Source organism: Leptosomus discolor, chromosome 1, assembly GCF_034619465.1.
Source record: "Leptosomus discolor isolate bLepDis1 chromosome 1, bLepDis1.hap2, whole genome shotgun sequence".
Lineage (NCBI taxonomy): Eukaryota > Metazoa > Chordata > Aves > Leptosomiformes > Leptosomidae > Leptosomus > Leptosomus discolor.
In genome coordinates, this window is record NC_141391.1 from 20,779,742 (window position 1) to 21,068,099 (window position 288,358).

Below are 288,358 nucleotides of genomic sequence, written 5' to 3' on the forward strand. Positions count from 1 at the left end.
TCAGCTCTGACAGACCAGGCTTCTCGGGGCTTCATCCAGTTGGGGCTCAAAGATGTCCAAGGACAGAGACTCCACACTTTCTCTGGGCTATCCGTGCCTCTGCCTGACTGTCCTCATGCAGAAAAAGTTTCTCCTTATATCACAGCTGAAACTCTTATGTTTCAACTCATGTCCATTGTGTCTTTTCATCGCACCATGCACCACTGTGAAGAGCCTGTCTCCATCACCCTGATGACCTCCCTGTAGGCACTGGGGACTGCTATTAGGTACCCTGAAGCCATGGCTGCTCCAGGCTGAACAAGCTCAGCTCCCCTAGCCTCTCCTGAAGGAGCTCAGGGTGGAAGCAAGGAGAGAGTCTGGGAAGGTAATGGTTGGTACATACTGTGGGGCCACTGTGCTGTCGGGGTCTCTCCATGTTGTGCCCTGAAGCAGAAGAAAGGGAGCTCTGCTGAAAGGTTAATGACATGGTCAGACATTACATTTTTAACCAACAAACAACTTCTTGAATTAAAACTTCAAAAAGTAGAAGGCCTACACTAAAGCAACCTCTAGCAAGGAGCTGGAGGGAGATTTACAGTCACTTCATGCTTCTGTAAAACTGTTTTAATAAACCTGGAAGTTTATCAAGCATTTAGGAAAGTTAGAAAAAACAGTTCAGTGCAACAAAGCTGTACTACTACAGCTAAAAATATATTTTAAAATGAATACTACATTTTTAAATTAAGAAATTGGACAAAGTCCTACAGAACCCTGTTTCAGGTTTGGCATTAAGCCTGCAAAAATACTTATTATGGTCAGCCTCTGCTACTGAAACATTTATTACAGCTGGATGTAGGCAGGCTAGGTCAATGTGAAAGATGCTTCTAATCTCCTTTGCCCTTGATGAGTATGATTTTCACCGTGTTCCAATTCAGCAGAGTCTGTCTCACTGCAGAATAAGCTCCCCATCCCCACCCCATCAGGTTTTATTACTTAACTCACAGATTTGTATGAAAGCTATTTTTGTTCCTAGCAGGGTGCAAGGAATGTTAAAAAGTCCTATTTATTTTTTTTTGCCCCCCCCCTTTTTTTTTTAGATAATTACTATGCTGGTGTTGCTTGTCTGAATTTTATGTGGGATATGTTTAAATTTACAAGTCGATAAAAGAGAGTTTTCTGTTTGATCATTAAATGGTATGAAAATTGGTGAAGTAAGACCACAAAAAAAAAAAAAAAGGTAACATAAACATCTGATACTGCTGGGAAAAAAATGTCTTTAAAAGCAAAGGAATATCTTATAATGATTTCCTCTACAGGACTGGAGACTGAAATAGATCCTATAACCTCTTGTCATCTTTCAGACAAGGTTCTAATTAATGTGTGCCATGTTGATCTATTATACACTGTACCGGAGTTTGTGATGTAGTTCATGTTAAGAAGCTTTCCTTAATTGAAGAGAAGTACCTTAGGCTTAAAGAGTTAGTTGCTGCTTCATGAATGAAACCTTGTATAGTCATTTACTGCATACTTCACAACCCATTGTGTTGCCCGAAAGAAATGTCAACTCATAATAGTTTGAGTGGATATAAAGTGGATACACATATATGTTTTGAGAAACAGACACAAATGAATCAAAGCTATATTCTCTAACTTTGCCTAGAGCTTTCTATTTTTTTACAACACAACATGAAACTTCTGCTTATTCAAGTCTTTTTTCTTTTGTGCTGTTTTCTATGTGACTTGTTTTGAGGACAGGAAAAGTAACTAACTGTATATGTGCCTCTTGTTACACTAACAGCTTTCCGTAGAATCACAGAATCATAGAATACCAGGTCAGAAGGGACCTCAAGGATCATCTGATCCAAACTTTCTTGGCAAAAGCTCTGTCTAGACAAGGTGTCCCAGCACTCTGTCCAGACGAATCTTAAAAGTGTCCAATGTTGGGGAATCCAGCACTTCCCTGGGGAGATTATTCCAATGGCTGACTGTTCTCATCGTGAAAATGTTTCTTCCTGGGTCCAATTAGAATCTCCCCAGCAGTAACTTGTACCCAGTACTCCTTGGTTTTTCCATGTAAAAAAGGGGGTCTCCATCTTCTTTGTACCCACTCTTTAAATACTGGAACATGGTGACAAGGTCTCCCCTAAGCCTTCTTTTCTCAAGGCTGAACAAACCCCGTTCTCTCAGCCTTTCTTCATATGGCAAACTTCACTGTCTTTGATCATCTTCGTGACCCTTCTCTGGACCCTCTCCAGCTTGTTCACATCTTTTATTCTGCTCCTTTTTTATCTTGTTATACTGCAAGATGTTTGGATCAGGAAATCATGATTAATTCAAACAGTGCATCTCACCAAGACAGTGGTCCTTGTGGGAGCATCTGGGCATTATTGCAAGTCCAATACAAAGAACGTTCATCCAGTGTTATTAATTAAAAGAAAAAGAAAGAACTACTGCAGTTCAAAACTAGCTTTAATACATTTTCCAGTATTAAAGTCTTAAGATTTATTTGAAAAAAGTATCAAAAAAGGTAATGTTCTATTTAATGGGAAAAAATGCACTGATAATTTTACTTAATATAGCTTATGGAATTGTCCCTCTTCCAGGCCCAGTCCTTGCTCTTGGCTTTGGGGTCTCGGGACAAGCATGATCCGTGTGGCTGGAGTGTGCCTGGTGCAGATGGGAGCTTTGGAGACTTTAGACACCCAACTCTAAACTCCTCACTGGATGTGTGTGAAGGAAGATTCATTTTTCAAGGCATTGTAAATTTGCCACATGTTAGCATCTGTTTCTATAGCAACAGCTAAAAGCACAACTCCAACATAAACCTAGTGTACACAAAACAAAATGTTTACCTTTACTTTAGAAGAAGTTTGCTAATCCTTACAAGAATATAGAGAAGGTGGAATATAAAAACCATCATTACTATAAAGCTCTGACATGTAGAACACAAATTATTCCTTAAAAGTTGAGTCACACTTTGTTCCAAATGATCTGTGTGAAAGCACAGTAATTATTAACACAGCACCTGTGTTCAGGTGTAAAGTAGCTTCTCTGAGATATGTCTTGAGTGCCAAAAAGAGTTGTGTATAAACCCAGGGGTTTATTTTAATTTTTTCCAACTTTCAGGTTCATGCAGCACATTATTTTGATTAGTCAGCTCATTTGGTTGAGGGTAGTTTTTTAGGCTGATCCTTCCATCTTTTCTTTTCCAATTAAAGCAGGCCCATTTAAACTGGTTTTATAACCATTTTGAAGTTTCATGAATGGGTGCACATATGCACATGCCACACATGTCCACACACAGTCTTCTGGACTTCAGGAGCTCTCTGACAGCAAATAGCACATTTCTTCCCATATTTTAACCTTTAATTATCAAGGTTTCCTCAGGAACTTCCATGAATTATTATTGAAATTTCATATACCTACTGATACACAATGATTTTTACATGCCTTTGTAGTTAATTTTATATTTCACTCTTAAATCCTGCATGTCAGTTATTTCTGATCAGAATGTAAAATGTCTGACCAATTTTAGCTGGTCAAGCAATCAATATGAAACAACACAGGCAAATTCACATCATCCTTTCTTCCATTTGTGAGCCTGAGATGGAAAAAGTTACTTAACAGTCCTATGTTTTTCTAACAGGAAAGGAGAAGCGAACTAAAAAAGACCTCTAAGCAACAGTGCAGGAGGGCATGATGTTGACTTATGCTTCTAAGCAATGTAATTTAATACACGAGGAAGACGCCCTTAGTCTGGTTGTGACCATCAATATTTCTGACACAAATACAGACTTCACACAACAAAACAGTTTGCTCCCATTTTTAGATTAAAAAGTATTATCAAATAAAAGAGTGGGCTTAGCAATTACACAGCATCTAGAATCTTACATCAGAAATAGAAATAACCCAGATTCAGAAATAACTTGCAGGCACATCAGTCAATCAAATGAGGGTGCTACTGAAAAAAGATCTAAATATCTTAGTCACAACAAAGATGACTATTTTCAGAGAAGGCTTTGCAGATGCACATTCTGTTTGCAGCTGCAGCCCAGCCCTAAAAAGAGAGGTTGATCGGGTTTGGAGGGTATCCAGCATGAGGATATGAATGGGCTCTGTAGCCTAAACCGTCGGGCTGAGCACGAGCAACTCAAGTGAGATACAAGATTTTAGTCCACTGCAGCCATCAGGGGAGTTTCGAGGTGCCTTGGCTGTACATCTGAGCCATAAATCAATTTTCATTTGGGTCAGCAGAGCAAAAATATGTGTTGTTTGTTTTCTTACTGCCGCTGTTCAGAGCACCTCTAAAGAAATGACATGGGGTAATGCTTAAGGGTTAAATGGTGTAAAAAGCAATTTTTTTGTGGTGGATTGACGCTGGCTGGATGCCAGGTGCCCACCAAAGCTGCTCTATCACTCCCCCTCCTCAGCTGGACAGGGGAGAGAAAATATAATGACAGGCCCATGGATTGAGATAAGGACAGGGACAGATCACTCAGCGTTTACCGTCACGGGCAAAACAGATTTGTCTTGGGGAAAACTGCAGTTTATTACCACTCAAATCAGAGAAGAGTAATGAGAAATAACACTAAATCTTAAAAATATCTTCCCCCCACCTCTTCCTTCTTCCCGGGCTTAACTTTACTGCTGATTTTCTCTATATTGTCACACCCTCAGCAGTGCAGGGGGACAGGCAATGGGGGTTGCGGTCAGTTCGTCACAGGTTGTTTCTGCCACTCCTTCCTCCTCAGGGGGAGGGCTCCTCACACACTTCCCCTGCTCCTACGTGTGGTCCCTTTCATAGGAGATAGTCCTCCATGACTACTCCAGCATGGGTACTTGCCAAAGGCTACTGTTCCTCATGAACTGCTCCAGTGTGGGTCCCTTCCACGGGGTGCAGTCCCTCAGGAACAGACTGCTCCAGTGTGGGCTCCTCTCTTCATGGGGCCACAGGTCCTGCCAGGAACCTGCTCCAGCACATCCCATGGGGTCACAGCCTTGTTTAGGCATCCATCTGCTCTGGTGATGCTTGAAGGTCTCTTAGGTGCATTTGGTAGCTCGTGAATGCAAGTACTACAGTGTGAAAAACAAGGAGGCTGAGAATCAGTAGGCCAGTTCCTTGTGTTATATAAAATGGCATACATACACTGACCTGTTATGTTTCAGACCAGCTGAAGAGCTGAATGTTAGTGTCAGAGATTTAAAAAAAAAAAAAAAAAAGTAAAGAAATACAGAATATATGATTCAAAGGTTTAAATTTTGGTGGTGTTGGACATACAGATAACCTCATGGAAGCTCTGCTCAGATGGATTGACCTCGTCAGCTGACTCCAGTGTCACCCTAGCAGATCTTTCTCAGGTGAAAACAATGATAATCCAGTAGTGCAATTTTTAATGGGGAGGAAATGTGGAGTATTGCAGGGCTCTTTCATGCAGTGCAGAGAGGATAACAACCACAAACAGGATGTTGAAATCAGTCGAATTAAACCAGAAGTGAGACACACAATTTTTTAAGGGGGAAGAAGATTAAATATAGGGTCACATTATCAAAGGGAACAGTGATATCTCATGGTGTTTTCAAACTGAGCTGGAACCCTTGGTAGCTGTTGTACTTCCTGCAAGTGCATCTGAAATACCATAGCGTACGATTTAATAACTCCTTCTGGTCTTTGTCTCAATGGTGTGTGAGTCTATGAACAGGGCAGTGGGGATCGACTTCCAGGAATGCATGACAGAAGGAACGTGGCTGTAGGCTATGGGCAGCTCCTGCTATAAAGACAAGGTCACTCTTAGTGAAGGGAATCTGGGGATCAGAGAAGTTTGGGACATGCTGCAGGACTGATTTCTGCTACAATTTTTAGAGTGAGTAACAGCTGAGCGCAGGGTCTTTTCCCCGTACTGTTTGGAAGACGGTGTGCCGTATTGCTTTGAGCCGTTTGCATCTCACTTTCTTTATGAAGGCTAGCAGTTATATCCTCTGTGGGTTTGCTGTGTGAGGAAAAGTCTTTGCCACAATTTAAGCACATCTTTTACCCTCAGTAAAAAAAAAAAAAAAAAAAAAAGCATACTCTGATTTCTTAATTCCTCAGAGATTCAGTGGACTTTCAAGGAATTTAGTACATCTTCCTTCACCTGATGAAACACCTGTTAATGTGAAGGAGATATCTTTTCCCTGAAGACTGAAACCTGGTTAGCCCAACAGGAATGGAGCATTTCCATGGCAGAGTTCTAACATGTGCTACATGGATCTGGGTGGCCCGTTATTACAGGGATGCTCTGATTCCTCTGTGTCTCAGGCAGAATTTCAATCAGGATGATCTGTGGCTCTCACATATGCATAAATACGGGCCATCCAATGCATTTTGATGAATGATTTGTTAACTACTAATCTGTGCATCCCTCTTCTGCTGCTGGCTTCTTGGAGAAATTACTGCTGATCTTTCCATTATGTATACATCCTGCAGGTGTTCCTGGGATCACAGAGCAGCCACAGGCAAACCTCTTACCCACAGACAAGTATAGTTTTATAATTTGGAAGAATGATAGGTGCACTTCTGCTGCATCCCATGGTGTTTGAGGAAGAATTTAATCTCCCTGAGGCTAAGGAATGACCCACGGTTCCCTGCTGGAGGTACTTGCTGCTGTTGGGTCACGGATTAAGTACGGTGTAGCAGAGTTGAGATTGCTGGTATGTAGGAAATGCCAGAGAAGATGTGGATGCAGTAACAAAAAACGAGTCATATGAAAGGGGACTCAAATCTAGGCATGGATCAGGGAGAAGATTTGCATTAGAGCATTAAGGTGAAGTTCATAAACTCCTAGCTGGATTCATTACACTGGCTTTCATCACAGTTATTCATTCAAACAAGCATACAATCATAAACAAAGCCTGGAAGTTCAGGCACAGAACATGGAGATACGTACTTCTGAAAACATTAACCTTTCCCTAGAAAATAATCTACTTAACAGATCTTCTAAAAACAAGGAAGACAGGAAGAGAGGGTCACTGAAGAAGCAACAAGTGTGGTTATTCTCAAGGAAAAAAATGTGTTAAATATGATTCTGGACAAGCCAAGTGACCTTTGCCTGCTGCCAATTTTCTTTAGCAGAAACTTAAACTATGTTTTAAACAGCAAATTAGATTTCTCCCCCAAGGACTACAGAGCTCTTGTCTTCCTATCCCAAGTGCTGTTACTTGGCACAGCAATTTAAAATAATTTAAAAACAATAATAAATAGTCTAGTTTTCAAAAATAAATGTTCTTGTGGAGTTATTTGGAATGTATTTACAAAAAGATTGTTGAATTAAATCAGTGATAATGCTTTAATCCAGCCTTTTTTTTTAACATTCATTCAACAAAATGCTGTAAACATTGATAATATGATTGGGGAAAATTAAGCATATTTCTTTGTCTTCATAAACTCAACAAAATGGATGGAATGAGAGCTAAATCCATAACACACCACTGCTGGAGATGTCTATACTCAATGCAGATGTTCTCAAAAAATCATACACAGTCCTGCAGGTGTCTGTTTCTTCTGATGGGCATGATAACTGCCAGGCAGCTTTGGAAGTCTACTTCAGTGCAGAAGACATAGTGGGATTTGCAGATTATATATTCCTGTGCCTTCCTCTCCTGGAGGTGATGTTGTCCTGATTCACTTGAGTGTCATAAGATCTTAGAAATATGACTTTCTATGTGTCTGCCTCTTTGTCCTGTTTAATTCCCTAACCCTAATGGTTTCTATGTGAAGAGTCTGTCGCTTACCTCTGTTCACTTCAGAAGTGTGATATTTCATTTGACGCAGTCCAAAGAGAGTTTGACAGACAGAGCCTGAGATTGAGGGAGTGAAGGGCTGGTGGCATTTCACAAAGCCATTCTTGGTGGCTGCAGAGAGGCACAGAGAGGATATGGATGCGTCTTAACACATCTGGCTAATGGCAGCAGCGTCTTACGTCTCAAGGACTGGCTGGGAAATTGTTCCTCCTGGTAGGAAATAGTCTAGGCCAGCTGATCTTCAAAATATGTATGAAGGTCCTATTCCACCCCTTGTGTTCCAATATCTACCTGCCTGTTTCTTAACACACCACAGAACATGGATATATGTTTAAAAGGTACTATTCCTGGGTTCTGCATCCATCAAAGACTTGTGCTCACAAAAAGAAAGTAACACTCACTGGTCCCTAATTTTACAAAATGCAGCTTCCTGCAAATGCCAGAGTTCATGTTTTTTCCCTGTTCAACACAGATTTACACTGCTCCCCCAGAAATTATCCACACAGATGACAAAAAATACCCAGAGTTCTCCTATCAGTGGTGATGGGAGCATGAAGTTATACCCGTTTTTAGCATGGTAGTGTGTGTGTGAGATGAGCCATAGCTCTCAGTAGCACAGAGAGGAGGGGAGGCTGATGCCTGGGATTGGTACCACAGGGCCATTGTGGTATTGCTTTCTCCTGTAAATGCTGAGGCAGAGAGAAGAATGGAGAGACCACAAGGGCAACCTCTAAAATTACTTTGAGTAGGTTTCTTTACAGTCACACATGAAACTAACTTTGGGAAAAGGAAAAGCAAAACCCCCACGCTTCCACATCACTTTTGGGCAAAGAAGGAATGAATTTAAATGTTAATATTATAACCATTAAAGAAGAGAATGGATTCCTAAAGTAAATGATGCCACTTTCAGCTGTTCTTCTTTTAACTCTCACCTACAACTCATCTACAAGTAGGAACATTTAGGTCCCACTTGGAAATCCTGTACAGATGTTTACCAAACATAGTTGACATTTTCACACTGGACAGTGTTTTGTCCAGTATACGTAAAATAAATTGATCCCTGCTTCTGCAAGCATCTGTATCTCACAGGAAAAACCTTGCTTGCTTTGCCCATCATGTAGCCAGGGCACTGGAAAGAGTCGGACTTTGCATTTATTTGTCCCCTTTTAGCTGAAGACTTTAAATCACTCTGAACACATTAATTATGTTTGAGGTCATTCTTCTGATACAGGTTTTTCTCAGTTTGGTTTTCCTGGATATGGGTAATATAATGAACTCCTTCATGAGTACAGGCCATGTCTGATCTTGCCTACAGTAGAGATTTCCAGTGCCAGATAGTCACCCAGTGAAACCATCTGAGGTAAATGAGTAGCACCAATTTAAGTCGTGATACAACAATACATCTTACTCTATGTTTTTTAATAAATAGCGTTAGCAAGTTGCTCAATCCTGTAGCCTGGTAAGGGTGAGGCCCTCATAGGTCTGTGCCCCTGGTCCAACCTGTCATGAGGCTGAGAATGTATTCTCAGTGGGCACATGCACACAGAGCACACCTATACAACACATGCATATGTATATAGAAGGTCGGCCACTCAGATCACAGACTGACACGCAGAGCACTCACATGAACACAAACAGACCACTGGCCCCATCCTGCTCCTCTCTCTGACTAAGCAGGATGGAGGTCCATTAGAGGGAATATTTGTATATATATATGTATGCACAGTGTGGGCTCAGACACTCAGTCTGCCCAATAGCTGCCCCTGGATTCCAGTCTTCTCGATAGCTGGCACTTGGACATATGAGTCCCTGGGGGCACAGTCCCACTCCATTTGCTGGTACAGACCTCCTTGCACACATGACCCGCCCCCCCCCCCCCCCCCCCCCCAATAAACCACCAGACCCCGTAGCCTCTTCAGCACACATCTGGGACTTCCTGCCCCCTCCAGTAGCCACCTCCTCCAAGTTCCTCACTCCCAAACACACAGCCCTCTGGCTCCCAGGCCACCACACATACTTAAAAGCTCATACCACTTGATCTTCACTAGCACCCATGGGTGTGCACATGAGCACACCTGTGGTTGCACCAGGTGCTGCACCATGGACACAAGGGTCTCTGAACCCTGGTCTTAGCCCTGTGGCTGCACTCAGACCCCTATACACACACATGAACACAGAAGAGAGTTCCTCACTCAGGAAAGAGGTAGAAAGGAATTGAATAAAAGGATAAGACAGGCCGTGCTGATCAGATACAGAGCATGGCCAGACAAGCGTACTGACCAGGAAACTACTTACACACAATCAGGTTTTTTTTATACACTTACGCGTCTATTTGCTCAAGCTTGGTCATCACCAAAACTACCTTTATCCCCCTCTTCCCCTGTCTTTGTTTTCTCCCCTAACCATCCCATAATAAATCTTCTAGTCCCAAAATGCTTTTGCCTGCATCCCATAATAAATCTCAAGGCTCCACAGGCAATGACGCCCCTCAGTCCAAAAGGTGCTCCAGAGATCCACTCTGGAGTGTCCCCTGGCCAGTGGGGCTGACAGTCCTCCAACACAGCCCTGGGAGAGGTTGGATTCGTGATCATGTCCCTGAAAGAGCTATTGCAGTTACCCCACATGTCATCCTTCCCTGTGCTTATTTTTGTGTGTGCAGACGGGATTTTTATCATGCAAATGAACGAACTCCACTAGTACAAATCACCTCTTTCCACCAATGCTAGTGGAGTTGCATTAAAACAGCTGCATTAAGAGACTTAAATGTGTTTGGCCAGATGCTCTACTGGTGTGAACTGCCGTAACTCTACTAGCATCAAAGAAGCAATGACAATTGTCCCTGGCTGGTGTAGCCATATTGGTGAGCCTGGGAACATATCCCAGCAAGTCTTTCATCCAGTTCCACTTCCCTGAGACATCAGGCATTTGCAGATGCAAGTTTTGGTTTGTTCTCTCTGATGCTGGATAGACAGGGGAGAGCAAATTCCTTTTTGAGGTCACATGAGAAGGAAACTAATAAGTTCATGTACTTTTGTTTCTATGCTTTGTTGCTCTCCCTGTTTTGGTTCATCTTACAACAGGAAAGTGGTATGGAAAGAGATCCTATACAGAAACAAACACAGAAATTCAGGGGGAGAAAGCGACAACGAATGCTTACGCAGCATTGAATATTTCAGATGTTGCATTTAAAATTTCACTTGTTTTTCAGGTTTCTCTCTATGCATTTTAACAAAGCTCCCTTAAGCTTATGAAATCAGATCAATTTTAAAGGAGAGGGGTTTCTTTTCTCAAGATTTCAAATCTTATTTTCCTAGAAAAACTCATACATTTTGCAGATTTCTGTTCGTAAAGACCCTTTCCTGGTCTCAGAAACTCAAACGTCTATTAAGTTAGTTTTATAAAAGTAAATATTTAACAGATGCAGGACTGGACCTTGGAGCTGCAGAGGAACATATTTTAAAATCTTACCCTTTCAAAATGATGTTTTCATCTGCTCAGGTGGTGAACACATGTGCTGTCTTTCTAATTTCATTACATATATATCAAACAACAGTTGTGAATAAAGATGATATGATAGTGACAGCTAACATATTCCCTTTCGTGCTGTGGAATAGCTCTCTGAGTTTGTCAAAACCTGGAGAATCTACTTGCAAAAATTAGAAAGTTTTTTCAGCAGTGGCCTTTGAGTGGTCACTGTAGCAGGAAAATGGCTGCAGTGATTTGGGAACATCTGTATGTGAAGTTTCCTACTGTACTCTTTTGAAGTCAATGGCTAAAGTCTCTATGGCTGTATTAAGATCAGAACCTGGTTGTTTCTATGCAAATAAATATAGGTCAGATGATCCCAGGATTGTGTACTGCATACACAATCCTCCCTCTTTCCACTCTCACCCTCAAAACCATGCTTATGGGCCTACAGATGTTAAATTAAGTATAAGCATATTGTTCAATCAACTATGAAAATACACTTTACACAGTTACTATAGCAAAATAGTGCCCAGAAAGGCCCAAAGAAACAGGAGACTCACCCGGGAACTTAATCTTAGAAGCTGAAATAAACCACGCATAGCTACTGACTGCGGCTGAATGTGCTATGATGTACTCCCAAACAAGCTACAGCCTGGACCCTTGAAATGGACTTGTATTTAAAGAATAACAAAATTATTAGCCGTAATTTCAGAAATCACACGCACAGATGGTGTGCAATTTTCCATCAGCACTGCTATGTGTTAATTTTTCAATTAAAACCCAAATGTTTTTTTTCATCTATCTATAAACTTGCAAAAAGATACTTAAAGAATTTTTCCCTATACCTTTCTTTACCGTTTCAGCACAACCTGATTGAAGCATAACTGGAGCCAGATGGCAAATGCCAAATCTTTTTTTTTTTATGGCAAACCTGTCAAAGTAGATCGTCATGCATTTTTTTTCTTCAGCTTCATCTTAGCTTTTCAGTTTTGAAGAACTTCACAGTTTCAAAAAGAAAGAAATAGAGCTTTTGTCAAAAAAGTTTGAAGTTTTGCTCACCAAATTTGATTTTTATTTCTGAAGGGTGTCTAGTGTATGAAAACCAATGTTTTCCATGACATAGCATAGGAGGTCTGGGCCATCAGCCTGCTGCAGGGCCCAAGGCAAGGGGAGAGGCTTCAGGCCAATGGTCATAGAATGGCTGTGGCTGAAATGGACCTCTGGAGGTTATCTAGTCCTAGATGAACAGGTGTCCTACAGGTCATCTTGTCCACCCTGTTGTGATGTTGGCACTGCCTGGGGACAGTGAGGGGCATTCAGGTCAAGGGAAGATGAGAGTTAGACAGCTGATGTCTCCACAGTGCTTTGAGCTTTTCACTGCAAAGCACCTGCAGCATCTCTTCCACCTTGAGTGAAAGATGTGCAGAAAATGGCCCTTCCTTTTCCCGTTCCTTGGCTTCTGATTGGGATGGGCAACTTGTACAAGAATGGGGGTCACATGGTTGTAATTTCTTTCCAGGTGTCAGTGTCAGTTCTGGAGAAGACCTGGGAGGAGAAGGAGGGGAGAATGAGACCTTCCATTTCTCCTTTGGGTATTTAATCTGGGTAAAATTTACTTGCTGATCAGTCCTTCTCACTTCCCCACATCTCAGGAACTTCTCCTGACTGTTGTCTTCTGAAAATTGGAGGAATTTTCAACCCATTCTCCCCCTAGTCAGAGGGAACTAACTCTGAAAGCATAAATAATCCTGAGGAAGATATGTATCAGGTAGTTTGTAACTACTCTTCAACTTACTAAATGGTGAGCCCCTATTTCACTGCCCCAGGTAAACTAGTGAGGAATGTCATCAGGAAATGATGCCTTGATCTCCTTGCTTATAGGTTAATTAATGAACTTGAGTTCAGGTTACTTTAGGCACTCTGACTTCAAGTTCTGCTGGATAATGGAATGTATTTTGAGATAATTGCATGCTGTGGCACTTTGCAGAGTGGCAATTTCCTCTGAGTGGTGGTTTCTGTTGATCAGGAGCAAGGAGCCGTACTTTATTGGCCAACAGAGAAAAGGGCCAAGATATATTTCAATGGTGAGCAACCCCAAATAGGTTCTTAAATAGCTTGGATGAGAAAGATTGTGTATCAGCTGCAGGAACTGTCAAAATTTTATCCTAGGTTCTGACCCCTTGGACTTAAATAGAAATAAATGAGAAACGAGTAAGATAAACAAGGGGAAAAAATGTAAGAAATAGCAAATGTTTGGGGATATAATCAACGAAAAACCAAACAAACCCCCATGTGACATCCCCAAATCTGCCTTCCAAGCATGTGATTTACATCTTCTGCAAGAGGATTTAAAAGAAATGTCTAATAACGTATTTGATTCTCTTAACCTTCTTCCCTTTTGTTACCTCTGTCCATGACATTAAGAACACAGCTGGAGCCCCCCAAGCTAACTGAAGTCATACGATGCTCTGAGGGCAGCCAAACATCCCAGAAGCAGCAAGAGGCTGCCAGGCTGAGCAGCCCAATAGGACAGCAAAGTGATTTTTAAAAAGAGAGGGAAACAGAACGGTGAGGTGGATAAAGGGGATGGGAGATGGTGGTGGTGGGATACAGACTGTTTGATCAAATTTGTCATGTCAATAAAAATATTATTTTTAATGAAATATTACATGTTTTTATTTTTCTTTTCTTCCATTCCAGTGGAGGAGTCGTACTCAACTATTTGTGGTATGTGAAGTATTGGAAAAACAAACCTGGACAGAAGAGAGGCACAGATGTTTTCCATGTTCAATTTAAAAAAAAAAAAAAGTTCTTGGTCAACACCCTTTGCTGCAGGAGGCAGCTCTGTGGGCTGCACACTGAACTTCCTTCTGTGTGGTTTGGGGTCTGTGTGGGTCAGTAGGTGCTGCTGAACCAGGGCAAGAGAGGTCAGGTCTGCTCAGGAACTGCTACTGGAGGTATCATGCCATGCTACAAGGCTGGCAGAAGAAGGGTCCTGACTTATTCCTTATAGGAATGTCCACAGGGGACAAGCATGGCTGTGCTGGGACTTGCATTGGTGCCACAATCAGTGCAAATTGTTCTTTCCTGGTGTGAACAAGGACTAGTTTAGAGGTTGGCAACAACTGTTGAAATTCCATGAAAAACAAGTGCAAAATTGTAAGATCTGTGCATGAACACTAGAGCAAAACCCAGCCTAAGAGGTAAGAGGTCAGGGAGACTGTTCCTTTGTTTGAGCCCGTGTAGATGTAATGCCAGTTAAAATTGGCAGCATAGAGCCAAACAATAAAGCGAGCTGTGGAGAGGGGCCCCTGCTTCCTTAAATTGCTAAGATGGTGTGATGAATAACGATGGATTTCCGTAGTTGTTAAGATCTCCATGGAATTGTATAACTTTGCAACAAAGGACAATTTTTCATTTAGAGGTGAAGATTTTTTCCTCCAGAACAGTCACATAGTGATCATGGGAAAATGAAAATTATCTTGAACCTTGAGCCTCAGAAAGCAAATTATACTTTGCATAGGAAAAATGCAAATACGATAAACTTGTTTCTTCTTTTGCTCATTCATGTCTGGATCTATATTTCAATGCAGAAAGACAGGGCCAGGAGGGCTGTGACTTCCCACTTGGGCTCTTCTATTTGAGCTGCATAGTCACTCTGACCAGAACAGCTTTCCCTCCCTCCAGAATGGCACCAGGATGTTGAGTTGAAAAAGTCCCTGATTGCCAGTCTTTGTGCCTGCAATTTAAAAGCACACCATGATTGACAGTGTTTGTAATAATGAAAACCAGGTTCAGACATGAGAAAGTTTAATAGGGTTTGCACTATATTTAAAACAGAAGAAAGTGTACAGATTAGTGGAGAAAGAGTATAAATAAAAATGTACCAGGTCACCAAGCTGCTGTCTGGGAGGAGCTCTTTTAGCAGGTAAGCACATCCCATTGTAATGCTACATCTGGAAAGAGAAACATAAATGAGGTGGGTACCCTGGTGATGGAGGATATGGAGAAAGCGGAGTCGCTGAATGACACCTTTGCCTCAGTCTTTACTACTAAAGCTGTCCCTCAGGAATCCCTGCCTCTGGCAGTAGGAGAAGAAGTCAGAAGAAAGGAAGACTACCCCTTAGTTGAGGAGGATTGGGGTAGGGATCTTTTAGGTAAACTAGCCACCCACAAATCCATGGGCTCTGATGGGATGCACCCACAAGTGTTGAGGGAGCTGGCGGATGCCAATGCAAAGCCGCTCTCCATCACTTTGAAAGGCTGTGGAGGACAGGAGAGGTGCTTGAGGACTGGAGGATAGCCAATGTAACTCCAGTCTTCAAGAAGGGCAAAAAGGAGGACCCGGGGAACTACCGGCCAGGCAGTCTCACCTCTGTTCCTGGGAAGGTGATGGAACAGCTCATTCTGGCTGTTATCTCCAAGCACATGGAGGTAAAGAAGATTATCAGGAGTAGTCAGCATGGATTCACTAAGGGGAAATTGTGCTTGACCAATCTGATAGCTTTCTATGATAAAATGACTGGCTGGGTGGATGAGGGGAGGGCAGTGGATGTGGTCTACCTTGACCTTAGTAAGGCCTTTGACACTGTCTCCCATCACATCCTCATAGGTAAGCTTAGGAAGTGTGGGTTAGATGAGAGGACAGTGAGGTGGATTGAGAACTGGCTAAAGGACAGAGCTCAGAGGGTTGTGATCTGTGGTGCTGAGTCCAGCTGGAGGCCTGTGACTAGCAGTGTTCCCCAGGGGTCAGTACTAGGGCCTGTCTTATTCAATATATTCATCAATGACCTAGATGAAGGGACAGAGTGTATCCTCAGCAAATTTGCTGACGATATGAAACTGGGAGGAGTGGCAGATACAGCAGAAGGCTGTGCTGCCATTCAGTGAGATCTGAACAGGCTGGAGAGCTGGGCAGAAAGGAACCAGATGAGGTTTATCAGGGACAAGTGTGGAGTCCTGCACCTGGGGAGGAATAACCCCATGCACCAGTACAGGCTGGGGGTTCACCCGCTTGAGAGCAGCTCTGCAGAGAAGGACCTGGGAGTTCCGGTGGATAACAGGGTGACCATGAGGCAGCAATGTGCCCTTGTGGCCAAGAAGGCCAACGGCATCCTGGGATGCATTAAGAAAAGTGTGGCCAGCAGGTTGAGGGAGGTCCTCCTCCCACTTTACTCTGCCCTGGTGAGGCCATACCTGGAGTACTGTGTCCAGTTCTGGCCCCCCCAATTCAAGAGAGACAGGGAACTACTGGTGAGGGTCCAGTGTTGGGCTACTAAGATGGTTAGGGGGCTGGAGCATCTCTCATATGAAGAAAGGCTGAGAGACCTGGGGCTCTTTAGCCTGGAGTAGAGAAGACTGGGAGGGGATTTTATCAACACTTCTAAATATCTAAAGGGTGGGTGTCAAGAGGATGGGGCCAGGCTCTTTTCAGTGGTGCCCAGTGACAGGACAAGGGGCAATGGGCACAAACTGGAGCACAGGAAGTTCCGCTTGAACATGAAGAGGAACTTCTTCACTCTGAGGGTGGCAGAGCACTGGAACAGGCTGCCCAGGGAGGTTGTGGAGTCTCCTTCTCTGGACATATTCAAAATCCATCTGAATGCACTCCTACGTGACCTGCTCTAGGCTAACCTGCTTTGGCGGGAGAGTTGGACCAGATCACCTCCAGAGGTCCCTTCCAACTCCTACTATTCTGTGATTCTGTGATTCTTGCCCTTCTTGAAGACTAGAGTGACATTGGCTTTCCTCCAGCACTCAGGCACTGTCCTCCATGACCTGTCAAAGATGATGGATAGTGGCTTAGCAATAACATCTGACAGCTCCCTCAGCACTCTCAGGTGCATCCTATCAAGGTCCATGGATTTGTGAGTGTCCAGTCCAGCTAAGAGATCCCTAACTCAATGCTCCTTGACCAAGGGGCAGTCTTCCTTCCTCCACACTTCTTCTCCTACTTCCAAGGTCTGGGATTCCTGAGGACCAGCCTTAGTAGTAAAGACTGAGGTGAAGAAGACATTCAGTAACTGCCTTCTCCATATTGTCTATCACCAGGGCACCTGCCTCGTTCAGCAGGGGGCCCATATTTTCCCTGGTCTTCATTTTGCTACTGATGTATTTGAAGAATCCTTTCTTATTGTCTTTGGTGTCCCTACCCAGACTTAATTCCAAACGGGCCTTAACCTTCCTCATTGCATCCCTGAATACTCTGATAATATTTCTTTATTTTCCCCAAGTGGCCAGTCCCTTTTTCCATGTGTTGTAAACTTCCTTCTTCCCTTTGAGTGTCTCCAGAAGCTCCTTGCTCACCCAAGCAGGTCTTCTGCCTCCTTTGCTCGATTTCTTCCTAATAGGGATGCATCGGTTTTGGGCTTGGAGGAAGTGGTGCTTGAATAGCAACCAGCTCTCTTGGGCCGCCCTGTCTTCTAGAACCCTAGCCTGTGGGATGCCTCCAAGTAGGTCTTTGAAGCTGCTAAAGTTAGCTTTCTTGAAGTCCAGGGTTGAAATCCTACTGACTGCCCTGCTTCTTCCATGCAGAATCCTGAACTCCACCATCTCGTGGTCACTACAGCCAAGGCTGCTCCCAACCTCCACGTCCCTGACCAGTCCTTCTTTGTTTGTTAGTATGAGGTTCAGCAGTGCACCTCTCCATGTTGGTTCCTCCACCATTTGAGTCAAAAAGTTATCACCAATGTTTTGCAGGAACCTCTTGGACTCTGGTTGCTTGGCTGTGTTACGTTTCCAACAAATATCAGGGTGATTGAAGTCCCCCATGAGGTGGGTAACTTCAGGGCCCTCAGGGCCTGTGATTGTGAAGCTGTTTCCAGCTGTCTGTAGAAGGCTTCATCTACCTCCTCATTGTGGTAAGGTGGCCTATAGTAAACACCTACAACGTCTCCCATCTTAGCCTGCCCCCTAATTCTTACCCATAAGCTGTCAACTCGCTCGTCATACCCCCTAGGCAGAGCTCAATACGCTGAAGGTGCTCTTTCACATAAAGAGCAGCTCCCTCACCATGCCTAGTTAACCTGTCTTTCCTAAAGATTACATAGGTGTCCCTGACAGCATTCCAGTCACTCGAGCTGTCCAGCCATGTCTCAGTAATCACAATGAGATGGTGGCCCTGCAACAGCACACAGATCACCTCCCTAGACCTGCTAGCCACACTTCTCTTGATGCAGCCCAGGATGCAACTGGCTTTCTGGGCTGCGAGTGCACATTGCTGGCTCATAGTCAGCTTTTCATCCACCAGCACCCCCAAGTCCTTCTCCACAGGGCTGTTCTCAAGCCACCCATCACCCAGCCTGTATCTGTGCTTGGGATTGCCCCGACCCAGGTGTATGACCTTACACTTGGCCATGTGGAACTTCATGAGGTTTGCATGGGCCCACTTGTCAAGCCTGTCTTCTGAATCTATAAGGTTTTCTGAATTAATTTATGTGTAGGAAGGCACCGCATGTCTTAATGTTTTAATTTTAATTTCTTCACCAGAAACCTGAATTCCCAAATGAGAGTTATTTTTGTACATTAGTGTGATTACTCTTATGCAGTAAACATACAGTGGTGTCTAGCTGAAATAAGGGAGTTGAATTAGGAGATTTGCAGGTGAAATATCTCAAAATTGCCTCTTTTTAAATATCTTCTAAACTTGCACTTTGTTGGAATTTGGCATCAGTCTGAGAGAATATAGCAGCTGTCTGTGACAATCTGATACAACAATTGAGTTATAGACATGTATACTAGATTACTGGGAATAAGAAACATGATTTGCTTTAATCTCAAGATGAAGTACATGAGGGATACCTCCGCTGCAGTCTATAGATTTACATTAGTGCAAATATATTATAAATGAGAGCAGGAAAAAGATACATTTAGAAAGTCTTGTGCTAGAGTCTTTCAGAGAAACATGAAAAGAGTTCTCTAAGAAAAATTCAGCCAATCAGTTTATTTCGTTCAATGGCAAAATCCACTACCATGACACATGCATGACTTCAATTAATTTTGTGGTGACAAGATTATCATAAAATTATGATGTTGTGTTACGTTAGAGATACTGGTTGAATGAAATCATAGATTGATTTTGTAGTGTCTTTCCACTGCTAGATCATTTACCTTGCTACCCTGCATGATGGAAAACTTAGAACTCACGTAGAAAGGAGGGATCTACAGAGGCCATGGATGTCTACAGAGGATTTTGAAATATCAAATTTTGATTTAATTTTCATTTTGTGAAAAATAGTGATCATTCTCCACATTGTTAATGTTCTGGGATTCTTTTAATAAAAGGTTTTGACTGTGACGTAAAGCAACTAAAAACAATGAAGTAAAATATTAAATTTATAGCACGGTTTCAACATCATTATAAATTCTATCAGAAATTCTTAGAGAAATAAAAGGTATTAAACTGAATTTCAGGGAAATAAATCACAAAGATGTTTGGTTCTTGCAGTGCTGGATGTTCTGATGGAACATTCTGATAGTTCTGTCAAAATTTCTCTGGAAAAGATTTAACAGAAATCTTTTCTGCATTGTAAAGGGACTGTGTCCGTAAAGTATCTCTCACACATTTCATTTCAGGACTTTATCCCCACGCACATCTTCTTTTATATCATTGTAATTGTACATTAACCTGTGGCTTTGTGGATATCTCTGCCTATAAATCCTCTCCCCATGTCTGCCACAAACTTTGTGAGACCCCAGAAACCCTCTTTTGGTTAAGTCTATACTAATGACTGCTAAAATAGGGTGAAGATTTTGTGATCTGCCATAAGACAGTCAGCACTTCATTTTCAAATACATTAAACTTTCATGGTCTATTCATTTGAAATGTTCACACCATGAAGAATATTTTTTGTGAAAGGCTGAGGACTACTTGTGTGTCCTTGGTTTCCAGCTTAGAAGCCACTGCTCCTTGCTCCTTATCAGTACCATCAGTTTTAACAGGAGAAAAGAAAAGAGGTCATTTGGGGAAATATTACAGCTATTTGTCTAGTATGTGCATAGACAATGGAATATTCTTAATGAGCCAGATAAACAAGAAATTCAGAGCCCTACAGCAGTCAGGAAAGGGCTTGAACTTTCTTTAAATACCAGCAGTTCTCTAAGTCTGGTCAATTGATCCTGGATAAAAAGAATGTTGTTGGTATCTCAGTAAGCCGGTTAATGTGAATTAGACTAAAGCATTTCAGAGGTAATGGGGACAACTCAGTTAGCCAAAAAATGCATTAAGAAAATATGTTTTAAAAAATGTAACTTTGTAGAGCTGTCAGCACGAGGGGGGTGGGCGTCACGCCAAATGGAACTGCAACATCTTCCTGACAAATTTCAGGTTCCATTAGCAACTGAGGATGCCTGTGAATTCAGTGTTATATCCATTAGCAAGCAATTCATGCACGTCTTTATTAACTGGATGGATCTCTATCAATCTCACAGACTACCTTTGCTTTTCTTAGAATGATGCCGGGAAAAATGCACAACCAAACACAACTGAATTCGGTCTTCTTTTGCATCTACAGTGAAAGACATGCTTGAATGCAATTGTTCTCTTAAGAAAAAAAAGTAACCCGTGGATTAATTTGGAGCCATGCTGTGCTTTGTCTCCAGGTTATACTGAAATAGCAGCCAGGGTCATAGACGCTTTCCTCTCCTCTTCCTGCCTGCTGTATTTCACACCAGAGCTATGCATAAATGCAATCTTTACATTCAGGGAAGGAAACACAGGGACTATGCCCTCCTTACTTCCCTAAGGTTATACAAGGTGAGATTTCAAGAAGCTTCTAAGAGCCTGAAATTCAGGATTGCTGACTGTCAGATACCAGAGTCTAAAACATCAGTTCAGACCTTAATTCCCCTCATCCCCTGGAAGTTCATGTGAGTTTGCCAAATGAGAAGTCCTCTTCCTAAGATTTGATGCCTAAGCACTCTCAATATTAATGAACCTAGAGGAAGAACAATTACAAGGGAATATGATACTGTAATGTAAGGGACAGGCAATCCTAGGGTCTGTGTTCAGAATTATTCTTTTTCATCCAATTACTACTTATTAAACAGAAGAGGAGGTGGAAAGTACCATATTCTGTAATTTGTGTCACTCTTTTTGGAAGACTAGCTTTGAACATCCAGGCCAAGGAGGAATTGTTATCTCAATCTCTCTCTTCGTGCATGGTTGCTCTAGCCATTAGCCATGATACAAAGACCACACAGCAATGCTACAATAATATAGAAGTGGCTGATATGTCTTGCACTGAATTCATTGCTTTGGGCTGATGGTAGGGATGCTCTGAGCAAGCCTACTGTGTAAAGCTGTTCAGAGGAGCTCAGCACCTGGGACAGTGTGTGTGTTCCAGGTGACCTTGAGGAGATGGGTGTGTAGATGTTCAGCTCGGAAGGCACAAATGCAAGTAGCATGGAAATTATTTTGTGAAAATTGGTCTCATGCTACATCCATACTACACAGGCCATTCTTTTAGTTCTCCTTTGTGGCCAATATGATGTCCCCATGGGCCTGAAATACAGTTACTTAGTTCAACATGCCTGCAACAATATGGAGGTTGTGTTACAGCTTAGTTCTTCTTTTACACCAGAAAGCTGAGGGCAAGTGGTTCATGTTCTGAGACATGACAGGAGGGTACGAGAAGGTGCTAGCATAGTGCTGAAGGACTGTAAAAGGCAGAGGGCTAAACCTAGGGCAGTGTCACCCACACTGCTTCTGGGAGCAGCTGCTGGACTGAACTGTTCCCAGAACTGGGCACAGGTTTTGTTTTGGAGGGAAATAGCTGGTTCACTCTGCAAGACAGTGCAGGAGCATACTATTTCTTAGGTAGTGCATAGGCATCAGGGAAAGTGCAATAAGAACAGAGCTATTTAACAGGCTAGAAATATGTTCAGGTGCTAATGTGCTTACACAGGGGCCTATTACTTTCTTGTACCGCTGGAGTGCAGGGGCCTGGAGTGGGTGATGGGAGGCAGAACCAGGGCTCCCTCTCCTTCCACACCAATCCTCTGTTGTGTCCTGTCACGGGTAAAAATGGGCACTTTTTCCTGAAGATCTATAGGAGGAATTCCCTGGGGAGACCTTAGGAATAAGCTTAGCTTGTACCTGAAGGTCACCTCCCCAGAGCAGTTCTGCACTCCAGCTGACATGTGCTATACTCAATATAGACACTTTTTTTCCCATGCTATGTATTTCAACCCAGCTTTCCCAGGAGTCCAGAGATGTGTAGTTACTCCCATTCCCTGGCCCTTAATTTTCTCCCTTCCACATTTTGCTTGCATTAAGACTGAAGCTTGCAATGGTTAATTTATTTGCATTTGCCTCAGCACAACAGCATGGGGACATGTTGAGAAGGCTGCCTTTCCTAATTACGATAATAGGGGTTTTGAAGGTGTAACACTCCACCTTTCTTTCAGCGATAGAAATATGTTGTGCAGGGCACAGTCAACTCTAAGAATGCCAAGTGATCTGTCACTCTCCTCAGCTGTTGGTGTTTTAGCAGAACAGCAAAATACGTTTCTGTAGAGGTTGCTCCAAAGAGAAATGTCTTTTCCAAACACAGAGTTTTATTTCTACATAGTAATATTTTATGTAACAACACAAAGTTCCCCTGCTGCATTATATGGAGTCATCTTCAGAAGCAAATCCAAAAAATAAAATCTGCACCCAATTTTTTGATCCATAACTAAATCAAGAATCTGAGAATGAAACATGATTAAGTATCATATTTAAAAAAGACAGGCAGTGTAGTACAAATTACAGTGTACCACATCAAAAGAAACACAAGAACAAAATATTCGTAGGACATCTTGAATAAGTTATTTGGAACAGGAGCATAACCAGGCTGCATTTTGAGAAATCTCAGTGTATCCTACTAGATGTTTTTCAGGTGGACAACAAGACTATACAGAGTAAAACATTACACTTGATAAGCACCAGTCACGGAATTACACAGTTTCACTGCAGTCTTTATGGGTCCAAAGCTGGCATCCCTTGAAGCACTGCTAGGCCACTTACTACTTGCACAGGTTGCTCCAATGCAAAATGTATAGAAGAGCTGAGAGCTAACAGGGCTCATCAATAAAATGTGACAAGCCATCAGGATGTCTTGAAATGGAGTAGTAATTCATTTAGCATTCATGTACTTGCACAATTTCTTTTGAAGGCTCCTATTTTGTTTGCAGCAGCAGTTGCTGAGGCATGCCTGGCAGTACAGCAGCTCCTCATCCTCTGCAGGAGTCAGGCTCCAAATCAGGAGCCTTGGAGCCTGGTGGTCACCCAGGCTGTCCCTTCCTGGTGGAGAGGTCCCGCACAGCTGGAGGGCCATAAGGGCTCTGTCACAGCCACTGGCTCTCTGTGACTGCACTCTGTTATATGAGGAGTTTTATTCTTAAATCCAAACCACACACATCATCGAAAGTTTAATTTCAATGGCAAGTGTAAATAAAGGAGAGAATAGGCTGGAAATCAGATATACCATGGGCCATATAAAGTTGTCAGCAAAGCTAATGGTGGGGGATGACCATTTTTAGGCTGACAGTTTGCACACCTGTGTTGAGTGCCTATATTCAGCTATCTTCCTCCAGGCTCGGATCAGTCTCTTTCAGAGTGCCTCAAATGCCTGAGATACACCAGGCATCTGCCTGTGGACCACAGCAAAATGTTGCTAGGTTTCCAAGGATCAGAAGGCATTAACTTGCTTATTTGAGGCATTTTCTTCTTCTAAATTAATTAAACATCTTCTGAATCATATAAAAAAAATCATCTGCATGTGATAAGACACAATAAGATTTTTCTTAGCTATATCTCATGCTTCTAAAACACAGAATCACTAATATACAGGTACATAATGTTGCTACAGTTTTAGAGTAAACAAAAGAAACCTTTGTTTCGGATCACAACTACATTCTTTTATAATAAAGAATATGGTAAAATATATTTCCTGTAAAAGTAACACATAGCAAAAGCAAGAAAATTAAGTAATAGATTTTTTAATTATAAAATATAGCTAATACTTTAAAAATAAACAGGATAAAGATTATAGTAGACATTTTTAATTTTTCCTCCTTGAAAGCATTACAGCTTATCTGGATACTTGTAGGACAGAGGTTTCTCTCTAGCGGCACAGGTAGAAAGTGAGACATATTCTTATTCTTTATCAGCCCTTTATCCAAAAGAGTCATATTGCTCATATTCCAGGGTGAGGAAAAATATCAGTCAAGTTTTACATATTTAGTTTAAATTGCCAGTTCCTTGGGATTTAGATATTTTTTTTTTTTTAAATAATGGCTATTAAGTATGTTCATATCTGTAGCTCTGCATACACAGTGGTCATGTGAGTTTGAGGTGCTTTTGTTGACACAGTACCATGCTGGCGATTCGTGTCAGCCCTCACTATAGAACCTTGCTACTCAGTTACCCTTTCTTCTTCCCACAGCCACATGCTTTCCTAGTCCTTGTTTAATAATCATGTGCTGCATTGTTTGAGGCCTTTAATGTATACAGGTAAGTTTGTATGTACCATTCTGAATCAAGTTTTCCTTAATACAGAAAATCTGCAGAAAAAAGAAGAATAAAGACTTTTGTTTAAATGAACTCTTTATTTGAATGACTTCAAATACTTTGACATCTACCTATATTTTTATTTGGAAAATGAATCAAGAATAATTAAATGGGAATGGTAACATCTGTCACCAATCAATGAACTCACAGTAAAATTAAAATGGTATTTTTTTTCTCCTAAAGTCCACTTTTTTCATCTGATGCCATTCATTGAGATCAGATGCATTTCACTCTAGCTGTGTCAGATCTTGGAATTACATAAGTAATAAAGTCCTGAAGGCCAATGGCATGGGAACAATGGAATGCGTAACAATATAATCAGCAGCAAAATCTATATTTAATGTGTGGCATTTGAATGCTATAAAATATGATGATTTTTAAACCTCTTTGTTCTTTCTCGCCAGGTTCTACGGCTGCTAAGAGTTTTTAATCTTGTGCCATTTTATCTTAGCTGATGCCTTTTTATTTTTTCTGTTTCTAACTTTGGAAATTATTATATAAGGCACATGAAGGAGACAAGTGAGGGAGTATAAATGAATAAAACAGTCTATAGTGTGCTTAGCAAGTGTCAAGGAGAGCCAACAACTTTTTAAACCTGACAGTCTCTTAATCTTTTGCAGTGAACCCAGAACGAGGTTTTCTTGTTTCGAAAGCTACCATGGCATTCGATAGCAATCATTTTATTGCTGGGATTAGTTGAGCTCTATCACTTTTTTAATGAAAGTGTTGGTTTGCAAGAAGGGAAAAATTTCAGGTCAGTCCAACAAATTTCAGCTTTACTCGTTCCAGTAAATGACAGATACAGCTTTTTATACTGTTCCCTTTTATAGTAATAATATTAAACCCAACACTATGCTAAACCAGTGTCAAGAGGATGGTGCTAAGGATACGACAGAAAAGCCAGGAAGCTTATAAATAGAGGATCTCTCTATCAAAAGGCCTTAAGACAACGACAGGGGGCCAAACGTGGCAAAAACCCTCAGAAACGAATCCAAAACCCTAGGGAAGCCAGATGGGGTTTGCGGGCAGAGGAATTCATTTACTTGAGCTTACTGTATGATTATGATCTTAATTTGCTCTGATGAATTTAAGTAGAAAGAATCAACACACATTGAGACTCTGGAAGAAAATGTCTTAGGATCGGATTCATCGCACATAACTTGGCCACTTACTGCTAGGCAACAGCCCTGAACATCTTTTGTTGGGTCCATCAGCAGAGAGGGACTTGCGGCTCTGGATTCATCCTCTCTTTTCCCAGGAGCCATTGATTACTTAGGTTAAACTAACTGCCTATATTTTAAGTGGCTAAATTGGGCGAGATGAGTCCTATCCCAAACATCTTTGATTGACTGGCATTTTCTCTAGCATACCATCAGTATCTGGCAGCTACAGATGACAGCTTTGATGAAAGAAGTGCTTGTGGCCCCAGTTACATACCTGGGACTTCCAGTGCTGACTGCAGGAGAGCTGGGAGCCAGTCCACTCTTTTTTCCTGTGGCATTTTCATATTTTGCAAAGCCTTTAGATTTCTGCCAGGGATGGAATATTATGCCCTAACCTTTAAATAGAATTTCTGTTTTTTCAGTGGGTAGATGTTGGTAACCTAAATGTTTGCAGCTGTGAGGTACTTTGGATAATACAGAGTGCCTCAGGGCACCCTAGGCAGAAACAGTCTCTGAATTTGCAGAATATACACAAAACAGAGAATGTGAGAAAATGGAGATTTGAAGAAACAGTCAGTGGTCATGTGAGAAAGCCATGCTCTCACAAGAGGGGAAAACCCAAAGTTTACTTCTACCTAAAAATAATAATAAAAAAAGCTCTGGGGAAGATGAAAGGAAATGATTGCTTCTGATTCTCCTGAAAATAAGTGTTTAGAGGACACCCCCTGTTTCTGAAGGACAAATTTGCTTGGGCCAGACTGTGGGCGCTTTAGAGCATCTCCAGCTCCCTGCAACAGCAAATGTGATTTCAGGTGTTTTGCACTTCTCTGTGTTTGACTGCTTTATATGTGCTACATAACAAAATGGTTTGTGGTAACAATAAGGCCCTGCTGGCAGCCCTCTGACAGGTCCTATCCATGTTAGCCATCCTCTGGAGTGGGATCAAATCGTCCTTTTGGCTCTCCTCCTAGTCCTTTTCTCCTCTGCGTTTATGAAGTTTTAAAATCTCTGGAGATCTTTTTAAGGGCATGAAGAAGCAAAGGGCTAGCAGCAGCTTGCAGTGCCTCTGCCCATCCCTTTCCAAAGAACTGGCCACATCTCTGTGAAAAGAGATGGAAACTGACAGCGGCTTTAAACAAGCAGTACAAATGAGGGCAGTGACTCAAGGACCGGCCTGACCCCAGAAGAGGACTTTGCTGGTGGCGCTCATAGCCCCTGGGATCATTTCCTCAGTCTGACAAGCTGCTACTAAACTGTGTGTTGGCACACTTGTCAGAGAAAGGAGAAAAAGACAAGCAGGCAGCAGAAAATGGCACATCAGGCACTAAGGAGGACCCACAGCTTTGGGCAGGGGACAGTAGGGGTGTAGGATTTTTTCCTGGTAAGGGGCTCTCAGAATAGCCCACAATCAACATGTGGAAGGAGTTCTGTCTGTGCCATGCAGGTAAGTGTGAAGAGGTGCTATGCAGGTGACTGCACACTGTGCAGCAGTTCATTCCTCCACTGGTTTGCTTAGGTAAGAGCACACACTCAACCATCCCTACAAAATGCACCTAGCTGTTCTACTGCCTGGGCTTTTCCTTTGCTCTTTCAGACTTTTCTGTCATTTTGTAGCCTGATGGCTTTCCTGTTTGTCCACTGCTTTCATTCCACCTGTCTTTGCAGACCCAGAATCAGATTGGCAGTGGTGTTGCATATAAAAAAGTTACAAGGATTTTCAAGCCCATCAAATGTGATTAACCTTAGTTGAGTAGTTATTTTATCAAAGAAAAGGCCAATATGTAAGACTGTACCAGCTTTATCAGAGGAACAATTTTAACAGACACCCATAAAACTGACATTTTATCAGATGCCCAATAGATTTAACATACTTCTTGGTTGAGAGGAAAACTGGCATCACAGCATCTCAGCTATCATCCTTGAAGTGGGTCTTTTTCAGACTAGAAAACATACATTACTTACCCAATTTTGTGGCTGCATTTCAACATTCACTAGCTCATTTTTTTTGCCTTCCTCTGTCTGCGATGCATCACCTAGCTTACACATGAAAGGAAAGGACATTGCTTCAGGGTATATGTGCAGGAGTAATGCAATACATTTTGGAGAACAAAAGGAAGTTCAGACTCTAGATTTCTCTCTGGAATCAAAACAAATCCTGGGGTTCTCAGATGCATGCATTCATTTATAAAGAAACATAAGAAAAACATAGGGAAGTAATGAAGGTGTCTACATCCAATCTATCTGCAGGACACGCAATATGCAAAAAAATTGACCAGTTGCACATCTTATGTAATCATTTTCCAGCATAAATATTTATAGAATAAGATGTTGTGTACCAAGCAACTTGACAGGCCTGAACTGATTTCAGTGTCACTCAAATGGATGCCTCTTTCTTCTCTCCTTATTGAGTGGGTCTAAGGCTGAAATGATGCAGCTGAAGGACTTGATATAATTCTGTTTGTATTAGAAATCTGGATTTACAGGAGTTTGTAATTTCCCAGAGCTTGTAGTCCAGCTGCTAAATCCTATACCTATTTCATCCTCAGCACTGTGGTGCCTGTGTTGAAATTACAGAAATGCTTTAAAAAAAATCCTTTGAGCAAACATACTTGTCTGCTGTTCTTTTCCTCACTTTACACTCCTCTTCTTGTTGGGTTATTTACTTGCTACCTGTCATCCGGATGCCAGGAAATGTGACCTCTTCTGGGCTACAAAGAGCACAGTGGAGAGAGGGTGAGTTGTGAGGAACACACTATGAGTGTTCAGGATGGGAGCCAGCTCATAAAACTGCAGTCAGAGGGTGTCCAGTCTAAGGATCATTCTTTGTGACCAATGCATGTGACCATGACCCTTTAGATACAGAAGAATCATGAACCAGTCCACATCATTCAGCCAGTTTTTCAATGGCTACAAACAAGTGAATGTATCCCAACCCCAGGGATTGCAGTGAGTGTCAGAAATAGATTTTTTTTTCTGGTCTGATTGTGCTAAACAGACAGAACACATTGCAGTGTCCTACTTGCTCTCCCAGGTGTCATGGCTCGGCATGGATGGTACTGTTACTTATTTAGCTCTCATATCTCATATCACACACTCTCACCTGGCTCCAAGGGTTCATTTTTTTCCTGTGCTACCAACTTCCACTTGCCATGACCTGTGTTTTTGCCACATACGATACTTGATAATTTCCTAAATACTTCTATTCACATGAGGCCATGCTGAGTGTCTGTGGCTCTTCCCAGAATGGCAGAATTGGATGGGATCCCAAAGGAGTCCTGATTCCAACCATCAGCCTGATCAGGCTCACATGCAAATTTTTTTTCCCACTAATCTCTTCGATCAGTTTCCTTGCTAAAGAGCATTTTCGAGAAGATTTTTACTGAAGACTGTTTTCATACAATTCACAGGAACAGGAAGGTATGTCTCAGGGGGGTGGCATGGCAGAAGATGAGAGTGTGGGGAAGCTGCTGGGGCTGATAGCAGAGCAGTGTGATTTATCCGCTCAGAGCTTGTCCAGTTTCTTTGCAGATACAGCAATAGAGGGGGGAGAGTTCATGTTTTCCTGTTTGCTGCACCAGCCATCACCCTTTTGAGGAACTGGGAAATTTTTCCCACCCCAAAAGTAATTGTGTCTGGTAGGAAAACCTTGCTGACTGTGGGTGGCTTGAAGAAGTGGTGGGAAGCAGGTGAAGCAAACCAGGAGCCTGATGCATGAAGCAGGAGGCTCCTAAGGGGAGCAGGGAAGTTGCTTCCAACAACAGAGCCAAACCAAGTGTGAAAGGTGCTGGAAAGATGGTGGTTTTATTTGAGAGACAGAGGAGACGGCAGTCATTGTTCAAACCCAGGAAGCCACTAAGAATTGCAGGACTAGAGAGTAGGAGTGTAGGAAAGGGTGCGAAAGAGAGGGAGTAGATTTGTATTCAAACCATTTCACGCAGTCGGTTTCACACAGTAGTAGTCTGAGCTGACTCAATTTAAAGAGATGCCTTGTTCTAGTTTATGAGTTCATATTCTAATAAAATCTTGCTTAGAAATTGGAAACTTTTCAGTATCTCTTGGTGCACTCACTTTCCAGAAGCAGTGGGGCAATTCTGCCTCCAAGTCCTGGCCAACTTGGGGCCCTGCTACAGATAAAAGCAGAGGTTTGAGGACGACAGCATGGCAGAACTATTAGCAGCACCTGGAAGATGAAAAGAAATCTGATCTGAAGGCTGGAGCTATGCAGAGCTTTGCAGACTGAGGGCTACTCGGTATGCTGGGTCTCAAATGTTTCTTTTCCACTCAGCTATTGTGTGCAGACAGATTTTGAGAATATTCTGTGTTTTTCAGAGGTTTCTCCGTGTATTACAAGCAACACATAGCTATTTCTGCATACCCAGAAAGCTCGGATCCATCTGATGTGCACACACAGATAAATTCTACCACGTGATTGTGAGACATCCATTAGAGCTGTGCAGTTTCCAGAAAAAGCTGGGTGGACTTATGGTACATGCATGTATCAATGACACAGCACTCGCATACTCTTTGCAGTGCTTCCAAAAAGTGTTAGATCTACAGCACATACTCTGCAATATAGATTTGCACATGTACAGCCAGTTAGACTTATCCAGAGGTGTTGAACTTACTGAGTATCTGCAGACCACAAGGGAAGAATTTGCTGCTTCCCAAAAGCATTGGATTTGCTGTGCATGCATGAAGTGGTGCATGTGTCCGTATTTTTGGGAGGGAACACCTGGGTAGAACTATGGGAGCAATAAATGAGTGTTCAAGGCAGAAAAACTTGAACGGAGGAACAATGTGCTAGGTGAATCAGAAGACAAAAGGTTGTGACAAATGGCAATTTGGTGGGTGTGGGACAGTTTGCTACAGCAACGGCAATGCTCAGTGGTGGGGTGGGTGCTCCAGCAGCAGTCTGAGCTAGGGAGTGCTGCAGAGCTCCCATCCAGTCTGGAGCATGGGAGCTCGCTGTCCACTGCTGCCCCCACCGCCCAGGGCCTCAGGGAAGTACTCAGTGTTTTTAGTGACATGAGGGAGGAAAGGACAGGCTTCAGTGACATGCTACAGGAAAGTTCTATCAGAAATTCAGGTGAACACAGAAGTCAGAGGAAAAAGCAAAAGCTGTAGGAGAAATAGCACTTTCTTAGCTCAAGACACTGATGGATTACACTGTGGGACATCTTAGCACACCAGCATTTTGTTGGTTTGGGGGGTTAGGGGGGTTTTATGGCTTTCTTTTTTATTATTTTATTTTTGATCTAAATGCATGAAAAAATTGAATGTCAAACCTTGCCTTTAGAAAACAGAAACAGAATTGTTATCCCCTTTGGCACATGTGCAAGGAGCAGCTTCCTGGGGGTGTTACTGAAGGACACACTGGGAGCCATGGAAAATACACACATTTGCATTTGAGACTGCGGAGTGCCCACTGGAGACTCTCCAACCAGTTTGCAGACTCCTGGAGGTTCAGAGAGTGCATTTCAGTCTGCACCACAAGTCAAACTTGCTCTTGCTGGCATAAGCAGGTGAACAGTTCCACTGTGTGTATGTGCAAAGCAGATTAAAAGATCAGATTAATAATTTTTATGAAAAGTAGTCACTACGTATGGCAAAGTCATTTTCACGTCTAGTGTCTCAACCATTTGCTTTTTAGTACCCCGAAGGGGATTAGAGCAATTGGACTAATTGCTCAACAAATTGCCTTTGCAAACCAAAAGCATTTTTAAATGGTACGAAACCAGAAAATTTTCATTTTCTTGCTTTTCTATAACTAAAGGTGTCCAAGCTAATATTTTTTTAAACTTTGGCATCGTAAGTGGGTCTCAGGCTAAGCTTTTATTTACCAAGTCATAGCTGGAAGCCAATTCTGATGTCCAAGTTATAAAAAATATCTGAAAACAGCAACTTCTAATGGAAAAGCTGAAGCTGATCAGGCTTTGGTGAGGTAAATGTGCCAATAAATAACACAAAATATCTGCTTTTTCTATACTCTGAGCCTCACCGCAATCTTTTTGTGAGGAATTTATATTACTAGAGTAGAATTCCCCAGAGGAATGTGTATTCTTTATCGTATTGACGAATTAAAACCCCTGTTTCATTCAGATGGAGAATTTTTATTCTTGTTTACAGATTTTAATATTCTGAACAACCCTTTATATACCACACAAGTATTTAAAGTATTGAACACTTTGCTGTCTTATTTCCAGTAAAAGTCACTAGCAAGTATGTTAAAATTTAACTAACCTTCTTTTTCGTATGTCTTCCAGAAGAGCTTCCCTGCATAGCAGAGCATACACTTTCCTTAATCTTGGCATTTTGCTCCTCAGCTGCCGTCATTCCATCTAAAGCATTTACTTTGAAACGCCTGCCAAATATTTTTGCCCTGGTACCACAATAACAGCACAGCAATGTGGGAGTGATTCAACTCAGTGCGTTTACAATGAGAACAGCCTACAGACAAACAGGCTGAGGAAAGTGGTCTGTGTGCTAGGTTCTCCTGGTGAGATCCAAATCCTAAGCAGACCTGCTAAACCTTATTAAAGGTCATGCTTTCATTCTTGTAAGTTATTGTTTCTTGTGATAAACAAGACAGCCTGGATGTGAGCTGTTTGTGTTTTGTAGTCCTCTTTACTATTAGAAGATAAATTCAAAGTAAGTGTATTCTAGAAAGAGTTGCATTAGGCAATGTTTTCAGCAGCGCTAATCTGCATAGCTCTACTGAGATCAGGGGAGGTCTCCTGATTCACACCAGCTGTCTCCCTGGCCCCTTTCTGTGGGTTGTTAACTCTTGCAGAGGTGCTGAGGTTGTTTGGGCTGCACAACACCTGTCCACGTGTTTTCCCCCAGGGGAATGCAAAGTGCACCACAGGCTCTACTGTTAAACTGTAATGCTGAGGTATAGGGAGCATTTTGCAACAGCCAGGATCTCCAGGCTGCAGCTCATTCAGATCCTGGCCACCTTGTAAATCTTTCTTGCCCCACTTCAGTGGAGATAAGAGGGGTTGTATGCTACAGGTTCAGTTTAGAGAGACCACCCAAGTCATAGCTCATTTCACTTCTGCTGACCTCCTCTGATATGTCCATCAAAGCAGCAATTAAAATACAGAGCAGGAACTTTGTGTAGCTCAAATGTGTTCCATCAATCTCCTTTTCATCTGGCTCTTCAAATACTTCAGACCTGAGTAAGCAGCTGAAAATTTTGCAAACAAGAGTGAGTAAATGTAAAGACAGATTCCACACACACACACACACATACACACACACACACACACCCCCCGCCCCCTCCCCGTTCTGGAGCAGGACAATCTGTTTACCTTTCCGAAGGAGCTGTCAGCAGAGTGGTCATCATGAAATATGAATTCACAAATGGTGCACTCCTAGGAAAACAAGTACATGTAGAAACTTGTTCCTTCTATTTTCAAGAGGTTTTTTTTCTTCTGCTATTTGAGTTTGGCAGCAGACTTTCTTTTTTAATTCCAGTGCAGCCTTTTAATAGACATTTAGTCGCCTGCTATAACTAGATGGGCGTGAACATGCAAACATTTTACTCACCTGTTTGGCTGCAGTTGTACAAGCACATAGGTCAGGAAAGTCAAGCAAGTGAATGAGTGTGGGACCATGATGCACTCAGTTTATATGTGCTGCTACATGTATAAACAGTAAGAATCCTACTATACCCTTTATTTAAACAGTCTCATGTGTTCTCCTACACACGCTATGCTATTGGTGTCTTTTCACTGCCAGCCTAGTGCTACTGGCTACAATGGATAATTTTCCAGACAGAAGATTAAGCCTTTACCTGGAAAAAGAAAGAAGGATTTTTTAGGGCATCTAAAGAGTAAAAGGGCACTGCTGGGAGTATTGCACTGCAGTTAGAATATATGGACATACTCCACCAAGCAGGAGCTGGTTGCTTCACTTTGGGCACTCCAGAGAGCCCGACCCAGAGACAGGACCACGAGCATCAGCAGGGAGGAGGCTGTGCAGCCAGTGTGGAGCTTGGGCTCAAGAGTATGTGCTGTCCATACCCTCCTTCCTTGGGCCCCACCATTGTCTTTCTCTGCCTGCAAGGCAACATAGGCACGTACCCATCTCTCTCCAGACACAGCTTGTGAGTATGTGATATACAGTGCAATTCCTTATGTGGGCTTTCTGAAGCTTGATTCTATATATATCTACCCTCTCCTGTAGCTCCAGGCCTCACAGACTCGTACAGAACACACACCCATACAACACATACACCCATACAGAGAAAAGAAACAGAAACCTCTTGCTTCTACAGTGTTTTGGGCTTTGCACACCCACATAGGGTCTTTATTTAGCTTGGTCTGTAATCTTTGGATATGAGATACTCCTGCTAAATTGTCTTGATGCCTAGAAGCTGTGCACTGGAGGAAATCCAAGTGTTCCCTGGAGCTGAGCAGAGCCATGCTCACATGTATCAGGAGCTTGTGCTGGGCTCTGTCGGTGCGCTGTACCGTTCTCTGCCTAGCATCATGGTCTCCTACACCCTTTGCAAAGGTAGAGATCTCTGAAGAGCATGAATAAAGTTATCTGCCTTTTGAGTGGTCATTGTGTGGAGAAAAGGAATGAAAAGTCTTTGGACATTTCCCTGTTTCATGAGCACCCACAGAGGTGGCATCTATAGAACAGCCCTTAGCATCCTTGCAGCCCAGCCTCGCTGTAGTCAGGTGCACTGCACCTAGTTTCACGTGGATCAGGCCCTTAAAGGTGATGCAGAACTGCATGCCTCTGTACCTGCCTATAAGTGAGCAAATATGTACGTTAATCATATGATTACAGTAGCACAAAGCCACCTCTGCTGATGTGCTCTGACTAGTGTTGTGGACACCAGTCACACTCATAGCAGAAGGAGCTACTCTTTACTACATCGCATGTGTGGGAGCAGACCTGACATAGTCACCGTTTCAGCTCTCCACCGCTTGGCTGAGATGGGAGGTGGTGAAAAGGGAAGACTACAGGGTGTTGTGTGAGTATTTCAGGGTGTTCAGATCACTGAGCTGCATTCCTTAAAGCATCAAAAACTTAGTCACCTACTAATCAGTTCTCTGGCCATATAATCTGGGGTCCCTCCCACAGGCGATGAATATAGATATACGTATTCAGGGTGTAATTAATCTTAAAGATAGATGTCTAGGGAATACATAAGGTGAATCTTCCTTTGGAAGTGCCCATCATTTTCCATTAACTTCAGGAAAAAACTGTACAAATTGAGACAAAATATCTGCAATTTTGACAGACTAAGTTAGGTGGGGCAAATTTGCACCTAGGTCCCTCTCATGACACCAATAAGGCACCTTTCAGATGAGAAATAAGACTATAAAACAAAGGGTTGTCGCCAGTAAATTCCAACCCACATCTGCCCAGTGTCAGGGATACTTTCATTTTTCTGTTTAGGAATTTCTGTAACTTCTCTCATGTTAGTGTTTGGTACCTTCTGGGAGGCTTGGAAAGCTTTGGTAAGCTAGTAAAGTCAAACAGTTACCTGTTTTAGCTCTCTTCATTCTCTCCAAGTGAAAAAGAAATGAGAAAAAATGTTTCAAAGGTACTCAGGTGGAAATCGGGGATAGATCAGAGCAAACAGGAGAATGAATGATCTGTGCAAATGGTTGCTGAGAGAAGCTGGGTTCCTGTGATCCCCCATTGTTTTTGCAGGTGAGATCTTTGCCTTCTAAAGGTGAGGAAGTCTAAAGACTGGATGGGTTTGAAAGACACACATCTGCCTTTGAATTCTATTGTTATTATCATGGAATTGTTTTACATAATTGACACCTTTTAGAAAAAAAAAAAGCAGTTTGGAAGATATTTTGTTTATACTGTAGCTAAACTCTGCCTGAGTTGTCTAGTCCCACTGAACCATACAGTATATTCATCAATGCATAGTTCTCTTGCATTTCAGTATTTGTTATGAAAACCAAAATTCTTACTCTGAGCTATTTATGCTGGCAGTTCTTCAAAGGGAGCAACTGCTTTACTTCATGCCAACCTCTGTAGCAGTGGGGAAGAATACCTCTCCTAAGATCATTTATATCTTTTTAACCTTTCGATGCAGATTTGTCTGAACACATTTTTTTCCTTTAGTACATACCTGCATTGACAGGAACTTGTTTGATAAGACACTGACATAAGAAGTTAAGTGTTCTTATTTAGTGAAAATAAATTGACCTGAGAATCAAAATATCTTTTAGTTTCTTTCTTCACTTGTTGGCAAAACAAATACAAGAATTTCCAGGCTACAGAAACATAACATCCTACTCCTTGCATGGAAGGTCAAACATTATATAGTGTTGCTGCCAGAGCTGAGAAGGACGGGCTGATCCTCCAAACCATGGCAGAGAATGGCAAAAAAGGACACTTTATTCCAGTCAGAGTAGCGCCAAATCTGCTAGTTGTATGTCAGTAGCTCTTCCAGTTATTTCCCAGAAACTTTACCATACACACATGCAGGTCTCCCACTCTGGGCTATGCCTTGACTTGTAGTATAATCAAGACACTCACAAGACCAGCTAAATTAATGCCATCAGCTCCCATTTATCTGCTCTTTTAATTCTTTCCAGAAAAGGTTCAAGAGTTACTGTTTGTTTTGCAGAAGGAAAGCATCAGACATGCTTATGTGGGAGCCAAGACGCTGGAGCCGCAGCTGTGCCATGATGTGGAGATGGGTGTGCTCAGCCACAGCAGCCTGGGGTACTTCTCCAGCCTGCAGGCGAGGCTGCGCTGCCATGCCGAGCACACCCGTGTTGCACTTGTCCTCTGCCAGGGAAAATTAAAGTGCGGCAGGATGTGGCCGGCAGTTATTTGAGCACATAAACCATGCCCATTCTAAACGAAGAGAAAAGCCTACATTGCCCCAGGATCTGCCTGTTTCCATGGGTTTGGAAGTATATAAGGCCAGGCTAAAACTGCCTGTGGCCAAAGCACCTTACAACGCTCCATGCTCTAATACCTTGGGATTACCAACTCACTGAGATGCATGGGTAAGTGCCAACCTCACCGCCCCTACCTGCTTGCAAACTCTGGCAGATGTTGCCCTTTTCCAGATGTTGAGAAAGGGGAGATGATGATATAATCACTGTATTACCTGGTGGGCACATGTGTATTTTCCAGTAACTGGAAATGGAAGATGGTACACCATAAAATGCAGTTGCCTTAAAAACCATTGTAAGTGAAAAATAAGATTGAGAGGTAGCACTCAGAAAAGCTCCAGATTGCAACAGTTACATAATGACTCTCTTGCAACACACCTAATCTTGTTCAGGTAAGATCAAGCCACCCTTACCCGTCCAGGATTTCTTCCTGGAACAGGTATATGTTTATCCACAGGTTTTATATCTTAGGACAAAGATTAGGTCTCATTTCCCTGACGTTAACTGAAATACAGTGCAAACCTCTTTTTTTTTTTTTTATTTTTCCAGTTTTCAGTGTAGAAAGGCTGTGTTTATGTCAGCAACCTGTGTAGGGCAACGGGACCAGCTCCATAGAGCTAAACAGTCGGTGTTGAGGTCACTACATACATCTTTTAAGGTGATTTACTCTGGACTAGTGCTAATCTGGTCCCACAGAACAAACACCCAAGAGCAGCTGGACTGCATCAGGAAGGCCAAAATGCAGTAAATGGGGGTGAATGGGAGATTTGCTTCTACTGCACACTTCCGATCTGAATTAGAACTTGAATGCCCTGTAGTGTTAGTGTAGGTGTACCCCGAGTCTCCTACGTTCCCTTCCTGGACAGTCTTTGCCTCTAACACTGTTCTTCAAAAGAAGAAATAATTCATCTAACAACAACTGCAATAAACTTCATTTGGTAATTTTGTGTCCCCATGTGGATATTCATGAGAGTCTTGAAAACTATTTGTGGGTCATTGCATGAGTCATTTAACAAGGGTCTCAGAAGTACCTACTGTGTGTTATGAGACACTGCTCCTTCTGCAGAAATAGAAAAGTACCATCAGGAAAAAAAACAGAAGAAATGTCCCAAGTGTGAAAGCAGATTATACAAATCTTCTGTCATTGATAGTTTGTTGAACGTGAATAGATGCAATTACTGCAAACCTTGTACAACAGCAAGTGATGAAGACTTAGAATTTATGCATATCTATGCTATGTACATAATAAATGATAACTAAACACCCCAGTGGTTACATACATGACAATGCATTTTATCATATGTTTTTAGTTATTTTTAAATTTCTGTATTTTCTGTTACTTGTAATGTTCTCTTTAATGTCCCTAACTTATTTTCCTACACCAACATCATCGTTCTTTTGCTTGGGAGAGATTGTTATTTTTTTGGCTTACCATTGGGGGCATTCAAATTATTTATTTATTTTTATATAAACAGTATAAGTGCTGCCAGCATAACTTCTTGGAAAATTGCTAGGCTTAGCCTCATTCTGTCATCTGTATGGTAGCCAAGCAGGGCACGTTGTTAGTACTCTGCAAACAATGGGTATTATTGTTATATTAACTTGGGTTCATTTCTTGGGGGAGAAAAGAAAGACTGGTGGATTTAGTAGGAGATAAACTGAATAACAGGCATATGCCCAACTTGGATTTTACTGAGAGCAACAGAGTAACTCCAGTTAACAACACTGGGCATAGAGTTAAGCTTTTAGGATTACATCTGTTTCACCAGCTGTAGTCATCCATATGTTAGGTTTCTAACCTCACCCCCAGTCTCTCCACATCAGTGGGGAGAAGCTGTAACCTCCTAAGAGGGAGCCGGTCCATCCCAAGGTGCCTGGGAAAAGTGTGATGAATTGGCCTTCCTTTGTTGATCATGACATTCTGCTTTCCAAATTGTTAATGTTACAACTTTTTTTACGGGAGTAGCTTGAGCTATGAATATCCCACAGTGGTATTTTGAACATGGTGAATTTCTGATAGCATTTTTAAAGCCCAGAGCTGAGCAACATTAGCCTTGATCACGCTGAGGAGCATCAGGGAGCAATACCTGAGCACTGGACGGATGACGGGAGCAGGAGCTGGCTTTGGCGCGCAATGTGCCTGACTTAATTAGCTTTGAAATAGCTAGTCCTTACCACCATTTCCCTTAACATCAACATTGCTGTGAGGTTTGAGGACTATTGTTTCCAGGCAGCTTTTTCTGTATGGCTGAAGGCTTCATGCAGAGGTCCCTCACTTCATTTTCCATCCATAATGACTGCAAAGTCAGCTTCATATGTTGCACCTGAATTGTGGAGTCTTTCACTGCCATGTTCCTTTTAATTTGCAGGATTTACTCACCATGCCTTAAGTCCTGTGTTGAATGCACGCGTCTTTGGAAGGGTAGAGTTTGCCCTGGCCTACGCTGACGATACATTTTTTTGTTGTGTTTCTCTGCTAACTAGGAGAAATTCTGATGTATCAGAGATTATTGTTATGTGCCTGCTGTGTCCTATTGCTGTTAAAAGTAAAGTTGGTGTGTCATCGCAGAATTAAATATATTCAATGCTTTTGAGGAAGTCTGAGACTATTTGCCACCTGTGCCTTTCTGGAAAGATCAAAACTGAGAGTTACTACATTGAAAATCAACATTTGTTCTGTTTGAACTAATAAGAGCTGGGTTTTTGGGCTTGAGCAGAGGTAGATCTTGATGCCTTCATCCCTGCATAAACTGCAGACTCTTGTACTGTTTCCCTTAGCAGGTCTGCCTGTAGGACAGACTCCAAGACACCTACAGTAATGTGGCAGATCTAAGCCAGATTCTCATTGACTGGAATGCAAGGAGCACAGTGGATAAGTAGGATTTTGAGCTGAATCCCAAGAAATTATTCTTATTTACTGTAAAATGTCTTTACATGACTTTGACAGAGGTTGCACTCAGCCTACATGCAGAGCCATTGGGTCTCACACACCCAGTGCGAGGTTTGGGCACTGCTTCCTGCCCTCCCTGCTGTGGCCATGTCCCACACATGTAAAACACAGCCAGAAGTCACAAATCCCACTTGCTGCCTCGCTTGACAGTACATCCCCAGCCATGTGCCCCCCTCCCATGCACATAAGCATTTTTGGCCATCATCCAGTACAATTCTGCTTCATGCATCAAAGGAGGTAACTCTCAGGTTGTCTCCCTATCTGCTCAAGGGTCCCTTTGCATTTCCAAGTTGCACCAGCTCAGATACAGTGTGGTTTATTTTAAGCTTTCAGGAAGTCAGACTAAGACTAGTTTAAAATAATTTTAACTTTAAAGTGAATTCAGAGCACTTGAAGTTTGGAGCAGGTTTTGAAATATCATGACTGAAAATCAGTGCAGTTCTGACAATAGACAAAGTGTTGAGTGAGGAAGCTGCAGTTTGCAGAAGAGTATGAAAATATGGCAGAAAAAACTTTCTACCAGAGACAAGGGGACAGCTGATACCTAGAGCAGGAAAAAATCTCTGGGGTTAACAAGTAAAGAAACATGAAAGTATTCCAAAACATTTCACTAAAGAAAGCCCAAGTGTTAGTGACAGATGTTAAAGATGTTGCTTAATGCTTGATTGGCAGGTAGTCAGATACTTGTGAGCTGAGTGTGGTTTAAGAGCTTACCTGAAAGCAAATAGAAGCTTGAAATGAGGCAACACCTCTTCCTGGTTCTGGGAGGAACATGGGAACTGCTGTGAGCTGCGAACACACATCTACTTAGCCCAATATCCTGCTTTCAGCAGTGGCCAGTGGCAGATGCTTTGGAAAAGAAAAGAAACACGGCATGTATGGAGCATTCCTTCACCTCCTGTAATCCCCCAGATCCTGACACTCAACAGTTCAGGGACTCCCTAATGCCAGACATTGCATCTGGACCGTTGTTTTTAATAGCCACCAATGGACCTATCTTCCATAAATTTGACTAATCCTTTTTTGAAGCCATTTATACTTTTGGCCTCTGCAGTATCGTATGGCAATGAACCCTTGGGTTGATTTATGCTATGTGTTAGAAAGAATTCCCTTGTGTCTGTTTTGAACCTGGTTCTTGGTAATTTCACTGGGTGTCCCAGTTCATGTCCCGGTTAAAAATAGTGAATGACTGTCCCTTGCTCAGACTCTTAAGGCTGGCTCATTTTAGAGATCTGTAGTTTCATTTAACCAAGCAGAAAATGCTTACTCTTGGAAAACTGCTCAGTATCTCTATTGCCCTTTCTGTTATACACTTATTCAAATAGGGTCACCCTACAGGATTTAAAATCTGAGTACACCACATTATACTACTTCCCATATCTTCTGCCGATTTATAACCTCTATATAGTGGAATGTGTTCACACATGCTCAAAAAGAAAACAAATCCTTGTGAAAACCAGTACAGTTGTCTCATCCGTTTTTTGTTCCTCTTACAAGAGCTGACATGGTGGGTCCCCAGGGCAGTGGATGGTGACAAAGGGAGGAGTGAAAAGTTGTTTTTTTCAGGACATCTCCACCGATTGTCCCCGGCATCTGTGCAGGGCTGCAGGGTCCACCTCCAGTCAGGCTTCCCCTTTCCCCACCACAGCTTCAGGGCCACCACCACAGTGGTCATTGTGGTGGGGAAGCTGGAGAAGAGCACAGATGCCTCTTGAAAGCTGATTGGACTGCACTAATCTGCCTGTGACAAGCCACCACAGAAGAAGGGTGCGATGGGTTTTCCAATAGGATGAGTTCTTCCTCACAGAGAGACCTTTCACTCCCCTTCAAGGGAAGGGTGAGTGAGAAGCCCTGGCTTCAGAGTCCAGCTGCAGTTACATGAGAAGCAATACTGTTTCCTGTGGCCTCCTTTTTAAAGTATTGTTGCAGCTGTTTTTTTCCCTGTGAGGAGTCCCTTGCTCCTGTCCTCCCCACAGCACTTTGCACCCTGCAGTGGGAGGCTCTGCTGAAGAGCGGCTGGGCTGACCTGAGCATCTCAGCCAGGTGAAGGGAAAACCAGACAATTTCCAAGCAGCTCTTGATTTACGAGCACTTACCCAGCTAAGGTGATTAGCCCAAATTGTTGACCTGAAGCTGCCAGTGGGAGGCAGCTCTGTTGCTGTTGCAATTGGGCTTACCTCATACCCTCAGATCAGTATCTGATTTATCACCACAGCTCTGCCCTAAAGTACTGAGCCTAAATGTTCTCCTGCTTCCCTGGTGGAGAAATCACAGGGAGACAGGTTTAGAGCCAAATTTTCAGAGGCAGCTTCCAAATGTTTTCATCTTTTTCAGCCCTTGAGCTTTGGGTGTATTACAATTGAAATAGGTGAAAGCTCCAAAATCAGGAAGGCTGCTTCATTAAACACAGAAAATCCAGGTGCCTGCTGATGGACCAGATCCCTCTCCCATTAATATTCCGCTCTATAGCCACTGGACAGCATCCATGAGCTATCTAAAAGTGTTCACAGAAAATATCTGCACTATAATCTGAAAAATAGAAAAGCGTGGTAATGATCTATAGTAGATGCTCCAGTGGCCATGGTCACTGGGAATAACTAGTCTAGCTTTGATGTGTTAAACCCCAATTAGGCCACTGAGGTTTAAACATGCACGTATGCATTTTGCTGAATTGGTGCCACACAGCATAAAAATCACATTTCTGACTGAATTTTGAATGTACAGATACTTTGGCACCAGAAATGGAGCATGCAAAGAGTTAGAGGCACCAATCTGCAGGGCACATTGAGGCCCTTGTGAAATATGGCCCCGGATTTTGGCAGCTGAATTTGACTTCATAGCCAGAGGGTGAAGAAAAATACATTCAGATTTCTATAGTAAACACATCTAGCAGACCTTAACGTTTGCAGTAAGTCTATTACCACTTGTATTCAAAATTTGCATTTTTAATCTGTTATGTCATTTACTGCTATTTAAAACTTTTTCTGCTCCATTAAAAAAGATGTGTTAATATGTGCAGGAGAACTTGTTCTCGAAATGACAATATTTGGGCTTAATCTTTACATTTCTTTGAACAAGTTTGTACATACTTCCTCAGCTCTAAAAAGAAACTATCCTTCACAGTTAGCAATGGTGATTTTGAAACAAAAAAGAAATGGTGTGTTGCACCTGAAAATTGAGCCTGGATAATTGTGAAGTGTCTTTTTGACAGTCACTGCACCGTAGGTGGAAGGTCACTGGTAAACTGTGGAGCAATTATAGTCCTCAGAAGAACTGCTTTTCTTCTGTTTTACACTGCAGTAACTTAATGAAGTAAAGTTGGACCAGTGCCATAACGTTTAAGGAACTGTGTTTTGAAGTCTCCTTCACACCAAAGTAATTTGCTGTGGCATGTCGCACATGTCTCAAACACATTCAGAGATAAATCATTAATATGGCCAGCTATCATTTCGCTGTAGTTGTGCACTGCAGATGTCATGCCAACATTCACTGGATTTCCCACCTGTTATGGGAGACGGATGTCAGAGAAAGTGGATGGCCGATAGAGGAATCATTTCAGAGGTTTGTGTTCAGCTGTATCCCTGTGGCTAAACATGATGTGTTCATGGTTTTCTTCCCTGAATAAACATTGGAGTGATTTCTAATACATTGTGGTCAGTCATTGCTGGGTGGTGTGAAGTGGTGCCACACTCACAGTTTGTGGTGGGGGTTTCTCACTGTAACTGGAAAGAAACTGGGAGATCCTTCACTCACACACTTGAATCTGAATGTCCTGTTTGCTTCAAAGCTGTTTACATGGCACATTTCCTACGCAAAGAACAGCAAATGCTGACCAAGCGGATTAACCTGCCAACTCCTCAAACTATCAGTGGTACATCACTGTGCTCTTTTAGTATTGCTTTCCATTTGTATTTGTGTAGCCAAACTTTAGCAGTGAGGTTGGCCGCAGGAAGATGTTCTGCACAGAAGTGCTGCTGTCATCACTGTTTTAACCCCCTCACATCTTTCATTCACCAGTTTCTGTTGTGAAGCCCTCCTTGCTGGAGAAAGTGTGTGACACTGAAGACCTGCTCACCTGCTGTTCATGGTTGGGCTGGGACCCAAAATGAGAAGCTATTTGCAAAGTGAGAAACATTTGGAAAGTTAGTGGCACCATGAATTAGTCTAGGTTTAGGCAAATTTCCTCCAAAATTGCAAACACCGTGTTAGATTGAGAATTGGCTGCTGATAGAAATCTTCTGGAGAGGAGACTCTGGCTTTCTTCCTCTTGCTGATTTCTTCTCTTGAGATGAAGCATTTGAGATTTTTTTATATCTTCCAGGTTCAGAGCTATGAACACTTAAAAACAAGCATGGGTTTGTTGGTTCTTGATGTTTCTCTGTTGACAAACAAGGAGGAAAAAAGCCTTAGGAAAGGCTCTGTCCCTACAACTAATCCCATAAAAGTTCATGTTTGTGCATTAAATCACCACCTGACCTCCAGGGCTGCCTGCTGACCATCAGCTACAGAGTCAGCATCTTAAGTGAGGAAAGCACGAATGCACAAATTACAAATACAACAACCATGATCTTGGAAACCACTGATTTTCCTCGTCTGCTGGCAAATAAATGCCTAGAGACAGAAATAAGTCTTTAAATATAATTTCATAAGCCTAGGCTTTTCAAACACTCATTTTTGCAGAATGGTAGCCACCTTTCTGGGAATTCAGAATGGCATTTCTGGGAACCTTTATTTTACCTTTCTACCCATGGAAGTCTTGGTGTTGTAAGCTGATTCCCACTCTGCAGCACACCATAACTTAAAGGGTGTCTCAAAACAAACAGCGGTAGATCAATTTACATGCTTGGATGCTGCTGAAATTGCAAGGCCTTTGTTCTCAAGTTTGTTTTTATTTCTAAAAACCATACCTTTTCAGGATAGCATTTTAAGGATCTGCTTTAAGTCACATTTTACTTGTCTCATACCCTAACCCACATTTTTTCCTTTAAAAATTGAACCATTATTAAATTACAAACAATCGTCATTTTCCAGCTCCTGTAAATGCACCTTTTCAGCCCATTCCATTTGCTGTTAAGAAAATAGAGGAGGAGGGGGAATTCTGCTTAAATTGCCAAGCAGGTTGCAGGTGCATTTGTTTGTATTAAAAGGAACATCTAACAGAATCCTCCTTTGTGACACATTATAGCAACTTTTCAATTTTCTCTGATTAGCTGGTGGTACTTCCTCCTCAATAAGGTACTATTGTGCTGCCTCTAACCTGATCTGGGAAACACTCTGGAGCTGTCAACTCATCAACCCCAGAAAACGGATAGTTAATCTTTTCATGTGACTTGTTTAATTTCCTCTAGCTCATGTAAAATCCAAATATTTAGCTACTACAAACAGTGAGTTCTTCACCTGCGGTTCACTGATAAAGCAACAAAGATTATTACTTCTAAATTTTTTCTCTCTTTTTTTTCTTTTTTCTGCTGTGCGAAAATTAATGTCTCTGGGTGAATAGAGTTTTATTATTGATGTCATAATAGGGCACTTTGTTAAGATGGCATATAATTAAATTTTCTGAGGTTTTTAGTTGTGTTTGCATGGGGTTTAAAAATTCATCTTCACCTTCCATTTTCTCTGGTACTCTCAGATTTTTGGTTCCCATCCATTGGATATGATGCACAGAGAGTATTAGACTATTCAGTCTTCCACTAACCTAATTGTGGGGATGGAGGATGCTTCGTGCAGGATCAGACTCCCAAAATTTCAAACTTTGGGGTCTTTTTTCAAGGTCTGTCAGAATCCCACTGTCAAAAAGGCTCCATCATCACAGGTTGTTTGCTTATTCTCTTGTCCTGCTTTAAATTGTCTTTTGTGCTTTGATATCACCTTCCTGACAATCTTATACTAGTTGAGAGAAGATAGCTTGTGATGAATAAGAGGCAAATGAGGCATTTCCACCTCAGTAGAAATAATCACCTACAACAAAACAAGTGGCACTGGCAGCCAGGTCTTATAAACTCCATGGTGAGGCCCAGCATCACAGAAAAGGGTAAAGTAAAAGGATTTTTGCTAGGGTGATGTAACACATAATTAAACCATTTTGCATTTATAAGAGTTTTAGAATAAAATGGGCAAGGCCTCTGTCTCTGAAAGATTTGTGTGGCTGTTGGTTCTTTTTTGTTTACTTTGGGATTTTGGTAGGCCTTTTTCAGAGGTGGTCTTTCTAGCCAGAGCCTTTGAGGTGCTCAGTGCCCTTTGCACCTTGGTGGAGATCCTCTGAAACCTGCAGGCTCTGGAAGACATGTACAGAGATCCTGAGAAGCAAAAAGCTGATAAAATTCGTGGCAATGTCTAAAGATAACTCCTGAAGAAAAGCCCAAGAGATGCCCTCCTTATGAATTAGGTGTTTAAAACAATGAAAACTAGATTCCTAAGAAAGATCCTATTGTGCAGAGAAACACTTTCACTCTGCTGGTTTACCGGTTGGAGCAGGGACAGATTCCACCTCAGAACTGGTGGAAAGCAGTCAGAGGCAGAGAAGAAGTTTGCCTCTGAAAAGTGTTGCCTGTCCTTTGCTTTAAAAACCTAAAAAAAAAAAGAAAAAGTGATTCTTGGAAGATGTGGCATGAAATCAAGCTGCACAGTTTTATGTGGTGCCACTGACAAGGGAGGTTTTCCCTACGGACTAGAAAGCACAAGTAGGCAGTTTTTGGAAAGCTGTACCAGGGAAAAAATTCCTGAAATTTTTAAGTGGAGGTACCTGCACTGCATTCATTTCACATTGCAGTACACATCTCTGATCTCTAGACTACTCTTCTGAAAAGTGGGTTATTGTTTAGGAATTTAGTGTGCAAAAGAGAACAACAGTGAAGGGAAAAGAAGCAGAAGAGGGAGGGAGTTTAGGAAGAACACACGAAAGAAATAATGCAGGATACAATTTAAAGGGGTAGCTATGGAGTAATAAAACAGATTTACCTCAGGTAAAGCAACCAATTTTTTCCCCTCTTGGAGTGACGATCACACTAGAACATAACCTACACATTATCACACAGAACTACATGCTCCCTAGGTTTGGGCTGCAAATTAACCTCTGAACAGTCTGGTAAGAGTGGGCTTGGTTCCTTCTGAGCTCAGTCTGACAGCCCTCGCGTGCTATACTATATTAATATAATCATGATAGCCTGGAGATATAACTGTGATGGCACCAAACTTGAGTGCTGTGCCCTCAATGAGCTCTTAATCCTTCTGTTTCATGGTGTTCTCACTGCTCACAGCATTGCAGTTTACAGTGCAAAAAAACCCCAGCACATTAATTTTACAATGCTGAATACCAAAGGAAGCATGATAGATAACATTTACATTTTGTACTAAATAAATTTCCAGTAACAAATGTTATTACAACAAATACCAAAGGAACTTAAAATTGCTAAGTTATTTTGGAATTGTTTTTCCATTGGCTTTTGGAGCACCCCATAATCCTTCCCTATATATCAGTTCAGAAACACTGAAACCTCCTTTATCACAACCAGCTGACCCAACCTCAGCTGTTCTTTCAAAATAAAAACACATGTTTTCTTAGTTACTCCATGTGGAGATCCATTTAGTCCCTCTCCTCTGATAGCTTTTGTTGCCAAAACTTACAGTTTTATGAAACAGCAGTAGCTGCTCCATAGTTGGATTTGAATCTGGCTCCCAGGCAGGATCCCCAGTTTCATCTCTATGCCTCAAACTATCACCCCAAATAAGCCCTGTCTTCTGAAGTTTTGTCTGCTTTGCCTTACGCTATGGCAGAGTTTTTCCCTCTGGACACCTGATCAATTGGAGCTGAATGCACGGTGTGTCAAAACATTCCACCCTTCACTTCTGGAATGCTTTCCTGACTTTTTTGGCTTGTCATACCTTCAGAATGACTTGGCCCACAAGTGCTGAATATGTTTTGTTTTGTTAGCCTCACTAAGAGGCTGTGTTTGGGCAGGTTGTATTTAATGTAAACATTCATAAAAATAAACTGACCTTTTGCTGACTCCAGTCTTTGGTGCAGCAATGACTTAGCTGAATAAGAGGTAGAAGAACATGGGTTTGCAGGTAGGAGAAAGAAATATGACAGGCTACTGTCCTGGGAAGTGCAGAAGGCTGCAAGAGGATGAGCTGGGAAGTGCTGAAGGAAGGGGGCAGAAAGGCTGCCTGGCTACAGGCAGGGAGGAAGGTGAGAAAAAGGTTCAGCACAAAATGCTGCTGTTTCAGTGCAGCTACATGAGTGTGTAAGAGTGGAGCATATACAGCACGTAGTGACAGGGAACACCACCAATTCTAGCCCTCATAACCTGCTCAACACAGGAGGTCATGAGACGAGCTGGTAAGGCAATGTGGACTAAAGCAGTGAGCTGAAGATCCACCAGTCACTCCTTTCCATCACTCCGTTACCACCAAGATGATGAAGACCTTGCCAGCGAGTACGGCGGAAGTCAGCTAATAACAAGCAGGCTACAACTGCCTGAGACTGAAGTAGCGCAGAAATGAAGCTGAAGGGGAAAGAAAAGCACACAGCAGGCCAGGTAAAGCACATTTCCCTTCCCTTCTATAAAAGTGGAATAATTTTGGTTTCCTTTCAGGTGTTAAGCTCTTTCAATGCAGCACTAATACTGTTTAAATCTCTGCTTTGCTGGAAAACCTCATCCCAACTTGCTGAGCGCTGAGATTTCAAATATTAGTACTTTCTTCAATAGGCTGCAACAACAGTCAGGAAGATATTGATGCTTAGGGAAGTCCAGGCACACCTTCTCTTGGAAACCCTGTCTGGCACCAGAGTGTCAGCTCAGCCTTCCTGCTTCTCACAGAGTTTCAAGTCAAAGCTCAAGGGGGTCTCATGACTTTGTTGTCAGTGAATGCTATGGCCTCAGACATGTTTGACAGAACCTGCAGAGGATGAATTGCAGCAGCCAGAGTGACGCAGCAGCCTGGTGCCTGTGGCACAGTGACACACTCAACTACAAGGCTAAAGCAGAGCAGGGCAGGAGATCGTAGTGAAAGACTTTGGTTCAACACTCAAACTTCAGCCCATGAGGCCTTTCCTGGCTTCCTAGGTCACAGCTCTGGCTCTCCCTGCTGCAGCAGCCATGCAGGCCCTCTTGCGTAGCAGCTAGGTATGTTGTGGTTTTAGGAGAAAGGGAGAGGGAAGGAGACAAAGAGGAGAGATCATGAGAGACCACTGGGAACTGGTGCAATCTGAAAAGGGTTTTTTGCAGGTATAATATTTTGACACAGATTTCACAAAGCAGAGTTTGGGTATTTGTGTAGGCATATGACTGTACAACAGCTCACTGGCTTTGTGGGGATGTTGGAGTCATAGCAAGAGATTGTGTCAACGACCTTGTTTGACCTCTTTGCACGTCTTCACAGCCCCTGCCTCAGTGATGCAAAAGCATAATGTCCTTTAAAGCAAGCTATTTGCAGATATAAGCAAATCTGATTCAGTGTTTGTTGTTTGCTTTTTCTGCCTTTACCTTAAAGCCATCTGCATGGTTCTTGGAAGTCCCAAAGGATCTCTTCTGCTGCAGAAATGGCGATGTGATTATAAAAAGATCTGCAAGATGGAGAAAAGAGAAAATGGATTGTCCTTATATGGCACCTTGGGACCGAAGGATGCTGACAGCTGTGCACCTTGAACTGTTCTCCTGGCAGTGGTGCAATGATATGATAAATTTAGTTTAAGGATGACTGGGAATTCTGAAGCTAAGCATTCTTTATCTGAAAATGCTAATTCATCAAGACTAAAACAAAGCACGGGAAATGTTTGTGATGTTTTATAGAGGAACAAATTTTATGTTGTTTTTTTTTTTTTTAAATTATTTAAATGTTTCTTTTTGACATTTTAAAGCAGAAAATAACATTCTTGTGTGTTTGAAACAAACTTATTTCAAAATGTTACCTATAGTGACAGCTATGCATACTGCTTGTTAAATGGTCTCAAAAAAAATTAAAATATTGTAAAATTACTGAAGAAAATTCCAAACCTCAAAACAGTTTTAAAAGTTTCTTTGAGTAGTCTTTGCAAAGTTCCAGTTCATGAGGTTTTTTGAGATCATGATTATTCTTCCCACAGTGAAAGAAACTATGAATGAAAAACTGAAAGACATCCATATGTGAAGAAACCATTTCCCACTATCTTTGAGAATGTCTGGGAAACATAAGGAAACCACTGACAATTAGTGGCCATGTAAAATAGTCTGCTCTTCCGCTTTGTAATCATAAAATGCATTCATCTGGCAGCACTGGTTTTGAAGGAACTAGTTTAAAGGATCCACACGTGGCAGATATTACATTTGCTACAGTAACTGTAAATTAATTCTGGGAATTTGCAGCACGTTCCCAGACAATGCATGTGAGTGTGCAATCCTTTCTCACAGAGACCCCTGTTAAAGAAACGGAACACAACTGCAAAAATAACCAAAGAAACAAACCAGCAACACTCCTCGCTGCAACACACAACACCAAAGCTGCCTTCCACTGGTCTCTGGTTCCCATGCAGTAGTCTTCAGTTCCCAGGATCAAAAACAATTACAGCAGTAGTTCACTAATTAGTTGCAAATAAATACATTATTCTCCAATTTAGGTTTCAAGGGAACTAAAACATTGGTCAGACTAAACATTTTCAATAAAAACTTAAGGTTTACAGTTTCTCTTTGCTTAAGTTGGCTATGAGCTGTGGTATAACAGTTATCTCAGTATCTTTTACTCTGTCTTTTAAGGCTTTCATGCCAAACACTCATAATCAACTAAAATGCTGCAGCAATATGGACAGTTTCTGGACACCTGTGTTTCCCCATCCTCTCTTTCTCATTTGCCAGAGAAATAATTGCTCACTCTTTGCAAAGAGTCTGAAAATTAGCACTTTTCATACTGTCCTCCATGCTCATGTGAAATGAATCATAAATCTTTCATTTCTTTGTAAGTTCCACTTCAACAGTGTCATTTTTTGTCTGTAAATGTACATCTTTTTTGGCTACCTGATTTAGCTTTTACTGCATTTAGCAGGTGATACCCTAGAAGGATTCCTACTGAGTGCTTGACAAGGTGTTGGTTTTTTTCACCTTTCTCATAGGTACTTTGACCCTGCTGAGCTCTGGCCCAGTGGGGCTCAGTTTCACATTGATTCAGAATCTGCTGTTTGTGTTCGTCTATGGCGGGAAAAATGAATGTGCCTTGAACCTAAGGGTTTCAGTATGAATTGTTTTGTAAGATGATGACAAAAGCATGCATTAATCTTCCTGGATTAAAATTAACTTCAAATGTATAGTTCTTAGGGTTTTTTCTATTCTTTTGCAATGTTCATATGTAATTTCTATTCTATGTAATGTTCATAATAGTGCAAAACTGACAAGTGTTCCCTTCCTTTTTTCTGATATTGTGCTTCAGGTTCCTGTTGAGTGAAAGGTTGTCCCTTGTGGCCTTCTGAAGGTCATGTCACCCAGGCTTAATTTTGTATTTCAAATGCTAACTATGAAATAGTGACTGAATCCCACCATCCTGTGACTGCATTATGGGGGAATTGTGACACACAGGCTTTCTGACACTCTCACTGTGTGTCTCCTCTACCCCAACCCATGAGGCTATATGCCATAGGTTTGTTTATGGAATATGGGCAGATAAAAGGGACGGGAACAGAGCAGAAATCATCAGAAAGGAAGCTAATCTTAAGAGAAGGTAGTGGAATGTAAGAAGAAAATCACAGTGGGTATGTAAGACCGAAATTAAGAAGGGCCATGGGCAGACCCAAGTCCAATGTAAATCATCTGTTTCCGTGATAGTCCAAAACCAGTGCTTTTGTTTTTCTGCTTGAAACTTGAAAAAGAGAAACACTTGAGAGATGTGGCTTAGGGTCACTTGTATATGGGAAATCAATAGTGTGGTGGGGCCTGACTGTCAAAATTGAAAATAATTAATGAATTGGGTGTCATCCATTTTATGTGTGTTTCAGATGCATATTCCCAAAGGACCTTGACTGTAAGAAAGCATGCTCTGAATTTTTCCAAATCATCTCTTTTCATGGCCTACTATGGAAGAACATTGCACATTAGACATAAATTCTAGTTGAAGATAGAAACAATGCAGTATGAGCTATAGGTGCTTCCAGAAACACAGATTTCAGATGGTGCCTGAATGAACCACAGAAAGAGAGGTGCAAAGATTGCCAGAAAATTCGCTGCTGCTTCTTTTTGCATTGATTAAATACGGAAGGAAAAGTGCTGATTCCTGGAAATAAAAAGGGGTGCTGCAGAGTTTACTCTTTCTGATGGATCAGATGGTGGAACAAGAGAGGAAGATGACGTAAATACAGAACCCATGTGCGAGCGTGTGTGTGCCTGAGTGTGCTGGAGGGAAGGCATGTGGAGGTGGAGGTGGGCTGAGGGACTGACTTGGTTCTGCTAGGCTGGCAAAGACTTTCCTTGTCTGACACTGTCTGACTATAACTAATAAAGCCTCTTGCTTTGATCTTGTGGCAGTGGAAATCCGGCTAACGCTGCTGTTTTGAAAGCTTGTGGGTTCCTTTCATTATTTCGTTACTTAGTCTGAGTAAAAGAAACAATGTGGTTTGTTTTAAATTGATGGCTGTCCATTCATTACTGCATGACTCCAAATATTTTCCTCTGCTGGCTCTCTGTAAGATCAGCCCCTGACTATTGTTCAGGTTTGGTGGGTTTCATTCAGCTTCTGAGTCTCAGAGGTAAAAGGACTGTCGTCCTGTAACCACACCATAAATAACTTTTGTGGTCGTGGCCAGTCTGAAGTGAATCACTGGTCCTGGGAAGGAGGTCTTGGTAAGAAATGTGCCCTTAAACCAGCCCCTGAATCATCTTGATATTGAGCTCAGCAGCAAAGCCCCAGTCCCCAGGAACACAGGCACCGAGAGAGGGGATTGATCTCCCTGGGACACTCTGTAACAAACACAGCACTTGAGAGACAGTGGGAATAAATCTGTTATGACTTCACTCCCACCTCATCTATACTATCCCATACTACTATTGCCATTAACCTTTTAACATCCTCCAACTCATTCATCAGCTATTTCAGCTAATCCTCTCTCCTCTGTCCTAGATCAGTTTTTAAACTTTGGAGCATGGGTGATTTTCGCTCATTGTTTTTTTCCTTGCTCTTCATTTGGGCTTGACATTGATGTTGTAAAAATATTTTTAAAAATAATACAAATGGAATGCAATTGATTTGGTGTCTTCTATGAATGATAAATCATTAAAAATAAATGCTAATTTGGGGAATAACTTTAGCTGACAGCATTATGTTTTCTCAAGTATTAATATATTTTGTTTGTTATAAGATATCACATCAGCTGAACTAATGAATTTGGTGTGCAGAAAGTTGTGCTGCAAAAAAAAGGGTTTCTGACTCATAGGAAATTTAATTCAAAAAAAACCATTGTTTGGTCCAAACCAGAACAAAACACACTTTTTCTTCTCTCTCTGTTGCATTCTCTCACAGCTCTCCTAAGACAGAGCTCTCTGGACCACAACTCCAGCAAAATATCTGGGGTCTCCCTGTATTTCTTGTTCCTTCTGTAGAGGCAGGAAATGAGACCTGGTGACCTGAATGCAGGTTCCCAAGTCCACAGAAAAGAGTTCTGAATTTCTGGATTCCCAAAGCCTCCCAGATGGATCCGGGCGTGGGATCCCTGCCCCCATCATCATGTTATTGCTTATGAGCTTGAAGACATTTGCCAAATGGAGTGGGGTACCTTCGTCTTCCCAACCTGCATGTCCTTCAGTGTAAGCAGTGTGGGATGATGAGAGGGGCCAGGAACTGCACAATCCTGTGGTCCTGGCTGCAGGAACATGGAGATGTGAGGATGTTAAAGGAGCTAAACTGAGCTGTGGACAACTTCAGAGGCCACCAGGTACCCACACATCTCTGGTCAAGCCAGGCTGCTCGGAAGTGTGTCCATGAGAAGTGCATCCATGAGAAGTGCTCTCACTGACAGCTGACAGTGCCGCTAGGAAAAAAAAAAAAAAAAGTCACCAACGTTTCTGGGGCTCCCAAATTACTTTTGCTTGGGATCATTGAAACCAGCAAGTAGTTCTGCAGTCAGAATACTGCATAAGGTAAATAATGCAGATTTGAATAATGGGGAGAAAAAAAAACCACCTTCTTCCTCCTTCCCAGAATATCTTCCAGCCTCTGTCCTGAGTAAGGAAATTGTATTTTAAAAATTGAATCCTCTGATAGAAAGAAAAATAATCCTGTGCATTAAGAAAAGGAGAGCAACCCAATGTCTGTGTCATCAGGACCAGTCTCTGAAACACAAAATAGTAATGGTGTACAGCTCTGCTGCTCAATGGAAACAAAGAAAGTGAGGTTGGTACAGTAGGGGAATAACGTTTTCTTACACACCCTTGCTGGTCCAGTTTGGATAAGCAGACACTATTTCAGGTATATGAGTCCTGAAAGTGCAAAAGATGCTGAAATGAAACTTCTGACTTTTCAAAGCTTTCCTTCTTTGCTTTTGTGGTTTCATGATCGTCCCCTTCATGTTAATTCCCTGCCTAGTGTTTGCACTTCAGGCTTTCCTGTTTTCTGGGAACACCAAAGGCCACAGCTCAGCAAAAGTGGTGGGTTTGGAGTGATTCAGGTATGCACCTGCAGCTTTCAGAAATGGATTAAGGAGATTTGCTTTCTCTCATCATTCAGATGCTTATGGAGATACTTATATTTCGCATTTTTCTTTTTCCGCACATACAGCAAGCTCATTCTGTACTTGTGGGCAGGAGCCTGGAAGCTGAGGAGAAGCCCTGGATGGCGCACCGGGACACCCCACAGAGCACACAGCTGAGGCATCTCTGAAGGCTGGAGGGCTTTCGTTGTTAGCTTGTCTCCCTTGGTGGAAAGAAAATGAAGCATCTGAAGTTTGTGACTGAAAATAAAAGTGTCATAAAGTGTTACCGTTGAGAAGGCAGGACCAGCCAGGTTTTTCAAAACTTCCCATATCTTCCCTGCTTTTTGACAGCTTCTCAGATAACTCACATGGTGAGGCAGACATGTTGCTGCAGCAAGCACCAGGTGGAAAAAATCAAAGTAACAGCCTGTTGCAAGGCTCTTGTTAGCATGGCAAGTTTCATATCGACACCTGGTGTGCAGACACCCCAGCCTCCACACGCACGCACCCAGGCCAGCTTTTAAAGAGCTATTCGGCTATTCGCCATCGTCTCTGCTCTCCAGAAATCACTCCTGTCTGTAATCATTTCATTTCATTCAACAGTGAAAACACAGGGAGCACAAGAGTTTTTTTAAATGCCAGGGTCATTGGCTAATTTTTCTGTCTAAAATACTTAGTCGGAAACAGTGCATTAAAGGTTTGCTCATGAAGCTCTCACTTAGGCTGATAAGCAGTTGTTCTCATGAGAAGCCGGTGCCAACAATAGTGTACATAGGAGCGACTGCTCACCGAGGTGTGCTTGTGCTCACATTTTGGCAAAATAAGCACTTGTGCATGCTCCTGAGGTCCTGTGGATTAAAGGGTGATGCCTTGAAAGCTGGACCCAAGGCTGGAGTCCTGCCTGGTTCAAGGAGCAACTGGTGATGCAACTCCGTTCAGCACATTAACACAGTTTTTTCCCTCTGAATAGCCATGTTTGTCAAAATAGCAAATTTGGGCTCCACCATAGCAAAAATAAGGCTTTGATGCATTGTGTCATTTTTGCCAGACATTCAACAGTAATCGAAATAAACTGCTTGGTTCAGAGGTTCACAGAATATGAGTCAAAACTCATATTTTAAAAGGAAAATAATTCTTAGAATTTCATTGCTACGATAATTCCTGAGCTGCCAAGGTAGGGTGTCTCATTTTTAGGTATTTTAAAAACTGATTTGGTTAAAAAAGCTTCAGCCATTGTCCTAAACAGCTGACAGGTTCCCACCAGCCCTCCTCGTGCCAGCTGGCTCATGTATTCACAGAGTCTCTTGGCAAATGGTCAAATACAACACACATTTTAAGCAGCTGGATTAACCTAGAGATTCCTACCAGAACCTTTTCATCTGTTTTTCAGAGACAGACCACTGCCATTTAATTATACTTTAATTGAATGAAAAAACAAGTCAATACCTAATTAATTTGGGTTACAGAAGAACGGCAATGCAGAGCCCTGGATTTTGAAACATAGCTTTCAAAGGACAGCCTTGCTAATTTTAGCTACATTTGGAATTTGTTTGTGATATTTTTTTTTGCCCTTCCCTTCCCTTCCCTTCCCTTCCCTTCCCTTCCCTTCCCTTCCCTTCCCTTCCCTTCCCTTCCCTTCCCTTCCCTTCCCTTCCCTTCCCTTCCCTTCCCTTCCCTTCCCTTCCCTTCCCTTCCCTTCCCTTCCCTTCCCTTCCCTTCCCTTCCCTTCCCTTCCCTTCCCTTCCCTTCCCTTCCCTTCCCTTCCCTTCCCTTCCCTTCGTTCCCCATAGGAAACTGAAGACAAACACCTCAGTTCTATGCTTTGATAAGTTCTGTTATAAAAGAAAAGTTGCTGCTTTATCTTCTGTAGAGATGCCTGTTAAAGAATGCTGGTGTTCGTGCAGTTTTACATTATTTAGTGCTGTCCACTTTTATTTTTTGTCTGAGTATAATCAAAACAGCAGTAGTTTTACTTAAAATTTCACAGTCTACATCATGATGGTGTTTGCGGTGTTTTAAATAAGGACCACATGGTCCTCCCCAAACTTATTTAACAGTGGTATACAGATGTTGGAACCAATTATGGAGGACAGCTCTACTCCTGAATCTTAATAGTTAAGTATATAACACTTACTTATTAGAGACAGCACCATCCATCCAAAACTTTGCTGCCACCAAAAAGGAGCACAGTGAGGCAAAAGTTTTTTGTGAGACCTGAGTGTCACACTTCCCATCCATATCACTTCCTTCCCTCCTACAAGAGCCAAACACCATGTCACATCCTATACAACTCTCAAGACATTGAAGTGTAAAGAATTCCTGAAGAGAAAAGACTTTATTTCTTTGCCATGGTGAGTTTATACAGACCAGATGAATGATGTAATAATTCTTATATTGCATCAGGACAGATCGTCCTGTTTTGTTGTGATTTGCATCCAAACTCACAGCTGAAGGTACTCTTGATTATCATTGGCAGCTGGGTCATATCCGTTGACATGATTCAAATGCCATGAGGTTAATAACGAATTCTTTAATCTTTTAACATTTTTGCTGTCTGAACTATGTGAAACAGACAAAACTAAATAGGCAAACAACATCTCCTAAAATAGACGAGAAGGTGAACTCATTCAAATTAAGCATGTTTTTCCCCAATCACTTTACTTTGTATCTATATCATCCAAAATATGAGTATCTATTTTTTTTTTTTAATGTAATGGTGAATGGTGCCCTGCTTTGCTTACATATCCTTCACATTTTTCAAGGAACATCCTTAGACATGGCCAATTTTTGTAGCTGAAAATACCTGTCACCACATACATTTTAGGTAAGGTCTTTCATTTATCCAGTACTAAGACTGAAAACAACACTTAAGAAAATGAGTCAATAAAGAGAAACATGATCAGAGCAACAGGATTCAAAGCCTAATTCATTTTTGGACAAAAAACACTAACAGAGAAAGTTTTGCATATGTACACAAACACAGTTCATCCCTTGTGATGTTGTGTCTTAGCTCCCACTCTCATGAGAGAAAAAGGGAAGATTCATATGTGGGTAGACATTGAGGTAGGAGCCAAGGTGCTGGATGAAATTCTCTGAAAGCTCTTTGAAATTCAGATTGAACCCTATGGTGTTTCGGTTGACACTTGATGCAGCTTCAGCCGCATAATACAAGGCTGTACCTTTATTTTCCTTGCAAGGATCCTAATGGATTTCTGATCGTCAGAAGTGATGTGAAACAGAAAGCAGATTGAAATTACCATTTCTTGGTGATCATAACGTGCATTTCAGATGTAGGAACAAGGCAAGGAGTTTTGCAGGTTGAGCCACAAAGCATGGAAGTGGGGATGTGTGCATTTGAGTCTGAGCAGATGATGGAAAAGAAAGAGGGAGATGAGGACGGCTTGGCAGAGGAAAGTCGTTTTGGTGAATATCATGCAGGTGGTGTGAGAGCTGGTGGTGAGATTGACTGCTCTCCCAAACCTGATAGAAGAGCCCTCACTCCATCTCTTGTTGTATAGCCCTTTGTGGTTCACAGTCAAAGCACAGGTTAGTTCATAAGAAAGAATTTGCCTTGTTTTACTTGTAATGATCCAGCTTCCTGTGAAAATGATGTGAAGAAAATATCAACCACATAAGCAGATTTTAAAGTTTCAAAGTGGTATCAAACCAAGAGCATTTGTCTTTAACAGTCAGCCTTACTTTTCTCTTTCATACGTACACAGTTCTAGCATTGGTAGAAGAGTTTAGAGCATGCTAATGTTTGTAGTGTCAGATTTTCAGCGGAAGGTGCAATGTGTTTATTTGTTTAAATGAGAGGGTGGGTTCAATGCTGATGATGGGACATGAGGCACTTGGAAAAACTCAGAACAGGAGTACTTTGACGTCGCTCAGTCTAAGTAAAGCAGACAGGCTTTCTGAAAGGGTTTTGCCTGCACACCTCAGCTGTAACATGAGGGTGACCAGACCACCCTCTAGTGGGATGAGACTGCATTTCAGCTTGTAATGTGTTATGTTTTAGCTATGAAACAGTGTTTCTCTTTCCTTTTGCCTTGGAGATCTTTTCAGATGAATGGTAAGATCAGATGTGTATCTGTGCAAGCAGTGTGGGAGGGCTCCTATCCTAAAGGCTCTTCAAACTTCCCCTGCTCAAAGGGTTTCTGAGTCAGAGCAGTGGGACTTGGTGTCCTGATACTGAAAAATGGAGCTGCCTCTCCCATGTCTTTGGTTCTGAAATATTAAAATAAATATAAGTTTCTTCTTGTTCTTTCCATCACAACATAAAGTCTAATTTAGGCATGCAAAATAACAGCAAGGAATTGCTAGACTATGGGATGGGGGGGAGAATGGGCTCCACAGAGGAAAATCTTTGAGTCTGGGAGCTGAGCAGCTGAAGAACTAAGTGAAGGTTTTCCAAATCAGAGGTGGTCACATGAAAAAAAAAAACCTGCTTGTGAAAAAATATTTCAACAGCCGAGTGTAGGGGGAAAAATACCATGAATGATTTATTTCAGAATTATTATTCGGTACTGTCAAAGCTTCCTCATTTATCAAAAAAAAAAAAAAAAGTAAAATTACAGTTGACAGACCTTGGAAAACTCCTCTGCCCGCACATGAGATGCAGCCATCGGTCCCAGCATCAGATGCACCTAGAGCATGAGCTCATACAGAAGGGAGAAGGCACACAGCACAACGAAGCCAAACAGGAGAGCCTTACAGCAGGGCTCCTGATGTCCCGTCCTCCCTGGAGGCACACATGAAAGCTGCCACATGGCATTTGTAGACCATGTTTCAGCCACGTCTGTCTGGCAAGGCCAAACTTTGACATACAGTGTCCAGGAGCAGGGAGAAGCAGTGGTGCAGTGCAGTGGCACCTCTGCTCCATGAGGAACGTGAGAGTCTGTCATGGTGGGGTGCTGACTGCAGTTTCCAGTTCAGTTAGCCAGGACTTTCTGCTTTCTTTCCACTAAATCTTCTCCTAGGCCATAAGCTCTCAGGAAAAAAGACTGTGTCTTTGTCTGCATATGGAAAATATCAGGTTTGTTTTCAACACTGTTGCAGCCTGAATAAATTGAAGTATTATGTATAATAGTAAACATATGTTGTCCCTGCCTCACACCCATGGTGTTCCCTAGTTGAGGAACAGCCTCCTGAAAACTGGCATTCCTGACCACTTCCCTGTCTTCACTCCAGTCTTTCAAGCCGTGCTTCAACTGAGGTATCTGAAAAACATCATCTAGTTAACATGGCTAAGCGATGAGTGGCCTCAGGTGGTACTTATGAAACAAAATAAAAGAATCATGTGTTCTTTGCGTCTCTCTCACCTGTGGTCTATTGTTTGGTTTTTGACTTATCACTTCTACTACTGTGGCCCCAAGAGGTTGGACAGTAAAATCCTCACAACTAGAGGTGGTCTGTGCTAGCTGCTCTCCATGTGTTCGTACATACACACACACACACTCTGGGTATAGAGGTATGCATGGCATAAACAGTCAAAGAGTTTAATTTTAATAGGTCTTATGATGTGGTCTTTTCTAAGTCTCATTTCATGCAGTCCATTAAAAAAAAAACACAAACACATTAGTTTTGTTTTAAATCTTGACTTAGAGAAAAGGATTTTTCATGATACAAAATAAGCTGTTCTGTGAAGTATACTGCCTTGTATTTCTTCTAGAAATGAAAATATTTGTAGAGAAATCAGACAATGTGGTGAAAAAGATCTGAAAAATTACAAATACCTTCATTGATAATCTTGTCTGGATTATAATGACTCAGTATTGAATCACTGAGATACAGCTGCTTTTTTCTTCTATGGATGGGAAGACTGAGGGTTTGAGCAGCCTGCAGTGAAGAAACACTGATAACAAATAACAGTTTTGAGGTCTTAAAGAATGTGATACAAAGTTGCTTTTCAACCCTTTTTCCACTTGCGGTCACTGAAAAAATTTCCAGTCAACATAAATAAGCTTGTAAAGCAAAAGATGCCTTTTCCTTGTTACCTTTCACTGACCCCTCAGAAGTAGCCCATGGACCCTGAGAAGTCTGCAGACCATAAACCAAAGATGGCTGTGCCATTGGATAATGTCATTGCTTTAGTTGACTGAGCTCAAGTGATTAAAGCTTCAGAGAAGTTTGGTTAGTCCTCCAACCATTCAAAGAATAAGAAAGGAGACTTTTAAAACATAATTTCTTCAGAAAGTCTTATAGAGGTTGATTGTATGGTGCTCTCTTGTGAATGGTGCAGACTGCAGAAGCTACATTACAGCTTCCCACTGCAGCCATTGGATAGCCCTCCCAGTTTTGGTGGAGAGCAGCCCCAAGGCTGCTCGATCTCCTGCCAGTCACAAATGGCCACAGAAAGCCAGAAACACAGCAGAGGACGGGTGTACCAGACCTAACACCTTCCTTTCCCACACTTACTATGGCAAAGGGTAAGGGTACTGTTTCCTGTCTCCAAAAATAGTCACTGTGCTCTGTAATTTTGAGCTTAAGCACTCTTCCACTGGGAAAAGACACTGCCCGTTTGAGTTACCAATACCACTTCCAGTCATATCCAAGTATCCTTCAGAGGTCTGATATTTACTGATTTTTTCTTAACTTACCTCAAAAAAGTCTCATCAGCTCCCTGTCAGAGGTGGTACGTCTGAAGTAACTCCATGTGGTTAGTTGCTTAGTCATCCTTGCTCATTGAAATTGGGCGTAAATCATACTGTGAATGAAATTGGTCTCTTCTAAATTGCCTGGACAGTTATAGTTGCAAGATGGGTAAAAATTGCTCCATGGCTGTACGTAGCAGCACTTGTGCGACAGAAGCAGGAATAATCCATAAACCTAATAAAAACTGTGCCGTGGGTACCCAATGCAGGTATGTTCAGAGGTGGACAGGAGCTTTGTTTGCTCACCTACAATACAGATCACTCCCACGCTAAGAGGATCGATTTTGGCTGTTTCTCAGATGTCAAATCAGTGCTGAAGAATTTGCTTTCAAATTATAATAGGTCTCAGTAATCAGAGAGGGAAGATCAATATATTCCTGCCCAGAGAATCACAAATCACTCTCACCTGGAGCCCCAGGAGGACATTCCAGGAAGGACCAAATTCCTCTGAGACACATCTGACTTTCTGCCAGGGCTGTCAGTGCTACAAGCAGCGTGCAGATGGCAGGCAGAGAGTGTGCAGGTAGCATGCAGATAGCTTGTTTGGTCTGGGGTTTACAAGCTGAATGAATTTTGTGGTAAATAAACACTTTGTTCTTTCCTAGGCTCGGTGTACATCATGGGCTTCTTTGAGGTTCATTTTCTTCTGCTGCTGGTGTACACTCCTGAGGCACTTAGGGATTTCTTGCAAAACTTCTTCTCATCCTACACACCTGAGCCATTTTTTCCCTGCTTTTCTGTCGTCTCCTTTCTCCCATTCCAGGTTCTCCACGTTTTTTCCATACTATTCTCCCCATTTCCCTATTTTCTATAACCCCTCATACCACTGAGCTTCCTGCAAGGAGCCAGGAACCTTTTTACCTCCTTCTCCTGTGCAATGGAGTTCTTTTCATCCCTATTTTATACAGGCTAGATGTTCTACCGTTTCACTTGTTCTCCCTCATTTTTTTTCTCCTCTCTGTTTGGCAAGGCACTGGTCTGTGGAAATCGAAGTGTGAGATTTGGCAGCACTAAGATGGCAGAAGAAAAACAGGGAGGGGGTATGCAGATAACTGCTAAGTGGTTAACTTTATGGCTGGGAGTGTTCCCCATTTTCCCCCTTTGTTTTTTGTTTTAAATTTTTCCTGGGCTGGAAGGGTTTGGCTCATTGGCACCTTCAAATATTATCTGAAATTTTTAATTGATTGACCGGTAAATTAAAAGTCATTGTACTATGAGCAAAGACAGGCTCAACCAACAATAACAGGCTAACAACTGCATGAATGGGTAGGTCTTTATCACATCCCTCTTAAGGTCATCTCTTTTTTCCAGCTGAAAAGTCATATCCTTTTCAGTTGTTTCTGTCCAGAAGCTCTCCCATATCTCTCTTTTAAACTGAATCCCTCAATTTATTTAAGCCAAAACCAAAACAAAACACCCCAGCCCTCCCAAGACAGTCTGTTTTTCAGCTTGATTTCCAAAAGAAACAAGGCTTAGTAGGGAATTATTTTGCTGTCCTGTCTGTCTGTTGCTCATCTGAGACCCTGCCTGCGTAAGACTGTTTGAACTCATAGACTGTTTTCAGCCACACTTGACCAGCACAGAGAAGCCTCTAATGTGCTAGATTCCTATGAGTTTCATGAAAGTTGTCACCTGGCTCAAGAAGAGAGACTCAGTGGTGTCTGTGTAGGAAAGCAGGGCAGAATTTTGCAGTTTCTGGCGTGGAGCGCAGTGAGCATCCTCAGTCACCATCCACAGACCCGTATAATTTTGGTTGGACAACCTGCACTTGTATCTCTAAGCCTGTCACGGTGCAAACTGCCTCTTGTTTAGAGGGGGTGAGAGGATCGGGGTGGGGGAGGTGTGTGTCTCTGAAACTCATGTGCTGAGAAGAGTGAGGGGGTTAAAAGACAGAGCTGGGGGCAAAGGAGAGAGCTCCTCAGAAACCAGCTGATATTTCTCTTCCTTGGAGTCAGACTCAGATGCTCACTCTGGGACTATATATATGCATTGCAAGGTGAAGCTCTAGGTGAGATGCTGAATGGAATATGTTTAGAAAACAGCAGAGGAAGCAGCATAACTGCATCAGTATGTCTTTCCAGCAGGTTAAATGAGACTTTGGCTGTTCAGAGTTTGGTGTGCCTACTTGTGACACAGTATTGATCCTCAAGGGCTCTGCAATGGCAATCTTTTCTTATCTGACAAATATTGAAACAATTCTAACTTGTTGCTTACAGATGAAAATGTTTTGCAATTTCTGCTCCTCATGAGAAACATTTGATACCAGTGAGTGCCATGGGCACTTCTCTGGAAACTCCTTGAATGGGAACTATGTAATTCATCTTGAAAAGACCTTGCAGAATCAGGCCCATGCTAGAAGAACAGACTAGTGACAGCTGAGAAGAATGATCTGGCTTGCTGTCACCCTAAGCCCCAGACACAACACACACACTGTATTTACTGAAATCCCAGTCTCTTTTACAGAGCCTCTAGGTTAAATACTGCTTTGAAATATCTCTCCTTAACCTAGAGTCATAAAATTTATGAAATGAAACAGTTGTTGTACTGCATTGAAATAGCTGAACTGTTCCTGCTAAATTGTCTTGCAATTGCACGTCGCAGATTGAAGGGGGTGGGGATGGGGGGAGGGAAATCGATGTTTCCTAATAGGGCCAAGTTACTCAATGAGACATATAACCAGCTTGGTACTGTTATAGTCAAATTTTTTTTTCCAAAGTCATTCTCACATTTCTCTGAGGCTTTGAAATTGTTTAAGATGGTATTGAGAAAAATCTGGAAAGCCCTGATAGACTTGTGTTGCAATGTGTGCCTGGCCTGCACTGAACTTATTCTGCAGCCTACGAGACCATGATGTGAAATTTGCTCTAGTCTTTTTCTGCCGTGTTTTGGCTAAGGACAATGAATAATGTGCATAAAACTATATAAAACTACAGGCAAATTTGGAAGAACCACAGCATTATAGGTAAGAAAAACTACTGACAGCCAAATTCCCTTTCTTTGATACAACACTGAGTAGTACTTTAGTCCTAAAGTAACTTTCACTCTAGTGACTCCTGTGGCCATATCTACACCGGGCTAAATGATTTCCACACCCACCAGCCTGTACTTTGATTATATTCTGGCAACATGTTAGCCTTGTCAGCTCCATCTGTCTGTATACCTTTTTCTTCTTGGGAAGGCTAGAGAGGCGGGAAGGCTGGAGAGGCAGGAAGGCAGTGTCGGTGTACTCCAGTAGGTTTTGTGTTTAGCAAACAATGGGGTGCATCAGGAAGGAATCTGTAGAGCAAACCAGTTGGGCTGAAGACCCAATATTTGTACTCCTTGTGTTTCATGAAGGTGTTTTGTACTAGCTCTGATCTGATCCCCCTGACTGAATGCCCACTAGCACCTGGGCGGTGCTAGCCAAGGCCTTAAAGAGTTTGCTCCTTCAACAAAAATTGCAGTAGGAACTATACTGTTCTGCATTTCACAAGGAAGTAGCAACCAAGGTCAAGAAATTGCAGCTGCATCTTCTCAACATACATCTGAAACCTGTTCAGAGGACACAGAAAATGAAGACCCTCTAAGCCAGCTTGGACTTAGAAAATCTTCCTTTTTCGTCTCCATCTATTTCTTCTCTTTGGAGTGAAGCACGACAACCTGTTGTGGGAACCATCATAGCTCAAGGGCTCAGCTCAGAAAGCCAGCCTGGAGGGGAGAGCAAAGGAGTGGAGCAGCCCAAATCACAGCTCTGACAAGTATCTCAAGTCACTGGTTAACCAAAATAATTTTTTTCCATTTCTTTCACAAAACAAGAGAGAACATTCACACTTGAGAATGTCTCCCAACTTTTAAAATTTTTGGAACCTGCATTTTCAGGACTTCTTATCCCCAAATAGTTTTCTGGTGCTCCCTGCTTAAACAAAATTTGATAACACGAAAATTTACCTCCCTGAAAAAAAATCTGGTTTTTGTTATTTCTTGTTTTGCTTTTGTGTCGTGATCGCTTCTCCAAATGGACACTACTAGCCAAGAACCCTGTCAAATAGTGTAATTTACATTTTCCCCTCAAAATTTATTCTCTTCTATGTTGCCCATTGATCTAGCTGATTTTCATTATTGAGTTTGTTACAGCTCTCCCTGGTCTTAATCAATCTGATTAACAGAAACTTATCTGCAGATTTATTGAGTTATTATATTCCTGATTCAAAAATATATGATGACAGAGATCTTTCAGGTACCTTCTGTTTAAAGTTGGAATATCCACCACTTATCTTGTTTTGTTCTGTTTCCTAGACAGTTTTTGGCCCATAATAACACTGGTTCTTCTTCACCTCAATCACTCTTCAGACACAGAACTGACTGAAATTTTTCCTGGTGGAAAGGGCTCACTTGCTGATTTGGAAGAGAGTCATCATACTGTCCATCAAACCAGTGTGCTGCTCAGAAGGCTACTCAGCTCCCCATGTTTGAGGCTCCTTGCTGTTGCGCTGGTTCAGTTTCCTGCATGGGATTCATTTAAAAACTAATCAATTCTCTTGTACTTTTAAGAATGCTTTCCAAAAATGGCCATTCTATAGCAAATTAGCTCCTTTCATTGTCTTTAAACCCAGAATAAAAGAGAGTCTAGAAATGCCTAAGTTTCTGAGATGTGAGGAGCGTTCACTTTCATTCAGAAGTCTTTTGCTAGTGACCTTGTTTATGATTTTTCCAGAAGTTCCCCTTATCTGCTTTTTTACATTCGGATCACTTTAAAAGCTTGGTGAATTTCCTTTGCAGAAATCACACACGTACAGTCTGCAGATTATTTAGTGTTCTACATTAATGATCATTTCAATCAGTTTTTTGTTTTTGGTGAAACTTTGCTGGGTTATTTTAATTCCACGTAACCAGTTAAAATATTAGAAGCCCATGACAATTCCATGATAGAAAAAGATATTAGCTAATAATATAACCCATAACAAATTACTTCTTAGTTGTTAGCTTCATAGAAGATATTAAAATAACCACCATTTGTCATTGCTATTGTTTATTTCAGACTCTTTCAACCAATGCTATATAAAACAAATGCCAGATGCTAAATAAAGGACTAGCCAATCCCATTCCTGTTCTCAACTGCCCTTTGCAGGGGTCTTCCCCTCCTCTTTCACTATACAGAGGATTTGCTGCCTCTCACTGAAAGTCAGGGGAAGGAATACTTCCCTTAGTAATATTAGGCATGCATTATTCCTTGGCTGATAGGACAATGCTAATAAAATGTGCCCTGCCACTTGTTTTTAAAACAAGGAAAGAAGAAATGTAAAATAGAGGTAAAGAGCCACATCTTGTCGGCTAAATACCCAATATCTTTTCGATAAAATATAGGAATAATTTAGGAATATAGAAATCACCCTATTTATTCTAATTCCCTGATCATTTTGCCACAAAATTGCTAAGCAAGAGGACCACAGTCAGTCAGGCTTCCATTTTCTTAACTTTTCCAGAAGCTGGATGACAGTCTGATGCATTGTTTGCAACGAAGGTCCATCTAGCCCACAGTCTCCAGCTGAGGCCATCAGCAGCTACCCAGGGAAGAGTAAGAGCAAAGTAAATGTACACGGTACATACCCAAACTGCTCTCCAACCTCTGACTATCTCCAGGTTAAGAAATTCCTGAGCTTGATGTAGTTTTTCTATTTACTGGTCCTCAACAGACTTCTGTTCTGAGTGCTTGTCCAGTCACCCCATGACTCCATGTCAACTTATTGCATCTGCAACCTCCATTAGCAAGGAGCGTCACAGATCTACTTCCTAAGACTCCTTTGGATTCATGGCAGACCAGGAAAAAGGTTGGTAGCTAATGAGACTGGCAGACTGGAATGTGTTGGTGGCAGACTGGATTGAGATAGATCTAATCCTTAGACTGGGAAAGATTCAAAATAAAATGCTCATTCTGCCCTCTTTTGCACTGCTGCAAGCTCATAGGCAGTATGGCTGGGAGCAAAGAGTGGTGTCCCAGCCCTTGAGGTACCTTTTCTTCTTTTTTTTTTTTTTTCCTAGGGCAACATGTCACTACTGCTAGATGTCAAGCAGAGAGGTATCACCTCCCAGTGCTAGTTGATGCTGCTGGTGATAGCCATAAGCATTCAGGAAGATGATATACGTGTACATAGATAACACAGTGTCTGGACTGTGACAATCCATCAGTCTCTGCAACTAGGTGATAAAGTAGGCAAAAATTCTTTAATGCTTCTTGCAACCTACCCACCACCTGCCTCACACTGATCACCACTGCAGTGTCCTTTGTGTTATTGTTATTACAGTGTCTGAGCATCTGAATTGCACCATGCTCTGGATCATGGAAGCAAGGAACAACGGTAGAAGTATGCTTGCATCACTCAGTCTGTCTCCCTGCAAAGGGAGAAATGTTCCCTGCAGCAAATGTGAGCATACTTACAGTTTTAAATGTCTCAAGTAATTGTGCTTTCACGTTTCCCTCATAAGACTATTCAACACTTCAAAGTAGCTCAAGCTTTTCCTGGCATTCTGTCTAAATATTCCCTTCTTAATCTCATCTCATTACCTCCTAAGTAATTGTATTCTGTCCTCAGGGTCTATTCACTTTGCACATTTACAGACTGCTACCCTGTTCCCCTGAGTGTAAGCCTCACTCTGAGGCAAATGACATATTTTTACATTTGAAATCTTTCCTTCAAACTATTCACAATTATTCTTGCAGTCTTCCATGCTAAGGTAGTCTCTACAGATAGATCAGAAGGTTATTTTTTTACTTCAGAGGCTTGCAACCTACCCTGCCTTCTTCCCCTCTTGTTTGAGCTCTAAGTCAACCCACACATGTTCACGCGAATAGTCCTTTGAATTCAAGTACTCTTTAAATGCCTTGAGTTTGTGAGAGTGGGATCAATACACAAAGTAGAAAAAAAAGGAAATGGAAAGGAAAATACAGTGGGGGGAAAAAAATCTCCAAAACTCAAAAGGCCTATAGTCCGCTTTTAAGGGAGATTTTTCAACCCTTTCATAATCTGTGGCTGGTTTCCATTTTTCAGATGTAGTAAGTTAAAAGTATTCTTTTTCCCTTTTTACAATTTCACTTTGTGGAACAAAAACTAATAATTCTTCTTCATTTATTGCCTATTTTTGCATCCAGCTCTGAAAACAATTCTTCTTCTCCCTTTTCCCTCACCTAAGATTTTCTGTGACATGCTTACGTGATTGTAAGTGATTTATCTTTCTGGTCTTATTTTCATCTTCCCTGAATGGCTTACAGTTCACTGTGAATTATTTGATAGTAAGGCAAAATGTAATCTAAGCTTGCCATTTCCCTGGCTTTCTAGCAAATAGTTTGCTGGACATGAAATATGAACATACTAGAGAGAAAGGGATGTTGTAGGGTTATGGTGTTCATCCAGTTCCCTATAGGCTTGAGAGAGCGGGTTGGTTCATCAGGAATGCACTTAGAGATATTTCTTGTTTCTGCTTGAATCCAGAAAGCACTGTATAGTGCTTTTTATTCAGCTGCATGGCTGGTGGCTGGGCTGCATGGCTGACAATCCCAGCGCAAGGCCTGCTTTCCAGGCACTGCTTAGAACCCTTTTTTCCAGAGGTGGTGCAGACTAAGCCCAAACGCTTGGACCTCACCACGGACTAACCAATGAGTTAGCATGTTATCACCCTGCTGGGCTATGTTGCTATTTGCCTAGAGATGACCGTTTCAAAACTAGCTTGGTTATAACTATGTATTGCAGGAGTGGTTGAGATAGATCAAAATGTTTGGAAGACTGGAGGTATTTTAGTATAGGGGATAGGATATGTGGCACATTTTGCTATTCATACCAATTTTATACTTATAAAGTGCTTGAATATTTGGAATTTTTATGTGGATATGATTTAGCAACCCTATTTTCCTAGCTTTGTCAGGCAGACAGTACGAGAGCAAAAGAAAAAGATAAACATCCCTAAAGAGCACAACTTCTCTTCTTACGGTAAATATTCGTTGCATTCAAGGTGAATGCCACATGCCACTCTCTCATTTTGGTTTTGTATGTGGATGTTCACCCATTCAAGTGATGCTAAAGGGAAACTTCAGTTGGATAGTCTATGTAAGCCCGTGCAGTCCAGCTAAAATACGTATGGTTACGCAAGCTTTCGTGGGGAAAACACCAGACCGACTAAATCTGAATGCACAAGAGAAATGAACTTTAGTTTTCTCTGGATCACAGGTGCTGTGGACTCATAGCTGCTTTACATTGCCATAACAGTCGCAAGGTGAAGCTCCTGCAAACTTACAGCCTGTGCTTACTTGCACAGGGATATCACAAGTAAATCTGACTCCAATGTTGTTCACATTGTCTGTGGTGGGGATGTGCTGGCTGTCAGTGGTAGGGTGAGATACTTTCAGTTTCAGAAGGAATCTTCTGCCATGACTACCTTCATAGTGCTCATTTTCAGCTCAGTCTGCAGATCAGCTTGGCAGTTGCAGGCTGCAATATCAGTAGCAGGGACTGCCCGCAGCCGCAGGAGCGAAGTGTTGGGCTGTGATCAGCACAAGCCCATTGCGTGACGGCCCCGCTCAGCCCTGAACTCGTCTGGGAAGAGGCAGTGTGGTGAGGGGAGCTCCCAGGAGGACCTGGGGCTTCTTCTGGAGGTAATGGAAGCAGAAATGCTTCTGGCACGGGGGGAAGCTGCTCTCTCAGACCCAGTGGGGCTGCACTATTTTACATCAGTTGAGGATTTAATCTTGTGCTTGAAGTACAACCTTAAACTGACTGAGAACAGCACTGTTAAATGCCTTCCTGTTTAAATGATGAACCAGTGGCTGAAAAAATATAAAAAATTTATGATATGAAGGAAGCAAATACAGTTGCTAAAATGAAGCACAGTTGAAATAAGGATACAGAAGGAATCTGAGTCCTCCCCTTTTTTCATTGCCTGGGCCCAGTCTTACTTGCCCTGACATTATGATGGGGTAACTCCACTGCTTCCCACTGTTTTATAACAGTGCAACTACAATAAAAAATAAACCTTTATCTTCAACTGTTTATTCCCTTTTAAACAGAAATGCTGATTAAAGAGATTTGTAAATTCCTCCTCACAACTTCTTGCCTAACCTAGACCATTACATGGCTGTTTGGCCACCAGCAACTGTCTCAGTCCCTTGCAAACCCCAAGCCACATCCATGGTTTCACATCAGGCCCCTCCAGCAGGTAAGCAGAGGCAGGTACTCTGCCCAAGGGAAAAGCTCCAGTAAGAAAGGTCTTCAGACTCACATGCACAGACTCTGGATGTGGGTCCCCCTTTGCAGCACCCCATGCTATCACTTGGCTGCCTGCATGGTTTTCAAGAGGGGAGGTGTGTGGGCATCCCTGCACACACAGCTTTTGTTGGCTTGTGGTAGCCTTTTCCCTGCTATGCAGGCAGCTGCCTCAGTACTTCTGTCCACAGATCTTTTATGTAGATTATTTTAAAGTAATTTGGGAATGTTGGGTTTCTCAAAGGCACATGCCAAGGAGTATTCATACCATTTACTGCACCATCTGATGACAGGGCTGATACTGGGAGGCCACAGGACAGGGAGTGCACATTTTAAAGGCTCTGCCTAACTCTTCTGACTCCATTGAAAGCAGAAAGCATTGGACCAGCCATGCACTCTGCAAACATGTCAGACCATGGTCTCCAGCCTACTTTGGTGAAGCCCTGGTTCACAGGGAGTCCAAAGCTAGTTCCAGCTTACATCATGTGCAATGCATCCTTTCAAAGGCTTTATTTTTAATCCATTTTTAAATGCATTCTTTCTATTTTTTTATGTTAGCCGCATATATGGCAAACTGACTAAATTGTTTTCAAGCCCACAAAACTTGGATAGGCACTATCTTTCTGCTCTCTTTGTTATTTAACGGGACTGTTACTGATGAAAGACTATGCCAATGACTAAAACAGACAGCTGAAGTGTAAGGAATTTTTGCAAGTTTTCCAAGATTTCTGATAAGAATTCCCTACCAAAGAATTATTTTTTGAAGCTCCTCTGAGGAATAACCAGTTTACATGGAAGTGTCATGGCTGAAACATGTCTCTTTTTTTTATATGAATCTATATTTCTGCATGTCGGTGGTTGTATTTCTGGATATCATTGGCACAGCATGACTTGGGGAAAGGCTACCACAAGCCAACAAAAGCTGTGTGTGCAGGGATGCCCACACACGTCCCCTCTTGAAAACCATGCAGGTAGCCAAGTGACAGCATGGGGTGCTGAAAAGGAGGACCCACATCCAGGGTCTGTGCATGTGAGTCTGCAGACCTTTCTTACTGGTGAGTGCATTGGCAGATTGTATGGAGCGACCCTGTAATCCCAACAGTGGGTGGGGTGTGCATGTAAAAATGTGTGTGTAAATGTGTGTGTGTAACCAAAACCTCCCTGGATTAGCTGTATGAGGGTGGTTAGAGAATTGCAGGTGTTTGCTGATGTTCTGCATGTATTTAGTATTGCAGTTTATCTTTCATATTGCTGATATTGATCCTGAAGGTATCATTCACTCTTTGCCAGCTAAATATGTGTCATTTATAAATCAATAAATCACTTTCATTTGAATTTGGTATAAACCACATGAGCTGAGCAGTTTTTCCTGCAGCAGGTGCATAATCTGTGTGATTTCGGGCAGAAACTATCTTGGGGTCTATGCAGACAGTGCAGATACAGGCTAACACAGTTAGTTTATTGTCATCCAGATCCTGTGTCCCTGCTAGCAGAAATCAGGCCTCCCCCTCACACAACTGCAAGATGTTCATTGCACAAGCAAATAAGTGACAAATGGGAAAATATAGCCAGGAACCACATTAACAAGAAACAGTGTCATGTGGATTTTTGGGGTCTTGCAGAGTTAGAGATGAATTGTTTGTGATGTATCATTTAGTCTTCATTTTCCCCATCCATTTCCACCACATACTAATCTGATTACATGCTCTATTTGTAGCACACTTTTCCAAGCAGACCAGAATCTGCTAATATAGTTTCCTTTTGATTCTCAGATGTCTAGTTTTTAATCCAATAATAAGTAGGATGTCTATAGGTAGCACGTCACATGCATGTCACATGCTCTGCCCTTTTGAACATAACTTCTGAAGTGTAAGAAAAAGCAATTTCCCTGTCCCATTGGGTCTACAATCTAATTAGACAACAGTCAATTGAAAGCTAAGGATGGGCGGGTCTATCACCTTAAAGAATTTAGACAGATTTTGAACTTGTATCTGCATTTGTTGTTGCTGTTTTTCTATTTCACCTTCCCATTAGAAAAGGCATTAGCAAAAGAGATTTTCCTAAGGAAGGCATCTGTGTCTCTTGACAGAGATGGGTACAAGGGTCACACAAGGCAGAGAGGAAGGTTGGGCAGAAAAGTGATATGAGGTTGATAAGTCAAGGGAAGCACAGGCCAGTATTTCTGAATTCTGTGCTGGACAAGTTGATAGAAATAATACTGAAGAAGACATATATCTCAATTAAAAAGTATTGGAATAGAGTGAATGCAACATTTGTAAAGGGGAGTCATGATTTACAAACTGCTTTCAAATTTGCCGAAGGAGTTATTAAACATGAGGAGATGGGTTACTTGTTGACACACTGAACTGAGATTTCCCAAAAGCTTGTGATATGATTCCCTACTAACAAATGTTAAAGACGTCAAGTGTCTTGGGAGAGGAGGAAAGCATCCTTTTTGAGCAATAACTGGCTAAGGTGTAGGAAATAACTGGCTAAGATGTAAGGCATTTGACACTGTTTCCCATAGCATTCTTCTAGAGAAATTGACTGCTCTTAGCTTGGATGGGCATATGCTTTGCTGAGTGAAAAACTGGTTGGGTGGCCGAGTCCAGAGAGTTGTGGTCAATGAAGTTAAATCCAGTTGGCGGCCAGTCACGAGTGGTGTCCCCCAGCGCTCAGTACTGGGGCCACTCCTGTTTAACCTCTTTATCAATGATTTGGACAAGGGGATGCAGTGAACCCTTAGTAAGTTTGCAGATGACACCAAGCTGGGTGGAACTGTCGATCTGCCTGTGCGTAGGGAAGTTCTAAAGAGGGATCTAGATAGGCTGGATTGCTGGGCCAAGGCCAAGTCCATGATTTTCAACAGGGCCAAGTGCCAGGTCCTGCATTTTGGCCACAACAACCCCCAGCAGTGCTACAGGCTTGGGGAGGAGTGGCTGGAAAGCTGCCAGGCAGAGAGGGACTTGGGAGTGTTGATTCACAGCCAGCTGAACATGAGCCGGCAGTGTGCTCAGGTGGCCAAGAAGGCCAACAGCATCCTGGCCTGTATCAGGAATAGTGTTGTCAGCAGGAGCAGGGAGGTGATCATTCCCTTGCACTTGGCTTTGGTGAGGCCACACCTTGAGTACTCTGTCCAGTTTTGGGCCCCTCACTGCAAGAAGGACATTGAGGTTCTGGAGTATGTCCAGAGAAGGGCAACGAAGCTGGTGAAGGGTCTGGAGAACAGGTCTGATGAGGAGCGGCTGAGGGAAATGGGGCTGTTTAGCCTGGAGAAGAGAAGGCTGAGGGGAGACCTTATCACTCTCTACAACTACCTGAAAGGAGGTTGTAGCGAGGTGGGGGGGTTAGTCTCTTCTCCCTAGTAACAAGGGATAGAACAAGGGGGAAATGGCCTTAAGCTGCACCAGGGGAGGTTCAGGCTGGATATTAGGAAGAATTTCTTTACTGAAAGGGTTGTCAGTCACTGGAACAGCCTGTCCAGGGAGGTGGTGGAGTCACCATCCCCGGAGGTTTTTAAGAGATGGGTAGATGTTGTACTTAGGGACATGGTTTAGTGGTGTTGGTAGAGCTAGGACAAAGGTTGGACTTGATGATCTTGAAGGTCTCTTCCAACCAAAACTGTTCCATGGTTCTATGATTCTAAATTAAGGGCAGGAATAAGAATTGTTTTCTGTGGTGGAATGGTTACAGACCCAGAAAGTATCTTCATTATACTCATAAATAAAGTATAAAAGTATATGAATAATGAGATAGCAAAGTCCTCTGATAAAGTTATTCAAGATATTCAAATCTAAATCTCATTTCAAATGTTGCATGAGAATTTCATAATGCTAACAGACTTGACATTAAAATGGAAGATGGAACTAAAGGTCAGTACATGCAAACTAAGGCACGTAGGCCAGAACATCTTTAGTGATAAATACACAGAGTAGAAATTATTGCCTCTAAGGAGAAAATGCTTCAAGTCCTTCTGATTCTCAGTATCTCAGTGATCTGTGACAGCTGGGAAAAAAGGTAAAGCAGAGTGTTAGGAATGATTAAGAAAGGAACCGATAAACAGAAAAAATTATGCCATCATAATCTGATGATGCCCTGTCACCCTGATCACTACCCGAAAGGGTATAAGAGAGCTGGAAAAGATAAAGGAAAATGTCGTAAGCATGATAATATCTATGGAGTTACTTCCAGGCAATGAAAAACTCAGTAAAAGAGATTCTCCACTTGGAAAGGAAGAGTAAAAGGGGTACAAGGGAGAAACATAAAATCATAAGTGATATGGAGGATACGGAAAAAAAAGGAAAATATTCACGTTTTCTCACATGACCTTTAGGGACACCCAGTGAAATTTGAAGGTAAGGGTTTTTTTAAAAAAAAAGAAGTATTTTTACACAGCTCAGAATCCAATGCAGAATTTGTTGCTGCCAGGTGGTGACAAACAAAAATGTACACACAAATTCAAAAGGAATTCTGCAAATTAATCAGATTAATCTATTGATGGTTAGTAACTATAACGGTATGAATGCAATCTTAATGCAGGAACGCCCCCAACCATCGACATCCAGAAGCCGGGAAAGATCGCTGTGTACTCACCCTGTCTCTTTTACTCTTTCGTTTTTTGAACACTGGGAAAGACTAGAGAGATAGAAAGATGTGCATAGCTTTAAGAAAAGATTACATTGAATCATGTTCCTCCATTTATTTTAATTCCCTGGCAGAAAAGTGGGAGCCGAAAGGATGGAAAATTCCTTTCAAGATGCAGGTGTTTGAAGGGATTCTTTGGGCCAAGTTTGACCTCAGGGATTCCTTCGGTCTTATCATGGTCCAGATGTCAGGGGGATGAGGGTGCCTCCCCCTCACTTCTGCTGCTGCAGATCACCCCTAAGTCAGCATTATCTCTGAAATTTCAGAGCCATTGATGACTTAAAAGCACAAAACCATTGACAACTAAGTGTGACTCAGTGATTTACCTTCTGCCTGTCATGCTTAGAGAAGAGCCAGATATGCTCAGATATCTGTTGCAGCAAGTCTGCCACTGACACAAGTGAAATCTGTAAACAACTGCTTTCCTCCATAAAAATCTCAGTTTTGTTTCTTCTGCCAATCCCCACTAAAAGCAGCTAATCCCCACCCAGCAATCACCACGTGCATCGGCTTCACTTGCCCATGGCTTTATTGCACATCCCGCATAAAATTGATAGCAGTTTCCTTTTTGTAGACAAAACATTTACAATTATCTCATTTGTCCTAGCAACAAAAATAACGATGCATATTCAACCTGTCATACAAAATGGTCTGAAAACGCTTTACAGATACTAAAAAAAAATCCATAAGGGCTGTATGAAAAGTCAAAAGAAAACAAATAGGCCTTCCTTGGTTTTTCAGCTGAAATTTCAAAGCATACCACATTTCTTTCCAAACCACATTTTATTCTTTTCAAAGTATTTGGAAGACCCAAAATAACATGTTTCTTCTGGATGTGATACTGCTTTTATAGGGATTTACTTGATACCATTTTTTCTTTTGCCTGATCTTTTAAGGTTTTAGAAATTCACCCTGCTCACCGTACACCAAATTCTAATGAAAACCTAATATGGTAAAAAAAAATTTAAGAGCCTGGAATACCCACTCACATTTTTAGAATGTTTATAAGGCCAATTTTTTTCTGATATTGTACTTCTAAAAAGTTTTGGTGCACAGATGGCAGCAATATACAGACTGCCTTTGTGAAATCAACTGCATATATTCCTTTATCAATACACTAGCTAATTTCAAGTGCAGAAATACGGAATGTGAATATGGAAAAATGTGCGTATTTCCTACATAACTTTTGACTGCTGTAATTTTATTTTTTATTTTCCCATTGAGGACCTCACAGGACTACTAAGGCAGCCTGTGTTTCAAACAATTAAAACCTTACTCTCTTATATTTGCTTATGGTTCAGCTGTTCCTTTATGCACATCCTATAGCAAGGGCTGCTGGGGAGCTGCCCTGTCTCAGAGATCTGCTGTTAGTGGCATGGAGCAGAGCTAAATATGTGCCTGTCTCTATTCTGCATCACCACTCCCTACCCCTGATATAGAAGAGGCATCACATTGAAAGAGGTCCTGCCAAACACCATGGGCAGGGGAACGGTGAGAAGTGGGCAGGAGGCTCCCCAGCCTCTGCTTACCTACACAGGCTGAGACTCAGAGCCCTTTTCCTGAGCTGGAGAGTGTTTTCTTGCTCGTTCAAACCTTTTTCTTCTCTCTTGTCATTTGCAGTTGCATTTCACATTCTACTTCAACTTCATTGCATTCATCTCCTGTTCTAACAAATACTCTTGTTGCTCACAACTATTTCTCTGTAATTTGGAAAAAAGTTAAATTTCATTTCACTGTTTTGAAAAAAAAAACAACCACAAACAAAACCCCAGATAATTTAAAAATACTGAAACAAAACGTCTTAACCTAATCCTTTCTTCTTTTTTTTTTTTTTTTTTTTTTTTTTCATTCAGAACTGCCTGTTGAATTTGCAGAAAATTTGCAAATGCTTTTGGTCTTTCCCAAAAGCCAGTAATTGCTGTATTTACTGTGGAAAAAACCCTGCTAATCTCACCCTTCACACTGATTATACATGACATGACAGGTGGCTTTTTAAAACGGAAATACACTTCACTTTCCTAAAGTACTGGTAGAAATGGAATAGTTTAAAAATCTAATCTCTTCTCACTTTGGCCTGGTAAATCTCCCAGTGTCTTCAGAGGCTCTGAACTAAAGCAGTGCATATTTCTTTCTTTTTGTTGTGAGTCGTCTTTCCATTGAAACGTGTAACAAAGGTCAAATTAATTCTGATACGATACAGATTATGTGTCTTGTACATACCACATATTTTCAGCATGTTTAATGGAAGCATTCCTTAGACAAGTGAATTTTCTTGATTTTTGATCTACTTCCTACTCAAAAAAAATCTTGAACAATGGTTGAGAGACATGACTTGCATCTTTCAATTAACAGTAAACATGTACAGCTGTAAAAATTTAATTCTATGCCCTACACTTCATACAGTAACAATCAGGTAAGCAATCCATTGATTCAGAACCAACTCAGAAAACAGGAGATCAAAACTTTATATTGTAACTATTGTGAATGGACAATTGGGGAGGGGGAAGGGTAGTTCAGACAAAACTAGTTTCACATAAAATATACCTATGGGGGCAGATGGAATTTAGTTTGTTGTTTGAAAAACTGAGTTGCAAACCTGTAAATATTTTCAGTTTTGACAGGAAGCCAAAAGCTTTTTATGCAAAAACATCCATGCAATGTGGGAGCTGCAGATCAAACACCTCATCTCTTTAACATCTTGTACAGTCTGGTTTCACCAGCTAGACTCTATCCTTCCATGACAATTTTGTTTGCTTGTTCCCTTTCAGCAAAGGATTATGAATGTTTTCCAGTAGTAATTTTAGGTAATCAGATAACAGACACAGAATCAATATTTTGCCTGTGAAATTGTATTACACTTACAATCACAGAATTACTCTCGTTTCATTAGTTACGTGTGAGGATTCTGTTAAACATAATCAAAAATCCATTCAAGAGAAATAGACTTTTTCAACTGTCATTTTTGGATCACAGTTTTAGCAATGTTATACCATTACTTCTAGCTATTAGTTTGGCTTTTCACTGTGTTTTATCATTCTGGTAATGTGTGATACCTTGTTCACTTTCTTGTCCCCACCAGAAAGAAGTTACAAGAAAGCCCCAAAGTCTGGAAAACATGGAAAACAAAATTCAGTATTTATGTGGGAATTTGACCATTTAGAGATTAATTGATCATGACCAGGAATTTCATGAGAAAGAAACTTTGGAGAGCAGACAAATCAAAAGGTTATAAATAAGATGTGCATTTTTAGCAGTGAAAGTAACCGAACACTGGAAGAGCTTACCCTCAAAACGGGTTCTTTCTTTTTAGGATGTCTTTATTTATAACAGAAGTGTGAGCCTGACGCAGGTGAGGGTTTGTGGTGTGTTATGGGAGGGTATGACTAGGTAAGGACTGAGTAGGGAGGGCTGTGAAGAAGGGGAAGAATGTCATGGAGCTTGGGATAGTCCTGCATACACTCGATTTCCTCAAAAGATCTAATAGAAATGTGCATCCATTATCAGCGATGCTCTCTCCCAAATAATACAGAAAATTTTTGTGGGTGGAAAAATATGAGAAGGAAGAAGAAGAGCCCAACCCAGAGTGTCATGAGCACTGGAAAGTTTGGGAACGGTCCAGATTTTCAAAGAGATACTTAACAGCATTCTTCAAATATCTCTTTGAAACCCAGTTACACATCACACAGAAATGGTATACTCATTTTGCTGGGATCATTTCTAACTGGAATTTGGCCAGACCTTTTTAAGCAGAAAGGCGGGCAGGGGAACAATCCTGTCATTAAATGTCCTTGTCATTTTATCTTCATTCCTCTGATTCGTTGCAGATGTTGCTTTGGAAAGTGTTTTAGTGCCTTTCTCGCTTCAATTACCATCAGTTCACACTCAGTTCATAATGGCAGAATAATTGAGCAGGGGACTAGTTCACCATCCTTGTGGATCTTTCTGACATCTGCTTGTGGTTCCTCTATTTCTTTATCTTGCAGCAGATTTTCCCTTAGAAAATTAAATTTGAAACTGTTTGAAGGTTTGGAAAAAGGACAAAGATTGATTACTTCGGTAACTTTATTTCAACATTAGATTAAGGTTTTATGGATTATAGTGACAAGCCCTAAGCAAAAAAGATTGTAGTAACTCTGAAATTTATGACTCAATATGAAGTCAGCACAGAGTATAATTCACATTTTTTTTCTTTCTAGTAAAATCAAGTTCATAAAATATAATAACAACAATTAATTTTTTAGGTAAATGCCATTAGACAAACTCTAGGTGCATGAATTTATAGTGTTTACACTGAATAGTAAAGTCAACAATTTATTGTTTTGTATTGCCATATTCATCATTTATTGAGGATTTTATTATTAATACATTAATCTAGCAGTAAATAGATTTTGCTTTTATAAGTCTTATAATTTTAATTCAAGAATACCCTTTACGATACTTTGCAGACATTAGTTGGTATCCAGCTAGTCTAATTCTGCTGTGTAATGTAATTCACTGACCATGATAAAACACTAGATTAGCTGTACCAATAAAATAAGTTGCTCATAATAATTGAAAATTAAGTAGGAGAAAAGGTGTTACCAAGACATTTTCAGCAGCATTGTATTGCTTTTCTATGATAATATTTCTAAACAGCAACTGAAAGGTTTATTTCTATGGAGAACTGGAAATTACATCTGCACAGTGTGGTGATCTGGCATTCTTTCTGGAAACAAATCAACAGAGAAATCATTATACAAGACTTTCAGAGCTACAGTTTCAAAAACTGAGCTCATTTCTGAATCTGTCAGACATTTCTTTGACAGCCTAAGGAAATACCAAGGGTTTTGTGTGTTTAGTTTTAAATGAGATACAGTGTTGGATTTGTTTTGTCCATATGTTTGCAAACACAAATATTATTCCTCCTAAAAGTAAGCGAGAAAAATCACCATAACATTCCAGATCAACCATCAATGAATACAAACATTCAAACACAATTTGAGGTTTTGGAAGACAGTTCAGATAAGCTTTCCCTAAACTTCAGTACACAAATTTATAAATGGGTACCCAGATACCTTTTTCACAGTGTCACACACCCTCTTCAGAGCAGAATATGATGGTATGGCCTATTAGGTGCTTGATTCTCACAATGGCAAGGAATGAGCTCACCATTTTTCCTGCTCTTCTTTCCACTGCCCTTTGGCAAAAAATAAGGGCGTTCGGAAAAAGAGGGATTTTCTTTTGCTTACTCGGGTTGTGTAATTCTCATAGCACTGAACAGGCTGTTCTGACAACATTTGCATTGGCAGTGGATGGAAAGAGAGCTCTTCTGCCCAAGCAATAGTCTGAATATGATCTATTCATGGTGTTCTCTTTGCATTCAGTTTCACAGGCATGACAACAAACTTTGCCTGAAACCCTCCCATCCCTTGACTGGGGAGAACATGGGCTCTCTCTCTTCTGTTCCTCTTGAACCTCTTCCTGGTCCACAAACTCAGTGGTGGTATCAGGGTAAAAAGATGCTGCTCACACACCTTCAAGGGTCTTCCCAACCTTGCATATTCTCATCAGCGTCCTCACCCAGCCCCAAGGAAAAAGGAGCCTTCAGGGCTTCTGTCAGCAGGCTGTGCCACCAGGGCTCTGGAACTCCCATAGTTGTGGAGGGCAGAGGGACCTTTTGCTTGCCTCGTTAAGGTGACATCAGCCAAGTTTACCAGGTGTTAAGTATTGTGGCACTGAAAGGCCTGTGCATCCTGGCAGCACTGACAAACAACTACAGTCACTCCTTGTCTTTGGCTTCATTACATTTGTGAATGTGGGAGCTGTCATCCAGCCAAATCTTGAGAAAGCGCCTTAAGGATTCAAGCTCTCCTGCTTTCTCTGTAACACTTCCATTTCCTCCCACTGCACCCCTTCTTGCAAGACACTTCCCCCAGTCTTTCAAATCCAGTGCCAGTAGTCTTTTCCATACTCCCTCCATCGGATCAGCCCCTATAGGACTTCACACTGTTGTCACATAGGTCAGGGGTTTGGTGGAAAATCAGACTTTTCCCCTGAGTTTTTCTTGATTTGCTTTTACTGCTGAGGAATTTGGGGAACCTCAGTCATCCCCTCTAGGTACAAGAAACAGAAATTTTCTACCCTGTCAGGAGACAGGACTTCAGCTGACTTCACATAACCCTATTGCTTAATATTTCCAATGGTTTTCAGATAGCTGGTATCTTGGAGTCTAAAGCTGCTCTCATACCTGTGGAGATTTTTTTGCATGAAGCAAACAGAGTTCAAACTGAGTTCCCTGTCTGCAGTGTTCACTACATCATCATCAGGCTCCTCGTTGTCTGGATTGCAAGTTGGATGAGGCTGGCTTTCTTTTTTTTTTTTTTTTTTTTCATATCCCAGCTTCATACTTATGCCCAAAAATTCTCCAGGGGCAGAAATTGTCTATAAGACTTTAATGAGACTAGTCTTGGATAGGGCAGACTTTTCCTAACCTAATGTTTAAAGACATAGTTCAGAATTAGCCACAGAAGCGCTGAAAAAATGTGTCTCTATAAATTAAAAATAATGGCAGTCCTGTTTCCTTTGCATTGCAGTTAGAACATCAAGAGGGATTCATTAGAAGAAAAGGCCTTTTTTACCATGCTCAAACTATTTCTGTGGCAATTCTATTACTCTCAGAAATTATTTTTATAGGGATTCTAACTCTATATTTACCTGAGCTTAACCAATACATTGTAGTCCTAATCTTGAGAATTTGCTCATGCTTTTAACAATTGCTTGTATACTAGCGTATTATTTTGTACATCTTTTACACAAATAAAGTGTCTACAGCATGACCCAAGCTGGTTCTTTCCCTTCAGCTATATAAAATATATACTATATATAAAATTATTCTGAATATAAATAAATAATTTTTAAACAAAATTGTATCATCAGAGAGAATTTTTAATGCCTTTGTTTGAGTTTTGAACTGTGGAAAAAAAAAAAATATATAGTAAACCAGTGCTACACCCTTTACCAAAAAGTAGAAGTGCGAAGCGCTGTGTGTTGAATGTGTAAAGCAGAGCTGTGAAGGAACCAACACCAAAGAAATATTCATATTCTCCATGCAGTCATACTGCTTGTGGCACTGAAAGCGCCATGGAAAATATAGTGATTCAGTTACTGGGCCCAGTTTTCCCACTGCTTTGAAAAAACAAACTTTTCTCATGTGAATCTTCTCAGGCAAGCTCATTGTATAACTCATCTACATAAAATTGCTCCTATGCAGAAATACTCGAGTGATAAGGCCCACAGTTTTTGAGTGATTTGTAGAAAAATTCCTAGCTGAAATATGGTTTTTAAACATTTTGGTGCTCTTTGAGGGCACTCAAGTTCTTCTAAGAGCTTTTTGGTCTATATATGGAATTGCCCAGAAGAAGAAAATGAAAGTGGTACATACATTATGCACAGATTTTTCAGAAAGAAGTTCTATTGACTTATATAGAATTTACTGATGGAGCCTCCTAACACAGTGAGAGAAAATTGGTTCCCTGTAGTTTTTCGTATTTATTAGTCAGCTTCACCTTAGGAGTCCAAGTTATTTTTTAATACTCTTCTAACATTGCTTCTTTTCAAGGGTGGAGGAAAGACAGGATGGAGATCACATTTAATATTTATATTATTATTATTATTGCACATGTGATTGTGTCAAGCTGTAAATTCCTCGCTAAATTTTTTAAGTCCCTCTGATGTCTGACAAGGAGTTGGAAATACATAAATGTTAAATTTTATGCTTTTTTCCGCGTTACCGTAGTCTGCAGCTCTGTTATAAACTGTCATCTGTAACATAATCAAAGGAAAATTGGTAGGAAACCTTATTGTAGTCCAAGGAACATTCCTTTTTACATGAATTTACCGACTTTAATAGGATTTAGACTGTCTGGCTCAATCTGGAGCTTTTAGAAAAGCTAGGAAAGACTGAGTCAGAAAATAACTGGATTGTTTATGGGATGTCCCCAAAACTTACCTTGATTTACAGCGGTGTATAATGTAATAAAAAATGCTTCCCCATTGAGTCAGACCCTTTCAATCGTTAAAAATGTGTCTATATCATCCCTAACTCAATGTTTATACCTTTCTCATTGCTGACTGACGCTGTCAGTTTGTAGCTTAAAAAATTAGCAGCAAATTAAGGCTTGTATAGGTCTTCTTGGCTTCCTTCTCTCTCTTTGCTTTCCTGTTACTGCTTGGCTTTCAGACACAGCTTGCTGTTTGTATTTGTACTTACAATAGCGTGAGGGGTTGTTTGCCCTGGACCGGGCAGGACGTGCAGTAGGAAGGCACTGTTCAAATACAGAATAAAGCTGTTGTCTTTGCCCCAGGGAATTTACAGTGTTTTAGCTGGAAAGGATTTTCTTACCCAGCAGCAGTGCCCTGCTCTGGCAAGACCGGCCTCTGTCTCCCCCGGCTGGACAGTGTGGGACAGCAGAATCTGCTCTTCCCAGGAGTGATGGGACTTGAACTTCTGCCAAGTGCCCAAACCACCAACCAGACCATGAACCTCGTAACTGAAGAAGGTGCTTGCTCCTGATTTTGCCAGGAACCAGTACATAGCCACCCACACAAGAAGCAGGGAAAGAAAACCAGATACTGGTGGGAGGGTATGAACTCAAGACACAGCCAGGGTGTCCGTGACCTACTGCCTTGAATGTGCATGTGTTTACCCAAAATTGTTATGGATAAAAACAAAGAAACTGAAGAGTGGAGGGAAAAGCTGTGTTCTGCCTTTTCCATCTGAGTGCCATGAGTAGTATTCTTGCTTACAAGTTGGTTCAGTTTCAAAATGCAAAATTGGAAAGACACGCTAGGGAGACCTGCTTAGGGACATTGGGGATGTGGGTCCAGGCCTGGGAAAATGCTTTGACTACTGGGCTATCATGTCAGCAAGGGCTTCTGGGGTTGCCATCCACATATTCCACATCTGATAGGACTAGTGAGGTTGGTGAGATGTGAGAGAACACAGAATTACACAATGGGAGAGGTTGGAAGCGAGCTCATAAGATCAGCTAGTCCAACCCCCCTGTTCAAGCAGGGTCAGCTAAAGCCAGTTACCCAAGACTATGCCCAGATGGCTTTGGAATATCTCCAAGGATGGAGACTCCACAATCTCTTTGGTCGACCTATCCCATTGTTTGATCAACCTCACAGGAAAAAAAGTGTTTCCTGATGTTCAGACAGAACCTCCCGTGTTTCAGTTCATGCCCATTGCCTCTTGTCTGGTCACTGGTCACTACTTAGAAGGGCCTGACTCCCTTATCTCCATTGCCTCCCTTCGGGTATTTACACATATTGATAAAATCCCCATGAGGCTTCTCTTCTCTAGACTGATAAGTCCCAGCTCTCACATCCTCTCCCCATACGAGAAATATTCCAGTCCCTTAATCATCTTTGTGGTCCTTCACTGGATCTTCTCCAGCAAATCCCATTCCCATGACGTTTCTAGGCTTTCAGCAAAAGAGTTAGAAACTTCATGGACTACTCACCTTCAGAATGGGCCTGGTTTTCTTATACAATCATTGAAGAGAAGTCCTGAAGTCTGCCTGTCTAAAACCTCTGTGGGCTTTCAAAGGTATTGGAGGTGTCTCTCCTATTTCAGGGAACTTCTTAGCTTATTTTGGGTTGATGGAATCATTCCCCCCTTCTTTCCATCCACCCAGTGTCAGGTACCTACATTTCCGTGAGCCATTGCTGAAGTGCCTAACTAGACAATTAGACCTGGTGAGATATGTTTTGTCCAAAGTGTAAAACAACAGGTAACAGATACCAGCCCACAGAGGAGAACTGGGAGGCAAAGAGATAATATTGGTCTGCCAGTTTGGTCTGCCAATATCTGAGTTCTTTCATGTCTGGATCACTCCCTAAAATTTAGACAAGTTCAGCAGTAGCTAGAGAACATTATTATCAGGTGCTGTGTGGGTTGGTTTGCTTTGATCAAAGTCCTGACCCTTAAAATTCTTCTTCATAAACTGATCTCTCCACTTAAAATTGCTAAAGTAGCACGTGGGACTAGGGCCTTTGCCATATCACTCTGGTTTCTAATGAATAAATGTCTTTATCAAAAATCCACAATTAACACAAAGATAGTGAACCTGAATGTTTAAGACAGCAGCACTTTTTAAACTTGAATTACAGTAAGAATATAATTAATATCACTCAGTGGGACTGAAACTTAATACCATTTTTTTTTGTTATCAGTATAATTTTACCCAATTCCTCCAAAATTCATATGTATACTTCTATTACTTTTTCCTATTTTACCCTCAATATTTTCTTTTCCTGAACTTTAAATTATTATAATTCCATTTTTCTTTTAAATAAACATACTTTGTTTTTCTATTATCACTAGACTTGCAGTCTCATTCCCATTAATTTATTTCATTGCTCCTTTACTGTTTTAATAGAGTTAATTCAATTAGAATAAATATCTAGAATTTACTATAGTTTTCTGTGTGGTATAATGTACCTAAATGAATTTCCTTCCCATTATTCCTTAGGCTAGCATTGTAACTAAGAACAAAATTACATTCCCATTTAAGTCTACTTTTCAGTCCATCCCTTAACATCCAACTAAGCCCCTTGAAATATGATTTGCCACAGAGAAACTGATGGAGTAAGTCTGGACTTCTACTCTCAGTTTCTCCAGCTTTCTACCTTGCTGTCTGGAAAGCTGTTGGAAGCTGCCAGCTGGGGTTTCCTCTCTGGAAGATTGCTTCTTGAGCAATAGCATAGGCATGAAAGCAGGCAGCACCACAGGCATGGTGGCTCTCAGCAAAACTGAGCATTTGCTTCCACAATCCATGCACGCCACGCGAGCCGAACAGCCTTGGGAGCCTCCATGATCAAATGGGCCACCAGGAAAACAGGGAAGGAATATTCATTTACTGCTTATAGTGTCAGTCTCTGGGTGTTGGAACCAGCCATTGGGGCAGGATTCATCCCACCTATCTAGCTGTTTGTACAGTGGAGGAGCTACACCTCAGATGTTCAGAGGAGAAATAGAGACTCAGTGCCAGGGCAGAGGCATCTAGAGGTAACTGAGATGCTCAAGGACAACCTCCCTGGCCTCTGACAGCTGGGCAAAGACTGCATGTCTCTTGTAGGCCCTCTGTCATATCTACCAGTCTCCTACAGGTGTCCTTGATGTCTCTGGACATTTAATGTGGAACTAGGTACATAAATCCCTTCAGACTCCTTTATAGAATTATTTTAAGATAGAATCTAGAATAGCTTGGGGGAATTGTCTCTGAGAAATGTTGATTTCTTCCAATTTTTTTCTCACAGGAGTCTCAACATGTAGCTCAGATGTGTGAATGTTGACAGTGTCCGTATCAATGCAAGCTCCTAAGCCCATTTTCAGCATCCAAGGACATGCTTCCTTGTCCCCACCACAGACCTTGTAGTCACCCTCAGAGCTGGCACATACATACCCAGGACATGTGGGAGACTCACCCCTTCCAGAGTGGCAGACAAAGGCCAGACAAGACCCTTGGCAATAGATGCTGATGATAAGGCAACTGAATCCTGCTCCCAGTTGCTGGTGGGGCTCCAGGCTGCTCTGACTGGAGGTCCCTTCCAGCTCCTACCATTCTGTGATGTCCACTGCCTGTGATGGGAGCTCAGGTATTTAGGTCATGTGTAGATATCAAAATTGTTTTAAACTAGAGCTGAATCCCATCTCTAAAATTAGCTGAGTTGCCACTTTGATGCCTTCTCAGAATTCACGGTTAGCTGCTAGCAATCATCTGGTTTCTCATGCCTTACTTTCTTGGGGTTTTCTCTTTTCATTGACATGGCCGAAATCATGGCCACAACAACATCATTACGAAGCCAGTGGTGATGCTTGCTGCCCCTCACTCTGGTGTGCAGCAGAGCAAGTGAGAGGGGTTACTGAGCTGTAACCCATATCAAATCTCAGGAAGTACCATATGTTGTACATATGTAATAAAGATATGACGAAAAATTGGCAATGCTGGCTGGAGTAACAATAATGTACACTACACTTCACAACTTGTTATTCATGTCTGTCATTTTCAGAGCTACAGGCTTTAAAAGAATTATTGGTGCCGAGGTCCCAAGAGGTATGTTAAGGTACTGGTTCTGTAACCATTGGGTCTGCAATATTTGTCTTTTGTAAACTTTTTGCAAGTGTCAGGCAGAACAGTGACCCGCTTCAGTTCCACGTTCCTTTTCCATCAGCTCTACCATATCAATAAGAAAATGTAGTGTAGCACTGCCAAAAACATCTGCAGGAAAAAAAGAATTGCAACTCACACTTCATGAAACATTATAGTGGAAAAGAAAATGTGTTCCAAACCACCTTGAGGTTCTGGAGTTAATTCATCATTAAGCATGATGAGAGACACGGGTGCTGCAGACTTCTGCATTGTTTCCATTATGGAACGCCCTAGATTTTGCAGTGTCCCAGCATGGAAAGCCATATGATCACACATCAGTGTGTATATTTAGGTTTTGCATTTACTGACTATTCATCACCTACATAAGAACAAGCAAACTAAAAAAAAAAATAATGCAGAACACTAATTTTACAACGAACTATTCTGTGAACGGCTCAGTACAGGCAAGTTTTACCACTCATAAGGATCAAATGGCAGGATCAAAGCCTGAACAAGAAAAGATAATTATTCTGGCAGCACTGTAGCTATTACCTTTTGTGCTAGTAGTTGTACATGAGAGGAACAATGTTTGAATCATAAAAATGAAGATAAGGATACATAAACCATTTTTTCATAAAAGCTGAGATGACACAGTCACATCCCAGACCACTGGGAAACAAGAGTGACAGAAAAGAGCGGAGCACTTCAGTTTTGGACAAGCATACTAGACTGTATTACTTTTCTCACAGTGCAACAGAACAGTCCTTAAATGTAATGGCAACCCCCCATTGCTTTACAATAGCAAGAACTTTTGAAAAATGCACATTGTTTGACAACAAAAGACAGAGAAAAAAATCAGAGATAGGGTGCAGATATGGGAACACATGTGCAGACAACAGTGCAGCCACATGCGCAGCAACAAATCTGTGGCTGCGCAGTCTGGCTGGGTTGGCTGCTCCTGGGGACACTGGCCCTGGGCAGAGTAGATGTTAGCAGATGCACACAAATGACTCAGAAGGCCATGATCTGATCCCTATTGCAGGGTGAGGTGAGAGCTTGTGTACCACCTGAGTTTCTCCAGCCTGGGCTGTGCTGGCTGAATAACATTTTACTGACCTTCGTTCTTAACAGATTGCAAAACCTCCTCTTTTCCAGATAAGACTGTTCCCTTTCATTATTTCTCCATGGCATTTTATACTCTAGTTCACTTTTTGTTCTGGTGCAATCTTCCATGCTTGTAAGCAGAAGACTACCTGCCAACAAGCCACATCTCTTTTTTCTCTAATCTCTAATTCATAATATTCCCCCTTCCCTTCTCCAGCATGTCGTTCAGGCACACTCTAAATAATGGAGCATTACTGGCACCCAGAAAACAGCAATTCAAATCTTTTCAGATATTTATCACTTAGTGTTATAACTGCAGAGAGTGTTTTTGAACAGCTTGTCTCATTAAAAACATTTAATACAGTGAATTATCTCCTCTAAAGAGACTGGGGTACCATGGCAGTTATTTGACAACTGAGGAGATGTGCAACATTCAAAGCATATGTTAAGGCTTGATGTTCAATTAGGATGCCAAGTGGGAGCTCAAAATTTAACATGAGTTCAGTGCATATTTGGGGGATTGACTGGGAAAATATGGTTTGGAAATGTCCACAGATAGGAGGAATATAAGGAATTTCCAAAAAACCAAGCAGCAGATGATGTCCAGAGAGGTCTGGGGTTTTCTGCTATAATGAAAGATGGACAGTTGTCTTGACCACATCATAGCCGTTGGCTATGAAAATTCAGGGGGTTTGTAATTGAATTACTGGCACTCAAGCACATGGGAATTTAAGACAAGCCTTCCAAACCATAGATTCTCTCCCTGCCTGCAAACAGTCATTCCTGTGAGAAACAGCATGCCTGTAATTCCACTGGGTTCTATAAAACCTCTATTCTCTCAGACATAATAGAAATGAACCTTTTTCATTATTACTGGAGTCCTCCTCAAATGTGACTATAATAAATTCATACAAAAACACAGCACAGTAATACAAAATGACTACCAAAAGGTAACTACATGCTTTCAAATAGAAATCTGAACAAACAGGATTCATCCTTTGGAGTTCAGTAGGAATGAAATTTCTCTTTGAAATCACTCTTTGTTATTTCTGCAGTAAGTTTTCTTTAAAATTATTTATTAAAACAAGCCCTTTTTTCTTCCAGGTTTGTTTTCTGAGAAAAATATATTTAAATTGTTGAAATCAACTTCTTAAATCATCCAGAATCTCTTTCCTACCTGGTTACGCCCATTAAAATTAATGAAACTCCTTGTAGAGTTGAAGCACTACATTTTCTGAGTAAGGCTGGTAGACCTCAGAAAATAAATTATTTCTGGACTACTAGCATACATGTTAAGATGTAGCTCAAAAAGGTCTTTCTGCCAAGTTATAAATTCTCAGACATTGTTGTTTACGGTTGAAAATCTGACATACTCTTTGGAGTCATGTCTCAAATGCAATGCTATAATTTCTATAGGTTTAAGGAATAAACTTTATAGATGAAACGTAGTAGTTATTCATGTCTTTTTGGTAGATGTAAACATAGTTGTCACTCATGACAATGACCAAGGGGACATTCACAACTTCAGCTGTAGAACAATAGAAACCCGAAAATGACTGTGCTTATTGTCTGTGAAACAATAAAAAACTGTGGTAGGTACATTTTACAGTCATGTCATAAAACAAATCTGAGTAAGAACACATGCTTTTTTGATCATTAGGGTTTTTCCAATTGGATGAGCCAAACTGCACAATACTGTAGAATTTACTTTGATTTCTATAATGAATTACTAAAGCAATCCCACAAGGCTATCCAATGTAATAAAAGATTAACTATTTCCTAGTAACGAGCGTCATGTTTATGGAGATATGCCAGTAAATTCTCTAATTCAGACTAGCAGAAATGCACCTTTTACTATATAGTAGATATTTACTCTAATTCAAGCTGATCCCTTTGTGACACAAAGTCCTGCCTGGTTGCAACTTCTATTAGGTCTCCATACATCATTGTGTCTCGGGAGACCTAAAAAAATCATATTTGGACACCAAAAGCTGAACTGAACCAGGCCGCTGGCCCCATTTAGACATTTTGCCACAGAAGTAAAATCAGTATATTTTGAAGATATACAGAAATCTTGTTTATTGCAACTAGGAATAAAAATATCCTTCCTCGCATTTCTATTCACTGTGCCTTTACAAATAAAATATGTTCTCATGTGATCATGGAATTCTGCAAAATCGTTCGCACAATATTTTTTGCCTACACTTTGGGAGGAAAGTTTTGCTATAAGAAGAGTGATTTTTCCCACTTCATAGATTTATCCATTCTACAAAGAGGCAGCTAAGCTTTTCCAAATCACTATGCACATCTGTGACTATCCTGAGCATTATTTTGAGTTTTCTGTCTCTAAAGTGGCTGTCTGATGAGAACAATGTTCCATCCAGGCTACCTGTGGCTTTGCAAATCAGGAGAGAAAAAAGAAGACATACAAGTATGGCAGTCCTCAGGAAAGGAGCACGGTTTCTTCTTGATTCTTTGCTTGTTGTGTTTAAGTCATGGCTTGAATACATTTAATGAGTTACCACAGAGGAGAGAATTAGTATTAAGGGTGCAAATGAATGCTGTTTTCTTGATAAAACTATAAAATAAGACATGTTAGCTTAGAGTTCAGTGACAGAGGTTTAAGCTAAGACGTTACTCTCTGTTTGCCCTGAAATGTCTCAGTATAAGAAAGATATGGACCTCTTGGAGTGAGTCCAGAGGAGGGCCACAAAGATGATCAGGGGCTGGAACACCTCCCCTATGAGGACAGGCTGAGAGAGTTGGGGTTGTTCAGCCTGGAGAAGAGGAGGCTCTGGGGAGATCTCATTGTGGGTTTTCAGTACTTAAAGGGGGCCTACAGGAAATGTGAGGGCAATCTTTCTTGCAGGGCCTGTTGTAATAGGACAAGGGGTAATGGTTTTAAACGAAAAGAGGTCAAATTTGACTAGGTATAAGGAAGATATTTTTTACAGTGAACATGGTTAAACACTGGAAAAGGCTGCCCAGAGAGGTGGTGGAAGCCCCATCCCTGACAGCATTCAAGGCCAGGGTGGACGGGGCTCTGAGCAACCTGATCTAGCGGAAGGTGGCCCTGCCCACGGCAGGGGTGTTGGGCTAGATGGTCTTTAAAGGTCCCTTGGAACCCAAACCATTCTATGATTCTATGATTCTATGATTCTGTGAATTCTGTGTGTCAGCTACAGCAAAGCTGCCAACATACACATGGTAACTTACATGTATGTTTGCTCCAAATAGACTCCTCCTGAATCAGATTGAGCAACCATGTACATTTGATTATCTAAGATGTGCTACTGCTAAAATGCAGTATGAAAATATCTTTGCAACACTTTATAGTCCAGCAAAGGCTGGCAGTGTTACATGTGAGTTCCATTCCCACCAGTGACATTATTTTTTAAGAACTTGATGCATTATGGCTTAATTTTTCACTTGAAGTATCAACATTGATTTGGTAAATACGTGAGGAGAGTAGCTGATTTATCATTCAGCCTAGTTACTCTATTTCTACACACTTCCAGGTTCTATTTTTGGATGGTCCTTTCAACCTCAGAAAAACTTACATCTTTCTCCTAAAATTTGAGTTCCAGATGTGGAACATGGCCTTTAGTTTGTGTTTGGATTGCGTATTTCTAAAGTTATGAAATGAGTATGTTAGTTTTAATTAAGAGTTTGCTGGATATTTTCTTAAATTCCAGGATCTGAATAAAATGGAAATTGTCATTAGTCTAAATTCACCAAACAGGTGCTAGTCTGATGGATATAAATATTCTAAGGGAGCTGGGATTGATGCTGGGAAATTTTTTTGTGTTCTGCTTAATATAAAATAGAAGGAGAAGATTTGAGGTGAACATCTTTGTAACTCAAGAGAAGTATGAATTCACAGGAAACCAGGACTGAAGAAAAAAAAAAATTAGCATTCCATTCTGAAAATTGCAGGGTAATCAAGGTCCTATATTGCTCTGACATTTTTTCTACCTTTAAAGAAAAACTGTCAAGGATCAAATGCTGTGAAAAGCCCCAATAAACAAGGAATTATTTTGTTATTTTGTCTGCAGGATCGTAGTTCAAAACAACCACATTAGGAAATAGTAGTTAAAGCCTTGGCTATTTGTGAGGTGGTTGATATGTAATTTTAATTCCTTTTTTGAGAGAGAAATTGTCTAAGATTAAGTAGATATAGGTCCAGCCTTCTACGCTGTGTCAGAATTTCTGTGACCTTGGAGAAATTGTAATTCAGTTGTTGAATATTTGTGCTGCTGTACCTACAGTCCCTATTGACCCCATATGACTACATTGAGACCAAAGGCATATGGTCCCCACTGGCAAAGCAAAGCAGCTTTGGACGGGAGGTTGAGTTAGGGCAGGTGTTTTTTCCCTTAGATTTCAAGAGAAATATCCGCAAGTGATACATGCAAAAGCAAATCATAGGAAGGAGAGAAGAGCCACAGTAGGGAAATGTTGGTCAAGGCAGCTCTTTGTGCCAAAGTTGCATGGGGAGGAAAAGGTGTCTCCTTCAAACAAGACAGTTGTAAAAATTTCTTGAAAAGGTACTATCATAATTTGGGCCAAAATTCAGATGAAATAAAAATTGATCTCAAGGTAGCTGTACTCATTGCAAATAGGACTTATTACTGATATAAAGTCTGTAACTTAATGAAGTAAAAGTAATGGAATATATTTGGAAATTATTTAACAGTCCTTCTCATGGGCTCAATTTTAATAAAACGTAAGCCGACAGTAGTAAGTGAAGCCAGTGCAGAGGCGTGCTGAAGAACAACTTCACGCAGTCACTCATATTGGAGATAATGTACAAACAAAAAAGAGCACAAAACAAATGAAATCTATTGTGATGACTTTACTGGGAAAGCAATTAGATTGAGTGAATATTTTTAGAAACCTAACACTGATTGCTACTGTATATGTTGTTGCAGCTCACAAATTATTGTCACATGTTAATAATTCATTTTTTCCACAATAGTATTACTTATTGTCTGGTAAGCATATAATTGATTCATTAAATTGTGTAGTTCCCTCAGTTTGACCTCTATTGACATCTCTGAATTCGTGGCAAGCTATTTTAAAAGAGCAGAAACATATCACAGCCAGCAGCCTTACACTAGTATAAATATATTCTACTGTGCTAATGCTCAGAGTTCACTTTCTGGCAGCTTACCAAGAATTTTGCAAAGGAATGCACTGAGCTGGAGACCCCTATCTAATAAATTTTATCTGACACACTCAAACATCGACTTTTATTACCATGTCTGATTTTCCCATGCTCATACAATTTAAAGCTACAGCTTCTACCTTTCTCTTCTTTGAAGAAAGAGTAATATTTTCAAACAGAATGTCATAAGGACATATTACTGTGAGCACTTTCATCTGCTGAAGCTTAATACAAAAGAATGTATACTATATATTCAAAAAAGGACATTCTCTCACTGATACCACTAGCCTTCCCCAAATGCCTCCTAAACAATGCAGAAATGGAAAGCGTATTTCTGTGACAGTTGTACTGTTCATGGGCTGTGATGTTTATTGCACTGCAGAATAGTTGAGTTCTAGTCCTGATGTTCTCCAATCTACACATGAAGTGCAATGAATTCTGCAATATTTTGGAGGACTTTGACCCTTTGGTGTGCTTTCTCCAGTGTCCTACCCTGAGGATACGTATCTAAAGTACAACTGTTATGTAAGATACATATACCATTGCTATCATGAATTATCAACAGTAGGGAACGTAGGCCTTTGACCTCACTGCCCATGCCGTCCCTCAGCTGACTCAGGAATGTGTCCATATGGCTCTGCAGCAGTGAGGTGACTGAGGGCTGACCTCATTAATGTTTATAAATACGTAAAGGGCGAGTGTCAGGAGGATGGAGCCAGGCTCTTCTCGGTGATGTCCAATGACAGAACAAGAGGCAATGGATGCAAGCTGGAGCACAGGAGGTTCCACATTAACATAAGGAAAAACTTTTTCACTCTGAGGGTGACAAAGCACTAGAACAGGCTGCCCAGAGAGGTTGTAGAGTCTGCTTCTCTGGAAACATTCAAAACTTGCCTGGACGCGTTCCTGTGTGATCTACTCTAGGTGGTCCTTCTCTGGTAGGGGGGTTGGACGAGGTGATCTTTCGAGGTCCCTTCCAACCCTTAACATTCTGTGATTCTGTGATTCTGTGATTCCAGGAAGGGCACTGCTCATCATTTGCAGCTCTTAGGACCATCCTGTTAATGCAGATCTTAGAGGCTTAACAGTACAAGGGAGTCACAATGTTTGGAAACTGGATCGATATGAATTATTTGCTGGTGACTTAGGTGGAAATCAAGACAAAATTTTTAATGCAGTGATTAGATTGTTGCCTATTCCTGTGCTTATCATTAACTTTCAGCTTTGGCTCATGTTCAAAATGTTACTTGGTCTAAAGCTATAATAAAAAGAAATTTAAAAATGCACGTGGGAAAGGAGTCACCTCAGTAAAAAGATTTCCACAGTCAGGAACTTTTTTCCTCCTGGGTCAAACGGAAAGTCTTCTGAAATCAAGGACACCCTGCATTGACTCCAATGAACCTTACATTATCTCTCCATGATGCGAATTTAGAACAAAGCAGAAAAGTCTGCCCTGAACCTTTAACAGGTAATTTCATTTAATGTAACATTTTAAGGTTTTTTCTCACCAAATAAAATAAAGCTGACCCTTTATCTTTGGACAAAAGGTGAATGATGCAAGAACTCAGAGAATTTGGGTGTTGGTCTTTGTAAATTTTCCATAGTGACAACTGCAAAAAAACTAAAGTAGTGAGTGAAAAGAGTTTTGGGTTTTTTTTAAATTTTTTTTTCACCAAGAGCTTTCCCCCAAAATAGACCATTTTCAACCAAAATCCAGTGACAAACAAAAAAAAATTCCCCCAAAGCCACCTATTTTATCCCATTGAAAGTAATCTTAAAATAGATTTTAAAGAGAAAAAGAACACTTTAGCTAAGTTCACATACAAACATCTACAGTTGCTTGACTTCAAATACCACTTACACATGCTCCCTTTGATGCAAAACAGATATAAGTGGGTATTTTTGGAAAATCTGTTTATTTGTCACTGGCTCAAAATATCAGCACAGTACCATACCTGGGAAGAATTTATGCAGATTACAATATCCTTGCAAGTCAAGCCTGAAATACAATGTGAACAAACCCATAAATTGGTGTCCAAAAACCTTTAATTTTTTTCATGTATTAAATTTCACTGTTGTGTGAGGGTGGTAACTTCTCTATAAAGCAGCTAATCTGAATTGACTATGGAGTCACCCAATTTGCCCAGTTACACAGAGGAAAACCTCCTAAAAACCCTAACAGAGAGAATTATGTGCTGTTTAAGCCATGATCCTGGAAGGACAAACGGAGGTCTATAAACTGTGACTATTTCCACCAAAGTCAGTGGGACCACTCATGTGTGTGCTGAAGCAGAGCACAGGCATGACAGAATTTGTCCTCCAGCACCAATCTGCAGATTCATCAATAGCTTTGAAGCAGTCTGTGCAAAACCAGAAGGTTTGCAGCAGCAAAGGAGCACTTCTGTGGCCAGTGTCCTGCCTTACATAGCAGTCTGCATGCAGTGTCTGGGAAAGGTGATGCCTCTAACAGTGGCCCCTGCTCTACCTATGTTGCCTCCTCTGAAGCAGCTGGCTACCATCTTGGGTAGTCTTATCTGCTGTGAGTTGTCAAGCCAAAATATTTGTTTAAAAAAGGATCAAATATTCATAGCTCATTTATGCATTCTTTTAAAAGGAGAAATAAGGCTTGTCATGGTAGATAAATGCCAAAGCATGTGTGAGGAAAGGAAAGGAAGGGAAAGGAAGGGGAGGACAGACCATTTTTTAATGTGCAATATTTATATTTTTCTGCTCCTACTGTCTCCCTTCCTTTGCTCGGTGTCCTGATGCTGAGAGTCCGGGGAGGTTCAGCACAATTACTGTAGCCGTGTGATCCAGAGCAACACTGTTAACCCAGTCTTGCCTGTGGATGTTGTTGGTTTGTATTTGTTAATTTTTTGAAGTGATTCAAGCAAGTTATTTCCTTCCAGAAAACCCCTAAACTAACACTGAATAAGCTTGTCAGTCAACACTTTCATATAAAAGTGAATGTGGAGCACAAAATGAGGATTTCGTTAAGTAGGGCTTTGTTGACAGACTGGTTATTTTCTGTACGAGAAGAGCTGCAAGACAGATTTCCATTGGTTCTGAGTGAATAGAGAGACATTATAATTTTCCTCCCTCATTTCTGCAATAGCAAATATCTGACTTTTCTGAATGCAAAAAGCAAACATTGCACTTGCTTTCTGCTCACTGCAACATCTTCGATTATCTTTGATCTCCACAGCCTTTAGTCTAGAGAGAGAGAAAAAAAACAGTTCAGGATCATTAAGAAACCTTTTCAGTCTCTTATTCCATATCCCTTCCCAAGAAAGAGAGCAATTAAGCCAGAATCACTTTGCTCTGCTACTGTAATGAACACAAAAACAAAATCCTTAGAAACATGTAATAAACTGGGCATGCAAAAAATCAATTTTGACCTAGCTGTAACATATGTTAATTTTTGAAAGCAAAATACTGTATTTTCTCCCTAGCAGGCCCTTTTAATCATATTTTAGACAAACATGTTCATGGGAAAAGTGTTCCTGAACTTCTCTTGCATGTCTCTCCTTTCTTTTCAGAGGAGATGAAATCCAGTATGAAATCATAAAGGCCTGAAACAATGCATCTGGTGAAACAGGAATCCATGGCATGATCAACGTACATTTTGTCTCTCAAAATATAGGCATTATTAGAGCTGAGATAGCAGAAGCTGCCAAGACTGCAAATGCTCCCTCAGAGATCTTAAACAAAAAAAACACACAAGAAATCTAATTTTACAAAAATTTAACAAAAAATCAGAACGGCAGTTTAATATTCCAGATGTTAGAAACATTGAACCAAATAACAGATGCAAGACAACAGGCTTTTCTGACTCTAGTATGTCATTTTGCAATACAAACTTCCGTTACTTAAAACTTCCATTGATATCTGTTTATGCTGGGTATCTGCAACAGGCTGAAAATTAGGGTTTGAATTCTGCTAAGCCCTTTCTGAACATAAGGCTAAAGAAAGGGATACATTTTCAGCACAGATTATGGGGTATCTTCTTCCTGTTACTGGTTGTGGGGTTTTTTTTATTCAGTTGTTGGGTTTTTTTTATTCAGTTGTTAGGGTTCTTTTTCCAAACCTGTGCTTAGAAGAAATTACTTCACTTTTGGCAAGGTGATGTCAGAGCTGTAGCTTAACCCACCATCATTTTCCTGGGCCATAAGCTGCTGGAAGCTTTACATCTGCCCAGCAGAGACATAGATCTTTGCATAAGACTCTCTGCAGACTTTGTGGAGTCTGAGTGCACTTAAATTTCCTGTGGCTGAAATGAATACCCAGGAAATGTATGACCAGTTCCTGAGAAGAAAGTCCATAGCCTTCACTCATGGTTAGGGCTACTTGGAGATGGTTTCTTTTCATGGGGCTGCTACATCTGACTACGCTAGAAAAGAGGGAACTGGCAAGGGACAACTGCAGGGCATCTTCACCATCTGTTAGAAGAAATCAATGGGCAAGGCAAGGTTAGGTACTGGTTCAGTTGAGAGATGCACCCATCTAAGGAGCGTGGCCTAGGCAAAGGAGCCAAGACATCTATGATCTCACTCAGATCCACAGGGCAGACGAAAGATCAAGAGGCAAAAACCAGGATGCAAGAGCAAGGATCAAGCAGGGGTCTCCAGGGAAAAAAACCACCAAAACTGTTGTAAAACAGTCTGGAAGTTTTTCTCCCATATGTAAAAAGATGAAAAGCAATGCAGTCAAGAAGGCTTTGAGGCTAGTCCCCAGCTGAACAGTTTTGTTCAGGCTCCTTTTTGTTTAGGTGAAGGTCCACTGCTGATCTTGAAGTCCAGGCAGAGCTGGCGATCATATGGCAAGGACCCCAGAGTGAGGAGCCCACCTCAACTATCTGCTCACCAAGCTACCTGAAGGCAGCAGAAAAGAGCAGCAAGGCTGTTGTGTTTCATGCACTATGCAAACCAGTATCTTCACAAGGAAAAAACAAATCTGTTCACTTAATTAAAGACTATCAAAATGTATAGACACAAAGAGACCAAATTAGTACAGAACAACATTGTTAGCACTTCCCAGCTCTGGAGTGTTTTTCTTTAATACCTTTAAAATGTCCTTATCAGTTGGGTAATAGTTTTTTGTAGTATAAAACTGCTTTGTGTCTGCAAACTGATCCATAGAGACAAGACCTACTTGAAGACCTTGCAGTCTCTCTGCAGGGCCAAAGAAAGCTAGGAAGACAACAGAAACCCATAAAGATTAGCTGGTTTTCACAGTGGTGCATAGCTGAGTGGCATCTCTGGGAATGGCATCTCCAGGTCCCAAGTCTCAGTTCATGACCTAATCCTGGAGCTTGACCACTATTCACCACTTACAAAATATGATACCTTCAACATCTCTGTACTTCAGGTGGGAGTTGCCGGTGTCTCAGTGCACGCAAACATATACTCACTCACACCACTGACTAGATTATTTTTAAAAAATCTTTTTTTTTTTAAGGTTTCCTCCAAAATCTTAAAACTTTAGTAGATTCAGTTGAAATCGGCAGGACTATTTGTAAGTTCAAAGCTCAAGATATGCCTGTTTTCCCTTAATGCACCTGGACTATTCACACGCTTAAAATAGCAGAGGAGCAGGCGGTGGGGAATTGAGAATACAGCTCACAGAAACGAAGTCCAAGAGCCTTTGTTTGGGACTGAATTTTACAACAAGAGAAGGTAGTTCCAAAGGCTAAGAGGTAATTATTTGTGCTTTCTCAGACTGGAAAAATTATGGAGGCCGAAAGTATAGGATGGCTGAAAGGAGACATAAAAGCAAAAGCAGAAATCACTGAGTGCTTTCAAAATTAATAGAAGCAGAGCTGAAGACCTGAAACAGCTGGAACATTTTATTCTGGAAATTTTGTTTTAAAGGAACAAGCACTGCTTGATTTTCAGTTGTTACTGCAAATAAACAGACTGAAAATATACAAGCAACTCTTCTGTTGCTGGTGTTACTGCAGGACCCCCAGCATGGCTCTGGGAGGAGGAAGAGGTCGCTTGGCTCTGCCACTGCCACCTTGCATTCAGCTGGCAAGATGCTCCATCCTGCTGTTCGTCCTTTTTGTCTATTTGCCCTTTGTGCAGCAGATAGCACACAGGACTCCCTGCAACCACTGTATTGCAAGTAGAATAATAAGAATAATAAGGAATAATGGTGAAGTTACTACTCTGTAGCTCACACACGTATCTAACAGAAGAGCTGTGAAGATGGAAGAATGCTGGGATTTCTACTCAAATCCTGAGCAGGCAAGCTGATTGCATTCGTATCAGACTCTATAGGTTTTTTTGCTATTAAAACATCCAAGATCCATGGCATAGCATTGCTCCTTCTCTGCCTGAAAAGGGTGGGCTATGGATTGCAAAAGTCCTACTTGTGTATTTAGCCTTTTCAATGCCAAATACACAGAATCTTCTTTTGTGATCTCCTGGTGATTATGCTAGTGACTTCTTTAAAAACAAAACTTAAAACTTTTTATAGCAAATGGCTTTTGTCAGCAATAGTTGATGCATTTACAATTTTGCATCTTGTGTTTTATTTTTGCAATATTTTTGAATTTCATTTTAACTTAGACATGGCAAATTGTTTACCAGGTGTGAAGGAACCTTGAGGAATAACATTGATATTGTTGTTGTTATTTTTAAACATGTCCATAAGTTAAAAAAAAAGAAAAGCAGGCTTCTGTTTTACTTCCGTGGAGAATTTGGAAAGACAATGGCATAATTCATTCCAGTTAGATCAATTACCCCTTTCCTATTTTCTCTCCAAATTTTCTGGCATCATTCGGTTAAGCTGGATTCAAGGCTGTGAAGCCCACTATTATGCAGAGCATGTGTCCTTCTTGAGGATTTCTTGAGTCCCTAAGTTAAAAAACAAGATGGCATAAGAAGGGAAGGAAGCTAGTAGTGGGAGACAAGTATAACAGTAAAGGCACTTACCCATGTTTGGTAACATACATGAGACAGGACAGAAATTTAATCCATAAAAGAACAATGTTTCAGTTAACATGAGATTTAAGGAGATTTTTTCAATATTTTTTTTGCCCTACACCTCCTTTGGCAGCTCTGCAGTGAGCTGTGTCCTGCTGTGGCATGGTTATCCACAGGATCCACACTCTTTGTCAGAGACCTTTGATGCACAATGAGGCATTTCATACTTTTGACATCCTGAGAAGCCAGCAAGAAACTTGTCTCTTATCAAACTCGTAGCTTAGTGAAGGCTCATCTGCTGGTGCAAAACTATCTTAAATCTTTTCTTTTCCTCTCTGTATAACTGAGGTAGTAATTATCAGTGTTCTTGGAAGGTTTGCTTTTGATGCTTCTTTTCTTTTAACATAGTAGGAGATATGAAAAATAGGGATTTTAATAATGTCAGTGAAAATATTTTACATTCAATGTTAAACAGCTCCCAGTATCAAGACCACACTGGGGCAAGGAAGTGCTTTAAGGTACAAAGAGAAATTGGAGCTTTGATGTCACATTGGGTGCATACTGTGGGACCCCCAAATGAAAAATTATACATAAGCCAGTATAATGTATATGGATACCCACCATCAGCCTTATTAGTTAGTTAAGTGAGGCCAAAGCCATGGCAGGCCAGATAGACCAGAGAGGTGGGTCACACGAAGTGAAATTGGCAGTTACAGTCGACACAGGAGAAGTGACAACATTTCTTTAATTAAGCCACCAACAAGAGCTCTGCACGGGTGCAACAGAGAGGCTAGTTCTTTGCTTTTAGACATGTAGTTTTTCCACCATTGCCTGGATGGTGTTTAAAACAGCAGCTATCTTCTCCCCAAGTGTCTTACTCATTAAATTATATGCATATCCCAATCAGAGCTTCCTAGACCTCAGGAGACAGAAGAACACAATACCCGCTGGTGTCCTCTAGGGACCCCATAATGCTGATTCATTTGGCTGAGGGTAGGAGATAGACAGACTCGTCAACATTACACCATGAAATAGAAAATGCATAGGACAGGTGGCTGCAGAATCCTGGCCATTGGTTGACCCTCAGTCAGGCCCTGCTTGAGTGGGCTTTCTGTGCAGTGTTGGTGAACCACATTCTCCTTGCAGGGATGGCTGTTGAATGGAGGATGCCCTGGCTTTGTTCCAGCCTCCTGGGAAGAGACTTAGGAGACTTGTCTCGCTCCCTCCCCTCACCCTGTGCTTCAGGTCTGGCATTTCCACCAGGTGTGATGTACCTTGGTCTATGTGTGTGTCCCTTAGTCTAGCACCATTTAAGAGAGTTGATTCCTTACCTGTCTGCTGGGAGAATTGCCTTAATTTACACTGGCATGCTGCAGCCTCCCCTGTGAGGAAGCCAGGTTTCATGCCAGTGGAAGAATAAGTGAATTGGGATTCAGTTTTCAGTCAATTCTTTTTTTTTTTTTTTTTTTTTTTTTCCAATAAAGCAAATTATTTTATCAGCTTCTGCAGTGACATTCCTGCTCCTTCAGGCCAAGTGTCAGCTTGGAACAAGAAGCACAGAGTCAGCATATACCCTCTGTCTTCCAAAAGTTCAATGAATGCTTTTATGGAACTTATTATTATTAATAATGCTATGAAAACTATATTTTTGTTTTCATTCAAAATGTTAAAACAAAAATAGTGACTGATTTCTTATTTCATTAAAGTCTCTTCTGCTTCCGTAAGAATAACCACAGTAGATATCATGCTGTGTATAATGTCCAGTGGCAACATTATACCATGATAAGTTTGTATAAAGGAATAATTACAAGTTTGTAGATTACTTTCACAGCTTGGTAGTTTTACCTGGCTAAAGGGATAATAACTGCTCTATGAGCCACACCATATCAAGGACAAATTTATGATAAATCTTTTCCAGTAAAAATACTTCCGAGTTTGGTAGGCATTGAAAAGTTAAAAGAAAGAAAAGGAAAGATCCAAAAATGGCCTCATATTCTAGTATGTTTCCTGGGTGGTGTCTGCAGGGCGCATCTTTGAGCAAAGTGCCAACGTGGAATTCCCAATGACAGCCTCCTGCACAGCACAGGTACAGACATCAAAGAGCCAACTGGGCTGCAGTTGCACTGCCTTAGTGCACATCCAAGAGGTTTTTGAGTGAGGACACTCCACTCAGGAAAAAAACAAACCAACAACTGTCTTATGTTTTTCAAGCAGCTATTAGTACAAAAGCATTTTGCTTTCTGAGCTTACCCTCAAAAATATTCTGACTGAATTTGTTTTTACAGAAAGCTTCTCAGGAATTGTAGTTGATTACACTTTCAGACTAACCTATTAGAAGGACTGTCTGGAATCAGCACTCTGACTTTCAATACAAAGGAACAATGTATTGTCTTGTAAGGAAAAAATGTTAGAGTGGGATGTGGTTTGCTTACCCTCTCAGTTCTTTCATAGCCTACTAGCTTGTTATTATATGTTGACAGAGTGAAAGCTGAGGAATTTATCTTCAAACACAAGCCTTATTTTCTTAGAACCTATTTCCAAAAGCCCAGTAAACCTATTTGGCAAATTGCTGTAATTATTTTTTCATTCCCTTGTCCATAGCGGGAAGTAAGAGTGTGCAGCATAATTACAAAGAGATTTGTCCATCATGTAACTTGAGCAAATGTCCCATCTGTATTTTCCCCTCAGAAGTAGACATTTCAGTTTTAAGCCAGTTAAACAGAGGGAAAATTGTGCCTATTGCAGAGTGCATAGATTACAGAGTTACTGAGACACTGGGAAGTTTCACAGGTGCGATGTTCCCCATAGATTATTTGTTTCTCAGTAAACTGAAAGTCAATACTTTTTAATTTTTCCTTAGTACCAACACATTTCTTCAGTAAAAGTGAAGGGGCACTAAATGTGCCTCAAACACCACTAAGGCACTGTATAAAAGTGACTGATAGCCTTCAAATTAAGGCATGCTTGAGAGGTTTGTGACCAAAAATAAGTTGAGCGCCTTATGTGAACAATGATGAAAGTGCATACCATTTTTTATGGTGACTTTAAGGATGATCACCCCGTTTCCTCGAAATTCCTTCAGTTTGCCAGTGTCAGGACATCGCTCTCAATGAGGAAGTGGAGGCCTTGGTGAAACGGTTAAATAAACATATAGTTATTGTCCAGCTTTGGAAGAGGATATTAGATTACATACCAGGAGAGCGGGCCATGCCTGTCTTCAGCGTTAAAGTATATCTGAGTCTCCATTTTCCTGTAGCGCTGTGTCCAGTTTTGATTACCTACAGCCCCCAAGTTTGGTTTATTTATCTAAGTGTTATTCCAACATAAACTCCCTGAGATCAGCTCTGCCCTCAGTCCCATGAAGGCAGCTCAGTGAGAAATGTGATTCAAGAGACCAAGGGCAGAATTGAATCCATTACCATTTTGTGAGGTATCTATGTGTTTATTTTTACATTCAGATTTTTTTAAGTCCTTTCAAATAGGATCAGCAGTTTTTATAATAGGAATGTTGGTTATAACGCAGGTGATTGAAACTTTAATAAGCTTACACACAAGCAGTGGCAGCTCTAATTATTTTTAGCTGGTGAAGCTCTTAACAGAAGATTCTATATTAGATACATGTGTGCATATGCATATGAGACCATGGAGGTTCACCAAAACAGTGTCATACAAAGCAAGAACAGTATGAGTTATGCATTATCAAGATAATACTAATAAGAATATTAGATATTTTTATGTTGGAAAATAGGAAAAAAATGGCCATGATCTTGTAAAGGACCTTATAACTTTCTCCCTTATGCCACTTCCTCAGGGTCAGTCCAGGTTACCCCATATCTGACTCTGTGAGCTTGGTAGAACCAGTGAAATACCTACCATCCTCATACGCCCACCATCCTTATGGTGCTGGGCTTGGTGCCCAGACGTGTGCCCTGCCAGGAGACCCTGATACTAGAGGAATCAAACTCTGCGTGACGAGAGCAGGAGAGAGGGAATTGTGGGGAACAAAGAGCAATTCTGGGGTCAGTGTGAATTTGGTGTGTTAGCCTGTCTAAGTTTAGCCTGTACCTGGAGCTAAACCATAACAGTTGCTCTATCTCCTGCTGACCCCTCACCAGTCAGGAAGGGGAATTGGGAAAACAAGAGCAGACCTGTGGTCGAAGCAAAAACAAATTTAACAAAACAACACCAGTACCAACAAAGGTGTACAAAGTTATAGTCAGCCAAATAAATACGCAGTCATCACAATCAATAGGAAAGCAGTCCTCAGGAGCAGGGAGAAGCCAGAGGAGAAGCCAGAGGAGGAACCTCAGCAGGAATCCTATAGAAGGCCCCCTTCATCAACAAACCTCCACCCTTTGTAATGGCCATGATATTATGGGATGGGCTACACCAGTAGCTAATTCAGGTCAGCTGCCCTGGCTGACTCAAAACTAGCCTAGCTTGGCTGGGCTAGGATTCTATCCCAGCCAAACCGGGACATGACCAAAAGGAGGGCTGGGGAAGGACAGGCAAGAGGATGAGTTTGCAAGCTTGGAAGAAAAATAAAGGACAAGTGGAAATGGGGTGAGAAGAAAATGTGACCCAGGAGAAAGAAGAGATGATGGGCAAAAACCACAGGTGATTAAAGAGACTGTGGGAACAGAGAGGGAAGGCAAGGGGATGGGAAAGCATGAGAAGAGTAAAAGGGAGATAGGAAGAAGAAGATGGTGGCTAGAAGGAGGGAGTTAAATGACCAGAAGGAGAGAGTTAAATGACCAACAGAAATAATGTATATGACCACGGTGGAAGGGTCTCAGATAAGCACAGCAGCAATGCCAATGTGAGATTAAAAGCAAAAAGTAATGAAAAATATTCTTCAGTATTTAATTCCATGATTTGCTTTAGCTATCAAATGACAGAAACCAGCTGCATTTCATAAAGTAACAACTGGGCTGCAGTTGTAACCTAATCTTTGCATTTGACACTTAGGAAAAAAAAATATTTTCCCCACACATGTGATCCAGTTATATGACTAGTACCACACTGATGAAATCAGTGAAGTTGTAAACTAAGTTGTTAATAGCTTCTTTTGTCTTCATGTTTTTCCCTTGTATCTTTTGATCAAAGAGAGAAAGGGCAGGTTTTAAAAGGCCAGGCATTGTCTTTCTGTGTTGATTTAGCCTGGTTTGTTTCTCCCTCCCCTGCAACAAGTGTATGTATCGCTGAATAAAAAGAAAACCCTCACAAGAAAGATCAGCTAAGGAATGACAAGAAGCAGTAGGTAAAGATGAATGTTAATCAAAAGTTAAATGGTTAAACTATTTTTTCAAGACCTTAAAACTTATGAACTTGTGTGTAGGAATGTGAAATCTGAAAATATTTTAGCAAAGCAGTCAGCAGAGTTCTTTAGATATGCTCATCCACTCCTTTTGTCACTTGCCCAGTGTACTAAAGCCAATATTATCTCACTGAAATGGCAGTATTTCTTATGTATAATCCTAAAGATAAAGCCCTCACTGAGGAAGACATGAAAATAAATGGGCCGTTCTCTTTTTCTCAGAACGGCTAAAGCAGGACATTCAATGACATCATATGCATCTATCGTGGTGCTTTTCAACCCCACTCATTTTGCAAACATTTTCTGAAGGAGTACAGAGAGATGCAGTGTGTTTTGGAGGAGCAAGCTGCTCCTCATAGCCATTTCACAGGGTACAGGGCAGAAGTGGAAGGAGCAGATGTGTCCAGTGACAAGACATCTACTTTGCTACCTTGTAAATCTCAGGTGTTCATTCTTAGAAAACACTTCATGTGCTAAATTGCATGCCTACAAAATGGAATGTATTTAAGTTATTATGGTCTTATCTGAAAAAATCCAGACAATAAATTGAATGAATCTCAATTTATCTTTCTTCCGGTCAAAAGACTAAACCAGGTCTAAACTTGCAGCTTCAAGGATACTAAATATTTCCTACCTGATACTAAGGCCACTTAAGCCAGAAGGTTGCAGTAGGTCCTTTGCTAGTTTTTGCACTCTCTCTGCATTTTTTCCATTACAAGTAGTAACCTAAGAAAATTTATATTGGTGTGAATTAAAAGGGATCAGTTAAACCATACCCCACATTTGAAAAGAATTAAAATGGTCATAATCTCATAGAGTTCACTTGCACTATTTAAGCTGCAAGGCAGATACCATTTCCATGGTTCACACCCTAGATTCAGTTGTCCAGAGCAGTTAAAATACTGCAGTGTACTGTATCTCTCACCCAGAGTGCAAGCCCAGATTCCTTCCTAAATCCCTATGGCAAGGAGCCCCAGCCCTGAAAGCAGTGAAAGCTTCAATCAGTGTGCCACTTCATAGGCACAAGAAATAAATACATTGGAAAGCAGGAGTCATTAATTCTGATGCTCATGGAACTGCATGTTTACCTGTGAAAACTTTTTTAATCTGATATGCTTAAATTACTTCAGCTTCTACTTTGTCCCAAATGAAATCAGGTTTTATGAAAAATTCTGCAGGTGATTAATTGGTTTCAAAGCCTTCTGAATACACTCAGCGTTTCCACTGATATTAGTCTTCTTCTCACAGGAGAGAAATGAGGTTACTGGGAAGCATATTACACCAGCCTACTTCTTCTGGATTAAATGCGCTTGAAATAAATGTCATTCCTTTTCCCAGTCTACAATTTATCATTTTGGAGTGAGAGAACTTACTACCTTCATTTTATCACTGTGTGGTGTAAAATTCTTTCATGCTGTTATACAAAAAAATATTTGACATATTAAAACTGGAAATACACTGCTGAGAGACCAAACTCTGTTATACACACACTGCAATTACGTGCAACTTTATTAGGCATTTCACCAGCAGTATCTAAAGGACTCAGAGCCTCATTAAATAAAGGATTTTGTTGCCTAAAGAGACATCTATCTCCTTTTGTGGGATTTGGCAAACTAGGTTCAAATCTGCAATCCAGCCTGTCATGCTCAGCTAGTACCCATCCTTGTATTCACTAGACTCCAAAGGCACCAAAGGAATTGACCTTGCAATTCTTTAATTGCTTAGAGCTATTGTTCTGGGCATTACAGGAACTGACCTATTTCTGACACGGCTGAATGTCTTTGCATCTAGCTTACACCTATCAATATTATTTCATTCCACAAACTGCAATTGAAACTCCTCTCGTGCAACCTTAGACACTTACCGTGCAGGAGAAGGGCTGAGAAGTCAGACTAGGCTACCTCTGCAGCAAATGTGGAGAAGCAGGTACTTTCAGAGAGCCGTCCCTCTGATCTATTTCTGCATTAGGATGCGAGGTGTTGCACTTAACCCACTCGTGGTACAGGATGTCTCAGACGATTGTTTCAGATTTAGATATCTGCACTTTAATAACCAGATGAATCACCAAATAGGTGTTTCCCCAATTTTACATGGCACGGTGGGACGTTGTAGACACCCCCATTGAAGCTAAGAGCAAGCTGGACATCGAAGTGGTGCAGGGCTTGTGTACTTGACCACACAGATGCAATCATGCTAATGTCCATCCTGGTAGTACCTCAGGGATTTGTGTGTTCTGCAGTGTATTATGTATGTATATGTAGCCTATTAATATAGTGTATTATGTACTACCCAAGTCCACTACCAGGCCTGGCACAGCAGAAAAGCTCAAAATGTATCTAGCACACTGAAAGGATGAATCTTTTGTAGCGCTGAATAGGAAGACTGTCTCAACAATTCATATCCCAGCACCACATCAGTATGCTCAGTTACAACACAAGAAACATTTCTGGTCTCACAGAAGAAGGTCTTACAGGGAAACTCATTATGAAAGTAATCTGTTATGGATATGGCATTAAAACATACTTACAATCTTAGGGTCCTAGCCAGTACACATTAACCTATTTTAGTATGGCTGTAACTAAATTTAATGCCCCAATAGCTAGTGAATGCTGAGTACCAGGAAAAAAAAATACCGTGGCATGACTGTATATTTTAGGTGAAGTTTTGTTTAAGGCAACATGGCACCATACATCTTTACTAGATCATCACAGGTGACTTGAGGAGGACTTAGGGCTAGATCCAAGAACAGGGTAGGTGGACAGTCTTCCCAGAAAATCAGTGGAGATTGTCTTGTTCATCACAGATTATCTGGCCCAGTGAAACCACACTCCATTTTATGCTGTGATGCCGCTTTATGAGCCTGCTCTGCATCTTTGGAAAGAGGTGCCGTAGCTTGGCTGTGAAGTGAGTGAAAAAGTAGATGTTAAGTTTAACGTGTATGGGAACTCTCAGTGACTTGTCTTTCCCTGACCAGGTGTGAAGGTCTGCATGTCTACTTCTCTAGCCTCTTTCTCCTGGACATATTGCAATTAATAGCACACAAGAAACAATTTAGCTGCAAGTTTCAGCAGGTTTTAAATATTACGAAGTGTTTTTTGTTAATTTCCCATAATTTTTTCACACAGTAAACGGATTTTCTTTTTTATTGTAACACATTATTGCACACTGCATGATCATAATTGCCTAATATTTCCCTGCTCTATAGAATTCTCTTGACTGTTAATATTAAAATGCTTATTAAGATCCTCTCTGTCAGCTTATGGTCTGCACATATACTTAAAGTGTTGGCAAAGTTGGCGTAGGATAAATGTCACTTTTAAAATACGTTGCAGACAGAGTAAAGTGAAGGTTAAAAAAATAGAGATTAGAGTGTTGAGTAAATGTCATGACTGCCAGAATCAATTGAAAATGAGCATTCTTTCTGGCCTTAGCTGGAATGAAAAGACACTTCTCCCACAAGCCCAGTCCCAGAGGAGTACAATCAGGATGGTACTAATGAGCAGAAAACTCACAAGGTAGGGGTGAAGTTTCCTTCAGAAACACTATATGCATTGGTGCCCTGAGCCCCCTAAGGACCTAAAATCTGTTATTGTTCCTCCTGGGAGGTCCGTTTACACTTAACACACATCTGGCTTAATTAGGTTGACAGCTGCTGCAGGTACTATTGGACAAGGTCCAGGCATCAGAGTGCATTAGCATTTGTTTAATGGTTTAACCTTTCATAATCTGATCTCCACTGCGTAAATGAACCAGAGAGATATCTTTTATTACTTGTTAATGTGTGTTGTGTGTGCATGCACATACACACACTCACACAACTGTGCAAGCAATCCACATCAAATGTGTCCCACTGTGCGTTGAAAATCAAAATCTTTTCCAACTGTAAACTTTTGGTTAAATAAACCCAGCTCCAAATTAAGCAAAATTAACAAGATTAACACTGAAGACAGCAGCAATTATACTGTATTGAAAGACAGAAGAAATTTCAATTACTTTCACGTACAGAAAGCAGCCACCACATACTCACAACCAGATTTTGTATACCTTATGGTATTCATGTTTTAATTAAAAAGAAACAAACCAGGACAGAGAAAAAAGAAATATAGTTTTTGCTGCCTACATAAATGAAGTCAACGTAGAAGGTGGTCCGGCACAGACTCATGTTTGGCAATAAAGCTCACATTTTTCGTATTTTTTAAATAGATCTGATGAACAAAATAGGCTAGATTCTATCCCTGTTTAAAGCAGAGTAATTCATTCAAAGTCACTGGAAAGAATGTGTTTTACACTTCTGTACCTAAGGGAAGAATATGGCTCAAATGATTAGGCATGTGCTTTGTTTTCTCAAGAGAACCCTTTCCCCGTATCCATTGAAAGCATTTTTTTAACTTTTAAATATTCTTTTATGTCTAATTGGCTTCTTTCCACAGTAACTCCTTGTAAAAATAGCCTTTGGCAAGGCAGCCGACTTCAGCACAAGCCCAAACCTTATTGTATCATTGAAAGCAAAACCAAATCTAAAGGCATCTTTCCAACTCCAATCAGCTTTCTTTATACACCGATGTGCTCGTTTAGCTGACAAATTATTGTTCACCTTTCTAGTGACTTCCAGACTGCAATACTCCACGTTTAGAGACTTTAAACATCAAAACAAAGAAAATCTTCACATAGTGAAGGATCCCATTTAAATATGATAAACCAAGCCCTTCAGAATACTCTCTTTCAGCATAAGATCTTGCCACAGCCTTAGTGTGTGTCAGATCTTCTCTGTGGCTTGGTCCAGATAGAGAAGAGCAGCCTTCTGCAATTGCCATGTAATAAGATATTTCTTTGGCTAAGGTGCTGCAGTTCTGTGCTGCATTGCTAAGGAGCAGAGATCTGAGCTCTGCTACAGAATTGGTCCGAGGCTGGACCCTTGTTTTAAGAAATTTAGATTTTTTTGCCCTGTCCTCTGTGGGACTCGCAGCAACTCAACATCACCCAATAGTGAGTGCATGTAGAAACGTGATTAGAAACAGTCCATACACTGAACATCTTTGACTTCTCTATTTCAGAGCAAGAGCGTAGAGACTAGATGTGATGCTTAGGGACATGGTTTAGTGGTGGGCTTAGTAGTGTTAGGATAATGGTTGAACTTGATAATCTTAAAGGTCTTATCCAACAAAAATGATTCTATGATTCTATTATTCTATGACTACATTCTCCAATCTCATGCATAGTAGGTTTTCATACTCTAATTCCCTTTCAGAAGGGCATTTTCTTCTCTGTTTAGGTGAGTAAACATCTTTGTGAGCAGAGTAAACAAAGCTTTAGTGAGAATATTGTGGTTATTGACTGGATCAGAGTTTCAGGCCCATTAGGCAGCTGCTGTCTAAGCACCTTTAGTGCTTACAGCACTTGTTATTTCATGTGTAAACTCTCTTAAGCCATGTCTAAATCATGCAATAGAGTTTGGTACACAGACTCTTGTGGTAGCAAAGTAATGGCTATGCTGGAAAATCCACCCTGGGGCACATAGGCCCATGAGGACTTAATACAAGATGTATCATGATGTACCCTTGCTTAGTTCCAGCAAGTCTCACATATTTACACTAGTGGAAGGGCAAAAGAGCAATTGTTGTAACATGAAGTAAAAAAGAGAGACACTTGAGGAACATTATTGGGGCCTTGAATCTTTTGGGAAAATTTAAACGATGAAAAAAAATATGTAGTAGCCTTTTGTTTCCTGGATCACACAAGTCTTGCCAAAGCATATGCTCGGAAAAAATAGACACAGGATTTTCCTTGGTCACACTCACACAAAGTCATGTGCTGGAAGTGATACAGTTCTGTTGCATAATGTAGTTTCCTATATAATATAATAGCCTTTGTGCCGGCATACTGAAAGGAAGTTATGGGGAACCTTTTTGTCTCCATTAAACAATGCCCTGTTGCACATGAAATATAATACCTTTAGGACTGATCACTGTCTCCTGCTGAACCTACCTGCTAACATGACAGCTTAAAATCAACTTCTCACCGATAGAAGTAAAAAGCTGTTGCTGAATGTTTACAAAAACCAAAGGAAAACGGAGTTGGATGGCACAGTCTGATAATATTTGGCCTCCATAGCTTTGTATTCAGGAGGAGTTCTGCAGGAAATTGATTTTGGACTTTTAAAATGCTTAAAATTAGCTACCTGCTTAAATAGTTTGCTGAATTGCTGCCTCACCCCAGAAAGAAACAGCTCATTGTAATCTCACTGGTATCAGATTTCCATTCCCAGCCTCCCTGAAAAAATTGATGTACAGCATGAAAATGAGTCCCTGCTCAAAATGTGACTAAAAACATTTTGATTTTTGAAAAAAATTTGCTTCTAGGAAGGTAATTCCAACTAGACCATGAGGCAGCTGAAGCATAATCCTACAATACACCTCTGTGTCTGATTACTTGCCTTGATTTGTGTTGTGTTTTTCTGCTTGTGTTCCTGGATGATTTTTGGAAGCAGTTTCTGGAGGGTTTCTGTACCTTTTATCTCCTAATATGTGCTATTGTGTGCATTTACTAGAATAAATAACAGCAACGACAAAAGTTTTTAAATTGTTCTTAAACGGGGAATCAATCATATGGCTTGCAAGTGGAGAAATGGAGGTACAGAGAGCTGAAAGTAGTGTGACTAAGAGCCACGGCTTGTAAATGAAGGAGGGAGACAAAAGTAGGTCTCCTGAGACCAAGTCTAGTGTTTGAAGTACACTGCCTTTTATTAGAAATCCTGGAAATCACCACAAGCTGTCATCAACTTCAGTTGGTTATATATTTTACAGAGGAAATGCACCACCTCTAGATAAACAGTCTATGTCTCTGCCATCACACCAACACCTTGATTTTGAGTGCTAAGTCTTTTCTTTCTTCTGATCAAGGCCAGTCATTCTGGAGAGCACACAGTAGCTGGGGACAACATGAGGAGCCAAATTATTTCAGCAGCTGCGCTTAGTTCACTTATCTGTGGAAAAACACAAAAATCCATGGAAGGTACTCTTCCACTTTATGGTAATGACTGCAAAGATGTTCCACGTGTCCCTCCAAAATAAATCTCAACTCTGACCATAAAAGTTGAAGCAAGTGTATGGCATAACTGAATAATTTTTAGTCATAAAATTGAAGTTTGTTTCTTTCCTTCAAGTCATGGCTTTTCCCTGTGGGCTGGCAGCTTCAAGAGAAAGAGTCTAAATTCAGGTAGACAACTCTATGATGTAAGAAAAAAAGAGAAATGGGTGAAAGACTGTATGTGTGGTGCAATGGAGAAGGAAGAATTGAAAATAATCCTGGAGTATAAAGACCTGCAAAACAAAAAGGATTACAGCATTTTGAGAAGTACCTTCTGGAGAGGAAGGATGTATTTAAGGGACACAACCTTAGAGTTCTTGTAAACACTTTTCTAGTAAGACATTTTTCTCTGTTAATGTTGCTAGTTGGCTGCCTCAGTGATCAAGAGCAAGGGGCCTGGACAGTTGGTGTAAACCAGATTAGAAACTCTCCTCATTTTTGAAATGGAAACCAGATGGCAGGTTTGAAAATCTCAGTCATGGACTGGCTTCTTCCCCAAATATTTAAAATATTACATTAAATATCTCTAAGGGGAAGTTAATAATGAAGATGAGGCACTGTATTGGAGAAAAATGGCATTAAGTATTTCCTGTTACTAAAATCGCTTTGCATAATAGTGGTATTATATTGAAAATGCAGTTCCAATATTAGCAGGATATGTGGTATTATGAAACCAAGTAATTTTGCATAAAACCAGCATATGGCTTTAAGGTGTGATCCAGTTACAACAGTTTGACACCTGCCTGAGGACTACAGGGTTAGTGAGTCAAATTATGAATTCCTTCTTCCAAGGGCAGTCACCAAATGTCACTCATCTAACTAGCACATCTTTGGAGAGCAAATACAACAATAAATGTGGTGGCTCTCTTACTGGGAGGGTGAAGGAGAGTCAGATGTATGTAGACTTTGTGGGGAAAGGTGCTGAAGAGGAGGAAGGGTTGTTATAAATCACTTAGCTAATGTCCTGTGTCAGTGCCATCCCATGGGCCATCCTCAGTTCTGTCTGTTGCCAGTCTCTGGGTGAAATGAAATAACTGAAAAAAAGAATCTAAAACCCCATAACATTTAAGTAAAAGAAAACTGATTTTAGGCTTTGGGCTAAAAAACTCCACTATTGAACTTAACTGCTTTCACTTTACCGAGATCAACCACTAAGCCTTAGACAAGTGATAGATCAGATTGTGGTTGTACACTGCCTCAGCCCACCACAGTGACACGAGATCTTGGCTGGCTCTTCCCACAACCTACACTGCAATTTCTAAACTATTAACTACAGCAAGGAGTCCTTGAAAGGCTGCCATTCCCCATCAAGTTATAGGTCCATGTGGGCAAGGCAACAGTGTGAAGGAGATAAGAAAATTTTTGACAGCAGGAATAGTGGGAAGTTGAAATTCCTGCCAGTTTCCCATTTTCAGCTTCAGTGAAAAGGCTTCATGGAGAAAGCTTCTTACCACATAAAGGCAACCACATCTTCTAGCTGTCCCTAACTTAGCCTCCTGCAAGATTAGCAGGCTTGCTGAGGCAGTTCTATGCTTCCTCTGCCCATCCCCAGGAGCTGGCATGAGGCAGAAAAGGGAGATTGTGGAGGGATCTGATCTTTTGTACCGAGGTTATCACCGCACGCTTTAGTTATGTGAACAAAAACTGGAGGTAACATTTTTTGGTTTTGTTCCTGACATACGATGGCTTGTGCATGCTTTCTCTGTCTAAACAGGGTAATGGCAACTTCTTCTCTTGCTCTGGACCTCTGGCTGTTACTGTGGTTCAGATTTTTCATTATTGAGGTTAGTGCTGCAGGGCAAAAATAACCATCTAGTCGGAAGAAAAGAGCAGACATTATACTGTCCATCATGAAACATAGTTACAGTCAAATATGAACTTGGGAATTCAATTCCTTCTAATTTAAAGATGAAACTTAGGAAAATAATGCTTTTAGATCTCAAAATTAAAACAAACAAACAAACAAATAAATAAAACACTGTAAATATCTGGAAAGTTATGTGTTTAGCCGACCCCTGTTTTTTGGAGTTTTTTTGGTCTTTCTTCTTGCAGTTGAGGAGAGCACAGCATGTGGTGGAATGAAGTCTCCTGATCTCTTCATTGCACTGGAAATCTACAGCTTCTATGTGTTGAGTCATCCCCAGAGCCTAAAACTGTGTAGCTTGTTCAGCAAAGAGGGGACTACAGATGTGGTGGCAGCTACAGAGGATTTAATCCACCCAGGCCTGCTGTCACATAGGCCACAAGGGTATAGTGAAAAAACAACAGTCAACATTCATATTTTACCATAACCTACCTCATCTTAAAATATATGCATGTATTCATTCATGTGTCTCTACATTGTTAGACAGGAATATTTAAGAGGGATAGAGGGTTTTTTATCACCCTCCAAGATTTCTAGTGAAATATAGTTTGAATACAAACATCTGGGTTGTTTGGATTAGTCCTTTTCTACAGATAGCAGTTCTCCAGTTGACTTACAAAGCCAACAATTACATGAGACAAACACTATGCAACTTTCATTTAGGTAAAATGATTTAAAGCCACACGCTCCCTATGCCATTTCTTATTGTTAGAGAGGAAGTGCATAGTTTCAAGTCTGTTGAACTTGGGCCACCATCTTTAGGACAAGTAGATCTCATCAGTTCTTCAAAGAGGAGGCAACCAAATTGGAAGATGGAACAACAGATACGAAGTATTACTCTTTCCCAGAAGGTGTTTTCCTTCTTTTTTTGTTTTGCCAGCATTATATATTTTCTCACATATATGGAGGATAAAATCTGATTTTATGCAGTTACTTAACACATCAGGCTTTGTGACACTAAAAATAATGCATTTAAATGTGATATTTGTGACTATGTGCCCAGCATGCAAAACCCTACTCATCATTTCCTTACACTTAAATTAGGCCTGAGGGATTCTGAGTGCAATTATGGTGTTGACTGAACTAGCACAACTGGTTAAAAATGCAAGGATATTTAATCAGCTGTTCCTGAGGTTCATGGGTTATGGACCCAGTGAAACAGCCTGTAGAAGTTAATGGCAGGATGTGAAAAGCTGGTTCAGTAATATCCAATGATAAAGGTAATAGGAAGCGTCAAATATTGAAAACTCAAAATAGTCCATGACAACCATAAAATCAGTTGAAGCAAAACTAGAAAGCAAGTAAGACAATGAAACAAATGGAAAATGCACCTATTGCAATAGATAGAACCTCCAAAAATGCACAGAATTTTGGATGTGATGTGAAATGATTGAAGCACACCTGTCATACAACAATTGCCTTTTGTAGCTGAGTTTACATGTAAGAAGGAACAAAAAGTATGTATATAATTAAGGTGATGCTGAGTGTTCTGTGGACCAAATGCAAGGCTCAAAATACAAAATTAATATTTATAAAATATAAAATAAATACGTCATTGAGAAATCTGCTAAAGTTGTGACTATTAATATTTCTCAAATGGTATTATTTTCTGGTACTATACTTAATGTATATAATACATTGCGTGCAGTGTGCCAAAAGCTATCTGCTTGTAAAACCACGTTTTTTCAAAGTGCAAATAGAAACCACTGTACTACAGATAAAACTAGAGTAGGGCAGATTAAATGGCTCAGCAATAGTCCATATATTCTACTTATAAAAGCAAAAGCAGCAGATGCAATAGTCTTTAATTGACAAATAAAATTAATTTAATACCTTTTGAGATTCTTCTTACAGATTCTATTATGAAAGTATTTTCTCATTTAAACAAAGAACAAGTTGTCCAAAACCTGATAGGTTTGGAAAAGAAAAGAATCTAGGTATTTTGTGAGGAAGGGTTTCTCTAGGTTAAATTAGTCATAACTTGTTCTTGGAAAAACATACAAAGAAAGGATAAGTCAAATTCTTCTGTAATATGCATGTAGACAAGAACGGCATTTGAAGATTAATTATCTCATTATTTTGCTAATATGCTGTAATTAACTGAGCTATAGCACTGAAATTACTAAATGTGGGATTACTATTCCAGATTTGAATTAGCTTGTATCTCAGAAATGTTCTTCACTACACCTCAGCTTTAGGACATAAGCCTAATTAAATTACCACTTTATTTGCTGCAGCTGCTTCATAAATTTGCACTTCAAAATAGTTCCATCATTCACCATGTCATTTCCTGTGTTTTGTAATTATTGGCTGGTAAAAAATTAAACCCAGGGAGTTTAACAATAGCACAGTAGCTTTTCCTTGCACTCAAATTAGGCCTAAGGGATTCTGAGTGCAATTATGGTGTTGACTGGATTAGTACAATTGGTTAAAAATGCAAGGATATTTCATCAGCTATTCCTGAGGCTCATGGATTATACCCAAGAAAATTAAGACTTAATTTCATCTAAGTTATTTCCATTATTTCTAAAAAAAAAAAAAAGACCCAGAAAGAAGCTCAGTAGTCATACAGAACTGAGAAGACAGAACAGACTGAATGAAATGACATCAGTGGGATTTTCACCATTACCTTCAAAGAAAGTAGATTAAGCTTTCAACTTAATCTACACTTCTAATGTAAGAAATACATTACATTAGGTTTTAGGGGAGTTCTTATTTACTTTGCAGATGCTCTAAATAGAATTTGTTTTTTTTTTCTTACATTTCTGTTTCCAGTATTTTACCATTACTTTTGCAACTGTTAAGAGGAAAAAAACGTGAAACTCCCTGTTAAAGCTGGATATGAGAGAATAGACCTTACCAATACCAAGTCTACTTGAACTTTTGCCTTTTGGAGACCTTACATCTTAAAGGGACATAATATCATGGCAGTTTGCCACAAATCACTGTTCCTGTAGTACAGTCAGGTACAGGCAGCCGTGCTTGTCTGGTATTTTAATACCTGACTACTTCAAGTCAGATGTCATTCCGGAGCTATTACCATTACTCAGAAATAGCTGGAATGATAGCTGTAGGCAGTCTACCATTTTCAGGAGAGATATTGTTTTCTGGGTAGTCCTGAAATGTGCAAAGCCACGCTATGGTATTTCTTCTAGACATGATTTCAATTACAGGCCCTGGTTATCAGTCCCCATTGGCATTCTTTATAATCATCTGCTGTATGCAAAGATGCAATATCATTAAAACGACATTATTATTCATGAATATATTTGGAAAATCTCATTCATCATACATCCCTTAGAAAAACTAAAATAACAAATGTAAGAAAGGTCATTCATCTTTATGGGATGTTGCAAATTGGAAGCATCATGACTAACCACGGTGCTTTGCTTATGAAAACAATTATTTTCATTCTTATAGTTTTTGGATTTTGGGCCTTTTGAATGCAGTGGACAGAATGTTGCCTCAAACTACCAAAATAAATTGCGGATCTTCTCTGCCGTTCTCCTGAGGCAACAAACATCCTATCAGAATTGCAGGTGGGGAAGCCCTGTTCCCACAGGATAATGATTCAAGATGTTTCTACAGAGGGATTTCTACCTCATAAGCTCCATAACTTCTTGGTATCATCCAAAGGTCACCCAAATGGAGCAGAATACATACACGTGTAACAAGTAGGACACTGATACTAAGTGACACTTCACAGTTATGGACAGCGACAATCTACCCAAACTTTAGGAAAACATTCCTGCATAAAAGGAAAAAAATCACATTCTGAGTTTGGAGAGACCTTAATTCAAATCTGTGGGAAATGTAGGCAATAAGAATAGACCCTTTTAAAGAAATCTGACTTTTAAAAGATATTGTATTAGACAAAATAATTGTCAAACTTAAATCTTCAGTGAAGTCATCAGTGGCTATCAGTCATCATAGCTCCATCCGTTTGAGTGCCACTATCCCAACACAGATCAGTTTTGGATACCAGCCTGTGTTTGGGTACCTTTCAGTGTTTGGATACCAGCCTGATAAAGAAAGATAATCAATCAAGTCTTTATGCAGATATGTATCATCTCAGAGAGAGTATTCAGCATGAGGTAAAAATCATGCTATTGACGGATAGATAGAGGAGATTCTCTGTGTATTTTTATTGCCAGGAAGGTCAGCCATATTCATCATACCAGTATGAAAAGCATATGCAGTAAGACTAACTTTTAGTCTTTTGAGGATGTCACCATGTCAATAAATACTTCTTACAAAAACTGCATCATAAAACCCTTTGTATTTCTTGAATGGCTAAAATAATTCCCTTAGAGCAACTGTGAAAAACCTCTTTCACAAAAAGTAAAAGGAAGTAGCAGGCATGAGCCAACCTGGCTCAGAGGGATTTCAGAGTGCAAATTTCCATCTTAACATTGATTCTTTATCTAGCTAAGATAAGATCACAAAAATCCATTTCTGAACACTACTGCATTTTTGTAGCAGTCCAGATCCACATCTGTACATGGATTTCACAGTTTAACATATCTTTTACAATAAATGAAATCTCTTCCCAAACCTGAAGACCATTTTAATCACCACTTCTTTCCCCTCCTCCAAAAAAGGAAACTAATCCTATTAATGAGAGCTTCAATCTACAGTACTCTGAGATTTCATGCTCTTGTCCATAGGCAGGAAATAGGTCTCAGTGATATGACCACCAAATCTGTTACATTCTGTGTCCAGAGAGCACAACTGCTGCAAGTTAATTAATACCTATACCTCTGTAATTGATGTTGCTCTGTTAATAGTGTATTCAATAAAAGAGGTGATGAAAGAGATGATGAAGTATGCTGGAAAAGTGAAAAATGCGATGACAATAGTTATAAAAGGTACAGTGTAATACCGTGACTGCAATTTACTCAATACACTTAATATTGTCTATAAAAAATTTCATCCTGTTCTCACCAGGGAAGCAGGCTGTGCTGTATGCAGTATCTATGAAGTCCTCCTTTAATGTGACCACATCAAATAACTTCCCCTCCGTCTATTTAAAATATGCCCAAAAGATGTCATTTATGGGTGGACAGCTTGTACTAAGGCAGAGAAATACAAGAGGCATACTGACAAATATTAGGCTTGTGCATATAATCACATTCCACAATGTTCAGCATGTAAAGCTTTTTAATTTTGCCTCTTATATTCAAAATTACATGGGAAGACATCCAACTCCTAATTTATTATTATTCTTAATTATGCTCTACATGTGCAATGTGGTAGTTAGTGGTTAGCGGTGAAAAAGTATTTATGCCTAAAATGCTACTTCAGAATTGAAGCAAATTTCTTGGTTAGTGTCTTTACCACCCCAAAAATAAGGAAAGTGGGAGGGGGAATATACAATGGATATATTACAGTGTTATACGTTTTTCTGGTTTTCTGTGTGATAAGTATTTTTGATACTTATTATGTGTCAGCTCTCTAAGATGATGAACAGGCAAATTCATTCATCTTCCACGTCTCAAAGGACATAACAGCATGCTGAATCAGCCCATTAAATCTCAGTGGTGCACATGTTGCCTTTTATCCTTTTCTACCTCTGATGAAGCATGTGCTGATGAAAATCAAAACTTGTAAGTGTGTAGAAGAATGGTGAAAACCTGTTAGATGCTGAAATGACAGCAGAAAAAATATTCATAAAGGCTCAGCAGTCTGCAGGGACTGACATCCCTGTCTGGACTCTACAGCACACAGCCATGGCCGCACCCTGAGGTCCATGGCACCCCTGCCTGTCTCTGAGGAGGGATGGGAAGATGTAAAAGCCCTTTTACCTTCTCTCAGGCAAATCCAGACCACCAGGCCTGTAATTGGGCCCAGCGCAAGGACTTGTGCTCTTGCCAGTCCTATGTCGCCATATGTCCCCCTTCCCAAGCTGTCCCATGTTGCCATCTGTCCCCACGCCAGCCTGGCCTCTCAGGGCCATCTGCTTCTGCCTGACCCATCCCACGAGGCCAGCTGTCTCGCCCCTCTCCAGGCTGGTGCAGCCACACACCTTTTCTAGAGGTACACGAATTCTTACCAGCCATGGACAAATATCTGCTAAAAGGGGCAGAAAGCATGAACAGCAGCCCAGAAAAGTCAAATTGTTCTGTCTGCATTTCTTAATCAGTGTCTAGTTCAGGTTTCAGCATGAAACCTTTTTTTTCAAGGTCTCAAAATTTTTGTCATTGACACTTTATTGAAGTTCTGAGCTCAGGTGGCAGAACTGGAACTGGGAGATGGTGAGAATTGGTTTTGCAATGTACCCACTACTCTGGTGCCATGTAAGAGCTCATTTGGGAACACAAGGAGTTTGAAAATCTGTTCCTGCACCTTCATAAAAGCCTGGCTTTGAGTCACCAGAGTTATTAAGCTCATCTCAAGTGCAGCACCATTAAAGTGGTGGCACACAAGGAAATAATCCAATCTATTGCCCAGCTTTTTGAAAAGTCGGAGACTACAAAGCTATATTTAACCAAATGAGTGGAAAAAAAATGGAATCATTTTTGAATTCCTATGAAAAAGCCATTTCCTTGGTCACTGTGGGCACTTAGCTGCATCTAGATGAGGGATGTGGGGAGAATTTTCCACTTTCCAGTTGCATATTCTCACATCCCAGCTCCCTACTGGGACAAAACACAGGCATGCACCAGCTGTCCCTCCTTCTTCCCTCCCACCTTCCCACAATCTGGTTTTCACAGAAAAGAAAACTGGAGGTGTGGGCTGGACAGGAGCCATCATTTTTCCTAGCAGGTAAGTCTAGACATAGCTTATAATACCCTTCATTCCAGTTCTCTTCCCTCATTTCCGATCTGTAGCACATTTTTACTTACTTATATTGAAATGAGTATTTTTAAGTGTTCCAGTTTGATTGATGCCATGGAGAAATCAGTGTCATTATTGCTGCAAATACTTAGGGAGGGTTTGTTTCGACATTCTGGCTGTTTATCCAATAAAATATTTTCCCTGAAACACTGGAGGTTAAAATATGAGATTTGAAATCCCATATGTATTGATGCAGATGCTATAACTTCTCATTTCAGTAGGGCCAGAAAGCCACCCTGTGGTGAATACTCTGCTCAATCTATCTTTCCACATACCTGATCCATTTAGGTGTTTCTAAAATTCACAACTATATTATCACATTACTAAATATATGAACAGCAATCTTATGCAAATTGCAGTGATCAATTCCATTGGAAAATAGAGTATTACTAAATCAGTGAGACAAATAAATATTTTCCTCAATTATTTTCATGAGGTTCAGATTAGACATCTATGGTTTAGGTCATAACTGAATACTTACTCTGGACTCCATAGTAGAGGTCTTGGGTGCTTGTCAGATATTCTTTTGGCTTAAAGATGCACAAAGAATTTTAAGATTATTTCACAATGTGTAATAAGGAATGATGAGTTGCACTGACAAACTAAAATTTGTACTTTAAACATTAGAACCACATGTTGTTAATCTTAAAAAGAAATATATTCTTTAGAAGAAAATATTCTGACTGTACTATGTCCACCTCAAAGAATTAACTTGTTGCTTTCTTAAAAGATTGCTGATGAATATCGTAATATGTTTCTGTATAAAGTTACACCATCCTAAATGCAAGATTCTGTTGAAAACACTGTCTGACCCCAGACTGTATGTCATTCAGTTAGAGCAAAAAGAATAAGGAATTGCCTACGCAACAAGGTCTTGTGTTACTAGTTACTTCAGTAAGAGACATTTACAACTGAGATACTTCAGGTGAAAGCAGGGAATGGTGAAAGAATATCTCACAAGACCATACACTGTTCCTTAGCCTCTGGTCAAAGTCTGACCGCAGCTGAATCTGGAGCCATTCTGTTTGACAGTACAGCTGCTATCTGGCCTCATTTCTCCCAGAGGTGGGAATCCACAGCACCAGATACGGCTGCTCATGGGCCCTGGGACAGCAACTACACTGAGCATAAAGTGCATGTGAAACATGCAGCAAAGTTGGTATCCTGGTGATCAGTTTACTGATGCCAACCCAGTGCATTACCTGCTTTTGCATCAGAAAAAAAAAAAAAAAACAAAACCAAACCCAAAGCCATTGCTTTCAAAGTTTGCCTACTGTGTTCAGGGAGTGCTGCTGCAGGTCAGGATGCAGGGAGTGTGTGCTGCCTGCCTGCTGCACTGGCAGCAGATTGTACAGCCACAGCAAGGTAGAGTTACTCATCAAAGAGTGTGTGGTAGGTTTTGGTAACGTACAAACAGATGCTATCAAACTCTACCCAATAGTTGTGCAGTTCCAGTGAAGAGTGTGGAAAAAGGAAGAAGAGGGGAAAGAAAAACCTAAGATGTGGTAGAGGTACATTATCGGTCATTTTGCTGTTATGAATATGAACAGCAGGTAGTCCATTAAGCCCAGCTTTTTCACTGAACCATTGGAGCTCTGATAGCCATTAGAAGCAGGTCATATTTAATAGCAGTTGACTCCCTCAACTCTTTCTCTTACAGTCCATTTAAACGATTCTTTGGCAAGTGAACTGAGTTTGTTTCTCCCGCACAGGGTTAGGAGAGAGGATAAGGAAAGGCGTTTATTTTTGCAGAACTGGATCCCTTGCCACCCACTCCCCTCTGAATCTCAACTACTATCTGCTAGTCAAAATGGACTTTAATAAATGAGCTGAACTCATTAGCTATGTGAAGCTCATGCTTACAGTCATAATGATTTTAAAATGTGTGTCTGCATCTTGAAGAAGAACAGAGCTTGACATAATTTCAGTTATCAAATACTGGTAATTGACACAGAGACAGGCTGTGCTTTACACTGGGTTATAATTAATCCACTTCAGTGACCTCAAAGGCTGCACTTCTGAGAAATCTACCACTTACGTTTTGATTCTTTGTCAACTACTTCAGCAGACATAAATTACAAATGAGGTACTAATGAAGTATTTCATCACCTGTTTACCTTCAGTGATCAGTTCCCTTACCCTAATTTACAGGAGGCACAATTTTTTTGAAGCTACTGTCAGCTGGAGCTGCCTTTTACTCTGAGCAGTTATAAATTAGCACATATCTGTGCTTACTCTCACCAGCTCTTTGTTCTGGTTTTAAAATAGTAGAGCATAGGAGGAAATAAGTTTATGTTTAGAAACTGATGGATCAGAAGAGAAAAATCCGTATTTTCTTCCAGTCTGTTCTTTTCTTTAAAGGCTCACTAAATGGAAGGAAATTCCCCACTGATATAAATACACCAAATCCTACTGCAGTGAGTGTGATTGTCTGTTTACACCAGTAGAGCATTTGGCTCATGCAGAAACTAAATCCTGCCATATTACCAAGCAGTTGGAGTGATGTTGAAGTCACCTCAGTATGCCAAAGTACTGCTGCCGAAATCCTTACATTATGCCTGTGATGCTCACATAACTGCTTCTAATTTAAAATAGCAGGGCTTGATTCACACATGCAGGCTGAAAAAATGTGGAGTAAGGGATAGTTTGAGGGGTGAGTAAGCAACAACTTGACTTTCAGAGGCACCAGTCATATCAACAGCCTCAACCTCGTCCTGATTGGCTGGTCTGATGCCTGCGGGTTGCTCATGATCCGCTCCCACTCCTGCCAGCATCTCCCTTCTGTCCCTGCAATACCTTCTCACAGGCTTTGCACCGTTCTCCTCAGCAATGGAGGCTCTTTTTTCTCCTAGGAACCAGTGCTTTTACCCCCATCTGTTCCTCCCAGCACCCTGATCATTTGTCTTCAACTTCTTCCTGCTGATGACAGTGGTTCTCCTGGTCCATGTTGGTGTCTCTATCATCCTCTCCCTTTTTTGAGCTACTGTGGGGCCCTCAGTAGTTTTCAACCCAATGACAGCTAAGTAGTCTCCCTGGTTTTAATGTGAATGTTTCAAATTTTATCAGCACTTCTAAATCAGGAAAAAACCAGAAAAATCTCCTCACGTTTTTCCAGAGACCTAAGAGGAAGAGTGAAGAAATGTAATTATGTGGAAAGCTATGTGTAATTTGTGAGTTCTGTTTGATACTGGGCACTTCACATGGAAGCCACTAATAGACTCATAGTTGGCTGGAGTACAGGCCAAACTCACTTTTCAAGTCTGAACCAAACCAGTGAAAGTACTATGCATCAGATCATCTGGATTTTGTCGCACATTGAGGTGTAACAGGAGTTTGCCTGAAAAATGAAATTAGAACATATTTGTTTATTTTTTGACAAGGTCCTTAGTTGGCTTCTTTAGGGAATGAATTGAAGAACAGAGACAGAGAAACAGGCTCCTATGTTCTGGAGAGGGAGGCAGCATGAAAAAGTTGGGGAGAGATGAAGGATCTTGGGCAATGCAGGGGCCTCTAACACTGCCAGACATGAGGCAATGAAATGTACCTAAAGGTACAATTTTGTCTACACTTGAAAACTTCCTGTAGTAAATAAAGCCACCACTTATTGCTTCAGAAAATGGCAATCTTTTTCTTGGTTTACCTCCACTGGCAAACATCCTTGAAAAACCAAGCTGTAAACCTACAGCACCACACAACTAGTGCTGAGAAGAAAGTGTAATGAAGGTACCAGGGAGTCCTTGGGTTCAGCACTGGCACGGTGGCCTGGGGCTGCCCATACTGAAGGGTCTCAGTGCCACTGAGAAGGGAGGACAATCAATCTGTGTCCAGGAGGTGTCCCAGACAGGCTCTTGACAGAGAAGCTGCTGCAGTCCTCTGAGACAAAGGAAAGATCAAAGCACAATGCCCAGCACTTGGGGGCTTAAATATGCTTGGGATGGTGTCTGCCAAGGGTGGAACTGTACTGACCATGTGCTTTAAGAATTTTCCTCCTAAGCCTGTTTATGCATTCAGGTCCAGTTATCATAGGAAAGCCAGTACATGTTCCCGCTGCACTGGTAAAATCATATCTGAAACAATTTGTTTCTGGGTCTGTTTTGCTCTAGGTTTTCATAGCCTGCAATGCTGAGGGTAGGAATGCACTTGAGACAACTCTACCGGAAGCCCACTTGCACTGAACCCTGGACACCCTTCCCCAGACATCTCCAATTTGGAAACCCATTGCTGAGATTCATTGCCCTATGTCAGGCAGGATCTGCTCAATGATCATTGCTTGGTGGAAAATATGGGAAAATAGAAGGCTCTGTTTGTCTTTTGAATGTGCTATTTCCTGGACCTCACCACATCTCCTCTTTCTCTCTGTCTCTCTCAGTGGAGCTGATCACCTCTCAGATGGCTCAGGGCTGACCATAGTTGGTGCAACGAATATGCATACCTTGGGAAAAACAAATTCTGAACCCAAAAGTGTCAGCAAGGCCCCACCTACTAACAATTTCCATAGGTTTTCATAACTAACGACTTTGTTATACAAGGGGAAAAAGAGTTATAACTATTAAAACTGTCACAATACATAATATTGAGCATTTTTTAAATCAAGCTGTCTTTTTTGCAGGTACAGACACATTGTGAGGACATATTTTTTTCTTTTGCAGTTTTTCAACAGTTGTAAGCAATATGCATAGATCTAATTTTTTTTTCAACAGTAATGGGATGCTATGTTTGGCGGTACTCCCCTTTATTAAAGAAAATCATATTTAGAAAAAAAGTAAGTCTACTTTGAGGGGGGGAACCATAGTGAAATTAATTATACAGACTTTGGAAGGTAATGAAAGAGGGAGATGGCAGTGAGGAGTGACAGTCCCTTCTTAAGGTGAGAAGGGCTACAGAGAAGCTTGATAAACTCTTTGATTTTATTGATCCCCAGCAATGCTGGTGAGGTACTGTCCACCATGCAGGATGCACCTACAGCTCGTCTCTGTGGGCAGAAAGTAGGGGTTCATCCATGTCCCAGTTTATGCTGCTGTAAAAGCATCTCCTTTTTTCTTAGATAGTATCAAGACAAGGCAGCAGATGAGAGGCAGCTGCCATCTACTTCAATCCTGGCACTGTGCTACTACCTATGGCAAGTCCACAATTAGAGGGGGACAACTACTGACCTCAAAATATGACCTACTCCTTTGCTGCATTTTCATTCCATCCAGTGGCCACAGGCAGAAGCCAACTTGGCCCACTTTGGTGAAGTGTGCCTTCCCCCATGGGCTGTTAGACCATGCTTTGTACTTAATATTGACAGGTAAGTCTAGTGCAGGTAGGAACAGGAGATGGACTTTCTGTTGATGGTACAGAAGTGAAGCAGAAGTTACAATGTCCTTCATATGCAGACAGAGATTTGATGCTATCTTTTGATGCTCTGTAGCTTCAATGTGTGTAGTATGTATTTAGCCCCCTTCCTGGAAGTGTTCAAGGACAGGTTTGATGAGACTTTGAGCAACCTGGTCTAGTGGAAAGTGTCCCTGCCCATGGAGGGGGCATTGGAACTAGTTGATGTTTAAGGTCCCTTCCAATCAAACCATTCTATGATTCTATGATTCTGGATCTACCTTGAAGGAGAGAATTGTAAGGGCTGCAGGGAGTGGAAAGTCAGATTTAGAAAAGCAGTTAGGTTCTTGTGTACTTCCAGGAGCTTGGACAAGGTTAAACAGCACACGTATTTCATATGCTTCTGTGAAATCACAGAATTGTAATTCTTTCTTTCATTAATTTCTTTGGTAGTGATGTGGCCTTGTGCAATGTTTTAGTCTCTTTTTATCCCCAGAGCAGACTGAATTTTAAAGGCCAACAAGAAATTATTACAGTTTTAAGTAGAAGGAGTTTGAGTAGAAGGAACCTTGAAGATAACTTCCCCCACCCCCAAAAGCCTACATGGCAAAACCGCATGCAACTAAAGCAGTTCAGGCAAATCCAGGTTCAATCTTTCCTTGCCCAGCTCAAAATATTTGAAAATGCCAAAATTCACTGAAAAGGTCTGTGCACCTTTCTTGCAAATCAGACTCAGCAAAGACCTTAAGTCCATGCTCAATTATACGCACACGCTAAAGTTCTCTGCTGAACTGAAGCCTAAACTTGTTGTCCCACCAAGCCTTGTGATTGGCATGCATTTTCACTGTGAATCTGATTTAAAAAAAAAAAAGCCTATGTAAAGTTACAGAAAGCAGAAGACTGTGTGTCTGTTTCTACTTTAATAATTATATGCACTTAGAAATTATAATTACATAGTCATTAAATCCTGTTCACATAAAATCCTGGCTAGCTTTTTTTTGTGAAGTAATTTTTACTTTCCATAGTCTTGTTGCTCACAAAACCAGCAAAAGTACATTCGTTACAAGTAAGGAATTGTCTGAAAGGTAAATTTCATATTAATGGAACCGATGTGCTTTCTTTTAAAACATCTTTGGTTATTTCATTGCTTACCATAATTTAAGACTTGGCTGCGTAACGAGCGTTGCACTTTGGCAATTGCTAAAATGGTCTGTGTGTGGTCAAGACAGCTGTGTCTGTTGTTACTGAACATAATGCTGACCTAAGTAACCAGTATCCGCTTCAAGTAGGATTTCAAACCATTTTGCTTTCTTTCACTAATACCAGGTTACAGAGACAGAGAAAAGGGGGGCCAGTGCTGACCTGTCTTGCTTGTTGTTCTTCAAACTGTATGGCAGGCAGATAGAGCACAAGCAGATTGCAATCTCTGCCTTCAAACCTTCAGCGATGAACAACAGCTGAGCAATTTCAGGATGTTGTGTTTTGGGGTTCATCTCCCCATCTAACAAAATGCTAATCCTCAAATGACTTCAATTTCCACTTCCAAAAGGTTCTGAAGAAATCTCGTGCTGTCTGGTGCAACACTTTGGTCTTTGAGTTGCACAGAGGTGGTCTGATCCCTATCTGGCTGGGAACTGGGAAACAATGTCACCCAAGTCAACATATAAGAAGTATATACAATATCTAAACTTGGCATGAGAGGAAAATTGCCCTATGATTACACCACTCAAGGAAGTACTTTTAAAAGTTAAGAAGAGAGATGGGGATCAAACAGATACAAAGGGCTTTAGGGCAACTGTGCCAGCTGAGGAATTCATGCCTGAACAACAGCGGGTGGTGGCTGCTGCCTTCCCAGCCAGGCTGTACCTCTGTCCGTGTCCCACACCAGTCACCAGCACACACGTCCTAGGGAACACTCCAGGTGGGGGCCGCTGCCCTCTGAGCTGGTGCCAGGCCTGCCTCTGCAGACCTTGCCCGCTTCAGGGGCTGATGCACACCCCGTGCCTTCCCAGAGAGAGCGTGGGCCAGGGGCAGCTTTCACCACTCTGCCCCTTTTCCCAGAATGACCTCCCCGTTGAGGGGATGAAGAGGTCTCTACACTGTATGTTATGTAATTTATATGTAAATGAGATGGAGAATATGCACAAATGAGCTACAGATACGTTGCTCCAGTGGATTCCACCGTGCAGAATCTGGTTTCCATCAGAATCATACACAGATGGGGTTTCTGCAGACTTAAGAAACCAAGATGTGATTGCCTTTAAAGAATGTACCTACTGATACAATGCTGAGAGAAAACAGGAAAGCACTAAGTATTTGAGTCTTAAAATAACACTGCTTTTTCTAGTCATGAAAAATTTTGAGCTATACCTCCTATTTCACTTACAAACATTTAGCTATTACTCAGGGAATATGACTATTGAGATTTATTCCAACACATTCCAGAACACCCTTGTAAGAAGAAATTTAACATCAAGTGAACAACATGTCCTACATAAACCTTTTTTTAAAAAGCAAATAGCAAAAAAAAAAAAAAAAAAAAAAAAAAAAAAAAAAAAAAGTCTTGTTTCAAATTAACCTTTCAAGGTCATGTTGGGATGAAGCCATTTAAATATATATCAAAGGGGCAGAGAAATGTGCAGCTTACTGCAGTGTGTTCGTATACATTAAGAATATGTCCTCATTTTACACATGGTCGATTCATATACAATAAACACTTTCAAAGGTGATCTTGAAACTATTATCCACAGTTTTTAAACATTTGTGTTATAATTGGATCCATGCAAATATATCTGTGAAGAGTTTAAAAAGTGGTGGGTTTTTTTCTAAGCAAGTAATGCAAATAATTTCATTGTTATAAGAGGCATAAATCAGTTTATTTCTGTTGGGTTCACTAGACCTACCGCAATTTCTCTAGCTGAATATCTGGCCCTCATTCTTTAATCCACAGATATACTTTGTCATTGCAGTTTATGTAAACATGAGATCAGCTAGTCCTTCCAGACCCAAATGAACTTCTTGATAGTTCAAACTCAAACTTCAGTTTTAAATCTGAATTTTGCTGTCATCATTTATCTCACAACTGACCACAAGTAGACACAAGGAGCATTGCTGGGCTTTGTGGTATGGTTTTGTCTGGGGATTTTTAAATGTAAGTAAGTACACTGCTCTTCTCCAGACACAAAAATTTAAGTGACCCATTAAAAGTTAACATAGTTGTGTGTACTCGTCCTAATAAGCTTTGAAAGAGCATTCTGTAACAGCCCAAACAAACCTAGCATCCAACAGATTCTCACTGTTTGAGTCAACCCACATTATAAACTGTGGATAATGTCTTTTTTGGAAAAAAAAATAGGGCTATTGTCAAGCTATGGGTATGCAGGAAAGGAAAAGAAATAGGTGAATTTCCGTTTCATTCCATAATCTAAAATGCACACATGAGATTGGACAGGATATAAGTCTTCTTTTAATGTGCAAGGACCAGCCCATAAGAAGTCTGAAATAAAACAGTTATTCACAAATGTGGTTCCAAACACTGGTATTTTATACACAGTGTCAGTATTATTAATTTTGTCTTGCATTTCCCCAAATAATTCAAACTACTTTGTAGTCAAAACAGTCAGAAACATAAACTTGGTTCACTACAGCACAGCTACATAGGAATGAAATGCAAAGAGTATTTCATGGTGGATAGCCTTGCCGAACACATTAGAGGCAAACTGGTCATACTGGAATTTGACGATATGCCACCAACACATCTATGAAATGCTCTAAAATGCAGTTTCTCAGGAATGAAACAGTTGACTACTGTATTGAGAGGCGAGAGAAGTGTAAAATAATATATAGTCTAGAAAACAACATGAGGTGAAGACTGAAAGTAATAATGACCACACTACCATATACTTTTTTCATCTGAGAATTTCAAATTAATTTTTACACATGCAGTGCTATAACAGAGGCAAATATTATGCTGGTGTTACAGAGGAATAAACTGAGGGATAGTGAATTTACACCACTTGCTTTAGGCAACACAGATGGTTAATGGGAATGAAGGGAATATAATTAGTAATTCTGAATTATTCTGTGCTATTTTAATCACAAAACCATTTTCTCTCTGAGGTACTTCTTATGCATTTAGGACCAGATTTGGAAAGATTCATATGAAAAGTTGCAGGCAGAAACCTATAAGGACTTTCCAAAGCACTGTGCAGAGGAGGAGTTTGGATCCTAAATCAGGGTGAGCACCTGGGTCTGAGCCTTGTGAAGCTGAACAGAACTGAAGAACCCCAGAATGTGTCTTCACACCAGCACATCGTTGAGGACTGGCTACTCAAGAAACACTCTAGATCCACTCAATACCCATGAAATCTTCTCATGTGCTGAAAATAAGGAATTTTGCTGAGACACAAAACATTGTACAATATCTTATTTCTGGGATGTATTTCCATCTATATCTGTGCTGTGTGCATTACTCTAGGTGACTGTTCTTGATGGTGGTCTAGAAGTTCCTTTGTTGTCTAGAAATTGAAAAATTAGATTTACAGATCCCTTCAAAGGCATTGCTCCTCATGGAATAATAGATGAGTTGTCATTAAGCATTGGTGTGGAAATTTGCCGTCAGACTTGGCAATTCTCACTCCAAAAATCAAGCTTTGAAGTTTTCCTCAGTGTTGAGGGCTTATGATATAAATACATAAGCAAAGATTAAGTTTTATAGGTAGTTTACCAGACTAAACATAATTGTGAAAACTGTTAAAAAAGAAAAATTCTAAACATAGAAACAACCTCCACAGTGAGAAAAATGAAATTTGGGAACTGCTGTCTACCAGCTCCACCACATGGCAAAGCAGTAATTTACAGTGTGCTTGTTGGAGGATAATTTAAAACTAAAATCTTAGTCTGCCTCAATTGCTTCAGCAGGTATCTCTTCAGTGGAGGGGTCCCAGCGAGAAAAACTGTGACAAAGGCACATGTGAAGACAAAATGGGCTTTGTAAGACTATAAGTCATGGCCTGTCAGAGTGGACAGTCCTATTTAGACAAAAAGCTGTCTCTCTCTGCAGGGTTGGAAGCCGTGTTTTCTTACATGTGTGTAGGACAGAATTGATTTCTGCTTGGAGCTCATGTACATGACCACAGTATGCCTAATCAAGCCAGGGAACTCCCTGGCTCGAGGGACAGAAAGGGAAGACCACAGTGAAACTGTGGTGCTATAAGGTTACCCCCCTTCTACGCCATGAGCCCACCAGCCCTTGGACATTTTGTGTCCTGTTGTACTTGGGAATGAGAAAAAGAGTATGAGACTGTGGGCAGACATTTCAGCCCTGACGCCGCTTGTTTTGCCCTCGCTGGAGATAAACTTCACATCCTGAAGGAAACATGCTTCTGTGCTTTTTCAAGGTACACACAGACCACATTCATTGCCTCCACAAGAGCAGAGGTTCTCAGCGGAGAAGGTAGATGGATCTGTCTTGTGAAAAACATATTTAAAGCATCAAATCCCTATTCAGAATACAAGTCATCTTGATTGGCCCAAGTCAAACTACTGGGCAAACGAGTGAACTAGACTTTTTTTTTTTCTTTTCAGTTAAAAAATGAAAAAAAAAGATTGTCCGATGACACAGCTACAGCACTCATGCTTATAAAATTCAGTCTTAGCTGCCGTGTTCCTCAGTGTCTACACCTATGGAATGGTTATATTTGATTCATTTGGAGACAATCACTTTGTAACAAGTCACTAATCAGTACGTAAAGCGTGTCATAAAATGGACTCAAAATGCAGACTGCAATATTCATCATAAGCAGAAACTTGAGTGACTCACCAGCTTTTTCAAAGTTTTGCTTTACAAATATCTCATGGCAGCAACAGTAACTGTCAAATTATTGGTCAGTAGCTGCAGATTCCTAATTTGCTAATTACAAAAGTTTCTGCAGGGCTGTTTTTGATTTGAGAGTTCACCTGGCACTATTCTAGCTCAAGAAGCATGGTATTCTTTATTATCAAGAGTATTTTAAAATTGAAGCAGTTATGTACTGATATTTTGTGGCTTTACAGCTCTGCATTTTTAATATAATCTCAGAAAATACATTCTAGTTAATTTTTCAAATTTAGAACAAACTTTATTTTTTCAGATTGTGATACAAGAAGTTTCTCCAGCTATTTTCTAGCATCAGAAGATTTATGGGAGAATTCAGACAATGTATGGGCTTACCAGAGAAGACAGGGACGATCAGGATTTCTAGATTTATCTAACACAAGGCGGAAAATACCTAAATTTACATCTCAGCAAGAAAAATCTGTATCCTCATGTGCTTACCTAAAAAACAGGGCAGGGTCTCTGGGAACATGGGGTAAATTAGAAGACTATGGCGAACACTGGGTTTTGATCACTACTCTCTTGACTTCTAGATGTATCAGACTTTTCTGGCAACAGTTTTTCAACCCATTCAAGAGTCATCTGCTTTCTCTAGGCAGTGATGTTTCATTGACTAATCATTCACAAGTTACCATGAAATAAACAGCCTCATAAACTTAACTAATATTTACTTTAAGATAGTGCAAGAGAGCTTGCCCTATAGGAGGTGAAGTAGGAAGGTACACACGTAGTAACAAAGGTGGGTGTGCTTCCACATCTGGAGATAAGGAATCAGTGATAGAAGTGGCTACAAAATGTTGACATTTTTAAAATTAGTAATTCTGACTTGTCAATTTGAACAAAAGCATGAAATCACTCCAGTTCCACTAAAAATTTTCTCTAGTGGATCCAGATCAAATCATAGGTTTTATTTTTTTCTGAAGTGTCATTTCACTCTAAGTTCCTTGCTTGATTTTGAAATTTTTGCTTTCAAATCAAATTACTTCCCTTTAATATTTTGTTCTGAGCTTCTCCATGGGCTTCCACATTGTTTTTTATGTTCCTTCATATTCTGCCTGCCCATTTTTTCATAAAATAAAATTTTGAAAAATATTGATTTCACAGTAAAATTTATTCTCATATTCTTTATAATGAACAATTTATTCACATTGGTTCTTTTTAGTCTTATTCTGGGATGACAAAATCTCATATAATATGAAGAGGGGTTAAAAAAAAAGAAACTTTGTACTTTGGCATGGCTGTCCGATTTTCAGAGTACAGTAATCTCTATGATGGATGTGGGAAGAGAAATAATGAGCCTCTTTGCTTTATTTCTTTTCAGTCCACGGGTGGAAACCACCAAGCTTTTCAGTCTAATCATTCTTCACATCCATCCTTGATAAAATTCTCAGCAGTCAGCACAGATTTAAGAAGAAAAAAAGACACTGCCTGTCTTGTTTTTCAACATTTGGAAAGATTTCAGCAGTATTGCAGGTGAGAATATGGTCACAAATATATTTTATTTTTCATAATTTCTTTTCAGAGTTGAAAATGAAAAATGTAATGCAGATTATGGCATCTGAAAATATTTTGGAGCCCTTGAAAAACAAAAAGTGAGATGAAACAGAACACACAAAATATATTTTATTTTTGCAGATAAGATTTCTGTGAAATTGGGATTTAATTTTTTATTAACTGTTTAGAGGTGATTGCTTCTGCAGCGCTGGAATGCTGGATGTGCTGTGATATATTGAAGAGCAAATTCAGTATATTCATAGTGGGAGTACAGAAAAAAATAGGGAACTGAGACAAATAGGTAAAACACCTACTAACTTGGGGAAAAGACAGATTCACTTTTGTATTTGTCACTTAACCTATTTAATTCTAAGTCGAAGGGACTCATAATTCTGGTTGTCATCCAGGGAAAAATGTGAAATGCTCTTTCAAATAATCAAATATTTCGAATAAAAAAATGTTCTTGTGGCTTTTTCAGTGGATTGTTAGGTACAAGCTGAGCTGCTACAGGGAAAGAGAAAAATTGTGGGTTTTAAGGTCAAACACTGCAATGCAGAAATTTACCTTTCAGGATTTATAAATAAACACGAACAATAAAAGGCTACACTATAAAAGCAGCATCTTACAATAAGCTTCCTGAGGTATGTAACTTGCCCACTGTTGTTTTTCTTCCCTTGAAATGCTTTTAGTCCTTCTCCCACTGGGAAGTGACAGGCTGGCATTTGGAAAAGTCCTTTATCAAAGGAGCCTGCTGTTACCTCCAAACTTGATGCTGCTATTGTCGATTACAAAGGAGGCTGGATACTCTCACAACTAATTGCCACAATCTGTCATCTCTGAGATTTAGGGATTGGGGTTTTTTCAAGGGGATCTTGGTGTTCCCAAAAGGCTGGCTGTGGGGCTGGCAGCCATCTCCTGTGGGTCGTGGCTGGAGGCTGGGGACTGCCAGTGGTGAGGTAGGACTGCCACAGGCATGTTTGGCGGGGCTGGGATTTTCTGTGTCTTGGAGAGGCAGCTGTCAAAAAAATAAGCAGCTCAGTGTTGACCATGACAAAGCCTCTTCTGAAGTTAATGTCAGTGAGAGAAAGGAGGTGAGGTAGGTGTCTGCAAAGGATCTGGTGCAATGGGCACAGTCCTGAAAGGAGAGGTAGTTTGGCCAGTCACTCCAGTAGGATAGAAAGAATTGCACAGAAAGACTATGGCATGGGTCAATCAGGGGGTAGAAGTGGTTGGGGACTTCCCTGTGGAGTACTTGATGGTACTTTCTTGGGACTGAAAGGTTACGCAGGACAGCAGGGAAAGCTTGCCAGAGTGGGCAATGCCCAATGGGTAAGGGCTTTCTACTAGCATTTGGGACACCCAGCACCACAGTCCTCAGCTGGCTGAATCAGGTCAAACTATCTCACTTGGATCTCTGACAGACCAAATAAATGGTCCTGTTGTGTGCGTTTTACCTTGTATACATAATTAAATATTGTTTGGTCTAAGGAGATGATGCTTGTCTTATACAATACAGACATCTGTACCAGAGCTAAGATTTCTGTTTAGCTAGTGGAGAGGGATAAACCTTTAACAGACAATTCATCAGACCTATTTTTAGGTATTGAGGAAATTAATGTATAGCAAGGATAACATTAAGGGAAGTGGAGGCTCTTGGTTCTATGAGCTGAATGTGGAAAGAACCTATTGGAAAAGACAACCTGACAGAAGAGGGTGAATGATACATGCAGCCGGGGAGAGGTCTGTATGATGCTTATGTGAATGTTAGTCCATGAATTTAATGTCAGTCCTTATTTGCTGAGGAAATTGAAGTCCTCTCCAGGTGCCAAGCTGCCAGCCAGCCATAACAATAATTTATCCCCAGTTTTGATTCTGCTCCAAATTAGCAATTTTTTGACACATAATATATATTGACAAGCAGAACTTCCTGAACAGCACCTGAGCAGCCACACTTCATTAGCATACTAACCATGGACACAGGGAGCTCTGCAGAAATGAGATTGGATGGGAGCAAATTCAGAATAAATACATCAGTAATTAATAAAACTAAAACCAAATCAATAAAAAAGGCAGAGGGTGGGTTTGCTGGCCTTTGCAATACAGACGGAACACAGATGGTTTGCTGGACTGACTTCCAAAACTGCTAGCTGGAACTGGCAAAAGGTGAAGAGAAGAGAGGTGGCTTTTATCTACATGAGGTATGAAAACATTGTGATATCATATACAGAAAAAGGAATAATTTCTGTGTGCACCATGGTGGTTTTAATGTGAGCTCCGTCTTATCAAAGAAGTGGTGAAAACTGACTGCAGCTACACACTAGCCACATTCTCAAGCAGCATCAATCTTTGTATCTGAACATCTCACATGACTTCAAAGGAAAACATAAACCCTTCCTCCCTTTGCATCATTTATAGGGATTTGCTTTGGGTTTTATTTTTTCAACTAAAGGCAATTATACTGGAAGGTCCACATCAAAGAAAATGCCAACCTTAGGCCTTTTTGCACTATCCAGGACAGAGAGTGCAATGGTTATTCATCTATTTAGGATATCTCATCCCATGCGCTGGCCAGAGTATGTTTCGCCGTATTAATGGCGGTGAGGTTAAAGTCTGGCTTTTCTTAGAAAAGCTGGATATCATCATAACCAGCTGTTCTGATTTGCTGGCTATTTATTAACATCTTTAGTAATTATGCATGGCAGATTCCATGAGAACACAATCGTACAGCTTGTGTAAATTAATGCCCTCAATAAAACCTGCCTAGGCTAGGCTTATGCAGTTAGCTCCTTCGTTAAAGTGTGTTCCTCCTGCTAAAATATTTAGCTATTGCGGGCATATGCCCCCTCTCAGGCACAGGCTGTGCTTGTTCTCTGTGCTCGTTCTGCATGAGAAACTCTCATTGACCCAAATAAGGGCTCAGTGCATGGGCCATATGCTAAGAATATGGAAATTGCTTTGAGAATACGTTGATTTTCCATACCCCCATGGTAACTGCAGCATGGGTGTCACTGGTGGATAGTCTCTTGCAAATAGATAAAACTGCATGACTGGAGTCAGCGGAAGTTTTGTCTCTGAATAAAATGAGAGCATATTTTCATGCTCATTGTCCCTTGGGCTGCATTCAGCTGCCTATGATTCCTCTGACCAAAGGTGTTATGCACAGTCCTGTGGTCTCTTCTGGATCAAATGTCACCAGGACAGGATCTTCCCCATCTATCTGGAAGGATCCAAAACAAATGCCAAGCCATTTCTCTTGTCCCCAATCTCCTCAGCTTTCCCAACGAGTACATTAAGGTTTGGGGTGAAGCCTTTCTTAAATGCCTGATCAGGTGCAGCCCAGGCAACATAATACAGTGCATAACAATATAGGATTTATCTCACCTCGCATTCGCTGTCTAAAAGTTAAGCACTCTGTGTGAATCAGTTGTAAGTCTCTCTGCATTAAGTGAGGGGAAATAAGCACCACCTCAGGGTTATTCATCCCATTTTTAGCTAAGAATAACAGAATGTAGCAGAGAAATTTTCGTCTGGATGTACAATTATTCTATTCAGAAATTACTTTAGATCCTGACTTAGAAAAGTCCATAGCAAAGCAGAGTTTGGGTAGCTGGATAATAATTCTCAATATGAGAGTCTGAAAGATGTTTTTATTCGGTGACAGGCAGCAATAAGAGAAGAGGACAGCTCTGATCTGGACAAAAAATCTAGGCAACATACTAAGGATTAAAGGGTCGAGCTGGTAGGTTTTTTCCTTAAAAAATTTTTTTTAAGTCCTTCTTAAAATCAGACACAAGTGCTGAGTGCCAGTATATGTGAAAATGTTTTTGGCACTTTTTCCACTTGTTTTTTTAAAGGTGCCCTTATTTTCTCTAGTCCTATAATATTTCAGGTCCTCTGGTCAGCTGACTCTCTCAATGCGTCAAGACTAAAATTTTTTCTCACTTTATCTTGCAAACACTTTTTTAATTTCGTGCTCTGTTCCTGAGTCTGACATAAAAACATAAGCAGGAAACAGTTCTTTTAAAACAAATATTCACCAATTTCTTAAATTTTGCAAAACTCAGGAACCCAGTAACTCTAGACTAATTCTGATGCCACATCCTTTAAAGAAATGTAGGTTTGCTGCAGATCTTATTCCTTTCTGCATAACCCACTCTGCCCAAATTTCAGTTTGAATGAACATATTAATCTTGCTTTAAAAGATATTGTTATAACAGGGAGAGTATTGTCTTGGTATGAAGCGTTGAATAAGGTCATTGTTTCTTCTCAAACAATATCCATGCATCTCAGAGAGGGTTGCCTTACATTAAAATAATTCCTTTATAAGCAGTTTGCCTTGAGATCAGGGCAGCTCTAAGCTGTACGATCAGCAATGTACTCTGTTTATTCACTGTTGTGACATCTTGTTTTTTCTGGCTCTATAAGCCTACATCCATGTGTATGCAAACATATGCACACCTACACACACATATTTACAAAATGTGTATATGAATCTCAGTGTCAGAACATCAGCCCTGTTGGGCTGCTTTGTTTTTCCATAGATGCACCTCAGCATAGTTGCAACAAGGCAGAGCTCCCCAAAAGATGTGCTGCTGTAACTCTTATCGTTGGCAGTATATAGCTGTATATATACATGTATATGTATACTTATGTATATTATGTATTATGCATATGTATACTTATATGGATAAGAGGGCAGCTCATGCTTCAGAGTCACCCATTCCCATTCTTTTTGACACATCTGCTGACAGGAGCACAGCCTGGCACTCTGCTGGCAGGGGAGCTCAGAGGGATGGGGATTCTCTTCACCAGGATGTGGGCAAAACCACTATCTCATTTCACATCAGACAATACAAAATTCATTATGCTGCTATATTGTTTCAGTTTCATGTTTTTACTGACCACAGATTTTGGTTGTCGTATACGTCTGTGCAAAATGAGTGAAGGGTGAACAAAGAATACAGCAGCACGTGTGTTTGCCCTCCCTGTGTGAAAGGCAAGGGTAAATTACGTACCTTGGGGCAGGTTGTGAGCCTTTACAAGCAACATTGATTAATTACTGACATAAACAGCCTGATTAACTTAGTAAGATTACAATCAGGTCTCAAGCCTTTTGTTTGCACAACAGTAAATCAAAGGAAAGTGAAAAGGCAGAAATTAGATTTATATGTTTCTGTATGTCTATATACACATATACAAAGGTGCATCCCTGCCGCATAGGTAGAAGGGAGGAATAAGCATTAGCCAACAGGCTTTCCTTACGTTATCAAATGTATAGACAAACCTGTGATTTAGTTTCCATATTTTGGATGCAACCAGTCAATGTGTGCTGTGCAGCTGTGACATAAAACTTCTTTCAAAGAGGGCTAATGCTAAAGAAAGATATTGCAAATATGTGACCTGTGTTCCGGTTTTGTAAAATATTTTTCTAATTTCATCGCTCCGGGATAGAGCTTTATAACTTAAGCCAAAATCATTGAGAAATGTGGCTGCTTTGCTACTGCAGGCAAAATCTGTACAGAATAGGATTTATAATATATACAAACTCTCAGACAGTTCCTTTAAACTTACGGAAACTCCTATAATAGAGTTTTACTGAAGTACAAAATAAGTACTGGCCAAGGTTTTTGCTGAATCTGTTGAATTCTAAAGCAGGTCTGGGTCTCAGCATGATTTTCCTACTGTCTCCTGAACAAAAACCACCTTATATTCCACCCAGGAGCATAACCCATAAAACACACACAATAAGATGTATAGAAATCCATCTCTCCCGGCCTAATGAATTTAATCAAGATCAACAGTTGTGTGAGATCAGCTTTGGCAGAAACCTGTGCAGGTGCAGATTTCTATTGTCGTTCAGTCAAACCATAGAACAGGAGCTCTCTTGTGCTTGAATAACCTCTACCTTTCCTTCCGACATTTTAATGAGTGAGCAGCATATGTTTTAGACACAATATCGTACATGATACAAAGCACACACACCATGAGAGACGCTATAGGATTCACAGGGTGTTTTTTTTCCTGAAACTTTTTGAAACCAAATATACAGGCTCCTGTCCTACTGCTCTCTTAGTAGTAGCTCTTGAATACCAAGGATGTTGCCTGGGCAAAGAGGGTGTGTGAAGGCAGGAGAAAAGCCACAGAAACGGGTGTTTGACAACAATCTTCGCCCAGTGTGGGTGTGTCTGTGACATACTGCATCCAACACTGTACCAGCCAAGGAAGACTTTGGCAGCCAGGTCTCTCCCGTTTTCTTCCTTCCCCTTCCCCTTGCCCTCCACCACTGTCCTTACTTGCTATCAGCATTTCTTGCCACTGCTATGATATACCTGAGCCTATTTTCCAGGTGCAACAGCCCGAGGTGAGGTTTTCACAAAAATGCCCCCATTTATCTCACGCTGCACCTTGCCCTTGCTCAGGCCTTTCTGCACCCAAATGTCCAAAGGGGTTAGGGGAACTTCTCCAAAGGAAAATTCGTGTATTTCCTGCTTAATGTTGACATTAAAAGCACAGCACAACTTCCTTTTTGAGTACTATGATTCCCTCAAAGTAACGGTGAAGCACCTGTCAGGTGAGAACACCCTGACTTAGAGGGCAGCACAGGGCCAGTGCCAGCAGACAGACATACCCCGCTCGTGGCTGGGTACTGATCCAGAACCCATCAAAGTGAATGGAAAGATGGTCATTGACTCCGGTGAGGTCTGGATTAGATCCTTGTGGAAATATATGCTTGCTATGAACTGCGTACAGGGAAAATCAATTTATAGAGGAGTCAAATGAAATGCTCAAATTGCTTCAATCCATGAGCAAATCACATTTCTACTTACAATTAATTTTGTCTTATAGGCCCCAGACCAGTCAAGCATTTAAGCATCTATGTATCTTTTAACTGATGAATAAATCTCTCAGAGACAGTGTGACCAGGTTGCTGCATCTGGGCAGAAGTGCAAAGTTTTTCTGCGAAAAATAAGCAGGTTTTATTTATTTTACTCAGAGATATATGATACGTGTAATTTTGCAGTAGCATGTGATTAAAAAAATCCTGACATTTTCAATCATACATTTACTGCCTGCCTGTTTAGGAAATTAGGTAGCTTAGCTTTTAATATGTAACAGTATAACTTGGTTCTTTGCTAGAAATGGCACAATTTCATTTTTCTTAGCTAATATTCTCCATTCGTTTGCATGTGTCACACAGTTCTGCAAAAAATGTTTTTTAGACATGTTACATTTTATAGCATGTCTTGCTTAATAAAAACACAAGAGAAGATTAAAACGCAATTTTATTTTCAGCTGCTCACAGATGGCATCTTATGTTGCCAAAATCACCTAACGCAGCTTTCATCTGACTTGCAACATTTTGAGATTATTTCTTGTGTTCTAAATTGCTTGTAATGACTATTTGAGTGCCATCTGACGGCTGAAGTTTCAGATTCAGAGACGTACCCTTTTCATTTACTTTTGTCCCCCAACTCCTAAAGTCAGCTTCAAAACCATTGCTTTGGTTAGTCCAAGTATTTGAACTTCCCAGTGGTTCCTGCTATATAAAAACATAGATATATATTTAAATACATGCTGCACTTTCCCTGCCCCAGACAGACATCTGGCCAGTTCCCATCTGCTGACTGTGACCTGAAGCATTTCTCTCTCTCATTAGTTTGGGCTTTTGCTGAGGTTCAGTAGCTCACACATGCTGATCCATCAGTTGTTTTTATTGGCGAACAGGTCTATCATTAACAATCAGAAACTATAGCATCTGCTAATTTAAGTGGGAACCACATCCTGTTGTACATTAGGTGTTTAACAGTGTGGGCATTTATCAAAACAATGATTAAGTGAAATACACATATGTGTAATATTAAGGATATTTCAGGCTATAAATAACACATTTCGTTTCTCTTCATCTTTAAACTCACATATGCATTTTACCATAGGGAAAAATTTGTCTAAATCTTTCTGGATAGTTTAACATTGGACCTTGGTGAACCCAATGCTTGTCTGTTAAAATCGTTTGCATGCCTTTTTATGCTGGGTGGGCTGCCCCTACCAGAAAACACAAAAGATTATGAGGGGTTCGAAGACTGCAGAACTGGTGTAGCATATCTCAGTGGTGTGCAGACCACATGGGCTTTTGCTCAGATTTGCAAAGTAATGAAAAAACCTCATTCATAAATGCATTTTCAGTATTTTAATGGCAGCGGCAGCAGCACAAATTGCCCCAAAACTAACAAGTACCCCTAGTGGAAAGGAAACATTTTTTTTAAATGAGGGTATTTCCAGAACATGCATTTTGAACATGCATTTACCAGTCTCCATGAGCTACCAGTATCTGCTTTCAGGTATTGACATCACACTGCCAGATTTGGCTTTGCCAGATGACATGGGCATTCATTAATCACAAATTGTTTTGCGGCACATCACTTGAAAGATACACCCAAACCCCTGGGTTCAAGGCTGGTGGTTTTTGTCAATCAGATGGTTTATTTACTTAATCCTAGCACAGCCAGCATTCAAATAAAACAGAAAGTATCAACAAGATTTGTGAAAAATCAAGATTTGAAATAAAATTTCTCCTGAACCATAAGAGCATGAGAAGCTGCAGGAGGCAGTGGAGTTGCAGAGGCTGACAGTACCCCACCACTTTACACTGCAGCCACCTGGGAGAAAAGATGGCTGTTCCTGCTCCCAGAGAAATGGCTCTGGGTACCTGCATCGCTTTTAGAAGCTGATATCTCAGGATGTGATGGACATGTACTACAAGCCAACTTCACCGAAACCTGTCTGCATTATCAGGAAAGAAGGAAAGTTTAATCACAAAGAACTTAAGACCAAGCAGAGGCTGGATGAAAAGCTCTTTGAAGTCAACAGGAAGACTCCTGCTGGCTTCACTGAGGGGTGGATTGGGTCCCAACTTCAAACCTCTAAAACAAATGCAAAATTTGTTTAGTTTTGTGCTTTTGAACACAGCTTAATTTTCTGAACAGAGGCCACAAACAGTTATGTGTCTGTTTCTGTGATCCTTTCCTCTTATGAAGTCATTCCAGCTCTTCTATCAGTAAACTTGTAATATATTTAATGCTTAGTCTTCAAAGAAATGTTAACATTCACAGATAAAAGACTCTGTACGCTGTCCATGCCACAACTGTCACCAGAAACCCAGGAACGATGACATGAGCAGATGATAAATATCCTTACACAAAAAAACTATTTTTCACAGGAGCCATAAGCAAACCTTTGTTGCTCTCCCTATCTGTGAACCGAGGGACATGTCCTCCCATGGCGATGCCTTTGGGCTGGCTGAGTGGCTGCTGCAGTTTGCTGATGCCAGGTGACAGAGCAAAGCCCCTGCCCATGGTCTGGTCCTGCCACGGGGAGCAGGCAAGTTGAGCTGAGAGTGCACCATTCATTGACTCCTCACTGAAAGCACACCAGCCCCCACATCAGAAAGGCACCAGGAGCCTTCATACAGGTCTGCACTGTATAATGGGCAGATTTTCGGCGAGGGCTCAGAAGACAAATGAAGCTTTTATCTGCTTTCCAGCCTCCTGCAATAGGAGTTTACATTAAAGCCACTTAACCGTCTAGAGTGCAGTCCTGTGGATTACCTGTTTGTGTGAATCAAGTACATTACCTGATCACATGAGCACTGGGGATAAGTTTTCTATAACTAGAATTTCTTTGAAGGGATCTTCAGCTACTTCGGGATTCTCACAAAGAAGTGCCCCAAATGAGGCAGGATTAAGAATAAGCAATACTTCACTTTGGCTTGTGTTTCTTCAGCGTCATTTATTTAGCTTTACTTACTTACTCGGTCACTCATTTGTGTGTCATAACAGCAGAATGAGGAATAAGCCTTCCAAAGTATGCAGCTCGTATAACCTTTATAGCTCCATGAGTTAAATATTATATAAAGAAGGGAGTGAGTGTCATAAAAGGAAATATCTCCTGAGCCGCAATTCAAAAGACTGCTGGTAATTTTATAAGAGTTCTCAATTTAAATTGTTAGAGTTAAAAATATTATATTGCCACACCCCACACCTTTTTTTTTTTTCTCAAGTAACATTAAAAATAATTAGTTCTGCAGAACATTTTAAAATTAACGACAAGTAATGTGTAACCTATTTAAAAACACTTTGAATGATACACCTTTTTTCAGGAAATTGCACATGAAGGAGAGGAATCGGGGAAGGTTGAACAGTGGAGTCTGTGTTTTGGGGGCCTGGTCAGCTCTGTCCCTGCAGGTTTGAGCTCACTCCACACATGGTGCTGTCTTGGGATGCCCTCAGAAACTGCTCTGCCACCCCACACTGCTCCATGCCCAGCTGGGGGTCTTGTCCTCTTTTTGCTGCTGGAGGGCACACCTACATGTGCTGTCACCATTACGAGTCGGGAGAGCTCCTGAGGGCTGAGAGCACAAGGTCTCCCACCACCAGCACCTCCTCCACCAGTGCATCACCCCAACTGCTGAAGGCTGACTGCCGATCTTGTTGACTATCCTCTCCCTGGTGATGTCCAGCAACCCGTCCTGGGATGGTAGCCATGCCACAATGTGTTGCAGCCCACTATTTTTGCTTTGAAAATACCAGTTTCCTTTTGTTACTCAACTGCCCCAGAGCAGTTGTGGCCACTCAGCAGCCTCTGTTTGCCAGTGAGTCCATTTTCCTCTTGCCAGGAGCTGCAAGGGGAGACGACGACTCTCGGTCCCCTGAGAAGATGTTTTGTTTGACAAGAGGAGATGTGATGGTCAGGAGTGGAACTGCTCACCCCAAAGCCCTGGAGACCTGTGAAAAACAAAATGAGAGAGAGGGAATTACCAAGGTCAAGCTGCCTTTCTCACCGCAAAAGCAATAGAAAGCAAACGGAAATACATCCCGAACCTTCAGAAAGTATGAGCTAGAGAGTTTGAAGCGAATACTTTTGGAGGAGGAAACGGTTCACTTTTCTGATTAGCAGGTTTGCTTTCTTTAGTGATAAATTCAAGGTTACTTTATAATGTTCCTTTAAATCTGAAAACTGTCTGCTGTCTGAAAAGTGATTCCAGCACTGTGTCCCTGCCTTGTCCACAATGAGTGGGCGCTTTGTGTACAAGAGCCTGTCTTTCTTTTCTTCCTTGTCGTGTTGTACTAGTGAATTAGAAGACCATTTTGACTGCAAGTCAGTACTTCTGTATCAAAAATAACATAACATATCACTCATCACTGGTAATAATACACTGCCTGAAGGCATTCCTTTGTCAAGCCTGTTGGTGATCAGTTTATGCCTTAAAGGGTTATACTTATGACTTGAGATAATATGACTTCACATATTTTTATTCATAAAAGTACAATCTACCTTTGAAAGAATCTGAACTACTTGCTTTACTTACATCTTGTGACAATGAGACACCTTCTTTGCAGAGCTAAGTAAAGTCAAACTCCAGATTGACAGGATGGACTGGCTGTGACAGACAGTGAGCAGGGCAGAAGGACAGATGGAGAGAAGGAAGACTGAGGACTTTTACACCACCCTTACTTGCTCTCTGCAGCATAAAATGACACACAGGTTCCCCATAGCGTTATCTCCCTACTCTTCTGTAAATTTTTGTATTAACTGTGATTAAAATAAAAAGCCTCAGTCCTATTTTCTGCTCTTCCTTCTTTCTTGTTCTCAGATACATTAAAAAAAAAAACAAACCATACAACTACTTTTTTCTTACTTTGCTTATAAATGCTGCTTCTTCAAGAATATTTTTTTCTGAGAATTATGTCTAATTATTCGATAGTATCTCATCAACTTAAACAAATAAATAAATAAGAAATCTTTTCCTAGGAGAGTTTGTGGTTGCATTATGTAATTAAATAGAAGACATTTGGCAGGTTCAGCTAAACAATGACTGAGCTTCCAAAAGCTGATGGTGTAAATCAAACTGAAGGCAAACATGTCATGTTTGTCTATTTCATAAGGACAATGAGGATCTTATGGTGTTATTTTATGCTTGGATTTGGCCTTAATTCTCTTAATTTTGTACAAAGAAGACGACTGAATCTGAAAAGATCTGAAAAGGCTGCAGCCTTCCCAATTAAATCTGTAGAAAAGCTGAACTGGGGACTTCAATTTAACCACAGCTGGCACAGTGCTTGTACTTTGATATTTCAGTTGCCTTTGGCAATGAGGTAAAAATAAAATGTATCTCTGAAATAAACAATCAGCATCTTATTCTCAGAAACATAACTACAGTTGTGTAAAATCTTTAACACACACACAAAAACAAAAAGGGACTTTGCAGAACCACGTGTCCAGAGCTCTTTGTGAGTCACTTCTGATTTGCACTCAGATGCACATGTGCTAGGTACTCGAGTTTGCAAAAGTAAATGCTGACTTTGGGCCCCATTTTGTGAACATCAGGCCCTTAGTATCAATTTAGTATAGAAAGAGTGAAAATCTACAGACAAAACAAAGATTAGAGTTTGAAATGCACCGCTTCTCACTGCAGAAAGAGTCTGCCAGAAAGCACAGTAAATTTAGTCACAGTACAATGCCTGTTACTCTCAGCGCATGATTAAAGCTGCTTTCTCTTGGACCACACACACATGTAGTCTGTCCCTCTCTTGGGAGAAATGTCTCCTTCTGCCCACGGCCCAGATGAATTATAGTCACAACCACTTTGAAGATTTACAGAACACACAAAGGGGCAACCTGAAACAATAATGCTGAAATGCATCTCTTCTCAATGAAGGCATTTTCTCAGGAACATGCAAGACATGATTCCAGTTTTCTGAAACAATGTTCATTATTACACAGCCGTTTTGGAAAGAATTTTAATTTCTCATTGCCCTAAATCCCATGACTTTATAGCCTGGTGCAAAAATCCTGGGCAAAAGGTGTGGGAAGCTGCAGGGTGACAGTCCTTCAATGACATTTTCTGGCATCTTGAATTTGGCTCTGTGACATGGCAGAAATCATCCGCAGTGTCCCCACCCTGGCTGCATGCTGCCTGTCCTCTCTGCCTTGGCTGAATAACTATGTCCATCAGGGAGTTCATTCTGTGCACAATCTCTTTTCCCCGGGGAGCTACCAGAAGGTTTTTTAAAAATGGTGCTTTAGATTTGGGTTTCTACACAGAAAAATATGTTTGTAGAAGGTAGTGTGTCCCTACCATCTGGTTGTTTAGGTACTTGAATTTTGGGCTAGCTCACCCATATAGGGACCTAGGCTCACCCCACGTTCCGCTTTAACCTAGGTTGGAATTTGTCCTCTTTGCAGTGAGGAAGGAAACAGTATGTCAGTGCTGACAGTCAGTTTGTATTTTCCTGCAGAAGTTGCAATCACTTCGGAAGAACTGTAGCACAAAATGGCAATGGGGAGGGCCCTGCCAGTAGACCTGGTCAGATGTACCGTGCAATGGGTCATTGTCAAGTGGGGGTCCTTTGCCATGGAGAAGCCTCAGCTTGTCAAATCTGCATCCTGTTCCCCCAACTTAGTCTGGGACAGGCATTAGTTTGGCTACGGCTTGCTTTAAGAATCTATAAAAGGCCGCCCTGTAAAAGCTGGATCATCTCCACCAGGTTGCACAGGTTAAGATGAAGCTGGACTGCCCTTCCAAAAGCTCTTCCTTCGTTTACCGCATACAGTAGTGCAGGCTAAAGGGTTTTAATAAGTTTAAATAAGGTTGCTTTTAAACAGCAAATTTTTCAATTTTGTTTGAGATGGTTCCTCAGACGTTGCAAGTAGATCAAAACTCACCATTTGTAATTTATTTCCAATAGAAAAAACTAAGACAGAAAGTATTTTGAGAGAAGCACTTGCTTTCCATAGAAAATTGCAATGCTCATTTGGACCCCAAAAAGAAAAGGCCTATACCTGAAAAGATTCTGGGTTTTGGTCAAAAAATATAATATTTTATTTTGGAGATGATGCCACAGTGCCTTATGGGAGATGCGATTCAGTTGCCTCATGTCTCCACTCCTGTTTGAGGGACAGGCTCCTGGCCAAAGGACCTCTTTCAAGGTGCAGCATGGGCAGCTGCTGGTAAGTTCTTTTCCGTCACATAGAGTCCTGTTTTGTAGGACACCCTGCTCACAGCAGATGATGGATGCATGTGGCATTACGGTCACAATTTTTGCAAGATCCCATGGCAGCATTTTTGATTCACTCTTTGGCTTGTTCCCTAGAAAGTGTTCAGGTTTTGATTTTTTCAGGTTTTGATTTTTTCAAGTTTTGATTTTTTCCCAAGAATGCCAAAATATTCCTGGGGGAAATAAAAACAATTTCCAATGGATTCTAGTTAAAAGTCTGGCAGGTGGACTTCCCTCTGTTTTCTATTTGGCCTTTATACGTAAGTCTTCCTGAATTTTGGCATGTGTTTTGACAACAGATTGAAGTCAGGCTCTTGAGCATTTCTCAGGCATCCCAAGGGAACAGGTGATGTGTTTCAAACCCTTTTGGTCCTCTTCCTGTGGGCCATGTTTGGAGTACCCGAATGCTATCCCCAGATGCCAGAGGGGGCATCACGTGTTGTACTGAGAACTGAACCAGGAAAACACTGTGGTAATGATAAAAGTGTGCCCAGTCTAATCCTGCATCAGGCTTGAGCTCAGTTCTCTGTAGAAATATTTTGACAGATCAAACACGGTATGTGTTCTGAAGTAAACCAATTTTAATATAGAAACTGATGTAATGAATGCATCATTAAAATGTTCATGATCTTTATGTTACATGTTGTCATTATCAAAAGTAAAATCTAAATAATGTTAAAATATCATAGTTTATTGCAGTAAATTCACTCATTTTCAGAAAAGTCTGAAAAATGGAATTTGAGGATTTCTACAAGATTTTTTTCCGATTCTCATCCATTTGTGTTTGTACTTCTAGTATTTTGACTACAACTAATTTTAGTCTAAATAACCAGTCCACTAATCAGACTGCATAGTTTGTGGAACTATATTACCTGAGTTTTTAGAATACGTTTGTGAGTTTGTAGGACTTTCACAGAAGACAGTGTAGATGAAATTTGTTCGTATAGGGGGCACAGAAAACAGGTACTGGAATTGTCAACGTTTCTGAGTTACTGCAGCAGCAGACCACATCTCTGGGGTTATGTGGCCACCATGTGGTAATACAGAGGAAAGTTAAACCGAAATTTTACTTGCTGTGTCTAATTTTTCTGCAAATGACTTGCAGGAGTGCATACTTCTCAAGGACATTCCTTGAATAACTTCCTCTTCATTTACAGAATTAAGTCAATAAAAAATTAGATCATTCACCTTGCAGAACCTGAGTCACAGTACAGGAATGATCCTTGAAATGGGATTTCATCTATCTGTCTGGAAGGCAAGACATTAGGGAAAAAAAATAAATCCTGTGTAACTTCCAAAAACACTGATGGGTAAATAAACAAACCCGGTACCTGTACCTCAATTCATAGACAGAAAATGATGACATTGAAAAGTTATGCAAAACATACATTTGAATTTGAATCACCATATAGTTTAATGGAGAGCTGTTTGACATCTCTCAGGAGTAAGAGATGGGCCCTAAAGAGGCAATTCCTTCAGCTCCAGGAAACAACTTCTTCATTCTTCTTGCTTGCATAAATTGAAAAGTCCAGTTTCTAAATTGCTTTGGATGAACATAAGTAATGATGTTAAGGATATACATGGTGATTTGTTTTTCATACAAATGGTAGCTAAGATTCATTTCTGGTGACATAGTCACCTTTACTGTTCAGCAATGGGGATCTGGGAAAGAAAGTAAGTGAGCATCCTGTGAGGATCCAGGAGTTGGAAGATGAAGGCAGACAGGCTGGGCCTGCAGTGACTGTGCATGACCTGGTCCTCCCAACTACCAGTACCACCAAACAGGCAATAAAATTGGTCTGATCACAAGCAGGAGGGAATTTGTCTGGATGTCCAGTTAGAAATAACACCACTAAGTCAAATGGAAGCTTGGAACGATTTTCTTGCTGCTTAAGGTTCACGCTTCTCTGATGTTATTACATTAGCCTCCATAAAGATGTTTTAGCTTTAGTGATCATTAAAATATATATATATATATATATATATATATATATATATATATAAAATTTTAATCCAGGGCTGAATTATTCCAGCTGTATCTAGAAACACTAGGTGTCTCTGTCCTCTAAGTACAGATGTGCTCTGTTGCACCAGGAAACTTCCTCTGACCTTGTACTCTGGAACAAGGGTATAACACTTCTGCTTTGTGTTGACTTGCTGTTTTCTTTCTTGATCCCAAGACAGTGAAGAAGAAATGTGCGGTCTCCTATGTTCAGGGACACAGGTCCTTGAAACAGAATTAATGAAAGGCAAAGGGAGAAGTGTTTGTATGAGCTCCCTGTTAAATATTGGCAGATACCACTATAAGACACATTTTTTTCATGTTAATGCTCAGCCAAGATGAAAACATACAGCAAATATTGACAAATTCTGGCAAACGAATCATCAGTTGCAGTTTTGTGATATGTCCCCCTTCTAAACACTTCCCCTATAATTTTCCTGCCATGATCCCAGCATACATTTTGGGGTAGGATAATGTCAGTCATCTTTTTTCCCTGTAGTTGATTTTACTAAATCCAGTTACTTACTCTGCGTAGGCTGTATAGGTTGGATGACGAAAACTTCCAAATTAAGGGGTTTAGAACACTCAGTCTAGAAAGGCCTGCTCCCAGGCTGTCCTGGTTTGGGCTAAATCAGAACTAATTCTGTTTTAGTGCTTTAACTTTTCAGTTAAGTCTCCTCTAACTACCAGCACTTTCTTAAACAGCAGCATGTTTTTCCAGACAGTGACTGCTCCTAGCAGTGATAAGGCCTGATGTTTATAGTTCGTACCAAGGAATGGTATGCAGAGAGGCCCTTGCTTATACTTGTTCTTATGGCGACCAAGGTCACTGCTAAATCTTGTACTCCGTGTTGGGGTGCCAGGAGTGAAAAGAGTCGCACCTACAGGGAGGAGCGAACTGGACAGGTGACCCAAACCTGACCAACAGAGTATTCCATCCCATAGACGTCATATTCAGTATAAAGCTGAGAGATCACGAGGGTCTCACCCCTTCGCTCGCCTTCGCTCTTCTTCGATAGCCGACATCTGAGGAGGACTGATCCGTGCATCCCTGAATCCAGTGCCTGAGTCCAGCTCCTGCATCCCGTCCCTGTCTGCTGCCGAGTCCAGCCTGGGACTGCCCCAGTGCCAGCCCTGCGGTGTGGTGGTGACGTATTGTCATCAGGGTGGGGGGGGGAGTTGGGTTCGGTATTGGTTTTGTATATATTTGTACATACTGTATATATTTCATTTTTTTTTCCTTATTCTTATTATTATCTTTTCTTTTATTTTTACTGTTCCATTAAAGCTGTTTTAGTTTTCTTTTCCAAACCGTAAAGCCTCTCTCCCTTGTTCTCTCTCCTTTTCCCTTTTGGGAGGGGAGAGGGGTTAGTAGAGAGCGTCTGTCATTCGTTAGTGGCCGGCCCAGCCTCAAACCGTGACACAGGCAAATTCTTATTTTTGCCTCAGAAGTCCCTTCTGAGTGTAAACAAGTCAAATAATGCTCATTCAATGAAGATGATAAGAATGTGCTTAATGCTGTTTCCATTCAGCAAAATACATAAAAATATTTGAAGAACTGAATGTGCTTAAACATTAAAATGTGTTTTGCTGACTCAGGCTCTTTATACCTAAATTTCAACTCTGTCAAAGGGGATAATAATTATGCTTAGTCTCCTTTTCTCTTCTCTATTCAGTATTTAAGTCTTTTAGTACAGGAAAGATCTTTCCTTTTATTTTGGAGTTGAACACTAATGAGGTGTTGAACTATTGTATTAGCTTCCTGTAGTCACTAATGTTATGATTTACTCTTAAATAAATTCTAAGAACTTATATATGTGCATGTATATCTGATTTAATGATTATTTATTTGGAAGTTTATCCCATCCATTTATCTCTGTGGGATATTTTCTGCTGATAAAGTCAAGGTTGTGCTTTTTAATGAAACGTTGAGAGATGTGCTTGACAATAAATGAATCAGAGTAAATGGACTTTACGTCACCTTTGACTAACAACTTTCCGTATTTTGTTGAAAATTATGAATACTTTTAAAGCAGTAACAGTAAAGCCTTTTTATGATTAGGTGGTATGTTGCCTGTTAAGCCCTCTCTTAGGCTCAGAGTAGTTGCTAGGTCTGCATTCATTTACCTAATAGTGCAATAGAAAATAGAAGCTACAAACACAGGAATACTTATGTCTCAGTCTATGATTTCATACCAAGCAGCTTCCAAATGGAGTGGTATGACCAGGTCTTTGAAGTCCTACCTCAGAAAGAATGTCTTTTGAAAATCCTGTCAGATGTAGCCTAAACTTTAATTTATCATCCATGATACATCTCTCCTCTCCTCTCCTCTCCTCTCTCCTCCCACACACGCTAGTGCTGGGCTAACCACAAACTTCCCCTCTAAAACTGTTCTGCAGCTCACATTATCATCTGTAGTTCAGCAGATTTAATAGTTCTGCAGAGTATAAGATTTCTGTCAGCTTGCATTCCTATTTTTGTCATCCTTGCACTGAAAACACTTCACATGACCACTGATTCTGTTTTGCCTGGTGAATCCGATGGTGCTGTGCCTCCACCGGAGAGCACTATCACACTACTTGCTATCTCCCTGTTCTCTCGCACTCAACTTTGAAGATTAAGTTTAAAATGTGAAATATTCTTCACTTGTGCTTGTAAAACGTTCTATTACAGTTTTTCCTCTATGGATTTAGTTATTTATAGATAGATATTTTACAGAATACTTCAGTTATGTTGTGCAGAACCAGTCAGACAACTCAATTTTCTAATTGCTAATCTTTGGCTTTTTGTACCGTGAAACAGAACTTCCACTGACATGTTAGTACTGAGTGGCAACAGCAAATGGAAAAAGGCATTCTTCAGTATACAGTTTTTATACTAATACAGCTCTCTTGTGAGACCTCATCTGCTGAATATATTTGAAGATCTTTACAACATTTCACAAGCCTCCGAGTTGACTCTTTTTTTTACCTCCCAGTTGACAACTAGGTCTACCAAGCACTGACCTCAGAGTTTCTGTAAGTGAGACTGTGCTCCTCACTGCTTCTTAAACTGCTTTCATTTGTGGGTGACCTGACCAGTAACATAACTGCATCAAATCCTCAGGCCACGGAAGAAGGTCTGCGTCTGTATTTGTATCAGAAATAGTGTGGTCAGCAGGAGTAGGGAAGTGATCATCCCCCTGTACTTGGCACTGATGGGGCCACACCTCCAATACTGTGTTCAGCCTTGGGGCCCTCACTGCAAGAAGGACATTGAGGTGCTGGAGCGTGTCCAGAGAAGGGCAACAAAGCTGGTGAAGGGTCTGAGAACAGGTCTTGTGAGGAGTGGCTGAGGGAACTGGGGTTGTTTAGCCTGGAGAAAAGGAGGCTGAGGAGACTTTATCACTCTCTACAACTACCCAAAAGAAGATTGCGGGGAGGTGGGGGTCGGTCTTGTAGAAGTGATGATAAGACAAGAGGAAATGGCCTCAAGTTGTGCCAGGGGAGGTTTAGATTGTTCATTAGGAAAAATTTCTCACTGAAACAGTTGTCAAGCATTGGAACAGGCTACCCAGGGAAGTAGTTGAGTCACCATCCCTGGAGGTATTTAAAGGTGTGTAGATGTGGTCCTTAGGGACATGGTTTAGTGATTGGCTTGGCAGTGCTAGGTTAACAGTTGGACTTGGTGATCTTAAAGGCCTTTTCCAACCTAAATGATTCTATGATTCTATGATCTTTGGTTTCATATTTTCTTCACAATCTATATGTTCTTATACATCGGTTTGGATAGATAGCAAAACATAATGAAATGCAGCTTGCACTTGGAGGGAAGGGTTTGCAGGCAGACAGCATTCCTGTAGGCAGAAAGGTCCCACAAAAGAGCTAAGGTCCCTGTGCAGTAACATCGCACCAAAAGGTCCTGCTGTGCCAGCAGCCTCATCGGACAAGGTGGGACACACTGAACACATTCTGCAGCTAAAAGCCCAGAAGCAAATGCCCCAGCAGGGCTTCAGGTTTCTCAAGTATCTTCTTCAGTGCAGGAGACTTGCAGGTCTGTAAAAGCAACTTGGGTCCTCAGGTTTAAACTTATCACTCTTCCCAGCTTTCTCCTCCCCATCCAATTCCTCACTCCCCCAACCTGAAGGCTGGGATGCACTGTTCAGTCCAGTATTCTTCCTCCTTGCTCAACCCAGTGCTGCAGAATGAGGTCATACGCATTGGTAAGAGAACATGATGAAGAAGATACAGGTCAGAACAGCTGACTCTTTCACAGAGGACTTTGTTTTGAGACCCCATGAGAAAAGCCTGTTGCTTCCAATTGTAAACAAATGAGCACTGCACAGAAACCTTTCTAAGTTCAGCTTTCTTCACCCTGAAAAAAATAAGATTTAGCTGACTGCCACATTTTTAAAAAAAGAACTGCAGACATTGATGTAAACCTGGTTTTGTTCTAATAGCAAAAACTTTGCAGTTTAAACTTGCGTATCTCTTAGAAAGATCTACTTTAGCCATTAAGGGTTCTTTTTCTGTGTTTCTCTGATGATGATGAGTCTTGTGTTTATATTCCCAGTCTGACTATTGTGCTTTGATCGGTGCTTTGCTGTTCTTATTCATAACTCCTACCAGGACAGGTTGAACACTCAGGATATGAGTTAGTGGACCACACCTGCTCTTGTTCAGGCCTCAGATAATTTTAAAAGCTCATAGTTAACACATTGGGAGAAAACCATTGCTGCCTTTGGAGATTTCAAGACAATGGTAGTTATTGGTAATGTAAATAAAACTCTTCCCCGAGCAAAGGGGAATAAATACCTGCAGACTTCTTACCTAATACAAGTTGCTTATTCAGCAACTCAGTGCCTGAGTCAAACTAAAAGAAACACCTACTTTTTTTTTTTTTCTTTTTCTTGATAATTTGTCTCAGTGGTACCGCACAGGGTAGCTGATCATAGCGGAACTGTTTTCTGTGCTCAGGACTACGTTTTTCCATCTGTACCCAGAACAGAACTGTAAGGATTGTATTTTGTTTGAACTTGAAACTCAGGTGGTACACAGAGAATTGAAAAACAAATTTGACCCAAAAGGTGAAATCAAATCCAATGAGTTCCTATCAGTTCAGAATAACAAAACAGACTGCTTGAAACCAGAGTTATAAAACTATCTGTGGAAAATGTACGTATAAGTGAAGGGGAAAAGGTTAATACATACTCTTCTAAAATACATTTAGGGATCTTTTGACTCTAATTTCTTTCTCAGATATCTCTAGCCTAGAATAACATTGGGTGGGGTTTTTTTTGGAGGCGGTGGGGAGGAGGGAGAAACACAAGTATCATAGTTGAACAGCACTTCTTTCATTGTTTTTTTTTCCTCTAAAATGTCTGTACCGTTCCAATACTTTAACTCAGATTAACAACATATATTCTTTGGAACATATTCTTTGTTCTTCCAAGTCCTGTCTTGTGACAGATGTACCAAATGTCATAGGAAAGAAATCTGTGCTTTCCAACCTTTAAACAGACACCCTCTTTGCCCTGTTCCCATGCTGTCCGCTGAACTTGTGCTCCTGTCTGTGACAATGACATTATAAGCATTCCAGGACTCCACAAATTTGTAATAATTTTCAGATGGAGTAGTAGCTAGGGAAGAGTTCCTGGGAGTCAGAAGCTTTGCTGGATAAATATTTCTTTGCTATCCTTGCAAGTTGAATGCTATCCAGATACAAGATAAAACTGTTATGTGAGGAGCAATGCAGGATTCACAGACTCACAGAATAACTGGTGATGGAAGACAACTCTGGAGACCATATAGTCCAACCCCTTGCTCAAAGGAGGGTCATCAAGAGCAGGTTGCTCAGGGCCATATCCAGTCAGGCTTTGAATAGCTCCAAGAATGGAGACTCCACAACCTCTCTGGACAATCTATTCCAGTGTTTGACCACTCTAACAGTAGAAAAGATTTTTCTTGCATTTACATAGAATTTTACGTGGTTTACTTTGTGCCCATTGCCTCTTGTCCTATCAGTGGGCACTACTGAGCAGAGTCTGGCTCTGTCTTCTTTAACCACCCTCCCCCAACAGATATTTATATACATTGAAAAGGTGCCCCTGAGCGTTGTCTTCTCCAGGCTAAACAGTCATAGGTTTCTCACCCTCTCCTTGTATGTCAAATCCCCCAATCCCTTAATCACCTTCATGGCTCTTTGCTGGACTTGCTGGACTTGCTGGTAGTCCATGTTTGTTTTGTACTTGGGAGCCCAGACCTGGACCCAGCATTCTAGATGTGTCTTATCAGTGCTGAGTAGAAAGGAACAACCTTCTAATACAGACAAGAAGGCTGCTGGCCTTCTCTGCTGCAAGGGTTCATTGCTAAGTCATGTTGAGCTGGTTGTTCCCCAAGATCCTCAAGGCCGGCTCTGCAAAGCTGCTTTCCAGCCAGTACTGGTGCATGACGTTACCCCCTGCACATAGGATGAGGGGTAACGGTTTAAAACTGAAAGAAGATAGATTTAGATTAGATATTAGAAAGAAATTTTTTACTGTGAGGGTGGTAAGGCACTGGAACAGGTTACCCAGAGAAGTTGTGGATGACCCCTCACTGAAAGTGTTCAAGGCCAGGTTGGATGGGGCTTTGAGCAACCTGGTCTGGTGGAAGGTGTCTCTGCCCATGGCAGGGGAATTGGAACTAGATGATCTTTAAGGTCCCTCCCAACAAAGGAATTAATTTCCCAATAAAATTATCACCCTGCAACTACACACAGATCTCTAACTCCTCCTGTTTATTCCCTGTGCTATGTGTGTTAGTACACAGGCACTTCAGAATTTCACCCACTCGTGCTGATTTCACAGAAAATGCGTGAGACCTGCCTTTATCATGCCGTTCTTTCAATACTTTATTTATATGCATACACTTGAGATGATCTCCTTTCAACCCTATACAGCTGATCACCAAGTCTCTAGTGTCCCCATCACCTGGCACCCATTGCTTGTCATCCCATGCACCACTTACTGATTGCTGATCTCCCTTTCCTGTCATTCCTAGTTTAAAGCTCTCCTCATAAGGTTGACCAGCCTATTGACAAAGATTCCTTTAACTCACTTTGTCAGGTGGATCCCATCTATTCCAAGCATTCCTCAGGCTTCAGAGTACCCCATGGTCACAAAAACCAAATTCCTGTTATTGACACCAGCTGTTGTTGACACCAGTTGTTGGCCTGTAGGATCTGTCTACTCTCTGGAGTACACTTCATGGGATATTTTCTTGCCTTCTTTGTGCAGGCTATTTCAAAAGCCCATTCACAGCAGGAGTGTTTTGTCCCCCACTCTATTTGTTATGAATATTCACAGACAATAACAAATCTGCACTAACTTGCTGACAGCCAAGAAGGCATTTCATTTACTCATTTACTCTTTGTTTCAATTGCTAGTTCTGATAAAGTGGCCTGTTATGTTTGATGCAATCAGGACTTGAATGATAGGAAATTAACAAAAGCTACTTTCCCCTCTTATCTCCAGATACATTTAGTTCATTTCTTCTCTATGAGTTCCTGTGAATCTGATCTGTTGCCCACAAAATTGGGAGATACCTTGTTTTCTCTTTTTTCCTCTCTTCCCTTTTGAACTCAGAGAAATCTTTGACTATCAGGCTGGTGAAAATATTGGACAGGAAACCTTGTTACATAACTTGCAATCCACCCTGTTTAAGTAAATACTACAAAAAATAATGAAATTGGTTTTCAAATCAATTATTAAAAAGTTTCTATGCATCAGAAGGCAGGAAAATTCATTAAACCATTTTCATTTATCTTCCACCATTATTTATTCCCTGTAAATACAAATGCAAAAGCATTTTACCATAAATAAAGAAAAAAAGGAGGGAAATTCAACCATGTGGTCTTTATGGCCACATCAGGTGTCATTTCTGTTCATGTGAGGATACAATGAGAAACACTGGGGTAACTGTTTTCCCTGATAAGGAAACTTGTTTTGATGGCAAATAAGAAATCACTGTACAGCATGAGGCTTCTCAAAGTACCAGATGTCTATGGTGATCTTGTAAATTATCAAAAAGTAATAAGAACACTGCATGGCAGTCAGTAAAAAGCAATTAAAGCTGGCATACTGATTAAAGGCAGAGAAGAAGGCTTTGTGGGCACCAGATATGTTCTTTGATTACTTGTGCAGTACCAAGGAAAAAAAATAGAAAATCTAAGGCTTCACTTCATAAATGAACTAGTAAAAAAAGCAGATTTCTAAGAACTACATATAAAGAATTTCAGATTGTAGAAGAAAGGTTTGATGGGCTTTCACTTACCCAGGTTTTCTTTTTTACACTTGCTGTAAGTGAATTCAAACTTCAGGAGCCTTTACAGGACAGTGGTTATTTAAATGTGTGATGAATAACAGATGAATCAGCAGACTTAGGCTCTTACCCTCCCCAGGTCTGCATCTGCTCTAACCTCTTTTATTAACAGATAGTGAGGAAAAAAAAAGGGAAGAAAATACTAGAATTTTATGACTTTAACTTGGTACTGGAAATTGTCTTGACACAGGTCCGGGAATGAAGAAGATTTTCAAAAAGTGTGCCTGCTTGGGGTTTTGGTTTTTTGTTTGTTTGTTTCTTTCATTTTTCCATCCATGTATCCCACTAGGGACAGGGACAGACAAAAACATGTAGGCTTCCCCATTAACTGAGTATCTAGCACTTAGGAATATGCCACTCACAGCTTGTTTTGGACACTACAAATTGCCATCTTGCCTTTCCTTGTAAAAATGAAGAAACAGGGAAGCTGATCTGGTTCTTGGAGAAAGCATTTTGCATAGCCCCAACTTAGCAGGTTGAACACAGAGAGCCCAGTCCATTGTCAGCCATACAGATGGAGAAAAGGTAGATTTTCATTTTAACAGATAGGTTAAGATGAAGGCTATGTTTCCTTCCTCCACCCATCTTTCTGCAAGATTTAAGGGTTAATAAATTAAGAGATGGGATACTCCCAGTTATATTGGAGTGCATCATTCAGATTAATTCAGCTGGTATTTCTACACTGGGCTTTTACTTCTCTCTAATTCATGCAGTGTTTCAACTTTAAATGAACTTGAAAGCCTCAGATCAGAGACAGATGCAGGCTATTTTATCCACTTAAAGAATGTTGAATAATGTAACCAGATTATATAATCCCCTGCACCCTTCTAGCAGGATAAAAATCAGCCAGCGTCAGGACAGAGTTTTTCAGTACAAAAGTGACCCCCAGTTTTGCCCATGCCTATCTCATGTGTTTGACTTCATCTGCAATTCACTGACTCATGCTCATGAGATAGCTGATGGAAATAATACTTTTTTAAAGGAGGTGTGGTAACCTGTATGATCTGAGTTATAATTTCAAGTTTGGGTGATCCCTACTGAGCATTTGTGTTGATTTATGTTAGCTATGTTTTCGTCTGTTTTACAGGTACTGTGCTTAGACCAAATGTTTGTTAAGACAAGTATGTCAACCCTTCCCAGGTAGTATAGCACTCCTCCAGAAAATTTGGAAGATATATTAAAGACCCATTTCATGCTTTTTTAAATAGGATGCAAGACATTCAAAGACACCATTAGAATTGGTTTGGGAGACACTATGACTGAGTTATTTCAAAACTTCACAACTAGTCCTTGCCTTAAGAATTTTTGTGCCTTATTCAGAATTGCTGTAATCAAAGAGGAAGCCAAAGTCTGCTATAAACAAGAAAGACAGGAAAAGAGCCTTGTAGACCAGTAAATAGACTGGAAACGCTGCACCAGCCTTATGGAGAAGAGCTGCAAAATGATTTAATGATATGACTGACAGAACAAAGAGTTAACAGCTCAATTTCAGTGCAGACAAATGGAAAGTGACACATATAGGTGGGAAAAATAATCCTTCTACATACAGTGGCAGACTGAAACGTAATTATAATGGGAAAGTTTTATTGTACTCCTTGAGGCAAAGTAAACATACATTTGTGTTTAAATATGAAGAGATTTATTGAGCAATACATTGGGCAGAGCCCTACCACCCACTACAATCAGTTCTGCAAGGACCTCGCAAAGATATGTCATGAATTGATTCTTATATACGCTTACATCACCACCAATCCTGTGAGCATTGGCATGCGGTGCAGCAGCCCAGCTTTGGGTCCATCCCGCAGTGCTAGGTCTGTTTATCAAAAGTGGCCCCTGAGCATTCATGTTCCACAATTGTTACAACACGCTACTGCAGCATTTCTTATCTCATCTGCAAACTTTACTCTCCTGCAGGGAGTCGTTCTGTCCCTGGCAGCCCTGCTTCCAGCCAGCTTAACCCCTTCTACAGATGAGCCTTCTTGCCTTCTGTGCCAGATCATTCCTTCATCACAAATTACCGTTGCAATTTGAATCTCATCTTCAATTACTGCCCTGCAAAAGGATATTAGGAGCATAACAGATCTATGAAACTGTCATCTCAGACCTTAGCAGTGGCCAAAAGCTAAACAGGACATTAACTGCTTGTAAAAGGCTGGAGAACAAAGCTGAGACATCCCAGTGCCACTGCATATATCTGGGATGCATCAGGTCCTTAAATACTGCTTGCAGTTCTCATCTCTTCCTGTTTGCAAAGGACTATGGCAGAATGGGAAAAAGTAGAAAGGACAATAAGATAGCCTAAAGGTGGGGAATAGCCTCTGTTTGAAGAATCACCTGGGAGGTGGAGACTCCTGGGTCTGGGAAAGAGGCTCCTGGGAGAGGGGAGGTCACAGAGGGTTTTGGAATCCTGAGTGGCACAGAGAGAGAAAACTGGTATGGCTCTTCACTGTCCCTTTCAGGACACAATTTAAGAGGCAATCAATGAATGTAGCAGGTAGGAGATTCAAAACAGGGAAAGGTCAATTCTTCCTGCAGCACACAGTTAAACTCTGGAATTTATTGTGGATGCTGGAATGTACAAGAGTTCAAAGTGGAACTGGACTTCGCTGTTGTGATAGTAAGCACAAAAGGGCTTGTTTGGGAAGGTATATGCAGGAAAATTCGCTGTATGCTTTGCCTATTCTTACAGTCTTTCCAAGTTGTCCATTACCAGCTACTATTTGAGAGAAAAACGGACCTGTTAGATCTTTGGTCTGATCCAATACAGCCATTTCTGTCTTCTTTTGGCTAACTAGTTGGTGAGACCATGTTCACAGCAATGTACAATCCTGTTTTATTTACTTAAGCTAGTGTAAAGAAAATGAAAAATCACCAAGACCATAGTATACATTGGGCTTCTCAGTTTACTAATTGCCACTGGCTTAAATTTCCCATTCTTGACCTGTACTTTTCCCTTTTTTTGCAATCAGCAAAATATTTTGTAAGAGCCCCAAGGCAGCAGAAGTCAGGTACCAGGTATACCTCCAACCATTTCAGACTAGAGCTTCATCAAGCATCATACTTCATTGGAGACCACAAATAGCATGATTCAGGGGAGAAGGCAAGAAACTTTACACTAGGCAATTATGAAATAAAGTGCCGGTAAACGAAAGTTCTTGCAAAGCTTCATTACTCACAGCTTGCTTTGTGCTCTGAAGCATGAATGTCTATACACCGTGTACATATAAAGTGCTGGTTATCAGCACTTAAAGTAAGTCTTTCTCCTCCTCCGCCCTGACTAGAGCCTGTCACTAACATAATTAATAAAATCAGATGGATTTATTGGTACCCTCCCAATTATGCTTGTGCAAGCCCATATGACTGCTAAATGCTTTTGACACTCTGTTGAACAGTGGTGACAGAAATCTTGAAGAATTGAACTGGCAGATACATATGGATGGGCGAGCTCCCTGACACCAAGGCAATTAATCAGAGGAGAGAGGCAGACAGCACAACCCATCCCCTCCTCCCTTTCTCATGAATACATCAATATAGATGTGTGCACATGTAAAAAGATATGTCTTTTTCTTACCTTTCCTTCTCAGTCTTATTTTTTTTCACTGTTTGTTCTATACTGTCTCAAACTGGAAAACTCACTTTGAAAGCCTTTTTTGTGGATCACAGAATCATAGAATGGTTTGAGTTGGAAAGGACCTTGAAGATCATCTAGTTCCAACCTACCCTGCCATGGGGGGGGGGGGGGGGGGGGCGGGGCACACAGTGTCACAGAATCACAGAATGGTAGAAGTTGGAAGTGACCTCTGGAGATCGTCTAGTCCAACCCACCTGCTAAAGCAGGTTCACCTACAGCAGGTTACACAGGACTATTGTAAACAACTAGAATGTATGGAGTTCTGTACAGGGGTGGATGAGGAGTGGGTTGAGAGTTTGTGGATGTGAATCAAGGTGCAGGCTAGCAGGGGAGATACTGTTGTGGGTGTCTATTACAGGCCACCTGATCAGGATGAGGAAGTTGATGAGGCCTTCTACAGGCAGCTGACAGCAGCCTCGCAATCACAGACTCTGGTACTCATGGGGGATTTGAACTGCCCAGGTATTTGCTGGAAGGCCTATACAGCCATTCACAGTCCAGGAGGTTCCTCCAGTGCATCGGTGATAATTTCTTGATGCAAATGGTGGATGAGCCAACTAGGAGAGGAGCACTGCTAGATCTTATACTCATTAACAAGCAGGGTCTGGTTGAAATAGTGAACGTTGAGGGCAGCCTTGGCTGCAGTGACCATGAGATGGTGGAGTTCAGGACCTTGTGCAGTTGGAACAGAATACCAAGCAGGATCACAACCCTGGACTTCAGCAGCGCCAACTTTGGCCTTTTCAAGAAATTGCTAGGGGAAATTCCCTTGCACAGGGAACTAGAAGGTAAAGGGGCCCAAGATACTTGGTTTGTATTCAAGGACCACTTTTTCCAAGCTCAAGATCAGAGCATCCCAGTGGGTAGGAAATCAAGAAATGGGAGCCAGGAGACCCTTGGTTAAACAGGGAACTAATGGGCAAACTCAAGTGGAAGAAGAGAGTCTATAGATCTTGGTAGGAGTGGATGGCCACTTAGGAGGACTATAAGACTGTTGTCAGAGGATGTAGTGAGGCAATTAGGAAAGCTAAGGCCTCCTTGAAGTTAACCATTGTAAGGGAGGTCCAGGGCAACAGAAAGGGCTTCTTCAAATACATCGCAGGCAAAATTAACACTAGAGGCAATGTAGGCCCACTGTTGAATGAGGCAGGCGCCCTGGTGACAGAGGATACAATGAAGGCAGAGTTACTGAATGCCTTCTGAATGCCTTCTTTGTCTATACTGCTGGAGACTGTCCTCAGGAGTCCCAGACCCCTGAGGCCCCAGAGGAAGTCAGGTTAAAGGAGGAGTTTGCCTTGGTTGATGAGGACTGGGTTAGGGATCAATTGAGCAAGCTGGACATACATAAATCCATGGGCCCTGATGGGATGCACCCGCAGGTGCTGAGGGACTTGGTGGAAGTCATTGCTAGACCAATCTCCATCACCTTGGGTAAGTCTTGGGAAACAGGTGAGGTGCCTGAGGACTGGAAGAAAGCAAGTGTCACTCCAGACTTCAAAAAGGGCAAGAAGGAGGACCTGAGTAACTACAGACGGGTCAGCTTCACCTCCATCCCTGGAAAAGTGATGGAACACATTTGGATGGTGCTGTCTCTAGGCATATCAAAGATAAGAGGGTCATTAGGAGCAGTCAACACGGTTTTATCAAGGGGAAGTCATGTTTGACCAACTTGATAGCTTTTTATGAGGACACAACCAGGTGGATAGATGATGGTAGTACAGTGGATGTGGTTTATCTTGATTTCAGTAAAGTATTTGACACCATCTCCCACAGCATCCTTGCAGCTAAACTGGAGGAGTGTGGTCTGGATGATCGGGTAGTGAGGTGGATTGTGAATTGGTTGAAGGAAAGAAGTCAGAGAGTTGTGCTCAATGGGACAGAGTCTGGTTGGAGGCCTGTGTCTAGTAGAGTCTCTCAAGGGTGTGTACTAGAACCAATACCATTCAATATATTCATCAATGACCTGGATGAGGGAATAGAGTGCACTGTCAGCAAGTTTGCTGGTGACACAGAACTGGGAGGAGTGGCTGACACACCAGAAGGCTGTGCTGCTGTTCAGTGAGACCTGGACAGGCTGGAGAGCTGGGCAGGGAGAGATGTAATGAAATACAAGGGCAAGTGTAGAGTCTTGCATTTGGGAAAGAACAACCCCATGGACCAGTATAGGTTGGGGACTGAGCTGTTAGAGAGTAGTCTAGGGGAAAGGGACCTGGGGGTCCCAGTGGACAGCAGGATGACCATGAGCCAGCAATGTGCCTTCGTGGCCAAGAAGGCCAATGGCAGCCTGGGGTATATTAGAAGGGGTATGGTCAGTAGGTCGAGAGAGGTTCTCCTCCCCCTCTCCTCTGCCCTGGTGAGACCGCATCTGGAATAGTGTGTCCAGTTCTGGGCCCCTCAGTTCAAGAAGGACAGGGAACTGCTTGAAGGAGTCCAGTGCAGAGCCACAAAGATGATGAAGGGGGTGGAACATTTCCCTTATGATGAAAGGCTGAGGGAGCTGGGTCTCTTTAGCTTGGGGGAGACTGAGGGGTGACCTCATTAATGCTTTTAAATACATAAAGGGTGAGTGTCAGGAGGATGGAGCTGGGCTCTTCTCAGTGATGGCCAATGATAGAACAAGAGGCAATGGGTGCAAGCTGGAGCACAGGAGGTTCCACATTAGCATAAGGAAAAACTTTTTCACTCTGAGGGTGGCAGAGCACTGGAACAGGCTGCCCAGAGAGGTTGTGGGGTCTCCTTCTCTGGAGACATTCCAACCTCATCCAACCGGCCTTGAAATAACATCCTGCTTTTCTGAGGAAGGTAGAAAACAAAATAGAGTGACCTGTTTTCTTAAAAATCAGAAATGAGTGGATGGATGTGTAGGCAGAAGAGGTTTTATGCTGCCATACATCCAGGTGAAAATGGCAAAATTCACATCCTGCAGGTTGTGTGAAGGGTTTTTGGACCTTCGGCTGCCAGGAACCTCATCTCATGATTCATGCTAGGAAACTGTAGCACCTCTAGCACCCCAGTGCATGGCAGCACCTTGCTCGAATAGGGCTTCGGTGCAGAGTCAGAAGGAAACCTCTATTTCTGAAGAAAAAGTGTGAGAATAAATGTGTCAAACTGAAAGTATTTCTTGTTGTGGGCTTTGCCTTACAAATATAAACGACACCAATCAGTTTTATTTCTTTTCCTCTCCTCCTGCGGAGAGAGGTGGATACTGTAAAGCTCTTGCAGATGCAATTAATCTCACAGAACTGGTAAGTTCAGGTTTTCTGAGGCAGCAGTGGATACTGTCTGAAGACCTCCCTTGGCACAGGGGTAACTCTACTAGAGTAAAATTAAGGATGTAAAGAACAGACCATCCTTCATGGTCACCACTGAGCTTTGCTGACTCTCCAGAAGCACTTTTGCTAGTTGGTGCAAGGAAAGGCAGACAGGAGGCTACAGGGAAATGCCGGGGCTGGATTGTGGCAGCATGCTGGGCTTACATCTAACATTCAAAGGTAGCCCTTTTAAGATACCCTGAGGGCTACCTGTGGGAGATCAAGGACCTGCAATCAGCTCCCTGCTGGATGCTCTTCCCTCTTCATTTCACCTAAGCACTCCAGTAGAGAGTCAGCCTTTATGTTTAAAGATGAATCTAGAAAGACTGCTCTTGAAGTTTTAATAATTAAAGGCTGCATTTACAAAGCCAGCTTAGATAAAATTTTTTCTTATATCATGCTGTTCTTTTAGTTTCATGGGAGAAGGAGAGTGAACAACAATAATTACGCTTTCATTGTTTTGAAGAGTGACTAGAGCTTTAACATTGACGTTACAGATTATATCATATCCCCGACAGGAATTTTGGCCTCTGGTGCTTATTCCTGGTGATAGCACCTAATGATACCTGTGTTTTAACTGCAGATGGTGCTGGAGGACACACACTGGCTCTAGCCAGACTTGAATTAGTGAAACCGCAAGTGAGGTAACCCAGAGAAGAAAACCTCCTCTATTTCATAGGTATTAAAATTTGGGCAGAAGAAAAAGCTCGAGAATGTTGTCTCCCCACTCTCCCTGCTTCTAACCGTGTGATGATTACTACAGAAAATAATTATTGCAATTGAATTTTAAATTCAATTTTCAAAGCCAAGATGAACTCAAAGAAATAGGTTGAGATGGTTTTGTTTATTACACGGCAAACCACTTTAACATACTGCTACATATTATATGTTAATACTTACATGAAGCTGTAACTTTCGGCATTGTTATAATGGTGAATCAAGTCACAGAGCAAAACTACACCCTTGGTCAGTTTTTCATACTAGGATACGATTATTTGAAATATCACATGATGTGGGAGGGTAGCAAAAGAAAAGAATTGCTGGAAACACCATGTTGTCATGATGTGAGATCTGATGGGAATAAATACATTATGAGGTTCCAACAGTTGGAACCCCATAATGTACTTGGAACTACATTATGGAAAGAAGAAAGCATGAAGCATTATAAAGCCAGGATAAAGTCTCATTCAACATACAATTTGATACATCCTCATCTTTGAGAACCATGGCTAAAAGAAAGTACGAAGTAAGTTGTTCACGGGAATTATTAGTACACTTGGTTTTTATTCATCTGTACTCTTGTGAAACATCAAGAGTTCCAGTGCAGTAAAAAGTGGCAAGAAAACTGCCATTCATCTCCAGGTTCAGGAGTGTCATGTCAAAATTATAAAAGGAATAGACTGGCCAAAAAAACTCCAACAAATAAACAAAAAAACTCTGGATGTAAGATCTGTGTAGAAAGTTCTCAGCATTCTTAAGTTGTGAAATATTTTGCATTTTATTAGCAGCACAACATTAATTTGACAGATTGCCAAGTAAAGAGAGCAGTTATAGTCTGATACTACAATGTGAGCCATTACACAGTGATGTCTTGATAAACACACTTCCTTTGGTTTAGCTCATGCTATGGGAGGGTGCATGAAGTGTAAAGTAGGTGGGTGAGTTGCAAATAAATTTACGATATAAACAACACATAATTTGGTTTTAATCAAAGAGAAATGTAAATACACACAGAGCAGCCTAATAAAGGACATTCTGCAACCCCTGATTATAGATTTTCTTGGCAAATTTTTGTAACTTTGCTGGTTTTAACTTATACTAAAGAACCATGCACAGAACTGCTGTCAGTTTCTTGGATGTGTTTCATTTCACTAAGCAGATATAAAAGATTAGGTTATGTGCCCCTCCCAAAAGAGGTAGCAATTTGAGATTGTAATATACTTGCTCTGTTTTTTTTTCACAAGCAAAGACTCTAAAGCACTGTAATACTCAATGTCTTCATCCAGAGAAATGGGTTTTGAATGAAGTTGAACATCGCGTTTACTTACGGAGGAGCATGATCAGGCAGAACTGTAGGGCAAAGCACAGTTGTGGAGAATTATGGCAGCAACCCAAACACTTGTATTAAAGAAGGGGGAACATGTACTCATTTTAGGGCTGACACAAAGACTATCTGTGGTGGGTTAACTTTGGCTGGATGCCAAGCGGCCACCAAGTTGCTCTAACATGGGGAATGAAGGTTGTGGTCGGTTCATCACTTTGTCTCTGCCACTCCTTCCTCCTTACTCTCTTCTCCTGTTCCAGCATGGGTCCCTCCCATGGGAGACATTCCTCCACGAACTTCTTCAACATGTCTCCTGCCCACAGGCTGCAATTCTTCATGAACTGCTCCAGTGTGGGTCCTTTCCACATGCCCTTTCCACAGGGTGAAGTCTTTCAGGAACACAACTGCTCCAGTGTGTGTCCCCCTCAGGATCACAAACCTTGTCAGCAAACCTGTTCCAGCATGGGTGTCCTGGTTTGGCTGGGACAGAATCATAGGCCAGCCACACTAGGCAGGCCATTAAGAGTTTCAAGTCAGACAGGCCAGCTGGCTGCTGGTGTAGCCCATACCATAATGTCACGTTCATTCTAAAGGGGGAAGGTTTGCTGAGGAGGAGAGGTGCTGTGGGTTTCTTGCTGGGGTTCCTCCTGCTCATCCTCTGACTTCTCCTGAGGACTGCTCTCCAGTTGATTGTGCTGACTGGATAGTCATTCGGCTGAGTACAAGTCTGTATATCTCTGTTGGTATTGGTGTTACTAAAATCTGTACTCGCTTCTACCCACAGGTCTGCTCTCCTTTTTCCCAATTCCCCTCCCTGGCTGGTGAGGGGTCGTTGGGTGATAGAGCGACTGTTACAGTTTAGCACCTGATACAGGCTAAATGTAGACAGTGAGCTTCTCTCCACAGGGTCACAGGTCCTGCCAGAAGCCTGCTCCAGCACAGGCTTCCCATAGGGTCACAGCCTCCTTTGGGTACATCCACCTGCTCCAGCGTTGGGTGCTCCATGGGCTGCAGGTGGGTTTCTGCTCCACCATTAACCTCCATGGCTGCAGGGGAAGTGCCTCCCTCATTATGATCTTAACCATGGGCTGCAGGGGAATTTCTGCTCCAGTGCCTGGAGTACCTCATCGCCCTCCTTCTTCACTGCCCCTGGTGTCTGCAGAGTTGCTTCTGTCACATATTCACAGTCCTCTTTTCCAGCTGCTGTTGCACAACAGTTTTTTCTGCCTTCTTAAACATATTGTCCCAGAGGCACTACCACTGTTGCTGATGGGCTCAGCCTCGGCCAGTAGTGGGTCTTTCTTGGAGCCAGCTGGCACAGGGGAAGTTTCTAGCAGCTTCTCACAGAAGCCACCCCTGTGGCCCCCCCCACTACCAAAACCTTGCCACATATACTGTCATGAATCAGACAATAAAATCTGACCTTGTTATTTAGCAAGGATGAAATAGCCCCTCTCCTCCTCCTCCTTGCAGACTAGATGTGTGAGTCAGGTTTAGGCTGTGTTAAAGGCTGACACAGAAATCTCTGCACCAGCAATGGTCCTGTCTCTGAGCATGCTGCCCGTGCCAAATCCACCCTGCTCCTGGGCCAGCACCTCACTTCTGAGGTTGCAACGGCTGTGGTCTCTTCAGGTCCATAGATGACAGCCTCCTCATGCTCAAACATTTTTTTAATTTTTTTTTTCTTGGTCCAGACATAATACTTGGACATGAGGAGGATTATTCACAGCCTTCCAGGCATGGTATTTCTGCAACATGACAACAAGAGTGTATGAGATGTGTCTGAGTGGTTGGTCTGAGGGTGTTTCTTAAACTCCAAGGCCTTCTGGAGCATTGTCTAAGGACACTTACCAGTAAGTTAGACAAAGCTAGTTTAGTTTCATCTATGCTGTGAGGTGCATGTGAGAGCATATTAATCAGTCCCTCAATAAAACAGCTCCTGAAAAAATCCTGGACTTTCTGTTTGGGAGAGCAATCAGGTATGGTCCAAAACAGCCACAGAGAGAGCCAGCAACATTACAGCACCATGCCAGTTCTCTCCTGCTTTATTTCATCCAGTAACGTAGATGCCACCGTAGTCTACTAGGTGGTTTCTGTTATAGTTCCCAGACTTTGTGATACTCAACACAGAGAAAAGCACATTGATTACTAAGAAAGTCAATTAAAATGTTAACTAAATTTTTTTCAAATATTTTCAGTGCAGATTTTCAACTTACAGAAAAAGAACAGGGTCTTTTTCAAATTTTGTCTGTAACAGGATTTGTTAGAAATCTCCCTGTCTTCAATAATTTTGAACTTCTTCAGCTACATCTTGCATTATAAAAGTGAAGACATTTAAAGCATGAGTCATGTGCTAACGGTCTGGCAGGTATGTATTCTCAAGAATCTACCAATATGGAAATAAAAAGGAAGATAAAATGATGGGAGCTGAGATACGCTTAGTTACTATAGAGCCAGACTCTGCTACTAACACAAATAGGGAAATAATTTCTGAGGTAAGGCTGCCACTTGAACCTTAATTCACTGTTCATGAAATGTGTCAGCAGATAAAAGTTCCATTTCTGCACTTTGAATCATTGAACACCCATGGATTTGCAGGGCCATCGAACACTGCCATCCATGCACACAATTCACTCTTCCCTCTGGAAAAACACCCTGGTAGCACACAGTCATAATTAGATCACAATAAAGCATAATTTGCTCTATTGTGATCTTATGGATCTTCATCTTATTTAATTAAAATCTTAAAACTGTAAGATCAGCATTTTCCAGACATGACCACACACACAACCATGATAGAAATTCATTTACAAAACTTTTGCAGGTGAAGATCCTCAGCAAAACTGAGAACATAGGAAAACAGAAAGATGTTTAACTCTGTTTACAGCCTAGTTATTTCCAGAAAAAGGAGTAGTTTTCTCTGGACTTTTTGCCTTGTGAGAAGCCATTTGACATTTTCAGGCATCTCTTATTTTGTGTTTGACATTTTCAGGTGTTTCTCATTTTTTTTCTGATGGGCAATCACAGATGAGACTGAATACTTACTGCTGACCTGAAAATGTAAGGTTGTGCTGTCAAAATATGCACCATTTTCCCAAGACAGTCTCCTTGGCTATGAATTAATAAACTTGTGTTCTTTCTCATTCACTTATTTCCAAAGTCCAAGAGAAGCTATTCAATCTTTACACAATGTGCCTTTGCATTGGATGGTTTCCAGAGCACATACTAAAAGTGATCAAAGCATTTGAAAACACGATGGATGCAGGCACCTTGCAAGAATTAGGATTATTTGGTCTAGAGAAGAAAAGATTGAGGGAAGACATGATAACATTCTTTAAGTATGTAAACATTTGCTGAAAAGAGGAATGAAATAAACTATTCTTTATGCAAACTGAGGATACAACAAGGAGCAATGGGCTTAAACTTTGACAAGACAGATTTAGGTTAAACATTAGGAAAAGCTTCCTAACAACAAGGAAAGGGAAGGAATAGACAAGATTGCTGGAGAAGGAGGAGGAGCCCTTATTAATATAGGGGTTTTGAATGGCCTGATCAAATATCTGCCAGGGATAGCTGATGTTTAACTGATCTCCTTGGGCACCAAGATGGTTCATGTCCTTTCTGGCTGCACTTTCTGTGATTCTATAGATAAGAAGAGAGTAAATTCTTTTAGTAAGCTTAATCAATTCACTAGGTGAAGATATCTGTGTATACTATTGAACTTGGTTTAACAGCGGCAAGTTGAAACAGCCATGCAGTTACATGAACCTTTTTTCTATTCTTATTTCCTTTATGCTCTTGACTCAGGCTATCTGTGTAGCTCTAATCAAGCTGCTAATGATCCACAATGCCTGTTCTGCTCTTTATGGCATATTTTGGTTGGAACCACTTTAAGTTTTACACTTAATGCTGGCTTTCCACAGTAGAAATGAAATATTCTTACGATCTTTGATATTTTTGATACTCTGGTTCATTAATCTACTTCTTATTCATTCATTTCCTAGTCCGATTGCAATTTAAAAAGAGCAGATTTTTCATGGTACTTTGTTATTAGTGTCTCCTAGCAACACAATGTCTTCTCAAACAGACCCTGATCATCTCCACAAAATCCACTTCATCTCTGGAATTATACTGAATGTTTCAGAAAAAAGCCCAAGTTACTTCCTAATTCTGTTCACTAACTCCAATCTTCTAGAAACATGAAGTTTGTATCATATATAGAATGAAAATATAGATCGTTGATCCTTTGATAAAAGGGAAGTTAAAGAAGCACTCCTATCCACAGATTGAAAACTTTATTTTATCAACTGTCTCAACTGCCCATAACATCAAACAGGAATCCTCACAAACCATAGGGACCTGTGAAAATTGGAACTGAAATTAAGGAGGCTTAGAACCTGAGGCTTAAAATCTCACAGCAAATCATACAACATAATACCTGGAGCTGTGGAGCATCAGGTTGCTGTGAGGATGCACAGGTCACCAGCCAAGAACCAGGAGCTGGTTCTCCAGACACAGGAACATTCACTATTATTCAGTGGTCTTTTCAGACCAGAGCTCCTCTCCAAGCTGTACTTTGGGGGTGCACTCTGTTAAGGAACGAATACAGGTGCAAAGTGCGTCTGGTGATGTAGATATCTGTAAGGAGGACTAATGGACTAAACTGCAGTAAAGAGTTTGCCATCTAAAGCTGGCAATAACTGGCAGGCCTCCCTCTATTTGTTTTCAATGAGGCATTTGTAGCTGACATTCTTTGAGGCCAAAAAAAGCTGAATAGAAGCAGAGGAGACTAGCTGAGATGCTGGATGAGGTTGGTTAGGAGCAGAACCAGTACTGGTGTTCATGACAAGAGTGGCTCACTGCCAGGTATAATACTAGGCTGAGGAATGATTCCTGTCGTTCTCCAAAGATGGTCTCAAGAGAAGGTTTGGACTGGGAGCAGGACCGACTGCTCCACTGGAAGCCCTTGAGGCCTCCTGCTCTATCTCCGGTGATGCCTCTTGTCCAGCAGAGGTGGGCAGCTTGGTCACAATTGGCAAGGGGAAATCACCAGGGACTGCAGGATGGACCCTTGCCTGCACAGTTGTTGAAGGCACACTGCAGGCACATGTCGTACTGTGTGTGGACCATGTGTTTTGTGCAACAGAGGCCTGCGAGTAGGCAAAAGCCTTGTGGGCTGTAGGATGCTGGCATTCAACCTGAGTGCTGGATAAGTGTCTCATCTTCAAATCAGTCTGAAAATTATCTTTTCTCAGGTTTTAGAGAAGGATTACAGGGGGTAAGGAAGAGGTTTGTGTGGAAGGAGAGTGGATAAACTAAGTTTACAACCAGATGCACTTGAGCTGTCTGGGAGTTTTTCTCAACTAGGATTCAATTCGGGCAGTAACTTCAGCCAAAAATTGGCAAGAGAAAAACATGCAACAAAATTTGTATGAATAGGCAGCATCTTTTCTCTGAGCAACAGATGCAGCTGGAAAAGATTAGGCAAAGTTTTTCTATCTGGAATTTTGTCTATTGTTTTCCAACCCTATCTGTTGGCTGAGCGTACAACACCTGTAGCCACAGTTCCAGAGAATTTTGCAATATATAAATACTTTATGGATGTCATGGCTGAAAACCTGTCTTCCCTGTCACGCTCCTGATGAAGAACAGAGGTGTTTGTAGCCATCACACCTATTGCATGCCATTAAAAGATTCAAAAAATTTGGACCGAGGAAAGTTTATTAAAGCTGAACAAGTATGTTTCAATCATCAGTGTTGGAAGCCTCTTGCAAATGTAAATAAAACTGTCATAACTCAGTAGATAGCTACTGGAAGTAAGAGTAACTAATGTGCCTCATCTGCCCTGAGGCGCTCTCTTTCTTTTACAGTGAACTTCACACTTTAAGCATTTTTAATGCATGAAGTACACAGGAACACACTGGGTACTAGAATTCAACCTATCCTGTGGATTGTGAGGCAAATATATTCATAACGAATCAATTTTCTGAAGTACTTCCTTCTCTGTGTGTTGAATTTTACAGATCGTTACTAAAACAAACAAACGGTACTTAGTTACAGTTACAGTATGTTACTAATATTTAGGTGCCTATGGTTTCTCTCATGATTTAATTGCTGTTGTTTGGACAACACCTGTTTAGATATACATTCTCTACAAGGATGTATATCTGTGATAGAATAGCCACGTTTTACTGCAGTAAAATCTCCCTTTATTTCAACTTCATAGTCATTTGAGTAAATCTTAGATAAGCTGAAGTAGATTATTTTTTTTTTCTATCAGCATGTTTCCTGATACTGTTAAAGCACAGAGTGCCTGATATAAATTGCAGGTTTTCTATTGCTTTATTTCTCAGAGGAAATTGCTGCTGCACGAATGCCATCTTTTCAGCAAGCCCTGCCACATACCCTTCAGTTTGTGTTGTACACTATTAATATAATTCTTCACAGTGTCTCTGCCTGTAAGCAGGTCTGAGCAGTCTGTGCTACAGTAAATTTCCTTGGGCTGCCTGAGTTACCATGGTGGCTTCATCAGCCACTAGAGTGAGGAGAGCACAGATGGGGACTGGGGACACCTTCCATCTCTCCCACAGGACAGCAAGGTCTACATTTTACCTCCTGGACTGCATCACAGAGTGTCAAGCACTGCATTACAAATGCTGTTTATACTGTGCTGAGGTTTACTCCTATGCAGAGAATCCTTCTCAGTGGCTCCTTCTACCTCTTGAGAAATTCCCAGTTCAGACAAAGTTGATCTGAGCTCCCTGATCAGGAAATATACTTGAAATTAAATAAAAGATACCAGGCAGAGAAATCAGAATCAAAGACTTCCTACTTCTTTATCTGGATGATAAGATAATTTAAGGGCTTGACAAAAACCCAAGAGTACTGTTCTTTCAAAGGGATTTTTTTTTTTCTGGTTTTAGGCCCTTTTTTAATTTCTACTCTTTGTTTACTTGTGGTTGGTTTTTCCCTCTTAAGTATTCACTCTGCAGATTCATATAAGGAGTCAAAGTAAAAGAGCTGTTAAATCATCCAAACCATCCAGTTCAGAGGGCAAACCTGGCACTACACCAGCAGGAGACAGTGCCTATCAGTCAGTGAAAGGCAAAGCAGCAGAGTAACAACACCCAGGCAGTCTTTGCTGCTGGAGTCAGAAGGCAGATGTTACATGGGGCAGGGAAAGACAACCTGCTCCTCCTCACAGCCTCCACTTCATCTCTAAGTGGGAATCCTCAGGCTTCGCTGTGCAGAGAATCACTGATGCAGCTTGCTGTGCTTTCTGAACAGTCATTATTACTCTCTCTTGTAAGGCAGAACATGTATTTTTAATTTTTCACTTCTTCCTGGAAAAACTGAAGTAGAGTGAGAAACTTCCTTTAAACACACTCAAGTGATGGTCCAGGCTCTGTGCCTGTTCCAGGGGATTAACGACTAACAATATAGTTGTTCATGTTGACAGTAGCCTGACGCTCACCTTGCATCATCCCCATCATGATGGAAATGCTATTTCTGAAGGGTTTCTGAAGAAGCTGTCACAGACTGTTAGGTAAATGTAAGTTTTCCTTGTTCATGTCTGCACCCAATAGCGCCTCTTTTTCTTTCCCTAAATGCAGACACTGAAGTGTCTTCCAAGTCACGTCCTTGACGAGCTCCTGCCCAACACACATACACAAATGCTGTGTCAGCAGGTCTTCTCCTCTGAGCTTGTAATCACAGACACCTCTTCAAGAAAACTTTCATTTTAATGCCTCTCAGTTCCACTCCTGCATCTGCATTTTCTGGTGTGGAGACCTCCTAAAACCCCTTATTTTAGCTCTTGGAATTATGGAAAAGAATCCACTTGACTTTCGCTGTAACGACGGGGGCATAGAGAAAGGAAGAAGTAATAAGATTCACACAAAACAATCACTTATTTTAAACCAAATTATAAGACCTAAGATTGATTGCACCTCTTGCTGCTGGCATTTTCATAGCATTTATGCTATGCCTACATCAATGGGTTAATGTCTGGCAAGAAAAGTGTCTGATCATTAAAAAGTTGCAGACTCCTGCCTCCGAGTTCAAAGGTGGCAAATTTACCCTTAGGTGAGGCAGGGCTACATTTGTCAAGCTTTCAAATACCTGTCTGCAGTGTGCAGACAGCTCCCTTATTATATCACAGAATCACAGAATGGTGGGAGTTGGAAGGGACCTCTGGAGGTCATCTGGTCCAACACCCTGGGCAGCTTGTTCCAGTGCTCTGCAACCTTCAGAGTGAAGAAGTTCCTCATGTTCAAGAGGAACTGCCTGTGCTCAAGTTTGTGCCCATTGCCCCTTGTTCTGTCTCTGGGCACCGCTGAAAAGAGCCTGGCCCCATCCTCTTGACACCAGCCCTTTAGATATTTAGAAGTGTTGATAAAATCCCCTCCCAGTCTTCTCTTCTCCAGGCTAAAGAGCCCCAGGTCTCTCAGCCTTTCTTCATATGAGGGATGCTCCAGCCTCCTAACCCTCTTAGTAGCCCACCGCTGGACTGTCTCCAGTAGTTCCCTGTCTCTCTTGAATTGGGGGCCCCAGAACTGGACACAGTACTCCAGGTGTGGCCTCACCAGGGCAGAGTAGAGTGGGAGGAGGACCTCCTTCAACCTGCTGGCCACACTTTTCTTAATGCATCCCAGGATGCTGTTGGCCTTCTTGGCCACAAGGGCATATTGTTGGCTCATGGTCACCCTGTTATCCACCAGAACTCCCAGGTCCTTCTCCACAGAGCTACTCAAGCAGGTAGACTCCCAGCCTGTGCTGGTGCATGGGGTTGTTCCTGCCCAGGTGCAGGACCCTACACTTGCCTGCGTTCAACTTCATTTGGTTCCTCTCCGCCCAGCTCTCCAGCCTGCCCAGATCTCACTGAATGGCAGCACAGCCTTCTGCTGTATCTGCCACTCCTCCCAGCTTCGTATCACCAGCAAATTTGCTGAGGATACACTCTGTCCCTTCATCTAGGTCATTGATGAATATATTGAAAAAGACAGGCCCTAGTACTGACCCCTGGGGAACACTGCTAGTCACAGGCCTCCAGCTGGACTCAGCACCACCGATCACAACCCTCTGAGCTCTGTCCTTTAGCCAGTTCTCAACCCACCTCACTGTCCTCTCATCTAACCTACACTTCTCAAGCTTACCTATGAGGATGTGATGGGAGACAGTGTCAAAGGCCTTACTAAAGTCAAGGTAGACCACATCCACTGCCCTCCTCTCATCCACCCTGACAGTCAATATTATCAAAAAAAGCTATCACATTGGTCAAGCACAATTTCCCCTTAGTGAATCCATGCTGACTACTCCTGATAATCTTCTTTTCCTCCATGTGCTTGGAGATAACAGCCAGAATGAGCTGTTCCATCACCTTCTCAGGAACAGAGGTGAGACTGTAGTTTCCCGGGTCCTCCTTCTTGCCCTTCTTGAAGATTGGAGTTACATTGGCTATCCTCCAGTCCTCAAGCACCTCTCCTGTCCTGTCCTCCATGACCTTTCAAAGACGATGGAGAGCGGCTTTGCAATGGCATCTGCCAGCTCCCTCAACAGTTGTAGGTACATCCCGTCAGGGCCCATGGATTTGTGGGTGGCTAGTTTACCTGAAAGATCCCTACCCCAATCCTCCTCAACCAAGGGGTAGTCTTCCTTTCTTCTGACTTCTTCCCCTACTGTCAGAGGCAGGGATTCCTGAGGGCCAGCTTTAGTAGTAAAGACTGAGGCAAAGGCGGCATTCAACAACTCCGCCTTCTCCATATCCTCCATCACCAGGGTACCCACCTCATTCAGCAATGGGCCCACAGTTTCCCTCGTCTTACTTTTACTACCAATGTATTTGAAGAAGCCCTTCTTGGTTTTGACATGCTTGGCTAGATTCAATTCCAAGTAGGCCTTAGCTTTCCTCATTGCATCCCTGCATACTCTGACAGTGTTTCTATATTCCTTCCAAGTGACTAGCCCCTTTTTCCACCTGTTGTAAATTTCTTTCTTCCCTTTGAGTTTTTCCAGAAGTTCCTTGCTCATCCAAGCAGGCCTCCTGCCTCCCTTGCTCAACTTCTTCCTCATAGGAATGTACTAATCTTGAGTCTGGCGGAAGTGCTGCTGGAATAGCAACCAGCTCTCTTGGGCTCCTCTGCCTTCTAGAACCCTAGCCCATGGGATTCCTCCAAGTAAGTTTTTGAGGAGGCTGAAGTTAGCTCTCTTTACATCCAGGGTTGCAATCCTACTTATTGCCCTGCTTCTTCCACGCAGGACCTGAACTCCACCATCTTGTGGTCACTACAGCCAAGGGTGCCCCCAACTTTCACATCTCCTATCAGTCCTTCTTTGTTTGTCAGTACGAGGTCCAGAAGCGCCCCTCTCCTCGTTGGTTCTTCCACCACGTGTGTCAAAAAGTTATCATCAATGCTCTGTAGGAACCTCTTGGACTGTGGGTGCTTGGCTGTGTTGCTTTTCCAGCAAATGCCATGGCAGTTGAAGTGCTCCATGAGAACCAGAGCCTGTGATTGTGAGGCTATATGACTACCCCTGTTCAATTTGCTCCAGGTTTCTGCCTTCAACTTTCTTCTCTTCCTGTGCTTTTAGCCTTAGGCAGCAATCAGGACTAGACCCAATGTGCTAGGTGATGTATAAGACATGGGCCATCATCCCAATATAAAACGTACATAGCAGATGGGTGAATAATCAGAAGGTGCTGCAGAGGAAGGGCCACAGTAACTGTAGCACTTTTTGGTCTTGTCACTGGATCAGCTCACACTGCTTGTACATCACCTTTGGCTAGGTTCTGCCTCTCTTACCCATTTTAAATACTTCCTTGCCCTTCAGTCATGATTATTGAATAGGACTGCAGGGAAACTGAGGTGCTGCCACTGCAAGGCAAGATGCAAGGCAAGATAGACCAAAGAGGTGTCCCTGTTTTCCAGTGTCCTTGTAGATATTTTTCCTTCTTTATACTTGGTTGATATCACTGGGAAAAACAAACAAAAAACCAAACAAACAACAAAACACTCAGTGCAAATTTAAAGTCAAATTTGGTGTAGGTTATTTTTCTTTCAACCACAGATCAGAACTTCGGAGGGTTATTTTGGGCCAGGTAAAGCTTAGAAGCTTTATTTGACTCTCCCCAGTAAAGTCAATAGGATCTCAGCTTTGCTGTGATCAAGCCTATTTACTTGACAGTTTAGAATAAACCTAGAATCAATATCTTTAGTGTGTCATGTGGAAATGTATATGTGTGTTAGATAAAGTCTTGCAGCTAGAGCAATGTGAGAGACATAAATATAGTGCTTTGAACTTTTTGGGAATTGGTTTTAGGAATAATATCTTTTATATGGCAGAGACTGTACTGGTAACAGAGAGACTCGACTAATGGACAATGCACTAAGAAGTCAAAATGGTACCTTCTTTAAATCACAAAAACGTGAGTATCATGATTCTTCCCAATGCAGTTTTAATGAGACAAGCACAGTATTTGAGTAGCAGAGGTTGCTATTTGACCACTTAAAGCAATTATCAGCCTCCCCACCATGCTCACCTAACATTCCTGAAAGTAAATCACAACTGTATCTGACCTTGTATTCAGCCAGCCCATGATAAGACTATTCCATGATTACGGTATACTTTTAGCCTCATTTTGAACAACCGCTTTCTAATTCTAGCACAACTTCTAAGAATGCAGTAACATTTTGACAGTGGTACATTTTCCCAAGGCTGAGAGTTACCCAAGAGTAACAAAACTTAAAGGTCAACTTTCTGTCTCACCATGAATTTAAATTTCAGCTGTAACCAATTAACATTTAGTTTTTCTGGCTGATTCCAAGTCTTACAAGCCACTGCTACTTTAGCCAGAACTACTTTGCCAAACAACAAAAATGGAATAATTTTCAAAAGGTACGCAAAGGTTTTCCAATTGCTATGGAGGATTTTTCTTAACACTTGTCTGTCAGATTCAGCATTCGTCAGGAAAGAAAAAAGCAGCATCAAGTGCTCTGCGTGTGGCTGCGCTCTGCAGTTTGATGCTCTCTGGAGCAGAAAGCAGCTAACTCCTGGCTTACAGAGCTGTTTGTGGTGACTTGTGGGCACCTGCTCAAGATGGGTTTTCTCTGGAACTTGGCACTGATTATAAACCAATTTACAAACCCAAAATGGTGGGTTTCGTCTCACACACCTTAATGTGATCCTGATAGCCAGAGCAGAATGGGAAAATCCTTATATGCCTTTTCTTCTCCAAAAGCTCCAGAGAAGAGGGGAGCCTGTGAGAGAGGTGTGCTCAGGTCCCTTCTGGCAGAGAGGAGGGAAGATAAATTAATAGGTCTGAAGCACAGTTGTTTAGCTTGTGGTATGCTGCTGCATTTTAGAGGCATCTCTGCCAAAAAAAGAAGCTATGTCATAAAGTAGGAGAAAGTTTGTAATTAAAACAGAGTACAGAAATATGTGTGAACTAGCTCTGTGTAAACGTGTTCAACTTCAGAGTGCAAAGACTAGAGAAAGAGGAGCAGAAAGCTTTGCGTGTTAAGAGTTTCAAGCAAAGGTGTGGAAAGCGATAAAGCTGCTTAAGGGTCTCTCATTATCTAACAGCCAGTATAGTTCCCATGCTACACACAGTTACATCAGAGCTATAGTGACAAAAGCTGCTAGAACAGCTGGTGGAGCAAGTAGGGGTTAGGGGCATCTGGCAAAGTGAGGACTGCTACAAGGCACAATCAGAAAGCTGAGGAGTAACTAAAGGAAAAAGATCAAACCAGCTGATTAGCTTGAATTAGGCCTTGCTATGCTATGAGATGTGAAAGTCTTCACCAGTCAGCAAAGGTTACTACAGGACCTTTCTCCCTGAGGAAAGCTGTGAATCATTTGCATAGATAAACTAGCTGGGTTGCTGGCTGGGGCCAACCCACCACTGAAAACCTACACAGTTAACTTAGACTGGCAGTGTAACTGCTAGATGGCAGAAGTCTGGGTGACTTGCACCCAAAACATGCAGCAGGAAAGCTTCACCATAACTCAATGGTAGCTGCTGCTGAATTCTTTTGCCTAGAAAGAAGTTATGGGGCCCAGTATGCTGGCAAAGTAGGTATTAGGTAACTATGCAGACAATAAGCAGTTTAGAAGTTTAGATGTGATGAAAATTAACCAGTGGCAACTTTTATTACCACATTCTGTTAGTGATGCAAAGGAAATAGCTAATCAGATTGCAAGTATCTTCAAAATAAAAGTAGGTGACCTGAAAATGGAAATGATAACCTTGCAAACCTTGATGGTACAATTAAAGGAAAGTCTTTAGGCTCAGCCAGACTATTGATCATTAGCAGCTGAAAGTGGAAACACATTTTTTGACTGCAGATGGACTTTCAGCTACAAAAAAAATGAAATCCAGTTTAAGGTCAAACTCTTGAGATGAAGATCAGGATGGCAGGAACACATTGACACGCTAGACCTGAAAAAAGCCTTTTAACAGTTTTTTTCATGATTTAAAGAGCCATTGTATAATACTTTCGGTTTTGCAACTTTCACAAACAGATATTCCTTTTTCCAAGGGGAGAGGGGGAGCGTTAATGAAAGGGTTCTAACATGGGTTATATCATCCATAACTGTTCATTAGATGTCTTGGACTCCTTCTGGTAAAAATAATGATGTCAAATATGAAAGATTCCACAGAGTATCAAGCACATGTGTACTGCATAGAGCAAACATAAGTTCTCCCAAATTAGCAGGCAAAAAAAAAACCCCAAACCAACCCAAACAACCAACAACAAAAACATGCAACCACTAAATCCCAAAAGTAAAGAAAATAGAGGCAAAAATACATTATGCTTAGGACATATAGCAATTTCAACAAATTTTAAGATCAATGAAAGAGAAGTATAAAAAATATGTAAACAACAAACAATGTTTTTTGAAACTACAGAGCTAAACCACAATTTCCCTAAACTAAGAAGTGTTTTCTGGAGGTTTGATGTAAAGATAGCCCTTGAGGTCAGGCTTTTGCCTGGGCAATACTATTTTCCTTTCTCTAGGCCAGCCTCATCTGCCAAAAATAAGAGTGTCTAATCTGAGGTCCCAGATCAGACTGGCTTTTTGGAGGTCAGGACCACTTTGAGTGGTCCTAAACTACATATTATCCACTGAACTTCAGTTAGACAGTAATTGCTCAAAGAGAATCCCAGGCAGACAGAACGAGGAAACAGTAAATGAAGTTAAGTCAATCGCTAGAAAGTGAGTATTTCTCTGTAAATATTCTCTAGAGTTGATCTGAGCATAAGATGGGGAAATTGCGATGCTTTGTCTGGATCTTCAGCAAGATTTGAACCTAGGATGTTCTACATCACAGCCCAGGTCTCCAATAACAAAGCTGAAAGTAAATGTATTAGCTCACAGGAATAGCTTTCCTCAGTGAAAAAGTCACTACAAGGGGACAAGCCCTAATATCTCCATGGAAACGCTGTTTTTGTATCAGCCACAGTTTATGGGTAACAGTCTGCACAAGCAAAATTCAAAGATTTAGATCTTTAGCACAGAGACCATAATCGTTAACTGTTGGCACAGAGTTAAGAGCCTTGATACCCTCTACATTTTGCAAATATTTAAAGGGCAAAAAAAAAGAAGCTTCTTTATTAAAAATACAAAAACATAAGTATGTTTTAGCAACATACTGGAAGGTGAAATAGAGTTTTTGAACTTGATTTATCTCAGTCATTTATTTTGTGATATCCAGCGGGAAAGGCATTAAACTAGACATGCTTTCTATTTTCCTTTGAAGCCATTTTCATTCCATACAATTTCTTCCAGCTCCCATTTAAGATTCAAAGGATCCCCTTGGAACTGCCAAGGATTTAGAAAATATAATGTTCCTAGAGACAATTTTTATTCAAGTGGTTGCAAAATTACTACATCTCCATGGATTTTCACAAAGACTGTTTTCAATACAACTAATCTACAGTATCTGACCTGAACAGCCCAAGCAATATCAGGGAAAACTTCATTCTTTTCTTATCAAGCTTCAAGAGCTTTTAGAGCTGACAGCAAATATGCAGCTACGTTCCTTCTATCACTCTCAGAGATTTCAGGAAACAAATCTGTTCACTTTGTATTCATACATAAACACAAATCTGATCCCAAACCAAACAGAATATGAATTAGCAGAATGACCTGAGTACAGTTATCAGGAAAGGCACAGTGGGAAAACAGAATGTGTTCTGGAAAGTGTCTGCTCTTTTACGTCTGCTTTCTGAAACTCATCTTTGAAACTTCATCAAAATATTTTGAAATGTCACACTATTGAAGGCAGCATATATGATAGAGAAAGTTAGGTATAGAAACAAAAAGAAATAAGGAAGCAAGTATTATTCCCTAGAAGACAATGTATAAAGTTCATATTTGACTACAAAAAGCTATATCTGTATTTCCTTCTTACTCCCAGCACGAATTAGTCTCTTGTTCAGACTCTGAGAATTGACTAAGGGAAAACTGAAGTGGTTAAGAGAAAAAAAATACTTAGATAAAGAGAAAAAAATATAGCTATATCTTTTGTTAACCTCTGTTTACACTTGCAGTTAATTTACTTAAGAAAAGTTGGTTTGATGGGTCAAGGGAAAAGGTTTTTATTAGATATGGCTAAGTTAGTAGAATAGTAATTTGAATATAGTGAAGCATCTTTAATTCTACTGTACTGTTTATTAAATCTGCTCCTACAGCGGTTTTATTACTTTAAAACCTGCTCATTCAAGATGATTTCACTGTAAGTGAAAAATTGTTATGAATGCTCATTGCAGCATATAATCTTTCAGAAAGTCCCAAAAAGACAGTGAAAACCGAATTCCTCTCACTGAGTCTCATGAGCTGGGTGGTGCAAAGATACCTGCAACATGACAACTACACTCCTGTACGAGATGGAAAATCATTTCAGTCATACCAGGCAGCTGTTTTGTGGGTCTGGGGCCAGATGGGGGCCTCTCACTTCAGCTCCTCCACCCCAGGCATTCTTGGAAACAACAGCCACAGATAACATAAATGGGATTTAACCAGCTGTGACTTTTACAGTGGCAAATCTCTGCCTGTCTTCAGTTTACAAGATCCATTTCCACCCGTCTTTAAAAGAGGCCACACTCTTTTTCTCATTCCAGTACTCCTTCCTCTATCATGACACAGCCTCTTCCTCTTTCCCCACCTCTATCCTTGGGTGTGTCACCCAGGGGCTTTCTAAGGCATCTGCGCCCTTCCACTCATATACAGTCTGTCCTGCCCTCCATAATCCAGTAATGCTTTTCTGTTCATTATTGGGTCACTTGAGGCTCAGCAGAGCTGCTGCGTGCATAGCATGTCACTGAGCAGGATGGACATATAGTCATATTCCAGGGCTTCTTGGGTTTCACTTGTGGTGGGTTGACCTTGGCTGGATGTCAGATGCCCACCAAGCTCCACCTTCTCACCTGGACCAGGGGAGAAAAATATGACGAAAGGCTTGTAGGTCAAGATAAGGACAGGGAGATCACTCAGCATTACTGTCACAGGCAAAACACACTTGACTCGGGGAAACTAATTTCATTTATTACCAATCAAATCAGAGTAGGATAATGAGAAATAAAAACAAATCTTAAAACACCTTCCCCCTCCCTTCTTCCTGGGCTTACCTTCACTCATGATTTTCTCTACCTCCTCCCTCTGAGCAGCATGGGTGAACAGGGAATGGAGGTTGCAGCCAGCTCATCACACGTTGTCTCATGCCCTGCTCTAGGATGGGGGCCCTCCCACAGGAGACAGTCCTCCATGAACTTCTCCAAGATGGGTCCTTCCCACAGATGGCAGCTCTTCATGAACTCCTTCAGTATGGGTCCTTTCCACATACCCTTTCCACAGGGTGCAGTCTTTCAGGAATGCGACTACTCCAATGTACGTCCCCCTCACGATCACAAGTCTTGTCAGCAAACCTGCTCCAGTATGGGCTCCTCTCTCCATGGGGTCACAGGTCCCGCCAGGAGCCTGCTCCAGCACAGGCTTCCCATAGGGCCACAGCCTCTTTTGGGTACACCCATCTGCTCCAGTGCTGAGTCCTCCAGAGGCTGCAGGTGGATATCTGCTCCACCATTAACCTCCATGGTATGCAGAGGGACAGCCTGCCTCACCACGGTCTTCACCATGGGCTGCAGGGAAATTTCTGCTCCAGTGCCTGGAGCACCTTCTCCCCCTCCTTCTTCACTGCCCTTGGTGTCTGCAGAGTTATTTCTGTCACAGATTCTCACTCCTCTCTTCCAACTGCTGTTGGGCAGCATTTTTTCCCCCTTCTTAAATATGTTATCACAGAGGTGCTACCACTGTAGCTGATGGGCTCAGCTTTGCCCAGCAGCAGTCCATCTTGGAAACATCTGGCAATGGCTCTATCAGACATAGGGGAAACTTCTAGAGGAAACTTCTAGCAGCTTCTCACAGAAGCCACCCCTGTAGACTCCACTGATTCCAAAACCTCACCACAGAAAACCAATACACACTGAAACAGTATTTCCATGAATGTGTACCCACTCAGCATGGGTGAGGTTGGCTTTCATCATCCTCAAGAAGTTCTCTAAGGAGGGTATGTTCTGAGAGGCCTGTAATGAGCAGAGATGCATTGCAAATGCATTGTGCTTGACCAATGCTGCATCTTGATGGGTAGGAGCATGGTGTGCTGTGGTGGTGCAGTATACAGGTCTTCGCTAATCTTGGAAGTGTTTTCCATTTTCAGTAGAGCACTCAAATATTTTCAGTTCACTTATTCCAAGCAATGCACAGCAAAGAAATACAAGTCTGGGACACCTACCATGCACAACTAGATCATTTGCTCTAGCCTTTTGCATGACTTGCCTTTGCTTGTCTCCTTGTGCAGGGAGGTACAGGGGCAGTCCTGGGACATGGTCCTGGGACACGGTCTCCTCTAGTCTGTGGAAATTTCATGAACACATGGGGGATTTTCCTGTCCAGAGTTCTTATTTGATTAGACTCTTGGAAATGAGTCTAGTCCAGATTCTTTCAAACATACCTGTACATCTTTGCTTAAGGATGCAGAAGTGCCTGGAAGGGGACAAAAAAGCAGTGATTGTGCTGTGTGTCTCCCAGTAGTGCTAGGAACTGACATGCCAGATTTTTTTCTTTCACTCAGGCACTTGAAGAGGATCCATTGCTGCCACGCCATGGCACGAGCCTACACTGAAGAGCAGAACCATAGGAAGTGGGAAAGGAGCTGAAGGCCATGCTACAGAGATGTGGGAGTGAGTAGGTGCAACACGCAATGGGATAAGACCTGAGCCAGGATCTGCTTCAAGGACTGAGTGCTGCAACAAGGCCCTGGGCAGCACTGGTGAGCCTGCACCCTAGAGCTGGAAGCCAGGGATGCCTCACCCTTTGGGAGACTAGGCACAGCCAATGCTGTGATTTAAGATGCTCACTTCTCCTCTCATCAGTGAATAGCTGACAATAAAAGTGCCTTACATAACTAAGATGATAATCTTACAGGCACTTTTTCTAATAGATAATACTTCTTAAACCTCTTACTGCTTTTGTCTGTTTCTCCCAGACCCTCTTCAATTTGCTATCATCCATTAAGTAAGGTTCCCAAACCAGGCAGACAACCACCACCTGCATCCTCACCACAACCAAATAGAGCAGAATAATTATCTCCAATGTCTCACATATGACACTGTTATTAATACTTCACAGACTTTGACTTTCTTCTCTGGCAAGTTTATGTTGTCATTGACTCCTATTGGGTCTGACTCATCATTGAGTCATGTTCAATTAGCTTTTCCAATCAGACTGATTTCAAGCGACCTAATCAAAATGTATGAACAGCTCCTTCTAGAAAAAGAAAAAAAATATTCTAAAAAAAACAGGGGGAGAATTAACTAGCCGACTATTTCAGATTACTTTACTATTTTGCCATTCTATTACTGAAGAAAAAACTTATATTTGTGCACTGAGTCTGCAGAAATGGATTTTAGGAAAGATTTTTAATTTGTAAACCACCAAATCTTGGGATCCATGGACTACTTCTGAAAGGTTTGCAAAATGTTGCTAAAAAAAGAAACCCCATTGTCAGTAAGACTAACTTCACTGCATGGACGTGCATCTTCTCAAGCAACATATATTGGCTGACCCATTAAAAATGGCTGAAATTATTGTTTTGAGTAAATTGCTGAGTATGTCTACTAGGTGATTCACATATTCTAGATACCCAGTGTCACTCAAATATTTATGTTGTCCTCTTAAAACAATTAAATACACATGGACAAATTTTCAACTATCAAGTCTGCTGAGCTGTAGTGGAGAGTGTCTTAATATATATGTATGTAATATGTAGTATGCACAGAGGTACATGTAGAGGTTGGGAAAGATGGCCCAAATTGTTTCAAGTCTTCTTTAGCTGAGTTGCTAACTATAGTAAATGTTCCCTTTATCCACTCCTTTACCACAGTCACACTTCTGATTCTGCAATGGTATTTATTGAAGATAGATGAAGAAAAGGAGAAGATTGTCTACACAAATGAATAAATAACAACCCTGAACTTGCAGAGGTTAAAATGCAGAAAAGTGTCAGGAGAATCAATATTTATTTAACACCTCTACAATACATATAGTGTAAGAGGAGCTTCTGATACGTATTAGCTACCAATACAACTTTAGCTGTTGCATTAGCATAAACATTTCACCTAAGGAACCTAGGCTAAATAAGAAAATAATAGTGTGAAAATGAGTATGAAAAGCAGATTAAAGTGGGGGGAAATCTTGTGTTTCCAGCTCTAGAAAGTAAGCTATATGAATTGAGAGAGACTGAGGAGAGTACAAGGGGAGAAAACTTGCAAGGCAAAATCTGGGTTTTCTCCTGTGTAAATTATACCTTCAAATCTAGGCTTTCTGCTAAGCAGATTAATTTACAAATGGAACAGAAAGGGCAGCAAGAAACAGAAAGTTAATGAATAAATGCTGTTTTGTGCATAAAGATCTGCTAGAGGTTAAGTCTATGTTATTGGCTTGTGCTGTTTTCTGGGACGGTTGCATTAGGCTTTGTCTTTTAGGCACGAGAAATCACTAAGTGTAAGTTTCTTAATTATAACTATTGCTATTATTTTGTTATTGGAAAAATCTTATTACATGACCCCAGTGGGATGATATGTATCACCACTTGGCAAATTGAAAGGAAAACATGCAGTTTTACACAATATGCTACCAGAGTTAATTGATATACAAAATACACTCCCAAAACTAATTGAAATTAATGGAAACATTGCTAATTATTTCATTGGTCAATGGAGAAGTCACACATAAAATCACTAGCAAAACAAGAAAATGTAAATGGTTGTTCTCTTGCAACTACGTATGAGGTTTTGGGCATTTATGCTGTAACACCCAAAGATTTGGTGAACTGGTGCTCCAAAGCCTATTTACGTTTCCCAAAACCTAAAGTAAAGTAGGGTTTTTTGCTTTGTGAAAGGTCAAGTTGGTACATAGTGTTTGCACACTAGTTTCAATCTTAGGAGCAGAAAATAAATTTTTGCTTCAAGTTTGGTGTTGAATTAAGGCTGAATATATACACACTCCTACCTTCATTTTGTAAGCTCAGTTTTCCACCAATCTCTCAAAGATGCACATGGGTTTTTACGCACTCCAAACAGCATCATTCCTCCAGAATTTTCTCAGTATTTTCTCACACAAAAAGAATAATGGGAGGAAACACAAACCAGGCATACAGAAGGGATGGCAGTTTAAAAATATAACCAGAGGGAAATAAAGAGCTTTTTGAAATTAGAACCTAATTTTGAAATTGTCACTACCAGAAGAATTACATAATCTAGCTCATCTTGACATGTTGTGGAGAAGTCCTGGACTTTTGCAGGTTCAAGTTCAGTGCTAGGACAATGTGACAACATTACCCTTCCAGACCCGCAATTCTTTTAAGGCAATAAATATAAATATTCTTTTTTTTTTTTTTTTTCCTTCAGAATAGTCTCACTTTCCCCTTATCACATGGTGGTTTTTAACCAACCACCTTTGGAATACCCCCATTGCCTGCTGCTCTTTCTGCAGTTTCTTACTTGTTGCTAACTGACAGTGACTTTTATGTATCTTAGGTGACTTTCAGCTGGGTCATTTTCTGAACTTTGTTACTCTGTCATTTAATAGTTGCTTTCCTTGCAATCCAAAATTCTTGTGTTACAGTTTCCTCTGCAGTAAGTGATTACCATATTGCATTAACGTAGTTTCTGGTCATTGCTTCAATTATTTTTTTCTCAATGAAAGAAAAAATTCATTTGGGATGTTCCCTCCTTTAAGTGGAGTTCACCTCTGATTTTGCTGTCTTCTTCCTACTGTACGCCAGGGCCTAAAGAGACTTGCATAGAAAAATGTCAAACCTATCAGCATGAGAAACTTCAGCACTAAGTCATTTACCAGTCAGTTCAAATATTCAGATAATTCACACTCAGACATCCTCAGCTGCTGCCTGTTGCCACACCTTTTGATGATGGTTAGAACTGGTAGCTAAGATCAGCCAGAAGAGTGAGAAAAATACATGTGTCATCATCTGTACTTAGGGCAAAATGTAAATCAAAAGGAACATGCGATTTAGATTGGAATTTGTAACCAAGCAGATAATTTTCACACAATAATTCATTAGATTAATTCAGCTCTTGCAACACATTCAAAAGCACAAGCTGACTGTGACATCCTTTGCATTTTGCAAATGTAATATTTCAGCAGCACTGCTTATTTTGTGATTGATCAAACAAAAGCATTTTTGTTCGACCAAGAGAATGAGTGCTACAAGGATTTCAGCACAAATTCTTACAGTTAAAAAAAATTAAAAATGTGTGAGTATTCTCATGTTTGTCTCTATCTTTCAAACTCAATCTTCCATAGGTGTTTTGTGCCAGAAACAGTCTGTCACACCACATTTTAGGAACTGGAGAGGGTGTTCTTACAGTGAAATAGATGTTACATTTTGAACAAGTTACTTTTTACAGTAGTTATCTTTAGTCCCTAGTACGCACCACTGATGCTGATGTTTAGAACATTTTTTCCGGCATGCAGATGATCTCACTGATGCAAAGCAACAGGAACCCATTTAATACATGTGTTTTCCTGCCCTGCATGCATTGCCAGCGTACTGGTAATACGCACCAGTAAACAAGGCCAGCTTCTGCAAATGAACCTGGGAGGCATAAAAAAGTATCAATTAGTAGCATCCTATTATCCAAAGCTTTTGAAAGAAAATAAGCTTTTTAGTGACTTGCCTTAAACTGTGTTCATTTACAAATTATTAGTATTATTCTAATTATATGAATGTCCTTTGCTTAAAAAATTCCCTCTACTTTTTAACAGCAAAGCTACAGGAAGATGCCAGTGTTGATTGATAGGAAGTGTTTATAGTAGAGTCCAGCAGGATCTGTTATTGCATCAGTCACAGAACGCAGCAGGCAATGCACTGGAGCAGTAAATACAACCCCAAAACCCTGCTGGGGAAATGAGCCCTTACCTGGAATAGCTCAGATTGTCCACTCTCAGTGATGCACTATTAGTTTTTTATCATCTCTTTAGTTGTCTCACCAGCAAAGTTTTAAGTCGCTTAAAACAGTATCAACTTTTTTTTTTTTTTTTTTTTTTTTTTTTTTTTTAATACATATCTTGTACCTTTCATTTTACTCTAACTATTTTACGCAAAGTGGTATTTCAGTGTTTAGGAGTTTAAATCCAGATCTAAAGAACTGTGGATATAACTGAAGAATTCTATAGACTGATTTGAAGTACACCCATTGAAGTTATTGACTGGATTTATATCCCATGGTATTACATTATGTTTCATCAGATTACTTTTTTGCAAACATTCTGTTTATAAACATATTATTCCCCAGTGACTGGAAAAGAAGTCCCCAGACAGAATGACTGCATCAGTACACAAGGGAAGAGCGATAGATGTCATCTACCTGCACTTCTGTAAGGCCTTTGATACAGTCCTCTACAACATTCTTGCCACTGAATTGGAGAGATAAGAGTTTGATGCATGGACTGTTGAATGGATAAGAAATTGTCTGGATGGCCACATCCAAAGAGTTACAGACAATGGCTCAATGTCCAAGTGGAAACCAGTAACAAGTGCTGTCCTTCAAGGGTGCCTACTGGGATCAATATTATTTAATATATTAATCAATGACATAGTGGGATTGAGTGCACCCTCCACAAGTTTGCAGATGACATCAAGCTAAGTGGTGCAGTTGATTTGCTTGAGGGAAGGGATGCCATCCAGAGGGCCCTTGATAGGCTTGAGGTGAAGCTCATTAAGGCCAAGTGCAAGGTCCTGCACCTGGAGCAGAGCAGTAAAATTGATAGCTGCCCTGCAGAGAAGGACTTGCGGGTACTGGTGGATGAAAATCGGACATGAGCCAGCAATGTGCACTTGCAACCCAGAAAGCCCGTTGCATCCTGGGCTGCATAAAAAGAAGCATAGCCAGCAGGTCTAGAAAGGTGATTCTCTACCTCTACTCTTTGCTCTCCTGAGACCTCACACAGAGCATCGCATCCATCTCTGGGGTCCACCCTACAAGAAAGACATGGACCTGTTGGAGAGGGTCCAGAGCAAAGCCACAAAAATGATTTGAGGGCTGGAACATCTCTGCTATGAAGAAAGGCTAAGAGATTTGGGATTATTCAGCCTGGAGAAGAAAAGGCTCTGGGGAGACTTTATTGTGGCTTTTCAATACTGAAAGGGAGCTCATAAGAAAGATGGAAAGAGATTTTTTTACCAAGGCCTGTAGTGACTGGACAGAGGGGTAGCAGTTTTAAACTGAAAGAGGGTAGGTTTAGACTGGACACAATGAAGAATTTTTTTACAATGACAGTGACGAGACACTGCAATAGGTTGCCCAGAGGAGTTCTGAATGCCCCATCATTGAAAGTGTTCAAGATCAGGTTCAATGGAGCTTTGAGCAACCTGATCTAGTGAAAGATATCCCTACCCATAGATAACCATAGGCAGAGGGGTTGGTGTAAGTGATCTTTAAAGTTCCCTTCCAACCCAAACCATTCTATGAGTCTGTGTTACATAGATATCTCCAGCCTTAGGATTTTAAAATCTCATCTATGTTGTACTACACCACTGCTAGATCCGTAATACTAGTAAGACAAGTGAAATGCTCTGAAGATCACTTTGCATACAACCTGTATTTGGTGCTGCAGCGCCTAGCTCAGCATTTACTTCTGTTATCCCAGGGACACCTTGATAAAAATTTCCAGAGGATCACAAATATAAATATCAGCTGTCTGAACATCTTCAAACATGAAAGTGTCTAACATTCAACTCATTGGAGTATGACATGTATTTAAAAGCTAAAAACAAATAATGTAGCATCCATAGATAAATTTCTTCATTTTTTAAATAAAGCATATTTTTAGGCATTAGAAGTGTTTTCAGTGTAAAATTCTCATATTCTGGCTGAAAGAAAGAGCTTGGGCAGACACATAAGATAAGAGGAAATAACAATTTCTCAACAATGCTGCTATTGACTCACTTCCTTAGATTTCCCCGGGAAGATGAGATAAATCTTCAATGTATATATTTCAGCAAGATATGTGCCTATCATCCACCCAAGTCCCTGTACCTTTGCAGAGGACTTATGTGCCCTGATTTACAGGTCAAGGATTAGTGCTGTCAATGTTCATGATCATATGAAGGGTATCTCATCTCACAGCTTTAGCTTGGAAACAGTTTAAGAAACACATGAGACTGGTGGACTAGAGCAAGGACTGCTTGTTTCGTCATCTCAGTGGTGGCTACAGGCTTCAGGCTGTACCTGCTGGATACCCTAAACTAGAAACCAACCTGTTTATTTCACCACTGATGACAAAAGAGGGAGTCAGTTCACTTCATGCCTGAAGGACTCCACTGGTCCAGCCCTTATTCCAAAAATCATATCTCTGCCAGTGCTACTAAGCGAGAAAGGATGCTAAGCAGCAAAAGGCTTGAGAGAGAGCCTTCTGACAGTGGTATTTCTCTGCAAACACTTAGGTGAGCTCTAGGCCTTGAATGACCACAGGAACTGGGAAACCTGTGTCCAACTAAGTACCTCCTTCAGCAGACTGTGAAACTAACATCAATAGCCACTTTACAGAGTTTTCAGGCTGCTTCCTATGGGTCCATAGTGTTTGGGGGCCTCTTGCCCCCTAAATCCAGAAAGTTCTGCTTTGACAGGTAGGAGCAGGAGAACAGATTCAGCTGGAGTTCCCTGCAACTTGGGCAATTTCTCAGAAGGAACTCATGGGGCACATATCAATCTGTCTTCTGTCACTGACAGCCAAACAGTAGAGTTTAGCCACACTTGGTAGTCCCCTGCCCTCACATAGCCTGCATGCAGGCCAAGCTCTCCTGCAAGTGCGTTTCTTTTACAGCTGCCTGAGGAGGCAAAGGTGCAGAGCTTGAGGAAGTGGCACTCAGTATCTTTTCTCAGCACAGACTGTAAGTGTGTGATAAAGGTCCTTTCGCTGGCAAACATTATCAGCCTTGATGATCTGTGTCCTGCTCTATGCCCACAGTGTCACCAACCACTGGTTTTCAGACCAGAAGACTTTTCCACCTGATAGGTAAGGAGGTTTCTTCCCTCCAGCCCCTGGACCGGAAGAGGTTTGATGGGATGAATTGCGGCTAACTCTTGTATAACATGTTTCCACCCTTAGCCCTCTTTTGAGGAATTCCTTCAGGTGTTGGTTGCTGATGCAGAAACCCAGTCAGGTTCAGCCAGGCCACGCTTAAGCCTGTGTAGGGCATTAGACCTCTTGTTCAGCCAGAGGTCCTTCTACTACCTGTCAGGCTCCTCCAGACCTTATACCAAGGTTGTGACTACATCTTTCCCCTTCCTTGCTTCTCTCTGCTCTCCTTATCTGGTGCAGGAATAGTGATTCATGTCTTTTTGGACTCCTTCAAGGTCATTCCACTAGTATTTTACCTGTAAACAGCTTGAGTGCTAAATAACCCTTTCTTGACTACCTCATTTTTAATCTGTTCTTTCAACCATTTTTTTTTTCACTAGCTCCATTTTAGAACCATTTTGATTCATCATTATATGCTATGTGCTTGGATCCCTCCTCAGCACCCAAACTCAGGGACAGCCTTTTGTTTAAAGCTATCTTCTTTATAAGGAAATCTGCAATGACAATGTCTAGCTTAGAGGAAAGACATATCCAACAAGTATGTAGAGAATAAACCCTGCCATTAGAAACCTTTGTAGCTTTTATCTATCAGAGGTCTAGACAGTACTGCAGACAGTGATTTCCTCTACCTGGTTGTGTTTTGTACCCACTGACAGACACATTCTCCATAAATTTACCTGCTCTTTTTGTGAATCTATTTAAATTTTGAACTGCCCATGTCCTTTGACAATCAAATCCATAATTTAACAATATGTTCTATGAAAACACTTCCAGCTTTGACCTCATAATCTCACTGTCTGTCACTGAGTTCCTGTGCTGTGATGACTAAACACTGCCTATCCACCTTTTCCATACCATAAAAAATTTTATAGACTTTTAAGCTGAAGGGGACTACCTGTTCTCCTATAGAAACCATTCCAATAGTTTTTTATTGTATTGGACTAAATCCAGCACTTGCTTTTTTGTCAGTTATGGACCTTAGGACCCATGAAATCTGGAAAAATGTAGCACATTTGATGTAGGACCAGAAAGAACCTGTCTCCTATGGGGAACAAATAATTTCATGAATCTTCTCTTGCCCAGAAAGGGTTTTGTCCTTCACTCCTTCTTGCATTTAAGCAGTGCCTGTCCCCTGTCATGAATTTCAGTTTTACTTTTTCTTCTATTTTTCTCCAAAGATAGGTTCTCTCTCATTCTCTAATTCTTTTTTTACATCTGCCTAGTAAAATATACAAGATAAAACTTAAAAATGTTTGTTCTGGTCAGTGGTTTAGGAAAGGAGATATGCATGAATGGCCTGCCCACTCTAGTAATTATTATGAAACCATCTGTTGGTAAATAGATATAGATTCACCCTAGATAACTGGCCAGTTGTAAAAGAGATGCAGATAATCTTTTCAAGTATTAACAGGCTGACACCAAATAGATAACCAAAGAACTAGTGGACATATAGCTGCTAGTCAAGAGATGTGATTCCTTGTCATTGTGCTTTTCCTTAAAATAATTTATTTGCAAGTTGATTTACCCCTTGGAAACTGAGAGTAAACATTATTCTTTTTATTTTCAGCTTTTACTTTCCCTGTTTAGGATTGTTTTGACCTACAAAGATTATTTATGATCTATCGCCCAGGTCTGAGGGAACTGTTTGGTTTCTTTAGGCAAGAGGCCCAGAGTTTTTAATTTCCACTTAAAGGTTAGTATCATATTCCAGAAATCATACAGAGAAGTACACTTCATAAATCAATACCTGTGTACATGAAAGAACTGAGTGACAATTCTTAAAAAACATCATGTAGTCTATGAAATCTTCTAAAATATAAAAGTTTTTTCAGAAGTGAAGACTACAAATATTTCAGTAAAAGAGCAAAATGCTTGAATTTTCGTATTGAATTGCCATTAGCATTCCATGTCCTATAAAAGAGCCTAATGGCCTCTTGAACACTCTAGTAATTTGAGCCCATTAGTGTAATAGGCAGGGATTAAAAGCAGAAACAAAGATATCATTAACCATGAAAGTTAAACACATCTGTTCATATTCAATCATTAAAATGACAAATATTTCATCACTGAGAAACATAGATCTTAGTATAGGAAGATGCAATATAAAATCATCTCAATACAGTGTTCTGCCAACTTACATACTGCTCAGAGGAGGAATTTCATAGCAGCTTCCTTCTTAGATGCCCATCAAAAAGTCCCAGTACAATTTCACCTACTGGATAACTCAAAGGAACCACACAGGTCTGAAGTGCTCCTATCATTGCTTCTGAGAGGAAAACACAAATTCAAAAGAAGCCATTACCCTGGTCATCTTCCTACTGTGCTTAAAAAGTAGGGAAAAGCTGACATCACAGGTAGAGTCCCTGAAGTCACAAGCTATTTGTCCACCACATAAGACATCATAGAATCATAGAACAGTTTGGGTTGGAAGGGACCTTTTGAGGTCATTAGTCCAACCCTCCTGCAGTGAGCAGGAACACCTTTAGCTAGATCAGGTTGCTCAGAGCCCTGTCCAACTGACCTTGAATGTTTCCAGGGAATGTGGCTTCTACCACCTCTCTGGGCAACCTGTGCCAGTGTTTCACCACCCTCATTGTAAAAAAATATCTTCCTTATATCTAGCCTAAATCTGCCCTCTTTCAGTTTAAAACCATTACCCCTTGTCCTATCACAACAGGCCTTGCTAAAAAGATTGCCCCCATCTTTCTTACAGGCCCCCTTTAAGTACTGAAAGGCTGCAATAATGTCTGCTTGGAGCCTTGTATTCTCCAGGCTGAACAACCCAAACTCTCTTAGCTTCTGACGGGGGGGAAGTCTATTCCACTGTCCTAACCTCTGAGATCAACAACTACTAAACTGGTCCTTGCAGCTTAGTAGGAACAGTACACCCCAGGTCCTGCGAAGCCCCAAACCCTTCACAGGAATGAAGCACCAAAGAAATGCTCTTAATTTTGCTGTTCCTTGAGGGTGGTGTATTCATTGCTTATCCTTTCACCTTGGGACTATATGTAAATTGATGAGGTTGTAGAAAATAATAAATGAAGGTTTTTGTAGAAAAATTGAGTATTTGTGCTTAATCCCAAAACCATAGTCAAAGATACAAAAGCAAAAAATAATAAAATGCATTATCGAGTCCTCTCTAAAGCTTGTCCCTAGTCCTTTTATCCAAGCTTTTGTTCCAGCATGTGTCACAGCAACTTGTACTGAGAGTCCAAGCAACATCTTAGCATCACTTCACTGAACGAGCTCTTTTATGGTTTATTGTTTCTCAGTCAGTCCACAGTTAATCCTCTGTCTTAGCTGCTCCTTTTTCCCTTCAGTCTGCTCCCTAGGGCAACTATAATGGTTTGTTATTGCTCTTCCTCCATCCAAGGTGTATTATCTTGTTCTCTTTTAAATTCACATATTTCCTGGCTCTGTTATCTAGGAGGAATCTGTATTCAGCAAGATAAATCCCTTATTTAATAATTACTAATCAACTAATACCTAGAGAAACAATTATTAAATACTAGAAATTGATATTTCTATTTATTTTCCCTGTAACCTCTGGAGCTGAACTCCACTCGTCTCCTACTCTTTGGGAGTTTCATCGAATTTAATCTTTTGTTGTAAATAGAAAGGACCACCAGGCTGGAAGGGGTGCATTAATTAAGAATACAAGATTATAAAGCCTGATAAAATCCCATGTAAACCAAATAGCTTGAGAAGTCCTTAATGTAATTTTAGACCATGCCCACATTAGCAAGACACCAGCCTTGAGATACTGACTTAATAAAAGTTTCTGGAGTCTGGAACTCTTTTATTTTATTCCCTCCCCTTTACATGCCAGTGATTTTAGGGCACTCTGTTACAGAAGGGGAAAGTCATGTTCATTAAAATAGTCTGAATACCCGGTTTATTCATTCTCATTTCAGTTCTGAAGTGCTTTTCCAATGCTTCAAGTGCTTTGCAAATGTTGAAGGGTGCAATAGAAATAAAAACTGTTTATTGTACTTAACTTAAAGCAGTCACTGCACTATTCCTAAGAGCTGACCAGCTGTACCTCTCAAGCCTGAGTGCATGAAACACAGCACATCACTCAGCTGGACAACGAGTTCAAAGCTGGAGACCTTCTGCCATTGTCCTCCTGGGTGAACATGGTCATTCACAGTATGGGAATTCATCTGTCCACAGTAGAGAGAAATCTGCACTTTGAAAGTGACAGCACTCTCTTCACGAAGTAGGTACCTGAAAAAGTGCCTCTTTCTCTCCACTGAATTTATAGGGAGCTCACAGTCACTCATTGAGGTGTAGGCACCTATGCATAAGATGTCTAAAGCTTCATGTCCAGGTAGAGTGGTGAGAGTCATTCTGACTTCCCTTCCATGGGCAGCAGCTCTTCTTTGGAAAGAGGGAATTGCCTGGCATCAGTTTGCCTGTTGATCAAAGATGCTAAGAGAGGAGTATAATTCATGTTAAAGAGCCTAGTCATTCTGAGATGACGATCAGAAAATGCTATTAAAAGGGCAGATGTGCCTCCATTTTAAAACACTTATTGTGGCTGCAGCCTCCTAAATTGTTAGATAAACAACAAGAACTTCAACCTTTACAAAGCTCGCTATGATTCAGGGAACAGCAGTGCCTTGTTTGTTTTTCTCATCACTCTTCTGTCTATCTCTGGTCACCCTTGCTCCCAGACGCACTTTTCTACTCCCTTGGTCCTGCAAATAAAAAGCATCTGAAATCTTACTAGATTATGTTTACATGAATTTTCCAGTCCAGTAATGCATATCTAAGTAACTTGGATAATTCAGATAAGTGTCCACACTACAATCTAAATTAAAACAAACCTAAAATTGTTTTGGAGAGTTTTCTATCATTAGACAGATATGTAACTGAATGAAAGAAAATAGGAAGTCAAAATAAATACAAATCTCCACTGATTCTTTATTATATGTCAGCTCTTTTTAGCTTCAGGCAACTCTGTAGTAGTGTGATGTAGGCTGGAAGGACCACATCTGTATTCCTGTCTATCATCTCTCTTTAAAGACTGTTGATAACTCAGAAAAAGGCAATCAGCTGAAACCACAGGAGATGAACCCCTTTTGGGAACTGGTTTACCTATTCCCTTTTTTTTTCCTTTAAAATGGAAATTCACTGGGCCCCCACCCAACAATGAGGAAGACACTTTTTACAGCATGTGATTTTAAAAGATCTGTCCCTTTATGAGCAAAACTATACAGTGGTATGGAGGATGGAGCTCAAAAGGATCTTGTGGTGCAGTCCCAGTTATCCCTGATATCTCTCAAAATGGCCTCTCTCAAGCTAGTCAAATTCTAGCTTGAAAGCACCTGTATAGGTACTCCTACTGCTCTGCTTGAAGGTAATTACAGAATTTCACTGCACTGCTGATTAGAAATCTCCCTCACATTTCCACCATAAGCATATGTATGACCAGTTATTTTTTATGCCAGTCCTGCTCTTCAACTTAAGGAATTCTTTTCTATATATACTTCCCAATGTATTTAAAGATCATATTCCATTTTGCCAAGCTGCTTGATCCACATCCTTTCTCCTCACATCCTGAAGTTTTCCACTTCACCCTTTGTTACAGTGTACCTTTCCTGCATTTGTTCAAATATGAATTTAGCTTTGAAGGAAGGAGCTGAGCAGAATTTATATAGTATTCCAGATGCAGTCTCACCCCTCGCATTGAGTCTTCCCCAGGTTACTTTTACTCTCCAGATGTTTGCAATTACCAAATTGTATACCAGGCCAAATAGTATACCAGGTTTTCATCTTTCTTAGTCACTTCCAAACGATGACCTAATTGATGATTTTCTTGTTATTATAGAATCATAGAGCAGTTTCAGTTGGAAGAGACCTTCAAGATCATTGAGTCCAACCTTTGTCCTAGCTCTATCAACACCATTAAACCATGTCCCTAAGTACAACATCTACCCATCTCTTAAACACCTCCAGGGACGGTGACCCCACCACCTCCCTGGGCAGGCTGTTCCAATGCCTGACAATCCTTTCAGTAAAGAAATTCTTCCTAATATCTAGCCTGAACCTTCCCTGGAGCAGCTTAAGGCCATTTCCCCTTGTTCTATCGCTTGTTACTAGGAAGAGACTGACCCCCCTCTCACTACAACTTCTTTTCAGGTAGTTGTAGAGAGCAATAAGGTCTCCTCTCAGCCTTTTCTTCTCCAGGCTAAACAGCTCCAGATCCTTCAGCCATTCCTTATGAGAGACATGCATTATTAATCCTGCCCTTGAATGTAATTTTTCTGGGATCCCCCTTCTGTCATTCTTGCAATCACAGGAGTTGTTTACTCCTTTAGTCATTTGGTATCTCATTCTTCCCTTTGTGTTTATGGTACTGCAAATTTCATTCACACATCTTGGGTTTAAGCCAAGATCATTAATGAAAGTATTTAAAAGATTCATCCCCACAATAATCTTTGAGAAAGTCCAATAGTGACTTGCCTTCAATCTGGATTTCCTTTTCTGACACCATCACCTGCTTTCTCCCTTCAGTCACATTCTTACATTTTTACATTTCTCCTATTAGTCTCTTCCTTCTCCAAAACTATAATTTCCCAGGTAGCAACATAGTGGATATTTTACTAGAATCTAGATATTAGAATATGAAAACCATGACATTCCCCAGTATTTCTTCTCTAGAAAAGTGATTTCCTTATCAAACAAAATTTGTTGGGCTGCCTCGTCTATGTTTGGTGGGTTAGTGCTTCCTTCAGGTGGTGTGATCAAGCTGGAAGAATTGTCTTTTGGGGTTGGTGGAAAACCCTGTGCATGTGAACGGATGTGCACATACCATAATAATGAAGGGAACAGTACTTTCATAGGTGTTTGCCTAGCTGAATTCCAGCTGAATACATTCAGTGTTGACCCTGTTTAGGTGTATTGCCAATCAAGCAGTATCTCATCTGAAGATTTTAAAAGGTGTTCTCTTGTTTGCCGGAATTGACACAAGGAAATCAAGATAAATGATGGAAAATTAAAATGTCAGCGATAAGTATGAACACTTAAGCAATCAAATTGGAAAGCTGTGGCATCTGTAAGAATTCTGCTGCAGAAAAAAAGCATATTTATTTTAGAATTTAAGTCCTTTTAATTCATGTTGTACCTCATCCCTTCTCAGACAGTGATTTGTTGTCTTAGGAGACATCCTTCAAGTAACACTGCATTCTTTTACTGTAGAAACAGCATCTTCCCAGACCACTTGTTCCAAATTTGGCCTTTATTTCTCTAACTCAAGGATAGAGACAGTGTCTCCTTGGAAATCATTATTCTTTATCCATTTATCATCATGCAAATACTTTTCAGAATAAAATGAAATGGATAATTTAAATGCAGTCTGTTTAAATAGGACATGGTGTTTCTCTCCAAATGAACATTACATTGCAATAACATGGGCAATAAGACTATAATTTCCAACTAATTCCTAAATGTCAACTATCCTTTGGAAAACTAATGAGAAATTTTGTTTTTCAAGGCCACCTTAGACGAAACTTTAGGAAAAAACATCTCTATGGGCTGTAAGATTTGAATTTTATTGAAATCATTTATTTAATTTATTAAAATATATAAGAAATTATTAGGCAGATAGCAAAATAGCAGAGTTCTACTCAGAGGTTTGAAAAAAACTATTTTGCTTAGTTCTGAAAATACTCAAAGAATACAAAATTCAAGAAAGGAACATAACCTTTTACAACACTCATTTTAGTTATCTTGCTTATTTACCTTTTGGCTCAGTTTTCTGTCTTCCTTCCATCCCCAGATTTCTCCCCAGCACTCTAATACACAAGAAGAGCCTCCCTGGTTTTACAATGCCAGCATGAATGACATCACACAGTAATGTATGCAGGGAGTTGGAAAGAGAGCCTAAGTAGTGTCACTAGGACTTTTGTGATATAAATTTTCTTAAAGGCAAATTGTTTAATTTTCTAAAAGACTAGCAAATGCACCAAGAGTAAGATATGCAAACCTCAACTAAAACTCAGACCTATTTGGCATGTAAGCTTTGCTCTTTATATCAGTTCAACTATAATCAATTCTTATTCCAATAGGAGTGTGCAAGTTTTTGTCTAATATACCTGTGCTGAAGTCCTCCAGCTTCTAATGAATATGCTTAGCTACTTGAAATTCTGTGGTAATAAAAGAAAGCGCACCTTTTCCACTCAAGTACCTTTTTCCACACAACAAGATGTGAAAAAATCCTTTTGACCTGTACAAAGAAAAATGGGCCAATAAATGTTAAATAGCAGCATATTGAAAGTTCGTAAGGAGATAGGCATCCTTCTTGTTGTTAGATTTGATTACCCTGAAACTTCTATGAAGTTTATAATATATTTGACGGATAAAAATAAGATAATTGATTGGTATATGCATTTATAACATTTTTTTTCTTATTTCAGCCCTCTCCCTAAGCCCATGCAAATTTAGGAACACAGCACTGGTTTTTGTACAAGTCATAAAAGAACACAGACATTATGTAAATAATTTCAGTGGAGAAATGAAGTGGAAAAACTCATTTTACAATAGAAAGAATAAGTGGTATTACTTACCATTCGATGGGGCCCAAAACCACTGAGCTTTATAGATGTCTAATCATTTCCCTAAGCTTTTAGGTACAATAAGGAGCAATGAAGTTTTAGCCAGTCCCTTCCTGGAGACAAAATCCCACCTCAAAGAAAGGGAAAGTGGAAGGGAAAAGTTGGATCCAACTCCTAATCTCTGTAATATATGTAAAGCCAAAGAAAACAATCCACTTCAGTAGAACTTTTCTAGATTTACACCAGAGTAATCAGAGTAGCATAGCATAGCATAGCATAGCATAGCATAGCATAGCCAGAATATAATAGAATAGAATACTTCAATTGGAAAGGACCTGCAAATGTCATCCAGTCCAACTGTCTGACCACTTCAGGGCTGACCAAAAGTTACAGCATGTTATTAAGGGCATTGTCCAAATGCCTCTTGAACACTGACAGGCTGGGGGCATCGACCACCCCTCGGAAGCCTGTTCCAGTGTTTGACTGACCTCTTGGTAAAGAAGTGCTTCCTAATGTCTAGTCTGAACCTCTTCTAACACAGTTTCAAACCATTCCCATGTATCTTATCACTGGATACGAGGGAGAAGAGATCAGCACTTCCCTCTCCATTTCTCCTCTTCAGGAAGCTGTAATTGCAACACACCCTGATTCCAGTATTATTATAAGTTTTTGTGTGCTAACTGATGTGTTCTTCATGAAGTTCTTGTACAAATTTGTACTGACTTAAAAAAAAAAGGACTCTGTTTCTATTTAAGAACTTAAGAGCTCTTTTCTTTTTTTCTTTCAGAATGTCAACATTTTTAGGAATTATCAATAAATTACAAAGGATTTGCAAACATTTAGATTGTCTCAAGATCTAGGAGGGCCCTTGTAAGCCATCTGGGGTGATTTTCATTGATAATAATGGATTTGGGACTAGGTCTGAGTGTAAATACTGGTGGAATTTATAACTGACAGTGTGACTGTTGAAAAACACAGCTGTGAATAAGCAGCTAGTACCACATGATAGATCTGCTCTACTCCCATCCAATCTACAGAAAAGTTGAAGAACATTAGCTAGGGTGTAAAGCTGGCTTGATGTGCTGGCAGAGGCACCAGCACCAGCTATGACGTCAGTGCCTCACGGCCACTTCTGACTTCAGTTCAGTTCAAATAGGTTTCAATTTGCCACAGCTGGAGATTTCTATTCTGCGATTCTGTAACCTTGAAATCTGCCACGCGCTTCAATGACAATGTAAGTGATACAAAAGGAAACTTTGACTTATTTTCCATTTTTAAAAGCAGACGTAGTAAACTGGTCTTGAGCCAATTATATCTGATACCAAGCTCATCAGCTTAACCACAATGACAATAATACCAAGGCATTATTTAGGGGAACATAATCTGATGAGAAGTTATCTGAGAGCACTCCAAGGTATAATGTAATGTATTTATGCATAGGAAAAGTTGGAACAGTTTGGAAAAAAAAAAGGTGAATAATCAGAAACAAGAGAGGATCCTAACAAAAAGAGTACTGAAGGCAGCAGAACAGAGACTACAGAACGGTTTGATCCTCAGAGACTGCTTCTGTCTCAGTTTCACTACTCTAGCCATTTTAATTATTATGAAATACTATTGCAAAGACTATAGAATGACTGAATGTGTTGCAGTTACTTAGTGCCCTGTGGAATGAAGCTAGTGATAACAAACACAAGAATACTAATGTGGCCAATTGTCCTTTTTATACAACTTTGTTGTAGTAACACTGACACTGAATTGGACTTTTATGCGATATTAGAGGGGAAATATGTATATTAGAAATGTAATCTGAAAGATTTCTTCATGCAGAAGATAGTTCTGTCAGTTTTAACATAATCTAGGATTGCAGTTGCTATGATTCAATAATTTAGTCTCTATTCATTTTATTCATTGTACTGGGATTTTCTTAACTTTTTCAATTAGTATTAAAGACACTCAGTAGGAAAATTCATTCCACACAGGTGAAAATATTCTTATATAGCAGAGTGATTATTTTTTTTATGTTTCTACTTTTAAGGTGCAATTATTTTACAATTATGTTACCTATTATTTTGCACATACAAAGAAGTTTAAAAGCAAGTACTTACAATTATTCCATAAACCACTGTTACACTTACCTCACCTAAAAAATGAGACATTACCAAAGCTAAGGAAAAACCAGAAGGAGAAACGGGGCAGAGAGAAAAAAAACATGGAAGGAAGGAAATAAAGTTGAAGTAGAAGCCATTTCTGCCATCTTGACTTGCAACAAAGGATTGCTAACATCATTAAAAGCCTTCTCTGAAATCACTACTATCTTGAATTGCACAAACAAAATCAGTCCTTGAATTAAGAATTAAGGAAAATAAAGAATAAAATAAGAAAAGTCACCTGAAGAGGTCTTGAAGAATATGTCACAGTACAGATCATTCCATATGATATATCTTTTCGCTGATAACGTCTCAAAAAGCACTTAAATTTTCTTATTTACTTTCAATCTCCATTCTTTCTCACACAAACACAATCATTTGTGGTTACAGGGATGGTTTCTAGTGACAGAACTAAGGACCAACATGGCCAGTTGCTGTTAGGAAGAAAAAATTCCTGTTGTGAATTTAAAATTAAAAAATGAAATTAACTTGCAAATAGTTAGCATATAATAAAAATGAATGTCAGACAGACCTGCTCCACTAACCTTGCAGAGTCTCTTTAATTACACTGGAAAATTTTAATAAACTCCATTCACAGGAGAGGAAGGGAATTTGGGTATTAGTTCTCCTGACCTACATTTGCACTCGGTTTGCTTAGCAGAAAGGAGTCAGGGAGATGGGACTCATAATAAGTGAGGGTTATCAGGATATGAATTACTAAAAAAACCACAAGATGCTCAGCTTCTCAAAAATGATAGAAAACTTTTCTGAATTATCCAGGAAATTAGGAAATAATCAGTAATCATGCCAGCGCTTGTAACACGCCCTAGAGATTTTAGACAGACTGCTGGTTGAAAACATGATTTAACAACACAAGAGAGGTGAAGGGACAAGTTCATGTTTGTACTGGTTTCTCCAGTTCGTATGGCTCAGTAGCTTCAACAACATTATTCTGAGATGTTTTTTTTCCCTTCTGTGCCTGTCACAAAATTCAGGGAAAGCAGAATGCAAAAAGCAATATTTTTAGATGTTATTTTTTTCATCCCTGCTCTTAAGACCACTCATGTTATGAACCTGTTCTTCACACCAGTAATGGATTGTGTCCATGGGCAGTCTGACTCACATCAGCTTTGCACAACTCATCCAACCACAGACATGGCTTACCACTACCAGAAGGGGACACATGATCTGGCCTATGGAAAACCCTAGAATTTCTGAAACTCAATGATATGTGTAAAATGAATATAGTTAATTTTTTCTTTAGTAAGAGATCATTCTATCATGGTGGAGATCATACTCCTTTGTCACTCAAGGATCGTTTGCCTCTTAGAAGGAATAAAAATAGAGCTGATGAAACACAACCTAACTTGAATAATTATGCATGAGTTGCAACCTAGCAAGGAAGGATAAGGATGTTCTTGATTTTAAGTCTCCTGGGAGTTCTCGTGGTGTCAAATCAAGAAATCACTTTTAGTAATCCAGCACTAATGTATATCTACATGGAAATGATACTTAAACAAATTAGATTTGAATGTGAAGATTCATACCACTTTGGAAGTGTACAAGGGTTGAAAGATGTTTTAACTGTGCTGTACCTCCATGTTAAAACCCCTTAGCTATGCCAGTAATAGGTGATACGGCTCCAGTGCAAGTGAGAGTTAGACCTTTCATTGGGAAGCTGCACTCTGCATCCAGTTCTCTGAGGAGCTAAGCACCTTTTGAAAGCAGTAGAAATTTAACACACCCAACATTTTACAGGATCAGCTTTTACCTTGAGTGAAAACTAGTAGGTTTACACAAATTCTGCAGACAATAAAGTAAAGTAATGCCCAGAGATAATCAGGTATGCAAAGATTAAAACACTCAGAGCTATCTTCAAATTCTGTTCCCTGGGGATGGTGTCTAATATATGTTAAATCCAATCAGTGCCTTTTAGCTTTCTTCCCTGTCATAGAGTTTCAGTTTACTAATTAGAAATGTTCAGCTGCAATTCCTTTACATCATTTTCTCACAGGGTAGAATTCAGCACCCTCTGAGAATTGAAAAAGGTTACACCACCATTTGTCAAGGTCACAGCAAGAAAGGGTTTTCATTAATTTTAGACTGGCAAAGAATAAGAAATATTGTAATTGCTGCATTTAAGCCATTCACTGCACCACTTCCCTTTCTACTTCACAGACAGCCAATTAGGGACTTATTTAAAATGTATGAATTGCATGACTGTCATTAAAGCTATGATTCTGAAGAGTTAATTTGCTTTTTTTAATGGCAGTATTACAGAAATGCAATAATTTTTCAGGACAATGACCCAATCATTCAACATTTGGTAAATAAAAATGGTTCTCTATAGATTGCACCACAGGTGGAGCCTCCACTAAAATTAGTGCTGGGAGGGCCTGGTTCTGCAAGGCACTGACCAGCCACCGTGCCAACACTGACCATCTGCCTCCTCAGTTTGACAGAAAGACCTGGAAAATTCCCCAGAATGTTGTGCTTTTCTGGTAGGAAGAAAAAATAACAAAAACACCATCAAATGCTCTTTGTGAAAACCGCACATAGCCAAGGTTTGTTGCTGGTTAATGCAGGAAAACTGTGACTCGGGTTCAACAGAGCCAGGGACAGAGCAATGAGCAGATCCCTGGGCTTGCCCAAACACGGTTTCAGCATTCTCTAGCATCTCGTGAGCTTTCTTGAAGTAGCTACACTTGCCACGTACTTTCTTTTTGACATTTTTGAAAATTAGAGGCATTGTTTTAGATGTGTTTTTTTATTCCTTGCCTTTTTGTGAGACTTGACTCAAAAGAACACATGTCCTCTATTTCAAAGCAAAAGCAACACATTTACCATCTGGGTGGCCTGGGACTGCATTTTGCAGCATCATTTTCATGGTTTTGCTTCATCAATAAGTACATCTCTCAGGTTCGACTGCTCCTGCAGACTGTAAGAGTATGGGAAGTTTATCTTCCTGAAAATTGCACAACTTTGCACTGGAGGTACAATTTGCTGTCCTGATTTTGCCGAGAGATTTGCTTTTCCATATGATAATGTGCTGGCCCAAAAGCTTTCCTTGGGACACAGAAGATCATCCATAATTTTATTTCTTTATAGAAAATATTTTGGTTTATGGATTTATTTTCTTTTTGAGAACCAAAAAATAAACAAAATCCCAACCTTGTCCCACTTGTACTGTTAGCCATATATTAATCACACCACATGCACATCTTTTGCTCTCATCACATAGTAAATGTGTTTTTCCCTGATTCTCCAAAACAGGTATGTAAATGACAAGCTGTCTTACTACCTCATCTCTCTCCTCTTCTCTGGTCTTTAGAACCACAAGATGAGATATTCAAAATACAAAAGACAGCATGGGAAAGATTAGCTATTTCTTTCTCCCTCTAACTGTTTCAGATGAATTTTTTTCAACATAAGCGATGTAGACAATACAGTTACTCAAAAATCTTGTGTGACCAAAAGAAGTTGCCTCAAATGTGTCAACTGAATTTTTTTTTTATTGTAATGCACTATTGTGCCTCTTCGGCTGTTTGTTATAGAAAACAGTGTATTTCCAGCACATTTTGGATTTTTTGGGTTAGCATCTGAAACTGCTTGCTCCCCTTTCTTCAAAGGAGCTATGTTTCATCAAGTTTCTGATTTTTCAGGTCTATGTTCAGCAGTCCACATCCAAACTCCACAATAAGTAAAAGCTCAGATGCACCAGTGTGTACCACTGGCTTCATCACCTCTGGTGTCACTTCTTAGTGAATGAAACTTGATGCTTACAGGGCAAACGGACCTGTGCAAGCTTCAGATTGGACCCTTACCAAAACGAGCAGGTGACAGGGATTGCAGAGGCTTGCTAGTGTCACCCTCCAGTCAGCTTTGGCACAGCTGAAGCAATCCAGTAGCAGCCAGCAACAGAGAGGGGGGGAGTCATGCCCAATCAACTTGGTATCCTTCTATGATGAAATGACTGGCTTGGTAGATGAGGGAAGAGTAATGGACATTGTCTATCTGGACTTCAGTGTTTACTAGCTTGCTTTTAGTAAACACCGAAGTCCAGATAGGCAACGGACACTGTCTACTGTAATAACCTCACAGAGGAGCTGATGAAATATGGGCTGGACAAGCAGACAGGTGACTGAACAGGAAGGTCCAGAGGTTGGCAACCTCTGGCAAAGTCTAGTTCGAGGCCAGTAACTAACAGAGTAGCCCATGGGTCAATACTGGGTCATATCCTGATCAACATCTTCAAGATGACAAGACAAGATAACCTCCAGCGGTCCCTTCCAATTTCAACCATTCTGTGAACAGCATGGGATCCCAGTGGGACTCAGGGTCCAGCAGGAAAGGGAGTCCTACAGTTTGTTGAAGCCCATCAGAGCCTTTCAGACATGGGACTAAATTACCAGTATAAAAATTAAATGTAAGTAGAAAACCAAGAAACTTAGTTCACTATTATATACTCTATCAAGAACAGAATTTGCTTCGCAGAAGACATATAAATTCGTGAAAATACTGGATTTCTTTTTTTTAACAAGCATTCTTGGTTGAAGAAAAATTCGAAAACTCTAACTGAAAAGTCAGAATCACACAATTTAAAAAATTGGCTATTTTTTTTTCATCTCATAACTTTAGGCTGTGATGGAAGGACATAGTCAAGGTTTTGAACATTTGAGTTAACAATACTTGATATAGTATGTCTTTTTCTGACAAGCTTCAGCGCACCTAACAAAATCTCCCCTCATGGTCCCCTGTCTGCACCATAATACAATTAACCTGATAATCATGATTATAATTGTCAGATATTCTGAAACAAATGATACCTAAAGCACTTCATGGAATGCGTAGCACAAAAATTAAGACAATTTTAATAATTTCTGTGTCTCAGAGCCTTGCCGACTAAAATTTTACTAAAAGAAGTTGAAAGTACAGGAGAGTTCTCCTAGGTGTGACCTTGGTGAAGACTGTCCTAATGCTGTCCCCCACCAGCCTCCTGACAACCCTGGCAGAGGCAAAGGCAGAAGGCTGAATAAAAGAGGCAGCAGCACTGAGAAAAGAAGCTGAGAGAACTCACAGGAGAGAGGCTGTGGGGAGGTAACAGGAGCCAGAAGTGGTCACAGACGGAAAGGTGACACTGCTGTTCTGGGGCAGAGCAGCTCCATGCCCTCGGTTCTGAAGACAACAGAAAGGAAACAGAAGCATTTATAGGGAAGGGAGGATATTTTGCTGTTTGCCCAAGATTAGGATAATGATGTGTGCTGCTGACCATGGCCCTGTCTGCCTTTTGCCAGGGGGGACATTTGTTTCTAGAGTAAAGTGTGTCTCAGAGACTAATTTCCTCCTTAGTAGAGGAACTCTTATTTTTGGCGAGTGCCTTTGACCATGAAATCTCACCCATGCTGCTCAGATCACACCCTGTTTCAAGTAGCTTTCAGAAACACTCTGATTTAAGGTGAACTCCACAGAAAAGAAGTCTTGTTTTGGTTTCCCTGAACATAATTAATCACTTGATCAGGCTACTCTTGTAAAAACAATGGTGGTAAAGTAAAATAAATATACATGTAACTTTTCTTCCAGGACACAACTGGTATCAGTAAGGTCAGGGTGGGATTGAAGGGGATTGCTAATAACATGCCAGGTGTAGCCTCTCTGGAAGGTTGTGTAAATTAAACTAAATAAGTTAATCTTTCCCTTTCTCAAACACAAACCAATTGGTGCAAATAGTACAAATTTTACAAGTACTTTATGAATAGTATTTTATGCATGAAAAGTAAGTTAGAAAAATAAGGCAACCTTAGCAGTTAATTTTAAAGCTAGAACAGAACAGAATAGAATGGAGTATTTCACTTGGAAGGGATGTACAGGGATCATTTAGTCCAACTGCTTGACCAGTGCAGAGCTGAGCAAAAGTTAAAGCATGTTGTTAAGGGCATTGTCCAAATGCCTCTTAAACACTGACAGGCTGGGGGCATCGATCACCTTTCTAGGAAGCCCATTCCAGTGTGTGACTCGGTAAAGAAATGCTTCCTAATGTGGACATTAGGAAACCTCGCCTGGTGCAGCTTTGATCCATTCCCATGCGTTCTATCACTGGATCCCAGGGAGAAGAGCTCAGCACCTCCCTCTCCACTTCCCTCCCTGAGGAAATTGTGGAGAGCAATCAGGTCACCTCTCAGCCTCCTTTTCTCCAAGCTAGACAAGCCTACAGTCCTTAGCTGCTCCTCATAGGACATTCCTTCCAGTCCTTTCACAAGCTTTGTTGCCTTGCTCTGGACACATCCAAGTACCTTCATATCCTTCTTAAATTGTGGGGCCCAGAACTGCACACAGAACTCCAGGTGAGGCCGCACCAACACTGAATACAACAGGGTAAACATCTCTTTTGACTAGCTGGCCATGCTGCATTTGATGCACCCTGGGATGCAGTTTGCCCTCCTGGCTGCCAGGGCACACTGCTGGCTCCTGTTGAGCCTGCTGTGGACCAGCACCCCCAGGTCCCTTTCTGCAGGGCTGCTCTCCAGCCACTTCTATCCCAATCTATACTTGTGCCCAGTGTTACTCCATCCTAGGTGCAGGATCTGTCATTTTTACTTGTTACATTTCATCCCATTAATCATTGCCCAAGATAGAGTTGTAAGAATTTCACAGTTATGCCCTCTGCCCACAGGAAAGTCGGATGCCTCGACCCTGCCATCGCACCCAAAGGCCAGCTTGGGCCTGCCGCACCCACCCATGTAGCAAGGCTCATTTCTCTTGCTCTGTTCCTAGGAGCATTTTCTTGCTGCATCCTACTCTGCTAGCTGCTGTCTAACCACCACAGCTGGGTTGACTGTTCCTGTGATTTCAGTGCTTGGCAAGCCTGCTTGTATCACTGAGGACTTGTGAAGATCTTGCATAAAGAAGACTCTTAAACAGCTTCACCTGCTTTAAAGTTGACAGATGACCCTTGGTTTTAGTTGCAGGCTATAGTTTTTGGACCGAAGTGCCGGTGGCTGTGATCACTTATGGCAGATTCATTTAAGCAAAGGTAGCTGATGTGAATTTCCGTGTACTATTGCAATAAGAAACTTTTCTGCACTTCTTTTCTGTTTCCTTTAACAGAAATGTCTCTCAGGTAACAAACCAATATACTGAACATGTTTTATATCTACCAGAAGTCCCTTTGATTTGTCCTCCATTCTCTTTTTTTTTTTCTTGGCTGCCCAGCCATCCATGAACAGAGTGGAAATGTTTCACTCTTGCTTTAAGCCCAGGCAACTACACTTACATGAAAGTCTGGACAGCAGTAACAAAAACGAGCCTCTGCATAAGTAAGCAAGACTTAAACCATTTCTCAGTAACCCTGTTTCCTTAGGACTCCTAAATGGCACATACTTTCACAGGTTCCCTCTGTTGTTCAGCTCACCAAGACACCGTGGGTCAACACTGTGAGTTAATACTGCTCTAGCTGGCCAAAAGTATCTCTTCCTTGCACCTCCAAAAGAGAAGAGCAGAAAGAAGTAACAGTTTTGCCCTTTGGTCAAAGTATCTGATGGAAGTTTTTATTTTCTACCTACTACATTTTCAGAAATAAACCTGACAAAGAAAGTTGACTAAAACTGAGGTGGGGAAGAATCTCAGGAAGGTATATTTCTGCTCTGAGCTACTTTGCTGTGAATCATGAATAACACTACTTGAGTAAACGGCATTGTTTTATTAAAAATGAGGCCAGTGTAAATAAAGGCAAGTCCTAATGATACTGATTTACAGCAGTATCAGGCCTCAGTTATTTCGATACACTACCATTAATCCATCTTTGAAGCTCAAATAGGTCCAGTGAACTGAATAATATTATATTCTCATCTATGAGAATGCAGATACTGCTTCTGCTTGCTATCAAGACCTGAAGGAAACAAGTATTTGACTTTAGTGGTTGTTGTGTATGAAGAATTGCATAATGAATTTCTGAGTCTTCCAGGTGGAAGAAGATATCTCTTCTATTGTCTGTTTTAAAGTTTTTGCCAAAGATGGATGGCTCTGGATATAGATAACAAATTCTTATGCTACCAACAAGTATTAAGGGTTACTCCCCCGCATGAAAGTTCTATGGAAGTTTCCAAACTATCTTTATCTATGAAGAATTATTAAGTAATAAGTAAAATACCTAATTTATTTAGGAGGATTTTAGTTTTGAGACCTGACTCTGCTGATTTACTCTTTGGCAGTGGTTACATTTTTTTTAGAATTAAAATTATATGTTTAAATACTGTATCTATTATATACAGTATATATATTAAAAACCCCTTCAATTTTGCAAGATACATTCATTTCTCATGCTCAATACATCAGAAACATATCTCTCAACTTGCTTGTAAACACTTCTTATCTCAGACTGTTTATTGCTCAGGTAGAGCAAGGCAGAAACAGTATGGATGACAGTATTCCTTAAATGCACATACATCATTTTTATCTATTGTTAGCTTATTAGTAGCACTGTGAATTTTGCAATATTTTTCCTTGTGAACTTGTTATGGGATTTCATTAATTCTACTAAAGCACTGAGATACTCAGTTGAGTATTCTTAAATGCTCCTAAGACTGTGGTTCTTTCACATGACATTTCAAGTTTTTAAGACCTAAACATTTGGCAAACATTTCCCACAGGCTCATTTTGAAAGATTTTTCAGTTGGGAAGCTTAAAATATGTTTTATGCTTGCTGGGAATCTGTGGAATCTTAAAAACAAGATTTATAAATGTATGTGATACTGAAAGACGTTTATGATGTCAATACACTGGAACACATTCTCATAAAAATATCTTCTGGCTTTATTTTTTTCTGTGAAAAAATAGAAGGAAAAAAAGGAAAAAAAAGAAAATTGTACTTAGAGTACCTCTTTCTTTTCTTTATAAGGGAACAAGCAAAGAAAAGACTAAAATGCTTTGGTCTAAGCAGGAAGCGCATATACTCCTAAAAATGTAGATCACACTTTTCTCACCAATGGCAGTATCATTTTTTCTAACCTATATGTGATTTATGATCATTGCTGCTTGTGCCCAGGAGGGATATCTTATTTAAAAACATAGTGTGTGACTCCATGACAACGGGCAGGTGCCTTGTAAAGCCTTTCTTTGTTGAAAAAGTGTAGGTGAGTTATTGTACTTTAAAATAGGAAAAATGGAGCTCTGGTGGATTTTCCTCAGTGCACGAGGAACCAGCAAATTAAAGTCAAATATTATTTTCATACCTGCCTATAGGATTCAAAAGACCAATTGCAACAGCTTCAATGGAAAGTCAAGTAAAACACACTGCCCCACATGCTACTGTATAAATATAACAAGTGCAATTTTTTAGACAAACTGCTTTCTTCTTTTAGATGTTGCTGACTACAGCAGAATCATGAGTCCGTGTACTGTCCTCTTCCCTTTGCTGACAAGTCAGGGTAGCTTTTTTGAAAAATATAATGAAAATTAAATTGCAGACACTTTTTCCATCTAGCTATTTCACTTGTTTTAAAGTGCCTCATTTAATAAACAGTAAACAATCAGTATTGTTAGGGATTTGAATTTATGTGGTATCTAATTTTCCAACTAACAGGAAGAACTCAGACATCCTCTTGTGTTTGTCTGACTCCTGGGATCTCTGGTACAAATTAATTTCCCTATTGCCTTTACCCTCTCAGGAACACAAGAAACAGTGGTAACATCTTTAATCAATATCTATTTCAGCATCTGGAGCACAGGATCTGTTTCCACTTGAAAAGCTAAAAAAGTAACCCACAACAAGATTCAATTCTATACATGCAGAAAGCCTCATTTCTATTTAGCCCAATGAGAATTCATGATCTTTTGCAACTTGGAGGATCAGATCTGAATATATTACCATCTTCATTAGCCATAAGAATTTAGATCTTGATCTGGTGCTCCCTGAAGCCAATGGAAAGACCGTATTTTGTTCAGCTTTGGATAGCAGGAGCTCATGGTCTGACTCTGCAAGCCAAAACAAAGTAAAGCACTCCAGCAGCTCCTTTTGCTCCCCATGAAGGCTGGTCAAGCTTGAAAAGTAAGAGACAAAATACAGACTGGCAAGATAGTGCACATGAGATAAAAATAAAGAAACAGCTTCTTTTAATCTCTCCATTCAATTTTGTAGCACAAAAGACAGTTACTTTTATCATTGAAATGTTGATGTTTTTTTTAAAAAAAATTTACCTGTCTGAAGTTGAACAAACCCCATGATTTTAAGTTAGAAGTTCAGAAGTTTCTTAGCAAAAATCAGAAAGGTGGAAGAGCTTAATCTGTTCAGTGTATTGATAAGGGCTGTCATAAACGGGAGCGGTTTCTCAGCTCCTGCTCGTGCCTGATAAGGATGCCCTCAACACCTGCTAGCGATAACCTGACTTTTCATGAGCTGTATTAACACTGCGTCTGCATTTGTTTCTTTGTGACTCTGCAAAGATGCCACAACCTTTGGAAATACGGGTTGAGATTGGGAACATTTCTGTAACTGTGTTTTCAAATCTTTCTGTTAGTGACTTACCTATATCCTGCCAAGAAAGATTCAGTCATCTGGCACAAAACAGCTAAAGTCATTACTGGATACCAGCGTCTCTGTGTAGGAAACCACATAGGTTAATCATAGGCAGAGACCCCTCCGCTTTGAATGAGAAATCCATAACAGCTCCTCTTACATGAGTAGAAAAAGCCATCAGAGGTCAGTGCTTCAGTTTGTCTCTCATGAGACATCCAGGAACATATTGCCTCTTTGTAACAGCAAAAAGCCTTAGACTTAACTCAGATTGAGAGGTGAGGTTCTCGGCTTCAGCACCACTTCTTAAGCACTGTGGTTTTTTACTTTGTTTTCCAGGGAAAAATTCTGTGATCCTACCCTAGCTCTGCTTTTCCGCCTTGCCTCCCCAATAACTTATCTCCCCAACAAACACTGGCCAGTGGCACCCAAACTTGTGAAAGTTGTATGGTTCCTAAAGCGATCTGCTTCTTACAAGTGCCAAGAAGAAAAGGCAGCTAAAGCAGCTTGTTTAGGACCTCCACTGATGCAAAGGCTGCAGTGGAGATTTAACCTTGATTAGACATCAGAAGATCCACGTGGACTGAGCCATTATTAATACTGTCAAGACGTGAAAAGCTTCATTCATAGATCTTGCCTGCTTAGACATCAAAGTCAACAAACCTCAAAAGAAATCTGTGGGGAACCAGGCATCCTTAGTTCTCATATTGATCATACGATTTGTTCTGAAAGTTTCTCATCCAAGCTTTGGCAAGGCCTGACCTTGCAGAGGAAACTTGATGTACAAACAAGGCAAAGGGCTGTGCTTTCTTCCTTATTCTTAAAGTTAACATCAGGTGAATAATTAATATCAAATCATATGTTTGGTAAATCATCTTGTTTTCTGCAAATAACCTCTCTCTCCCCCCAAAAACATACATTTGAGAAAATTACATTATTTTTTCTAATATATTGACAAAATCTCTGATGAATCATTGTCCTGTGGCTTGTTTGTGAAACATTCAATATCTGCAGTTTCTGAATCAGAATTAAAGCTTTTCAGTTGGGATCAAGGTATAAATTTGTTCTAGACTCAAACAGAAAGTGAATACAATATGAGCATGGACCCAGCCAAAACCAACTTTGGAATTCAAATGAATCTTCTAGGCAATTTCTAGGTAATATATCCAGATATAATCACAGGCTAAACAAAGAGCCTAGATGACACCACCCTTTCTCATCAAGCTATAGTCTGTCTCAGAAGGCATCTGTTAGATAAGGCATTTATTTTGTTTGTGGAATTCCTATGGCCATCACTGGGAATTCTTACACAGAGACAGAACAGAACACGCAATGAAATTATTGATTGACGTTCTTAAACTATATTGGACATTTATAAAATGCCATTTCACTTTTGTAAAATTTGAGATAAGGGTTTCCATCCACTGATTTTAGGGAGAGGAAGTCTTTTCAGAGAACAAAGCTGTAGCTAGATGAAGGACAAAAGGCAATTCAGAGAATTACCGCATGAAATGTCACCTCTTCTGGTCAAATTGTACCCTGAAGTTTTGATCCTAAATGCAAATCTCAGAGCTATTTATAGCATGGAAAAAATAAATATAAAATACATTGAAAATATTTTTTTCATTCAGAAGATTTTTATACATGTTAAATTTTATGAATGATCCAGAGGTATTCTTTACGTTGTTTTAAACTACTGACTTCAATAAAAGGTTAAATAAAATTATCTTCAGTAAAATTTATTTTCTTTTAAACTAGTCAAAAGAAAGTAAATAGGGGAAATGACAAATAAGTCAGCAGATGAGGACAATAGGCTATGTAAAGAAGTAATCTAATCCTTGCTGCATTCTTTCATTTTTTAATTCCATTTCCAAACTATGCTTTCAAGTAATTTAAGAAGCATTACTTCTACATTAGCATTAGTAGCACTACAACTACACACATTCAACATTTTTTATTTGCATTTTTCTTATTTCTTGTGTACTGATACCACTTTCTCCTTATCACTTTCTGATGCACATTTAATTATTCCTTCTTATTTAGCAATTCATATTCTTCTTCCATCCCCTCCCCTGAAAAGATGTAATTTTGTCCTTTATCTTCCTTACGATGTTAGCGATTTTTTTCTTTTTTATTAAAATTCTCCCTATTACTTGGAGTCCAACTTGCTTTAATTTTCTGTTGCTTTCTTAGAACCTCCTGGTTTCCTCAGCTTCCTCCTCCTCTTTTTACCGGTCTTCCTTACTGGAGTGGGGAGGGACTCATGAGGTTTATACCCTGCATAAGAGAAAGACATCAGAGATGAGTGTTCGTGTAAACTCCTGCCTACACTCAATACCTGCCTAGGGACCCTCCTCCTCAGCACACGCATAGGTTAAGCTACCCTCTCAAGTGAACCAACTGTTGCCCTGCAGGCTGTGCCATCACATGGACCTCAGAGATGGCACATGATGTGCTATCATGTAGACCACATAGAGCCTCCTTGAAGGACTTTCATTCTCTATTGCAAGTCCTGTGTTGGGCAGTACCCTGGGCTTGGCTCCTGCTCCCTTTGCCCAGGGAAACCTTCCCACCACACTGCTTCCAGCCAGCCATGGGCTGGGACAATGTTTTCAGCTTTGCTCCCCTGGGTAGGTTGTCAGCTTTGTGGAGGTCACTGGTAAGCCAAAGGGGCTTTTCAGATCCCATTACATGGGTACAATGTCTTTGTCACCAGGTTTGTTGGGCATGGTGAAATGAGGGAATGAGTGTCGGCTGGCTGTAACTTCATCTGCTGTATTGGTGTAACAGGGAGCAAAATAACTCCTGCTTTGTTATGGGTTTTTTCCATTATTTTCACTCTAATCTGGAATGGAACGTTTTAAGAAAAGGTCAGAAATTGCATGTTAAAAGACAAGCTAATCATGAGACTTTATTCAGAAAATCCACATCATTTTCTAAAAAGTGTTAGAAAAGTGGGGAGTGCAAACCAAAACTGAGCCCTCCCAGCTCCCTCAGTGTGCAAAGGGCCACTGCAGTGCTCCCCAACCCCACAGCACCCGCAGGGAGCCACTGCCAATCCCAGCCCTGAGGGGCTGGAGCCACAGTGGAGCATGGTGGGACACCAAACCTACTGAAGGCTTCTCCACCTGGGGCGACAGCAGCTCCAGCCAGGACTTTCACCAGCAGATTTATGTTTAGGTGCTGGACAGACAGTGACTCATTGGTTTTGGAGGACACTGACCTTTTTCACACAGAGCACTGGCCAGGTGTCTCCTGCTCCAGAGCAGGAGCAGGCACATCCTGCATTTGGCTTTAAGTCCCAAACAAAAGGAGGAAAATTTATAGAAGCACAGGGCTGTTTCCTTATCCGTTTGTACTTTTATGGGTCACCTAACTTGGTATTTAAAGGATGGTAATCATATTATTTTAATGTTGATGGCCCATGTTTACAAGAATGTAGCTATTTGATTAAGTATAAACTGCTAGATTAAATAGCCCATTTACTGTAATCTAGCTAAATGCCTAATTAAATAGCAAGAGAATATTTATTGGATTTGTTATGGTTTAACAAATATGTAAACATTATACATTAATACATTAAAATACACTATTGATGTTGTACCTCATTAGTTAAGCAGTCCCTCAGTTAAAAGCACATTAAAAGTACTTACATCGTCAACAATCCTGTTTCCTAATTTATATTACCTCAGTAGCGGTTTATTTTACCCTGTTTATAGATCCCCAGATATTTACTTAAAACCCCAACATATATATAACATTCAGTTCCCAGCTGTCTAACTTCATGGAAATAAAATGCACAATCATTCACTTTATGTTTTTTTGAAGCTACAGTCCAAGATACAAAAGCTCACCTTGAAGTTATCTGAAAATTTCCTATGAGAATATCTATGAAATTCCAGCATCTAATTGAAGTCAAATAAAAAGTCTTCTTTATGATACACATTTTGCTAAAACAAGTACTGCCTTATTAGTAGAGGTGCTGGAGCCAATGACATTTTGTCATTAAAAGTATGTTTAAAAGGTTTTTTGTCCCATATTATTACTGGAAAGAAAAGGGGAAAGTTCATGTTGTTTTCTCTTTTAAATAACATGCCTTTGCATGAGTTTGGCAGTTATTACAACTATGTATTCAATAGGCCGTGCTAATCTCTTTGGAATATATGAGTCATGGATATAAGTCCCTCCTCTCTACATCATCACACTTTCAAGTAATATTTTTTCAAAGGTTTCAAAAAAAATTCTTGTCTTTCTTATTACTGTGGGTAACATATATTAATAAATCTTTAGAGTTTTTTTGTTAAAGATGCCGTGAAAGGAGGAGGAAAGAGTTATAAATGTGAAATATAAGGCATTTGAATATTTCAACAGAATCTTTCTCCTTCCCTTTAACTATAGGGTGTTTTTATGAGGAAGGAATTCCTTTTCTGCTCTTGTGACAGCTCTCCAAGATGATGCTTCTGATGTTCTTGTGCATCCAATTTTAATACAAGGACACCATCTTGCAGAATTATTTTTTTTCAGTAGGAGTAGAAGAGCAGAGAAGCTTTCTCAGATGGTGGTGGTTTCATACCATGTTATGTGTTTCATATCATGCTATGTGGCTTTTTGACTTTCTCTGATTAATGGTTTCCTGAAGAACTGTGGTACTAGGTCTTTGTGTCTTCTCATGTCCACTGTACTTTTACTCCTAACATTCTGTTTACGATCAGGACATTTACTCCTGACAATCAGTTACTGATGATATAATGATGCTAAGTATTTATATCTGATAAAGTGTTCAGCCCATGCACTGTATATAGTACCATAGTTCTTCTTTTGCTTCTGTAAGAGTTCAGGTTTTATATCCACAAAGGTGCTACTGCAAACATCATCACTCTAAGGCATTTGTATCTTGTTTGCATTTGAACAAATCCTACTTCTCCAGATCTTTTCAAACTTAGCAAGTCCTAATACCACAAAGGGAAATTCCACTTCCCACTCCTTTTTCACATTCCTTTTCTTTCCTAACACTACGCTGAAGCAGCTCATTCCTCCAGTTTTGTCACTTATAGTATTAATTTCTTAGTATCAAAATTTCCTTCTGTTTTATCTTGTCTACCTCAACAACTAAGCTGTCTAAATATTGCTGTCATTCCTGCTTATTTCAGTGCTTTTATCAGTTTAGCGTTGCCTACAAGGCAGAGGTTGCAGAGCTTTCCACCTGCCTCTAATGCTGTGCTTAACAAACACTGTATTTTAGATAACATAGTGTTGTTACCTCACCACCAGGTAATGAGCCTGACATCCCTCCTTTATCTCCATTCTTTGGTAGAACCAATCATTCAGTTTATTGCACTTTCTGTCTCTGTTTACTCAATTCTATACTAAAAATAAAACTTAATTTGGATAATTTATTTACTCAGTACCTGCTCATTTTTCTTGGCTAAGAAAGAAATCAGCCACTTACTAAGTCCAAGGCTGCCCAGATGCTCAAAACTACTTCTTATCAGAGGAGGGCCTACACATTAAGCAGTAAAGCCATATGTTCAATGAGCATTAGTCCTTATTTGCCTGGTCAAATCAAACAGGATATGCTCCAGAGGGGTCTTCTGCCCTAGGCAAACTGCCCAGCCCAACCAGTCTGTTGCTGAATGCCCAATCAACCTTGTCAGCTTGAAGTTACCTGTGCAAACAGTTTTGCTGCCCCTGGAATTTGTCTGGCCCGGGCAGCCACCTGTTCCTGATCTTCGGGGAGTGCTTGCTCCGAGTTCAAAAATAATTTGGAAATATTGGAAAAATCTCTGTTTGAGGAAAAAAGCATCTTTTCAGGGCTCATTAACTATTTTGCAAATGGGAAATGCAACAAAAAAGACTAGTAGGCAATCACTGTGTAACTTGTTTGTCCCAAGAAATGTTTCCAGATAAAATTATTTACCACCAGTATCTCAAAACATCAACACAGATGTGCACCAACACTAATTATATAACAAGCTGTGGAAAGGATTAGTTCTACAAAACACATCATTCTGGGAAATCAAAGGACCACGAAGAACATTAATTTTTATCTAAACACAGAAATCCACGTGGGCTAAATAGTCACAGAACACATCAACAGCCACAACAATGGTGAGAATTAACTTTCATAATGTTAAGTTATAGAGGGACTTTCAGCACAGTCCACAATATATTTAATTAGTTCTTGTTTTCCTTCAGTTACATAAAACATCCTGATGTTGCCATTTAAATTACATTTTATATTCATTTAAAGTTCTTTCAGTGATACAATTGACAGTAGTTAATGCTACTTGCCAGACTTCTGCGTCTAACCTAATTAGACACTGTTGTCCTACAAATTATTTTTAGATATGCTTCAAACTCTCTAATGACACTCAGTGCACTGCATTGGGAAGAAAACAATTGTTGCTTTAGTGTCTAGGATACTGTCCATGGATAAAATCATCTACAGTGAGGGTGCTGAATTGTAAATACAAAAAGGTGACTGCACAATAAATTTTCCTAAGCTGTAGATGCTGAAATGGAGCAACAGAATCTTCTTTAAAAATCAGAGAATCATAGAATGGTTTGGGTTGGAAGGGACCTTAAAGATCACATAGTTCCACCCCCCCTGCCATGGGCAGGGACACCTCCCACGAGACCGGGTTGCTCAAATCCCCATCCAACCTGGCCTTGAACACTGCCAGGGAGGGGGCAGCCACAGCTTCTCTGGGCAACCTGTGCCAGTGCCTCACCACCCCCACAGTAAAGAACTTCTTCCTAATATCTAATATAAATCTCCGCTCTTTCAGTTTAAAGCCATTACCCCTCATCCTATCACTACACTCCCTGATAAAGAGTCCCTCCCCACCTTTCCTGTAGACCCCCTTTAAGTACTGGAAGGCTGCTGTAAGGTCTCCAGGAGCCTTCTCCAGGCTGAACAACCCCAACTCTCTCAGCCTGTCCTCACAGGGGAGGTGCTCCAGCCCCTGATCATCTTCTAGACTTGCTCCAACAGGTCCATGTCTTTCTTGTACTGAGGCCTCCAGAGCTGGACACAGCACTGCAGGTGGGGTCTCACCAGAGCAGAGTAGAGGGGCAGAATCACCTCCCTCGACCTGCTGGCCACACTTCTCTTGATGCAGCCCAGGATGTGATTGGCTTTCTGGGCTGTGAGTGCACATTGCTGGCTCATAGTCTGTTTTTCACCTACCCGAACCTCAAAAAGATTTTTAAAAACAAAACTGCTGAAAAATAAGCTCTTGCTTCGAGCTGGATGAAAAAAACCTCTGATGACACATGCTTTTCATTCTATCCTCTCAATTCTCAAGATGAAAAGATGTCACAGATACACTTTGATTTCAGGGATGCTGTCAGAGCAGAGGCAATGCCTTTTCCTACCACACGAATTATCCTGTTCCTCAATGGCTTAGCTAGTTTGTTTGCAGCAGGGCACCTCACAGTATCAAGTACTTTGGCCTTCTGGATCCCATAACATCACCTCTTCCTGACCAGGGCCAATGTTTTTCCCTACTGTTGCTAGGAAATCTTGCCACATCCCTTCTTGAACTGATCACATCAGCTCTTAAATATGTAGTGACAGGACAAGGGGCAATGGTTTTAAACTGAAAGAAAGTAGGTTTAGATTGGACATAACGAAGAAATTTTTTATGATGAGGATGGTGAGACACTGGAGCAGGTTGCCAGAGAAGTTGTAGATGCCCCATCATTGGAAGTGTTCAAAGTCAGGTTGGACAGACATTTGAGCAACCTGATCCAGTGGAAGGTGTCTCTGCCCATGGCAGGGCTGTTGGACTAGATGATCTTTAAAGGTCTTTTCCAACCCAAATTATTCTATGGTTCTATCAAATTCGAGCCTCCCCCTTGATTCTCTGTTCATGAAAATGTTGCCCATTAACCAGTCAATATCTCTGGTCTCATCTCTTCATACGTGTCCCAGACTTCTTTGTCCACCCTACTAGTGAACAGTTGCATTTTCATCCCACGTCACATGCTGCCTGTCATGAATGGACGATAACAATATTTCAGGTACTTCAGATGTCCTCACTTGGTGACAACACAGATGCCACCACCTATTTTAATGCTTTTTAGTCTCTGTCGGTGGGATTCATCTCTTCTCTGTGTCTGAAGCGTAGCTGTCAAGATTCAAACTAGTCATCTTTTTATAGCCAGCCAAAGGAAACAGGCACTTTCAGGGTAGCCTTTATCTGACCTATTTTAAATGTCTATTTCAGGATGAAGTGTCACATGCCTTAGAAGTGTCTATTTCTTGCTCAGATAAATCCTACCTTCTGCATCTAATCAAGTTCTTACTGCCACCACTGACCTTGTTTTTCTAATGTTTCTGACCTTTATTTCCAAAGTAACAAGACTAGGAGTACTGGAACAGATTGTTCAAATTTGTTCAAAGCAAATGTGTGCAAAAGATCTTCAAAACTAGACCTGGGTCTAGCAGGTTGAGCTTTCCATCCTGTGGGAGCTTCTGAGGTTTTGAAAATTTTATCTCTAACTAAAATTGAACAAAAAGTTGAAATGTTGGCATTTTACATGACTCAACTATATTAAAAGAACAATAAAACTCAGGTACAGAAAAGTCTGTCTTAATATATTTTCCCTTTGCTAAGAAAACCTTCACATCTTAAGGAAAGTATTAGATAAAATTTGGAAATATATTGAAAATTTTATTTTAAAAGTTGAAAGGTCATGTTTCAACTATGTCAATACTACATGAGAAGGCTTCAAAGCCCAGTCCTTTCTCCTGCTGAGTTTTGCTTTTGACAGATAATTATTTCCTGACCTCAGAGTCTCACCTAAAGATTCCTAAGTGACTGCAGGTCAACCAAATTTAAATTTAAAAAAAATCTTAATATAGATTAATGTAGGTGCTAGCACATCTATATTTATTTCATACTCATTTTCAATTACTGTAGCAACTCAGCTCAGTTAGCAGTTATCACAAATGTCTCCAGGTTGAGGTGTTATGAGCTTGGTTCAAAGCCAAAACTCACTCCAAAGGCATGCTGGAGTAAAACCATCTGTCTTTCAAAGGCCGACACCTGTTTGAGGCAGCTTTTTTAACTTAACGTGATTGTCTAAACGAACATGCCACTTGGAGGTACATAATGGTACAAGAACACTGTACAGGATGAATACTGCCTTGTTGTGTCATGGTGGCTGGACACCCACAGTCACCACATATGCTTGGATGTGTCATAGTGTGTCTACGAGAAACCTATATAATAGGTAACGTGATCATATTGCTGCAGTATTCAACAGTATTGAAACCTAGTCTGATTTTATTCTGCGCTGTCCAGAATGATGTTTCAGAAATATGAAGTTAATTATTTCCCTTGTTAGTTTGGCAAGAGTTGAACTTTTAATAATTTCAGCAGGACTAATCTGTAACTCTTTCAGCTTTCATTCTGGAAAAAGAGCTGGCCCTGAGCACAAACGCTGCTAAGTCTAATTCGTATTATATTACAAAGGATTGAACTGAGGCACTAGAGGACCAACCTTTTCCATTGTTCTAGAACTTATAGCTCTTAAATTAATACCTAAAGGATCCACTGCCAGTAAATTAGGTCATCTGCTTCCCACCACATCAGTGTTTTGTTCACAGGGGTTAAATGCACATCTTCGGTGGTTCAAAAAAAACCCATGTGGCTAATTTTGGTAAATGCCTTAGCTGTGTCAATCTGTGTTATGGCTTTTCATTGTTGAATTAATTTCCTGATCCCATCAAACATAGGGTGGCCTTGAGGTTCTGGAAATGTCTTTCTTGCAGTACTGCTATTTCAAACTAAAATTTCCTTCCTGAATAAAAATACCCTTAGGCTGAAGTTTCTTATATTTTGTCTTGGCCCAAAGAATGGATGAAATATCAGTCAATTCCATTTGGCTGCTTGAGATACAGAAGTAAAAAAAACCCAGTCTCTTTCATGTTTCAAGAACATTTTTTCAGATGCCATATTTATACTTGGGTAATTGAAAGCTAGCATCTACATATGCATATAAACAACTTCATTTCACCGTGGACTTAATCTCATTACATTTGCTCAGAATTTTTAATTTAAAAGGAAGAATAACAATGCAAATGCCAAAATTCTAAAAGCTTTGGTCTTCATATGTAACAACAGTCTGAAAATAAGATTTGTTAAGGGAGTCTGACGGGAACCAGGTATTCTGTGTTCTTTACGCTGTAGTAGAAGTAGCTATGGACTTCTGGTATTAATACTGCCTGACACAGGTATTTCGCACTAGGAGGTGCTGGTCCCTTACAATACCAGTAAGAAAGGCACTCAGACTCTTTAAGGTATCATTCACAATGCTATTTATTAGAGCTAGCACTATAAGAAGAGAACAGCACAGATAATCTTATGTCTCTTTACATGCTGGGGACTCCAGGTGGTGTAGCATCAACAAGGACTCCAATCCATGTGCAGCACTGTGCTGACCCTGTCCATACCACAGATTCTCCCCTCTCTGTCATTCAAGCTATTGTAGGATTTTCTTAAAAGTGAACAACTCCATTTCTACAGTCAATTGATGTTCATATGAGAACTTCTTGCTGCACTTGTAGATAAAGGCAAGGCCACGTAGGTGATATCATCGCCAGTAACAAGTGGGAGTTGCCTGCAGGATGCTCTGTTGTAGTAAGCTTGTTGAGTTTATTCCATGACCAAGGGATTTGTGACCTGAAAGCCATGCTGTACATGCAGCACAGCACAGCACAGACCTAGGTGTGCTGAGGTTAACTGCTGTGTGGACCACTAACTGCTCCATACGCAATGGTCTTCTGGTCAGGGTCACTACAACAGGCCAATATAAAATCTTGTTTTGTCAGTTACCTGCAGTTTTCTCAGACATTTCTGTATTTCAAAGGACAGAGAAATTACATGGGAAATTCACTGTCTTTTAAGATAATACGTAACACAATTAGGATGAATCCCGCTAAGGAGATATCTCCTGCAAACAGGACCGCAACAACCAGCTTATATTAAACACTACGTGTCTAGACAGTAAGAGACAGGCCTGATGAATGTCACGTCACTTGTCAAACACTTCAATCAAAACTACGGTAAATCTGTGGAGAAACCCGTAGGAAGTTTGATTTAATAGTGGCATGGTAGTGCTGCAATAACAGCATTTGCTCTTCCCAAAATGTTACAGGCTTTGAGTGACTGTCAAACATTACCAACTGCATACTAACTGTGACTTCATAGATCCTTACAATTTGTTTAAACTTGGGCAGAACAAGAGAAAATAAAGGCTAAAAGAGAAAGAAAAAGAGTGCCCTCTGGGATGAGATCAGAGAAAAGAAAGAAAGAGGTCAAGGTGCCCAGCACATCCTGGGTGGCTAACTCCAGAACCTGGAGGTAATATGGCCGTAATGCAGATAACATCATAGGTGGGAAATGCACCTCTTCTAGATTGCAAAATAAATAATTCACACATCCAGGTGTATTGTCTGGAAAGCTATAGTTCAGCAATCTGCACCATTTAGAGCTGATTTAGATCTTCTTCTTTTTTTTTTTTTTTTTTTTTGAACTTGGAGAGGCAAGGACTGGCACACAGTGAGGAACCAGTATACAAACGTTAAGGTAAAGCCATATTCAGGCATACTCCATATGTACATACAAAAAACCTCATTTGCCAATAAGGCCTAATCCTGTCAAACATCCAAAGAACCACTAAATTTTCCAAGCTTTTAGATATGTGAGAATCTCTTTCTTTTAAAGGAGAAGATTCTCATCAGGGGGTGAGAAAGTGAAGAAAACACTGGAAACACTAAAATATCTTTACTTAAATTGTTTTACCATTTTTCAAGGGGTGTGAAAGAGAGCCTCTTTTGGCAGACATTAATTTCTTTAGAAAAAGTTATATGAAACATCCATCAAATGTATGTTTTTGAAAGCAAATATCTGTTTAAGAAAAAAAAAAGCTAATTGGTCTTGTTAATAGGGACATTTTTCAGTTATCAGTAACAATAAAGTACACTCCCAATTAAAAAGAAATTCTTACATTACGTGTTTCCTTGAATCATTGCAATACCCGGGGAAGGAAAATTATGTCTAGAAGGACTTCAGTTGTATATCATTTCATTATAAGAATAAAGGAAATAAAAAAGATAATAAATAATGAAGTATTTAACCTTTTTATTTTCACAGTTCAATCAATGGTTCCTAGTACAGGAATAAGACACTCTAATTTATTCACACTATACATTTATTCCAAACTAACTTTCAAATTTGTTAATAGAGATTCTGCTATTCTAGCACGGGTGAATCACATCCCAGTGGAAGTGGGATAACAGTTTAGTTTAAGAAACTAAATCTTTTCCAGGATTGAGATTCACTTGCAAAAATTAGAGAACATTGCTTTCAAAAAATAATAAAAGGACAGCATAGAGAAAGATCTTCTAAAGGATGTTGTAAAACAATCTTTGACAGTCAGCTGATAAATACAGCTGAAGAAAAGTTAAAACCAGGACAAAAGATAAAAATGTCTAAGTGGTTCACAAGAATGCCAATACAAAATAGTATATTGAGAAGTCACTAATACTAGAGGGAAAAAGCGTGTGATGACAGAAACCATTAGAAAAACCCTTAGGCATACAAAACATTTTCTGAAAAAGGAAATTAAAGTTGTAACTTATTGGTGCTAAAACTTAAAATTACTCAGGAACTCTCTCTTATTTTACATACAAAACCAACTAGTAAGGGTTATTTACAATTTCTAATGCAGTGTATGCTACTTTTGCAGCTGTTTATGAAGAAAAATTGTATACATCAGTCCTCTAAGAAATGGGAAGAAAATTCTAGAAATACCAAGCTTGCTAAAGCAATATGAAATTTATAAAGGAGTAACACAAAAGAAGCTCTACTGAGTAAGAATAAATATTCCTGTAATCAGTTTCTCGTCCCTGGCAATGACTAATGTTGAGTTCCTAGGAAAGAGCAAAAAAAGAGGATAACCAAATAGCTATACCTTCTGTATATATTCTTCCCACATCCAAAAATTATGGACTGGAGATTTCCTGAGCCAAATGTTCAGCATTTTTTATTGTTGTTTTTATTTAATAGTCTCGTGTAACTTTTTCTTCTGCTCATTTGTCCTGCTTTGTTTTTACTCAGTGTAAACCTCTGCAAGTTGTGTTCCACTCTCTCTTGCACAGAGGAACTTCACAGCTTTACCATTGCTGTGTGAACAATCATTTCTTCTATCTGTCTTGAAATATTCACCTTCTGATTTCATTTCACTTTTTTTTTCAAAACCAGTAAATATTCTTTCTCTGTTTATCTCATCTTTGCCACTTATGATTTTATAGAACTCTATTGTATTCTCCCTTGGCCCACCTTTTTGCAAGCTGCAGAGTCCTCACCTGTGTTGTTTCCTCTATAGAAGCTTCTCCATATCTTTGATCATCCTCGTTTCCTCCTCTGTGCTTTCACTACTAACTTACCACTTGCTGTTTTCACCATTTCTGAGCACTGGGCTAAGCAAGAACATCTTGAGGGAATACTCAATACAAAGCCTGTCAAAACTCTAAAAATCTATTTGTTTATCAAGGAAATTTTAAGGTATTCTAAAAGTTGGTCCTTAAATGATTTTAATAGTGTTATACTGGAGAAAAAAATTTAGCACACCTACAGTTCCAGACTCCTCAAACTATTGGGAAAAGCCTAAAAGATATCTTGAAAAGGTCATTTCATTAAGCTCTCTGTCCAAAGACAACACATCCTACTTTGGGATAGAAGAGTTTAGTATGAACGACCTTATGCACAGCCACCTCACCTGGCCATCTTATTGTTGGATTGCAAAGAAAGGTTTCATGCAAACCAATTGGTTAGGCTGGAATTTCTCTAACCTGATTTAAATCACATTCTCAGATTATAGAAACTGTGATTGAACCAGATTCATTGAGGGTAAGCAAAGATGAGATCATATTGAATGATTATTAGAAACTTGCAGACTGACAGACCAATAAGAAATATTTTTTTTGTTCAATGAACAAAGAGGGAATAATAAAAAGAAATATTATTTAAAAAGGGACATTTTTTGCATTTACAGTCCCTCCATAATCATTCCAGATAAAGCACAGGATGCCATTGGGGTGCTTGAAATAAGAAAAGACTGACACTGACTGAATAGACAAGAGGATTTAAATACTATCTGACTTCATCAAATCAACAATTTTAAAGCAATAGTAAATTGAATATGCTTTAATCCACTTCTTAAATTTCCAAGAAAATAAAGGTTATGTAAAACTTGTAATATGAATCTTGTTTTTTAAAAATGGATTCTTCAAACATATCAAAACATTATTAGACAAATGTTATCTTTTCAATGTCAGCAAGTAGAAATATCAGTTACTATTGCAGGTATTTACCACAAGCTATAATCCCAGTATTTAAAAATGAGAGCCAGCCGTTGAATAGCATGGGCTTGCAAGCAGTTGCAAGACAAACATTGGGAGCAAAGCAATTAATTTAACAGTACTACAGAGGAGTTACTTTGCTGTTATTAGACATCCATTGTTATTCTCTGGCCTCATCTAAGTTTCTGAGGTTCATCTATCTAGTCAAATTCCCCTTGGTATGGCCAAAATAAGAGAAAGAGAAACATTTCCTTGTCTTGCTGGGCTGAGAAACAGATGCAGGATGCCCAGGCATCCCTGGTCTGTCTTACCCTGTAAGACCAGGTATCTACTCACAAGCTAATATTTATTTTGTGTTGCTGTTACAAGGTATATAAGGTGTCTTACACGTCGGAATCTCAAGACAGCAAACAAACTGCACAGAAATGAGTTTTAATTTCATCTTAATTTTGCCATTATTGTAGCTCTACCTGGAACAGCTGTTTGCTGAGTCTGTGAGTATTCTGGCCACAATGTGCTCTCCTGGCGTGACTGCAGGCCAGCAAGCACTTGCTAGGGCTATGAGGAAACTCTGGCCTTTCATTTCACATCTACTTCTTTTAATTGTGCCACTGTCACCCAGGTTGGAGCTTAGGATTTACCTGTGCCAAGTCTGCACCTGGCTGCTCTTGGTGGCCTGTGCCACACCGAGCTCATCATTTCACCCTGTCTACTTCCTCCTTTTAGCAGCCTCTTTTGCATAACACCACAGCAACCAGTTCAGCAGGAACAGAAACAGTGTGACATAGTAACAGAAATAATGCAGGTGTTTCTCAGTTCATTACTCAAATATTTGGGGGCACAATAATATGGCCTATTCATATAATGGGATTACTATTGTTCTTGAGGTTGGAGTTGATGATTTGCTGGTGCAGATAAGCGCAACATCAATGAAAGCAGATGTACTCATCAGTGTCAGCAAAGAATTCTGCTCACAATCTTGAGAGAGAAAACTGGGTCCAGCAGATAACTGATAAGGAATTAAAAGAAAAAGCTTTCTATTACCGGAACAACAAAGAAATTAGTGTAGAGGCCTTACATTACACCGTACCCTCTACATGGCCTGATCCTCTGTTGTGTTGAGGGTTCTCCATTACCACTCACTTCAATAGGAATCTTGTAGGACATTCACAGCTCTCACAGAATTAGGATTGTGCTACTGTGACTAGCAAGCAAATCAGTAATATGAAATGCAGTGTGTGGGAACAATTATTAATAGAGATATAATTCTTATCAGATACATACATGTATGCAAATACCTTTTTTTTTCCTCACCTTGAGCAAATGTAAGATGAAAAAGCTCTATTGACAATTTAATTTTCCCTAAAGAGAGCTGGAGGAACAAGTTTGAATTAATCCTCTCATCATCAAGTTTCCAAAGTATTTCAACAGGATTATACACAGAACAATGGGTAATACTTCTCTTGTAATAAAGCTGTACCAGTATTCTCCACATGCATCGTGAGGCTGTAAAGTCCAGCCTTTTCAGCCAGGGTTATTGAAACATTTCCAGACAAAAAGAACACCTGATGAATAATACATCGGAATTAACCTAGATTTCAGAAAGATTTTGTATGGTTCATGTGAACATAAAGTGTTCACATAATTAAAATCTATTGCACTCATGAGCTTTAGCATGCCTGACATTTCAAGGTCCTTGGACAAAGAACTTCCTTGCTGCTTTTCAGTTTATTGAGCGTAATGTCCTTTATTCCCTCCTATGTCCATGTTGTTAGAGACTCACAATGAACTCACAAATCCTGAAATGATGCAGATAACATTCACTTAGATTTCAGTGAGATCAGACTGAACATGTTACAGCAAATTCAGTCCTGATCCAGCAGAACATCTAAGCATGTTCTTATCCTTAAGGTTTAGAAGAATGGATGGAGGTGAATCTTCCTGGTCTTGTGAGTGCCCTGGACTTGGAACTCCTTGAGATAGTAGTGGAGAAGGACTTGTCTCCAGGCCAAACTGTCTTTCTGCTTTTTCTTAGCCATCTGGTCTGCTGACATAAGTAGCAGTGCTGTACAAAGACAAGACCACATCACCTAATGGGTCTTTCATTTTTAACTACAGTCACCCTCAATTTTACATCTTGCTGCTGCAAAAAAGCTGACAACTTTGGTCATTTATCTCAGTGTAAATGTGAACACTATATTCTTGCAGCTGTGAATATAGAAATATACACATCACCTGGAGCCTGAAATTTTCTAGACCTTCAGCCGCTCGCTAGCTAGGCAGAGTGTTATTTAGATTTACTGTGAAATTACATGGTAATATCAGCCTATTCTGCTGAGAAAGGGAAATGCTGGAAGAGCTTTTACTTTAAGTATTCTCAGCTGTGTTAATGTTTCACCATAAATATGTCCAGTATTTGATTTTTACTGTATGTTGCCTCTGTATTTACACTATAAAGCAAATCTTAGAGGAATGGTGTTTATATTATCTGTGTATCCATACATACAAGTAGAATAATCTTGACTTGAAGCTCCTCCAGCATTCTGACAGGCAAAAGGCAGTTCCTCCCTTTCTGTAGGACCACAGGACAATCCAGGCTGGAAGAGGCAGGTGTGGAAAATACCCCAAAGGCATGGCCTGCACAACTTCTTGGGGCAACCTGTGCCAAGATGTGACAGCCCTCAGGAGGAAAAAATTTCTCCCTATGTCCATTCTGAACCTTTCCCATGCCAAAGAAGAAAAACAGTTATATAAGCAAAGAGGAATTACTGGACTGGACCCCTGGATGCATTCCAACCTGCCCTGCTGCTCCCATTCAGGGAGTCACCTCACCCCAAAAAAGTTTAAACAATACTGTTAGATATACTCTGTAGATAATGTAATTTTTCCTCCATGCCTCTTTTGATGATTAACCTGAGTCAGTATTTGCTCTGCAAACTTGTTAATGACAGCAAAATCCGCTCTAAAGTATTGCATGGGTCTGCAAATTCTATGATAATTTTGCAGTGCACATAAGTCCCACTGAAAAGAGATACAAGTGGGAACCTGTTACACATTGTAACTTGAAAGAGCAATGCCAGTTCATTGCAAATAGCAGAGTTACAAGGTCCTTTACAAGGTAGTGGCCATTTTTTCTGTTGTTTTTTTGAAGTCACGTCACTAACAACCAAATACTCTCATTTAGTTGTTCAGAGAAAAATAGTAAAACCTTAGATCAAGGGAATAGGTGAGGCAGCAACTGTACTTCTCTGCTCCTTACTCCTGTCCTTTGACTTTCATAGCCAATGTACCAGAATCACCTCCACCACTTTTCCAGCATTGCAGGCACTACTCCAACCCAGGTCTGCCTGGAGCCCCTGGGATCAGAGCCAAGGATGGCATTTGATTTAGTTTCATTCTTGAGACAGTACTTTGCATACTCACAGACCTTCGACTACCTCCCATCAGCTGTCCATGGCATTTCTGAACACACACAGCTGTGCAGTAGTGCTTAGCTGTGGCACTAGAAAAAATTCACAGAACTGCTCTTCATATAAAGAAAAAAAAAAAAAGCTACTGGCTTGGCAATATTGCTGTGCTGGAATAAGATATAAAAGAAAGGTATGGAAAATAAAGAAAAAATAATTCTTTAAAACACTCACTAATACTTTCCAATCTAATTTTATATACTAAACTTTTTCATAAACTTCTGTTCTTCTAGAAAACACTTGAGAGGTAAATTACTGTCCATAGCCCATTCTAAGTCAAGAAAGTATCCGGCAAATTTCTAGCAAGCAAAAGGCAAATTTCAAAATCAGTTTAATTTACTGCCCCGAACATAGCACCTGTGTACTATGAAGTGACCCAAAAAAACAGAGATGTTCTCAGAGGAACCAGGTCCATCCACCTGGCGATGATTTTTCAATGGTCAGAAGAGATGGAGAAATAGAAATCAAGAGACAAAATATGCGGGAGAGCTCTGCCATAAATTACTTTTAAAAAGCCTCTAGGAACTGGCTTAGCTTTATCTAAAATAAATGTGGAGGCTGTAAATACATTGACTGGAAAAACTGCCCTGAATAAACCTACTGTTCCTCTCATGCTGGCTTGCTGAGAGTGACAAATCACTTGACATAACTCTTACTCAATTTAATACAGCTTGGAAAACCTAATAGTCTTTTAAGCAAGGGAGATGATACGAAACCTTTGCTGCAATTAGAGGGGAGGATGCCCCTGTTATGCTAAGAGATGAGCTGAACAAGTTTAATTCCAGTTTACAATTAAGAAAAAGATGTGGACGGGTTGCTGCATTCAGAGACTTAAAGTCTACTGCACATCACAATGGCGTATTTATAAGTGATGTGATGCTCTTGTTCACTCGCAAAGCAAATGGCATATACAACAGCGGTCCCAAATCTCAAGGGAATCACACACCGCTTCAGCTTCCATTTTACTGAAAAGAGATTATTTTCATTTGTAACAAGTGCTGCAAAAATTAAATAAGTGAAAAATAAATACATCATAATAATAACAACCTGGGGAAAAAATATGCCTTTTCTCTGCCAATATCCTCAGTTATAATAGAACTTAATGAGGCATTTAAAATAAAACTATACTAATACTTACTACCATAAATTTCCTTGAAAAACTAAATAATAAAGAGGAGTAAAGTCCATATTTAACAACTTAAAATAAATGGGCCAGACACTGGCTTCTAATCCAGTTCTTTACACAACCCTGTCAGTGTATTAGGCTTGCCAATAGTTCAGGTGGAAGTCCTTTTGACAGTTGGGCTGCATTGTGTCAATGTATGCAACATTTTGTTCCTTAAACACCCACCCACTTCCCAGGCTGTAGATCCTGTGTTCTCCCTCTCGTGAGAAGCAGTGGCAAATTTAATTCAATGTTTCTTTGCTCGCTAATGGCTGGTGAGAACAGGATTGACAATATGATCAGGATTTTCCCCACTTTCCACTAATATCAATAATTCTACAAGTTACACTCTGAATGAAGGCAGAAGTGGCAAAGTTCCCATCCTACAGCCCACCCCGGCAAAGACTCAATTGCCTGGTGTGGTGAGGCTTAGTGATGTTCAACTCTTTTAACAGCTGTGTTACAGGTACGTTCCTGTCCTCTGACAGGTATAGTCCATATGGTGGTTACAATATGGTTTCAGCTCACATATCGGCATTGAAATTCCCTTTTATAACGCACAACCTCAGCACAACAGAATTTACAATGTAAATGGCACATAGGGACATCAAGAGCTTCCCAACAAAATGCTTCATTTTTGCCATCATTACTTGGGAGGACACTAGCAGATATGGCAAACAGAGTGAAATGTAACTCTCAAAACAGCTGTGAACTACTGAAATCTTTTACTTTCTCTTTGGAAGTAAATTTCTTTGGAAAACATGTCAAGGCCACTGCTTTTTAAAACTCATTTTGCAGTTCTGTATCATTGAAACACTTTTAAAATACTTACTTGATTAAAAACTGACCATTCAACCTTGTCAAATGCTTTTCCTGCATGTAAAGACAAAGGGATGCATTGAGCTAGTAAATTCTAATAATCCCATAATCCTAAGAGCATGTTTACAGAGTTTTCATATTACTAATTGCCAAAGGAGTTGGCATTTAATTACTTTCTACGATCTCCGCACAATATTTCTCTTTTGTCTTAGCTTTTTAGAATACACATTTATGCTTTTTCTCAAAATACCTGGAAGACCCAAATAACAAAAGAATTGTGTTTGTCCATTGTGATAAAAGATTCTCTTTATCTGTCGTCTCTGAAATTTAAATGCATTTTTAATTTATTTCTCATGTTGAGATTCCATGTGAGTTTGCTCTTTGATAATCATGTTATTTATTTTCTATTTCTTTTGTTTTCTTTCAGTTTAATAAATACATCTCTTACAGCCTTGGCAGCTTTTCAGATCATTTTATTAATTTTCATTCCTATGGTCCATAATAGCAGAAAGCTCACCCTTTCTTTCCTCCTCCTTGGACCCTTGCCCAAATTCATATTCAAGCCAAACTCACATTCATTAAAGCTAAGATGGAATAAGGTTTTAAAGATTAGGTCAAAACTGTTTGAGATATAAATAAATTGTCTGCACCAATGTTGTTTCTCTGTTTATGCATTTATTTCATAATTAATGCTATGAACTATCTTTTCATTTAAAATATGCAAAAGATGAAAAACAGTTAAAATGGTTGCAAAGGAGAATGAAGTCACAACAATGTGTGGAAAAGTGTTCCCTGCAACAGTTTGGAACATTAATTTCCAAAAAGCTGGCATTTAAAATGAAGAAAAGCAGTTTTGCTCATGAAAAAGGATAGCATTTTATTTTCCAAATTAACGTTCTTGACATTTAATTAAAACAAACAAACAAACAAAAAACCCAAGCCACCTTTCAGTGCAGACTTGTACCAAGGAAACAGATCTATTACCAAGTATTTCAAAGTCTGCTTCTTTACACCTAATTCCTTATAATCCTGTGCCCTGTGTAGAGATTTTTGTGATATTACCAAGTGCTCACCAGATTTTGGTGAAACATTTGTTGTGAAGTACGCAGCCAACAATTAGCTGCAAAGCATAACTGAAACTGCTCATGCTACAAATTGTATTTGTTGCATATTTTCAGGAAAAAAAAAAAAAAAGAAAAAATAGATACATTAAAAATATTTACTATTTCATTTTGTGTAATATTTTTAGTTTTGAAATCAACCTCAGAAATTGTTTTTAAAGACAAGAATTTCAGGCTGAAGAGTCTTACTTCAATTTAATTAATAAACTCAAATTTTTTGTTTTGGTTTTGTTTTTGTTTGGTCACAGAGCTGCAAATTCTGTTGTTCACACAGCTCAACCAGCCACATGTTGCCTAAAGTAGTAAGGAATGCTTCAAGAAAACCCAGCAGTGTCTCCAATTTAGAATACCTTTGATTTGATCTGTAATGCATAGGGCACACATTTGATTAAAAACCTGCACAGCAGCAGTTACTCATATTTAGTCACCTGGAAATAAGTATTATTCTCTCCTGAGTGCATTTAAAAATTGTTTAAGATAAATTAAGGAGAAAAATAAAATTTTAATTCCAGAAGCTAACCCGCAATTTGTTTCAATAATCCTTAGTACATACAGGATTTTGGGGTGAATGTTCATTATAGCTAACATTCTAATTGTGGTGTGTATATGTATAAACAACAGTTAACTCAGGCCTCTTAATAGACCTTCTAATTAAAATGTATCACAATTGACCTTTTAAGTATCTTTTCCAAATGACATTGGACAAAATTGGCAATTAAAATAGTATCCCTTCTTGCTGTGGAGTTATTTGGGAAAAACTTTTATGCAAATGCCTCTTCACTTAACGCTGCAATGAACAATTCTCAGCCAAAACTGTACTAAAATTCCTTTTCTTTTAAACTTTTCTTCCTTTCTGTAGGAACAACCTTCTTAGCATTTTGAGTTTCAGCTGGCCAGTTCTTCACTACTTTGTACTTTCTATCATCTTTACCTTGAAGCAAAGCAGAATCATTTGGTATCATCATAGTAGTACCTACAGCATAGACGTGAGTCTGTGTCTCCAGGCAGCAGGGATCTGGGCCATATTTATGAGCTAATAATTCTTGAATGTGACATATCATTTTCATACAGTGGGGGTGAGTGCTCAAGGGCTGCTTCTCTTGTGCATGTCTGCAGGCACAAGATGCTGCTGGGGCAGCCCCTGTGTTCAGCGTACCTCTTCGCTGCAAGGATGGAAGAGTGAGAGATGATGCTATCATCTTCCAATATTTCCTTAGAAGGCTGATTTATTGATCAGTAATGATTTTCTGCCTCACAGGAACACAGACCTGACAGCAATAACAGCTGTTGTTGTACCAGATCACCAGAGATTTACAGAGTTCCTTATTTCCAAGGAGTATTGCTGCAGTGTGGAGGTCACGGTCCTGACAAAGAACCACCGTACAAAGTTATACAACTTTCATTGCTGTAAAACTTCAAATCTAAACAAATAAATGTGTCCAATGCAATATAGCTCTCTTTTATGTCCTGGGCAAGTCTGTAGTTTCCATGGTTACCGAAGGGCATCCTGGTAGAGAAACTATCCACATTTTCTTTCAACAGATATTTTTTTAGGACTATCCTTTTGAAAAGTTAGTACAGAATCAGTCTGTTGTAAAACATATCCATGCCTCTTCATTTTGCTGTTTAGTTAGCAACTTACGCAAAAAGCAATTAACAAATTTCAAAAAAATTTTAAACAAATAACACATGGCAGCTTTGAATATTCCTTATTCGAAAACAGCATCTCTAGTAATATATGTACTCTTTATCTGCATGCTTTACTTCAGTGTGTATTTCCTTCTAGAATTGTAAAAAAATGATCCCATCACTACAATATATTTAATATTATTTCAAAATTATTTTAAACCATTCAAAACTATACTTTTACAAATACTTCTGTCCACCAGGATCCATCTGTGATAAAACAACTGGCAATGGACACAAATTACAATACATAAATTCCATCTGAATACAAGAAAACACTTTTTTTTACTATGAGGGTGGTTAAGCACTGGAACAGGTGTCCCAGAGAGGTTGTGCAGTCTCCATCTGTGGAGATATTCAAAACCCAAATGGACACAGTCCTGAGCAATCTAGTCTATCTGACTACGCTTGAGCGGGGAGGGGGGGGGGGGGGGCAGGAGGGGTGCGCAGGGAACGACACTAGATGATCTCAAGAGGTCCCTTCCAATCTCTACCATTTTGTGATTTTCTGAAACCACTCTTTGGAATTAGCATCTTCTTCCATGTAACTGCTCCTTATTTTGTTCTAAACACTGTGCTGAGGTTGAAGTAAACCTTAAAGCCCTACAAGGAAAGAGTTGGGGTTTTACGTCATTTAGGGAATTGCTTTATCAGCCTTTTAATTCTTCGGATTTGGCAACTTATGATAACATTTTGAAATCCAAAAGACTGTATTCGAGTGAACATTTTAATTAGCCCAATACCGATTTCAGTATCTGCATCAGATTGTCAAATATGTCTGTGCTTTAATGCTTCTTTGATTCTCAGCTTTTAGTGATGAGTTTTTTGATCTGCAAGCTCACATTTCGTTATACTTATCATGAATCTGTGAATTACATTTTTTAAGCTGACTCCTTTGTGTTACATGAAGCCGGATTCCATAACTCTTACTCATTTTATGACTAAGAAAACCTTACTCAATGAGAATCTTTCTGTAACTCCTAGTCATTAACATACAGTGTATTTACCTTTTCTCTGAAGTAAGGAGGTTTTTTAAAATCTGTAACTTCAAAACGGAAAATTTCTTTATTCTTAAGTTTTAGAAGTAAAGTTGCTCATGTCACTGTCATTTCCCAGTTGTCCTATTTCTTGTCCAGCTGATGCTGATAGATGTACTGTCCCAGGTCAGGCTGTTGTCTCTGTTACAATGACTTCACTCTCTCTTTTCTACTGCCAGCTGTAAAGTGCTTCTGTAATATAACTTATTATACTGCTAATACAATTACTAATGCGATTTTAGTGTTCCAGTATTTTGACTTACATCTTCAGGTTGCATTATTTTTGCCACTCTTCACATGACTGACATTTTTTCATCCTAAGATAACAGATATTCATAAAGAAATGTATTTCTTTATTTGGTATGTAGGCATCACTTTTGCTAGCATAGCCAAAAGTAAGGTTAAGCATGTATCAGAGCTGGCCTTAGCCTGGCTGAAGACTTATTCATCAGGTTCACATAAAATAACTATTTTGTAAAGACCAGTGAACTGAAGCTGCTTATGACCTTGAAGTAGTCCCTCAAGGATAAGTTCTTGAGTTGTTGCTCCTTGGGGTCATATATTAGTGATGCTGATTTGATCTTTTTAACTGAGTCCCCAAATGTCATCTATCTGTACAAGAAAATATTATTTATGGATTCAGGAATATCTTTAAATTACTTTGATCTTTTCCTCTTGTTATTGTTTTCAGAACTTGCCAGATTAGTTTAAAATGAATCTAGTAGCTATAATGTCACAGAAATACAGACACTTGGTTTATCTCCTGAAGAGCAATGTTTGGGTTCAGTGGCAGATAGCACTTGTTTTGAAGGGCCTGAGGCTGCTCTGTATTCTGAGTGCTCTGAGGATGTGTCTAAATGAAATCAATCTTTGACACCTGAATTTGGGTCTTGTGCTCCATTACAGCAGGAGTACTCTGCAGCTCTTAGATTTCCCTCTGTTTCTCTCTGACTCTGCAGCACACTATTCATCATGCAGCCCTGCAACCCAGTGAGAGAATTTTATTTACCAAGAGGAGGAGAATGGGCAGCCCATCCCACTGTGGAGCATGCAGGAGGGTGAGTTCCCCAGCAGTGACAATTTGCCTGCAAAGGGCACTCTGTCCTCATTAATGTGGAGGCTTTCAAGTGTTTCCAAATGATTCTGTGTTTTGAGATATTCTGACACTTGATGTCATTTTCCAGCTTTGAATGCTACTTGCTGATACCACATAAGAAAAAATTGCTCAGTGTTTCTTTTAATAAATCAGGTAAAGCAAATTCTCAATGTACTCATCTAATGGGAGAAGTTAAGGGTTTGTTCAAAAGTTGACTACTGTAGTCAGTAAAAAAACTGCTGATGAACTTGGTACAACTTGGATTGAGTCTTGAATGAATCATTTCCCAGGAATGCCTGCAAGTAAACCTGCAGTTTGCCTGTAGTTTGTTGATTGATAACAACAGCATTAGTAATAATATCCCAATATCAGTTGCAGATTGTCACGGGTTGAGGCTGGGCTGCCCACTAACAAATGACAGACGCTCTCTATTAACTCCTCTCCCCTCCCAAAAGGGAAAAGGAGAAAGAGAACAAGGGAGAGAGACTTTATGGTTTGGAAAAGAAAACTAAAACAGCTTTAATGAAACAGTAAAAATAAAAGAAAAGACAATAATAAGAATGAGGAAATAATGAAGTATATACAATATGTACAAATATATACAAATAGATACAAAACCACTACCGAACCCAACTCCCCCCCACCCTGATGATGATACATCACCACCACGCTGCAGGGCTGGCACTGGGGCAGTCCCAGACTGGACTCAGCAGCAGACAGGGACGGGATGCAGGAGCTGGACTCAGGCACTGGATTCACGGATGCACAGATCTGGATCAACGACAGATGAACAGAGTCCTCTTCAGATGTCAGCCATTGAAGAAGAGAGAGAGACCCTCGTGATCTCTCAGCTTTATACTGAATATGACGTATATGGGATGGAACACTCTGTTGGTCAGGTTTGGGTCACCTGTCCGGTTCGCTCATCCCTGCAGGTGCGACCTTTTTCGTGCTTGCAAATCTTTTCACTTCCAGCACCCCAACATGGAGTACAAGATTTAACAGTGACCTTGGTCACTGTAAGAACAAGGATAAGCAAGGGCCTGTCTGCATCCCATTCCTTGGTACGAACTATAAACATCAGGCCTTATCACTGCTAGGAGCAGTAACTGTCTGGAAAAACATGCTGCTGTTTCAGAAAGTGCTGGTAGTTAGAAGAGACTTAACTGAAAAGTAAAAGTGCTAAAGCAGAATTAGTTCTGGTTTAGCCCAAACCAGGACAGAGATTGTACTTTTTTTATTATTTAGAAATGTTTTGTATACATTCATATTTCATATTTTTAAAAGAGAGTCAGGTGTGGCAGAAATTTATTCTGGAACAGGAAAGAGGACTTGAACTGTAAACATTGGAGTATCATACACACCACCATCCCCCTCTGAAGGGGCTAAGCCTGTGATTAGAAGTAAAATTTAGGTGCAGTTCTGTGGCACTTGGCCCCATGCACACACAGAGGCTGAAACGACTGACCTAGCGATATGTCCAGGTAGACAGAGACTAAGACTTAACCGAACTCAACTCAATTTTCAAGGTAGTGTGAATATCTGGAGGCAAAAGAATCACGTTGACTTCAACGGACAGCCACAGAGCTAAAGCACTGTGCAGTAGTACTTTGATACCACAGAGTTTCAAATAGCTTTATCTTTTATTGCACAATCATATCATTTTTCATTACATTTCTGCATATTCCTTTCATGAGAATTATTACATTATCAAGCAGAGCAGAAAAATGAGACATAGGAGTTACAGTTTCCTGCAAAAGAAGTGCCAGATATAATAGTTTTCTCTTTATCACATTCACTTTCTTAGGCAGCCTGCCAGCTATTGTCTTTGAACAAACAAAGCTCTGGAAAGATTTCAGAATCTGAAAACGTCTTTTTCAAGCAAGTTGGTTCATTTAAACTCTTTTTGAACATTATCTACTGTGTTAACAATAATGCACTTTCAGGTGTACTTATGAGCATCCCATTAGGCTGTACCTAATAACTAGGCATTTGGTAAATGATCTAATTGACCTCAGATTTATAAGGCTACTAGTCTTTTAACCATGATGCAAGACCTGTATCGCATTTCTCCAGTGAAAAAAGTAACTTCAAACAGGCTTTCTGCTCCTCGTTGACAGTTTTGAGCTGCTTGTTGGGGGGGGGGGGGGGGGGGTTATTGCATCCACACACGACAGGCTACTTTTTCTCTATTGAAATATTTTTAGGTGGTGAGATTCTCAATAATATCTCTCTGCATGGACTTATTCCTATTTATTAGCTATATTAATGAATAAATTATCTGTACTTCCTTGACAGGATCAGTTTTTAGTTTATCTATTTATATGGGAGGAAACAGAGGCTCCAGTAAATGCTGTAAAATATCCTGTTGTAGATTCAGATAACCCGCTGCAGCAAAGCACACAGTGCACTACGCAGGCTGTTTTTTTAATTGGTTAGAATGCAGATCAGTAGCAAAATATTCCCAGACAGCATCTAAAATTCTTGTCCTCCTCACTTTTGCTTTTCTCTGAGACATCTGAATCTGCTCTTTGTCCACACGAAACAGTTCTGAATGCAGCAACACAGCAAATGAGCTGAAACCACCCCAGACCTTCAGCAGCTGGAGCTGTTCATGTGAATGACGAGGGGAATGCATGGCCCTTCACACGAGGCGCAAAGACTTCCTGGGGAAGCAGCTTTATTGATCCCTCTCTCCAATTTTGGTGCTAGAGGGTTCTCTGCAGTTCCTGTACTCCTAGGCAGCCCAACAGGGAGAGGCTTGTGGGAAAAAAAGTCTGTTTCTAGTTTTTTTGTTTTCCTGAGAGGATCATCTCTCAGATGATTAAGTAGTTTTAGCTGAAAGTGATAAAACTGCATACATTCAAAGCTATTAAGGAACACTCCACTGTGGTGTCTGAAAGATCCCTTAGATGAGGCTAGTCTGAAACATTTGTAGGTTTTTCTGCACAGCTTGGATTACTGTATTCGTCTTAATTTTGGTTAATCTGTAGTGGAATTTCTACAGCGAAAATGTCACTTACAGAATGTGTCTTGAATTGTGAAAACTCTATTCTATTCATAAGGATTCTCCTTAAGAGAATGCATCGCAAACTTCAAAAGCAGTTGAAAACAAAGTGTCAACGTAAGAGCTAACATTAAATAATCTGTCTCAGGGAGAAAATGTGGTATATTTTTAAATTACAGCAATTGCTAGAGATCATTTCAAGTAACAAGAAAATATTTAGTTCTTGTTCTGGAGCAAGAGAGATGTTAGTCATCACATACTTTGTTACTTAAAATGCTTGTTCTGAGGAAATATCTGTTGGACATTTGCATTTAAAACAGAAAAACACTGAGAAAATAGATGCTTAAGATTAGAAGGATTTGCTTATCAGGCACATGTTCAAAACCAGTCAGGCACAAACTGTCACTTTGTGAATGCTTTTATGTGTGTATCGGGTTTGCATGGCAAGGTTTTGGTAGTAGGGGGTCGGCTCCAAAATGGACCTGCCTATGGCCAAGGCAAAGCCCATCAGTGACGGTGGTGGCGCCCCGTAATAACATATTTAAGAAGGGGGGGGGAGGAATTGCAACAGCAATTGCAGCCGGAGAGAGGAGTGAGAATATGCAAGAGAAACGACTCTGCAGATACCAAAGTCAGTGAAGGAGGGGGAGGAGGTGCTCCAGATGCCACAGCAGAGATTCCTTTGCAGCCCATGGTGAAGGCCATGGTAAGGCAGGCTGTCCCCCTGCAGCCCATGGAGGTTAGCAGTGGAGCAGATATCCACCTTCAGTCTGTGGAGGACCCCCATGCTGGAGCAGGTGGATGCCTGAAGGAGGCTGTGACCTCACAGGAAGCCTGCACTGGAGCAGGTTCCTGAGGACCCGTGGACCTGTGGAGAGAGGAGCCCATGCTGGAGTAGTCTGTTCCTGAAGGACTGCACCCCATGGAAGGATCCACTGGAGAAGTTCATGGAGGACTGTCTCCCATGAGAGGGACTCCATGTTGGAGCAGAGGAGCCCTCCCCCTGAGGAGGAAGGAGCAGCAGAAACAACGTGTGACAAACTGACCGCAACCCTCATTCCCTGTCCCCCTGTGCCACTTGTCCAGGAAGAAGAGAGGTGTGGGGGGAAGGTGTTTTAAGATTTGGTTTTATTTCTCATTATCCTTCTCTGATTCGATTGGTATTAAATTAAACTAATCATTCCCCAAGTTGAGTCTGCTTTGCCCATGATTGTAATTGCTGAGTGATCTCCCTGTCCTTATCTTGACACATGAGTGTTTTGCTATATTTTCTCTCCCCTGTCCAGCTGAGGAGGGGGAGTGATGGAACGGCTTCAGTGGGCACCTGGCATCCAGCCAGGGTCGACCCACTGCAGTGTGATTGCACAATACAGTAATTTGAGTATCAGGCAAATGGACATTTCATAGTCAGCATTTCCAAAGATCATTGCCTGAATTTGGGGCCCTAACCTAGTATTTTAGTAATTTCACTAAGAGATACATTGTTTACTTGCATATTTGCATTTGAAAGCATTGCATTTAATTAATCAAGGCAAAAAAACCCCTAAAAATTTAAAATAGCCTTTTTAGATCACATAGGTAAAAATAATATGAATATTTAAAGACTTAGAATGGCTACTTTCTTTATTCTACGCTTGAAAGAAGCTTTTTTTTTTTTCTACATAGAGAATACTTTTCCTTTCCACAAAGCAATTCTTATGGTTTTGTCAATGCCGTTTAAGTGGACAACTGCATGAATTAAAGCAGAATAAAAAATGTTTTATCTTTGAACTTCTGTCCTGCAGTTGCTTTTGACTGGGTGACAGGTTGGTTTCATGGAAATGACTGGCATTTCTACCATCTGGTTGGCATGTCCACAGGATTCTCAGATAAATCAGAGTAACTTCAGAGCAGAGATCCCCTGGTAGGGATACAGCTCAGTCACCCACTCACCTGAGGCAATAGGCTGCGGCAATGCTGCCCAAATCTGGCTGAGGGGCATGTCTCTAAGTAAGGCTGGAGGTTTTCTAGGTTTGGGGGACACTTGGGCACTACCCCCAAGATGGACTGCTCCCCTTGCAATGCAAAATGTGAGCATGACAGCATAAAAAGACCCATAGAAAGGAGTACGAGGCTTCCTCTGACTGTTTCTGATGACAACCTTTTTATGGCTTCTTTTACATCTTTTCCATGTGCAGGAATAATGGGGGGATATGAGATTGTCCTACATCTGTAGCATGTTTTCTAAGTTGGTGGGTGAGTTTTCTAAGTTTGTATCTCTCTGCTTCTTATAGCTGTAAAGCCACCTAACAATATTTTTTTTTTTTATCTAAACCATTTAGTGATTATAACTTGTGTCAAGTTATTTTTATTTTCATGTTATTCTCCTACTTTTGAAAGAGACTATTTCCTTTTTTCTACATCATCCCTGATTTTGGAACCTTAGGCTGATACTTACCTTCAAAGTATGCTTACACTGCCACTGAGTGACATAATCAAGCATTTCATAATTATTTTCTCCTAACATGCTTACAGGTTCCAGTATCCTTTTTCATCCATTTAGTTGATGATTCTGAGCACAAGGAATAATCAAGTTGCATCAATTATTTCCAGTAATTCTGACTATAAAAGAACAACACTTCAGTCAGTCTGGTCTGAGCGGCAAAAGTATAATTTTCTTCACATTTAGACTTCATATGGAGCAAAACAGCACACCTGGGCAGCAGGAGATGAGGCATCACTAAGAATACAAGAAATAATTTCATCATAAGAAGCATAGATACAAGAATGTCACTCCTCTCTACATTATAATTTACACAGGGCAACTTAAAGATTCATCTTTATCAAAGTACATCAGGAATAAAAAGAGCACAGGGCTACGTTTTTAATTCTAAATACTTAATAATCTTTTAAAAAAATATTTTAGAATGTACTCTAAAAGTGCAATGGGCATGTTAAATTGGCCAACAAAATAACATGACTGTGATCACCAATAAAACCCAACACTATTAGTAATCCATCCAACAGAATTTTTTCTGCCTTTGTTTAGAATTCACCTAAAAACTAGATCTATTAACGAGGGTACCACTGAATGTTGTTCTATTTTTCTTCAGTGGTTGGTAGTTATATGGCCATTTCCATTAATTCCTAACAGGTGGAGGCTGCCTGTGTTAAGCAGGACTGCTAGTCAGCATGGTGTTGGGCTGTGGTTTTAGGGAAGGCAATGACTCAGTGTGTGATCTTGGCAGGTTACTTGATTGCCACCCACTCAGTATCAATCAGTCCTGCTGGAAAATTGAATGAATAACAGAATCTCACTGAAAATCATATTCATAAGCATTGAATTTCCATGGATAACAACATTACAGCATTTTTAGGAAGTAGAAAAAAGCTATAATTTCAATTTTGCTGATAGACCCCTGTGCTTACATTCAGTATAAAAGATACATATGTAATGGGTTCTCTAAGAAGAGGGGAATCTAGCTGTGAGACTCAGGGTATGTCTACGTAAGCATCTAATTTTACATTAAAGGAGTGGATTAGTAGACTAAAAGAGGTGGGCTAAGCCCCCTAATCCTACATAACCTGTGGCTCAGGGGTATTATCTGGCTAGATACAGTCTGGTCTCCTGGGTCGAACACTGTCACGAAGCATGCAGCTTGAAGCTGCTTGAAGGGCCAGTCTTTGGTTCCTATGTATATGTGCATTTGCTGTTGCAGTGCATGTAATGCACCTGGGAGGGGAGCTTCCCACTGAGTTTCCTTCAAAAGAAATCCGGTCCCCACCCCCAAGAACTGTTTAACAAGTTCTGAGACATGGGAAATGAGGACACTCAGGGCTTCCCTTCAAGATCACACTGTTGTTTCAACCCAAAGCCCTAGTGGAGATGAAGCCACAGGCTCTGAATGGGATGAAGGCCACTGGAAGTATCTCCCTTAGGTCTGAAAAGAACAGAGAGACACTTCATTAGGTTATTACTCAATGTGACAATAATAGATTTCACATAACTGTAAATCTTGAAAGTCTGAGAGACACCATAGTCAAGACACATACTAGCACTAATGATGTGTAGAGATGAAAAGAAAAAAAATAGTCTGGTCACCAAGAAAAATTCCATAGACTGTGATATTTTTGCTAAAATGCTTTCCAGTTTCTTGCATACAGCCAGCCAGAAATGAGGAATGCCAGGGCAGGGAGAGGAAGCTGGTAAGAAAACATGTCACAGTTAACTCCTACAACCATGTTTCTTTCATGTGATCCCAGGAAAGCAGACCCATGGACCCTACCACCTCTCCTATGGTCCTCCTTCTTCTACCACATCACAGCAAACACAAGAAAGAGCCTAGAGCTGTCATTCTGCTGGGACTGACACTGAGACCTTCAATTACCAACATATCTATTCTTTACCATGGCTTGAAACATGAGTGGTAATATAAGCCTGTTCCTTTGGAACTGAGACTTCAAGGTTTGTTAAAAGGAATCAATTCTTTTCTGCTTTTTAAGATCTTAATTTTAAGAGTTATTTATTAATCTTTACCATTGTTTAAAGGCTCCACATAAGACTGCTAAGACAGTCATTAAAAACCAACAACATAATATAATCTTAATGAAAATAAAATAGAGTTGTTAAAGGAAAAGGAGATTGGAATAGCAGTTTCAGGGGCAGTTTTCTTCATATGTTTACATGAGCAGGACTGCATATCCTTTTTTTTTCCCTAAGTATACTATGCCTAAGGAAAATTACATATATTTGCATTGTGAATTACTATTCAGTGAGGTCAGATGTTATAATATTTTCCAGTGGTTCATACTAGAGCAAAATACCAGAAAGAATGAAGTATTTATTCTATTACTCCCAGAGCTGACCTCCCTAATACAGAAGATACCTGGGTCATGGTGTATTTCACTTGCTATCCCTGCTTCCCTGTTGTTCCAGAATACTGCACCTGGCAAAACACTACAATTACAGTTAAAAGAAGCGATTTGGCTTTGTAGTTTGTTTACATTCAAGCCAATAAGAGGTTTTCTCACCTTAATCTCAGTAAGTGAACCAGTGAGAGTGACTGGGCAGTGCAGGACCATGATGACCTTTTGACCAAGGAAGTGGGGCCTCAGAAGGAGTTGTTCTGGTGCTGCCGGGTAATTGCCAGATACTTGCACGGATCTAGGAATGTGGCCTCTTTGCACTGAAGAGGGTAGGTTTGGACAAGAAGATATGCCTAGTTGCCCTATATACCTACAGAAGAGTCACTCATGGCCCTCTGCCAAAGCTGCACATCTGTGTGAGTAAAATGGAGTTGGTCCATGGCCATGGCCTTGACTAACGTCTGGGAGTTTGAGAAGGGTAAAGAGGAGCATGCAGGTACGGGCTCCCCACCTTTCATCCAGGAGTGGAGTGAGGTCCTTGATTCCAGGCTCATCACAGCAGCAGGTTGGTGCCATCTCTGCCACATGCTGTGAGATGCAGAGGGTCCAAACAACCCCAGTCCAAGCAAACCCAGGCACCGTCCCACAGGTGCTGCAAGATGCAGAAGGACCTCAGTGAGGGCCAAGGGGCTGGTTGTGCCAGACTCGCTCCCACATGCACGGAGCATGCCTGTGCCACCACACAGGGTGTGATGCAGACCACTCAGGGCAGGGTGTATTAAAGGAAGTCAATGTTGTCACAGCATAAGGACTACAGGACAGCCAAAGCAGTGACAACCACTCCTGTCATGTGCCAGACAAGCATACCGTATCTTCACCAAACAGACTGAGGTGTCAGGAGTATTGACACACAGAGAACATGTCCCATGGCTTGGGAATGACAGTGCACCTCCCAAAAGCAGCACAGAGCAGCTTTCTGATTGTCATGTTCACATAATGCCAAATAAAAAAAAGATCTGCACACGAAACTTCTTTTCTCTGCTTGCGCAGAAATTACTACTTTTTAACAAAATAAATGTTCCAGTTCTTATTTTGGGTCCCAGACAAGACTGAAGCTGTTGAACTAATCTTCTCTTCTGTGTCACTCTTACTCTACACCAACGGATGGAGGATCAGGGACCCAAACTGTAGTGATTTGCTCCTGCCATAAGGGCAATACTTTAGCATCTGTAGCACATGCAGAATAGTCAACTATGCTCTCCATTCCAGCATATGCAGGTTGTGTCTAAAGTATAGACACAGGAAGTCTTTTGTTTATGTACACAGTCTTGGTATTAAATTGCTTTGTCTTTATATAACCTTGAGAGTATATCAGATTCTTACTTGCTAATTTGTATAAAGTTATTGTATTTTAGGAAAGAGCCTATTTAGTGTTTATCCAGCTGTCAGAATCGTCATAGTGTATATACTCAATAAGAAATACCAAGAGACCTCATTTTGAAATGCATTTTAAATCTCCAGTTTACTGCTAGTGGTTATATATGAAACAGAAGCAAAAAAGCATTGCCTGTATTAAAAGTGGCAGGACATTTGCAGCTGATTCCCCAGTAATAATCCAGAATGTAGAATCATGAAACAGTATCTCATTTTTAAAAATGCCTCAAACTAGTCTGAAGGAACAATCTTATAATAGTTAGTGCAAACCCCAAAAAGATTTAGTATGTGGCTTTGATCTTTTCAGGTCTTGATTCTAAAATACAAAAATTTTTACTAATTTGTAATAAAACAAACATTGACAGTTTTCAGATAAACCAGCAAGTGAAAATATTACAAGCTGATATGTTGTAATTTTTTTATTAACTCAAAACAAAAGTGTGAAATGGTAATTAAGGAACATGTGCAGTGAAATGATACTGATTGTAAGTACATATGGAAAGCTGTTTCTGAAAAATCTTAGCCTTTTTATACGTGAAAACACAGAAGGTATAAATGAGTAGTTCTTCATCGTATACAAAATGAGCTAACTACAAAAGATTCAGATTACATGACTGACACTCTTTACACTCTGGATAAAAATTTCAAAAATATCTAAATGACTTACATGAAAGTCACTGGTAATTAACCTTCTTCATTTCTTGCATGCTTTTGAAAATACTTAAGGATTCAGGCTAGAATTTTTATGAGCTTGTAACTCACTCCTGGAGCTAGATTTTCAGAAGAGGTTAGCATTCACCTCCCACTGAAATGTTAGAATAAACAGTCATATTTCAAGAGTTCAAGTGGACAGCAAGTCAAGCTCTGCAGAGCTTTCAAAGGTTATTTGAAATAGTAGCAAACATTTCTCAACCATTTTAATTAAAATAAAGCAAGGAAAAAAGAAATCTATTGAGAAGGTCAAGACTAAAGATAATCTTGGAAGGTTCTTAAAACTAAATGAGCACTTGCTTCAATTGTCAATACAGATAATGATGTTGAATTTGGGGGCAAAAAAGCAAGACAGATAATGGGAATAGAAACTAGCTCAACTTAAGTGGAAGAAAAACCCCAAGACACTAGTGAATTTTGAACAAAGATAGCTATCTTCCAAAGCTTTGAAAGAGCTGTCATATCAACTTGCAGATTCTGTGTTGTTTACCTTATTTAACAATGGTTTACCATGTTTAATGAAAAAGAAAACCCAGGACATTGGTAGTTTGTTCCCCTGATTTGTTTTGTGGCATGAAAAATGATGACTTTTTGTCTTTTACTGCAGATCTTAAATACGTTATAAGGAATCATTCTGTGGATGATTGGCACAGCCAGCATGGTGGCACATGGAGCAGCTGTTCTGCAAGTTCTTCAGAAATAAACATCTCATACACTGCTGCCCAGAATTAAAGGTACTGAATAGTGCTACCCAGGTAGCCTGGTGTTCCACATCCATTGTCTGGAGAGCGACAGCCCAGATGTCTGGAGAGTACTAAAAGTAGTACCCATACTTATGAAGACAAGGAACTGTGATCTGGGTCACTGCAGGACAAAAAACTAGAGGACATTAAGGAGACAGGTTAAGAGGAGGCTGCAGTAGTTAGGTGTTGAAACGGAGTATGCAAACAGATTTCTTGCTGACTTTGCTGTGGATTTTGGTGGCAGACAGAAATAGACAAATAATGCATATCAACTTCTGATTACGTGGCTGGTGCCATCGTGAGGGTGTTGGATTTATGACAAGAGGACATTCTTTGGTGACTGTAATCTGCTAGGGAGGGATGGAATTGACCTGTCTAGAAGAGGCCAGGGAATCTTTGGCAGCAGGCTGGACAACTTGCTGAGGTGGGCTTTAAACTGAAGGACTCAGGGGTGGGGTCCAGAATGGCAATGCCCAACTGGGGAGTAAGCCAGGCCAACCAGAGCAGTGACAAATGTTCCTCAGCTGTCTCCGAAGATGAGAACCTGGTGGCCAACCACCTCAACGGTGTGTACGGCTATGGTGGAACCTCTTGCACCCCTCCAGGGAAACCTGCATGCTCGATTACATCTCTGAAATGCCTGTACACCAATGTATGCAGCACAGGGAATAAACAGAAAGAAGTAGATATCTGCATGCGGCCGCAGGGCCACGATCTCATTGCAATCACAAGACAAGGACAGCTTGCATGACTGGAATGCTGTCATGGATGGCTACGTACTCTTTAGGAAAGACAAGCCAGCAAGGCGAGGGGGTAGAGTTGCTTTTTATGTGAAAGAGCACCTGGAATGTATCAACTTCTGCCTAGGGTGGGGGTAAAGAACAAGTCAAGATCTTACAGGTAAGAATCAAGAGGCAGGCTAATATCAGTGACACTGTTGTGGGTGTTTAGTACAGGTCACCGGATCAGGAAGAGGAAGTCGATGAGGCCTTCTACAGACAGCTGAAAGTAGCCTCATGTTCACAGGCCCTGGTTCTCATGGGGGACCTCAACTACCCTGATATTTGCTGGACAGGCAGCACAGCTAGGCATGTACAGTCCAGGAGGTTCCTGCACAGCATTGGTGGTAACTTTTTGACACAGGTGGTAGAGGACCCAATGAGGAGAGGTGCATTGCTGGCCTCTTCAAAGACCTACTTGGAGGGATCCCATGGGCTAGGGCTCTAGAGAGCTGGTTGCTATTCAAGCACCACTTCCTCCAAGCTCAAGATTGGTGCATCCCTATGAGTAAGAAATCAAGCAAACGAGGCAGGAGATCAGCATGGATGAGCAAGGAGCTTCTGGAAAAGCTCAACTGGAAAAGAGTTTACATAATGTGGAAAAAGTGACTGGCCACTTGGAAGGAATATAGGAATGATGTCAGAGTATGCAGGGATGCAATGAGGGAGGCTAAGGACCACCTGGAATTAAAGCTGGCAAGCGATGTCAAGTATAAGAAGATGGGCTTCTTCAAGCACATCAATAGCAAAAGAAAGACCAGGGAAAATGTGGGCCCACTGCTGAATGAAGTTGGGTGCCCTGGTGACGAAGGATACAGAGAAGGCGGAGTTACTGAATGCCTTCTTTGCCTCAGTCTTTACTGCTGAGGCCAGCCCTCAGGAATGCAGACCCTCGAAGTAAGAGAGGAAGTCTGGAGAGAGGAAGACTTTTCCTTGGTCGAGGAGGATTGGGTTGGAGATCATTTAGGCAAACTGAACACCCACAAATCCATGGGCCCCAATGGGATGCACCCACGAGTGCTGAGGGAGCTGGAAGATGTTATTGCTAAGCCGCTCTCTCTCATCTTTGAAAGCTCACGGTGAACAGGAGAGGTGCTTGAGGACTGGAGGAAAGCCAATGTCACTCGAGTCTTCAAAAAGGGCAAGAAGGAGGATCTGGGAAACTACAGGCCAGTCAGCCTCACCTCCATCCCTGGAAAGGTGATGTCATCTCTAAGCATGTGGAGGAAAAGGTTGTTCGGAGTAGTCAGCATGGATTCACCAAGGGAAATCACGCTTGACCAATCTGATGGCCTTCTGTGATGGCATGACTGGCTGGTTGGATGAGGGGAGAGCAGTGGATGTTGTCCACGTCGACTTCAGCAAGGCTTTTCACACTGTCTCCCATCACAAAATCCTCAAAGGTAAGCTTAGAAAGCCTGGGTTAGATAAGTGGACACTGAGGTGGGCTGAGAACTGGCTGAATGGCAGAGCTCAGAGGGTTGTGATCAGCAGCACAGAGTCCAGCTGGAGGCCTGTGGCCAGCGGCGTTCCCGCTGCTACAGTACTGGGTCCCGTCTTCTGCAACATATTCATTGATCACCTGGATGAAGGGACAGAGTGCAACCTCAGCAAGTTTGCTTATCACACAAAACTGTGAGAAGTGGCAGATACAGCAGAAGGCTGTGCTGTCATTCAGCTAGATCTGGACAGGCTGGAAAGCTGGGCAGAGAGGAACGAAATGAGATTCAATAAGGGCAAGTGTAGGGTCCTGCAATTGGGGAGGAATAACCCCATGCACCAGTACAGATTGGGGGTCGACCTGCTGCAGAGCAGCTCTTTGGAGAAGGACCTGGGGGTGGACAGCAAGTTGACCATGAGCCAGCAATGTGCCCTTGTGGCCAAGAAGGCTAATGGTGTCCTGGGATGCATTAAGAAGAATGTGGCCAGCAGATCCAGGGAGATTCTCCTCCCCCTCTACTCTGCCGTGGTGAGGCCTCATCTGGAGTACTGTGTCCAGTTCTGGCCTCACAAGTTCAAGAGGGACAGGGAACTACTGGAGATAGTCCAGTGCAGGATGACCAGGGGACTGGAGCATCTCTCTTATGAGGAAAGGCTGAGAGACCTGGGGCTTTTTAGCCTGGAGAAGAGAAGACTGAGAGGGGACCTCAGCAACACTTGTGGTTATCTAAAGGGTGGGTGTCAAGAGGATGGGGCCAGGCTCTTCTCAGTGGTGCCCACTGAAAGGACAAAGGGCAACAGGCACAAACTGGAAGTTCCACCTCAACATGAGGAAAAACTTCTTTACTTTGAGGGTGGCAGAGCACTGCAACAGGCTGCCCAGGGAGGTTGTGGAGTCTCCTTCCGTGGAGATATGCAAATCCCGCCTGGATGCGACGCTGTGCAACCTGCTGTAGGTGACCCTGCTTTAGCAGGGGGGTTGGACTAGATGATCTCCACAGGTCCCTTCCAACCCCTACCATTCTGTGGTTCTGTGATTAGATCTCAGCCTTATCATCTTTAATGTTTCCAAGAACGAACCTGGTACATCTTGTGCTGACAAATTTGCTGGTGACATTAAACAAAGAGGCACAGTTGATACCAAGGGAGATCTTCACCACTTACAGAATGAGCTTGAAGACCCTAAGGACAAGGCTCATAGGGAATGCACCAGGTGCCATGTACTCAGATCTGCATTGATCACCTTTAACTCAGGCACCTCACTTCAGCTACTTAAGAAGTCTATTGCCCAGAAGCCAACATTCTGTTCTGAACCCTTGCTGGAAGTGTTTACATCTCTTCATGGTCTACACAGGGAGCACTCAGCCCTAAAAAAACTAGTTGACTGGGATGAATCCAGGATTTGGAGACAGGTAAGAAGAACTTGTGCTGCAAGTTGGAAAGTAATGAACGGATATGGTCATGAGGGGAGGTAACAATGAGCTATCAGTATGAAATAACAAAACATAATACTAGGCAGTATTAGCTGCACAGGTCGTGAAGCATCAGGGCTGCTGTAGAAGGTGTTCATGACACCTTGTCTTCAGTATGGCACATAATGCTTGTCACCAATGCTGAAGAAGAGCAACTTCTGACTTGGAAAATGTGCAGAATACTACCACTGGGATCAGACAGAGTGTGAAAGGCTTTGCTTGTTTTGCCTGGCAAAATGCAGACTAAGAAAATACATGGCTTCTTATGAGCATATGCTGGGCCAGATACTAAGAGCAAATAAAACTGTTTATGTTAAAGAACAATGCTTGCACAAGAACAACTGCAGGTAATAAACTGGACATGGGTATCTTTTAACACTGAAGCTACCGAAACAAATCTATCCACAGACCTGTCTAGAACAACTTTCCAGAAAGAGTAAAGGGAACAAAGTATTTTCACATGTTAGAATTGAATTAAATAAGTTTCTGAAGGGCATTTGTGTGTCCTATTTCCCTGCAAGGGCAGAGAAGTGGCTGCAATGACTAAGGAGATCATTATCTTCAGTGCTAAGCTCGTCTGACTATCTGTCAGTGAACACCTGGAATGAGAGTTGCTGGTTGCTGAAATATCTAGAAAATCTATTCCAGCTGGGTTGCTGAGCTGATTTTAAAAAAACAGTCTGTAATTTAAAAATAAAAGCCTGTATGTATTTGTATATTGAATAAAGATCAGACAAAAATTACAGCAAAAAGTATAAAACCTTCTGTGTATGAAGTTCATGATTTCTGGCTGGATTTGACATTCTGAGGGCTGTCTCTCATTCACACTGGGGAACAGAAGCAGTTTATTATGCCATTGCAGTAAACTTACAATCAGATGGCCAGCCTGTGATCCGCTTTTGCAGAAGTGCATACCAGGAGGAAACTGCAGATCCTGTGGTCTTTGGGAAGTGAATTGTATAACCTGGTGATAACGAACAATCTCCATCATTATGGACAGTCCCTCTCTACTTTCCATACGTTTTGCCCCAAAACAAAGCCATGTGCTCTTCATAGCACATGACTCTCATGTGAAGAAAAGAGATTCCTTTGAACTACCAGAATTAAAAAAAAATAATTTTCATGTTCAGAGTCAAGATTAGTGTTGTGGTCTCTCTCTGATGGCATTTTTATTTAGTTGTTATTTTCTTTTGTTTAAAAGTCAGGGCAAAGTAAGGAAGATGGATGTTAAGGGAGTTGAAAAGGTAGGGATACATTGTGGAGAAAAAGTCTATGTTAGAAGTAGAGAACGAAGTAGGTAAGTGAGAGATGCAGTCAAAAAGATTCAGGATACATAAAAAAATAGAAAACTAATGGCTAGTTAGGGATCTACAGAAGACACCATCATTAAAGATGTGAACCACGGCCTTAATCACACAGATACCTGTGTGCTTTAACTCTTTTTGCAGTCTTTTGCCTTTTAGACTATAAACTCTCCCAGGCAGGACCGTGTCTTTCTAGTACTGCAGTCAGATTTTTTCGATCATAATAATTGAATGTTTACAAAATGGGCAAAAAGAGTAGAAAACTTCATACTTGCCAAATAAACAGCACAGACAACAGTTTTTTATTATGACTTCATGACTGGTGGAATAATTCATTACTGTTAAAGGAAAGACCTTAATTACATGCTGCTTCTAACATAACATTGTGTACTATGAGTTTGACAACAAATTTTATTTCGAACATTAATTTCATCTAGTAACCAGTTAATATCAGAGAACGAAGAGCATTTGTGGCATGAGTGAACACTTTTTTTAAAAGCACACAAAACACTTACTTGAAATTAATTTGAAATAAAAGGAAAGAAATATGCATAATTTATAAATTGGGTAACTTTGTAGCTAATGTTTCAGCACTGCAGACTTTTTATCTGTATTCCGATGCTACTTCATATTAACAGCCAAAATGAAAATTCCCCTACTTATTTGGCCTTAGGAGAAAACTTGTACTACGCATGTTGATGTTTTTCTGTATGAAATCCTGCCTAGGTCCTATAACTGAAGTTCTAAGCTGATCTCTCTTTTCAGCAGAGGTCATAACACGCTAATAGAAATTTCTGATAAGTGACTTTTATTATTTAGCAATTAGAAACTGCCACTGTAATAGAACTGAAACATCAACAAGGATAATGTGAAAAATTATTTTCTTCTCCCTGGAACAGTTGTTCTGGTGAAGTCTTGTGCTCCTGAGAAACAAAATCTTTACAGAGGTTTCATCATCTATTTGATGAAGATATTTTGAAACATACAAACACATTAATTTTGTCTTTCCTCATCAGTAGCTTCAGGCAGTCCAGGAACATCAGTGAAATTTCTCCAAATCCTGTTTATTTAAGAAAGATTATAGAGGAAACCATAAATATAACTTTGCAGCATAAGAAGCACTACTTAATTGCAAAATGCAGCTGAAGAATTACCCTCTGCCTAAGACTGTCTTTGTCTTGCTTGGCATGGAAATTCAGTGGCTTTTTCCTACCCTTTTCCAGGTATGCTATCTTAAATTAGCCTGTACAATTTAAATGAGGCATGAGCACAGCACAAGTACACAATTCAAATAACGCATCTCCCTCACAAGTTCTCTCTGGATTCCCAAGCGCATTTTGTTTGTGCTGAAAGAAACATGACACATCACCAAGAAGGACAGAGACATCATGGAGAAAGCTTCTGCTTCACCCAGTCACCCGCTGCTGCTGGAGAACTGCTGCCTCCCAGCAGCTGTATGCTGTTCTGTGACTGGGTTGCTAAGAACCAGGTGCAAATGGAAGACAGCAGTACCACTGCACCAGAGAGGACCAAGCCCAGAGGAAAATCTAGGTCAGCTCAGCATAACATGATAAAAGTATTTCATTTCTTCTTTCAAAAAGTCCAGTAAAATATATATGCCTTTTCTCAAATAATGATACAATATTTGGTTTCTATTGTCTATGTCAGCAGATGGATCAAAGCAAGTGAGATCCTTCTCCCTGTTGGTACTTAAATAGTGACAGATCAGTTAAACACCTCCCTTAAAAAGATTTAGCCTTCCGATAAAGAACAGAAAAATTCCTGTTAAACACTCCATATGCTTTTATCCTGAACCATGTGATTTACACATGCTTTTGCAAACTCTGCCGCTATTTATGTATCTTAGATCATACCTAAAATATTTCCTTGTACAAGCTGATATATTTATGTCACTTGTGTATTAGAAATACTCTAGGCATATCATATTGTCAAATGTGAAAACCTGTTTGGTTTGAAAGATATTTCGTTCTAAATTACCCTTATTACCTGGCATTAAACATTTCAAATCTAGAGCATAAATTCACTGAATAGTTCATTGTTGTTATAATTCCAACAGGAACAATATTCTCTAACCTGTAAAATATATCTGTATAATATGCTTTGAATTTGAGGTTCAAGTATGTGTTACTGATACTTGCAGACCTTTCAGGTAAGCCTCTGAAAACCTTGATTTCTTTTTGTACACCTTCAGGGATATGCATGCTAAAAGCCTTAGTATAAAGAGTAGCCATCCAACTGTTCAAATAATTTTAAAGTTAAAGCATTCAAAAGCAAGTTGAGATGCCTAATCAGTAAACTGCTAAACCAAGACAAAAGAAATCCCATCCACAGGCCAAATTCCCTAGCTCTATCTGCCCAGCAGTTAGATATGAAAGGCTGTTAACTAAACTCTATCAAGGGCATCGAAGGCAGGAGGCAGGCACGCCTGCGGAACTAGTGATACCACTCATCCATTGCAGTTGGCTGACTTGGGAGGGGATATGCCTTCTCCAAAGGATGCCTGCTCCTCTCCCCTGATTATTGATGGAGACTGAGTGACTCGAATAGACTACATGTCTATGTGTGACGGCAGGAGGTGGAAAAAATCCTACCCCTACTGACCCAGTGTTGGAGGCAGAATAACCTTGGGCTGAACAACATGTTTTAAACCAATGGCAGACTTTTGCAAGTCAAACAACATCTTGCTTTCTTCTACTCTACCCACCATACTTGGAAGAAGCTCCATGTAAAAAGTCACAAAACAACCTCCTTATTCTCCATCAAATCATCCCTTTATTGTGATGTTTATAGACTAAGGGTGCCTGATGTGATTTAGACTGCCAACGTGTTTAGACCTTTGCTAAGGTCCATGATGTGCAGCAAGAGAGCCTCAATGTTTCTGTACTATCCCTTTGTTTGTACCCATCTGTTGCGCTTCATTCTGTGCTGACATAGGGTGGGGGCAGAGATTTATTTTTCTTTAAACCTGTGTTTGTACAGGGCTTGTTTGTACAGGGTTTATACAGGTGTCTGTTTATGGCTACAGCTCCTGAGTGCTATGGAAATAAAAGTAATATATAGGATTAAAACCAATACATGATATGGAGTCCTTTTGCATTTTTAATGAGCAATTTCTATGCCAAATGGCCAGTTTCACAAGCTAAAAAGGGAGCTCTGCTGGGAGGAAGGTAGATCCTCTGTTGTCCCATCACAACATTCTCTAGAAGTATCCTCTTCAGAGTCACATGTTTTCTGATGTTTTCTGCATTGCCCTGGTGGGAAGAAAACACAGAGCTATTTGCTAGAATGAAGCAGGGCTTGAGTCACAGGCTCTCAAAGGCAACGGAGCTCAGCTATATAAATACATATATAACCCTGAGAAGTGGCATTACATCAAGTTTGAGTAATACCAGATAAAACAAGCCTCTCCAAATAAAGCCTGTAAAAAGGAAAGATGGTGACAAGACTTGTGTGCACTGAGACACTACTGCTGCTTATGGCAGTTCTTGTAAAGAAAACTTCCAAACAAATGGACACCAGAAAAAACAAATTTAGACTCTTTTCCTTTTATTATCTAAGCAGAGATATATTAAAAAGGGACCTCTGTGTCCTAAGTCATGAGAAAGATTTTCAGATTTTACTAGTTACCAGTTGTTATTTAGTGCTGCCAGGGTTACTTTCAATAATGGAGATAAATAACATGAGATAAACTGACATAATATTAAAAACAGTGGATGACAAGAAGGCAAAAAACTATAGGACTAAAGATATTTTAAACAACTCCTTGTAATAGTTTGTAAAAAAATACAAAAATGAAGCAACTTTAACAGGTTTATGGTGTTGGCTTTTTTATTTTAAAAGTGGTAAAAGTGTTGAAATAATTGTAACACCTATTGCACACTCCCTAATAATTTTACTATCAGTAATTACTCCCAGTGGTTGAAAATGCATGAGATGAACCAGTAAGGCAGGTACACTAAAAAAGTTTCTTTCCTACTAAAGTATAAACAGATAATTGGAAAGGTGACAAGAAAGCAAAGTATGTTATGTACAATGGTATATTTGGAATTTAAATAGCTTAGAATTAATTATGCCATAGACTACTCACTCAAAAATAGAAAATACATTTGCTAACGAGGATGAATTTTTCTGGCTCATGGATAACCAAGTGAGAAATCCCAGTATTGTCTTGCATTGAAGTTGTATTACCATCCACGTGCTTTTTATAGTGGAAAACTAGCAAATTTACTACGGATCTGCATCTAGAGGATTTGTAGAAGGGACAGAGGAGGAGACCAAACTATGATGCAGATAGAAGTTCTTGTAGAAAAAATGGAGAACCTGTTAATTAGAAAATGCCTCATCTATCCAGACGGACACAGGTTGTTTTGATGACTAAGATGCTTCAAAAGAGAAGACTGATAACTCCCAGATGACACCTACAAAAGGGAAGGATTTTGAGGGACTTCTCTGTCACAGCAATAGCCATCAGCTCTGAAAGGCTGAGATGCCCAAGTTTGTGGTGAGCAGACTTGAAGCTGATGTAGGTGGGACAGAATGGGCGACATTCACATTGCCTACTTCTAGATGACTACAACATACACACTTAACTTCTGAGCTGCTTGCTTTCAGATCATTTAAAGTCGTGAGGAAGAACTAAAAGCTTTTAGATCATCCCAGGTCAGACAGGTCTATGCCTTTTCTCTGACAATGAAGGACCACTGTGACTAGCTCAGCTGTAGCCATCTGCATTTTATCACATGAATCCCTCCTGCTTTGTCACTTTTACTTTGTTTTAAATCTATTTAAAACTCCAAGTCACATCCTTTGGCAAGTAAACTTTTTTTTTTAAGAAGTCAGCATAGTGCTCAATAGTTCCTTGTAGGAAACCTGTGCAGATGCTGATGTTAAGATTGTTAGGTTTGCAAACAGGAAGATAAAACCAAAGTCTTTGCCAGGGAACACATGCATTTCTGGACTTCTGCATCACCTGAAAGAGGTCCACATGGGGGCTAGAAAGGATATGGAGGAAGCCACCTCCCTTTAGGAGAAAAGCTCTGTTTACATCTCTGCAACAGGAAAATGAGGCACAGATGTCTCCTGGTGTATGAGTGTCCTCGCTAGAAAAATTTCTGCCTTACTCCTAGAACTCCAGTTAGTTGAGCAGACCCATTGGGATGAATTAACAGCTTAGCTGCTGGTACAGTGACTCTACAACTTTTAAGCAGAGATGTGAAAACAAGCAACAAACTGTGACAGAATCAGAATTTATTTCCTACGAAAGTATGTACTTAGTCAGCATAGACTTCAAAGTCTGCTCCCCATGCAATGTGGAATATGTTGTATGCATAACTTAAAAAAAGCCATTTGTCTCTAGATCCCATTTTAAAATTTAATTATATTTGTATTTTCTTTTTTTACGATATACATTAGTGTCTGATGACTAGCATGACACATCTTTTCCTTTTTAAAAATTGCTTATAGATTTCAGTTTGCATTTTCTTACAGAAATACTTATGAAGCACAACACTTCATACTAGGGTCTAGTGAAATTAAGTGGCTGATTTGTCACTGATCCAATCTCCAGGAGCAGGCAGCAGCCTGCTCACAGCTTTTGAAAGCCAGACTAATTATTGAAGTAAATGCATGCAGACGTAACTCCACAGACCTTTCCCCGACCCCCTAATTTTTTCAATACTGTCTATGAAAAACTAAATAGCAGAAACAAAACACAAAGAAACATCTTGTTTAGAAGATAGACAACAATACATAGAACACTATCCTCTGACACAGAGGAAAGAGCAAGTCTGGCAAAGTTCCTCTGGTCCTGATGTAGTGTAGCTGGCATTCACAGCTGCAGCAGCATTTCCACAGAATATACGGAAAAATTAATGTACTGCCTACAGCTATTCATGTTTAACACCTGACTGCACTATTTATCTCCTATAAATACAGGATGGCAAACACATGCTGCAGCAGGTCACCATGTGGGCTCAATCTCATGGTATGTCTATGTTCATAAAAGTTTTAAACTGTAGAAAAATCCTAATTATCTGTTTCAAATTTGTCAGTGTAACAAAAAGAGCACTGAGTCACAGGGCAGATGACTCGACATCCAGGTCACTTTCCTTCACTTAAGAAAAATTACACTGGCACAGGTTCTTCTTCTTAGTAAGCCTGGAAAGAAACCAAGCACAGAAGCAGTAGGAAAAAAATCTCCCCTTGCAGAGGTAGGAATGCTGTGCTTGCTTGCTTTTTTTTTTTTTTTAAAAAATCTTTTCCACATCAGCGTCATAATATTGTTTGTTTCCTTGACAGAAAGTGATGGGCAATCCAGGTTAAATATAATCACCCCAATTTCCCAACTGGTCTTTCTGGCTTAGTCAAGTTCTCTAGTTCATTTTAGCCCCTCTTTAGTTATCTCTTATAATTGTACTGATACCTTTTCCTTTCATTTTCTACTAAAAAATATATTTCTGCTTCATTTTTGGACCTCATTGTGAGAACCCAGGAGATGTGGGACCCTTTGTGACATGGGAATGAAATAAGATGTAGTTAAATCACTTCAACATCAGAGCTGGAAACAGCACTGATATCAAAAAAGTACAGTGTGGAATTTTAACTGGGAACAACTGATGACAATTCTGAGGCTTCTTTCTTCTTTCCAGAGGAACAAGATTTATATAGAAGCATTGCTGCCTTCAGATGAGTTCATTATAAGAAATTTCTCTCACAGCAGAATGATTGTGGTTGATAAGGTAGCTAACATTAATTTTTGCCATTTAAAAATATATGCAGTTTTTAATTTAATTTCTGATACCTGTAAGTTTTTCTCTAGTTACCAATTTGCCTACTTGTAATGCCAAATAATTTTCAGATTTTCAGCTAGTCTTAATCTCTACATGAAAGAAGGGTTTTGATAATTGAGGTTTTGTGGTGGTTGCTGTTGCAAGTTAACCTGCCTGATAAACTAAATTAGAGACCCATCCTAACAATAATAACATGTGAATAGACTGTTGTATCCTTATAGAGTTCCATGGATGTCTGAAGGACTTCTTAATGCTTTATCATTCTTACAGCATGCTGTTAGATCAAGACCCTGAAAGGTTAAACTAGAGCCCAAGCCATGTTATTTTGACAATATGGACTATTTTTAAAAGTGTACTGAAAACCTGAAAAATACTGAGGTTCTGTCAGTTGTTGTATTTCATTTGGCATTTTTGAAAGGATAGTCTACCAGTCTTTTGAGGTTTTTTTACTTTAAACTTTAGAAGGAAAAAAAGGCATAATATGCATAACACCTTGAACATGAAAAAAGCTAAACTAGGAATATTGAATGTTGAATGTTCATATATTCACAGGAATCTTCCAAATATGGAGAAGCTACTACCAGAGTACCACAGTTTTGCAAGAGGTAAGATTAACAGACCTTTGAACGTTATCGAACCTCCCTAGGTTTTGCAGTAGTGGAAAAAGTTACAGTACATTAATAAAAAGGGAATAATTTTATGATCTTACTGCGGTTATTAGTCATTAAAGGGTTTGAAGTCATCAGCAAATTAATTTTTGTTACCAGAATTTTTGTTTAGCTTACTTTGACGTGCATATGCTACAAAGAACTTTCTTGATTCATGTAAGAAGTTTTTAAAACTTTCATTTCTCTTTTGTTTAATTAAGGCAGTAAGTTTGGACCTGTGTCTGTTGCGAAAGTTAGAAGAGAAAATGACACATGCTTTTTAGCAAAGGAAGAAAAATTAAGTTCTATGATTAAAGGTACAGGGAGAAAAGGGAGATGAGGCTAGCACTTTGTATTATTATGTCCTTTATAATTAATTAGTCCTATTTTGTTTACAAATACTTTGATATTTCTGACACTGTTTTCCTTCTCCAGCTGGCAGTCTTCTGTTTATTACTAAGCAACCCACCAGCTTTTTAAAAAAAGGCGTTCTCTTCTTACATGAAACTCATCTAGTAACTGTAATTATAAATTCACATTATATCTGTCTACGATACTATGAGCTGGCAATATCCTGTGGAGACTATTTTTCCATATTTTGAACTCTAGAACATATTTCCAACATCTGCAGTCTAACAGAAGGTAGAAATTTGCAAGAAGTAGAGCAAAAATCCATTTTGACTTGCTTTGGGTTTTGTTCTTCATACCTGACCAAAGCCTCAAATACTGGGTACTGACTCAGTTCCATATTCATACGTTATCAAAACTGAAGATAATTAACAAGTCTGGAAAGGTCTGCTAAGATGTTTGAGTGGTTCTCTGTGACTTGAAATTTGGGGATCAAGGTTGGTTATCCTTCTGGAAGGATGTGTTTCCAAGAAGTTACCAGTTTGTGGCAGGACTTCAGTAGAACTCCGTGATCTGGGTTGGGCTGTCAGTCAGATCAGTGTTTACCATTGAAATCTGTGGAGAAAAATCTGAACATTATTAATAATTGCAATATTCAGAGATGGATACTATCTTCTTAGCTCACTAAATCAGGCAACTTGAAATATTTTAAAATTCTCTATTAAAATACTATTAATTATTTGATTATGTATACATCCCTTAATATTACACAAGTTGTTCTGCTTTCAGTATGTGGTATTATCAATACCAGAATGTTTCATTTGAGTGACAAGCTTAGCCACATTCTGCTTTGGTTTGCAATTGTACCAAATTAGCATTATATTCAAAATGAGCTATATGGAAGTCAGTACTGACTCAGGTTGCATATTTCATATGATATCAAGCAATCTAAGCCACTACTTTCTGCAAAAAGAATGATCACTTTCTCCTTGAGGACAAGGACATACAGTGTTTTATTTATCCTGTCTTTATCCATGCTCTGTTTCTTAAGGAACAGAAAAAGCTATTTATTCTTCTAACCCCTATGTAAGCAGCATGATAACTAAAGTGTGGCTTTGACTCAACAAAACCAGGGAGGAAGAGAGGTGACAGGCCAGGTTCAGGGAAATATGCTGTTCTCTTGTAGTTGGATTCTCTGATCCTTTGGCAGACAAAAATTCCACATTGCTTTGTGTGGACTTGAGGCAGTATAGCTGGGATCAATACACAGAATTACAGAATCACAGAATGGTAGGGGTTGGAAGGGACCTCTGGAGATCATCTAGTCCAACCCCTCTACTAAAGCAGGGTCACCTACAGCAGCTTACACAGGATCGCATCCAGGCGGGTTTTGCATATCTCCACGGAAGGAGAATCCACAACCTCCCTGGGCAGCCTGTTGCAGTGCTCTGCCACCCTCAAAGTAAAGAAGTTTTTCCTCATGTTGAGGCGGAACTTCCGGTTTGTGCCTGTTGCCCTTTGTCCTGTCAGTGGGCACCACTGAGAAGAGCCTGGCCCCATCCTCTTGACATCCACCTTTTAGATAATCACAAGTGTTGCCGAGGTCCCCTCTCAGTCTTCTCTTCTCCAGGCTAAAAAGCCCCAGGTCTCTCAGCCTTTCCTCATAAGAGAGATGCTCCAGTCCCCTGGTCATCTTAGCAGCCCTCCGCTGGACTCCCAGTCCCTCTTGAACAAGGGGGCCCAGATCTGGACACAGTACTCCAGATGAGGCCTCACCACAGCAGAGTAGAGGTATGGAGAACTTCCCTCGACCTGCTGGCCACACTCTTCTTAATGCACTCCAGGACCCCACTGGTCTTCTTGGCCACAAGGGCACATTGCTCGCTCATGGACAACTTGTCTACCTCGAATCCCAGGTCCTTTTCCAAAGAGCTGCTCTCCAGCAGATCGACCCCCAGCCTGTACCGGTGTGTGCAGCTATTTCTCCCCAAGTGCAGGACCCTACACTTGCCCTTAATGAACCTCATTAGGTTCCTCACTGCCCAGCTCTCCAGCCTGTCCAGGTCTCGCTGAATGGCAGCACAACCTTCTAGCATGTCAGCCACTCCTCCCACTTTAGTATCTTCAGCAAACTTGCTGAGGGTCCACTCTGTCCCTTCATCCAGGTCGTTGATGAATATGTTGAGTAAGACTGGAATAGATTATATCACCAACAGCAAGCAGAACAGGAGATAAATATAAGTGAGAAAATGTGTTTCTTCTGCAGAAGCATAGCTAGAGCCCCTTTGGAGATGTTAAGGCACATAGCATTTCAATCATGAAGGATTAGTGACTCATGCTAAACCTGCAGTAACTCTATGTCCTATCTAAACAAACTTCCTGGACTCCCTCTAGGTCAGTAGGAAGGGACAAGCACTACATGGGGAATCTTTTTATTCCACCCAGGACAGCTGCCTAAAATAGGTGGAAAGGACTCCCACTGCACCCTTTCTACTCCACAGAAAGAGGCTAAACAACTATTTTAGGGTAGAATTGAATGTTTAAAGAACTGGCCTCAGAACTCCATGTTCCCAAGCATGGCTACATCTTGGAACCTAGGTCTCCAACTATGATTAATGTCAACCTCACAGATGAGATGATAAAGAACCAGTAAAAACTGCAGTGAGAATAATTTAGCTATTTGAAAGCCTTGAAACAGTTTCACTTCATCTTTGAAGTATAAGGAAGCAAGATTGTATGAAGTCCTACTTTTTAATTTAATCTTCCTTTTTTTAAATGAGTCATCTTTTCATAAGCCTGTACCACCATTCTGTGACAAAAATAAAGTATCAGACAGCAAAATATAAGGTCAAAGATGGGCTTTGATAACATTTGGAGTTTGATGGAAGAAGCAAACAGTTTTTAGTAACTACAGTTTTCAACAGGTTTAGTAGTCTATTATAGAATACTTCATATTACAAAAAAAGAAATTACACTTGATACTGTTACTTTATTATATCTAGCCACATTATATTTCATAGAGGTGTCAGGAAATTTCTCAAGTACATTTGTAACTTACAAGTCTAAATCCCACAGAAAGTTAATAGCTCTTATGCTACTAAATCACAGATACTTAGTTTGAATTTGTTCTGTTTATCCTAAATGAAACTGCAAAACCCAACTGGTTTTAGGTGACCGCAAATTTCACACCTATTGATATATTTAGTGGTAGGACATTTTGGTAATTTATCAATGTGTAAAATATACATCCTAAATGCTAAGATCTTTTCTGTTGAAGGCCACTGAAGACATATGCACCATGTCAAAATCCACAAAATAGGATTGCTTTGGTCAAAGTGTGACTTTCACCCAGAAATATTTTAACATGGATTAGTTAGGATTTAGAATTAATGCAAGGATTGTAGAAAAATGCGCTAGGTCTAATCAGAAGAAGTGTGTTTTCTTGGCTGAATAACACTCTACTGCTGATATTAAAGAAAAAAACATCTAGGCCAAATTGAAAAGTTCTTTTCAATTTTACGACATTCAAGTTGGGCTTGAAATTCAACCACCAATTCAAAGAACAACAACAACAAAGTGAACTAAGAAAGAGCAATACAAACCAAATTCAAGTCAAGAGGCAATGGGCACAAACTGAAGCACAGGAGACTCTATCTAATCAGGGAACACTTTTTTACTGCGAGGGTGACCAAATAGTGGCACAGGTTGCCCAGAGAGGTGGTGGAGTCTCCAAACTCGAAGATGTTCAAAAGCTGTCTTCACATGGTCCCGGGCAACCCACTCTAGGTGACCTGTTTGAGCAGTGAGGTTGGACAAGATGGCCTCCAGCGGTCCCTTCCAACCTCAAGCACTCTGATTCTGTGAAACTGGGGAGCACGAAGTTCACTAAAAGACTAGCCACTCTATACATTAAGAAATTCTTTAAATGCCAGGACAATACTGAGAGTTCATCCCTGCAGCATAATCATGCTTTCTCTTTTTTTTTTTGTGTATTCACTCTCTTTCTTCTTGAATGCTTCATCAGTACCTAACTTCTGCTCCCAAATAGGTAGGCTTAGTCACAGAACAATGCACAAAGTACAGTATTGTACTTCAGAGACAAATTAGTTTTTCAAATGGGCAGTCATGTTTTAAATTGCACCACCACCTCCTACCTCTATTTTTTTCTTTTGAAACTTTTAAAAAGAAAGTTATCAACAAATTCCTTACACAAATCAGAAGGGAGTAGGGTTCAAATAACCAATGTTTACGTGGACAGCCTAACTGTACTCTGGTACTCTAAAAATTGCTTTAAAAATAGCTGCTTCTACCTCTAGTAGAAAGTCCTCTAGTTTGCTCAAAGCATGAGTCCAGGTCTTGAGCTTGGATTGTTTGGAAATACTGGGCAACAGACGGAGTTTACAGGTGGAGTATTGTCATCCCACACATTGTAATGTGAATATAGAAAAGCAGATAGTACTTAAGTCCTGAAAAGGAGCATCCACTGCAATTGCTTTATTCACAGAAAAGCCAGCCCCAGAAGGCATACCTAGGTAAAGAAAGTATCTTAACATCTTCCACTTGCTTTGCCCAATCTTTCGAATGCCTTAATTCCCTGTTGCCTCTGGCTAGACATGTGTCTGTAGGGCTGCTACCACCACCTTATACTTATTGAAGAGTATTACTCTGTCCACAGCCACACTTAACCATCTCTGTCTTACTGTTGTGCCAGAACAAATGTTAGTACAACCACAGGCAAAACTTAATCACACTGAAAATAAATCTATCAAGAGTACTTAGTCTGACTCTATTGCCTAGAGAGCATAACTTAACCAAGCTCAGCTTCCAAAGTTATCCCAAAGATAAGCTACTGTTTGTCCTCAGTCACATACATTAGGTGATCTACAGACATACAGCATGGAAGCAAAAGGTCAGTTCAGTTGATAATTCAATAAATCAGACCATAAATGAGAGTAAAGGTAATTGCATTGGAACTATGCTAGAGATAGTTCTGTAGCTAAAAACACTGTTAGGTTTCTAAATAGACCTATCAGGCATGATTGTCTGGTATAACAGTGGCCTGGCCTTAGTTCAGTTGGTCTCTCCCAGCTCCTAACTCACCAGTGCACTAACAAACAAGGACTTGTCTAGTTTTGTCAGTTAGGTTCTTGGAGTATCTCTCCTAGCAACACTCTCTCCCAACGTAGTTTTATAATGATACTGTAAAACACTACTGTGCTGTTGCTTGGGGCTACAACTCAGGCACTCAAACCATCTTTTCTGACACTCAGAGATAAAAGACTATTTTTACAACTGTTTCCTTACGTGATAATATCACAATTATCTTTTCTCCAGTTTTAGTCACCTAGACAATTGTACTTAAAGCCTCCAAGCAACAGATCTAGTACAATGAATCAGTTTCTTTTTGATGTGTAGATTGCACAGATATACATAACCGTGTATCTTTTAACATAAAAGTTGCTCTTGAAGTTGGGCTCAAAATGGACTCAAAGCTGCACAATGAAGTTCATTTTCTCTTCAGAGAGTATTTTCAGACAAAGGCCTTTTTTTCCATTTGAAATTATACAGACTACAGTGAAGTCATTATGTACAGTTACAGTACGCTGCACCAAAAGAAATAACAGTCTTCAGGAAAAAGGAAGAGCCATGACATAGTCCTGATGATCTTGAATAATGCAGGCAAAGCCTTTGAATAAAGCTGATGGTCAGATAATCAGAAAATGATTGAGTAAAATATTGACAAAGCATAAAGATTTATGGGAATATTTTAAAGTCAGTTATGGATAAAGAGTTTTACAAGATTTCCTATTTCCTTGTTGGTTGGACAGATTTGGGACCTGAAGAATTTGACCAGCAGCATGGGTAGACAAGGTCAGGAAGAAAGAAGCAGGACTTTTTCATAACTCTGTGCCTTGTACAGACTTGGAAACTATTCCATCAAGGAAAAGAGAATTGCTTATCAATAATTCTGAAGAGATCTTGATGGTAGCCCTATCTGACCTTCTGGCAGCAGAACCACGGCTCTGGGAGGCATCATCCACAAAGTCAGAAATCTTCCCCAGACTCCCACTACAGCTCTGCTCACATGAGACTCAGAAACCACAACAGCCTCTATTTTTGTGTTCCTTTTCCATGGTCAAATTGGCACTTTTAACTCAAATAAAAATTATAAACTAGATTCCATAGAAAGTCTTGCAATTCTTCTAAGGATATAAAGAAATGAATTCTTAGCAATAAGGTTAAATCTGAATTATCCAAGAAGTTCCTGCATTACAATAACTAAATAACCTATTTAGCCCTACTTAGATGCATGCTAATAAAATACTTACTAGCAAATAGCTTTCCTGAAAATATACAGTAAATATTTTATATATGTGTGTATATACATATATATGTTTTCTAAAAAGGCCATGAGTAAAATCTGAACGCTTTGTAAGCATGTGTTTTGAAGTGTGAGGCACTGTCTTTACTTCCTGTTAAAAAGCATTCAGACTTGATGCATTAATTCAAAAAGCATAGGAACATAACAGTATTCTGAATAGACAACATAGGAACACAAAGCTTAGGAAGGCATTACTGAGTCAATTTATCTTTTTCTAGACTATGCTGTTTAGAACTTGAATTCTGGCAAGAATAATATGAAACCTTTTTTTTTTTTTATCAATAGGTGGTCTTCCAACTAATCCAAAGGTTGAAAACATGGACATCACAGTGCTTTCTAACGCTATGAGTTCAGACAAAAGAGTATGGCCTGCTGGGCCATTAATGTTATCTCATTTGGGAACATAAGTTTTCCATGACAGATACATACGTTCCTAGATCATGTACCCATCAAGTCTGTTTCCACTTGTCAAAATCACAGGCCAAGGCAAAACAGCCACAGGTAGTTTATAAACTACAGAGAAAACATTGTTACAATCTAAGATTTTGTCAAGTTCATATATTCTAAGGGTGATCATCTTTAACTATTGTTTTCTTAAACTAGATGACAATTAATGAAAAAAAATGTTGCTTTGCTGTTGAGGAGACTAAAGCAAAGCAGAATCTGGGCAAAGAAGCTTTCCTATTTGTACTATTTAATTAAACTACATTATTTTAGAAGGTTTGACTCAAATAAATTATTTCTCTAAATATTCGCATTAATTAGCTCACAATACCAGATACAATGTAGCACTAAACCAAATTCATTGGATGCCTTTATTCTGAATTTCAGATTTGAACGAATTATCTTTCACCTTCTCTTGAACTGAAACAAAAGAAAGTGTTATAGTTTACGGTTAAAGAAGAAAAAACAAAAAAAGGCAAAATATGAAAATAATTTCCTTCCTCTTCCTTACCCTGCACTAACGATCTCATCCAGAATTGTGTTTCTCTGCCCTCCTGGGAGGTGGATGGCAGACAACAGTATGCATTCCAGCTCTGATGTGGGCAAAACTGACCATGGATGTACCCAAGGAGTGTCATATACACTCACAAAATGGCTGCTTCTTGTATTTGCTTTAGATTTACAACTCTTCAGCAGTAGTTAAGCTCCATCACCGGGTTGTAAATTACTTTATTACAATATTAATAAAGCCACTAGCATGCGGCAAACCCAGAGATTTGTTTTTGTTGTATAATGTAATCAAACGAGAACTGCTTCTATATAACTGAATAAAACAGAAAAGAAAATTCTTAGACCTTGAACAACTATGTTAGGAGAGTTTTATAATGAGGGTAGCCGACAATTTAAAACTCTTTGACTACAATAGTGATTTAGGGATTGTTCTTATTTCATTGTCTCGAATTATAAAGATTTAACACCTTATTCTAGAACAAGATAATGGGAGTGAAAATATTATTGAAAGGCAAAAACCTATTTTTATCAATTACTTGTTCTCCTTTGAGTATGTAATCCTCACTAAAAAAGAAACTCGTAAGTGGAAAATAAATCCTTCAAAACAATTTTCATAGCTACTCTCACTAGAATAATTTAGACTAAATACCTCATTATACTGATGCAAATTAGTTTTTATTATACAATCGATACTTTTAAATAAAACCTTGTAATTTAAATAAATTCAGGAACTATCATAACGCTTCAGGAATGTATGAGCACCTTACACATAGGAATAGAAAACATGGGCTTCATATGTCATTGGAACTGAGCAAAAAGATATAAATAAATGTAGTTTACATATTGAATGTAGGTTGTGTGTAGATATCCGTGTAGCAAAGGGAAATGGCTTGGAGAAGATCATTGTAGAGTTTTCAAGATTTTCTTAAGTTCACAGTTTAACATGGATATTAAGTACTATTATTTTTAGTTTCTATTTCGCCATTAAAATATTCAAGGTCTTGTATCACCTTAAATACATACACAGTCCTGTTCTGAAAAGCTTAAAAAAGGTATTTGTCATACATGCTTTGCCCTATTTACTATAAAATGACAGGCATTTTAAATGTTTATTTTTGTACCAAGTGATTCTCATTTATTTTCTATTAAAGACTGATATCCATGAGAAGTAAAATAATCGTTCGTGTCTCCTTTAAAATCTTCAGATATTTCCTTCTTGTACTGCACATAGGGATAAAATGAACTATTATAAGCTTAAAAGTAATTGCCAACAATAACGTTTAATCGCAACACAGCATCTATTTCCCTAGTTTATTACTATTTTTTTCAGTATTCCTGTGTCCTTGTTTGAGATAAAAGAGAACTAATTCTGTTCAGTGATTTTACTTTTTTAGTTAAATCTCTTCTAAGCAACTGCACCTTCTGAAATAGAGAATCTGACATTTGTTAGTGGCTGGCCCAGCCCTAATCCATGACATCCTGCTATATGATTTCATCACAAGTCTTCCAAGAATCAGCCAAACTACAACCCAAGTACTAAGTATACATACTCAGTACTAAGTATACCATATTTTCTGTTTTCAAGAATAGACACTTCCTGTTACAGTTAACACTCCTCCAACACTTACAAATAATTACAGGCATAACTGAACTTTAGGACTTTTTGTATTTTAAAAACAAACTAACAAACAGAAACAGGATTTAAAAAGAAAAAAAAAAAAAAAAAAGAGAGAGAGAGAGAGAAGATTCCTCCTGAGAAGAGGAAACAAGGCAAATAACAGGATCGCAGTTTTGGACTTCAGAAGAGCAGATTTTAGTCTGTTCAGGGATTTGCCTGAAAGCATCCCATGGGACACCATCCTGGAGAGATGAGGGGTCCTGGACAGCTGTTCACTTTCAAGAATCACCTCCTCCATGCTCAAGAATGGTCCATCCCCATGCACAGGAAGGCACGCAACAGTGGCAGGAGGCCGGCATGGGTGAAAAAGGAGTTCCTGGCTGAACTCAAACATCAGAAAGACATGTACAAGAGGTGAAAGCAGGAACAGGGGACCAGAGATCTGTAGAGACACTGTCCAAGCATACAATGACAGGGTTAGAAAAGTCAAAGCCTATCTGGAGTTGAATCTGGGGAGGCAAGAAAGGGTTCTACAGATATATCAGCAGCAAAAGGAAGACTAGGGGAAATGTAGTCCTGCTGTTGAATGGGACAGGTGACTTGGTGACAAAGGGCTTGGAAAAGACTTGAGGTACTCGGTCCCTTCTTCACTTTGTTGTTTACTGGTAAGATTTTTCTTCGGTAATCCCATGCCACTGAGATCAGAAGGAAAGTCTGGAGCAATGAAGGCTTACCTTTGACAGAGGAGAATCAGGTTAGGGAGCATTTCAAAAAACTGGACATACACATGGTCCATGGGACCTGATAAGCATCAATAGGACAAGCGGTTACGGTTTTAAACTGAGAGGGTCAATTGAGACTAGATATAAGGAAGAAATTTTTTATGATGAGGGTGGTGAAATACTGGGACAGGTTGCCCAGAGAGGTGCCCCAGAGATGCCCCATGCCTGGAAACATTCAAGGCCAGGCTGGATGAGGCTCTGAGCAACCTGATCTAGTTGAAGATGTCCCCACTTTTGGAAGGGTGGTTGGTGTAGAGAGAGCGCAAAGTTAATCCCAAAATCTGAGTTACATACACTATGTAGCTGCATGCCTGGAAGCATGAAATTCAGTATTGGGCAAAGTGGCAAGCACTGGGCAGGGAGCAACCATCACTAGTTCGATATCTGGTGTTATGTGGATTGCCCGGAGGAGTGTGAGAGGAGGTGGAGGCCTCGTGGTCCCAGTCCCCCATTCTCTTTGCCCTGAACAAAAGAAGCCACTACCTCCCCTCCATGCAGGTGTAAATTGACAGACTTTGTGGCATTAACATAAGTGATAAGATTGTCTATAGTCATCCCCATCTGCACGTATACCCTAGTGATGTAATGTAAAATTTCGAGTATAAATATCACCCCAATTTCGGCCCAAAAATCAGGACAGGATCAACTTGGAACCATACCAACGACTGGACGGACTGACGAATTCGCTCCTTCTCCATCCCCCCTCACTTGGGATGCCGTGTGGGTAATATTATTTACCTCAGCTAAAGCTGAGAGATATACTTTTCTTCCCCAGGTGTATTTCACATTTTCTCCTCAGGTGCATTTCTATACTTCCCTGAGTGCATCCTTGATTCTTGTTTGTCGCGACTTTACTGTCTCTTGCTCCACTGTATCCCTGTTATACAGGCTTGTCTATTTGCCAGGTGGCCGGGCCTACAGCGGGCAAGTTGTTATTGTTGGTGGTGTGTACGTGTGCATATAGTGTGTGATGTTGTTATTGCAGTAGTGATAAACCTTGTGTTACACCTGTAGCTTTTAATTTATCACTGGCAATCCAAAAGAATCTGTAAATGTTGCTGTAAATAAACGATTACTATTGTGTCTCCCAATTTGTGTCTGTCGCATACTCAGTGCCGGCCGCACAAGACCGGATTGACTTCTCCATTTTTGCAACAGTTGGAAGAGACGACCTTTACAGGTCCCTTCCAACTGAAACTATTCTATGATTCTATGATTGCAAAGCCATGCAATCTTCAAAAAGTCATTGGTCATGGAGGAGGCTCCTGAGGGCTGGAATAAAGGAAATGTCTCTCCTATCTTTGAGAACAGTGAGAAGAGCAGGAACTACAGGCCAGTCAGCTCTGCCTCAAATCCCTAGAAAAGTGATGGCTCAAATACTCCTGGAAGCAATTCTCAAACATATGAAGCGTCAGATGGTGATTGGGAGTAGTCAGCATGGATTTACAAAGGGAAAACCATGCCTGACCCATCTGACAGCATTCTATCGTAAAATTACTGTCTTCGTGGACAAGGGGAGAGCATTGGATGTTGTTTACCTTGACTATAGCAGCGTTTTGATGCTGTATCCCATAACATCCTCATGGACAAATTGATGAAGTAAGCAGACAATGTGGTGGACTGAAAACTGGCTAAACTGCCAGTCTGAAAGCCTTGTAATCAGCAACAGGAAATACAGCTGGAGGCCAGCCACTAGTGGAGTACACCAGGGATTGATACTGAGTCAATATTGTTTAACAACTTCATTAAGGAGATGGACAATGGAACAGAATGCACCCTCATAAAATTGGGAAGAAAGACTGATACATCAGATAGTTAGTTGTGCTGCTATTCAGAGGGGCCTCGACAGGCAGGAGAAATGGACCGGTGATCTTTGCATCAAAGAAGTCAAGAAGCATCCTGGCTGCCATTAGGGTAGATGGCTAGATGATCCATCCCCTCTGTTTAGCACTGATGAGGCCACCTCTGGCGTGCTGTGGCCACTGCTAGGCTCTCCAGTAAAAGAAAGACATGGCCATACTGGAATGAGTCCAGTGAAGAGCCACAAAGACGACTGAAGGGATTTAAGGGACCGAAGCATCTGACACACAAGTGACTGAAAGGGAACATTTAGCCTCAAGAAGAGGTTGTTCATCGGAAATCTTGTCCACATTTATAAGGGCTTGATGGGGGGTAGTGAATAAGACAGAGACAGACTCTTCTCAGTAGCGCATAGTGACAGGAAAAGATGTAATGGGCACAAAATAAAGAAATTCCACTCAAATATATGGAGTTTTTATTATGAACGTGGTCAAGTACTGGCATAGGTTGCCCAGAATGGTTGTGGAGTCTCCTTCTTTGGAGATACTCAAAATCTGTCTGGAGACAGCGCTGAGCAACCTCCCCTAGCTGACCTTTGTTGGACTAGATGATGTCCAGAGGTCCCTTCCAATCTCAACAGTTCTCTGACTCAGCGATACTTACAAACACTGGGCCTCCTTTCAAAAGCAACCACAAGTTTGAAAGAAAGACAAACTGTATGGTCTAACTGAATACTTCATGGACTAAAACAAAGGAGGGGGTGCGTGTCTCCTTTGTGAAAAGGAGTGAAGTTCATCAGATATAAACTTACAAACAAAAGTTCACACAAACAATTTGCTCTATTCTTACACAGTATTCTTCTATCATTAAAAGGTAACAATGCTGTCTTTTCAAATTTAGAATGTGATGTTCTTTTTGAAGGCTATTCAAGAGCAACAGCTGGCAAAGAGGGTTTAGGGTTCACTGAGTTTCAGACACTATATATCACAGCTGTGAACCCTGAAAGGCTATTGATCCAATAGCCCCTTCTAATTGTTAATTGAGGCAAGAATATCCAAACTGACATGACAATAAAACTAATAGTTCCAGGCACCTGTAGAAGTCTCACAGATTTCCACTTTAAAACTCGAAAATTTTATCACAAGCATGTGAGAAAATAAAATCTGTCATAAAAGTATTTAAAAAGTGGTACTTGATTAACCAACAGATTATTGTCTGTGGGACTTACAGATAGCTTTGAGAATCTAGGGAGTGCTCTTCTTCAATAACACTTTAGATTTTACAATAATATTTTACAATCACAGACAATGGGGAATATTTATGGCTTAAAGAAAAATTAATTAGAAATTCAGACCTCAGTTATCCAGATTTTCCTCCAAAGGTCCTCACACTACAGTGGTTACAGTGAGGATTAAAGATCAAGATTTCAAACCAATTTGTTATTTATGTTTTTGATGGATGATTGATGAAAAGTGCTAAAATCTGGAGAATTAATATATTGAGTCAACATTGTAAAGTACCTAAGTTAACTGGAATTTTAAGCCACAATTTTTTCAAAAGTGATTTAAGGCCAGATTTGCAAAGACATTTAGACAGAGACAGTGGTAACGATAAGCAACTTATATGTCAAATAACAAAATAACATTCAATTCTCATTGATCACCCATAAATATTTTAATTAAACAGCTATTAAAATACGCTTCTTAGACATTCAGGAACAATGAGATCTCGATAGGATATCCAGAGACATGCTAATGATTCAAGAGTCTTAACTCCAATAGTACTTTCCAAGACTTAGATTCTAAATGACTAAGTCACCTTGTGAAAATGGGACAGGCTTCAAAGTTACTTATGTGATTTTGAAAAGGCCACCCTTTTTGAAAATGAGTTAACATTTACCCAGCCTGGTCACAGTAGCCTGAATAACATTAGATTTCAAAATCACAAGGACAGTGATGTCATCTTAAAAATCTGTTTAGATATAAAAATTAATGCTTACATGTATGGCTCAGTCTGAACGCTAATTACACAATTTAAAAGCAACGTTAAAAAACCAAAAACATTAAGGCTGCAAAATTAACCATGCAGACATTAGGGAATGTTAGAATTAAGGTTTGCCTGTGTAACTTCAAATTTGTTTTCAGGTGCTTAGGTGCCTTATTTAACTTTACGGTCATATATTACTTTTCTCTGAGGATCTACCTCATTCAGAGAATGACAGTGCCCACGAAATTAATCAAAGTTCTGTACTTAATAAGCCTATAATGTGATTGCATGCAAATTTATATGCAAATGACCAGTTGTGCATCTAAGTGGTTACTTGTATGTGTCATTATCTGATTTGCATGCATAATCACTGTAATTATACATAGTTTTAAAATGTGAGAGCATAGTGTTTGCAGATGAAAAATGTGACTTAATTCATGTATTAGTCATGCCTATTAATCAATCATTTACTTACAATGTGTTTACATTAATCAGTTGCTCTTTGCATAACTTACATTGCCTCCTTTCCTACAAGATTTATCCTGTTCCTTTTACCTAATCATTGTGTCTGTCATTTGGGAGGCAGAGACTACATGCACCTCTGCCAAATAGCAAGCTCCCTGTCTGGCTGCAATCTGTGATCTATGCACTCTGTACTCAGTTGCCCCACATAAATCCAGAACAATTTTAAAACTAGGACAGATCTCTGCATCAGAATTTGTTAATATCCCCTTTTCCAAGTAATATGAGGTTCTATTACTCCCACATACATTTAATGAAAACTGTCAAAACCACCACATCAATTCTGAATTTGTTCTCCTAACTGGCTCCTTCACAGTGCAAATCAAGATTCAAACCAGGAGTTTTACAGTCCAGAAGCTGAGAAAAGCATGAGGACATGTTGCTCTTCATCAAGCACGTATGTTTTATTCAATTTGTATAACTCGCTAATCTAATTTTATATTTTTCATTCACTACATACTAAATCCTCAATATAGGTTAATCTATTTTCTCAATTACTTGAAGTATAAATGGGAAGACCAGATGACCTTTATATTCTACAGGGAATAGGCTGTTATTCTTTTGTGATCCGTATGTCTGTCTGTTCTGCTGTATTATGCACCATTATCTGTATAAATTCCAAATGATAAAGAACAAGATATCAGCAAAACGTACCATGCATATGATTTTCATTAAGTCTACGGAAGCAAATAAAGTCTGCTATGTGGAGATCCTTGCAATAAGTCAACTATTACACATGCATTAATCAGAGAAAAATTGAAATGGAATTAAGATGTCAGCAGTGACTGACACTGTTACAACATCTCTGAAGGCACTGTGATGCAGAAATGCGTTCAACATCCCATTAGTAAACTTGCAATAGAAGAGCTGTGCATAAAAAGGGATCTCTGAGGCCATGAAGTTCAGTAATCAGTCAGATACTACTTTTCATAAGAAATTAAAAGTTCATCTCAAAATTAATCTTGTCTCATAAGAACAGCCAGGTGGCAGCATGCTTCTGTGATGACCTTCAGTAAGACACATCAATGATACTATCTGACTGAAACTAAGACCAAGAGAAAGACAATGTGGTCTGGGAAAACAGGATGCAACCTCACTGTGCTGTGCATCAACGCTCCACAACTCTCATAATTAAGTTGGAGCCAAGTTAAAGAAGAGAGACTGTACAGACCTGAGAGTTACTACGTGACCATTTGACTGTGAGTCTGCTTTTACTGCATGCATTTAATTAGATTGTTAGAATTAATGAGGTGGAGCATCTGTCAGGACAATCCTCATGATATACCTTCTTCAGGATAAACAGTATCGAGCTGAAACAGAGTACCCTCTCTGTTCTCTTCAATCATTACTCAGAATGCCCAAATTACCCTACAAAGCATATGTGGAACAATTTTATCTGTGCAAGAGCTCTCCTGTGCAATCATGGGAAGATAAAACTAGTAGGGTTGCAACATGTCCCTAGAGCTAGTAATGTTGCAGTACTGTTTGTACCACTAACAGTACAACGCTAGTAATCCTACTCCCCCCAGCTTTGTCTTGGGAATAGGCATGATAGAACAGCACAAAATACTGTAATTTGGTTTACTTTTTTGTGATGCCTAAGCAGTCCTTATAACCTCAGTGCATCACTGGGAGCACATCTGCAAGTAAACGTAATGGAGTTATGTCATGGACATGTTATGGAGCCATAAGCTAACATGCATGCAAACTTTATGCACCATAAAAAAGCCTTGCTTTTTCAAATACTGTGAGTAGAAACAATTTCTAAAAAATTTTTATACACTGTTGAGGTTTCACATTTCCTCATTTTATGCCCATTTACTCATCTAGCCTTATTCAAGACCTCCACATAGTCCAGGCCCTCTCTATAGTCAATGGAGAGAGATATTACTTGCACAAAGGAGCAATTAATTCTACCAGTTTAAGAAAAATGCACTCTGGTTTAATTCCACAAGTACTTGTTGTGATGAGTCATAGCAAAATTTCAAACTAACGACACAGAAAAAACTGTTAGAAACTACATTTCTGAACGATGGCTGTTTCCGACTCACTCTGAAATGACTGACTACCTTACAAACATCTACAGACTAGCTTGTATGCTGCTTTCATCCCTTTTATTGCTACTTCATTCAATCTGAGTCATAAAGGAAACACAAACATTATCTCTCTGTTCAACTCTAATTAATTTCAATTCCCAGTATTCTATCAGCAACCTGATAAAACCACCCTTTTAATTTGTGAAAAGATCTATGCAAAGCAGTAAGAAATAACAAACGTATATTGAAATTTAAAGATAAATGAAATACGCACAAGGAAACTTCCAGGACTGATTCATAAAAGAGTGATAGGGGAATATATAGCTCCTAACATCTATTATTTGCGACTAAATCTATTTGCTCTTTTTTACAAATAGACTCAGAAGTCCTGTTAATGCAGAGGAGCATCATGAACATGTAGGTGCACTGAAAGGCAGGCAGACTGATTAAGAAGGTTTGCGTGTGTGTGACACAGGGCTGTTATCAGTGAAAGGAGACTGAGAAAGCAAGGTGTCTTTGCTTGCCACAACACTAAGAACAAACAGTGTCTCTCTACCCACTCGTTCTGGAATAATTTATTATTATCATTGTTAAAGGTTTTAACAAGTTTTTGCTAAACATTTCTTGAAAAGAAGCATGTTGGAGGCCTGCCTTCCTCTCCCAAAGGTTAGAAATTTTCCAAGGAATTTTGAAAACAAAGTTCTAAAATATTACTGAATCCTGCTAACAAGTTGTCTAATATATCTTCAGAAAATAGCCTCCCCAAAATTAATAGATCTAGCTCTTTTATCTTTCATACCCTATAGACGTTACTATCTTGTGAGCACCTTAAGTTACCACTTGTATGTTTTACTTCTTCACCAAACCAGGCACCCTGGACAGACCCTTCTTAAAAGATTAAGTTTATATGTTCTATTTGATTATGCTTCTAAAATACAGATCAGAAAGCAAAATAAAAGGACCTTTTTCACTCTTTTAGAACATCTAGGACAGTCATCCAAAACTATACACATTCTTGAGATATTTGGTATGGGAATGATACTGAGAATACAGATCTTACAGGCTATTATTATGTTAGGAAAATTTCCTAACATAACTTTAGGAATAATGTTTTTTTTTTTTAATGTCAGGAAGATTTGTGCACATAATATAAAGCAACAATAGACAAATTAAGTGCTTTTGTGCAATTCCTTCAATTTATAAAATAAACGGGCATATAAACAAAACATTACTAATGTTTCCAATAGTCAAAACAAGGTAGATACAATCCATAAACTATTTTATCATATTATTTAAAGAACTACTTATTAAAATAGAGAAAGTAAATACAAATTATATCACTTGCACTTTATTAAGGAGTGATATTTTCATTTTAAAGATTTTTTTTTTAAATTTTTTACTTGCCCACCAAAAAAAAGTATATTTGGATGAGTAATTTCTATTTATTTACCCCAGTGCATCTGCACTATTTTTTCCTCCCATCACTATTATCCTCCCCCCCCCTCCTTATCCATACCCCAATTCAAAGACTTTTTTCTCTTCACTGGCATTTAGCTCCTAAAGAAATATCGAACACTATTTGCTAAAACCTTCGGAACTACCCCTAGCTTTATTGTCCAAGTTGACTACTAACTGACTCTATCCAATGCCTTCTTCTTCTGTGCTCTGTTCTCTATTTATTTTAAGTATGGGTTGATCTATGAATATCCATGTGTCATTGAAGACACCATTAGCTGAACATTTTGCACTGGCCATTTGATTATTTGATGAGTGTTTCCCCATGCCAACAGAAGTTGTACTCATAAATCTGCAGACTGAGGTGTGGCAGCTTCCACTCCTTGCTGAAATGAAGAGATAAACCCGTGAGACTTATCCACAGGCAATCAAGGTACAGTCAGTCAACTAATGATCACTTTTCCTGTGAGCCTATTAAGTGCATCCCTGCATGAATGAGTATGAAATAATGTCACTTACTGTATCTGAGGCACAGGACAGTTGAAGCAAGGGGAAAAAGTGAAGGTAATCTCCCAGAAAAGTATTTTCAGCTTCACAGTGTGTGCTTCTAAAATAAACGAAGTGTAATAAGACAAACCTTGGCAAATTAAAATGCAAGAATCTCTACTGTTCCAGAAACCACACAACTATGATGAGAATTTTACTTGGCGATCTTGAGGTGTGTTATTTCAGCTGAAGGCTTTTATTTTAAATGAAATATCACTGAAGTGATTGATGGGTGTGCATGAAAGGAAAGTTTTTCTTTCTGATTTAACTCTCTATGTCTGAAGTCTCCCAGAACCTCATCAGCATCACATCCAATAAGAGGAAAGGATCCATACCAGTTTACACTACATGATGATCTACTTCCCACTCCTCCTTCTAAAAGGATATTGGATATTTAGAACCACTTATTCCACTTGGTTTTGCAAACAAAAATATTATATAACAATTTCTATGCAATTGTGAGTTTTTTAATACCTCAATGTCTATATAAAAATAATTTGGTAGAGGCCACACATGGAATATATCAGATTAATTCCCTTTATCTTATTAAAATAATGTAAAATTGTCTATTACTGTAGTCCCTAAAAATTCAGTTTATTTCCTTTAATAGTTAATAAAATTAACTATATCCTAGAACTCTATATTCAGTTTGCTAAAATTAGTGTATTCTGTTGCCCTGTTTTGATAAGATTGTCACAATGTATTTTTTTATTATATTTGCATTTGTTTGTATCACTCTCAAAGGTATGCATTCTCACCTCACATGCATAACTTGATGAGAGGTTCATAAAAGCCTGATTCTCAATTAATAAGTTTTTGCTAGTTGTAAACCACACCCTCAGATTAGTTGCTTAATATTTGGGGAAGGAAGGGGTAGTCAAGAAGAAAGGCCTGCTTGCACGATAAGCAAAACACAAACTAAATCAGGCAGCACAAACTACAGCTAAGGAAGCGAATCCAAGCTCAGCCTTTCAAAAATAATTAGATGTCTCTAACTGGGCTGAAGGGAACTGGCTGGGAAACAACTTCAGATCAGCTTCTATCTGTCTTGAATCAGGTATTTGAATCTCACTCTCCCACTCAGGAAAACACTTTATCCCTAGTTAAATTATAGGTTAGGATCAAGAGCCATCAGCACCTTGACTAAAAATCTCAGAATTTTTATGCTTTCCTGGCATCTGAGATACAGAACTTTCCAAATGCCACCACGTTAATCACAGCCACAGAAGCTAAAAATTTAGCTGCCTTTGTGGAACAGAAAACAGGAAGGTTGAATCAAAAATGAAATCCCAATAATGGCCCTAATACAGGATCAAATCCTAGGGAGTGAGTCCCATGCAGACAGTACTAGTTTTACTATTATTCCTATTATACAATTATTCTTATGCAAATTATTACATCTCATGTGAAATAATTACATTTTCATTAGTGCAGAAGCTGATACTTGACTCAACACTGCCAAACTCTAGGCAGTTCTGTGCATGCTGAAAGCAGGCTGCATAGAGACTTCAGCTACAGCTTTCACCAGAAACTCAGATAGCCTAGATGATATGGGTGGTAGAGCAAAAAGGATTTTGTTAACACCAGTTTTCCCTGGGTGTTTAAAGAGAGCCCTAAGGGCCTCCTTATACATTGAGCTTTTTGGCTTTTTGCTTTTTAAAATGGAAATGCAGATTCAGTAGTTGCTGCATTCTCTCACTGTTCAGAAGGGTTTCTGTTTTTTTCAGATCACTGAAGTTTGGGTGCGGAATGCTTGAAGGAAGCAACCTTAATGTCACTTTTGTCAACATTTTTTATATCTATATCTATATCATGGCTATTATACATTACATATAAATATGTATTGCTTCAAGCAAGTGGTTAGTTATCATTGTCTGTTGCTATGTTTTTATTTCTCATAATTATAAATATGATGACTTTATTGCTTTGCAATTGTCTTGCTAATTCATGACACTGCCTAACTGTCATTGTATAACTCAAATAATTATGTAAAATCTTAAAAAATACATGAAATTTCAATATTATTAAAATCTTATATAAAAACAAAAGCCAGTTGTGAATTCAAAACTGAATGTAAATTTCAGATATTTGGCACCTGCATTGTTTTGACTCCCTGAGCATATGGAAGAAACTTATTTTAATACACTCTGTTTCTCATACAAATTTTAGAAGTCAGAAAGCAGCTATGATTAATAAAAACAATTTTGAGTGAAATTACAATGCCTGCTGAATGCCTTCTTGGGCATGTAGGCAAGGCAAATCAATTTCTAGTACGCTTCATGACAGCTGAAAGTAGCTGTGCAATACTTAAGCTGAAGCAGTTTAATTAAACCTTGGCATTTTAACAGAATAAAAGAAAATTAACTATCCTATTTCATTTCCCTATAGTGTAAACAAGTGCATGACAGGCATCTGTGAGATATATAATTAATCCCACTAGTCAAAAAATACTTTCAAGGATAGTTATAAAGACTTTAGCTCATAGATACAATAAAGTTTATATCCCAAAGATGCTCATTATGTACCCCTCAAATTACTTAATGAGATGGTTTATTGTGTATATAGTGTGAAAGAGAAATGCATGGTGTAATACATAAATAAGTGCATTATACATATCTATTTGTAACTTCAAAGAAAGATGACTAAAAGGAAGATATGAAAACAAGAAGCAGCTGCACCTAACAAAACTGGAGAAAAAGTCTGCAAGGCACATTTCATGTACTACAAAAAATGGGTCTACAGAAGGAATTGCGCTTTTCATCACATTTTAATAAAATATTTAATGAAATATTTATTCATTAGTTTGAAATAAGCATCAGTGAAGTATGGGAAAAGCATAGCATCTTTGCTAATAACACTGAATGACATCAAAGTATATTATTGAACTGCAATTTATGTTTAAATTGATTTTAATAAAGCATGCAATTCATAATCAAGCCAATTTTCAATTAAGTGATAATTGAATGGTGACAGCAGGGTGACATACTACTGCATGGTGAAGTAGAAGCAGCAGAAAGGGGAAAAAGTTTCCATGGTATATCCTGAAATAAAGAAATAAGCATGTAACAAGTTTTCAGCTAGCCAGGGAACATTTACTTCAATTTGAGATCCTGTAGGGTGTTTTAACTGGCCTCCAGCTGCCGCCCCAGAAGGACAGTGGTCTTCCACAAATCCTATCTCACATCTGTTACATCCCATGGCTGTCCTGGATATGCTAGAGCACACCATGCTCACTTAGTTGTGTAAGCAAATGAATCAAGTCCCAGATCCCCATGATGATAAGGAAAGCTTAAACCTTTAGTTTACAGTTATATATATATGGGGACTTGCATGACGGTTTCTTAATCTCAAACTGAATCCCACCCTTAGAACAGAAGAAAAAACAAGTAATGGAGATGAGCATATGCCCACATACAAGTGTCTAATGTTGAGATATCTTAGGTTGCCAAAGAAATCCATATGGGGCTGGCAAAATGACAAAGGACATAGAGAGAATCTGTACACTGCTGGAGTGGCAGCTGGGTGACAGGTAAGATACCCATAGGGCATATCAGAGAGCACTGGAGCCTACAGATAGCCAATTGACATGACTCTTAAAATAACATTTGCAGTGGTATTAGGTGCCCAAGACAAAACTGTGGCTAAAAAAATCTTCTCTCCGGCACACCCAATCTTACGGGTTTCCTGCTTTGACATAAAGCTCTCTAGTGACCAACAGTTCTGCACATACATTTACTCAGAACAACTCGGTTTCCACAGCTCAGTGCCAAGATCCCCATCTGAGGTGAAGTAAAATAGATCAAGCAGCCCAAACGACCCAACATGGAAGCTCTGCACAGAGCACTCCTAGTGCTTCTATTAAAGACACAGAGGAAAAGTGGTGGCTCTGCTTCTCCCAATATCTTATAGAAATAAATGGACAGTCGGCTCCCTGATCACATAGGAATATATCCAACAATGTGTTTGTGCAAATAAAGTTGAATTGATCAGCAGATACAGGAAAGATGGAGCCAGATTCTTCTTGGAGGTGCACTGGGGTAAGATGAGAGGAAAAAGACACAGATGGAAACACAGGAAATTCTGATTAGATATTAGGGGGAAAAAATTGCCTTGAGGGTTATCCAGTTCTGCAACTAGCTGCTCAGAGAGGATGTCTACAGACTTGGAGGTGTTCAAGACTCAGCTTGACATGGCCCGGAGCAACCTGACCTAATTAGACCTGCTTTGAGCAGGGAATGGACTAAGATGACCTCCAGAGTACCTTTCTGATCTCAACCACTCTATGGTTCTATGAAGGTAATTTTCAACACACAGCTTCAGACATACATATACTTAATTCGCACTAAAATGCCTAGGATTTCCATTAATCCTCATAGGTAATAGAGACTCTAGTTCCAGTATGAAATATAGGAAACCCCATTAGACATCTAAGTCATACACAACGTACAATCAAAGATAGGATTCCCATAATGAAATCAAAAATAACACATAGGTTAAGCAGAGGGCTAAGAAACACTGCCCACAGAAGGATATGTAACCTTTCTCCTTCACTGTTCACCAGTTCTAAAGAATGAAACCAATGTGCTCACAAACTCAACAGTGGAAATGCAGATCCTAGACATAACAAGTTAACCAGGAACTACATTTATGCCTTTCATAGCACTGAAGGTTGAAAAGTGGAAGCAGAATTGGGAGTAGTGGAGGTTTATACATTTTGAAACATTTTTCACACTTCATGCCTATATAAGCAACTCCTATCTTTTTTATTACATTCATCCTAAATGAATTCATATTTTCCAATGAAACTTTATATCCTGCACTAGTTACACAGAAGCAAAATCTATTTCGTTATCCTTTTCAATGTTATAACTAGTTTTTCTTAAAGAAAAATTACATATGGTTAATATTAAAATAAAAGCTGAGATTTTTTTTTTTTTTAACAGAGAAAATACGTTAAAGAAAACTGTGATTTAACAGCAGCTTTCTTCATGACTATTTCATCTCAGTTACCATTACTGAAAAGCCTTGTATTTTCCTGGCACTAGGCTTTAATTTCACACAGGTAGCTGCAGTTCTAAAGTAGCTATTCTTTTCTGGCTGCCATTTGCTACGACTCCTTTTTCAGTGGGAAAGTATGTCTGTCTCTTTATTGTGTTTCAGAACAGCAGAAACACAAGACTGAGGGCTCTCACAAGCTAGTGCATTTTCTTACAAGTCGTAAGTGACCTGTCACACTGGAATCTATCTTCAGAATCTTTCTGAACTTCTCTAAAAACATACAGTAGAAATTCTATGAGCACATAAGGGAGAATTTGGAGTGTACTGCGTCAGTCACCTCTCATGCAAGAATACATCGCAAAATATCAGTGTAGCCTCTAGATTAAAAGGTGAAAGTTGCTTTAATTAGGTATAAACAATTCTGAAAGACGCCAAATTGTATAAGGATTTCATAACAGTCCATTTTTTTCTTGTTTCAGTCAGGACAGAAACAATGGCACACGACAGATGGCACATCACTATTCCATGTGTGAGATTGTGTCATGAGACCTGATGGACTTGTACTATATCCTATACTGATTCTCACGAACTATTCTAAATGGTTTTATCTTTAGGTACTATCAAGGAACTATGCATTACCATACATAAGCTGATGGCCCACTCTGTAAATATTTAACCATGTATATAACTGAATATATTCAGTACAACAGCTGAAGGGAGTTCCATATATTCCTAACAGCCTACAAATAGGGTAGAATTCATGACACTTTCATGCTATCTATTAATGTCTCTGTATTGATTGTTGTCATGTACAATATCTGGTTTCTTTATTTTATTTACTTTTTTTGGTGCTCCTTACAGGGCAATGTGTTACGTGTATTCTTAAAAGTAAAAAGTAAGTGAAAGAAAGATGCACTTGACAATATAAATAAAATTTAAAATTTTATGACAGACATAACACATGATAGCAGAAGTAATTCCAGCACAAGCACTGCACAGTAAAAGAATCATGTAAAATAACATTTTAACGTAGTAACATAGCTGAAGCACTAGATTTATTATTACCATTACTTTTATCCACTACTTGGTACATTTAAAAGACATACAGCAGGCAGGAATTCATCTGGCTGACACAAGAATTAGTGAGTTAACAAAATAAAACGATTCCTCTCCAGGACCGTACGATGTTCTTGTTAAAGTCTGAATAACGGCACAAGAGAAATTTCAAATCAGTGGTACTGATTACCACTATAAAGACACCAAGGAATTCACACTTCCCTATATAATGTCCTGGAAGGACATTGTTAGGCTGACAGTAAAGACTTGAAATTAAAATTGTTATGCTACATGCATGTCCGTAGCAATCTGACAAGAGACAAAGTACAATTTAGAGAAAAAAAAAAAAAACAAACACCCAAACCAAACCAAACCAAAACCCCAAACTTATTAACAATGTTGTAAACGCAGTTTTCAGAAGGACTTTAAAGGTCTTGTTTATAACCACTGCTAGAATATCTATAACAGAGATTTATCTTTTTGTATGACTACAGAAATAAAGATTCTAATACGTACAGGAGAGAAATCCATTTTTCAAAAAAAAGACAAGTAAGTCTTAGTTGTTGTATTTAACCAGTTTAAATATAATACACTATTTAACATAGATCACTGTGAAACAATTACTTTTTCAAGCAATTGTCATCCTACAACAATTGTTTTAAAATAACACTTTCACGCTTCTGAACCACCTTTACCATGACACTACTGAGATACTTATCCAACTACATTGTCACTGACTTTAAGCAGATAGAATTAAAAAAAAGAACAACAAAAAAACCCCAACAAACTTACAGTCAATGGGTGCCCTACTGTAACAAGATGTGTCATAATAAAAGGGTATTTTTAATGAATAATTCCTTACTTAGAACTGCAATATGGCATTTAAAATCTAATTAGCTTATCCCTTTCTCCACAGACAGAGGAAAAAAAAAAGACAAAATAGCAACTGAGAAGAAAATAATACTGTATTGACTGTTTCAGAACTGGTAGAAACGAGAACTGTGTGTGCACTGCTAACAGTGCATTCATATTGGTCAGATCTAAAAGGTGTAAAAAGACAAGCAAAATTTACAGTCTGAATTAATTACGGTAAAATTCCTTTGAAGCAGGAAATCTTTGAAAGTTTAAAAATAAGAGGGGAAATAAAAAAGAAAAAAAGAATGAAGGAAAAAAGGAAGCAAGGAAGGCATGCAAAGTCTGAAGGGATAATTTGGAAGAACTGTCCTATGCAGAGGGAATGCAATTTGGAATGCTCCTCATCCATACTGCCTGCCAGGAATGAACAGCAAGGAAACAATCCTGTCCGGGTTTCCTCTCAGTTGGACCTAGTAGTTTTGCATTGAAACGACCCTAGGATTGAATCAGTACCTACAAACATGGGACCCTCAGTGGAGAATATGTCAGAAAAATCTGCAAACCTGTTACTTACAAATGAATCCTGAAATTATTGCCTAATCTCCTGTAGAATCAACAGAGGTAGACAGAAATCTCCAAAAACATTCTTCAGAATACTCAAGTGATACACTTAGCTTTTTGTAGGCTATACAAGGAGCTTAAACAACTTTGAGAGACAATCATGGATTCCAGATGCTGTG